This window comes from Dermacentor andersoni, chromosome 3 (genome assembly GCF_023375885.2).
Source record: "Dermacentor andersoni chromosome 3, qqDerAnde1_hic_scaffold, whole genome shotgun sequence".
In the NCBI taxonomy this organism is placed as follows: domain Eukaryota; kingdom Metazoa; phylum Arthropoda; class Arachnida; order Ixodida; family Ixodidae; genus Dermacentor; species Dermacentor andersoni.
The window spans coordinates 15,893,672-16,142,500 of NC_092816.1; the positions used below are offsets into that span (position 1 = coordinate 15,893,672).

General features: G+C 47.5%; 1 protein-coding gene across 2 annotated transcripts; it reads right to left on the reverse strand.

The window, feature by feature from the left end:
* Positions 1–67,988: 67,988 nt before the first annotated feature.
* LOC126520583 (uncharacterized) lies at positions 67,989–223,947 on the reverse strand. 2 transcript variants are annotated; one of them, XM_055065578.1, is made up of 12 exons: positions 223,167–223,947; positions 215,149–215,187; positions 213,034–213,141; positions 193,443–193,491; positions 191,422–191,517; positions 168,032–168,243; positions 119,034–119,441; positions 99,789–99,918; positions 91,503–91,559; positions 84,562–84,801; positions 78,778–79,025; positions 67,989–72,892 (listed from the first exon to the last, which is right to left on the reverse strand). In XM_055065578.1, the coding sequence occupies exons 1-11, from the start codon at positions 223,269–223,271 to the stop codon at positions 78,784–78,786; spliced, it is 1,686 nt and encodes a 561-aa protein (XP_054921553.1). In that variant the 5' UTR covers positions 223,272–223,947; the 3' UTR covers positions 67,989–72,892; positions 78,778–78,783. The 2 variants fall into 2 exon arrangements, with proteins under 2 accessions (XP_054921553.1, XP_054921554.1); XM_055065579.1 differs by lacking the exons at positions 67,989–72,892; positions 78,778–79,025; positions 84,562–84,801; ... (1 more) ...; positions 99,789–99,918; positions 119,034–119,441 and adding an exon at positions 148,335–152,541.
* Positions 223,948–248,829: the final 24,882 nt, after the last annotated feature.

Consider the following 248,829-nt stretch of genomic DNA (forward strand, 5'->3'; position numbering starts at 1 on the left):
ACTTTCTCAAGCTCTAAGCAGTTACTTTGCGTATAGGGATCCTATACTATTTTAGCGTATTCAATTATCGGTCTTGACAAGGTTTTATAGGCTAACGTTTTCATTTCAGGGGAAGCACAGTACAGGTTACGTCTCAAACCCCACAATACCCTGTTAGCTTTTGTACAAAGTTCATTTACCTGAAGATTCCAACGCAAGTGGGCGTAAATATGAGACCTAGGTATTTATATGGTTTAACTTGAGCAAGTTCATGACCGTTGATACTCCATGAGAAATTTAAATATTCTTACATCTAGAGATGGACATAAAAACCAATTTAGTTGGGTTAAGCTGCATTTACCACCGCTCACACCAGTTCTCAATTTTCTGTACTAGGTTCGGTCTGATCACCTAGTGGCTCTTTCTTTTTTTTTTGACAATATGCAGCCGTCGGCAAACATTCTTATTTACGTAGTGATGTATTTTGGCAGGTAATTTATGCAAACCAGGAACAAGACCCTAAGAGACTATAGACTAGATAGTTGATGTCCCAGTTGAACATATTGTTCCCTATGTGCTAGATAGGAACTGAGCAACCTGGTAAGAGCAAAATTTTTGGAGGTAACATTGATTTTAAGCAAAATCTTTGTGGGACACCTTATCAAAGGCCTTTGCAAAGTCTAAGAGTATTATATCATTTTTGCTGCGGGTATTAATTGTGCTAGAAAGGTCACGTACAAGTTTAATGAGCTGAGTGACGGTGGACAATCCTTTCCAAAAGCCATGTTGACCTGGAAAAATTAAGTTACGTTAATCTAAATAGGTCAACATGTGTTTTGATACAATGCTCTCTAGTAGTTTAGAAAAGGTACTCGTAAGTGATATTGACAGGTAGTTGCTAGTATCATATGTGGGACCGCCTTTATGTACGGGCACAATTTTTGCGCACTTCCATGCAGTGGGAAACAAGCCACTAGTAATGGATGATTGGAAAATTAGTGCTAAAAGCTTGGATGTTCATTCGGCTTATATACAAAGGAATTCATTGGGGATTTTGTAAGGACCGAAGCTTTCTTTAGTATTAACCTTAAGCAACAGATTCAAAACGCCCTCATCAGTAATCCTGATATCCTGAATAGGAAGCCTGTCCGAATAATCATTGAAGGCAGGGAAGATACCGTTATCGATGGTAAAAACTGAAGAAAGAAAGGAGTTAAACACCCCCGCTTGATTTTCGCTACTTTTGTGTGAGCATATGTCACACGAAGTTCGATTTAAGTACCTCCAAAACTTGTCTCGTGCTTCCTTGAGAAATCGTTTCAGGGTTGAGTTATAAAATTAAATTATAAGTTTTAGGTGCCAAAACCGCGAACTGATTATGAAGCACACTGTAGTTGGGGTCTCCGAAAATTTGAGCCATCTGTGGTTCTCTAACGTGCACCTAAATCTAAGTACACAGATGTTTTTGCATTTCACCCCCATCTAAATGCTGTCGCCGTGGCCGGGATTCGATTCCGCGACCTCGTGCTTACCAAATCAACACCATAGCCACTAAGCAACCACGGCGGGTGCGTTGGGTTATAGAACTTATTTTTAGATGTTTTCAGGCTATGAGGGGGGGGGGGGGGGGAGGGGAAGTTTTTACTTAAAATATGAATGTCATGTTTCGTTTCAATGCTAGAACTGAGGTTGCGAGCCTTACGCATGCGTTTAGGCTTTCTTTTAGTGTGTATTATCTCTCGCGTTACCCGGGGGTTTCTTTTTTCTGCATTTTTAGAACCATGAAGAATGAATTATACGCAAAACGCTGTCATATCGTGAAAAAAATTCCACAGTTCTTCAGTAGTATCAGATGATACGTACAACTCCAGAAAAGAATAATATGACTACTCCAGATGTTCCGGAATTGCCAGGTCATTGGCAGCATTAAAATTTGGATATCACAAGTTTCTCATCCTTGCGCATGATATTAACAGACAGATATAGTGACATTATAACCGTTTTATGATAAGAGAGACCTTCATCAATTTCACATATGTTAATAGATGGGAGTAACGAACCAGATAACAGATAAAGATATCAGATCAAGGACTGAGGAGGCAGTTGGACCCACACGCGTACAAGCTGAAACGACCTGTGTTAAATTATAGCGGAAAGGGATCTTTAGCGGTTGTTCACAATTAGTGGCTTCACGTCTCTCTAAACACAGTGTCGACCAATTAATCCCAGGTAAGTTGAAGCGCCTTAATAAAAATTGGAGGACGCTTAAGCTTCGCCTCCAAGAGTGGAACGCGACAGCGTTCCCGTCGACCTGCCAAGGGGTGTAAGACAATGGGCTACGTCGCAGCGATCACTTACGAGGCGCCCCGCACCGGACGCGGGGAGTGTCGAGCAACGCAGCGTTCGGCGCGGCAACGATACGTGCGCCTGAGCAAGCGGAACGAACCAAAGAACTCGGTGTCTCGGAGGGGGAAACGATGCACGCCAGCCAAACGTCGTGATCGGTACGAGCAGAGAGATAGACAGATAGTGATCTAAAGAAAGGAGGACGCTTGATTCTGCAACCCGTGAGGGAGCAAGGCGAAGCGTCGTCAGGGGAGAGGGAGTCCGGGCCGCGACGCGCCTCGCACCGGTCCCCACACAGCCCCAATGCACGCGTGGCGCGCCACCTGTCGGGGCAGCGGTCCCCACACAGCCCCAATGCGCGCGTGGCGCGCCTCCTGTCGGGGCAGCGCCGTACATTGAGGGGAGGGGGTCTTCCGTGTTTGCCGCAAGATGACTCTGCGTGTGCGGAAAGCGCAGAAGAAATGCAGCGGAAACGTACTTCGCTACTCGTGTAAGTGCAACTTCTGTAAGTTACATGTTCATAATTACTGATATACACCGCAGTATAACTTTCTACGGCTCGTTTCTAAGGCAACAGCGCATTCACTAGAGGCGCTTTTGTACCGCTTTGAAGCATCGAACTCGTGGCTGAGTGGTAGCGTCTCCGTCTCACACTCCGGAGACCCTGGTTCGATTCCCACCCAGCCCATCTTACAGGTTATTTTTTATTCATTAAGTGCCTGCCGGTATTTATCGCTCACGGCCAACGCCGCCGACACCGACGACACCGGCTTTTCTGCGACACGAGCTCCTTAACGCTGTCGCGTTAAAATAATATTTTCTTCATGCTTTAAGTGTGCGTCCATGAAGCCTCTTCAGTTATTAAGCACATTCACTGGCTAGTCTGGAGGTCTGTACATAGCACCAACGAATACTGTACGATTATTCAGCTCGGCTTTAATCGAAATAGTTTCGGCATCAGTGGCATGCGTGAGAATACTGAACAATATACGGTCCTTAATTAGCAGGGCAATACCTCCTCCTCTTGTTTCGCGGTATCTTCTAATGTTTGACAAACAAACGACGAAACTCAGCCTTCGAAGACGCGTACACAAGAATAGAGAAAAAGAAAACCACACACGCTGAAAGCCACACAACCCCAACGTGTGTGGTTGTCTTGTTCTCTCTTCTTGTGTACCCGTCTTTGAAGGCTGGGTTTCGTCGTTTGTTTGGCAAGCTATGTACCAACAGGCCCAGCACCAGACTCTTCTAATGACTTTGTAACCGGGAGGCGTAACTTCGGCATCTAGTAGATCTTTTACAGCAAAGCTATATATCGCTAGCCGATTCGTCCGTCCGTCTGTCGCCTGTACACCGAAAATTCCTCCGGCGCAACCAAGTGCACATGCGCGAAAGAAAAAAAGAGAGAAAGAGAGACGCAATTGGCTGCGCTAGTAGTGACGTCCATGCTTGACGCTGCGCCGTGCTCCCTGATGGGCTGCAGAAATTACGCGTCTCTTTCCTCCTTCATAATCACCATATATATCCATGCTCTCCGTCGCAGCCGAGCGCGCGCGCAGCAGTTTCTCTCCAGCTCCGAAATGGTAGGCCACGCGTCATACGTACTCCTGAGGACCAGGCAGCTTTTGATCAGCAACTCCGCGAGCAGAACCAGGAACGAGCTCGTCTACGCCGTGCCGATGCTGCAGCCCGGGCAAAAGAACAGGCTGGTGCAGCCGAGTGCAAGCAGCAACTGCGTACCGAGGGTTCGGCAGCCTACCAAGCCGTCGTTTAATGAATCGTCGGGATTAACCCAGCGATAAAAACCGGGGCAGTACGTTTCAGCTTCGATGATTAACCGTCTGTGTACGGCGTGCTTGAGCGGTGATTTTTTAAGCCGTTTCACTAAATAACATAATAGCGGGATCGTGTACCAGTACTAGATCCTTAGCATTCGCAACTTTATTTAAAATTCTTCTTACATTTATGTTTATGGTGATGAATTGGTTAAAAGCACTGTGACGCCGTCAGTTGTTATCACCGTGCCTCTCATCTCTTTCTGAAGGTGCCCTACATATGTACTTCATATTAGTAGCTTCATTCCAAACGTATACCACATCCTCTACTTTCATCTTGTCAAACATAGGCTTCACCTTGATCCCTTTTTTCTCTCCTCAGAACTAGACTGCCATAGCCGTTTGCGGATCTCAACAATTCGTTTCGAAAAATCCTAGTTAATGCTGATTTCCTTAACCCGCAGCATAAAGCAGTTTCGCAAGATTTTAATTTCATCTCGGAAATTTGAGTCTCATGGTGATAGACCCGTCTTTACTATCCTAATCGCTTTCCTAAGCGATGAATCAGATCGATTGAATCAGTTTTCAGGTTTAAGATTGTATTAAAAACGTCAACGTTGACCTTCTGATTACGCAATGCCTCTCCAGTTTCATTCATATCTTTTATCCCTCTGATAATGAGATTATTTCGCCGAGAGCATTTTTCGAAGTCATCAGTTCGTTTGACGAGAGCATTCCTGTCCGAACTTGATTTACGGCCCAAGTCGTCAACTCTTTTACAAATGGTTGCCATTGCAGTTTCAGTTTCATTGGCAAGTTTTTCAAGGTTAGCAAGCCTAGTTGGGGCTTCACCCAAGATCTCTATTCTTTTCTCTATTTTCGAATGCCTACACTCTACTCGAGCCTCAAAGGATGCTTGTTCTTTTTTTTTCAATATTAGTTACTTCTTTCCAAGACCTCTGTGTCTTAATTATTTCGTTAAACATTTCTTCAATGATAAGCCCGGGATTTTCTTCAACGTCTCCCGAGCGAGCCATTAGCAAACGAGCAGCGGCGAAACATTCAGATATACAACATAAGAGAGTATGCGGACACGGCAACACAACTAAGTATAGACAATCACTGGGAAAATCATAATTTCGATCCCCAACCTGCAGAAGGAGTGGGAAAGTCGCGACATTGCCACGGCAGTGTTGCCGTGTCCACTGATGTTTGGGAAAAGGGGCGTCCCTTTTAAAGCCAGAAAGCTAGTACTATAGGTGAGATAGTTAGATCACGTAACCGTGCGTGTTGAAGGTGCGCTGTCGCCCCAGTTCGCGTGTGGCAGGTGCGCCTAAGACACAATCCGGCGCCTGTCCAAGGAGCGGGGAAGCCGATGTCATTGTCACGGCAGTCTTGCTGTGTCCACTTTTTTATGCATTTATATTTTTATATTTTACATATTCATATATTGAACAGCGAAATGTCCCCTTAATGAATGAACTTGATACAGATTATTGGCTCTCTTTACACGCATCTTTTATGTGGACTATGTGATCGGTGTGCCAATAAATTTGCTTCAAAGTCGACACCCTCTTCGCGCTTCCTTGTCTGTCTACCGCGCTGAGCCTATTATCATTACTAAGATCACTTTAGCGCGCAGAGTCACGGGCGCATTCTGTATCCTGGACAGGCCGACGGTTTTTCCGGCCCCTCAATACCCAAGTTTGCAGTATGTGTGCCGGGTGTTTCCTTTACTTCGCCTGTTCAGGTGAATTACCCCAAAAAAGCGGACATTCGTTGCACGACAAATTGCGAAGTGCTTGTAAATAATTAAAACGATTCATTAATGAAGTTTCTACAGTTATTCACTTTAGGGCACACGTTGCAATTTCGAAATTGAAGTCGAGCGATACGCCACGTCTGCTTGGCAAAAATGCAAACTTAATTTAGCGCAATTTTTGAGATACTCATTCCCAAGGTATTCTAAAAAAATGGATTGGCGTACCAGTTACGATCGTCCCGAACTGCTAGGGGAACGTTATTGGGGAAGCTTAACTGAACGCCAGTGGATTTCAGAGCACATTTCAAGGACAGATATCCCTAAAATGGCGCTAAAGTTTGAATTTCTGCCAAGCGGACGTAAGTTATTGCTAGATATCAGTTGAACAGCGGACACCAATGGCTTGCCATTTAGCTAAAGAAAGCTGAGTGTACGCGAATATTTGGTCAATGGCACTGCGCATGCACACAATACAGATTCTCTCGTACACAGTGAAGACAGCGTGTGCTAAATTTTGGTCCCCTATTCTCGAAGCTCTCTTTTTACGTTCGACTAAAATTGTGATGTTTTAATTATACAAGACCATGAATTATTGTTGCTGCGCAAACGGTAATGAATGTTTCCTTCTTCGTTCCCCCCAATTTAATTGCTTCCAACGAATTTTAGACGGAAAGATGTCTCTCTTTCATTAAGTACTGCGGGAAACACGTTCTGCCAACATCCACAAGACGTAGCATTCGAGTCCAAACTTGTGGAGGAACCGGTGACAATATTGTGTATGTTTCTAGCATTTTCAATCTAATAAATAAACCACACATCACAACTTGTGTCGCGCGATGAAGCACTTAGACGTCGAGTAGAAACTAATTATCGCCTAATTCGTACGGAGATGTATTCCTTCTGCTCCAACTTCGCCCACACAATACTTAGTTAAATGCCCCTAAAGAATGAGCGACTCTTTATAATCTCCCAGATGTCTTCCTTTTCAATTTGTCTGAAGCAGTCTGTACATTTTCTAATGACGCTGACGCCTACCAAATTTTCTACCTGTAGTAGATCTCGTCTCTACTCGTCCATGTCATTGTTGGCCAGAGCATCGCATACGTATTCTCCAAAATTCCGAGCTCCCAGTTGCAGAAACTTGCTTCTCGATTTCCTATTTTTGAAATGTCATCTCGCTTATTTAGCAGCTGATAACCTGCAACGCTCTAGCGTGTGATAGGTCGACAAGAGAGATACATCCAGTTGCGTTGGTCATTGATTTAGTATAGATACTTGATTTAGTATCATCGCCGATTAAAACGATGGCTAGGAAAGGACGCATAATATCTCTTACGCTTTTCACTAGACGTTAAGAAGTATTCACCCTATTAGACTGGGAAGGATTGGGAGCAACAATCAACGGCGAATATCTCAGCAACCTACGGCTTATAGATGTCATTGTCCCGTTCAGCCAAGCTAGGTATGAATTGCAAGAAATTGAGGTCCTTAGCCGAGAAAGTGTAAGAGTAAGGTTGAAGATTAATGTGAGGTATTATTCAGTAGCCAGGAGAGAATAAGAATTTATGATGGCAAGTCAGTCTCTAGAGCCTGTGCAGGATTATTTTTATCTAAGTCAATTACTCACAAAGGACTGTGATCACGAAAATTAAATTTAGGAATAAAAACGGTTTAGAGCGCATACGGCAAACCTTGCCAAATCCCTACCGGCAGCTTACCACTAGCTTTGAAAAGGAAAGTGTACATTCATTGCATTCTGTGGGTACTAACACATGAGGAAGAGATTTGGAGGTTAACAAAGAAGCTGGAGAATGAGTAAGGACCACGCAACGAGCGATGAATGGGTGGATGGATACAAAACGTTAATGAAGGTCCTGAGGTACGCGACTCAGCGCGCTGCGGGCCGCTTCCACGTTGGGACAGTCAGGCCATGCCCGACCGCCGCATCGTGGGCCCTCTGGACAGCCCGTAGTTGCGCCCCGGCATCGGGGCTCTTGATAGCGGAGAGCCACTTGTCCTCATTGATTTGTTCTGTGCCTCGTAACGAGGGGTAACGCCAGAGCATATGGTCTAGGCTAGCGATGTCATTGCAGTGCCTGCAAGAACTAGGGGCATAGGTGTCGGGATAAAGCTTGTGTAATAAAGCCGGGCTGGGATACGAGCCTGCTTGCAATAATCTGAGGGTCAATGCCTGCGCTCTATTTAACTTCTTGTGTGGAAGGGGAAAGTCTTTCCTGCCGCGATAAAAGTGCTGCGCAATTTCATAGTATGTGGTCGGTTGATCTCTGTTCACCACCACTGCGGGCCGGCGTTGGAGTTCTTCATGGTCGCGGAAAGCGAGACCTCGCGCCTTGGAGTGGGCCGGCTCGTTGAGGTTTGTGGGGCCTCCCATGATAGATCCCATATGAGCGGGGAACCACGTGAGAGTGTGGGTGGCGATGCTTTTGCCGTCGAGGATGCGACGGGTTTCCTTACACACAGCGCCAACGCTGAAGGCGCGGATGGCTGTCCTGGAGTCGCTGAAGATATTGGCATGTTTGTCGTCCAGGAGGGCCAAGGCAATGGCCACTTGCTCGGCCGCACGCGACGACGTGCTTCGTACCGAAGCGGCGTTAACGGTCGAACCCCTGTGGTTGATCGACACTACCCTTGAAATTGTTGCTGTTGCCATACTGGACCGCGTCAACGAAGCAGCTGCCGCCAGGGAGTTCTGTCGCGCGGCGTAGGAGCGCCACCGCCCTGGCCTTCCTTCTTTCTACGTTACGCTGGGGATGCATATTGCGCGGGGCGGGCGATATGATGATGCTATCTTTCTGCTCTTTCAGAAGGCCCTGGTAGGCGTCTTCGACAGTGGCCGGCGGGACGCCCATCTCTGTTAGGAGTCGTCTGCCTGCCTTGGTGCCGGAGAGCCGGAGAATCTGTGCCCTTTCTTGTGCTTCTGCAATTTCTTCCAGGGTATTATGAATACCCAACTGCAGGAGTCGGTCGGTGCGAGTGTAGTTTGGTAGTCCGAGCGCGCTCTTGATCCCCCTCCTTATCATGGCATTTAGCTTGTCTCGCTCGGCCCTCTTTCAGACGTGCATGGCCGCTACGTACGTGAAATGGCATAACAAGAAAGCCTTATCAGATTCTCTTCGCTCAGGCCTCTCCTTCTGTTAGCTATACCCGCCTGATTAGACCGATGACGCTATCCGTCTCCTTTGCTAGTTTTTGAATGGTGATGCTATCCGTGCCCGCCCCTTCGAGTATCATTCCCAAGATTCGAATGGACGCGACTTTGGGAATGGGATCTCCGCACTTGGTGCAGAGATTAATGTCTATTTCAGTGGGGGGTTTCCAGTTCTGTGGCTTGCGGCCCTTTCTAGTTGGGCTGTAGAGAAGGAGCTCCGATTTCTTTGGGGAGCACCGGAGTCCCGTGTCGGTTAGAAAGCGCTCTGTAGTGTCGACAGCTTCCTGGAGAGCGGCTTCGACTTGTCCGTCACTGCCATCCGCGCACCAGACACTGATGTCGTCTGCGTAGATCGTGTGACCGATGCCCTGGACCTTGCCTAGGTATCTTGAGAGGTCGACCATTGCGATGTTAAAGAGGAGCGGTGAGATGACTGACCCCTGGGGGGTGCCTCTTCTGCTCAGCTCCATTTTCTCCGATTACAAATTTCCAGCCTTGAGGATGGCGCATCATTTGCTCAAGAAAGATCTGACGAAGGCAGGGAAGGACGAGCCTAGGTCGAGTTTGGAGATGGCGTCGAGAACGAACTCGTGACGGATGTTATCAAAGGCCTTCTCCAGGTCCAAACCAAGGATGGCTCTCGTGTCCCGAGTGCAGCGTTCCAGGATATGTATCTTGATAAGCTTCATGGCGTCCTGGGTGGAGAGTCCTGGCCTGAAGCTTATGTTGTGAGGGAAAAGGCCGTTGGTCTCAATATACTCGGCAATTATGTTATGGATGGCGTGCTCGGCCACCTTCCCTACACATGACGTCAGGGAGATGGGGCTGAGGTTGTCCAAGCTCGGCGGTTTACCGGGCTTTGGGATTAGTATGACCTTCGCCAACTTCCATTCTTCCGGTACAATTCCTTCCTCCCAAATCCGATTTATCTCATCTGTGAGAAACTCGATTGATGCGTCCTCTAGGTTTCTGAGAGCCTTGTTGTTAATGTGATCTGGGCCGGGCGCTGACCTACCATTGAGGTCGTGTAGGGCGCGACGGATTTCACTGACTTTGAAAGGCTCGTCCGGCGCGGAGTTCGGCTTCCCTTTGTATACTGGGTATGCCGCATCATCGGCCACAGTTTTGAGCGGCAGGTACTTCTTAGCTAGCGTCTCCAGCACGTCCTTTTCCGAAGACGACTTCTTGGCTTCGTGGAGCGCTTTAGCGAGGACACTTCTCTGGTTTGACTTGGTGCCGGTGTCGTCGAGCAAGTGTTTGAGAATATTCCACTTGCCTCCCGTGCGCATCTGCCCGTCAATTGAATTGCAAATTTTGTCCCGTTGCTGCCTAGACAGGGCTTGGCAGTGCTCGTCGATCTGTTTGTTGATCTCGGCTATCTTTTTTCTAAGCTTGCGATTTAAGCGTTGGCTTTTCCACCTCTCGAGAAGTGATTACTTTGCCTCGAAAAGGTGTGCCAGCCTGCTATCAATTTTGTCTGTCTGTAGATCCGTCTCTATGGTTTTGGTGGTGGAGCAGACATCTTGCAGAATTAATGCGCACCACTGGACGAGACTCTCCGGCTTTTCGCCACGGGCGGCGCAGGCCTTGCGAGCCTCACGGAATTTGTCCCAGTCAGAGACCGAGAAGGCCTTCTTTCTTTTCTGCTCCACTTGTAAGCTGGTGACCGTGATGTAGTGATCGCTACCGAGGTCTATGAGCAAATTCGACCACACGGCTGACCCAGCGTTTTTAACAAATACGAGATCTGGGACAGAGTCCCTGCTCGAGGAGGTGCCACGTCTGGTGGGAAAGGCTGGGTCCGTCAATAGAGAGAGTCCCGCACCTCCCGCCTCCTGCCACAGGCTTCTGCCCTTGACCGTCTCGTGCGTGTAGTTCCACGCTTGAAAGGGGGCGTTGAAATCGCCGGCCACAACCAGTGGAAAGTTTCCGGCGAGCTTCGTTGCCCTAGTGAGGATGGTCTTGAAACGTTGTCTGTGATCGCTCGGGCTGCTATATACGTTAAGTATAAAAATGCTGGAGATGTTGGATTGACTTGGGATGACTTCTACTAGGGTGGTCTCCGTCTTGCTAGGCCGGACCCCTAGATCGTGTGCGACGAAAGTGAACTTGCTGCAGACTAATGTGCAGATTCCTCTGCCGTCCCCACGGAGAGCAAGAGCTTTGTATCCCTGAAGTGAAACCTGATCAGTCATCGTTTCTTGCAATAATATAACATGTGGCTTTTCTTTGTCAATGCGAACAAACTGCTGCAGGGTGCATCTTTTATGGTGGAGTCCCCTGCAGATCCACTTCCATATCCTAAATTGAGTGTGTGGCCCTATCATTGCTGTATAGAGCACCTTCCGGCGTTGCTACTAGGGTCTCGAGGGAGATGGTTCTATTAATCGGTCCGGGGATGTGCAGTGGTGGCGGCGTAGGTACCGACGCGCCATCCGGGAAGTAAACGGGACGTACGTGGGTCGACGTCCTGATGTCCATTTCCTGCACCTTGGACTCTACCTCTGACATTTTGTTTTCTAAGCATTGAGTTTTGACGTTTTGCGCGTCTAACTTCTGATCCACGACAAGAGTCGCTGATCCACTGCAGATAGTAGTTCGTTAATCTTCTTGATCTCGAAGGAGATGGAATTCAACATTGCTCTGTCTTCGGACTTGGCTTTAGCCTGCACATTATCGGGCATGCTGGGAAGGGCCTTTCGTTTCGCTGGGTTGCCCGACTGGCTTGCATCCACGACCATGGGAATGTCTGCTGTTTGGGGAGAGGGGGTCCCCGAGGAGGATGAACTAGGGATTGGAACGGCTTGAGGTCCCTGAGGGGGATGGGGCTAGGGGTCGCCGAGGGGGTCCCTGAGGGGGTTGAACTAGGGACTGGAACATGGTGAGGTTGATTAGCCTTTCTGAGCTCTGCTATTCCGGCTCGCATTAACTCGATTATGCTGCGCATCTCGGCATTTTCTTTCCTAAGCTGAGCTATTTCAGAGGAACCATGCTCTGGCGCCGCACCCCCCGTTACCTTTTCGGCAGTTCTCGCTCCATTCCGCATCCTGTCTCCCCAGGTGGCGCCTTGTTTGCCAGGACCGGCTGGCTCCTCGAACCGGACCCTGTTCTGTGGGCCCCGGAACCTAGACCTAGAACGGCTCTTGGACCTGGACCGGGAATGGCTCCTGGACCTCGAGCGGCTTCTCGAGCGGGAGCGCCGGCTCGAAGATCTAGCCGGTTCACTTCCGGCGCATGTCTGTGCTGGTGACGGGTGTCGATTCCTGGATTCCGCATTTCTTTCTCTTCTGCTCCGTCGAACGATGTACGGGAGTTGGAATCTTTGCTTGCAAATCTTGTCCGCTGTGGCGTGCGGGCCCCCGCAGAGGCCGCAAGTAGGCGAGCAGGTGTGGTTGTCGTCGGGGTTGTTGGCCCCACATTTCCTGCATAGTTTGTCCTCCGGCGTTGGGCAGACATCGGCTCTGTGGCCTAGTCTACCGCAGGCATAGCAGCAGTCGTGCTGCCTGAGGTACAAGGAGCACTTGACTAGCGCCGAGCGGTAGAAAACGAAGTTGGGGACCTTGTAGCCGTCGAAAACGATGACTACCGTTTCGCTATTCTTGATTCGCTTGGCTCCCAGGGCTAAGGGATTTCTCTCGTTGAGAATGCTTCTGTCCAGGTCGGCCTGGCTCTCCGACACATCAATTTGACGTATGACACCCTTGCACGTGGCGTGCGGCGAGGTTCATAAGTGCTGAGTTCGTATTGTTTGATTCCCAGGGTGATGCAATTCGTTTTTAGATAAGCATCTGCGTTATCGCGAGACGCGGTGCTGAGGACGATAATATTTTGTGTTGCGTTGGGGCAGACGATGTCGTGGCTAGCTTGCTCGGACGTGAGTCCTGCCGCGGCTGCGACGGCCCGACCAAGCCTTGCGGAGCCCGTTTTCTGAACATCCAGACCACCCCTGGGGCGGGCAATAATCTTCCAGTAATCCTTCGGGAGCTGAGGCATTCGCGACGACTTGATGATCTTGTGCTTTAGGCTAATGGGCTTCCTGCTGCCATTGAGACGCTCGCGGTGCCCCTCGCTGCTTGCCGCTTCACGGGTGCTGTCGCGACGAGAGACACGCAGGGCGTTTTTCTTGACAGCGGCGGAGCGCCAGCCGTGTTCCGCACCAAATTCTTCCGGAGGAAGATCGTCTCCTTCCATTACAACAACCATTCCCTCTGTGAAGACGAGGCGGGATTAACCCTGCCCGGCGAAGGCTGGTTAGGCCTTGCCGTCAGACTGAGGGGAGCGCGGCGTCACGGAAGAGCAGCAGCTCGAAAAACCGACAAGAAGGCCACCCACCGTTGAAAAGTCGGTATCCGTGGGATCCTCTTTTCCTTATGCATCCGCTGGTGCAGAAATCATCGAGATTGAGATGAATTGCTCACCGAAAATATCGAAGAAAGCAGGAGCCGATGTGGGCACGACCGTACTACTCGGCTTCTTCTTCTCCTCGCAACGAGCGATGGAACGAAAAATTTTAGGCGTAACGTTATTTAAGCGAAAGGAAGACAGCGATGTAGGTCAAAAAGCAAACGGGCATAGCCGATACTCTATAGTTGACATTAAGAGGAAAAAATGGAGTTGTGCAAGGCATGCAACGCGTAACCGGTGGACCATCAGAGTTACAGAATGGGTGCGAAAGGAAGGGAAGCGCGGGCTTGGACGGCATACAATACGGTGGTGTGATAAAATTAGGAAACTGACAGGCATAACTTGGAATCAGATAGCACAAGACAGGAGTAATCGGAGATCGCCTTCGTCCTGCACAGGACATGACGATGATTATTATGATGATGACGATTAGAAAGACGACGACGACTTGATTTAGTATCTGCAGTTTTGTTGGTGATCATGTGTGCGAGTAAATATATGTATGTTTCTGTAAAAAATTTTTTTTGATTAGAAGCAAGCTCTCGTGTCCGTCTGTCTTTTGTCGGCTGGTGCGCGGTATATGTTGTTATGGATTACCAATGCCCCTGGTCACACACCTTATACATGAGCTTCTATCACTAAAGATCGACTGAATTGCATTCTAGAAAAGCTAAAGACGGAACTTTGCAAGCTTCAAGAACATTTACACAGTCCCTACCACCCAAGTACGAAAAGATGCGGTGAATTTAGTGACGACGCACTAAAGTACGGGCGATAGGGTTTGTGGGGATGCGTGACTCTCACACCTCCCCTGAGATCTAGTTTTCCCGCATAGCTCGTCTTCTGCAGGGCGGCTTCGCCCGTCGCGTGGCCTGGCGCCCGCGGCGGTCGGAGTGGTTGAAGTGCAGTGCGAGAGATGGCGCTAGTGTTGCGCTGCGGCGAGGTTACTTTGGCGCCGGGAAACAAGGCGCTGCCTCTTTCCCGGCGGGTCGGGGGACAGCGTGGACGTCCCGCGTGCGCGCCGACCCATGCTTCTGCGAGACCGTCTCGCGTGGCCGCCTTCGAACGCGCCACCGTTGGCGTGACCGAACACGCGAACGACCAGGCGTTGGGATCCAGCATGGGGCGAACATATTCGCTCGCTATCCGGTCGCTCGGTGAGTCGGACTTCTAGATTTGTCACGCGCCCGTCGGCATGTTTTGCGGATAGCAACTTGGCTAGCAGGCATTGATCTATGAAAGGTGCAATAAATGCCCTTGTGACTGTTTGCACTACTGTGTTGTCGTTCCTTTGTCCCAAGAGTACGGAGGAGAACCCCATATCTCCCACATCTGGCTGCCCAACGTGGGCCTCTTGGGGCATCGGACGATAGATTTAACAGTTTTGCTTCGTTCGAGACCTTTGTTTGAACCGAAGCGTAGGTCTAGCGTGGATTTTGATCGCTGGCGTCGGCGGCGTGCTTTCTTGAGCGAGGCGACGGTGGCTGTAGTGTGTTTGAACTTATCAACATGCTAAGCCTTTTCGCAAGTGTTTTTTTTAATGACATTCGTCAGTACGAGAGCCACGTGGTCTGCATCCTGGGAGAGCGAGGCTGAGCGCCCGCAGAGCAGTGGCAAGCCTGAAGCGAGTGAGTACGGAAGCCTCGTGGGTGGTCCGAATTTCTTATGTAAATAGCTTCTTCGCTCTCTTTGACTCGGATGAAGTCGCAGCTCTGGGAGCCGGGTGGCCGCGGGCCACGGGTGCCACGACGGGCTGACTGGTATTGCGGCCTGGCACCGGGCGCTCCGACACCGTCTGGGACGGTGGGCGCCGTCAACTTGGATGCTGTGTGCACCGAGCGGAGTAGGACCACCTCACAGAGCTAACGTCTCCTCGCGGCTGCCTGTTTTGCGCTCATTTTGAGTGTTGTTTTTGGATGCCGGTTGTTGTCAGAGTAGCGACGATTTAGGCCTAAGGCTTTACGAAGCTGCCTGTCGCACGTGGAGGGACACAACCTGGTGGACCGTGGCGTTGAGGAGTTGCAATTTGCTTCCCTCATTCTATTTAGCCTCGCACGAATTGAAATTACTCGTTCGGCTCAAGGAAGCGAGCTTCGTTCACGTGAACTTAGCATCTGAGTAGCTGCCCGATCTTTTGCTAGCCGAGTTGAACATCGTACCACGTGGGCGATGCGCATGCAGAATTCCTCTCCCTTGCACTACTGTAGTGTTTGCCGAGTGTGTTGAGTCTACGTAGCGTCATTAGACTCACCCCGGGCGATGGTGATGCTGTGGCCAGTTCGGCGCAGCGACTTCGGCGGCCTCCTGCATCCAGCTCACAACCCTCGGCGGCGGACAAAAGAGCCGGCGGACACCGACAGCTGCGGCGGCTCTTGCCAACAGGGCGTGTCGGCGCGAGCGACGCTTGCTCGTTCCAACTACTGCGTCGCCATTTCCGGAGTCCTGGCCTGGAATCTTGCCGTCGAGTCTGCAAAGCTGCTGCTGTGACCGGCGGACGCCAGCGGTGTACCCCAAGGACAGTCGGCTCGCATGTTATGGACAGCGTGTGGACATTTCCCCGGCGCGGCCACTGTTGCATGTACCACCTTGTTCGCGAAGCACGTGTTGATGTTAGACTGTGTGAAATGTTTCGGCGGAATATGTAGTGATTTAAGGTAAGGGGGATGTGGGGATGCGTGACTCTCACGCCTCCCCTGAGATCTAGTTTTCCCGCATAGCTCGTCTCCTGCAGGGCGGCTTCGCCCGTCGCTTGGCCTAGCGCCCGTGGCGGTCGGAGTGGTTGAAGCGCAGTGCGAGAGATGGCGCTAGTGTTGCGCTGCGGCGAGGTTACTTGGGCGCCGGGAAACAAGGCGCTGCCTCTTTCCCGGCGGGTCGGGGGACAGCGTGGACGTCCCACGTGCGCGCCGACCCATGCTTCTGCGAGACCGTCTCGCGTGGCCGCCTTCGAACGCGCCACCGTTGGCGTGACCGAACACACGAACGACCAGGCGTTGGGATCCAGCATGGGGCGAACATATTCGCTCGCTATCCGGTCGCTCGGTGAGTCGGACTTCTAGATTTGTCGCGCGCCCATCGGCATGTTTTGCGGATAGCAACTCGGCTAGCAGGCATTGATCTATGAAAGGTGCAATAAATGCCCTTGTGACTGTTTGCACTACTGTGTTGTCGTTCCTTTGTCCCAAGAGTACGGAGGAGAACCCCATATCTCCCACAGGTTCCAGTGCAAAATTAAAAAAAAATAATACTCTGATATTCAATTTGTCTTCTAATAACCAACGTATTACTTTAATTCCAGGCAATCTTGACGCTGGACATAATAGTAATCAAGGCAGCCGGCCAATGGCAGAAAGCGTTTAATTGGGCACGGCGGCACTACTAGCATGCGGTGCACTGATCCTCTCATCTTCGTTGTGCAGCTCGCCCTTGGTCTGTGTTTTCATGGCACCAAGAGCAGCATCGACCATCCCGGGATAACCTTTGTCATCCCACCGGTGAATGAAGCGCTCGTCCACGTGATACGCTAACATCCTCAGACCTTTATCGGCCAAGTCACCTTGACACGGCAACGTGCACAGACTGTTCGGCGCATAAGCCGCTGCGAGCGTCACCACAAGAGTGGACCATATATATCCCGCACGGGCACTACATCGGCAGTGGGCACGGCGGCACTACTAGCATGCGGTGCACTAATCCTCTCATCTTCTTTGTGCAGGTGAGAAGGCCTTTTGGAAAATGCTTCCGTTCTAGCGACCATTTTTTGGTGGTGCTGCCGTGCACGCAGCTATGTCACGGGGTGTTTGACACGGCTGTATTTCTGTGGAAGTTGCTAACTGTTATCAGGAGACGTCGAAACAAACCCCGGCCCTGAACTAAAGGACATCGTTAAGCAACTGAAGAAAATTGCTGCTGATATCAAAGAAATAAAGGAAGAACGTCTTGCAGATATAGAGACCAAATTAGATGCCATAGCACTTCTATAAAATAAAGTACAATCTTGTCAGACCAAGATTTCTCGCATGAGTCGCGTAATAGAAACAATGAAACAAAAAATCGATGACCTTGAGAACAGAAGCAGGAGAGCTAACTTAATAGTTTATGACATACCGGAATCGGAGGAAGAAACGAGCGACAGTCTTGAGCAGATAGTTAGCAGAGATATCATACAAGATATCCTAGAGCTGGACCCAGCTACCATAGAACGCATACACCGGTTAGGCAGACCGCAAGCGAAAAAGACTAGGCCGGTAATTTTTAGACTTCTAAATTCCCGCGATAAATCGGCAATATTCGCGATAAATCGGCAATCTGTCTTCCGCTATATCCGGCCTCACAACCAGGGTGGTCAAGCTCGAGGAATGTGCGATATGGGCACCGTCCCTGTCGCAATCACCACAGCGGAACGCGGGAACTCATAATATAAATGCCGTAATCCCAGACGTTCCCATGGTGGAACCGCCCCCCGCGCACCGCTCCAGTTTCTCAACAGCTCCTTATTTAAGACTCCAGGATGGCCAGACACGATAAAGGGCTATTTGTCTGGCAGTGGAACTGCAGAGGTCTAGCCGGGAAAAGACCGGTCCTACAACAAAACAATACGTAAGAAACATCCAACCCAAATCCGATGTGATAACGCTACAAGAAACCGTGGGCACATTGGCCAACATCCCGGGCTACCGCGCCGGCGTCCTTAAATTCCAAAGCGATAGGGGCATCGCCACACTAATGAGAAAGGGCCTAGTACCCATAGAACATGAGATTAAGGACCCGCAGGCGGAGCATATAATGATAGAGATTATTCCTAACAGATCGCAAAAGAATAGCATCTTTACACTGAACATATACAGTAACCCATCCAAAAAACGGCAGCGTTTTCTCTCCCTGCTCAAAAAGGCGGCCAAGCTCGCCGGCCTGAACCCGCTAATAGTGGGTGGGGACTTCAACGCTCCGTGCCATACCTGGGGATACGGCCACACCACAACCAAGGGCTAACAGTTATGGCAGGACTCGCAAGACTTGGAATACACGCTCATCACGGATTCCAGCGCCCCAACGCGAATGGGCAATTCGGTTGCAAGAGATACCACACCGGGCTTAAAAATGATCAAAAACATCGAGAGGGCTACCTGGACAAGCACCCTAGAAGACCTAGGTAGCGACCACATGATCATCGGAGCGGGAACCACCCCCCCCCCCCCCCGGTCAGCATCTTCAGATGGACAGACTGGGACAAGTTCCGCAAGCACCGGGATATCAGGCTAGACGACGAGCCGATCGGTGACATTGACACATGGATATCGGACCTGACCAGGGATGTCGGGGAGGCCACGCAAACCATCACTCCCGAAATCCTGACGGAAAAGATGGACAGTCGCCTCGCCCACCTCTGGGAAGCCAAGAAATCCATACAAACCCGATGGCAAGGCCAGCGGCTCAACCGAAAGCTGAGGAAAAAGATAGCCGAACTAACAAACAAATCGAAGAGCACTGCAAAACCTTGAGCAAGCAACAGTGGGATGAAGTCTGCAACGCCGCGGATGGTCAACTCCACAACGGAAGTACGTTGTGGAGTTGACTCCTCAGCGACTGCTGAGGCACCTGCTGGGCGAAACCCAAAGCAAATCCAAGCAAAGAGCCGACATTCAGAGACTTCCGCACAAACAGACAGGGGCGGCTAGCGAGAAGCAAATCCTCATGAAATTCTGCGACAAGTACCTCCCGCAACGACGACGGTCGAGCACGGCCGGTACACTGGCAGTCCTAATCCCAAGTTAGATGAAGACTTTAGTGAGGCGGAAATCAGAACGGCACTCCAAGGACTATATATACAAACGGTCATTCACAAAGTCGAAGAATACGTACCTCCAAGGAACGGGCCTCAAATGCTCCCCGAGCAAGTCCGAACTACTCCTTTACCGGCCCACGCGCAGAGGCATGCCGCCAAAGAGCTACACGGGACCCCGGGAGTACGAGGAGATCGGCCTGTACACCCAAGACGGAAACGCGATCCCCAAAGTAAACAAGATAAAAATCCTCGGAACAGGCACGTAGCCAAGGGGGGGCCCGGGCCCCCCCCCCCCCCGAAATCAAGTGGCATACCCCCCCCCCCCCCTCCCCACCCACGCCACCACTCCTCACACATTCCTAAAGCGCCGCCAGATCAATGTTGAGACTTGGCAGCTTTTCATCGGTCAGCATTATGCTGCCTTTTTCACTCCTTTTAGGTGGCGGCAGTTATCGGCATCTCTTGCAATGTGAAGGACAGTTTTCTCATAGATTCCGCACCCGCGCGATTAACTCGAGATGCGTTCAGTTGTCACTATCTATTCAACCGTCACGCGCATAGCTGTTGCTTTTGTTAGTTCAACCTTCTTTGTTTAGGCTGATCCTGGGACCAGGAGAGGGATGCGGCTGTTACTCAGCTGGTCTGTACTCTCATGAAACGAGTTGCGGCGGGAGAAAACGCCAATCGCGTTTAACTTATCCCTTTGCTTCATTATTTCCTTGAGTTACGACTCGCCGCGACGCTGGCAGATGCCCAGAACCATATACACGTGATATGGGTTAGATAAGGTGGCAAATAAAATAATGTGAAAGTTGTCCATCATGAAACCCTGCAATAACCCTTAAGCCCATAAGCAAGATCAATGTCGCCCGTTACCTCGTCTGTTTTTCCCTAATTGTATAGCACTTTTCGTGCAAAATTGGCAACTGGAAACAAAAATCGCAAGGAGTTGAGAAATTAAGCGATCTACTAAGGGAGAGAGCCAAGGCAACAACCAAACTGCAAGCAAAAGCGAATAATAAAAAAAGTTAACCGTTGTTTATGAGAATATTTATGGAGCAACATCTTTTTATTTAAAAAGGAAGTAGAGAAAACGCCGCCGGAAGTGGAGAACAATTACTTGTTTTGAATAACGCTTCTACAGTTATCGGTCGAACCACCACACGTAGCCACTTCTCTGCTGTGCTTATGTGGGTACTGCGCTCACCTTTCGCGGTGAGCGCAGTACGTCTAGAATTGCAGAGTCCTGCGCTCTACGCGGTTGTATGGGACTGGCGGCCGCACAGCGTTACGCAACTCGCGGAACTGTCAAAACTGATCAACAAGGCGAAAATAACTGATATTCGAACCTATAACATGAGAAAGGCTGAAGAAGCCGTAAAAAATGAACGCAGCCTGAAATCAGTAAAAAAGAAACCTGGCATAGGACAAACCATGATGTATGTATGCACTAAAAGATAAGAAGGATAATATCATCAGCAATCTCGAAGATATAGTAAAAGCAGCGGAAAAATTCTAAGCTGACCTGTATACAGTACCCAGAGGAGTCACGATACCTCACTTAGAAACAGTAATGAACAGGATACAGAAACTCTCCTATAACTAGCGATGAGGTCAGAAGGGCCCTGCAAGACATGAAATGATGAAGAGCGGGAGGAGAAGGTGGAATAACAGTCGATTTAATCAAAGATGGAGGAGACATGATGCTTGGAAAACTGGCGGCGCTTTACACGAAGTGTCTATCGACTGCAAGGGTCCCAGAAAACTGGAATGCAGACATTATACTAATCCACAAAAAAGGAGACGTTAAAGAATTGAAAAATTATGGGACCATTAGCTTACTCCCAGTATTATATAAAATATTTACCAAAATAATCTCCAAACACTGGACTTTAGTCAACCAAGGGAACAGGCTGGCTTCAGGAAGGGATACTCGACAATGGATCACATCCATGTCATCAATCAGGTTATCGCGAAATCTGCAGAGTACAATAAGCCTCTCTGTGTGGCTTATATAGATTACAAGAAGGCATTTGATTCAGTAGAGATACCAGCAATCGTAGAGGCACTACGTAATCAAGGAGTACAGAACGCTTACGTAAAAAGCTTGGAAAATATTGCTACATGCGTGTGGTATTTGTTTGTTTGAACGAGGCGCGTAGGCGCCATCACTCCAGAAAAGAGGAGGAAGAACGAACTGGGCTCGCGCTGTGAATCTAACCGGTCAGAGCTGCAACCGTTGTTGTAAATATAATCTGTAAATAGTTTCTCGTCTTACTGACTCGTCCTTCGCGTAAAAATATCTACAGAGGTTCTACAGCTACCTTAATTCTACACAAGAATAGCAGGGAGATACCTATAGAGAAAGGGGTCAGACAGGGAGACACAATTTCTCCAAAGCTATTCACCACGTGCTTAGAAGAATTCAAGCTATTAAACTGGGAAGGCTTAGGAGTAAAGATCGACGGCAAATATCTCAGCAGGCTTCGGTTTGCCGATGACATTGTTCTATTCAACAACAATGCAGACGAGTTACAACAAATGTTTGGAGACCTTACCAGAGAGAGTGTAAGAGTGGGGTTGAATATTAATATGCAGAAGTTGAAGATAATGATAAATAGCCGGGCAAAGGAACAAGAGATCAGGATCGCCAGTCGGCCACTAGAGACTGTGAAGGAGTACGTTTACCTAGGTCAATTAATCACAGGGAACCGTGATCATGAGAAGGAAATTCACAGAAGAATAAAAATGGGTGAGTTCGCATACGGCAGACATTGCCAGCTCCTGACTGGAAGCTTAACATTATCATTGAAAAGGAAGGTGTGCAATCAGCGCATTTTACCAGTGCTGACATATGGGGCAGGAACTTGGAGACTGACAGTGAAGCTTCAGAACAACTTAAGGACAGCGCAGAGAGCGATGGAACGACGATTGCTAGGCATAACGTTAAGAGACAGAAAGAGAGCGGTTTGGATCAGAGAGCTAACAGGTATAGGCGATATTCTAATTGACATCAAGAGGAAAAAATGTAGCTGGGCAGGTCATGTAATGCGCCGGTTAGATAACCGTTGGACCATTAGGGTTACAGAATGGGTACCAAGAGAAGGGAAATGCAATGGAGGACGACAAAACACTAGGTGGAGCGATGAAATTAGGAAATTCGCGGGCGCTAGTTGGAATCGGTTGGATGAGGACAGGGGTAATTAAAGATCGCAGGGAGAGGCCTTCGTCCTGCAGTGGACATAAAACAGGATGATGATGATGATGGAGGTGGTGGGCCACCCCCGCAAAAAAATCCTGCGTACGTGCCTGCCTCGGAATGATCATTCAGGCCAACTGAGCTAACGGCGAAGCCGTGAGGAAGCTCGAAGGCAAAGTCACCAGCACCACGAGACTCATAAAGAGAATAACCAATAGACACGCCGGCATGAAGGAAGAAAACGTCATTCGACTGATCCACTCCTTCGTTGTCAGCCATATCACCTACGTAGCCGCTGTTAGGATCGGCCTGCAGCTATTTCAGCCCACTGCAGGTGCGTCGATCGATCCGGGGTGGTGGCGCCCTTCAGAGAACCAGCGAGGACGGCGCTAACCAACCGTGAACTTCCTTTGGAGAACTGCGGACTACAGCAGCTCTGGAATTTAGAGGTGTCGGCTGGGGTCGGGCGTGACCACCTGGCTACGGGGACGCAGGACAATGGATACCACGACGACTGCGCTGCAAAGGTCGTCTACCTTCGGAGAGCACTGAAACCTGTGCGGCACTTGTATGTGAGCCCTCCCCCTCCAAAAGGGCGGGTCATCTTCAATGACGTCGAACTATGACGTGGAGCGGAGTGCTTATAAGCAGCGATTGTCGGCTGCTAGAGTGTGCTCGTAGTCGTGCTCGAAATGTACTCGTGAGCTGTGTGCTCGTTTGCTGTATGCTTTGTCTTGCGGGCACCATTTGGGAGTCACGCTAGACTGTCGATGTATGTCTTGTTTAAACTGTAAATAATGCAAATAAATCCTGCTCGCCTAGTCCTGTCGCCCCACGTTCCTCCGATCATCCTACAAGCCCGACTCCAAATCTTAAACATGGTGGCAGCGGCGAGATCGTCCGACAACTCTTACATCTGGTTGACAGCGGTGAGATCGGCCTACGGCTCGTAGATCGGCCTACGACTCGGGAGACAGCAACGGCAGCTCACGGACGTTGGCACATGGTGACCGACCGGTATCCTGATCAAGTTGGAGGCGACTTGGGATTGACCACCTCTTGCAACTGACTGGATACGACGGAGAAGGACTGGTGATATGGTGCTGCTTCAGTGGGTAAGCGTTTGGTTTTGGCTGTAAGATTTACCAGGCTTCAATTTCTCTGTGTTTTTGGATTTGATTCACCGGGGATCTTTTACTTGTATTTTGATTTGCGTGAGTATCGCAGCAAGTATTGTGTGACAGCAGAGCCAAAGCTTAAAGTAGCGACCATGGTTCTAATGTGTTTGACGGGAGCTGACCTGTTGTGGTTGTGTAACGAGATCGAGGTAAACGTAGAGGAGGACTTGATGGTATCAGAGATTCGTAAGACCATATTGCAAAGTGGCAATGATTTGAAATTCATCGAACAAATGGGTAAACGAATTCTAAGTAAAGACAGGAACGGGAATCAATTAGGCAAGAACGCCAAGTACGTGAGCAGAGACGGCAAAAGCTTGAAAAAGAAATGGCAGCATTGAACAAACAGATACAAAATTTGAAGCAGTTAAACGCAGGAAGTCAACAGCGGCTTGAGAAATCTGTAGGCTGGACTCAGCGAAAACAGGAAATAGACAGCAGATTTCAGTCGAAAGCCGAGGAAAGTAGTAACACCTGCGAGATTAGTAGCACATTCATTAGTAAACTCGAAGTGTTAGCCGCTAACGATGCCTTAGTGGCAGCAGAGGCCGTTAAAGGCCAGAGTGAGAGCGACGAGGTGCTGTGCCAACAGAGGACTGTAGAGACAGCTAGGCCAGCTGCCAACAAATTGGAACAGTTACCGCGCGTGTGCGTCGCTTGTTACGTTAGCGAGGTTGCTAGCGAAGTAAAGAGTACTGCTGACCCGACAGACACGAGCACCCATGTCGAGTCAGATCTGCGTACCGAAGTGAAGTGCGAGCTGGACGATGCAGCTGAGGGCAGTTCTCAGGATTGCGAGCTGCGTAGCTCAAGGCAAGACAACTGCATTGTTCAGGGATCGGTGCAGCTCTCCGCCAGTCTAGGTAGCCAAAAGGGGGGTGATTTAGTTTGGAATCATTCAGACTGTGCGGGTAAGAGACCGATCCGGGCCGACGAGATGTGTACCGGCCAGCACGAGGCACCAGATGACGGCATGAAAGGAAATTCAAAGAGAAAGCGCCGTAAAAAGAAGCGCGGTAAAGATCGGAATGGGGTGAATAAAGTAACGCAGCCAGAGAGGGCGACAGGCGCGGAAACCCAAGGCGCGAGAAAAAGATAAGTGCGGTCGTCGTTGACGACGTGGGCGCATCAAACACGTTCGAGCCACCGGTCAAAAGGAGACCGAGAAGCATGTTCTGCACGGACGCGGACAAAGGGCACGGGGCAGTTATGTTCCTCATCGTTCCGTCGTTCTTTTCGAAGTTCAGCGTGTAGTGCAAATGAGCGCAAGGTGGCAGGACGAGACGAGGTGGTACGGAGTCGTGACGCGGTCAGTCGAGATCGTATTGAAAGCATGGCGCCAGGACACAAATTGGCCAGAAACTGTAACGTGTTGAAGGAGCTGCTAGTGTGTTGGCCCTTTTGTTGTTCCTGGATAGCCAGAGTAGCTTTCGAACCGCGACCACCTCGAGTACGGCTCAAAAGTGAGTCAGTTGTAAACGTTTGAAACGGGCGGGGAGGGGGGGGGGGCAAGAGAGCTTCCGTAGAAGTGGAAGGTGTTGTTTTGTTTTATTTTTGAGCACATGAAAATTTTCGCGATTCGAAATAGAGTTTCTTTCAGTATGTCAGGTATGAGCTTTGTTTATGTTTTGTTTGATAAGCTCCGAGGTTTGAAAGAGGTGTTGTATTTGCACAATTAGTTTCGCGAGTTTTCATTAATGAGTAGATAGGCTTTGTTTTTTTTTGTGTGTGTGCGTGTGTGAGTAACCTGAGTGTCAAGGTTATCGGTGAGAGGCCAATCGTAACGCGCGTGTATATTAGTTAACCTTCCTTTTTACGTGTTTTTTTTTTATTTTCTAAGGTTAAGCGCGTAGATTTCCAGTAAGTGCGTGATTTGTACTAAGAGCTCTTAGGTCCATTAGCGCGTGTCCTGTGCGGACGGAAGGAAGCAGAAGGTTTATGACTGGTTTGCTCGTGGGTGTTGAGGGCAGCCGTATTCTGACTTCTCTAGTACGCGTTCGTAGAGCTAGTTATTAGAAGACGCATTTGTTTAAAGGTTCCTCTGTGTTGCGTAAGTTACGCAAGTTTGGTTGTTCGTTTAAGGAACGTGTCCTGTGTGGACTAAAGGAACAAATGTGAGTAAGCGTGATGAAAACTTTGTGTATGACGCAAGTATGCGTTCGGAATAGGGACAACAAAGCTAGCGCGATTGTAATTACGTACCTGTGGAGTTCACCAGACTGTTCAGTGGCACCAGTACGTGCGATAAATACGGCACTGCGATAGGGTAAGAACAGGCTGTCCGTGAAGTTGGGCTGCTTAGGTTCGGGTATTGGTAGTTGAGAGCCTTCAGTTCAATTCTGCGTAAACCTTTGCTCTTGTGCAGCGCGACGGTCGGGTTTGGTCGAACTCAAGGGGAACGTGAACGCTAGCTTTGGCGGCACGAAATTTTGGGGCAAAATTTGGGGCTTCCAGTTGAGTGGCTTGCGTTGAAATTTTGATAGGAAGCCTGGTGGGTTAACAGCTTATTCCGGGCGTTTGCACGCTGAGTGGTATTGTGTTGCCGGGATCGACTCTTCTGTCCCAGTTGTTGTGAGATGGTTGAAGGCATTCCAACTGCGCAGGGGTTGCAGAGGCAAAGCCATTGTCTTGCTCGCCAGCCATTCTCTTCCTGCCCAGCGGTTGCCCGCACTGGCAAGGCGAGATTTTCCGGGCCATGGAGGAGCTGTTAGGATCGGCCTGCAACTATTTCAGCCCGCTACAGGTGCGTCGATCGATCCGGGGTGGTGGCGCCCTTCAGAGAACCAGCGAGGACGGCGCTAACCAACCGTGAACTTCCTTTGGAGAACTGCGGACTACAGCAGCTCTGGAATTTAGAGGTGCCGGCTGGGGTCGGGCGTGACCACCTGACTACGGGGTCGCAGGACAATGGATACCACGACGACTGCCCTGCAAAGTACCTTCGGAGAGCACTGAAACCTGTGCGGCACTTGTATGGGAGCCCTCCTCCTCCAAAAGGGCTGGTCATCTTCAATGACGTCGAACTATGACGTCGAGCGGTGTGCTTATAAGCAGCGATTGTCGGCTGCTAGAGTGTGCTCGTTGTCGTGCTCGAAATGTACTCGTGAGCTGTGTGCTCGTTTGCTGTATGCTTTGTCTTGCGGAAACCTTTTGGGAGTCACGCTAGACTGTCGATGTATGTCTTGTTTAAACTGCAACTAATGTAAGTAAACCGTGTTCACCTAGTTCCTCCCAAGTTCCTCTCTACGACCTTCAACTCCTTCAAATGGTGGCAGCGGTGGGATCGTCCGACGAATCTAACACCGCCTACTACAAGTGGTACGTCGCGGAAAAGAACAAGATCAACACGCTCATAAGGAAAACGTACAAGATAGCCCTGGGCCTCCCGGAATCGACGAGCACCGAGCTCCTGACTCAGCTGGGCATATACAACAACCTGGAAGAAATAGCCGAAGCACAACGCATCTCGCAGCTCGAACGCCTGTCGACCACCATGACGGGAAGGTGCATTATTAACACGCTCGGCATAACGTACCACAACCAGCACGGCCAGAAAATGCAAATCCCCAACAAAATCAGAGCCACCATTACAGTAGCAAACATCCCAAGAAACGTGCACCCCGATTACAACCGAGATAGGAAAAAGGCAAGAGCCGAGGCTCTGCTCCCTCATTCGGCAGGGAGAGAAACGCGCGCTTTGTCAACGCAGCCGAATATCCGAGCGGCCAAAAATACACCGCCGTAGTCATAGACACAAACTACAAAATCAGAACCACATGCAGTGTATACACCAAACACTCGGAAATAGCGGAGGAAGAGCGATTGCGCTGGCCCTCACAGAACAGGAATGCGAAGTCGTACTAAGTGACTCGCAAACGGCAGTAAAGAATTACGTCAAAGGTAGAATTTCCAAGGAAGCCCTGTCCATTCTGGCCAAAGCGGGCAGATCCAAAACCGCGAGCTCGAGGATCATATGGCTCCTCGCGCACGTCACCGCGGAAGGCGACGCGCTCACGAACTTAAACGAGACGGCGCACTGGACGGCGCGAGACACGACCCGCCGCACCGAAAAGGGCAACGCCTCTCGCACGACAGCGAACACTCCTCGCGCAGAACGAGACAGGCTCATAAAATACAACGACATAACCAGTGCATATCTAAACGCCAGAAGGATATAGCCACCGCCGAGTCGCAAATTGAACAGGAGGCAGGCCGTCGCCTGGAGACAACTCCAAACGAACACCTTCCCTAATCCATTCCGTCTGAAACGTATCTTCCCAGATAAGCATCAGGACGACACGTGCAAATTATGCCAGGAAGGACCAGCAGCACTCAAACATATGCTGTGGGAGTGCAGTGTAGTTATAGGAAGGATGGCAGTTGCTCCGGAGACCCTGCATGTCGTCGAGGTAGACCACCGCTCTGCGCAGCTCAGACCTCGGAATTCAGACGTGGGCAGCCCAGCAAGCCCGTGAGGCGGCGTTGAGGCAGGACCTTGACGTTCCCCCGTGGGAGACCTGAACCCGGGTCGCGTTAAACCTTGCCGGACGTACAAGAAAGTTGTATCTTTCTTCTAAAGTTAAAAGCGGCAAAGGGAGGCCGCAGGCACAGCAAAGTTAACGCAAAATGAATTATGTATTATTTATACCGGGTGTTTCTACGAAGACTTCAAGCAATATTTAAATATAGCCGTTTTGAAATAAAAGGCTTCCTTCGAAGGCATGCCGTCAGTGGTGTCGACCACGAGGTGACGAGTGACGCGTCGTAATTAGCCGCCAATTAACAAAAATAGATAAATTAAATTTTCATCTTTCAGTTTCAACGAGCTCATCGTAATTGGGAAGTTGTGGCAAGCTCCCCGTACAGCGCTGGCTGCCCGCTGCTGGGTGAGGTAAGCAGAACGTCGCCTCGAGGGGCGCGGCTTTGCGCATGCGCTGCAGCCTCCCAGCTTCGTTTTCGCACGCTTTGATAGCCGAAATCTGTCGTGACACAGTTCCGCGGGTGATGACATTCTTCCGGGTCCAAAAGTTGATATGGCTTGTACAGAGACCTTGCTTGAATTTCCCAATTTCCCAATGCCTGTAACTGACGTACCAAGCATTGAATTCTATAAGAAAAATTGACTCGCCATCCCGACCCTGCGAAAGTGGATGGCCAGCGAAGCTCTTAGAGAACTACTCAAATGCCGTAGATGGGGATATGAAATGTTTTATTGTTCTGACTAGTCTTAGCACGACACCGTTGTTGAGCATTATGATTTTGCGCTCTTCGACGCTCATCGTATGCACGCTGCTCTTCGGGAGTCTTTGCGTGGTGTATACCCATAGCGGGCTTGCAATGAACTGAACGAGTTGCTAGGCAGGTCTCCCTTTTATATATGAAGTTTGCTGGCGTGACTCACTGAATCGTATGCTGCTGTTGCCCCTTTCCCACCGGAGCAGCTTATGCTACCGTAATCTTTACGGCGAAACACACGCGGGGAGAAGGAACGTGCCTCGCATTGTTCACAGGCGCCTTATCATCAATCATGCGGTTTTGACGCTTGTTTGGTGCTTTTCTTTATTGAAATGAATACTGAGATGTGTGTTGTATGCCTGATTCGAAAGGAGATATGTACTTTTTTCGGTTCAATTTTTCTTTTCTTTCTTTTTCTTTTTTGCTGAGGGACACGAAAACTCCCGACCAACTAGAGACTTAACAGTTTCGCTGTAAAATGTCAGTAAGCATTTATGAATCGTAGGAACCATCATACACGTATACCGAGCCAGCCAAAGAAGCTGCAACGGAAGCTTAGATTATGAGTGGCAGACGGTCGAACAAACCGGGAGGCTTCGCCATACAATGACCATCTAAGGCAGAAAGCTGGGCTAGTTGATTGCTAGACTTTTTTGACAAGTTTACAGCCCTATAGACGAACATCAAATAAGCAGGACTGTACCTAAGGCTGCTTCTCAGCTGAGCACCGATTTCGCTGCAATTCCCACATTTCAGCTAAACGAAGTTTTGTTAGATATTCCGCTCCATTTAGATGTCGAATTACTACGAGGTGTCCTGAAAAGGCTCATCCTTCGCGTAGTTTCTCTATCCAACTCGGTTTAACCAGCAGACACAGTGCCGCTCTTCCTTTCAGAGCACGTCGTGTATAAGGGGAAGAATGCGTGTCAGTCAGCACTTGGATATATCATCCGTGCGCTCGTATCTTGGGCTCACTCATATATTGTCACTCATATTTTGGGCTTTCTTCTTTGCAAAAATTGCCAGTCATATCAGAACCGGCTAACGCAGTCGCTCGCTAACCAGCCAAGCAGCGGTAACATTGCTTTCAGTTGGCAAATGTACCGTGTTCGCGCTAGTCTTTTTATACGCCCCATCCTTTAACCCTGCCACTCAGTGCACGACATGACTGCACGTCCCGAAGTAGTTTCAATATCTTTTTTTACGAAATTCTGCACACTGGGTTGATGTGGTAGCCAAAGTGTGAGGCGCTGCTGTAGCATTCAAATCTTCAAATATCCCACAGATAATAGGCTGTTACGTTTCGCCTACAACGCGCGGTAATGCCGGCGCGGATGCAACGGACGCCGGGGCTTTGTTCAAAGCGGCGGACATTTTGGCCCGTCCGACGCCGCCGCGACGCCTACCCGCCAAGCGTGTCCAGGCGTGTTTCAGTGCCACGTGTCTTCGTGTGTGCGTGTGTGTGTGTGTGCCCTCGCTTGTCAAAGCGCGGCAGCCGGGGAGCGGAGTTCCCCGAAGGAGGGGCCTGGAGGTCTCTCGGCTCAACCGCTCGCGCCGTCGTGGGCCCCTGCTGCGCCGTCCCGTGACCTTCATCCCGTGACCTTCCCTCCTTCCCTTTTGGACCGCGACGCCGAGGGTATAAGAGCAGCTGCCCCCGGACGCCAGAGGAGAGGCTCCGATTTGTACTGTTGAGTTACGTGCTCTCCCGTCTCTCCACTCCGGTCGACCTGACCGGCCGCTCTTTTGCTATGTTAGAATAAACCAGTTGTTCTGTTACCAGTCTTCTCATGCTTTGCCGGGACCTTCGGATGCTTCCAGTGCCCCAGGCCGCCAGGCCAACGCTACCCTTGGGACTTGCGACCCATTGGCAATAACGGGCGTCTGAACAACTCGTGCCAGCGGTACGATTCCAACATCTGGTTGCCAGCGGTGAGATCGCGACAACGGAGGCCAGCAGCGAAGAGATGCGGTTGACTGTATGCTGAGCAGCTCAACGACCATCCGGGAGCAGCGCAACGAGCCCTGTGTGATGACTGGTTGCCTGCAGCGGAACGACTGCGCGGAATTCTTGGCTGCGAGGTTTGGTGAGTGCGGGACTTTCTTCTTCTGAGTTTTGCCAGGCTTTTGTTAGTGTCAGAAACAGAGCTGGTAATTGTGGTTGTCGTTGCTACCGGGTTAGTTTGCGGCAAGACAATAGTAGGCAGTAGAGAAAGCAGCATTCAGAGCAGCCATGGATTTGAAGTCGTTGCGCAAACCGAAATTGCTGGAGCTTGCAAGAGAGTTGGGTCTGGATGTCTCAGACAAACTCAGAAAACCAGAACTGCTAAGGGCTATTCTTGAGTTAGAAGCTGAGGATGACGAGCTGTCGGAATGCCTTGAGACCATTGAGGAGAGGGAGACGGCAAAAAGACAAGAGCAGGAACGTAAAGAACAGATAGAACGAGAGCAACAAGAGAAAGAAAGAGAGCGCGACCGTCAACACGCTTTGGAAATGAAGCGTCTCGAGTTAGAGATGGAACGCGCTCGTAATGGAAGTCAGGCACACGGTGCAGGAGAACGAGTATTGTTCAAAATGACTGACCTGATGCGGCCGTTTAAGCTTGGAGAGGACATTGGTTTGTTCCTGGTTAACTTTGAGCGAACGTGCGAGAAGCAGGGGTTCTCTCGGGAAACGTGGCCACAGCGCTTGCTCACTTTGCTACCCGGCGAGGCGGCCGACGTAGTCGCTCGCTTGGAGAGAGAGGAGGCAGAGGATTTCGACAAAGTGAAATCGAGTCTGCTAAAAAAGTACCGGCTGTCAGCGGAGGCGTTCCGTCGGAAGTTTCGGGAAAATGAGAAAGGCAGAAGTGAGTCATATACAGAGTTTGCGTACAGGCTTATGTCAAACATGCAGGAGTGGCTCAAAGAAGAGAAAGCGTTTGGTGACCACGAGAAAGTTCTGCAGTGTTTCGGGCTAGAACAGTTTTATAGTCGGTTACCTGAGAACGTGCGGTACTGGGTCTTGGATAGGCCAGACGTTAGTACAGTGGCTAGAGCCGCTGAGTTAGCCGAGGAGTTTGTGACGCGTCGGGCTCGTGGAGCTAAGGACGGTCAAAAGGGTGAATTTGGCTCCAAGTTTGAGAGGCCAAAGTTCACGCCCATGAGAGCAAAGGGGGACACACGTAGTTCGGATGCGAGTGAAAGCAGTCCGACCGAACGTAAGGAGACGGCGGCAACCGAAGCCGAACGCAGAAAGCGGTTCGAGATGAGGCAAGCGCGCGTTTGTTATACGTGCCAGAAGCCGGGTCACTTTTCGGCGCAGTGTCCAGAAACAAAAACACAAGTCGTGTTTTTGTCTATATGCAGCACTGACGAGAACATGAAGCTTCTCGAGCCTTACATGCGAGACCTCCTCGTGAACGGGAAAGAGTGCCGAGTGCTTCGCGATTCCGCAGCTACAATGGATGTAGTTCACCCCTCTTACGTAGAACCCGATATGTTCACGGGCGAGTGCGCATGGATCAAACAAGCAGTGGAAGCTCATAGCGTGTGTCTGCCGGTAGCAAAAGTGCTTATTGAAGGACCTTTCGGAGCACTTGAGACGGAGGCCGCAGTGTCATCTATGCTGCCCCCCCAGTACCCATACTTATTTTCAAACAGGTCCGATCACCTCCTGCGCGAGAAGGGGCTTTTGTTTGGTGAGGCTAGCGTTCAGGCCTTAACCAGATCGAAGGTTCGGGAGCTCGCTGCAAAGGCGGTAGTTGCGGGGCCGACGTTGTTGAACGATGAGAAAGGGTCAGAGGCGCAGCAAGCTGGTATTCAGAGCACGCCCGAACTGAATAAAATTGAGCCTGTAGCGTTAAAGGCAGCAGATACTGGAGAGGAAATTCCCGACACGGGAAAGTTAGAAGAGCTGTCTCCAGATTTGCTCATCGCGCCTACGTCAGACGGACTTAACAGGTTGCTAAAAGTCAGCCGGTCGGCTTTGATAGCCGAGCAAAAGAAGGATGGCAGCCTAGAAAACATACGCTGCATTATCAAGGAAGGTATCGCCAAGAAAAATGCTCGCTTTGTGGAAAGAGGTGGGGTCCTGTACCGGAAGTATCTAGACCGCAGGGGAGTGGAGTTCGATCAGCTGATCGTGCCTCAATGCTATCGTCAGGATCTGTTGCGCTTGTCGCATGGGGGTTCGTGGTCCGGACACCTAGGAGTTAAGAAAACTAAGGACCGTCTCTTGCAGGAGTACTATTGGCCAGGGTGTTTTCGGGACGCAGACCACTTTGTGAAGACATGCGACACCTGTCAGCGGGTGGGCAAGCCAGGGGACAAATCGAGGGCGCCGTTGAAGTTGGTACCTATCATTACGGAGCCTTTTAGACGGCTCGTTATTGATACAGTGGGACCTCTGCCGGTAACAGCCACGGGGTACCGACACATTTTGACTGTGATCTGCCCAGCGACAAAGTTCCCTGAAGCAGTGCCGCTTAAAGAACTCAGCTCAGTTGAGATAGTCAATGCACTACTGTCCATATTTGCGCGAGTTGGTTTTCCTGCAGAAATCCAGTCAGATCAGGGTACAGTGTTTACTAGCGCTTTGACGACTGCCTTTCTCGAAAGGTGCGGGGTAAGGCTGTTACACAGCTCAGTGCACCACCCCCAGTCGAATTCCGTTGAGAAGCTCCACTCCGTCATGAAGCGCGTGTTGAGAGCATTGTGTTTTGAACATCAAACTGACTGGGAGCTGTGTCTGCCTGGAGTGATGTTTGCATTAAGAACCGCGCCGCATGCGGCTACGGGGTTTTCGCCAGCTGAGCTGGTGTACGGTCGCTCGCTGCGATCTCCGCTTCGCATGCTTCGAGAATCATGGGAAGGCAGGGGCGACGACCCAGTCGTGGTAGAGTACGTGCTTAAGCTCCTCGAACGCTTAAGAAGGGCACAGGAGTTGTCAGGTGAAGCAATGGCAGAGGCCCAGCAGAGGGCCAAGGTTTATTATGATCGGACAGCCAGGGCCCGTCGTTTTGAGGTGGGCGATGAGGTCATGATATTGCGCACATCGCTAAAGAACAAACTCGACGTGCAGTGGGAGGGCCCAGCACGGATTGTTCAAAAACTGTCGGACGTTAACTACGTGGTGAGTCTGCCAGGAAAGCGGAAAGCACAGCAAGTTTACCACTGTAATCTGCTCAAACCCTATAAGCAACGGGAAGCAGTGGTGTGCATGATGGTAAACGTGCCCGAAGAGCTTCCGGTCGAGCTTCCGGGACTAGGCTCAGTGACAAACAGGAAAGACGCCGATCAAGTCATTAGTGACTTAATAAGTAAAGCATCGCTGTCGCCTGAGCAGAAAACAGAACTACACCAGCTCTTACAAGAGTTTCAAGGTCTGTTCTCTGAGAGGCCTGGTAGGACTTCTGTCCTTACTCATGACATAGAACTTACCTCCCCAGAGCCAGTACGATCCAAGGCGTACCGGGTGTCACCCCGCCAGAGCGATATTATGGAGGCTGAGGTAAAGAAAATGCTACAGCTCGGTGTTATTGAAGCGGGTGAGAGTGATTATACCTCCCCTTTGATTTTAGTTGAGGTACCGGGCAAGGAACCTCGTCCTTGCGTCGACTACCGCAGGCTTAATTCCATCACTAAGGATCAAATTTATCCGATCCCTAACATCGAGGAGCGCCTTGAGAGAGTGAGTAGCGCTCAGTTTATTTCCACCCTAGATCTTGTCAGGGGTTATTGGCAGGTTCCACTTACAGAAGAGGCTAGTAGGTATGCGGCGTTCATTTCACCAATGGGGACATTCCGTCCTAAAGTTTTGAGTTTTGGTTTGAAGAACGCGCCATACTGCTTTTCAAGCCTCATGGATAAAGTGTTGCGGGGACAGCAAGAATTCGCTTTACCGTATCTAGACGACGTAGCGATATTCTCCGCATCCTGGCCTGAGCATATGGCCCACTTGCGGGCAGTGCTAACCCGCCTGCGTGATGCGGGCTTGACAGTCAAGGCTCCCAAGTGCCAGTTAGCACAGGCCGAGGTTGTCTACCTCGGACACGTGATTGGTCGGGGTCGTCGCCGCCCCTCTGAAATAAAGGTGGCCGCTGTGCGAGACTTCCCGCGACCGCGCACGAAGACCGATATTCGGTCGTTCTTAGGTGTCGCCGGCTACTATCAGAGGTACATCCCCAGGTACTCTGATATCGCGGCTCCCTTGACGGATGCTCTAAGAAAGACAGAGCCGCAAACAGTCGTCTGGGAGGAGACGAAGGAAAGGGCTTTTAGCGCCCTAAAGAGCGCCCTAACAAGCCAGCCGGTGCTACGATCGCCCGACTACACAAAAGGGTTCGTTGTTCAGTGTGATGCTAGTGAGCGAGGCATGGGCGTTGTACTGTGCCAACGGGAAAATGGAGAAGTAGAACACCCCGTCCTGTATGCTAGTCGTAAGCTGACGAGTCGTGAGCAGGCGTATAGCGCCACCGAGAAAGAGTGTGCGTGTATCGTGTGGGCCGTTCAGAAATTGTCATGTTACCTAGCTGGCTCGAGGTTTATCATTGAAACGGATCACTGCCCTCTCCAATGGCTGCAGACCATCTCTCCCAAAAATGGCCGCCTCCTGCGCTGGAGCCTCGCTTTGCAACAATATTCCTTTGAGGTGCGTTACAAAAAGGGGAGTCTCAACGGTAACGCCGATGGCTTAAGTCGAAGCCCCTAACGTGGGAATCAGCCTCAAAATTGCTTGTTACTGATGTTTTTCTTCCTGAGGCAGGATTTTTTTTTAACTTATTGCTTTTGTGTAGTGTTTCAAAGTGATGATGTGCTTTTTAGTGCAATTTTTCCGATTTATGGACGCGTTCTGAGTGCTGCTAAACTACTGTAAGGAACTAGGCAGCAGTATAAAAGGGGAAAGAGCCTGGCAGGGCTTAGTGAGGGTTGTGCCGTGCTTGCTGACTGAGCGGTTGACTTTCAGGCGTGGTTCTAACGCTTGCCGGAAACGAGAACAAAAATGTCACCTCTCCCGAAGTCACTTTGCAGTGTCCTGTGTGCACCTGAACGTGAGAACGAGGCCTTCTCTGTGCGCTGCGCTCAAGAAACGCCCAGGGACGCCCAACTTCGGTTATGAGCATCATCGAGCGACATCCCTCCGGACAGCGGATGCAGTCCCCTGACCATCGGGATCTCCTTCCCCCGGCGGGGCGGTCTGTTACGTTTCGCCTACAACGCGCGGTAATGCCGGCGCGGATGCAACGGACGCCGGGGCTTTGTTCAAAGCGGCGGACATTTTGGCCCGTCCGACGCCGCCGCGACGCCTACCCGCCAAGCGTGTCCAGGCGTGTTTCAGTGCCACGTGTCTTCGTGTGTGCGTGTGTGTGTGTGTGCCCTCGCTTGTCAAAGCGCGGCAGCCGGGGAGCGGAGTTCCCCGAAGGAGGGGCCTGGAGGTCTCTCGGCTCAACCGCTCGCGCCGTCGTGGGCCCCTGCTGCGCCGTCCCGTGACCTTCATCCCGTGACCTTCCCTCCTTCCCTTTTGGACCGCGACGCCGAGGGTATAAGAGCAGCTGCCCCCGGACGCCAGAGGAGAGGCTCCGATTTGTACTGTTGAGTTACGTGCTCTCCCGTCTCTCCACTCCGGTCGACCTGACCGGCCGCTCTTTTGCTATGTTAGAATAAACCAGTTGTTCTGTTACCAGTCTTCTCATGCTTTGCCGGGACCTTCGGATGCTTCCAGTGCCCCAGGCCGCCAGGCCAACGCTACCCTTGGGACTTGCGACCCATTGGCAATAACGGGCGTCTGAACAACTCGTGCCAGCGGTACGATTCCAACAAGGCCATCATTAACTTGCGATCCGTATACACTGCGCCCCTCCGATAAGAGGACTTGATCAGTTCGTTATTTGCTGCGTCGACGTGCACTGCGATCACGTAACAGCATTCAGTGCACTTCTTCTTTGCTTTTTAATCAGAATAAGGTTGATAAAAAACGAACATTCGATGCCAAAGATCTAAAAAAACATGTTTTATTTTTTCTTCAGCACTCATGTGCCTTTCTTTTCTTCTTTTTGCTTGACTGGTAAATGCACGTGTTTTTCGGTTAAGCCGGAAAGCTGTAAGCCCACTTGTGTAAAACGCGCAGAAGTACATGAAAGGAAACGTCAGAGCGCGAACATTTACTTTTCTACTATGTACTGTGTCCTGACTGTTGTGCGCTGAGAACGATATATGTACATGCGCCGGCTCCTATGAGTTAGAAAAGCTTAGCACTCTTTTATGTGGTTGCTGGTGCTCCTATAGGTGTGGAATTCACAATGCTGGCCAAACTGAAGCTGTTCTCGTACTTCCAATTATGCAAACCGAGCGATAGCAATATGAGAGGTCGCGCTTGAAGCAATGAAAGCACAAAGGGGTACCAGTCGGCAGCTTCTCGTTCGCACGATTTCTCGCAACGATCGGACCCGTTGTTAGAGCGCTTGTTGCGCTTCCCTCCCGCTGAGACGGCGTGCCTGCGCTCGGATTCAGAGCTTACAGGCACCCTTCAGCCCACTCGGTTAAAATCTCTTCAAAAGCGAGAAGTTACCCACGCAGAAGCCCTCGCTGGGTCACCTGAGGAACTCAGCATGTGCAAAGTCCGTCCTTCAAAGAAAGAAAAATAAACGCGCGTGACGCAACTAGTTCGTTTCGTTCCGATCCGGTCATTGCGCACGAAAAACAAACATGCGAACTAAGTTAAGAAGTGGATGGCTCTCTTTATAAAGAGTGCAGCGCCGAGATGCCGCTGTAGCCTTAACCGTTTGCCAAGTTACGGTGAAACAAAGTATAGTAGTAGCATTTTCTTTATTGTGACATCCAGAAAGAGCGACGCTTTCTGACCTGACGGCACGTTTTCCCTCTCTCGCGATCCTCCAATGTATACAACTACCACGAGCTAAGAGTGGTGACGTCGTTACTCACCCTTTCTGTGACGGCATTGGCTTTACCCATTCTCTGTCTCCTCGATCTATATCCTCTCTGCCTTTCTATCTATCTTTATTCTCCGCTGTTGAGCGTGAGTACAAAGGTAAGCGCTTGAGCTTCTGCAATGCTTTTGCGAGAGGCTCACGCGTAACTACAACCGTCTAGAGAGCAGTGTGTTGACGCCAGTGAGTTCCAGAAAGTATTGTGGCAAGTTCTAGGAATCTTCAGAGGGCGCTGTCGCATTTTCAAATGTGTACGCATTTGAAAATCCTACTCCAAGCCGTAGACGGACTAGAAGGGTGCAGTTACATCGTGGAAGGTCGGGCGGAATACAGAGCTGCAAATTAGGGCCCAGGGTATGAAGGCCTGCTCTTTTGAATTCAGATGAATTCCATTGAACTAATGTTAATTCACGTGCAAGAGCAGAAAGTTTTTTCACAACGCGGTTGACGCCGTCATGGGCAGATAGGGCAGCTGCGTCCGCTCGATCATTGCCATGTATGCCATGTATGCTGCAGTTGCCGGGAAGCATGAAAAGCAGTAAGGGGTTTTTAAACGCGATAGCGTTCCACTCTTAAAGGCGAGGCTTAAGCGTTCTCCATTTTTTTTTTCCTCCGTGGACAACAGACGACGAAGTAAACGCTGATCGTGCGTTCATGCCTATGGTATGGTATGGTATGGTATGGTATGGTATGGTATGGTATGGTATGGTAAAACTTTATTGAAGTCCTGCAGATCATGAGTCTTCACTAAGCGGGCCGCTCCCACGTGGGAACCGGAAGGCCGAGCCTCTCGGCCGCATCGTGGACCTGCTGGACAGCCCAGGGTTGGTCAGCCAGAAGAGCGCTGCGGATAACCGCCTCCCATTTGGTCGAGCTGTTATCATGGTATGATATGATAGCATGGTATGATAGAGCGTGACCGGGCACACCGCCAGAGCATGTGTTCTAACGTGGCTATTTCTCCACAGTCGCGGCAAGTAGCATTGGTGTAAGTATCCGGATAGATTTTATGTAAGAGCGACGTATTGGGATACGTATTCGTTTGTAGTAGACGGAGCGTTAATGCTTGAGCTCTATTGCGCCGCGGATGAGGAACAAAGTAGGTTCTACGACTGAGATAGTAGTGCTTAGTAATCTCGTTGTAGGTGGAGGGCGTTTTCCTGTTCTCTGGGGAGTCGCCTTTCGATTGGTCGCGGGTAGCACGGTGGGCACGTTCACGCGCAGCTCCGTGAGCCGACTCGTTGAGGTTGGGAGGAGTACCCTTTATCTGACCCTGATGTGTGGGAAACCATTAAATGAAGTGTTGCGTGATTGCCTTGCCCCCAAGAAGTCCGAAGGCCTGTTTGGAAACGGTGCCTTCTTCAAATGATCTGACTGCAGACCTTGAATCACTATAGATGACATCCCGTGAGCTATCCAGCAGAGCTGGTGCAATAGCCATTTGTTCAGCTATTTTGGAGTCCCTCGTCCGAACCGAGGTAGCATTGGTGATTCCTTGCCGACCATCGACAGTGACGATGGTGAACGCCCGACGTCCCTTACAAGAAGCGGCATCCACAAAGCTGGCCTGTCGCTGATCACTGTGTATTTGCCTAAGGAGGTTGGCCGCCCTTGCCCTCCTCTTACCGCGATTGTGGTCGGAGTGCATGTTCCTAGGTATGGGTGCAACCGTAATGTTCTCACGAATTGACGGAAGAACGTCAAAGAATTCCACCGCTACTCTATCGGGGTGATATCCGAGTTCCTGCAAGATGGATTTCCCTGCCTTCGTTGTAGTGAAGCGAGTTAGCTGTGCGCGCTCCTGGGCCTCTGCAATATCTTCCAGAGTGCTATGAATGCCAAGCTGCATTAAGCGCTCTATACAAGTGTATACGGGTAAACCGAGAACCCGCTTCGTAATCTTCCTAAGCTCTGCATTCAATTTATCCCGCTCTACCCGTTTCCATCGATGCATGACTGCCACGTATGTAAAGTGGCACAGAACGAAGGCATGCATTAGTCGAATGAGGTTATCCTCCTTGATTCCATGATGCCGACTTGATACCCTACAAATTAAACGAACGGCACTTTCAGTTTTAGCAGTTAACTTGCCTATAGTATTGCCATTTGTACCCCCTGACTCAACGATAATGCCCAAGACCTTGTTTGAATCGACTCTGGGTATGCGGCAACCGTTTCTTGTATATTGGTTATTCTCTCTGTCTTCTAACGATATCCGTGCCTTGGGCCTTGGATCGCGTTTCTTGGAACTATACAGTAAGAGTTCCGACTTCAAGGGGCAGCATCTGAGACCGGTGGGTTCGAGATAGGTTTCGATAGTGTCTATGGCCTGCTGTAAGGCTCCCGCAACCTGACCATCATTGCCTCCTGTGCACCATATAGTTATATCGGCAGCATACATAGTGTGTTTGACACCTTGAATCTCGAGAAACTGTCTGCTAAGGTCGACCATGGCTGTATTGAATAAAGTGGGGGAAATGACTGACCCCTGTGGGGTGCCTCTCTCGCCAAGTTCCAGCAGTTGTGATTCGAGATCGGCCACCCGGAGGGTATCCTTCCTATCCGAGAGGAACGATCTAACATAGTTGTAAAATCTCTCACCCAAATTGAGCCGAGATATCGAGGCTAGTATATGCGAATGTAGAACGTTGTCGAAGGCCTTGTCAAGATCAAGTCCCAAAACGGCCCGAGTGTCGCTAGAGTCGTTGTCTGTGATTTGATGCTTAATCAGTTTCGTGGTATCCTGTGTGGATAGGCCTGCTCTGAATCATATCATACCATGGGGGAAATTGTCGTTATTTTTAACGAACCTGGAGAGTCGATTCAGGACCGCGTGCTCCGCTACCTTACCCACACAGGATGTAAGCGAGATGGGCCTCAAGTTGTCAACGCTAGGTGTTTTACCAGGTTTGGGGATGAGTACTGCGAGAGCAGTCTTACAAGGTAATGGGACGGTTCCATTCCTCCAAATTTCATTAATTTCCTTTGTGGGGTATGCGATTGATTTATCATCCAGATTTCGCAACCCTTTTGTTGAAGATGCTATCCGGCCCTGGTGCGGATCTACCCTTGAGTCCATGTAGAACCCTACGAATCTCCTCAACGCCAAACTCCGCATCCAGGAAGGAATTCGTCTGGCCCTGGTAATCGCGATGTACAGGAGACCGCCCTGAGCCGACTGGGAGATATTTGTCAGCAAGCGTGCGGATCAACTCATCCTCAGAGGTCATTCGTGTGGCCTCATGTATGGTTCTACTAATGACATGCCTCTGATTAGACTTAGTACTAGTCTCGTTAAGCAGATGCTTAAGCAAGCTCCAAGTTTTACCATTGCGCTTTTGGCCGTCTATCGAATTGCAAGCCTCGTCCCACTGCTGTTTAGAGAGGGTAATACAATGCTCCTCAATGTGTTTGTTAATCTCAGATAAATTTTTGCGCAGCCTAAGATTAAGTCGTTGACACTTCCATCTGTTGAGACTAGACTGTTTGGCCTCTAACAGATGGGCTAACCTGCTGTCCATTTTCTCAACAGGAAGGTCGGTGCAGACTTTAGAGGTTGCACGCCGAACATCCTTTTTGACCAGACCCATCCATTGTTCTATGGTAGGTCGGGAATCTGAGGAAGCTCCTCCCGGAGCTTGCGGTATTTATCTCAGACCGTGTACGAAAATTCGCGCTGTTTTTTACCCCCAATAGGAAGCTGGGCCTCACAAATATAATGGTCACTACCAAGGTCCTTAGCCAAGTTATTCCATTTGGCCTCAGTCACGTTCTTGACAAAGATGAGATCAGGTGTAGAGTTTCTACACGTGGATGCCCCGATTCGGGTCGGAAAGTTAGGGTCAGTGATCAGGTCCAGATCCATGGCATTCTGCCAGAGATGCTTACCCTTATTGGTATCATATTTATAACCCCAGACATGAAGCGGGGTATTAAAGTCCCCTGCGACAATAAGAGGGATTGAGCCTGCCAGGTCTACGGCCTTGCGGAGCTGAGTCTTAAACCTTTGCCGTTTATCGTTGGGACTACTGTAAATGTTCGGAACATATATGCTGCCTCGGTTGACCCGACCAGGTATGATCTCTACCATGACATACTCAATATTACTACCAGCCATATTGATATCGTGTACTACATGAGTGAGTTTCTTACTAACGAGAGTACATACCCCCTCTCCTCCACCCCCCGACTGCACGGCGACCGAGCAAAACCCAGACATCGAGCTGCCAGGCGAGAGGGTTTCGTGTAATAAGACAATCTGGGGCATCCTTTCACAACTGCGTAGATATTGCTGTATGGGAGCTTTCTTCCTAGAGAAGCCCCTACAGTTCCACTGCCAAATTTGGAATGTCTCAAGGGGCGGAGCCATCTCTTACGAGCTGGACACCGATCCTAGGTGGGGCTAGAATCGTTGCTACATTGCTAGCTGCTGGGTCAGAAAGACTTATCGGTGGGTTCGGTGGTGCTACCGGGCCCACAACAAACTCGCGAAAGGATTCCATTTTGGCCAACCGCTGGTTGGCATTTGCTTCTAACGTCGTCATCTTGCTTTGTATCGCAGTGATCCTATCGCCTAACTGTTTCACACATTCGCTGAGAGCGGTTAAAATCTCCCGCACCTCTGATTTAGCTTTACGTGACACGTTCTCCTGATCACAAGCTATTGCCCTCTTCTTCGGGGGTCGTGACCCGTCGCTACCCTCGGCCATCGGGACTTCCAGAATTTCCACGTTGACGGTCGCGGTGGGTTGCGAGTTCCTAGCGCCCTTAATCTCTGCTATCTCAGCCATTAGCCTACTAATGTTCTCTCTCATGGCCGCGTTCTCGTGCTCTAAGCTCGTGATTTTTTCCAAACTATCATCAGGCTCTGGCAATGACCTCAACATAACCTCCTATGGTCCTCCACGGACCTGATCTGCCCAAGTGGGGCGGCCCTCCTTGTGGACGACCTGCTGCTGCTGTCCCCTGGCTCTAGATTTTGATGTGAATCAGCTTCTGGGCTCGAAGCGAACCATGGAAGTAGATCGTCCCCTGGAGCGACCACAGGAACGGCTCCGGGATAAACTTCTGCAACGGTGGCGACCCCTAGACCGCGATCTGGAGCAACAGCGACCTCCCTCGGGGGCTGGTTGCTGGTGGGGATGCTGGTCGAGCTCCAGGAACCGGAGCTCGGCATCGCGGTAATGCCGGGTAGGGCTTCTCATCCGGCTCCTTTCGGCGGCTCTGGCTCGTTCTCTTCGACGACGTCGAACGACGTAGGGGATTTGAAAGCGTTTTCTGCATTACTTTCCTGCCATGAGATGGCTCTCGCCGCACAACTTGCATTTAGGCATGCACTGATGCTGCTTGTCTGGGTTCGAGGCTCCACATCCTCTGCATACGGCTTCGGTGGGCCGAGCCTCCCGCAAACGTAGCAGATGTCGATCTACTTACGATATAAGGTACATCTGACCAATGTAGTGTCATACCTGACGTAGTTGGGTATCCGGTATCCGTCAAAGGCAATTATGACGGTGTGTCCTTGATCCTCTTGGCTGCCAGCGCCAGGGGGTTTCTTGCATTAATAATCTTGCGCTGCAACACCTCTGGCCCGTCACAACGGGCAACGTCTCGTATTACACCTTTGCACGTCGCATGTGGTGCCGTGCGGTATGCCGCTACCTCGTGCAGACGACCCGCCACCAAAATATTCTTGATCCTAACATATTTGGTTGCGTTATCTTCCTCGGGGGTGCTGACCACGACGATATTCTGTTAATAGTTGGGACAGATCGTGTCTGCTTAACGCTTCGAATCCTCGATGCAAGCAGCGGTGTTGATTGCATCAGCCACCACAGTCGGGCCTATCCTGGATATATTCAGGCCACCCCTCACTCTGATCACAATTTTGATGTCCTCCCTTGGAAGCGGCGGCATTCTTCCACGACGAATAATGCGGCTCTTGACACCAGCTCCGGTCCTGCCACGATCGTTCTGCCCGGGCACCGCGAGATCCATGGCTGGGCCTGTCTTTCGACGATTTCGTCAAATGGTGTCTTTGGCCGGATAATTGCCAGCCGGAATCCTCTAGAAAATCGTCAGGGGGAAGTTCCTCCCCTTACACAGTGTATTCCATGGGAAGAGGTCTCACCGAGCGGCCAAAAGGCCGGGAGCGGTTTCCCGCCACGAACTCTTGTGGTCCACCAGCGGCGCGGTCGAAGTGAAAAAGAGCCGTAAAATTTCAAAAAGTCCACTCACTGGCAACAGTCTGATATACAGTTGTAGCTCACAACTTCACGGATCCGTCGGCGATGAAATTGGGCACCCACAAGCAAAAAATCCGGTCAGAAACTTCCCAAAAGACGGGAGCCGATGCGGACAAAGTATCGTGTGTTTTCTTCTTCTTCGTCCTCCCCGTCATGCCTACGATGCACATATTCCTAGTGAATAATTTTCTTATTTTTGTTTCACGGCCTTTAAAACTGAACATTTGCCGAAGCACCTCATATACAGCATCACCCACCTCATAACACTGAAGCACCACCCACAAAACACCCCTTACGTTATTTATTTATTTATTTATTTATTTATTTATTTATTTATTTATTTAGCATAGGCGATAATGTGTACACGAAACTTCATGCCCTGACTTAACTTACACGTATGCGCCGCCGCCTTAGGAGTTATTCAGTGGCCTAGTCTGTATTTAGTTAAATATGTTGTCAAAAAAGAAAGAGCGACAATGTTCAGGTTAATTGTGAGATATGAGAATTATCCTACATATACTGAACTACGGGCTGGTCAGGCATAATACGCGGGAACAGATAGCTGGCGATCTTTGAGTGTAACAAAATCGGAGCAAAGAAAAGACAGATGCAGTCGGTGGCGGAAGGAGACTGTATATACCTGCAGTCACACAACAACCCAAGAGTGCAATGGCAAATACACCGCTGTCCAGGGGCAAGATAACTTGTATAGCACATGCGCCAGCCTGTATCGCTGGTTCATTTTCGAGACGTCATAAGGTGGAGGTAAGCTTCTGGTCTCTCGTGGACAGGCTCGTGGACTATATTTTGGTGCGCGGAGGCACGGAGTGCAGGTAGATGACATGCGGTTTTGTGGTCCGAGCTTGCACCAAATTCTTAGGTTGGTCATGAAATCGGGAAAATTGCAGGGAACGGAAGTAAGCAATAAGCGGCTTGCTGCCGATCGGCTGGGAATTAGCGAACCGATCTGGGAATTGAGTTGGGCGAAAAGAAGCTAGCAAGTGGCGAGGCAGTCGGACACGATCAAAGGTAAAGCGCGTTATTTCTGCCTAGAAACATGAAAAAAAGACACAAAAAATGGAAAATACGCCATAGAAATGAGGAGTTCCCACCGCAAAAATGCGTAACAGCCGGTGCATTGACTCCGCGCTCTTCAACATAGCGCGAGCGTTGGTGCCCAAGCACAAACAACACGGACGTTCGATAGTGCGAGTGAATATGTGAATGTAGATGCGATGTCTGGAAGCCAACAGTGCTACAGTAGAGAAGTGGTTACCTCCCTATCCGTGCTCTACTACAGTTTTGGCACCGCTCTGCCCGTTATGAGATATTCAACTTTGTTTCCTAAAGAGCACGCAGCTGAAATGCGGCCACTTCTAAGCTTTCGTCTTTTTAGTTTTATTTCGTGTTTCTTCCTTTCTTTTTTCCGTTTTATTTTACAGGGAAAAAATAAAAATAATATGCAAGGGAAAGAGCAAGGAACAAAACAGCTTCACAACAGCAGCTTGATGGAATTCCCGCGTTGTTCTTATTTCCCAAAGTGTGGGACGAAATACTTCGGTATTCTAGTTGCTTTTGTGCTTCAATGCATAAAAGAGCGCTTTGTTGAAAAAAGTAAGCAGAACAGTGCATTTTTACGGCAAGTTTGATGCCGCATATCTACAAACTGGTGTTATTCTGCAAATGCATTCCAAGTGGATGCACCTTGCAATCTCACCGGCTACAATTCGTAAACTACAATACGTGCCGTAAAGTAATTAAGAATTAGTAATATTCTTATTGATCTATATATGTGTTTCGACTTCTCGTGCAATTATTGCCCGCTTCTAAGAATAATTCCACTCAAGGATTAGGATTATGTTATCTGCAAAAGGCGATCTTTAAAACATTCCGGTAAACTAAAAAATAATATAAGGGCAAATGTGATAAGGATAACACGAGATCGTACAGGCCAATTACAGTAAGGTCGGTGATGCATAGAATGTTGTTAGGAACGGCCTGCAGAGGTACGGACATGCAAAATTTTCCGAGCCAGCTGCAGCAGCGGGGTTGGCGTTTCCTAGGAACCGACCATCAGTCTCCAGCCGAACGGCGCCACTAGGTCTACTGTGGAGACTTGCTTTGAAAGGACGACAAGGCGTCATTCCGCAGCCTCTTGGCGTCACGATGTCTGCTGCGGTGACTGACTGTGTGAGGAGCACAATGCGCCGATTCAGCAACTCTTCGTCGCCGGAATGCCGGGACGAGGTCGGCGAACCAGGCTTTGTTAGTGAACTCGCCATCACCGACCTGGTCTGTCGGGAGTGGGGGAGTTCCTGAGGGAATGCATTTGGAGGCACCGTCCTACGCGCCTTTCAAGACGCAAGATCTAGTTCTGCGAAAACTGTCTCGCCTCGGTGGGGGCAGTGAAACCTGTGCGGAAGTGTGTGTGACAGGTCCCTCCCTTCAACAACATCCTCAGCGTGGATGAGTTGGACGACGGCATGGGCCAGCTACCATCTCATTCATGCCCGAATCCAAACTTTACAATGTCAATGCGAGTCATAAAGTTAGAGTTGTCGAACTGGCTGGTCGGAAAAAAAATTTGGAGGACGCTTAAGCTTCGCTTATAAGAGTGGAACTCGATAGTATTCAAAGATATCTGACTGCTTGTCACGCTTCCCGGCAACCGCAGCTTTCTTGCGGATGTGTACGGAGGCGCGGACGCAAGCGCCTCCTGGATGGTGTTGTTGCACGGAACCGAAAGGGCCGCGCCGCTCTATGAATGATACAAACGCTGGAAAAGGGGTTCGTGTTTTAGGTTTCACGTAACAGACTTACAATTTCTAGTATGTTCAAATTACAGTCTGACGCTATCATGTCTGTAGGTTGTGTTTACGTCGTACTTTACGATTTTTCGGGCACGTTTTACTTTGAGGAATTCATTCTTTCGGTAATGCCTCTGCGCCACGCGGAGGGCCTGCGTGGTTGTGGTTCGGAATGATTTTTTGTGAAACGACATCCGATGCCAACAACAGATTTCTTCCGACACGGAGCCCTCGACGCTATCGCGTGAAAACGATATACTGGGGGAGCTACAGAATTGGTTCAGATCAGGCAAGCGCTTAGAGCATAATATCTCTGTACTAACGCAGTGCATAGAGATTTCAATAGCTCAGAATAGAGCTTCATTGATAGCATTTCTAGACATTAAGGGAGCTTACGACAACGTAGAGAGGGAATTGCTATGTGATATACTGAATCAGGAGCGCATAGACGCCGATTTCATGGAGCTGTTGTGAGATCTCTACAGAAATTGCATTGGAAGGCTGGAAATGCAATGAAGTTGTGCAATTTCACCTCCGAGGACTGAAGCAAGGGCGTATTCTGTCTTCATTGTTGTTCACGCTTTATGTTAAGGGCATAAAAAGACGACTGGAAAGCAGTCAATTAGGTTTTGATCTATCTTGCATCTGTAATGGGCAAAACGTGCAACAGGGGGTCCCAAATGGGCTGACGTATATATGCGGACGACGTATAGCGCTACACTAGCGGACCGTGCAAGGGGTTTACTCGCGAGTATGAGTGGCAATGACGCGACGAATATAGGTTTTATATTCATCACAGAGAAATGAGGAATTTTGTTATCTAATGAAGAGGCGAGTAATGACGTGGTATCAATTCACCAGGAAGCCATAGCCATTGTAAACCGATATATATACTTGGGCGTATACATGAACAGTGAAGTAATCATCTTCAATGAAATAATCAACTAATCAGACGTGGTGCTAACGCTAGCAATTAATAATCTGCTGGCGTCAGCACCATGCATGGCTGACCGTGACCGGTCTATTGAGGCTGAGACGGCCGGCCACATAGATGCTTATGGCGCGAAAGCACATTTCCGCACATGGCCGTCGGTAAATACCGCGATTGAGTGTCTGTATATAGCCTTGTCGCTGACGCGCAGTTATTTTGCTTGCAGAGAAAGAACGATGCAGCAAGCAAGTATTGTTTGTTATCATTCATTTGTTTAAAGCAACATATAATGTGACAACGCGGGTTTATTAACCGCTTTTTATGTGCAGTTCCATAACTTTATCCTGCATGTCAGGCTCATGAGCCTAAACATAATAATAATCCTTAATACAAATAAGCAATTTGTGCAGATATCTTTGCTAGGTCTGCCAAAACCTTCCGTGGGCTTGTATGGCAGCAACCTGGTAGTCTGGGCAATGCCTTCTGTAACCTTATTACAGAGAAACTAAATCTACTTCAACCAAGAAGAACGGAAAGAAAACGTATCACAGGTTTATAATAATAAGCTCTGAGGTTTTACGTGCCATAACCACGACCTGGTTATGAGACACGCCGTAGTGAGGGACTCCGAACAAATTTTCGACCACCTGGGGTTCTTTAACATGCACCTAAATCGAAGTACACGAGTGTTTTCGCCCCCATCGAAATGCGGACGCCGTGGCCGGGATTCGATCCCGCGACTTCGTGCTCAGCAGCCTAACACCGTAGCCACTGAGCAACCACGGCGCGGGTTCCAATGCACGCGGTACACGGGTGTTTTTGCATTTCGCCCCCATCGAAATGCGGCCGCCGCGGCTGGGATTCGATCCGGCCACCTCGTGCTTAGCAGCGCAACGCCAAATCCACTGAGCAACCGCGGCGGGTGAGCCTCATGACAATTCACCGTGCAACAATAACGGCGATGACGACGCTTGGGGACCGCGCGCTGCTCGGCGTCGCTGACGGGTCTGTCCGCCTTCGGCAAGGTTCGCCGGACAAAGAGCGCTCGCTTTCCATGTCCTGCGTTACAGAAGGACAGCGCACAACGTCTTCCGTACGAATCAAGCGATTTTCGAGTAAGAGAACTCCGCACAATACGAGCGAGACCCGTGCTACTCCACGGGGCGGCGTCTTTTCCGCACTACATCCAGACAACCTTGTGGCCCGCCACCAAGTCGAGCCACAGTGCGCTCAAAACTCGAGCCCGTCAGCCTCATTCAAGACTAGTGCTTCTTTATGGAGCCATATAGAGAGGCACTATTCAAAATTGTAGCAACATGCCTATTGTCCAGTATGCTCAAGGATGTACAGTTGTTCCATTAAGCACGCGCAAATCATCGCTATAGTGGGCGCGCGCTACCCTCTGTCTACAGCAACCTGACCTATAGCTTCCAAAAGCAGGCCGACGTCATCGCACTTTCCTCCCACTCTTTCTTTCTTTTCTCCATTTGATATCCTTCAGACATATTCCTTTGTTATGTTCTTTTTTTGTTTCTTTTCTTGGTGCACTTTGTTACCCAATTACGCTTCCGACTTCCTACGTAGTCCTCCTGCTGTGTCGTTCAGTCACTTTGATTCGAGCATTCGAACGAATTTAGAGCTATATCTTAATCTCTTATCTGTTCCTTAAATCTCTATATCTATCATGTATAGTCACGTATACACGTAACGAATCCGGTACTATTAATCTCTTCGGGCTTTTACAGCAAAGCTTACTTTTCGAACCCTACCAGGTTTTCATGTGTTTAGGAAAAGTTTATTTCATCAAAAGACAATAGGAACCCTTTGAGTCACAATGACGACACTATTCCACCAAGACGATAACATATACAAATTACTGATCATTGCATACACTGCCCGTTTTCAAAGAAATGTCCGAGTCCACATGACCTCACCAACATATATAGAGACAGACGTAGACGCACAATTACAGATAAACTAATTGTCACATTAAACAAAATAATGCTGGGTATATACAATGTACACTGTGGTTATGTGCAATAATGATGTGATTTTGCAGTGATTATATGAGATGCATATATACAAAAATTATGCATACGGGAGCACGCACACGCAGAAATCACGGGCACCTACATGCTATGCACATTCAGCGAGTACTTTCGACGGCCTGGCTACAGAAACCAGGCTTGCCGAAGCTTAAGCCATGGGCGTCCATCAGCCACCGACAGGGAACGGCATGACCACTGTCGAAGGAATAACTCCTTTTACCCAAGGAAGAACAACTCTGTCAGAAACGACAGTAGCTCAGAGCAGAGCCTCACCAGAAGTTGAAACAGAGCGCGGCGACGATTTACCGCGGCAACTGGCTCGCACCGGTTACGTCATAGGCAAAAGGCCCCTACAGCAATTAGATGTCGCGCGAAGTGGCCACGTGAGCAATGACCAGATGTGATAGAACGGTTAGCCCCAAGGCCCCGGAAACCAGCAAGTACGTTCCTCCAAAATACCCTAGCAACGACGCACTGCAGCAGCACATGCTTGTTCAATTGGGACACAGCGAAGACGGGACCATGCCCAACAGATCTAGTCTGTCACACGTTGGGAGGACTTGCCACCCTACAAGCCAAATGAAGTCCCGCTGATGACCGGGCAGAAAGTACGCCTTTATCGCGCCCCACGACACATGATGAAAACGCGCGGACATATAAAAACAAAGGACCCGTAATGCCGAGTTCTATAAAAAGTGTTTCGGCTAATTTTAGCCAGAGTTTAGAAAGATGCCGATGCACTCTAAGACGACGCGACCAAATGCATGTTTCTCACTTTTTCATGTAGTGCGTCACGCAGTTTCTTGGTATTTTGCTTAATTAGGTAATTAGTCAAGATTAATTAACCAACTTCTCAAGCAACAAAGTTAGGCAAAAAATTACAATTCGAAAGTTGTAGAGCGGTTTCCAAAACGTCCGAATAAACAGTTTCTGTCTTTCTATCTATGAAGTTTTATTAAGTGTTTTTCAGCCTACTGAGGATGCCTGCGAAATAAAAGAAAGAACACCACGTGACATGCCCACTTGCTCGTCGTGATTGCGCTGCCCCCGAAGCGTTCCGCGCACAAACGAACGTAGCATTTAGCCGAGTGCGCTGCCGCTGCGCCTGCTTATCGCTATCATGAACCACCGCGAGCCAAGCACATCGCTGGCGTAAATCGCACAGCCAACCTTTTCATCACTGCGCTGTCGTCTTTTAGGCGGCATCACGTGCAGCACGCCTTGCTAGATGCTATGTTCGTTTGTACGCGGACAGTTTGGGAGCGATGCAATCACGGCGCGCCAGCGCGTATGTCACGTGGTATCTTTTTGTATATCACGGGCATCCGCAGTAGGCTGAAAAGCACTAATACTTAATAGATAGAAAGTTAGAAACTGTCTAATCGGACGTTTTGCAAAGCACTCTGCAACTTTCTAATTGAAATTTTTGCCTAGCTTCTTTTCTACAGAAGTTGGTTAATTATTCTTGACTAATTATCTACTTAAGCAAAATACAAAAAAATTACGTGACACATTCCATACAAAAGTGAGCAACATGCATTTAGTTGCGTCGTCTTAGAGTGCATCAGCATATTTTTGAACTCTGGCTAAAGTTAGCTGAAACACCTTATATAGGTAGCCATTTAACATACTGTTTGTCTACATAGAGAAACACATATCCTACTGATCGCAAGCGTTTAGAACGCCTTCATTATATCTTAGATCTAATGAAGGCGTTCAACTGATCTTGATTGATCTTGATCTTGAAGGTGTTCATCTGATCATCTGATTCGCCTTCATTAGACTTAATGAAGGCGAACCCTCTTCGTTTAAATCTTAGGCCCATTATATTTTAACCCGCCGTGGTTGCTCAGTGGCTATGGTGTTGGGCTGCTGAGCACGAGGTCGCGGGATCGAATCCCGGCCACGGCGGCCGCATTTCGATGGGGGCGAAATGCGAAAACACCCGTGTACTTAGATTTAGGTGCACGTTAAAGAACCCCAGGTGGTCGAAATTTCCGGAGTCCTCCACTACGACTTGCCTCATAATCAGAAAGTGGTTTTTGCACGTAAAACCCCATAATTTAATGTGCTGTCTCACGTGACGACAGTGAAATTGGTGGACCACTAACACACATAGTTTTCGAGCCCTATCGGCGTCGATAGTTTCTCTAATAGTTAGTCGACTTCCTCGATGTCGACTAACTCGACTTCCTCGATAGAGTTGGCGAATTGGATGAAGCCATAAGCGAAGTACAGACAGAAAGGAAATCTGTTATAATAAATGCACTTATTGGGTTCGAAGGGCGTTTCCGAAGAGCTAAAATCATTGCAGCGTCTGTGGCTATTATGTTATTTATTTGTACGTGTGTAAGGTAATCTTGCAAGAGGTTATTTAAGAACGTGACTGATTGAAACTTAGGGTATTGGTGGAAAATGTCATCAAATTCTATCTTAATATTCTGATTTAATTCAGTTCATGGAATTACCTCTCGAATGTTCACATTTAGACTATCTAATTGTTTTTGTGCTAATGAAAGTAGAAATTTGGATCAATAATAAAGGCATATTCAGATAGTCTAAGCGGCAAGCTGTAAAATTTCAGAAATCTTTGAATAATTAGGATGGGAAATCTGCAGGGCAATGCTTGTAGGCGCGCGTCTTGATAGACAACATTATTAGCCACAAACTTGGGGAGTTCTAGACACAGGCACGGGGCTTCAGGCTCCAAAAGAACCACAGGCTTTGTTTCATAAGCAGGGCCGCCTGAGAACAATATAACCGACTTCCAATATTGGGCGCATATACATTTTGTAAATCATTAGCAGAGAATCCCTAAGAAGTCCATATTGTCGGTTACTTATTCTGCGCAGTATACCTAAACCACGTTGTGCCACTTTCGATGTGTGGATTCCAGTTGAGTTTTCTATCATAGATAATTCCCAAATATTTTAGAGACTCAACCTGGGGAGCGGGTTCTCTTGATTTATAATATCTAGAAATTGAAATTGGAAACGTGAGCGGGAACACTAAGATTGCGCTTTTACTTACATTTAATGACATGCAGATTGTCTGAAACCGTATATACCTTAAGCATACTCATGTATCTTTGCAATTTTTGGTATTGACCCTCTTCGCGGTGATCCCGCGGGCGCTGCCATGTTTGATCACGTGGTGACGCGTCCAGGCTTGCCTCAACTGCCTCCGTTGCCTCCGCGTTTACAATGGGTGTGTATGACGCCGGTACGGCTTAGCAAACCTCTGATTCGGGGGGTGTCGTAGACGGTTACTGGGTGGACGACACGAAGCTTTGGCCACAGCGTCAGAGAACTGGCAAAAGCGCTTTGTAAGCTATGTTCACACGGTGCAAGCAGTGTCTATGGTGCTTGTTTAAACGAGCCTAAACATGTATTCCAAGGCATCCAAACTTCCCGCAGTTTTGATTGATTTATTCTTGCTGCGAACAAGGCTTGAAACGTAGTCATTTTGTACATTGTAGTACTTTGTAGTAAATATGCATTATCGCTAGCAACTCGTTTTACAAGCTTCAACCATTTGTGCGCTATCGGTGTAGACAGTCATTTATTGTGCGTATATGATGCGCATATATTCAAGTGTGCGCCCATTCACTTACTGAAACGTTGGCGACAGAGTGGGTGTAAGATTCTGTGCCAGTTGGGGCAGCTGTGTGTAGATATTGTGCGTGAAACGAACTATGACAGGAAGCGGCGCTACTCCCTTTGTCATTGTTTAACAAGCGGTACTCACTCTTGCCGACGTCCCGGGGCTGAAGCACTTTCTTTAAAGGTTAGTGATACAATGAGCAAATTTCTGTATCCTCGAAGGAAGCCGTACATCTCGAAGTGCCGATAACACGTACGGACAGTTGCAGCAACGGTCCGCGAACTTGGCTGCACAGATTCATTCCATTCCTTAATATGCCAGTCACTAATATTGCAGTCAACTACTGCACACGCCAACAATCCACATGATTCAATCCGGCATGAGTGAAGCACAGTGCGTTAGCGAAAACTCAGTTGTATTTCCGACTGCTGATCGCACAGAAGCAAGGTGGAAGCGCTACTGATTTCGTATTCGTGCGCTGTCGCTGAGGCGACGTGGCGGCGCGCGGCCGAAAGCGCCATCTCGTTTCTCTAGAACAAAGTGCTCCGCAAAAAGGGTCAGTAGAGTGCAAATGTCACTGTCAGCCGCGAAGAATGCAATGTCATCTGCATACACATAAACTTGCACGTCCTGACAAGTGGAAATGCTTCGCATCTGGAAGTGCCTGAGGCGACGAAAGTAGGTATTTTATCAAAACTTGACGGTTAACGCAAAAATAAAATAAAATCACAGTCTTGGTGAGACGATGTACGTGGATCATAGTTTAAAGACCAAACTGATTGATTCAATATATTAAAACAAGAAGTCCGGGGCAGTCCTTGTGTAGCGGCAGTCCGTGAACTTCGCCACACAGATTCGCTCCATTCTTTAATGTGCTAACTATATTCTGCACGCATCTTCACTGTGTCATTCCACGCGTTGCAGCATGAATGCAGCACAGTGCGTTAGCGATCACCCAGTTACATTTCCAACAGCTGATCGCACAGTAGTAGGGCAAAAGCGGCAATGGTTTCACATTCGTGCGCTTTTACTTCAGCCAACGTGCAGCGAGTAGCGGCGCGCCACCAAGAGTGTCATGTCGTTAATTCCTCCTGAGCGTGCTGTGCTGTGGAAATATTTGTCCTTTATTTACAACATGCTGCGGTCGAAAGATCAAGCAGGGGGGTGGAACAAAAGCAGTTGACAAAATAAATTTATAAAACACAAGAAAGACGTAGTAAAACAGTAGAACACAGTATAATACACAATCATAATCACAAGTCAGCCGGATAGAGCAAAAGTGCAAAGCACAAGCAAACAGAAGCGCAATATGAAAAAAGAACTCCACCGTTTGTACCGTGTAGCCACAAACAGAAAGGTACACAGCTTTCAAAGTCAGGATTACCCCCATCACAAAATGCTTCCAAAGGTAACGCATTCCATTCTTTTATAGTCCGAGGAAAAAAAGAATACATAAAAAAATTTGTGCGCGCACAGTAATGTTCACGAGTATGAGCATCTGTATGTCTAGTTTGCCTAGAAACTCGGTGTGTTAAGTTTCAGGTTTAATGTTAAATTTACCAAAATATAGTGAGTGGAGAAATTTCAGCCTAGCAATTGCTCTTTGGTGTTCTAAAACAGGCATGTTATTACTAGCCATGAGCGTTGACGGTGAGTCATTTCTCTGGGAAGCATTAAATATAAATTGGACCACTTTTCGTAGCACCATCTCAAGTTTCCTAATATCTTTCTTGAGATATGGATCCCAAACGACCCTAGCGTAATATAATTTAGGTCTTATAAATTCAATATAGACCAGTAGCTTTATTTCTGATGGAGCTGTATTTAGTTCGTACCTCAAGAAACTGAGCTTTTTAGAAGCGGATGAGCATGTTTGTGATGTGATGAGCAGGATGAGCATATGGCACAGATGGCGTTTAGTCATACTTACGGCACTGTGCAGAAAATGCCATAGTAGTTGTGTCAACATGGCGGTCAATCCAGTAAGCTACTTAGTCGATCACGCATGGTGGATGCATGCAACACTCCGGAGGTGGAATTTCTGATTAACTTCTATGCTTCTAATGCAGTTTTCCTGACTCTATAATTGCAAAAGATTAAGCAAGACGCCAAATACCGTAGCACATGTAAACTACGCATACGCAGGTATATTTTCATCATAATAATAATCATCAGCCTATTTTATGTCCACTGCAGGACGAAGGCCTCTCCCTGCGATCGCCAATTACCCTTGTCCTGCGCCAACCGACTCCAGCCAGCGCCTGTGAATTTCTTAATTTCATCACCCCACCTAGTCTTCTGCCGTACTCGACTGCGCTTCCTTTCTCTTGGCACCCATTCTGTAACCCTAATGGTCCACCGGAAATCTAACCTGCGCATTACATGACCTGCCCAGCTCCAATTTTTTCTCTTAATGTCAATTAGAATATCCGCTATCCCACTTGCTCTCTGATCCACACCGCTCTCTTCCTGTCTCTTAACGTTACACCTAACATTCTTCGTTCCATCGCTCTTTGCCCGGTGCTTAACTTGTTTTCGAGCTTCTTTGTTAGTCTCCAAGTTTCTGCCCCATATGTGAGCACCGGTAGAATGCATTGACTGTACACCTTTCTTTTTAATTATAATGGTAAGCTTTCAGTCAGCATCTGACAATGTCCGCCTAATGCGCTCCGACCCATTTTTATTCTTCTGTAACTTTCCTTCTCATGATCAGGGTCCCCTGTGAGTGAACGACCTACGTAAACGTACTCCTTCACAGACTCTATACGGTGAATTGAACATTATCATTTCTGCTCAAACCAGGTAAATCACCCCTAGACGTGGCGTCTTGTCGTCATATTGCTCTGGCCAGTTGTCTAGGAAGGATGATGGAGAGGATGGTGCTGACGCATCTATAGAGTGATACCTAGAACACTACAACATATACGCTGACGCTATGGCAGGCTTCCGACGCGCACGCTCTTCTGTAGACAACGTCATATATTTTGTCTCGTCTGCTCAGCACGAAAAAAAAAAAGCCTAAAAATACTGTCAGCGGCGATGTTCCTGGACATTAAAGGCGCTTATGACAACGTAACTCATCGAGCCATCCTGGACACATTGGGCGATGTCGGCTAAGGTGACCTTGTTTTCCAATGTATCTTCAGCTACTTTGTGCAAACAGAGGATGGTGCGTCATCCCAACACAACACCTACCATGGCGTACCACAAGGCGGAGTCTTTAGCCCCACGCTATTTGACCTCGTGTTCATCGACCTGGTTCATACCCTTCCGCAATCCATCCATGTGTCGATCTATGCAGACGATATATGTATTTCGTCATTAAGAGCGGCGCGTCCCCAGGTGCGCGCCAGACTTCAAAAAGCGGCCAGACTAACATCAAGTTATCTTCGAGCACGAGGTCTGGAGGTGTCCTCCGAGAAGCGTCTATAGTCGCTTTCACGCGCAAAGCAATGAAACCGTGCGTTGTCAGAATTAATGGACAAGCTATCGCCTGCGAGAAGACGCACCGCTTTCTAGGAGTGATAATAGATCGAGACCTCTGCTGGAGTGCTCATATCTCCTACCTAAACAGGAAACTAGTCATGCTAACCCACGTGCTCAGATTTCTTGCGGGAAAGTCATAGGGTGCGTCTATGAGTGCGATGATCCACCTCTATAACGCACTGTTCCTGGGTATCCTACGCTATAGCTTACCTGTACTGGGTGGGACCGATAAGACCAACCTCCATGCCCTTGAGTCCAGTCTGTGCAAGCTCAAGCTCTGCGAATTTGTCTTGGCCTTCCCAGTTGTGCACCCACGGCAGCAACAATAACCATCACGCATGACCACCCCATCAATAAGCATATTCAAGTCGACGCTTTAAGGATGCACACCAGGCACTTCACCGGACTTCCATCGCATCATCTCGCCACCCTTCCTGCCGCTTGACCTCGTTCAGCGTTTAGCAAGATTATTGCCGCCAACCATGGAACTTTACCGTCAAACTTCACACCTGCAGCACGACCATTTCTACCGCTGTGGTGCCTCCATCCACTCCAGGCTCGTCTTGTCATTCCCGGCATCGAAAAGAATGGAGACGTCATCTTTCGCCCTCAAACAAACCGTGCTTTCATCCCTACATGACAAGCACGAAGAACGCATCCACGTTTACGCGGACGGTTCTGTCTCCTCTAATAGTTCAGCTGGAGCAGTGGTAATTCCCGCAGAGTCAGTCACAATCAAATTCAAGACGTCTCGCATCACCTCATCGACGGCTGCAAAACTTGCAACTATCCGTGCTGCTTTGGAGTTTATTGGTCACAAATCATCACATTCATGGTCCATCTTTTGTGACTCGAAAGCAGCTCTCCAGTGTCTGCTGTCCTCTTTCAACCACGGACATAATGTGCAATTAATCGCAGACCTCCGACTACTACACCATCACGCAATCGACAAGGGGCACAACATCATCTACCAGTGAATACCGGGTCACTGGGTAATTTCGGGAAATCACAGTGCGTGTGACGCTGACCGATCGGCCCACAAAGGTGCCCATATTATACCATACCACTGTCAAGAAGAGATGCAGCCACACGGCTTTGCTCCCTCGCACGCGAGCTTACGCAGAATCTGTGGAACACTATGCAATGAATTCACGAACGCACGTCCCCACAGACTGGATCCACGTCTGCAACTCCGTCTTCCACTAGGGTTACCACGAGCGGAAGCAACACTTCTGTGCCGCCTATGACTCGGCGTGGCATTCACGAACTCCTATTCCTTCCGCATTGGAATGGCCGACAGCCCTACTTGCGACAGCTGCGGCTGCGAGGAGATGATCGAGCGCCTCCTTTGTGAATGTCCCCGTTACAATGTTCCAAGAAAAGTGCTCGTGACCGCGCTCGAAAACTGGACAATTGCTCCTTCACAGAAGAAAAAGTTCGAGGACACTGGTCCAGACGGGCTTCGGCACTCAAGGCCTTAAGGGCTTTGCTGAAGTATTTAAGGACATACGAATTGTGTGACCGTCTTTGAATGTTGTCGCACGTAGCATCGCGTTACTGTATCAATTTTTCTTTTTTTTCTGTTTATTTCTCCTTTTATTCCCTTTACCCCTTTCCCCAGCACAGGGTAGCCAGCCGGTACTTACACTGGCTAACCCCCCTGTCTTTTCTCCCCTTTTGTCTCTCTCTCTCTCTCTATTATCATTGTCTCCTGCATATTAATATTCAACCCCACTTTTATACTCTCTCTGTTAAGGTCCTCAGTCATTTCTTGTAACTCATCCCCAGTGTTGCTGAACAGGACAATGTGATCTGCAAATCGAAGGTTGCTGAGATATTCGCCGTTGACCCTCAATCCTAAGCCTTCGTAGTTTAATAACTTGAATACTTCTTCCAAGCACGCAGTGAATAGCATTGGAGAGATTGTGTATCCTTGTCTGACCCCTTTCTTTATAAATATCTTCCTACTTTTCTTGTGGAGAATCAAGGTAGCTGTGGAATCTCTGTAGATACTTTCCAAGATATATACGTAAGCGTCCTGTACTCCTTGGTTACGTAATGCCTCTATGACTGCTGGTATCGCTACTGAATCAAATGCCTTTTCGTAATCTATGAAAGTCATATAGAGAGGCTCATTGTACTCCGCGCATTTCTCGATTACCTGATTGATGACATGGATGTGATCCATTGTAGAGTATCCCTTCCTGAAACCTGCATCTTCCCTTGGTTGACTTAAGTCCCGCGTTGCCCTTATTCTATTGGAGGTTATCTTGGTGAATATCTTATATAATACTGGAAGTAAGCTAATGGGCCTATAATTTTTCAATTCTTTAACATCTCCCTTCTTGTGGTTTCCTATAATGTTGGCATTCTTCCAGTTCTCTGGGACCCTTAAAATCGATAGAAAGTTCGTATGAAGGGCCGCTAGTTTTTCGCGCATTATGCCTCCTTCAGCTTTGGTTAAATCGACGGGTAGTCCATCTTGTCCGCTTTTCCTCGTTTCATGTCTTCTAAGGCCCTTCTAACTTTATCGCAAGTTATAGAAGCAGCCTCTGTAACCTGTTCATTACTACTTTGAATGGAGGTATCGTGGCTGCTCTGGGTACTGTACAGGTCAGTATAGAATTCTTGCGCTGCTTTTACTATATCTTCGAGATTGCTGATGATATTACCTTGCTTATTTTTCAGTGCATACATCTTGGTTTGTCCTATGCCAAGTTTCCTTCTCATTGATTTCAGTCTGCGTCCATTTTTTACTGCTTCCTCAGCCTTTCTCGCGTTATAATTTCGAATATCACTTATTTTCTCCTTGTTAATTAGTTTTGACAGTACCGCGAATTTTATCTGATCTCTTGAGTAGGACACTTTCATTCTTTGCCGTTCCTTTATTAGGTCCTTTGTTACTTGGGAGAGCTTCCCCACTGGTTGCCTTGGTGCCTTGCCTCCCACTTCAATTGCTGCTTCTGAAGCCAGCCTAGTTAAGGTTTCATTCATTGCCTCTATGTCATGTTCATCTCTCTGTTCTAATGCTGCATATTTGTTTGCAAGTGCCAACCTGAATGGTCTGCTGCGTCTTGCCCTTACTGCGTCTAGGTTGGCCTGTTTCTTCTTGACCAGTTTTACTCTTTCTCTCTTCAAATTGAGGTGAATCATAGCCCTCACTAACCTATGATCACTGCACTTCACCCTACCTAACACTTCTACCTCCTGCACTATGCTGGGATCGGTAGAAAGTATGAAATCAATTTCATTTCTTGTTTCACCATTAGGGCTTTTCCAAGTCCACTTTTTGTTCCAACGCTTCCTAAAGAAGGTGTTCATTATTCGCAGCTTATTCCTTTCCGCGAATGCTACCAACATCTCTCCTCGAGTGTTTCTAGAACCGACGCCGTGTATAGTTGTCAATTGCTTGTCCACCAGCCTGCTTTTTAACCACCTTTGCATTTAAGTCGCCCATGACTACAGTATACTGAGTTTGCACTCTTCGCATAGCTAATTCAACATCTTCATAAAAGTAATCTACTTCCTCATCATCGTGACTGGATGTCGGAGCATAGGCTTGTACTACCTTTAATCTATACCTCTTATTAAGTTTGATTACGACTACTGCTACCCTCTCATTAATGCTGCAGAAGTCGTCAATGTTGCCCGCTATGTCCTTATGGATTAGGAATCCTACTCCGGACTGCTCCTTATCTGGTAGTCCTCTATAGCAGAAGACGCGGCCATTTGTCAGCGCTGTATTAGCCACACCAGTTCTTCTAACCTGACTAAGGCAAATGATGTCTCAAACAATGCCTGATAGTTTCTCAAAGTGTCCTGCTAGGCTGGCTCCACTCGAGAGAGTTCAGGTGTTAAACGTTGCAAGGGTCAGTTTAAAATTAAAACTGTGCCTATTTATCCCTCTTGTAAGCTAGCAAATACATTTGAGCTCTGTTGACGGTGTTCTTGATTGTTTAGAAATGCGTTACATATGAATGCTAGATTTCTTCTGTAGCGTACAGATTTCTAAATAACTTGCGAACTTCGTGCTTGAATTTTTAAAAATTTATTAGGTCTTTGATCACGATTCGGCTTCCTATATTGAGTCAAGGTTTAATTAAACTCTGAGAGCGTTAGTTTCCTGTTAATATAAGGCACCAATTTAAGAGCATAAAGGCACGTTAACCACGCGGCAGAGCGCGCCTCCGTCCCAAAGCAGTTCACACGCAATGCCCTCGACCCATTCGTGGTCAAACGCGCGCTAGGGGGAGCAGCTGAGCGCACGTCTTTACGCGTCTCCTCCTCTAGCCCGGCTGCGGTTCCGCACGGCGCGGCTGAGAGCATACAAACTTTATTCGAACATCACATGATGTTTAGGAGCGTGGGCAAAAAGCCTTGAACAGGCTTGACCGGGTCCGTGCCCCCTACAAATAGCAAACGTCGAGAAGAGCGCTGTCTAATATGTCACAGATTTGTAGTACATATGCATAAACAGTAAATATCGAAATGATGATTATTGTCAAGCACAACAATTAAGACAACCATATAGAAAATATGTAAGTAACTACAAATATAAGTTTGAACAGAATATATAAAAAAACAAGAATAAGCTTACTAATGAAGTTAGAATACGGAGTTAATAGCTCTAGCTATAGTCTATGCAAAGGTATGGGTAATATGCAACGCAAAAAAAGAAAAGAATCACTTATCCAGATTCAACACTACACGAACGGGCGCAGCCAGCGCGTCCCATCATGCACCCGCCACCGTAACTTGTGGCGGGTGCTGAGGTGGCGATCCGTGATGGCCGGACATGTACCCTGATTTCCCGTCCGCCTAGTGTTGGAGGTCGCGTAATGTCAAGTTTCGGATACGAGTTGAAGCGAGAGGCTGGATGGATGGATGTTATGAGCGACCCCTTTGGAACGGGGCGGTGAGTTTCGCCACCAAGCTCTTGCTATTATACTGCCTAATGTCCTACCTAGGTTAAACAATGAAGAAAGAAAAAAAGCACTATGAACTCCCACAACTAAACTTTCTGATCCCCTATTGCGAACTGTGCTTTTGTACATCTCCGTGTTTTTTCGTTTCCCTACTTTTCTCCCACCAACCCTCCAATCGCCTCCTACTAATCCCTATTGCGGACATGTTTACTTTTCCACTGCTCTCGCTGAACCCAAGGCCTTCAAGGAGGCCAGTGGTGCCTAAATCGACCACTGGGTAGACGTCTTCACATTCTAATAAAACATGCTCCATAGTTTTCTAAGCTTTACCGCAGCAAACACATGCTTCTTCCTTCTTACATCTCGCTTTATAGGTGCGTGTTCTAAGGCATGCCGATCTCGCTTTGAAAAGTAATGAGCTTCCCTTTGAGTTATCATAAACTGTTTCTTTCCTGATTTCGTTTTTCCCTCTTAAGTAGTTACTCATGGCAGGTTTATTTTTCATTGCCGCCACCCATGAGATTATTTCAGCTTCTCTGATTTTCCGCTTGACGTTCTTCGTTGCTGTGTTGCCCACCCTACAGGCCGCATACTTGCTGGTAAGCTTCCTAGTTCTTTTCCTCCACTATGAATCAATGTTTTTCCTGTACAGATACCTCAACACTCTCCCCGCCCATTTACTTTCTTCCATATTCCTCAGTCGTTCTTCATACTCAATTTTACTGCGAGCTTCCCTCACTTCAAAACTAGTCCAGCCCACATCAGCCTGCACAGCTTCATTTGTAGTCTTCCCGTGAGCGCCTAATGCGAGGCGACCCACTGACCTCTGGTTCCCGTCGAGTCCTGATTGTACCCGTGATTTAAAGCAAACAACCGCATTTCCAAAAGTAAGTCCTGGAACCATTACACCTTTCCACATACCTCGGAGAACCTCGTACCTATTGTATCCCCATAGCGCTCTGTGCTTCATCATGGCTGCATTTCTCTTCCCCTTCACTATTATTGTTTCTTCCTGTGTTTCCATATATCTATTGCCTTCGTATATCCATATACCAAGGTACTTATATTCTGTTACCCGAGGTATATCCTGGCCCTGTATCTCCACTGTCTGTTCACTGTTTTTATTGAATACCCATTCAACGCAAACGGTAAATTTTCTAGGTAAATCTCTCTCAAAAGTAGACAATCGTCACCTAAGCCTTCCCCTTCCAGAATATCCTACAAAATGCTGCGGTCTACATTGTCATAGGCTCCTATAATGTCTAAAAAGGCCACATATAACGGCCTGCTTCCTACTTTTGATATTTCAGTACACTGAGTAAGAACAAATAAGTTATCATCTAAACGCCTACCTGTTCTGAAGTCATTCTGAAGTTCTCCCAGAATGCCATTATTCTCTGCCCATGCTTGAAGCTTTAATTTGATTGCCTGCATTGCTAGCCTGTATATCACCGATGTAATGGTCAACGGTCTATACGAGTGAATTCTGTCTTTCTCCCCCTTACCTTTATAAATTAAATTTATTCTACTTTGTCGCCAACTGTCTGGTATTCGTCTATCTTTAAAAAATTGTTCCACTGCTTTCACCAGTTTCCTTACTTTTTGGTCCTAGTTCATTAATCAGCCTAACGGGATCCTCGTTTAGCCCTGTGGCTGTGCGCTTAGGAATTTTCTCTTCGGCTTTCTTCCAGTTGAAATTTGTCAGCACCAGCTCCTTTTCCACCTGGGTCTCTTTCACGCTCTTTTTTTTATTCAAATACAACCTTGGCATTGCTTAGGAAAGATTGGGCTGTTATTTTTCGGATGTAATTTATTGCCGCTTCTCCTTCCAGTCTGCTTTCATCTTCGTCTAGGATATGTTGTTGTATTGTTGTTGACTTCCTGCCTAATAATTTTATGTGGTTCTAAAATATTCTAAATGCCGCCTTCTTTTTCTCACGTATTTCTGACAACCAACGTTCACTTTCACCTTTTAATTTTACTTGCACCAGTATTTGAACCATAGACTTTTTCTCCCGGTATATTTCCCATTTACTGGCTACTTCATCCTGCGGCAACTGAGCCTTCTTTGCCTGCCTATGCTCTTGGGATGCTTTCTGTCGTTCGGCGATCGCTTCTCGTATCTCCCTGTTCCACCAGCTTTTCGGTTTCTTTTTTCCTTTCCAACGAACATGTTGTTTCTCTTTCCGTATTTCTGTCGTTATTACACTTAGACGCTCACTATATTCCCACTTATTATTTGGCCATTTGACAAGTTCTTCCTCGACACTAGTGACGTTATTTGTTATTTGTTCAGCGTTCAAATTCGTACTGGCCATTTTGCACTCCTTGCTCTCTTTCCCAACTACATATCCCATTTTCAATATGATGCGTTTATGGTCACTCCCTATGCTGCTGTACCATTCCTCATCAATGACCATTTCTCTCATCATTAATTCCTTCTGTCATCAGACAGTAATCAATGGTTGATTGCCGGTTTCCCACTTCCCACATGATCTGCCCTTCACACTTAGGTCCTGTATTCAGGATAACAAGGTTACGTTGCTCACAAAGGTCTAGCATTGACTTTGCGTTGTTGTCGGTATAGCCATCTAAATCCTGTATGTGGGCATTCATGTCACCTAATAGGATAATTTCAGCACCATTCCCGAAAACTTTAATATCAGCGGTCATGCATTCCACTAATTCTTTATTCTTCTCTGTGCAATTATTTCCGGTCCACAAATACGTAACGCCCAGCCAAGTTTTTTTCCCACTCGTTGTACCTGATAAGCAAAGATGCTCTTGACATTTTGAATTTACTCTTTTCCATTTGGCTCCCTGATGGATGAGCATTCCGACTCCCCCTCCCTTTCTTTCCGACTTAGTTCTGTTTCACCCTTCCCAAACATAATTCTCAATCACTGGCAGCTCTTCTGAGTCTCTAAGGTGCGTTTCTGTCACCGCATACATTCCTATTTGTTCTCTATTTAACTGCTCCTCAATATCTGCCCACTTTTGCTTTCTTCTGCCGCCCTGCATGTTTATGTAGCCTATTGCATGGCGAGCTCTCTTTCTTGCTTTCCTCCTTTTTCTGTTATCGACGGCGATGCTCTTCTGAGGTTCCCCTAGGGGACCTTCTTCATTACTACCTACTCTGGCCTCCTGAGCGCCCGTGGGCCGCCTAAAAAAGCAACAGCGCGACCACCAAGTCGCCAGCCCACTTCTCGTGCCAGCCTGTAATTGAAGTGGATCCCGTCTTCTTTAAAAACCCCATACCTTCTCACTTCCCTGTTTACTTCGACAACCTCGAAGGCTTTCTCTCGGCTCATTTTCCATATGGCCTCATTAGCAGCCACTGCGGCTCTTTGTACGTGACTTTCACGTACAGGCACCTCCGGCCCCATGTACACCACGATCTGCACCTGAGGAGATAGCTCGCGCAAGTCGTCCACCCCCTTCGCCAAGCGCTTGGCTAGTCCTGTAGCGAAACGACAAAAGACGGAGACGTACAAAAGTACAGTTCGCAATAGTGGATCAGAAAATTTGGGTGTGGTAGTTCATAGTGTTTTCTTTCTTTTTTATTGTTTAACCTAGGTAGGACATTAGGCAGTATAATAGCAAGAGCTTGGTGGGGCAACCCACCGCCCCGTTCCAAAGGGGACGCTCATAGCATCCATCCATCCATCCATCCATCCATCCATTCATCCATCCATCCCTTTCCTATTTAGGACGTCATTTAGCCCATCTGCTACTATGACAAGGTTGTGCACGTGGGAATTTTCCGCGAGCTTTTCTTTTGCTCGCTCCATGACAGAACCCAGTGTCCGTCCTGGAAATGTCCGTACCGCCACTCTTTTATCGCCTTTCACCCTCTCTACAATTGCTTCTGAGCACCCAGCCAGGCTTGAGTCGCCGGCTATAACCACCCTTTCACTCTCTCCTACCTCTCCCTGCTGCCTTTTGTCCTTTTCCGCGTGATTCGGACTCGACAAGGCTATTGTCCCCTGTGCCTCTGCTTTTTCCGCGTGACGGCCTCAAGGTAGGTACCGCTCTTTCCAGCTAACCCTCACCATGTTGCACGCATTCCACGTACTTTGCTAGCACTCCCTCTCCTGTCACGTCGGGGGACTGCGTTCCATTGTCACGCACATTCTCGTTCACAATGGCGGCCCTGTTCAGCATTTCCTCAGTTACTTCGTCTTTTTTCAACTACCTTCCGTGCATCACGCTCCCAGTTTAGCTCATTTTTGAGCTGTCCCACCTGCTTGACAAACTCTTCCTGGAAGGCCTCCATTTTCTGCAGCCTAGTATCGACATCACAGTGTGTGCCGGTTGACTCGATTCCCTCTCCATTCTCATCCGTCCCCTCATCTGCCTTGAGGGACCCCCCGGGCACTGCCTGCTTTCCCAGCTTTCTTGCCATGTATTGCACAGCTTTTTCTGATGCAAATACTATAATAATATAATAATGAAGAGCACATGCCTTTTAGCAAAAACCGATACGCACAGGATCCAAATCCTCAAAATGTCGCAAAGCAACTCTCACCACTGTTTCAAAAGCAATCAATGCGGAGGAGACCCATGATATGACGCTCTCGCACGCGCTCAACCACGCGGCCACGCTCATTTTCCTACCAAAACACACACAGTAAAACCACTAATAGCTATTAGTCTCAACTATTACTCAACTATTAGTAGTCTATTAGTATTCAACTCAACTATCAGTAGCCTCGACTATTACTAATAGCTATTAGTCTCCCTAATAACTCAACGTCCCATCCGGCTGCACGTGAAGCACGTGGCGCGGAAGGGCGCTCTAACCATCCTGCAAAACCAAATGTACAGGAAACACACCCGCGCACACGAAATACGAGAGACAAAAAAAAGGAAAAAAAAACACCCAAGTACAATTTAAAGGCAAAAAAACCGGCAAATCAAAAATAGAAGCAAGCTCAAAGCATGCACAAAAACATGATTTCGTCGCCACCACGGAGCCCCGAAAAGCACGTCCATTCGCCACAAAACCTCAAGCAAAAAAAAAAAAAAATTTGCTGCGCGGACTACATACACACTGCCCCATTCCAGTACACCATACTCAAGGTTTTACTTAAATGATCGATTTCTTTATATAAGATGGGCCTACGCGATTGCATTTGACACGTAACAATTTCCTAGTGCGCCCGGGCATGTGTTCCGGAAAGCAGCGTCTCGTTCCCTGCTTTCTACTGTGTACGCTCAGTCTTATAATGCGACAGCAATTATACATGGACTATCGAGGTGCGTTCGCGACGTCGGCGCCGCCGCCACTACCACCGTGCTGTCACGTTGTATCGGCGGCGCACATCTGGCCGTTTGACACGTTTGGCTGCAAAAACGACGTAACCAAGTGGACGCACCCTCACGCTCCGCTCAGTCACCTTTGCAGAGGTGCCAAGGCAGTGTTATGCTTTCTGCTGATGTGATATGAGCATTGTGTACACAAACACCAGTGTTTCTTGCTGAGCAACGGGGAGCACACTAGGCCATGGTGCGCATTTGTACAAAGGTCTGAGCGGAATGCACAGTAAACTACATGGTACGAACGTCGACGGTTCTCCCTTGGAATCATCCTGTCTGAGAAGCACGACGCTATACCAGGGTCCTTTGCTGTACTTTGCTATCACATTAAATATTTTGCTGTTTGAGCCAAGCTGCCCAATTTTTCTGGTTAACCTCCCTATGTTCCTCTCTTCATATTCTTTACCTCTCTCTGAGGTACTTCTGCTGTCAATCAATAAACCACACTTAAAAATGAAATAACCATGAATTACCCAATGAAATATTGAATTAAATTGTAGCTTAATGTCCCCAAACTGCACAGAGGGTTATGAAGAGCGCTGTAGTGAATGGGGGCCCCAGATTGTTTTTGACCACTTGGAGTTCTCCAACTTGCACCCAGTGCACGGTAGACAAGTGTTTTTACATTTCGCCTACCATCAGAATGTGACCGCCACAGCCGGGCTCAAACCCAGTGTTCCTTCTGTTCAGCGTGTTTGTTGGCTTGACTTGCCTTACTACTTTATTTTCTGACCCTTTGATTTTTGACTTTGATTTTGACATTAGACCATAGAAGCTACCCTAAATTCAAGCATAAATGCAATACTAACCTTTCAATGACATGACTGGTCAACTACGTTCATAGCTTTAAACCAGAAAACAAATGGACAGATCACATTTCATAAATGAATGTTTATGGTTGCTTGTAGAAGGGAAGCAAGACAGACAAAAGCATGTTGACATCACCTGCTGTCCTCATATTTGTGTTTCTGCTTGACGACAAACAGCCAACTCAAAACTGCATCTACGATTTACAAAGCTCACGTTGCATATCTGGCTCAAATATCAAGGACTGATGTTTAAAAAAACTGAAAAAAAAAAGACAGTGCAAATGATCATACAATATTCAAAGCACATGAGACAAGAACGTAGACAGAGCCCCTTCACCACTGTGTTAATTTAGAAGAACGGACAGACAAAAAGGAAATGCTAAAATTATATGCTGCAATGATTTGTAGAGAAAGAACATTTGCACGCAAAGTGTGTTGCAGTCTGAAAGATAGGGGAAATATTCTTGCACAAATGCATGCTCAGCTGCTTCATTCATCTAATGATTTTTGGCAGAATTCTCTGTGTATGCTTTGTGCGGATATTTGCACAACCAGTTCAAACAATGTCTCATACAGCATTCAAACACAGCCAACAATCAACAAAGTGCTTCAAAAGCTAGAAAAAATTACCCTCTTTAACTGAATACCATCAGTATGTGTACCCACAAATTGCCTCAACAGTTCCTGCTTCGTAATCGTCAAAATAGTAACCTAGCTGTATAGTATCCCGTGCTTATAGAAGGGTAAATAAAGCATATGTAGTGCACTGGAGTTTAAACCAATATGCTGGACCTTGGTGGCCCAACAACCTAACTCCCGACAATATTAGTCACGTTAAAATGAGACCATGAGCACTTATACACTATCTTTGCATGCCCTTGCAGTTCTCTCTTCTGATACGTGCAACATTATGCATAATTCAACCGTAATTTTGATCATATGTGACCCTATCAACTCCCATTACTTGAATCAAACAAAAGGACTTTGAGGACTTTGAATGGGCACTAACGAGCTCTGCTGCTCCACACATGTATGTGTGCCAGACATGCCCTAAAAGTATATTATGCTAAAAATGTCCAGTTTGATAGTTCCAAGAACATCTGACTGATTTGCGCCCAAAAAATTATCAGATTTTTTAGGCCATCACACGTTACTAAAATATGTAATTTTAACTCACACCTCTGTACTAGATTGCAGTACTGACTACATGTGAAGCCATATGGGATTTCAACCCTTCCCAATCTTCAAGAGTAAACTTCATTTTACAGAGCCCTTGACATCTATAAGACAGCCAGCCCACGATCAAAATATGTATTTCGCTAGAATAGCAGCTTGGGCCAGTTGGTTTTCCATCCTGGTGTTAACAGCGCAAAACGTAGAAAGGACACGAGACGAGATGATGAAACCACAAGCACTGTAGTGCTTGTGGTGTTTGTGGCACTTGTGGTGTTGTTTTCTTGTCTCATGTCCCTTAAACATTTTGCACTGTTAACACCATTGCACTGATCAAAAGATACAGCTTGGCACTGAATAGACCAAGCTTTTCCTTGCAGTTACCCTTAGCACCCAATTGTGCTCAGAAAGGTGAGAAATCAGGTCAACGAATGCAAAGATGTAGGTGATAATGTGAATATAAAAAACTAAATTCACATCTGCAATGTTTGCAATATCACACATGTAAATTATGTCTGGAGAATCAAGCTAAACATTAAGTGCTCTCCAAATTTCCTACCACACCAATACGTTAGTTGCCCTGAAAAACTATTAACTTTATACTCCTGCAAAGGTATTTCTTTTTAGCATTCAATCCCACAGAGCTAACATGTGAACCCAAGAATGGAATTTACTGATAAGGCACAGAAAATGTGGCCTGTTTTCTCTTTTGCCTGGGAAGCTTGTAGACATACATTAACAAACTGAAACTTTTTACCAAAGCAATGACAAATAAAAATGTCTAGCAGTTTATTTTATCTTGTTGTTCACTGTGGAATTAGAGCCCCATAGTTTTTATTCAGCCATTCAGTGCAACGGTAGCCTGTAGTACTTGAATCTGAGTGCTAAAAGACAGATAATCAATAAAATGCATTATCAGCTGTAATATGACCGATGACAGGCTGAGTGCACACTTGTCTCACCATTACGGTCAACACACTACAGTAAGAATGGTCACAAGTTTTTCACAGAAATGCAGACCATGCTAGATCAGCAAAGCAGAAGAGAATCACAGCCATAATACTGTGGCTATTAAAAACAAACAATAAAACATGTCGCAAATGCCAATGAGGATTGCAGGCACACTATTGAAAATAGCATGAACTAGAAAGCTACGTAATGAATGACACGAGTGAAGGTAGCTAAAAGAACCGAAAAACATGCATACTTTTTAGAAGATGAACACACAAAGGAATATGAGTCAAAAAGCTGCAGTGGTTCAAGCAAAATGTGCAGCTGCAAAAGCATGCGATTTCATACATCACTGGTGAGTTTGATAATGAAAAAAAAGAAACAATGCTTGGAAGCACACTAACAAACACAGATTTTCTCAGCTAATGATCAAACTGGGCTATGTGGAACTGCTGCAGACGTTCAAGGGCATAAAAGCTAGAAGCATGGCGTGCTTTCAGCTACATCAGCAATCGGAATGCACCGGCAGAGTTTTCAGTCTGACAGCAAAACACAAGCAGCAAGAAACGATATTCACAATATACTTGGTAACGTCGTGGTGGAGGTAAAGATTTTTGATTTTAGCTATACCTCAACACATAGAAAACAAAACTAAGGTATTGTGTGTTAAGGTTCTGTAGGTACTTGGCACTAACCTAATACTTCCAGATGGTAAAACTCAAGTTTTATCATGACACAATGACAATAAGATATATAGAAAATTGCACGCAATACAGGAACAAACTAAAAACGTGACGTAAAGGGGTGACGTTATTACGTAATGTTCATTTTGGATATCGAGCTTTTGAGAATCTCCAACAGTAAGTGCAGAATGTGAATGTGAAGACCATGATATGGATTCAGAAGCCTGTGCAATCCATCAGTTTACACTTCATGATAACACAATAAAGTGATCCCATTCAGCCATCGTCTTCAAATTATGTGCATATACATCCTTCCTGCAAATTTAACATCAATGTGTACAAATTCTTAGAGGTCACAACATTTATTCTATGCCACGGGACTCACAAATTAAGAGCTGCTCACATGCTGGTGACACAGCGCTAACATTCTTCATATGATTTGCAGAAGGATGAATTTCTCCTACTTTATTTTAAAGCATGCAAGGAATTTCTAGAATCATAGCATAGCAAAACATATGTGGTTATTCTGTTTAGTAACTTATATGAGTGCATGGCAGCAAACTACCTCATGCACTAACATTGCTTGCCAGATAGCAAAGGACGACAGTGTTTGCTAACCAACTTGGAAGCTGATTCCATAACTAAGATTCTCTCTGCAATGCCTGATTGAAAATTTAAGCTAATATATCAATGTTAAAGGTTAAAATAGCGGCTGTTGATCCAGCAATGGCACAGCTAAAAAACTTATAATTGCCCTCTCAAATAATTTGCAATAGTATGCAGCTCAGTAAGCAGTCAAATGTCACCCACACAGAAGAGCAGACAGAACACAACAGTTGTGGTCAGACTGTAAAGGCATGCTCGCTCTCTAAGCCAAATTTTTGGCACAATGTGTTAACAGAACAGGTTCTTATTTCTTCACATGACCATTTTCCAACAAGCGCAGTCAACTATAATTGCCAAAGCCATGTTTTCACTGTCTGTGCACGATGACGAGATATCAGCAAGCATCAAATGTGGCATCAGCATTCTACACAAGCGAAGCACAACAAAAGGGAAAACATGAACTCTGAATGTGCAAGAAATAAATTGCAAGAAAGGGGCCCTTGACACTTCAACACTGTAATGCACCAGCTCAACCTGTTTCTGGGGACTAACTGCAGTGGTTGCAGTTTACTTTTGCATACACACACATAGATAGAAAATAAACTTTACAAAAGAGAAAAGTGTTATATTTGCATGTATGTTATGCAACATTCTTATACTTTAGACTGCAATACGAATGTGCACGTTGTGCTACATTTGTAGCAATGCACACTTTTATACACAAGAATTTTTCTTTTCTGATGTGAGAGGCTATACTGCTATACATTTGAGCATTGGAAAAAAGGGCAAGCCTGAATCTTCTGAGATTTATTAAGCAGACTTCCCTGCACACAGAAGATGCAATCTGATGCAATATCAACATGTAGTGCAGCAGAAGAGCAATACTCAAGAGACTCCAACTTCTTCACTATGCAACACCACTCACGCACAGCAAAAAGGAGGCGAGGAAGTGCAGAAAACTGATATAAATGAAATGCTCAAAGGCAGCCTCTACACGTATCTTATTTTCCCAAGCATGTGGCCGTGGTTGCCTTACGTTACAGTAAATAATGCTGGAACCTTAAATTAATTTACTGTCTATTTATTGAACCTCGAAAATTCCACCTCACATTACATCCATGGTCAGTGGTTGCAGCACACTCATGCAAATACAGCCCTTTAAGTAATGACATGGGAGAATGGCAGCATAGCATGTGGTACAGCTTTTTATATGTAACAACAATGCCACTGCGAAAATGAACAAGCACAAAAGGTACACAGCAGCTACACAGGGAAGGAAAGGAAACCGGGCATTATGCCAAGCTGCAAGTGAAACATGTCGCAGGTTCCCATCGTAGACACAAGCCCACTGGACAGTGATATTGTACATGTCTCCCATCAGTAATGGGAGACCACATTTGACCAAGTCATGAAGGCCATCTGAAGCGGCCAGCAGTTGCTGCACTCGGCGTAAATCATTTGGAGACATGGACTTCTCTCTTGTCTGCCGCTGCGACTTGTGCCCAGAGGTAGGGGAGGAGGGCAACTTCTTGGCGGCTTGCACCTCTGAAGTCCTGCAGTGAGCAAGGAGCATGTGTGAGACAATGCAAGGAGTTATTTTCTGCTCTTGCCTTGAACTACTGTTGACTCATCATAGCTAAAATTGTGAATAACTTCCAATATTTTACTTGGCTTGCCATGTTTTCAATGCATTTCGAAGCCACTTATTCCAAAAAGTTGTTAATTAGTATTTGGGGATCTTCAAGGTGGAAGAAAGCCACAAACAGATTGTTTGAAGACATTCATAAAACACTATTAATCAAGAAAGAGTGACAGTTTCGCTCGAAGAGCAAGGCGTTGACAGTGAAAACAAGGTTTAACATTGTGCTTGGACTCTTTCATTTGGGGCCTCTACTCAGGGATTCAGCCATAGGCATGTTTGCTCTGCAGTCCAACAATTTCTTATGGAGTCCAATCAAATGCCCTGTTAAATTTGTATATTTTTTTCATCATCATTTTAGTGCTTTTCAAGTACAATGATTATTGATTCTTCCCCTATTATTTCTTTCATTTTATCATGTAATTTGACTTCTCAAGAGGAATTGCTCTATAGAAATCCTGAATGTTTATTTGTGCTTATGACATGGTATAATCCATCTATTTCCTGGCCAATCCCCCATAGTGAATATGAGCCACGAGTTGAATGGGCAACAACGACCAACTCTAACTACTACCCTTTTCTTGGTCAATCTCCCATTGTAGGTATTAGCCATGAATTGAATGTGCAACAGTAAAGACTCCTGGAAGTTGTAAGAGTTGGGATCGGGCATGTCAAAAGGGGTAGCTGGCCCATGACATCATCCAACTGATCCACGCCATGGACATTGTTGAATGAAGGAACATGTTCTCATCAAGAATGAGGAGTGCTGGGTTTATTTACAATATCTACATGAAAAGTGGAGAATGTCACATCTCATCAGTCTAGCCTGACTGAAATGAAGCATACATAGGAGCCGAAAAAGTATGCTTAAACCCCCTCTGCCCTCCCTAGATCCCAAGGCCAGGGAAAACTGCCTCCTCCCTTCATCCAGTCGGAGTGTCCAAAGTCATCGAAGGATCCACATTGAGGGCGAGGGTGCACACAATTACTCTGGCACATTTGTTCACTGAACACACAGAAAGGAAGGGAGCTTCGTAGACAGGGATTGCCATGCTTGACTCAAGCTGGCACGCCTTGGTTTCTGGGATGACCTCGCAGTTAGCTCGAGCGTCTGTCAAATGACCGTAGCAGTTACCGGAGTCCATGAGGGAAAGCCTTAGAACACCCTTTTCCAGGAGCTGCTTTCTCCCATTGGTCCGTGAAGGTGACAGCGAACCAACAAACAATACTCAGTCCACCAAATGTGTCTCGCCTTGCTGGTGCCATAGGGATGTCCGAGGGGGGCGCATTGTTGGCTTCACAAAGCTATACATCACATGCAGTTAACAGTTAACTTGGACCAAGATTTTTAAAAAACCCAAGAGCTCTAGAGAAATCGTACTGACTGCATAGTAGCGGCAGTCGTATGTACTTACAGCTAGTATTTCTTTCATGACAAAGTACTAACTAGTTAATTACTTTTAATCAGTGAACTCTTTAATTATTGCTTGAATAGCAAACATATTAATTACAATGTTGTAGAGCAGCTTAAATAACCTTCGAATCAAGCATTTATTTCGTGCTGATGTGGTCCTGGTTGTTTTTTCCAAGAAAGAACAAAAGCCCGCGAAATATGAAATAGATGCGCACTCGCACGCTGCTACTCAAGCGCCTACAAGCAACCATTGAAATATATACAGCTGCATTCTCTTATCGCCGAATTGTACAAGGCTCCGCTACACTTATCAATGCGTCAGCAACGTGTTCCTTTGATGCCACGACCACCACATAGCGTGAAGCCCTGTATCGAGCTGCCGCCGTTAGTAAAGCCGTGTATCCGTGGCTATTCGCTTGGGAGCGCTTGAGTAGCGGCGCGCGAGCAGGTATCTATTTCGTATTTTGGATGTCTCGCGCGCTTTTGTTTTTTTCTCTGAAAAACCAACGAGGAAAAGCTGAGCACTAAATAAATGCTTGGTTCGGAAGTTATTTGAGGTGTCCTACAACATTGTAGTTGATATGTTTGTGAATCAAGCAATAATTCACTAATTAAGTACTACTTCGTGATGAAAAGAATACTGGCCGGAAGTACATAAGACTACAGCTACTATTCAGTCGGTACGATTTCTCTAGAGCTCGTGGGTATATTTAACATCTTGGTCCAAGTTAACTGGGACACCCTATACATATATATATATATATATATAGCACAAAAAGACAATGTATGCAGGAAGGAAAGACAAAGACAAGCGCTATCCTTATCTTCTGCTCCTGTGTGCATCGTCTTTATGTTGTGCTAATTTTCCTCATCAGCAACACATGGCCAACTTTGAACTGAGTGTGTAGTAAATTCATTGTACATGCAGAGGGGTAGTTCATGTGGGTGGACCGTCTCCCTTTATCGGCAGAATTTTTTCGACATTATCATGCCCACAGCCACAGGGAGACATAGTGCGTTTCCCTGATGCTCAATGTGATTGTTATCCTTTCACTCCCCTTTTTCACACAATCCCCATGAAAGGTGGTCAAATTATCTCACAGGGTTCGAACTCATGTCAACCTCAAACCGGATTTGATGACCTTACTCAACCTCATCCTACAAGTTTGGGGTGCTTTCAGGAGACCTGTCCTCAACTTTCAGCAACCACCAGTAACTTCACATTAAGCTCATTGCAACTTCAGGTCAAGAGTTGGATTTCAATCTCAATCTAATTGTATTTTCTATAGATAAACTTACGTAAACATGTTCTGATGGCTCTGATACAGGAGGCTAAAGGCCATAATACAGCAAGTTAAATGTAATGCTTAATGAAAAAGTTTGCTCAGTGGGAGATTTCTGCTACAAAACATGCTATGTCAAGGTGTCTTGTGGTTTATATAAAATATACCTAAATTTCTAAAGATGGAAACATTTACTTCAGAAGAAAGTCTAGTGAACGCTGCACATTCTTTTGTTCAGGAGGAGCAGATGTCCATCTAAACAGCTAAGGAAAGCATTACCAAAAAAAATTACAGCAGAGACTCTCTAGTGTGACTTCTCAGATAGTGCATAAGCACTCTTTCTAGTCGCTCATCTTGCACACATACATCTCCAACGTATCCGAACGCATCTCGCTATGCACTATATACATATATATATATATATATATATATATATATATATATATATATATATATATATATATATATATATCAGTAGTCATATGTAATCATAGGACATTCTCATAAATACCCCCACAGGACCACATGTATATGCATGTATATATGTATAAGCGGACGGATGGACGGGCCGACCAAGCATTTCACCTCACTCAGCTCAACCTCAAACTGACACATGAGACACAGAATGATGAGGTCAAATTTATGACTTCACTCACAGTACTTCTAGCAATCAACAACCTCACCTGAACCTCACATCCTCAGTTTGTCGGAACCTTGTGAGACTGCTCACTTTTGGTCTCCCATGTGGAACTTCGTCCCTCTTGGGGCAAGAAGGCTACTGGTTAGTTATTATTGGGGATCTCTAGTATGCTTTAGCATGCTATACGGTCAGCTATGCATGCACCACTTAGCTGTGAAGCATAGTGTGGCTGTGCACTCAGCTTAACTTTGATGGCTTATTCAGCTTTACTGACATAATTCAGAGGTCTGACAACTAGGCTTTCACTATCAGAAGGCAGCCATTGTCACACGAGCAGCTGGAGACATGCTTGAATATCACTTTTCCATGTAGCATTCTTGCACCTGAATTCAATGATGATAGCGATGCTGCTTTCTTAAAATGCTCATAGCATGAGGAGAAGGGGAGAGTACTAATGCAGTACAGTCAAACAATATAAGGCCTCTATATGCTAAGAGGAAGAATTGGTAATTGTAATGTAAACAAGTTTTTGCAATCATATATATATGTTGATCGTTTCAATAAAGTTTTAGTTGAGAGCTAGCACTCGTCCTGTCTTCTTCTAGCCTTTGTCTATGTCCCTTTGCACTACAAACCAAGAATATGTCATGTAAACTTCTGGCAGCTTTTTTTAATTAGTCCCTTTAAGGCAACATAGACCTAACGCACAATAGTTGCAGCTATGTGATTTGATTATGATGTTCCACTACCAGAGCGTCTTCACAGTGGTCCCTTTCGTTTTCTTCTTTGTGCTTCCCTTGTTCGCTACCACATGCCACCTTTTTTCACACATGCACAAACGAAACTTCCCATAAGTGACAAAATTCATAAAATAAATCACCAACTGGCCATTCTGCTTCACTCTATCTTGGTCTCAATAGGCATGAGCCTGTTCAAAAGTGCACAAACAGCTGCATATTGTTCCACAAAGAATATATTACCCTAGCCTTGTGAATAAATTTGCTCTTAAAGGCTTAAACTGAGTCTCATTTTGCATGAGTAAAAGCCATGTAACATTAACGACAACTTGCTCAGTGTGACAGAGAGTCTTCTTTCAAGATGAGGACAAGGATGAGTGACCACAAACAAACCTGCTGATAGCAAAATTAGTCATTGTAGCTTTGAGCCAATTACAGCTTTAAAAAGTGCTGACACAACATTTTAGACTTGTCTTTCTTATTTATTTTTAATATTATGGACACTCCAGGTGAATTTTCGTCATTGGTGTCGAAATTGCCGTGAGATTCCATGTAATGTCCTAGTTGTAAGACTGCACCCTGCGCATCGTATGCTGTGGGTGTGAAAGAAAATGTGCAAAGGTGAGCAGAGAAGGATGGCGGTTTTCTGCGCACCGTCCTCCTGCAGGCTAATGTGAGAGGCTAACAGCAAAGAAACACAGTCTGCCATTACTGTACCTATCACTGCACTGTCAGTTTTACCGCCTTTGCTTTTTCACAAAGCCTACCACCATTTGTCATTGCCTGTCGAATGTGTCATGCCCCCAACTTAGCGCTCATATCGGACTGATCATCAACACAAAGTCAGATGCACTTTCCTCAGCACAAACACTTTTTTATTTCTTCATACCACACACATCTAACGATTGTAACCACCTTCTTGTCGACATTGTATCTATTTCTGATCACACTCATTTTTGTCGTTCTTTATCTATGCGCCTTCACTGTAATAATATTGCATGATCATTTGATGTGTGCCTACTCGCCCCCCCCCCCCTTATGTTTTTTATATACATGTTGCGATGTGTGCAGTTTGCTCGATATTTGTTTTGTATTATGATTTGCTGATTTGCCGCTAATACTGTATAACATACTCGGAGCGTGCGTGAGTCCCCTCATTTAGTCTGGCCATGGCTACGCACGTCTGCCTGTGCAGCCGACCACACATGCAGCCCATGTGCCACATATCGGAGGTAATCTGTGGTGGATGCTCCTAATCTGCAGGGTTGCTCAGACTTTCTCAATGTTGATCGCAAGCACACACTTTCTGTGGGATACGTACGCACTTTATTTAGTAGGAAGCTAGGAACAGCAGAGACTCAAATATTTTATTGATATAACAGCGACTCTTTCAGTGACATTGCTGCTGCCAATTTCACCACTTTCAGGAGCATGTCCGAATAAGCTTACTCAAAGCATAACCACCCGATCTTGGAAGTCATGGAGGCAGCACAGGTACTATGTGCAACCACATCATTCAACACCTTTAAAGCTTTTTCATGAACAGAATCTATTTTTCATAAAATTTAATGAAACATTCATAATATCGTAAAATGAGCCCAAATTTGTAAACTTCACATAAAATTCGGGAGCGTTGGCTGTACGCATATAGTAATGGCCAAGGGCATGCATGGCTGAGGCAGCATGCTCAAATCTCACTGCAGAGGCGTGAAGACATTGGCTCACTGTGTCTCAGGAGTGTGCCAGGTGGCTGGCCTGCAACACGGCCAATGAGGAGGGCGTTGGCTGCATGACTGCAGCCAATGCCGCTGTCTGCGGCTGTGGCTGGACAGCAGACAGCATGTCATGGGGGGGACCCGCCGAGGGCCCACCGTGCTTCTCTCTGCGCTCAGCGGCAGCACGGCTCAGCAAGTACTGGGCCGCAAACTGGTGCTTTGGGTCCATGCGCATGTGCTCCATGTGGTGTAACAGTCCTACATCAAAACCCAAGAGTACAGGCTCTTAAGCTGAACAAGACAAAAGAATCAAAGAAAGATGGATATTTGAAATGATCAACAGTGGTCCAACAAAAGATGTTGTTAAGATCAACATTTCAACAAGGGGACTTGTTTTTGTCAGCGCCCTGATGAAGACAAGCTATGAAGTCGAAAAGTTGGCCTCAGCAACATCCCTTGTTCAACCACTATTGATAGGCTCTTAAACTGGTGCACATGTATGGTCAAACTTCATTACAATGAAAATACCTCCATTATATGCAATATTTCTTGCGAATACACACACTGATATTGTGCACGCTGTAACGTGATCAAGAGCCCTGCAGAGGGCACAAACGTTGGGCAAGCCGAGATGACTGGTGGCTACATGTGCACCGTCTTTCCACCACACGTAGTGTTGGAGGTTGCATAACCTCAAGTTTCTGAGATGCACTGAAGCAAAAGGTAGCACAAAGCATTCATTTCTCTCTTCCTGCGCTCTTCATCATGCCAGCATTGTGACAGCGAGCTCTCACAGTCATCGAGTGAGATCTGTTCATGTCTGCCTCTGTGAACAAAACACCGGCCTTCCAATAAAACTATGAAACTTACTTTGTGTAGTTGTCTAATACATTGCTATCACAGCTCCACCTTTCAGGCAGAAATGCGACTTTTTCTTAGCAAATGGCATAGAAAAAAGTGCTATGATATTTTCAGGACTGTAATCAATCATGTGAGCTAAGTTGAACCACACCATGCCTGCAATAATGGTTCTGTGCATCGTGGTTGAAAACGACTTCAGGAGGCTATATTAATGGTAATGAGAGTGCCTGCTAGGTATCAGTATGCACAAATGAAGCTAGAGCTATTCTCGGTCTTCAAGCTACCAGTCAGGGGTAGTGCACTCCTCCCAGAAGTGGTTATTGGTCACAAAAGCTCTGAATTCAGAGCATGCCTTTTGCATATGCAATAAGCTGTGCTATTAAACCCTGCCATAAGTATCCAGCAGCATTTGTGTTCAACATATACAATTGCAAATCAAATGCTGCAAAAAGGGCAGTAAAAGAGGATACAAAAAATAATTGAAGTGCAACATTATAACACTCTCTTCAAGGCCCACGGTGAAAATAAAGTATGATCAAATAGCTGCATAACAAAACCTGGTTCAACCGAATTTTCAGTACAAAGCAGTTTTCTTCATTCCTTGTCAATGTCCCATACCACTTAATGCATCAAAATTACCGCCACCACAAAGTATGTGACAGGCGCATTATCACTACAATTATGTTTTCATGGAGCACTTCTCAACACCATTCCTAAAAGAGATGAAAGTGATATTCAAGAGCTACTCATGCGAGTTCTGGTGCTAAGAAAATCTTGATTACCACATATAACACCAACATACATTGTCTTTAAACACCCCCATAAATAGCATTGGCAACAGCCATGCAACCGCTTACTATCAGGCCTAGCGTCGTCATCAGTCATCACAAGATGACGATAGAAGTTTTCATACAGTTAGCAACAACAACACAGTATCATTTTCATTACAAAGGTTCATCTAAATAAGTTATTTTACATGCTAAGCTAGTGGAAAAATAGCCATATCACACAATTGGGTGTTTCTCCAAGTTGTGTGATTCTAGCGGGATTCACCGTCACCAAACGGTTGCTTTACCGACACCCCTGTGGTTGTCATGGCCAACTACCATATCGTTGTTCACGAAGAAATGTGTGATGACAAAATTAATGGGAGTGTTCGCAATAATTTTGCTCCATTGGAAGGAGAAGATGCTGCCACAGTGTAGGTGCTCATTCTGGCAGCAACTCGTGTAGTGAATACCTTTGATAAAATTCGAAGTTTCGTCGGAGCTCATACCAACGACGATGTGCTGGCTCACCTGACAGAATGTGAAAAACTGCATAACATTGCTGCTTTTAAAGTAAGCGCAAGTACGCCTGAATTACAATCTGTTAGAATCAAATCTTTTCTGTGCCACTAAACCACATGTTTCACGGTTATTTATAATTTTTACAACAAATTTTCGCAACAAGATTTTCAAAGTGCCCTACCAATGTTGTTCTGTCAAATGCTACTGTAACAAGTAAAAAAGCAGTGCAGATTCACAACATGTGCCATGAAACTTGTGTTACAAAAAAAAAGAACACACAAATAAGGAATATAATGTAGCATACATCAGAGCAATTAATAGATGAGGCATGCACTGGAAAACATACACAAAGATAAGACAGAAATAATACTTGCAGTGACACACTTCAGTCATGCTTGAAAAATATTTCAGTTTGCGTGCATGATTTCAAATGAGTTTATGGAAAACGTGCATATGTGGGTTAAACTGGTTCACTGCTGGTGGCATATAAGGCAACACAAAAATGCCGAAACATCAATATACAGTCGGAATGCTCTATCAGCTGGAACAAATCAGCAAACATAAGCAGCATATTGGCAAAGCCACACGCTATCACTGCAACCACCAAACTTCGCAGCAATACTACATACGGGGCTTTAAGCAAGTTTAGCATGTTTCACATCCGAGCAAAATGAATTTGCTTGAGTTTCTATTTCTCTCAATATAATGAGCACTTCTGTTTCGTGTATATGTCAGCCCAAATGAGCACCTTACACAACATATTTGTAACTCTGCTGCAAGCACAATGAGATAATTTTTCTGTGTACACTGGACTCTACCATAGACTGTGTGAAATAGAGGAGGGAGCCAATCCCCAGATCTGTTGCACACTCCATAGGAGTACTTCCTCACGCACCTTGGATGAAGTACAGCACTGTGCAAGGCTGGCAGAAAGGTAAGCTAGGTTCGCAAGCATGTCAGGCCCCGGCTTAGTTAGGCCACACCATTTACTGCATAGTCATCCAGCTCAATCCCGCAGATTTGTTCCAAGGCATTTCAAAAGATATGTTCGAAGTTTTCAGAATATATTTTAGAAGATATTTCAGAAGACAGGCTATTGCCCATCATGCACATCTTTCAGGGATGTCAATGAGAATAGATTTTAGCATCTGAACACTAATTTATTGTGCAGAAGAGCAGTCCTTCATTTTGTATCATTCAATATTTGGAAGACCAAAGCTTGGAGCTAAAACAAAATGATAAATGAAGTGCATACAAGGGTCAGGGTGTAGGCCATGAAGATGTGGTCATAAGCTTCAATGAATGCACGAAATGGTTCCAACACTCTGTGCCACATGCCCACTATGAGCCTAGCTATGGGGGTAAACAGCATCATGGTAGCTAAGATCATAACTTATACATCCAAGCATGGGGTCTATTGTCGCAAAGCAACATTCTGGCCATGAGAGATGCTGTACAAGACTTGATGTTTATTTCTACCACTGAGATTGAATGAACAAGACAGGCCTTTTTAATTCTGCCCCTGTTGAAGTACGGCCGTGACGGCAGGGAATCAAACCTATGGCCTCTTGCTCAGCAGCAGAACGCTGTAGTCACAAACGAGTCACCAGAGCAAGTGAAACTACCTACAGTGCCTTAAATTGCACTGAAAGAGGAAATTAAATATCACTAAAAGAGCAACAAACAGAAAAGTGGCATTTCTATAACAGCTAAAATATATCATTATCATTGGGTGCAAATGCCCAGGCAGCCAGATAGCTGGCATGCCAAGCACTCAGTCAAACTATTACGGTCTCTGAGGCTTGTGAACAGGCTGCACTATTTGGCAAGCACTGCGTATTTGTGTTATACACATGCTGTATTGCTTATTGAGAGGCATGTTACAGGGATCACTTGGCCTCAGAGGCTGAGGAGTGGGTACTTGAGGACCTTGTCATCCCTCACTGCACACACTTTAAACAGCTGATAGAAGTGCTGCCAGTCTTCCTGATCTCCAGAGCACATCCTCTACACCTTTGATACCATCTTTTAGTGCAAAGCAGAAGTGTTTCCATGTTCATCTAATAAATGTCAAAGTATATGAGTGGCTGAGAGGTCAATGCTCATCCGAAGCCAATGAAACACAACATGACTGACAATCAAGAGGATGACATCAAGAAATGGTAAACATAAAGGAGTGCAGATAGGACATTTTCAAGTTGCAGTTGGAAGTGGGTATTACAGCCTTCTTTAGAGCCGCCTTTACCAGATTTAATGAAACTGCACAGCCTTGTTCAGTTTGTTTGTGCTGATTTCAAGTATGCAATAAGTTTTATAATAGGCCAATTAGATTAAATTAGATTAATTAGATTTGGTAATAAAATAAATTCATATTTTTTCCGGAGACACTGGAGCAATGACTACTCACCAATATATTGCTTTAGGCACATTGCTGATACTAGGAATACTTTTTGGTATTACAAGTATTCACAATTACACAGAAACATCAAAGCATTGTGTTAAAAATGTAGCTAACTTATAATTCAATGTACAGACAAGAAAAAAATTAGAACAAACATTTCAAAATCTGCTCCTACCCCTGCATGCATTATGCATTTAGCTAGATGCTGTAGTAAGAGTTATGATCCTAGACACCCTTATGACTGAGAAATCACTCCTAAAAAGTTGCACAGAGCCTGAAATTTGCATGTTGACAAAATTAAGAAACAAAAACAAATAAAGCTAATTTTTTCATTGAATACTACAACAAAATATATTTAAGTATTTACAGTGCCACCATCGGTAAGTAGCCTCCAGAGATACAATCAGTCTGCCTGCGGCCACCTGAATACCAATCTAAGAATCTAAATTTTTCTTTGATTTATGTATTGGTCTTTAAGACCCATGTCCCCTCTTCTAAAGGTTCGTAACTTTTAAACCCTGTAAAAAATACTGGTAGGTGTTGAAACATACTATATAATCTACCATTACTGCTCGTTTATATGAAGCAGTTTCAGCACGCAGGAGCTGGATGCGTCATAACATCATGATAATCACTCTATTCCTATAATCACCGCAGTTGCCACAAAGAAGTGCTGCCAGAAGAAACACACACAGCACTCCTGTTTCTTTCTTTTTTTTTATCAGCATCGCACGCCATACTTGGCCTTATGGCTGCAGGACATCACCAAATAATGCTCTGTGTCACGACGACATGGTATTGATGATGACGCCAGGTCTGGCGTTTCAAGACCAACTTTAGTATTATAATAAATATTCCAGAAGCATTTCTCAACCTTGATGTTTGCTAAGTGTCATCCTTTTACATGGGTGTTGGACTGCTGAGCCCGAGGTCGTGGGATCAAATCCCGGCCACGGCGGCCGCATTTCGATGGGGGCGAAATGCAAAAAACACCTGTGTACTTAAATTTAGTTGCACGTTAAAGAACCCCAGGTGGTCGAAATTTCCAGAGTCCTCCACTACAGCATGCATCGTAATCAGAAAGTGGTTTTGGCACCTAAAACCCCATAATTTAGTTTAATTTTTTAATCATTTTACATGGGAGAAGCTCGAGGCAGAGTTTCTACAGTTTCGAAAATTTGAGTCAGTAACCTTTAAAAAAAAAGTAGCTGAATGGATGTTGATCAATGAGCTTTGGTCCTACCTGTTTCATGGGTGAAGACGCTGTGGCAGACAGTGCAGGGCCACATTCGCAGCGGGGAGCCCAGGGAGGCTGCCTCTGGGTGGGTGCTCACATGCTTGCGCAGTGAGCCTTCATTCACATACGCCTTGCCACACACAGGGCATGCGTGGGTTAGCTGTGGCTGGCCTATACGCCGCTGGTGCTGCTGCTGCTGCTGTTGTTGCTGCTGTTGTTGCTGTTGCTGCTGTTGTTGCTGCTTGCCTTCACCCACAAGGAGAAAAATATTTTGAGGCAACACAGTGGAATCTGAATAAAGGGAAATCACTTAGACAGAACACCAACCTGATGGTTGGTTGGTTTTGTATTCATGCAGTTCTCTCTACAATGACTCTCAGTAAATGGAACTCCTGATAAACAGAACCAATTTCCCTGGTCCCTTGAGGTTTCATTTAAGGCGAGTACACTGCACTGTTACATTCCCTTACAAATGACTAAGCAATGGTTTTCCATTGCAAGCTGACCAAAGGCTTAACTCCGTGGAGAAGGCTAATTAAATGTATAACACAGGGTTATGCAAAAGACATTTGCTTAAGTGATTATTTTTCCGACAAAGTCCATTAAAATGATATTTATGATATCTCTAGTCATTTATTTATTTATTTATTCGTTTATTTATTTACTTACAGGATACTGCCGGCCTTAGTCTTAGGCCTTGGGCAGGATTGGACAGTGCGATATACAGATGAACAAAAAAAAATGAACAGCAAAAATCATTACAAGAATTCAATACATTGCAATAGACATATTCCCTGATCCGCACGAGCTGTACAGAGCATTCCAACGAAAAAGCTTTACAAAATTTCAGTACATATTAGAATACGGATATTCGCTGAACTGCACGAGCTGTACAGAGCATGTTGATAACGCTATATTGATAACAAGGAGTCGCATTCATACTGGTATGCTGAAAGACACCACGCATGCTCGGTTCGTTGGGCAGAAAAAATCTACAAATAATAATGACAAGCAAGCGAAAAAAAGCACTTGGGTATAATGTAAATCAAAAAGAAAAAAAAGAAAAATTACATTTATACATAGATATAATATCATGTCTGAATGCTATTCAGCATGTTGCAGAATGACTGGATGGTCGGGCATTCCACTGTACTGGCAGAGAGTGCATTCCACTCACCTATCATCCAAGGAAAAAACGTGTTTTCAAATGCATTTGTTCTGCAAGTAAATTCATTTATTTTTTTCGTATGATTAGATAGTGCTGCATGCCTGGTAACTAAAGTAATATATACATACCCTTATCTATCCCCAGCATATCATGATGAAGTAAATACATGTATTTCAGTCGGTCCCTATATCGCCTTAATTTTAATGTTTCCAGGTTGGTTTTGTTAACACGAACAGTCAGAGACACATGCCAGATATAACAGTTAAATACGAATCTAACAGATTTTCTTTAAATGTTTCCAATTGTGTAATGTTCTTCAGGGTGTACGGGCCCCATACTACCGAGGCGTACTCAAGAACTGGCCTAATATATGTTTTGTATGCTAAAAGAAAGATTTCTTGTATGAACTGTCGTAGCGACCTCCTCAAGTAACCAAGTTGGTGCGTTGCCTTTTTTGTAATATAAGATATGTGTTCGTTCCATCTAAGGTCGAATGAAATTACGAGGTTTAAATATTTGTAGCTACTAACCGTAGATAGATTATTACCACTGAAACTGTAAGAAAATTTTAAGGGGTGGCATTTTCGTGTTACTGACATAGCAACCGTTTTCTTTGCATTAATATTCATTTTTCATGTGGCGCACCACGCTTCTACTTTGGCTAGTGAAGAATTCAAACGGACCTGATCATTTACGCTATTAACTTCTTGATATAGTATACAGTCATCTGCAAATAATCGTATTTTCACATTTACTTCTTTTATTAAGTCATTGACAAAGATAAGAAAGAAAAGATGCCCAAGGACGGTCCCCTGTGGAATGCCCGACCAAACCGGTGCTGATCCAGAACGCGTGCCATCAATAAACACACTTTGCCGCCTTAACGACAGATATGCAGAAATCCATAAAATCAAAGAATCATTTTTAAGTATTGCTTGTAGCTTTAACAGCAGTTTAGTGTGAGACACACAGTCAAATGCTTTTTCGAAATCTATGAATATTATATCAGTTTAGCCCTGCCTGTCTAGAACTGCTGCGAGTTCGTGGATAGTTTCAAGTAGCTGTGTTGTAGACAGTCCCTTCCGAAACCCATGCTGCCTTGAATCAATTATATTGTTGTCATTCAGGAAGACCGAAATATGCTTAAGTATAATACGGTCAAGAGTTCTTGCACATGTCGGTAACAATGAAATCAGTATGTACCAAGTGATAAGCGACCTGTTTTCTGATTTGGGTATTGGGGTAACCTTTGCGTACTTCCAGTCATCCGGAACTTCTGCACATGATAAAGACTTTTTAAATAGGATGCACAGATGTTTTGAGCACCACTCGGCATACCTCACGAGAAAAGCAGTAGGTATGCCGTCCATTCCAGGCGATTTCTTTGTATTCAAATTTAACAAGAGAGATAAGATGCCTTCTTCGGTCACTGAGATATCTGCAATTGGCAGGCAATCAACTGGAAGGTAATAGCTTGGTTTGTGGCTGTCGCCATCCATAAATACTGAACAGAAAAACTGATTGAAAGATTTTGCTATCAAACTTTTGTTAGTTGCTGTTTCTCCGTCGATGCAGAAACTGGACAAGGGCTGCTTTTTCGAAGAAAATGACGCCAGAACTTTGCCAGGGAAGACAGCAGAAAATTCTTCAAAGACATACTTTGATAGTATTCCTTCGCTTATATAATGCTTGCCTTTAGTCGCAGACGTATGTTGGAAAGCTTACTGGCATTGCCCTCTGTGGTATACTGACGGTGCTGTTTTCTTATTCGTTTAGCCTTCCATTCCAGCCGCACTATCTCCCTGACGGCCCTGACGCATTTTAAGACTAGGTTCCTAAAGAATCACCACAACTCGTTCACGCAGCACGTGCCTGATTCAGAAAGAAGTATGAAATCAGACAGCGACCTATCCATGGCATCCAATATGTCAATGTCCTTAGCGCGGCAAAAGTTTGGAACGAGGCATCTTTTTTTCTTGGTTTCAGTGGGACGGCCAAGTTGAACTGTTAAAGACATCATTTTGTGATCAGATATTCCGTCAAAAATGTATACTTCAGGATCACAACTGAGCACTGCATTGCTTACAAGGAATAGATCTAAAATTGAAGCTGTATCATTCTGAATGCACGTGGTCTCTTTTACTAACTGACCTAAATCATGGAATACTACAAGGCAGGCACGTACCCAGGCGGGAGGGAGGGGGGGGGGTGAAATTACGCAGCATACCCCACCTTCGCTCTGCCCACGCCACCACTCCTCACACGCATTCCTAAAGCACCGCCAAATCAATGTTGAGACTTTGCAGCCATTTGGCGGTCAATTTTGCTGCCTTTTTCACTCCTTTTGGATGGTGGTAGTTATCGGCATCTCCTGCGGTGTGAAGGCCAGTTTTCTCATAGATTCAGTGCCCGCATGATTAACTCGAGATGCATTCATTTGTCACCATCTATTCAACGATCATGCGCATTGCTGTTCCTGCATTAGTTCAACCTTCTTTGTTTAGATTGATCCAGGGACCAGGAAAGGGATTCTGTTCATAGTCAGCTGGTCTGTATGCACGAGAAACGAGTTGCGGCCGGACAAAACACCAGTTGCATTTAACTTGTCCTTTTGCTTCATTATTTTCTCGAGTGACGGCCGAGGAGTTTTACGTGCCGAAACCATGAGGCATGCTGTAGTGGGGACTCCGGAAATTCAAAGCCCCTGAGGTTCTTTAACGTGAACCTAAATCTAAGTACATGGTTGCTTTTGCATTTTGCCCCAATCGAAAATGCGCCTGCCGTGGCCTGGATCGGGATTCGATCCCGTGACCTCGTGCTTCACAGCCCAACATCATAGCTGCTAAGCAACCATGGCATGTAGACTTTAAAAGAGTGAACTGCTCAGACTCCATACACTTTGTTCATGTCTGTTGCACACCTCGTTGCTTCCGTCGATGAAAATACTCTTCAAGAACAGCAGACGCTCCGGAGGTATCAAGTACGACGCCACTTTGAAAAGCTCGCATGACAACGATTTTGTTTCCTTCTGTGATTGGCTGGCGGAGTAACACAACCCTGCATGGGCCGTGTGCCTTGGTTGTGAACTGCTGTTTTTTTTTAAGTTGTATGTTACCATAGAAATCTTTACTTTATACTTTCGCTTTTTTAATTGTTCTTGGCAGTGTTCTTCCTGCGCTTCTTTCCTGCGCGAGTGCATTTGATGTGGTTCCTTGTTTGCCTAGTAAAGGAGAGGTGTATCTCACAGGCGTACCTGTGAGATACACCTCATTTCATTTCTCTTTTGCGGGTTTACGCATCTCTATGGCAAATAGTGGGTGTTATTAACATTAGTACTAGTAAATGTAAGCCCCCTCATTTGCATAGAAAAGTTACCTTGGGTTGGGCCCCTCCCAAAAAGAAATCCTGGGTACACCTGCTACGAGGTCAACAAAACGTTCAGCAGCACTAGAAAGGGGCTCAAGAAAATCGGTACTCCATGCCGATTGTCGATTGCCGAATGTCTATTAAACACAACCAAGCAGTGCAAACACTTCTAGAATAAACAATGAGAGATGCCATATCAGAGCTTTTGCAAGCTGTTACGCACAATGCCTTTAGGTCATATATATATCACCCCCATGAAATTGCAAAGGTCTACTGAAAGAAAAGTCCTAAAACACAGCAACACCTAAGTCAGTTATGATGGCACAATACTTGCACTCTTCAGAATATGGCAAAGCTATACAAAGCATTTCAGTCGCATAGTCTATGATGCAGCTTACACTAGTCTTATTAGAAGAGATTAAGTCCACGAGCCCAACATAAAAGATGGCAGGTGCCAGTGGCAAGACTCGTGTATATGGAAGGAACATATCACATGAGGAGCACGGGAACTGCACATAGTGTCTTAAACAAAAGAGCAGTGGTTCCTTAAGAGATTTGTGGCATGCATTCTTTTTTACTGTACATTTACATGGACAGACCTAAGTGATACCTACTTAAGTATTTGTAATTTCTTGCACATTTTGTGCAGGAAACATACTTATCAACTGAAGAAAGTGTGCAATTCATCAATCTGGCACAAACCATTAAAATAGCAAACTCTTATTTTAAATTATGGGGCTTGTCCTTATCCTTATGATTTTCTGCTTGCTATCTTGATGGATTCATAACGAACAAGTGTGTTGTGCAGCCAAACACTGAGCAGTCAAACAGCTGTATTAGTTTGTGAAAATACAAAGGAACATTTCCACTGAATGGTAATCACCACCCTTCAGCATACCAGCAATGCGCTCCTTTCCTAGTGTTCCATGTTTTGCATTCAGTGCTTTAAGTTGTTGCACATAATACAGGCCACAGAAACTTTCCACACATGCCTAAAGAAGTCCTTCATAATGCTATCACTGTAAGGCAACTGTTAAAAGAAACATGTCCAGATATAAAGTAGGAGACACATGGTATAGTTCCCAAATGCTTGCAAATGGTTCCAAGATATTTCAACATGGTCCAACAGGGTTGCCTCAATCCTTCGGACAGTCCAATAGACACCAACAGAGTAACCATATATTCAATACACTTTGCATCATATGTTGTCCAATATATTTGTTGCCTAACTGGTTAAAATGTTAAACTTCTTTGGATTAGCTTCCTGCTGAAATTGTAACAATTCTTTGCAATGTAGCCACTCATAAACTCAGCAGATCATGTATTAAAATAGAGTTGTATGTTATAGGGATTGCACATAATTTTTAAGAATCCCTCCTTTTGTGGTGCAATGAAAACCTTTTGAAAGATTTCTTTCAATTGCACTGAGCAACTGAAATCGAAATGCTGTGCAACTACTCCAAGGCTACATCTCACTGGTTATACTCCGTTTAATAAATAGCAGGCTACGCTATGAAGGCATGGCCTGCTATTAGACTTCTCTCACTCTTGTAGACTTTTCTCACTGCTCACATTCGTGGCCAAAAAATAGTGCATCACATATGAAATACATAAGTACACGTCATGTAATTCGATGTAAAATTAAGCCTTATACATTTATGTCACAGAATATTATGAATTTATTGCATCAAAGGGCATCAGAGATCTGAATTTATCTCCCAACAAACTAGTGGAGAGGCATGTTTCTGCGACCTGCAGCCACAGTGCATCACTTTCATTTGTGACCAAAACATAGTATGTAACATACTAGAAGCACGAAGGTGCCCAAATAATGCATCATTTGTCATAAACTTGTGTCCACAACTTGTTGTTGTAATATATGAAGCTACTACTCTGTAGAAAGTGCTGCAAATCAAAAACAAACGCAATACAAAACGCACGGAGTCAGACTTCTACGACTTCATTTCTTGCATAGTTTCTGCACTGTTGCCTGCTAGGTATGAAATGAAGCATGGCGATGTCGAGATCAAATTTAAGTTTCCCATGCCTCCCATGTTAAAAAATTTCTCATGCTTTAGGGTACATTGCAAGGTTGCACATACCAACAGTGTGAAGTTCAGCTGAAACGCAAATTTAAAGTATATGGTAACCTATCGGCATTGTTGTGACACTAATCGCACGCCAGGGAACAACACATTGCAGACTTCAATGTGAAATATGCTACCACTGCATGTAGGGGACCACTAAAATTAGTTTTGGATGCTCAAAATATACTACAAGAGCAACTACATACTTCTGCAAGAAATACATTTAATTGGAAATGCTACATAGATGTGTGTAATAGCCCTCCCTGCAGCCAGTGTACTTAGAGTAAACAAAATATGCAAGCCATGTGTCTCAAGAAAATGCTGACCTTGGTCTTCTGAAGACTGAGTGCCGCCTGAAGTGTCTCCACCAGTCCATGTTGTACCTGGACCAAAAGAAGACCAAAAGAAAAGCTCATTTCTCATAAGAAACACTGCAACACAAACCACAGGAAGATGTTAGTGAATCACTGGATCTGTTACTCAAAAGTAAAGAGACTGATCATTGGAACGCAGTGCACTACTTGCCACCTCCTGCCAATGTCGCAAATATGAAGCAAAATTTTCTATGCTAGGATGATGCAGCTGCTACTCCACATTATGCATGCAAAAGAAGACTTGGTAGCAGCTAAGTGAAGAAAATTTCATGGGTTTTCCAGGACTTCAAAGGCCCCAACAAAGTGTTTTCAAGGACTAATGCAATATTAAGTTTGTTTGAAATCTTGAAAACACTCCATTAACAGTGCACACATTTTTTGTTGGAGGATAAAAAATAGAAAGGAAAAAAGAAAGGGTAGACAACAAATAAATTCAGTGATGATATAGCAGCAAATGAGAGAGAAGTGCATCAGGCGTAGTGCCACACCTTTCTGAGATTCTAGATTCATTATTTAAATAGCGTTCAACGAATTGTGAAGTGTTGTTCTGGAGCCTCACTCGACATCCGTCCTGCCTCTTCGAGGAGCAAAGTGCAACTGATGGTGGTCCACAACAGACCACCATCAGTTGCACCACATATATATATATATGCACACCTCCTACCAAGTGACCAGCTTCCCACGTACACTTCACACATACAGTTTGTTCTGCTTTGACACTCCTAAGGCTAATGCATTAAAAGACTTTGAGAACAAGCTGCCTAAACCACCACAAATATAGTGATGCTAAACAGACTGGATTGCCTTGAGTTTTGACTTCTGTCCTTCTGTCAACCTTGTGGCCAGATGTCCAAAGAAAATCTACTCAGCTTAGCCAAAAATAAAATGTAAAGATTCTTATGCACTTGGTGAAAATTGAGGGTTTCAAGGCCTTTCATATGGCATTATTGTATTCAAGGGTTTCAAGGAATGCTGCACAAACCCGGCATAATGTCACAAAGTGTGGGGCCGTGCCTAGTTCTGGGTGACAGCCAACATCAGCTGCCTTCTCCCACACTTTCTACTTAAATGCACGAACAGTAAATTAAGTGCATGTCTGTAGCACACCAGGCAATTAATAATGCTTAGTCATACTCACAACATTTATTAATTGGCACAATATAACAATCTTTTCAAACTGCTGTAATAGTGGTGCGAATTAAGAGAGCTGTACAGCAGGGCAACCGAATATCCCATTTTGGCACACAAAGCACTGTTTTAGAAACACACTATAAGATCTGCCCTTTTCTAAAAGCAACAGCCACATCGGAAAAGTAAAATATTTTAAAAAGTGACCCTCGGGTAAAATGATAAAAACCGTACACCACAAGGAGTTGTTAAGAACGGCCAGCTGCAGTACAAGTTTGCCACCCAGTTGCGACTGTGGAAGCAACATCTCCGGAGCATCGCCGCCAACCTCTAGCCACAGCGTGACTAAATCGACTTTGTGTCGGGGAACAAGACGCGCATCCCCCACTCTCCATCACTTCAGCTAGGATGCGTTCGATGAAGCCGGCTTTGTGCTGAAACCGCCGCCAACCTCTAGCCTCATCACCGTTGTGACGGAATGAGTTCAGCGGGCCAACTATTGTTCCCCAAACTCCCCAACGCGGACCTGATCTGCTACGAATGCGCGAGTTGCCGCGGGAACGCCGTTTTGCGCTGCTTCCCACGCACCGACCAAGACGCAAGACAACGCACTACCCGGAACGGCTCCGAGTTCTACGGGACCCCTCTGACGTCGGCTCCGGACCTTTGCACGGGTGTGCATTTGTGCGTGCAGAGCGTCCTGCGGGGAGGCGGCTAGTTTGCGATGACGAAACGAACGTTCGCATCACCTTGTATCGGGAGAGGACCCAGTGTTTAAAAACCGCTGTTGTGCGGCTGCTCAGGACACTCTCTCTCAAGCAGTCATTTTAGACTGATGTACTTTCTCAAACAGTCATGTTAGACTGATATAAATACTGTAAATAAACCCATATTCCTCGTTCTCGATGAGAAGCAGTGCTTCCCTTCATCAACGTCCTCAGCATGGATAAGTTGGACGACGGCATGGGCCAGCTACCTTCTAATTCATGCCCAACTCCAATCTTGACAACGGATCACGAGCGATTGGATTGAGCCCCCAATCCTGACAGAGGGCATAACACATGAGCATTAAGTTTGTTAAGTGTTTTAGCAGCAACACAAAATATTTTCTTGCTCTAATGTAAGCAGTGTAAGAAAAGCACTCTCGTATATTTCTTGTGGCAAAACACCGAACCTCAATATAACGTACCCGGATATAGCGAAGTATTCTCTATATCGAACATACAAAACTTACTCACTGGCACTCATGTAAAATACCTTATTTACTTGTGTGAAGCCCACACTTTCTTCCCTGAATTTTTTAACAGCTGTGGCCCTCACACGGCTTATGGCCTCTTATGGCTACTCACGAAAGCCTAGAACTGCGGTCAGACTGCTATGTAAAAGAATTTAACCACTGGTGGCCGACTATGAAAAATTTAGTCGCCGTTACAGTCGCCGACCTTCTTTTTATTTTTGTTTCCCGACACTGTGGGGGCACTCTACTTTCTTGCGCCCCCGTGATGTTGTTTTCCCCGCATGGCTCTCGCCTCTCCAGGAATCCGGCTGCCTCGCGTAACTGTGCGCCGCCAACGGTCCAATAGTAAGAGATGGCGTGAGTGTTCAGCTACTAACGCCAGCCAACAGCGGGATCAGGTTCAGGCAGGATCACTAGGGCGCAAAAGGCCTCTTCCTCTTTGGTCTGGGGGTCGGTGCCGCGTGCTCACAGACACGCTTCGTGGGTCTTCGAGGTTTCAGTACGGGAAACCAAGGTGGACGAACACGATCGTTCGAACGCGCCACCGCTCATGTGATTGTACAAGCGAACGATCTGGCGCTGGTGTCCGGCATGGAGCGAACATATTCGCACGATATCCTGTCGTGGTGAGTAGGACTTCCTCGATTCGTCAGCGTCCATCGGCATGTTCAATTTGTTGTAATTCAGCTAGCTAGCTGGCATTGCGGTATAAATGGGGCAATAAACGTATTTTTGATTGTTTGCTCTACAGTGTTGTCGTTTCTTCGTCCCAAGAGCGCATCTGAAGCCCCACTGTAGCCTCCTCAGTACACTCTGCGCCTGTCAAACGGCGCTCAAGCGGTCGTCGCTTTTCCCTCTCTCTATTGGTCGTTTCCACCGAGAGATGGAGCCACCGACGTAGACTAGCTCATGCCGCGTGCGCCCGCATCTCGGTTGCCTCTACTGGGAACGCAGTGCAGTAGTTGTCGTCCGCATTGCTTTTGTCGTTTATAACGCGATAGCATTAAGGAGCCCGAGTCGTAGAAAACCCGGTGTCGGCGTCCAGCGTCGAATGTCGTTTCGGCAAAAAGATTTTCGAACCACACATACCCAGGCCGTTCATGTGACGCAAGCAATTCAGTGAACTAATTGAGTTTCTCAAGCTAAAATACGTGGGAAAATCGTAAAATGCGACTTACACACAACCTACAGACATGTTGTCGGATTGTAATTTTAATATACGAGAAAACATAATTCTGTTATGTGAAAACTCAAACAAACCCCTTTTCCAGCGTTTCTACAATTCATAGACCGGAGACAGCGTCCGCCATTTGCGCACGCCGGCGCGTAAATATCTCGGAGTCCACGGAGCGGCGCGCCTGCTTCTTTGAAACACTTTCAGATGGCGCTCGCCTCCGCTGCATCGCGGCCAATGCAAGAGGCCGCGTTTGGATCATAAAGCCCGCCTTCGTGCATAGCGTTCGCCGCGAGCGTTTCCCAGTAAACATTAGAGACTTTTAGCGCGTCCGGTATTCCGGCAAGTGCGGGCGGTTTGCCGGTTCAGCGGGGGCGTAAACGTGAGCTGCCAGATTGGTGGCGCCAGCTGGTGGTGCAAAGCTCAACCACACTAATTACTATATTACTAATTACTATATTCTGCTTAGCTGCTGGTGTAAATATTCGACAGTGGCGTAATCGTGTTCACAATTACGCCGCTGCCAAAAATTTGCACCACTAGCGAAGCAGGATATAGTGGGTTACTGCAGTTTTAGCTCTGTGTTTGTCTGGTTGAACTCTACGCTACCAGGCGGCTGCAGCGATCTAGCTACGCCCCCGCAAATCCGGTAATCCGCCCAAACCGCTCCTGTTTACCGGAATAGCGGACAGGCTAAAAGTCTCTATTACGGTTACATACGCTACAGTTGCCAGGAAGCGTGAGAAGCAGTCAGGGATCTTTGAATGCTATCGCGTTCCAGTCTTAAAGGGCCCCTCACCAGGCCACATAGCAAATTTTGGTTATACGCTGGAAGTTGTTACGTGTTGTAAGGATTGGGGTCGGGCATGAAATAAGTGGTAGCTGGCCCATGCCGTCGTCCGACTCATTCACGCTGAGGACGTTGAAGGGAGGGACTTGTTCTCATCGAGAACGTGGAATATGGGATTCATTTACAATATCTACATGAAGGGTGGAGAATGCTACATTTCATAAGTCTAGCATGACTGAAAGAGAATGCACACCGAACAGCCGACAACGGCTGTTAAAAAACACTCTGTCCTCCCTAATCCCTAGGTGAGGGAAAACTGCCGTTCAACCTTCGATGAGTGGGAGCGTCCAAAGTCAGCGTAGTCGACCCGCCTTTGAGGGGGAGGGTTCACACACTCACTTCCGCACTCTGGTTTCACTGAACACACCGAGGTGAGAGGGTTCTCGTAGACAGGGGTCTTGACCCAAGCAGGCGCCTCTTGATCCTAGAGCTGACCCCGCAGTCAGTAGCCGCCACGTCTGTCCATTGACTGTGACGACTTCTGGGACCGTGAGAAAGCACCGCAAAACATCCTTTTCCAGGAGTTCTCTTGCCCCAAGCAAACCGTGAAGGCGACAGCGAATCGACTAACAAAATTGGAGGACGCTTAAGCTTCGCCTTCAAGAGTGGAACGTGACAGCGTTCCCGTCAACCCGCCAAGGGGTGTAAGACGCGCTACGGCGCAGCGACTACGCGCCCCGCATCGGACGCGGTGAGCGTCGAGCAACGCAGCGTTCGGCGCGACAACGAAATGTGCGCCTGAGCAAGCGACGCACGCCTGAGCCTTAGAAACAGCTCGTTTCTAAGGCAACACCGCGTTCACTAGAGGCGCTTTTGTACCGCTTTGAAGCATCGAACTCGTGGCTCAGTGGTAACGTCTCCGTCTCACACTCCGGAGACCCTGGTTCGATTCCCACCCAGCCCATCTTGCAAGTTGTTTTTTATTCATGAAGTGCCTGCTGGGATTTATCGCTCACGGCCGACGCCGACACCGACGCCGACGACACCGGCTTTTCTGCGACACGAGCTCCTTAACGCTGTCGCGTTCCGCCGAACGTGGCTAGACATGCCGGCGCCGTTGGGCTGTTGAGGAGGCTCATTGCTGTCTTTACAAAGCGAGTCGTCGCAGCGGGCTGGGAAGAGTTCCGAGGTCGCTTCTCCGAAGATCGCCAGCCCCCGCAGGCCGATCATAACAGTGTCCTCTAGGGAGCGTTCTGTCGCAAAATTTTTCAAATTGGCTCATTAATAGCCGACAGAAATATTTCAGTGCCGCGAACCCATGATTTCAGCAGGCGAGCTCCAAGCGACAAACTCTCTCCACTCACCCCATCTAGCCTCCGCGAGAAAAATTCCTTCCTTGCGTTCTCCCATACCGTACCTCGAGGATCGTGTGACACACGTCACGGGCCCCGCCTTCATTTTGTTTTTTTGCTTTCTTTTTTTCGGCGTAGCCCAGTTCCGTTGACGGCGTTGCGCGCGAGCTGTTGTGATTGTCTCGCTTCGCGCAGCGCACGGTTTTGCTCGCTGTGCACAAGGCCACATGACTAATGGTATGATTCAGTGCTACACGAATATTGAGGCAGAACAAGCGGATCGCAGAGCATGATCACGCGCTGGAACACGGTAGAAAATGGCGTAGTTTCGGTACCTGCGCACGTGACTGTACGACAGTGGGAGCAAGCAGACGAAACGGAAGTACATCTCTCTTGCTACGGAGCGAAGCAAAACAAAAAAAAACGGCAGAAACTGTGCACAGCAAAACAGAAACTGCTGCGTGCCCGCTCGCAGCCAATCGCACGCCTCTCTCTCGCTTTTCTTCTTTTTTTTTCAGCATTCGCATGGGGTTGCGCCGGAGGAGTTTTCGGCGTACAGGCGACGGACGGACGGACGGACGGACGGACGGCCGAATCGGCTAGCCATATACAGCTTCGCTGTAAAACATCGTGATTAAGCAAGTACCTTATCAGCCGCGCCTCGGCCGAAGTAACACGTCGCGTTTGGTGTTAGTTGGAAGCAAGCTGTGATAGCTGTTGTCTTAGCGTAGATAAGCTGCACGGATATTTTTTTTTTTTTTTTTGGCCAGTAAACCTATTTCCACAAAAGCGAATTGACAACGTCAGTGCAAATGTTTAAAGGTGCGCTTTGTTTCGTCCCAGTCGCCATGTCTTTCTCTAATGAGCAGAAGGTAAAAATAATGTTTGTCTTGGAAGCTGCAAATGACAAGAGGAAGGCCGCAAATATATATCAGTCATGAAAGTGTGGTGGTAGACCAAACGCATAGACTATTATCAGAAATTGTGAAAACCTGAGATAAACCAACAGCGTCAAGAAACAGCGGCGGAGGATTTCATCTTCGAGTCCTAGCCTACGCACGGATGTTCCATCATTTATGGCCTCAAACCCTCATGCTAGCGTGCGGGACGTAGCCGCCCAGGTACCAATTTCCAAGTTATCAGTTTAGAGGATTTAAATGAAGGCCTGTAGAATAGTCTAGATTTCTCGAATCGGTCGCTTCTCGGTACGCTCATTTCGCTTTTTTGTTCCATGAACCTGTTTTTGCAGCACGTATACACTGTCATGAAAACTAAAACTGTCACTTTAATTTGGCTTTGGTCCGAAGCAAGTTTTTGGCGCGAAATGTAGCTGCGCGAGCACTCTGTCGATGCGGTGAGACCAAAGCCGGGACATTGAAACATGCTATGCCTATTACATTGCTTTTTGCGTTTCGGGCTTGGTCAGAGCGGCACTTCGGCCACGTTGTCAAGGGGCTTTTGTTATCAATGTGGTCAGGCGGCCTTGAAAGTCGCATAATAAGTGTGACGTAGAGAGGAAGGAATAAATAAAAAATAAATTATGGGGTTTTATGTGCCAAAGCCACTTTCTGATTATGAGGCACGCCGTAGTGGACTCCGGAAATCTTGACCACCTGGGGTTCATTAATGTGCACCTAAATCCAAGTACACCGGTGTTTTCGCCCCCACCGAAATGCGGCCGCCGTGGCCGGGATTCGATCCCGCGACCTCATGTTCAGCAGTCCAGCACCATAGCCACTGAGCAACCACGGCGGGTGAAGGAATAACTGCAAAGCCGCGAAACCTGCTGTTGGTGCTCCTTCCGTACCGTAATCAAGGTGATGCGCTGTCTCTTCGGCTCTGCGACAGGCAATGTATAGTTGCTTTTAATCAGCTTATTTGAGGGCGCTGCTTTATGATGCGGGTGGGAGCGCAGACACGTGGTATTCTCGGGCTTCCTCAGAACAAACAGTTCAAGGCGCAGGCAAAAATGACTGCCTCGTACTCACAGTTTTGTCCTAAATAAATGGATTTGTTGCTTGTTTTCTGCACTAAAGATAGTCAATTTGCATATAACGAATCCATCACGAAAGTTTAAGTTTGTTGTAAACGAGTTCGGGCATATCGTATAGATATCAAACTGTCTTTAGCTCGAAAGATTATTCGTTATAACCAGGCATGACGTATCCCACTTTGCGCTAATTTTCACGTCAGAAACATGGAGTGGCTCAAAGGGCACAATAGAAAACTATTCTGTTGAGATGATGAAAATAGTATTGATTTTCAAAGGTGCCTCCAACGGCCGCACAGCAGGCTTGAAGTTGGCTTGCTCTGCTCCTTTTATTTTAATAACAGTGAACGTAATTAATCATGCAAACTGTGAAAATACAACGAGAACACAGAGCTGCTACGATGCGAAGTATCATTTGAAATAACATCGTTTCACTGCGTAAATGTCACATCCAGAGCATAGTTTGGTGTCACGCGATAAGCTAGAAAGGGTAAACGCAAGATCAAAAACATGCTTCAGGAATGACAGCCAAAGGCGTAACTGGTCGCAGTAATTTTTTGTTCATACCTGGTGCTGTAACTGGTGGATCCTTGTGTGAGATACGCATGTGCTCCATTAGGGCTTCAGCGTTGACGCAGATCTTGTGGCAGATCGGGCAAGACTGCGACGCTGCTCCTCCAATCAGTGCTGCGTGTTGCTGCACACAATAATTACAGGGTGCACAAATCACTGCTTTGTACAGAGCAAAGGTTCCATGTAAATTACTCATTCGTTGTGCTAGGCATTACAGCAGACGGGACTAAAATCTGATTTTCTTTATATCTTTTTTTTTACGCCTGATTTGTTTTGGGGGCCGGCTCGACTATTCGGACATCCCCGTAGGACTGCCACCTACTCCGCAAGAACAATTTATTGCGGCAACTAAAATTTCGGACGCCTTACGGTGTCTCGCTTGACTTTTGAGGGTGATGCCTATTTCACAAGGTGTGGTGTTGCTTGCGTTTCTTCGGCTTACCCCTAAACCGCAGTCCACGAATATACCGATCTGGCGGCGCTGCTTAGGCTTAGCAGGAACTTACTAGCCAGTCGGTTGGCGCAACGTATACATATATACAAACATCGGGGGTTGGCGGGCGGCAATCCGTCGCGCAAAATTCACCCTTGGTATGTTGATATGCTGCGTATGGCACACCACAAAAATGTTTGCACTCTTAAGAAGATATGCAGATTACTAATGCATTTCTAGGTAAATCTAAGAGTACATAGACATATACGTCAAATATATACATACATGCAAGAGAAAAATTATCAAATATATTCTAAATGCACTGATTCATAAAGTGAAAACTCCCGAACGGAATAAACGTGTTTCTTTTAAAAGCTGCACCAACTCCAGGTGAACCAATCGACTTTCCAAAAAAACGAATCAATGCAACTATTCGACGTTAATATGAACAACAGTGTTAGGGAAAATATACCGCATATGTATTCACAGTGAATCGGGGAAACCGGGAAGTCTTTACCAATGTAATCTCTGTGGTTTCTCTGGCGATCTCCTTCAACGTGTCAGCAAGCGAAATGAAGTAGAAACACATTGACACAAAGATGTGGGGCTCCCGCACCGCAGAACGGCGCGCGCAAAGGTCGGCGCCATGAAAGACGATGAAGTGCGTAAGTTGCACGCTCTTCTTCTGGTCCGTCATTAAAGAGAAACGTCTCTTTTGTAACGCTCAGTCTCCAACCTACGTTACATTTTTCTGGTGGAGGTGCTGGGTAACCCAGATTGCTGAGACGATGCGGTTTCAAATGTGGCAATGTAAGTTACATCAGTGATTTCGCGAAGGAATCCGATTGTCGTTCCTCGCGGTACAGGCCGATATTCGTTGCTAAAGTTTGTTAGCAAAACGATTGAACATTTGCTTAGCACTTGAAGAAGCCCTCTGGCTATAAAAATGTGGGGCTCAAGAAGCAGGGTAATGTTCGCCTCAGCAATTCCTTCGGCGTCGTCCTCCATGTCGCATCGGACAAGGGTAAGCACGCTGCTCTTGGGTGGCAACGTGACGTGATCGTCAGCTACGTGAAGCGTAGCTGACGATCACGTCACGTCATTACTGTTCGCTATGGCTTGCGTAGTAGCGAAGCTCACTCTAGACTCTTGCAGGTCGATGATGGCACCGTTCGCCTGAAGGAAATCCATGCCGAGTATAAGGTCCTTTGAGCATTCAGGAAGAATGACGAAGCCGCCGATGTACGTGAAGCCCCGAATGTTGACTCGCGCCGTGCACCGGCCCATTGGAATTATGAGATGTCCTCCTACAGTACGAATCTGAGTTCCGGTCCATTGCGTCGAAGCTTTATTCAGTATACGCGCGAGATTCTGGCTCATAACAGACGTGTCCGCACCCGTGTCGATTAACGCCGTGACTTTGTGGTCATCTATGGTAACTGGTACGTCGCAGGATACTGACATGGAATTACACTGCTTTCTCTGCGTCTCAATTACGTCATATCGCGGTCGATCTTCAGCGTTCGCAACGTCAGCGACCTCACCTCCGCAGGTCGCTGGACTCAGTTTTGCCGGGAGGCAGGGCTGGGTGAGCGACGCCTCGTTGCTCTCGGCGTGAAGAGGGGGCTGGAAGACCTGTTTCGGGCGGGTGACGGTGACCGGGGTTCACGGAATCGTGGGGCAAACGAGGTCCTGGCATCCGTGAGGTATGCTTAAATCTCCAGGGGGCGTTCACCATTGCGCGGGCACGGCGCATTCAGTGAAAATCTACGGAGCCCAGCTCGGCGGTAAGGACACGCCCTGTAGAGGTGATCGGCTTCACCGCAATGAAAACACAAGGGCCTCCGGTCTGCGGTGTGCCATACGTCGCTCTTGCGGGGTGGTCGTGTTTCAGCCATGAATGGCGTACGGCGGGGCCTGAAGTCGCCAGTTGCTTGTTCAACGGCGCGCACACCATGAAAGTCCGGAACGTCGCTCACATCGCGAAAAATCGGGGACAACGAACTTCGCGCTGCTTCCGCATACGACATGCGAGGTTCTGGCTGCCGTACCTCGTCCTGGGGTGTCTCGCTTCGCTCTGGGACTTGGACTGTCTGCCTCATTTCCTCCCGGACGACCTCAGCCAGAGCGAGTCACTGTACCGATGCTGGAGCCACCTGAAGCTTTTGGAGCTCTTCTCGAACAACAAGCCTAATGAGCTCCCGCAAGGCGTCGGTATTGTCCAAGTGCATAGGGAGAGGGTCACGCGATAGGGTCGACACGTCGCGGTTGTACTGCCGTGTTCGCTGCTGCAGTGCCTTTTCCATTGATATGGCTTCCGCGAGAAACTCTGCAACGGTCTTTGGTGGGTTGCGTATTAGGCCACCGAATAACTCTTGCTTGACACTGCGCATCAAGTTCCTGAGCTTCTTTTCTTCCGGCATTGATGAATCCGCGCGTCGGAAAAGTCGGCACATATCTTCAACAAACATTGCGACGCTTTCGTTCGGCCGCTGTACTCTCGCCTGAATTGCAGATTCAGCTCGCTCCTTGCGATCGAGGCTGGCATATGTGTCGATTAGCTGCCGTCGGAATTCTTCCCATGTCGATAGGGCCGCCTCACGGTTCTCAAACGATGTCCGCGCATAGTCCTCGAGGGCAAAGTAGGCGTTGCGTAGCTTGCGCTTTGGAGTCCAGCCGTTGTATTCTGCGACACGCTCAAAGTGATCGAGCCAGTCCTCTACATCCTCGAAGGTGTCCCCATGGAAGGACGTGGGGATTCGCGGCTGGTTGAGGACGACCTCGGTCGGCGCGGTTGAGGAAGATGATGGAACCGATGTACTCATCCTTCTGACGTGGTCGGGTAGCGGCTCGTGCTCAGGTAGCAGTCTTTGAAGTCAGCGGCTTGTCCGTACGTGCACAGGAGTCAGCTCGACCGGACTTCGTACTGGGCTTGTAGACGGTGTTCGATCTGTGAGTGTGTGACCCAGCACCTCCACCAGAAAAATGTAACGTAATGTCCCTACAGAGTGTCTCCAGTGGAAAGGGAAGCGATCAAGCATCAGGTGAAAGAGATGCTCCAAGACGACGTGATCCAACTGTCCACCAGCCCGTGGGCCTCCCCTGTAGTGTTAGTCAGAAAGAAAGACAACACACTGCGCTTCTGTGTAGATTACAGAAAGTTGAACCGTGTCACCAAGCGCGATGTTTATCCATTTCCACGCATCGACAATGCACTGGATCGTCTACAACATGCCAAGTTTTTTTCTTCGTTGGATCTTAAATCAGGGTATTGGCAAATCGAAGTTGATGAACAGGATCGTAAAAAAACAGCGTTTGTGACACCTGACGGCCTTTATGAGTTCAAAGTTCTCCCCTTCGGTCTCTGTTCCGCGCCTGCCACCCTTCAGCGGATGATGGTACCGTGCTTGCTGAACTCAAATGGCAAACCTGCCTCATATACTTGGACGACGTCGTCGTGTTCTCGAGCACGTTCGACGAACATCTCGCACGACTCGAGTGTCCTCGCTGCGATCCATACTGCCGGCCTCACCATCAAGCCTGAAAAATGCTACTTCGGGTTCCAAGAGCTCAAATTTCTTGGCCATGTCATTGGTCCTCAAGGCGTCCGACCAGACCCCGACGAGTTAGCTGCCGTCGCCGAGTTTTCACCACCCACAGACAAGAAGGCTGTTCAACGCTTCCTTGGTTTGTTCGCATATTATAGGCGCTTCGTCGCGGGATTCTCGAGAATTGCTGCGCCTCTGACACGGCTTACACGCGACGATGTGCCTTTCATTTGGGCGGACGAGCCGCAGCAGTCGTTCAATGAAGTACGCAAGCGTTTGCAAGAGGCGCCAATACTTGCTCATTTCGACGAAGACGCTGACACTAAAATTCATACTGACGCCAGCAATTCTGGTCTCGGCGCAGTTCTTGTGCAGTGGCAAGCTGGTGCGGAACGCACCATTGCTTATGCAAGCCGCAGTCTCACCAAGGCTGAGAAAAACTACTCAGCCACTGAAAAAGAATCCTTAGCGGTTGTGTGGGCAATTAGTAAATTCCGACCCTACTTGTACGGTAGACCCTTTAAGGCTGTCAGTGAGCACCACGCGCTGTGCTGGCGTGCCAACCTCAAGGACCCTTCAGGCAGACTAGCACGTTGGAGCCTGCGCCCACAAGAGTACGACATTACAGTTGTCTACCGATCTGGAAGGAAGCACAGTGACGCTGACTGTCACGCGCACCACTCCCTACGACGTCATCGGACCTTGACCATGATTGCCATTTGTCGGCGTTATCGACGCCATAAAAATGGTTGAGCACCAGCGCGCTGACCCTGAGAAGCTGCCGCTGATCGAGCACTTTCAAGGAGTTGAATGTGTTTCACCTCGCTCGCTCGTGCGCGGCTTATCATCATACTACTTGCACAACAACGTCCTTTACAGGAAAAACTGCGGAAGCGGTCCCAATACATACCTCCTTGTCGTGCCGTCGGTACTGCGCCAAGACATTTTGCAAGCGTGCCATGATGAGCCATGCGCAGGTCACCTGGGATTTGCTAAGACATTAACAAGGATACGACAGAAGTATTACTGGCCCCGGCTTTATTCTTCTGTACAACGGTACGTGAAGACCTGCCGCGATTTTCAGCGTCGCAAGAAACCACCAGTCAAACCGGCCGGCTTTCTCCATCCTGTAGACCCTCCTCAAGCACCCTTCCAACAAATAGGAATGGATTTACTTGGGCCATTCCCACTGACTTCTTCGCACAACAGATGGATAGTCGTGGCTACCGACTACTTAACCCGGTACGCCGAAACCTAAGCTATCCCTCAAACAAACTCGTATGAAGTGGCCAAGTTCTTTGTACGCCACATCGCCCTACGACATGGTGCACCGTCTGTTGTCATCACCGACCGCGGTACAGCATTTACAGCGGAACTTATGCAGGACGTTCTCCAGCTGACGCATTGCTCTCGCCGCAAGAGCACTGCGTATCACTCTCAAACCAATCGATTAACTGAACGTCTGAACAGAACGCTGGCTGATATGCTCTCCTTGTATGTCGACGTAGAGCACAAGACGTGGGACGAGATTTTACCCTATGTGACTTTCGCGTATAACGCTGCTGTACAGGAGACTACGCAGTTTACGCCGTTCGAACTTGTATACGGGCGCCACGTCACGTCAACACTTGACGCCATGCTACATCTGGCTGATAATAACCCGACCAGTGAACACGCGGAAGAGTTTGTACAAAGAGCCGAAGAGGCACGCCAGCTTGCTCGGCATCGTATCCGGAGCCAACAGCATACCGACACCCTTCGATACAACCAGGGTCGACGCGACGTCCATTACAATACAGGCGCCTGCGTGTGGGTCTGGACGCCCGTCCGTCGCCGTGGACTCTCGGAAAAGTTGATCCGCCGGTATTTTGGTCCCTACAAGCTTACGCGCCGCCTCAGTGACGTGACCTACGAAGTCGTTCCCTGCAGTTCTGACCCCGGTTCGCTCCGTCGTCGTCCTCGCGCTGAAGTTGTTCATGTAGTGCGCATGAAACCATACTATGCGCGTACGTGAACGCCGAGATGCACCTGAGAAGCTCCATTTCTTATGTCGCTGAAAGACCTTTGTGACGCGACCGAGACTGTCGCTTTTCGCATGGGGGCAATTGACACAAAGATGTGGGGCTCCCGCACCGCAGAACGGCGCGCGCAAAGGTCGGCGCCATGAAAGACGATAAAGTGCGTAAGTTGCACGCTCTTCTTCTGGCCCGCCATTAAAGAGAAACTTCTCTTTTGTAACACTCCGTCTCCAGCCTACGTTACAATATAGTCTAATCGAATAGTATTTTCTATTCAAATGGTATTCGACTTCAGAATTCACTATTAAAAATTATCGAATAGCCGTTTATGTTTGAATGTAAAGCACAACAGCACTTTTGAAGTCTCGAAGGTGAGGGGCCGACGCAAGTGAGATCTCTTATTCCGAATTATTGTGCTGTTGGAGCGTCGTGGCTGTTGCGCAGAGGTGCACCAGTTCCTGGGAGAATTAGCGCACGGGTGCTAATCGATTCTGATGAACAAGTTCCTAGCTTTCATTCAATATAGACACCCCGCTTTGGGCCAGCCTGTAAATCTGCTAACTTGATTCAGGCAAAGAAAACATTTTTTGACAGTATCATCATGTGTGCAACCTATTAAAACTGGGTGCCCAATGTGGTACGACACTTACCGAATGATACGACACTTACCTCCTTCAACGAACACAGCAGATCTACAGATACATCTACGTGTATGTGAGCCATGCTATTGATGATATGTGCTGTTTTATGGCACAAGGGTATGGCCCGAGAGCGCCAGTGAGGCGCTCTTGTTCTTATTGTTCCTATGTTCTTATTATTATTGTTATGATTAAGAATAATTATATTATTATTATATTATTGTATTATTATTATTATTATTATTATTATTATTATTATTATTATTATTATTATTATTATTATTATTATTATTATACTGCACCGGTTAAATGAAAGCAGCCCTTTATAATACAGAAGCTGCTTAGTTGAGCGGATGTACAGTTGGGAACGGCATTAAATTTAGTTATGAAATATAAGTAAGCGCAACATGTTTTTCTCAGAAATCACATTCGAGAATATTTTCTTTCGTTTACACCCCTGAAAAAAGCCGAAGGAAGCAGTTACCTCCTTCTTTTGTACTTTTTAAAAATTAAATTGTGGGGTTTTAGGTGCCAAAACCACTTTCTGATTATGAGGCACGCCGTAGTGGGGGACTCCGGAAATTTCGACCACCAGGGGTTCTTTAACGTGCACCTAAATCTAAGTACACGGGTGTTTTCGCATTTCGCCCCCATCGAAATGCGGCCGCCGTGGCTTTGCACTTTTTAATTAACAAAATTCTGGCGTTTTACGTCTGGCGATATGAGCACGAGGCACCCTGTGTAGTTCACCTGCGGTTCTTTAGCGTGGACCTACAGAGAAGTACACGAATGTTTTTCCATTTCGTTCCCATCGAATTCCGTGACCTGGTTTGTACCCGTGAGCTCGAGTTTAGACGCGCAACGCCATACACTCTAAGAAAAATTTGCACCCTTTGGGATGTATATTTGCCACACAACAATAATCGTCATCTGTCTTGCCCGCATTTCCTTTCTTGAAAACGCTGCGCTCGTTACTTTTCTATCCAAAATGCTCTGTCATGCTGATAACGCGCATGCCGAGCGTGACTTGGAAGCACCGGGCTCGCAGCGTTAAAGAAAGGAAATACGGGCAAGACAGATGACGATTAGTGTAGTGTGGCAAATATACACCCCAAAGGGTGTAAACTTTTCTTAGGTTGTATCCACTTTGTAGCAATTAGGCTAACGCGCCGCCTTTTCTTTTTTTCGTTGTTGTTGTTAAGCATGGGCCGGACAAAAAATTTCACACCGCTTACGGGCCAAAGATTAGCACGTATAATCGCTACCTACAACTGTTTTCGGCGCCCGAGGTCCGACCGCAATAAAAGAACCCCTACCAATTACTCTGCATTGTGTTACGCGAGGAACACAAAACATGAATGGGATGTTGCAGTGCAGTTTTCTTTGGTTCTCGTTTTTCTATAAGAATACTCCCAGTAAATTTGAGTAAAGGGCACTAGATAAGGCAGATATGTTTTATTTGTTTGAAGCGGCGAGCAAGAAGTTTACATATGTTTTTCCTACTGATGGAAAACTATACGCACAAAAATACACGCGAGAGATACATACTGCTTGAAGAACACGTGTTCCCCAAAGGGAACCGTGCAATTAAATAGCATAGTAGAATGAAAACTGACACTGCGGCCGCAATGCACGCGCTATCACCGAGCGGCATTAAAAAATATGAAGTAAAGAAGAGAAAGAAATGAATCTATCGGTAAGGCATAAATTCATGTCATATCCAATTAACACCGTTTGAGCGGCCTGAACGCGTATACCAGAGCGCGAAGTAGTACGAACGACCCTTCCGAGAAGTATCGCCAGCAGTTCCCAACGGCGTGACCTTGATGCGAGCCAATACACTTCGATCGCAGTGTGGAGGATTTTAAAAAAAAAAAGGTCATATGCACCCGTACCATGTACATCTTCATCAAAAACTTGAAGACCGAGATTTTGAAAACAAACTTCACTTCGCCAATTGGATTTTCACGAAATGTTTAGAATAGCCGGACTTTCTCACTCACGTGCTTTGGAGGGATGAGGCTAATTTCTCGAGAAACGCACAAGTTAACCTTCGCAACGCGCAATACTGTCTGGCACAAACACGACACTGATACCAGTGGTCGTTTAATGTGGTGTGCGGTACTTTTGATGGCAACATCATCGGACCCATCTTTTTTGATGATACACTATTTCGACGCAACGCTACGTCAACGACATCCTCGAGGGTCCCGTGAACGACATCTTTTGCAACGTTAAACTTGCACACGTTAGGAACATCTGGTTTCAACACGATGGTGCGCCTGCGCATAGTAGTAGTCAGTCTCGAGCGTGGCTCGACAAGCTTTTTCCTGGACAGTCGATTGTCCGGCACGGACCTGTACCCTAGCCTGCAAGGTCGCCGGACATGACACCGCTGGACTTCTTGTGGGGCTACGTGAAAGATCACGTTGTTACGTTTCGCCTACAACGCGCGGTAATGCCGGCGCGGATGCAACGGACGCCGGGGCTTTGTTCAAAACGGCGGACATTTTGGCCTGTTCGACACCGCCGCAACGCCTACCCGCCAAGCGTGTCCAGGCGTGTTTCAGTGCCACGTGTCTTCGTGTGTGCGTGTGTGTGTGTGTGCCCTCGCTTGTCAAAGCGCGGCAGCCGGGGAGCGGAGTTCCCCGAATGAGGAGCCTGGACGTCTCTCGGCTCAACTGTTCACGCCGTCGTGTGGGTGAAGGTTGGCGATGCGTCACTACACTCGGTTCAGCAGGTCTCTCGGCCCGACAGTTCGCGCCGTCGTGGGCTCCTGCTGCGCCGTCCCGTGACCTTCATCCCGTGACCTTCCCTCCTTCCCTTTTGGACCGCGACGCCGGGAGTATAAGAGCAGCTGCCCCCGGACGCCAAGAGAGAGGCTCCGATTTGTACTGTTGAGTTACGTGCTCTCTCGTCTCTCCACTTCGGTCGACCTGACCGGCCGCTCTTTTGCTATGTTAGAATAAACAAGTTGTTCTGTTACCAGTCTTCTCATGCTTTGCCGGGACCTTCGGATGCTTCCAGTGCCCCAGGCCGCCAGGCCAACGCTACCCTTGGGGCTTGCGACCCATTGGCAATAACGGGCGTCAGCACCGAGACCCCAACAACTCGGGCCAGCGGTGCGATTCCAACATCTGGTTGCCAGCGGTGAGATCGCGACAACGGAGGCCAGCAGCGAAGAGATGCGGTTGACTGTATGCTGAGCAGCACAACGACCATCCGGGAGCAGTGCAACGAGCCCTGTGTGATGACTGGTTGCCTGCAGCGGAACGACTGCGCTGAAGTCTTGGCTGCGAGGTTTGGTGAGTGCGGGACTTTCTTCTTCTGAGTTTTGCCAGGCTTTTGTTAGTGTTAGAAACAGAGCTGGTAATTGTGGTTGTCGTTGCTACCGGGTTAGTTTGCGGCAAGACAATAGTAGGCAGTAGAGAAAGCAGCATTCAGAGCAGCCATGGATTTGAAGTCGTTGCGCAAACCGAAATTGCTGGAGCTTGCGAGAGAGTTGGGTCTGGATGTCTCAGACAAACTCAGAAAACCAGAACTGCTAAGGGCTATTCTTGAGTTAGAAGCTGAGGATGACGAGCTGTCGGAATGCCTTGAGACCATTGAGGAGAGGGAGACGGCAAAAAGACAGGAGCGCGAACTTAAAGAGCAAAAAGAGAAACAGGAGCGTGAACTTAAAGAACAGAAAGAGAAAGATGAGCGCGAACGTAAAGAACAGATAGAACGAGAGCAACAAGAGAAAGAAAGAGAGCGCGACCGTCAACACGCTTTGGAAATGAAGCGTCTCGAGTTAGAGATGGAACGCGCTCGTAATGGAAGTCAGGCACACGGTGCAGGAGAACGAGTATTGTTCAAAATGACTGACCTGATGCGGCCGTTTAAGCTTGGAGAGGACATTGGTTTGTTCCTGGTTAACTTTGAGCGAACGTGCGAGAAGCAGGGGTTCTCTCGGGAAACGTGGCCACAGCGCTTGCTCACTTTGCTACCCGGCGAGGCGGCCGACGTAGTCGCTCGCTTGGAGAGAGAGGAGGCAGAGGATTTCGACAAAGTGAAATCGAGTCTGCTAAAAAAGTACCGGCTGTCAGCGGAGGCGTTCCGTCGGAAGTTTCGGGAAAATGAGAAAGGCAAAAGTGAGTCATATACAGAGTTTGCGTACAAGCTTATGTCAAACATGCAGGAGTGGCTCAAAGAAGAGAAAGCGTTTGGTGACCACGAGAAAGTTCTACAGTGTTTCGGGCTAGAACAGTTTTATAGTCGGTTACCTGAGAACGTGCGGTACTGGGTCTTGGATAGGCCAGACGTTAGTACGGTGGCTCGAGCCGCTGAGCTAGCCGAGGAGTTTGTGACGCGTCGGGCTCGCGGAGCTAAGGACGGTCAAAAGGGTGAATTTGGCTCCAAGTTTGAGAGGCCAAAGTTCACGCCCATGAGAGCAAAGGGGGACACACGTAGCGCGGATGCGAGTGAAAGCAGTCCGACCGAACGTAAGGAGACGGCGGCAACCGAAGCCGAACGCAGAAAGCGGTTCGAGACGAGGCAAGCGCGCGTTTGTTATACGTGCCAGAAGCCGGGTCACTTTTCGGCGCAGTGTCCAGAAACAAAAACACAAGTCGTGTTTTTGTCTATATGCAGCACTGACGAGAACATGAAGCTTCTCGAGCCTTACATGCGAGACCTCCTCGTGAACGGGAAAGAGTGCCGAGTGCTTCGCGATTCCGCAGCTACAATGGATGTAGTTCACCCCTCTTACGTAGAACCCGAAATGTTCACGGGCGAGTGCGCATGGATCAAGCAAGCAGTGGAAGCTCATAGCGTGTGTCTGCCGGTAGCAAAAGTGCTTATTGAAGGACCTTTCGGAGCACTTGAGACGGAGGCCGCAGTGTCATCTATGCTGCCCCCCCAGTACCCGTACCTATTTTCGAACAGGTCCGATCACCTCCTGCGCGAGAAGGGGCTTTTGTTTGGTGAGGCTAGCGTTCAGGCCTTAACCAGATCGAAGGTTCGGGAGCTCGCTGCAAAGGCGGTAGTTGCGGGGCCGACGTTGTTGAACGATGAGAAAGGGTCAGAGGCGCAGCAAGCTGGTATTCAGAGCACGCCCGAACTGAATAAAATTGAGCCTGTAGCGTTAAAGGCAGCAGATACTGGAGAGGAAATTCCCGACACGGGAAAGTTAGAAGAGCTGTCTCCAGATTTGCTCATCGCGCCTACGTCAGACGGACTTAACAGGTTGCTAAAAGTCAGCCGGTCGGCTTTGATAGCCGAGCAAAAGAAGGATGGCAGCCTCGAAAACATACGCTGCATTATCAAGGAAGGTATCGCCAAGAAAAATGCTCGCTTTGTGGAAAGAGGTGGGGTCCTGTACCGGAAGTATCTAGACCGCAGAGGAGTGGAGTTCGATCAGCTGATCGTGCCTCAATGCTATCGTCAGGATCTGTTGCGCTTGTCGCATGGGGGTTCGTGGTCCGGACACCTAGGAGTTAAGAAAACTAAGGACCGTCTCTTGCAGGAGTACTATTGGCCAGGGTGTTTTCGGGACGCAGACCACTTTGTGAAGACATGCGACACCTGTCAGCGGGTGGGCAAGCCAGGGGACAAATCGAGGGCGCCGTTGAAGTTGGTACCTATCATTACGGAGCCTTTTAGACGGCTCGTTATTGATACAGTGGGACCTCTGCCGGTAACAGCCACGGGGTACCGACACATTTTGACTGTGATCTGCCCAGCGACAAAGTTCCCTGAAGCAGTGCCGCTTAAAGAACTCAACTCAGTTGAGATAGTCAATGCACTACTGTCCATATTTGCGCGAGTTGGTTTTCCTGCAGAAATCCAGTCAGATCAGGGTACAGTGTTTACTAGCGCTTTGACGACAGCCTTTCTCGAAAGGTGCGGGGTAAAGCTGTTACACAGCTCAGTGCACCACCCCCAGTCGAATTCCGTTGAGAAGCTCCACTCCGTCATGAAGCGCGTGTTGAGAGCATTGTGTTTTGAACATCAAACTGACTGGGAGCTGTGTCTGCCTGGAGTGATGTTTGCTTTAAGAACCGCGCCGCATGCGGCTACGGGGTTCTCGCCAGCTGAGCTGGTGTACGGTCGCTCGCTGCGATCTCCGCTTCGCATGCTTCGAGAATCATGGGAAGGCAGGGGCGACGACCCAGTCGTGGTAGAGTACGTGCTTAAGCTCCTCGAACGCTTAAGAAGGGCACAGGAGTTGTCAGGTGAAGCAATGGCAGAAGCCCAGCAGAGGGCCAAGGTTTATTATGATCGGACAGCCAGGGCCCGTCGTTTTGAGGTGGGCGATGAGGTCATGATATTGCGCACATCGCTAAAGAACAAACTCGACGTGCAGTGGGAGGGCCCAGCACGGATTGTTCAAAAACTGTCGGACGTTAACTACGTGGTGAGTCTGCCAGGAAAGCGGAAAGCACAGCAAGTTTACCACTGTAATCTGCTCAAACCCTATAAGCAACGGGAAGCAGTGGTGTGCATGATGGTAAACGTGCCCAAAGAGCTTCCGGTCGAGCTTCCGGGACTAGGCTCAGTGACGAACAGGAAAGACACCGATCAAGTCATTAGTGACTTAATAAGTAAAGCATCGCTGTCGCCTGAGCAGAAAACCGAACTACACCAGCTCTTACAAGAGTTTCAAGGTCTGTTCTCTGAGAGGCCTGGTAGGACTTCTGTCCTTACTCATGACATAGAACTTACCTCCCCAGAGCCAGTACGATCCAAGGCGTACCGGGTGTCACCCCGCCAGAGCGATATTATGGAGGCTGAGGTAAAGAAAATGCTACAGCTCGGTGTTATTGAAGCGGGTGAGAGTGATTATACCTCCCCTTTGATTTTAGTTGAGGTACCGGGCAAGGAACCTCGTCCTTGCGTCGACTACCGCAGGCTTAATTCCATCACTAAGGATCAAATTTATCCGATCCCTAACATCGAGGAGCGCCTTGAGAGAGTGAGTAGCGCTCAGTTTATTTCCACCCTAGATCTTGTCAGGGGTTATTGGCAGGTTCCACTTACAGAAGAGGCTAGTAGGTATGCGGCATTCATTTCACCAATGGGGACATTCCGTCCTAAAGTTTTGAGTTTTGGTTTGAAGAACGCGCCATACTGCTTTTCAAGCCTCATGGATAAAGTGTTGCGGGGACAGCAAGAATTCGCTTTACCGTATCTAGACGACGTAGCGATATTCTCCGCATCCTGGCCGGAACATATGGCGCACTTGCGGGCAGTGCTAACCCGCCTGCGCGATGCGGGCTTGACAGTCAAGGCTCCCAAGTGCCAGTTAGCACAGGCCGAGGTTGTCTACCTCGGACACGTGATTGGTCGGGGTCGTCGCCGCCCCTCTGAAATAAAGGTGGCCGCTGTGCGAGACTTCCCGCAACCGCGCACGAAGACCGATATTCGGTCGTTCTTAGGTGTCGCCGGCTACTATCAGAGGTACATCCCCAGGTACTCGGATATCGCGGCTCCCTTGACGGATGCTCTAAGAAAGACAGAGCCGCAAACAGTCGTCTGGGATGAGACGAAGGAAAGAGCTTTTAGCGCCCTAAAGAGCGCCCTAACAAGCCAGCCTGTGCTACGATCGCCCGACTACACAAAAGGGTTCGTTGTTCAGTGTGATGCTAGTGAGCGAGGCATGGGCGTTGTACTGTGCCAACGGGAAAATGGAGAAGTAGAACACCCCGTCCTGTATGCTAGTCGTAAGCTGACGAGTCGTGAGCAGGCGTATAGCGCCACCGAGAAAGAGTGTGCGTGTATCGTGTGGGCCGTTCAGAAATTGTCATGTTACCTAGCTGGCTCGAGGTTTATCATTGAGACGGATCACTGCCCTCTCCAATGGCTGCAGACCATCTCTCCCAAAAATGGCCGCCTCCTGCGCTGGAGCCTCGCTTTGCAACAATATTCCTTTGAGGTGCGTTACAAAAAGGGGAGTCTCAACGGTAACGCCGATGGCTTAAGTCGAAGCCCCTAACGTGGGAATCAGCCTCAAAATTGCTTGTTACTGATGTTTTTCTTCCTGAGGCAGGATTTTTAACCTATTGCTTTTGTGTAGTGTTTCAAAGTGATGATGTGCTTTCTAGTGCAATTTTCCGATTTGTGGACGCGTTCTGAGTGCTGCTAAACTACTGTAAGGAACTAGGCAGCAGTAAAAAAGGGGAAAGAGCCTGGCAGGGCTTAGTGAGGGTTGTGCCGTGCTTGCTGACTGAGCGGTTGACTTTTGGCGTGGTTCTAACGCTTGCCGGAAACGAGAACAAAAATGTCAACTCTCCCGAAGTCACTTTGCAGTGTCCTGTGTGCACCTGAACGTGAGAACGAGGCCTTCTCTGTGCGCTGCGCTCAAGAAACGCCCAAGGACGCCCAACTTCGGTTATGAGCATCATCGAGCGACATCCCTCCGGACAGCGGATGCAGTCCCCTGACCATCGGGATCTCCTTCCCCCGGCGGGGCGGTCTGTTACGTTTCGCCTACAACGCGCGGTAATGCCGGCGCGGATGCAACGGACGCCGGGGCTTTGTTCAAAACGGCGGACATTTTGGCCTGTTCGACACCGCCGCAACGCCTACCCGCCAAGCGTGTCCAGGCGTGTTTCAGTGCCACGTGTCTTCGTGTGTGCGTGTGTGTGTGTGTGCCCTCGCTTGTCAAAGCGCGGCAGCCGGGGAGCGGAGTTCCCCGAATGAGGAGCCTGGACGTCTCTCGGCTCAACTGTTCACGCCGTCGTGTGGGTGAAGGTTGGCGATGCGTCACTACACTCGGTTCAGCAGGTCTCTCGGCCCGACAGTTCGCGCCGTCGTGGGCTCCTGCTGCGCCGTCCCGTGACCTTCATCCCGTGACCTTCCCTCCTTCCCTTTTGGACCGCGACGCCGGGAGTATAAGAGCAGCTGCCCCCGGACGCCAAGAGAGAGGCTCCGATTTGTACTGTTGAGTTACGTGCTCTCTCGTCTCTCCACTTCGGTCGACCTGACCGGCCGCTCTTTTGCTATGTTAGAATAAACAAGTTGTTCTGTTACCAGTCTTCTCATGCTTTGCCGGGACCTTCGGATGCTTCCAGTGCCCCAGGCCGCCAGGCCAACGCTACCCTTGGGGCTTGCGACCCATTGGCAATAACGGGCGTCAGCACCGAGACCCCAACAACTCGGGCCAGCGGTGCGATTCCAACAACGTGTATAGCAGCGAAACTATACCACACCGGACGCCCTACAGGCAAAAGTAAGCAGAGCCTGCCGCGAGATTCCAACGTCGTTGCTGAAAGCTGCAACAGCACAAGTGTTGGAAAGATGCAAGTACTGTATTGCTTCAGACGGTGACCTGTTTGAGTATGTGCTAGAAGTGGCAATAGAAGACAACCGCTCAAACCGGATGGAAAACGTGACTGTTTAACGCAGCTTCATGGTTTCATCCAATCCCTAAATAAAGAAAGCTTGCGACAAAGATAGAAATAGGTAAGGAACTGCTTTGTTTTACCTCTTTTCTGGAGTTCAAGAGACAGAAAAGGTAAATGCACCTTTGGATGTTTCACTCTTAAAAAGGTTGCACCCTTTGGTGTGTATATTTGTCCCACAATAATAATCGTCATCTGCCTTGCTTGCGTTTCCTTTCTTGAAAACGCCGCGCCCGCTACTTTCCAGTCGGGAATGCTATGTCATGCTGATAAGATAGATAGATAAACTTTATTAAAATAATAATCAGAAAAACCGCTAATGGTCGGGGCCCTTAGTCCAGGGCTCCGCTGGCTCTTGCCATATTCTCAGCTCTCTTAATCAGCTTGAGCTGGTCGTCGAGGGCCGAGCTGGACAGCAGTGCCTCCCATTGCTCCCTCGTTATGTTCGTGTCTGGGTGTTCTATGTTGTGTAGTGTGCACTCCCACGTAATGTGGTATAGGGTTGGTGTGTCCCCACACCATGGGAATTCGTCCCTGTAAGCTGTGGGGTGTATCCGATGTAATATGTGTAGGTTCGTGTAAGTGCCTGTCTGGAGCCTACGCCAGGCAGCGGCTTTTTCTGTCGTTAGGTTTCGATGGGGTGGTGGATATCGCAAGCGACGCCCTCTGTGGTAGTTCACGATGGCTGAATACTCGAGGTCGACAGGGTCCAGGTCTTCTGCAGCCGGCGTGATGAGTGCTCGGTTATGTACGAATCCTCGAGCTGCTCTGTCGGCTTGCAGGTTGCCCGTGATGCCAGTGTGGCCCGGTATCCAGATGATGGTTTGGGTGGTGAAGTCCTCAGAGTCCTCCTTGAGTATTCCGGCTAGGACTTGTGCAGCAGGTCTTCCAATTCTACCCTGTAGGAAGTTGCGACAGGCCTGCTGGGAATCCGTGAGGATCGTCAATGGTTGGTTTGCGTGTAGGCCCTCGCGGATGGCTAACGCTGATAACACGCATGCCGTTCGTTGCTGGGAAGTACCGGGCTCGCCGCGTTAAAGAAAGGAAATGCGGACCAGACAGATGACGATTATCGTTGTGTGGCAATAGGGTGTAATTTTGCTTAAAAGTGTACGTGCTTTTGGTTTATTTTTTATTGAAATAAACACCTGGATAGCTCTTTTCTGTTCTTCCGAGAGCTGCCATATTTCTTTTTCTTTTTTTCGTGCTCTTTCCCGCACTGTATATATTTTTTAATTGGTTGAATTTCTTTTGTAGCTTTGTTTCACGATACGCGAAGGTTAAAGCTATCCCGAGTGCTTCATGATCGAGCACAACATTCTTGCGTCCGCAGATGCTGACGCTTATCGCACCACGCTAGTTCGGTCGCGAAACCTCTCGAGCCATCCTACATGACGAATCCTAATACGGTGCGGCGATAAACGAATGCAGCCGTATGTCTTTCAAAGGTTGCTTGGCGGCGCTAGAGTAGTGGCTTGCGAGCGCGCATCTATTTCATATTTCGCGGGCTCCTGTTTTTTATTGGAAAAAACAACCAGGCACACTTCAGCACGAAATGCATTTAATGCAATTAATATTTCATGATTAAAAGAAAATACTGGCTGTAAGTACACGCGACTGCCGCTACTATGCCGTCGGTACGATTTCTCTAGAGCTCCACGTGTTTTTAAAAAATGTTGGTCCAAGTTAACGGGGACACCCGGTATAGTATACAAGCAAAATAACTCCCTGCGCTACTTTTTGGTTACGTGACGGTAAACGAATTATTTGCGCTGTTTTGGTGTCGAGCAACGCTACATGCTTTTCCTGCACCCACTTTCAGAGCCAAATTAAAAATATATTTTTTGTTTGTGGGATACAAGCATGCTTGTTTCCATCGCTATGACACACAATCTTCTCACTGCCACCACAATCAAAAGGCATGTTCCGAGCAGTAGACAGTCCTTTTAATTACCTAGAAAAATTAAGCCCCGCGCTGTAGGTACGTTGCCACAAAAAAAGAAAAAAGAAACTGGATCGCGAACTAATTAAGCGGCGAGAACACAGCGCACGCTAAGCTATCAGCACTCGGCGAACTCTGTCCCCGCGCCATACACAGCCGCAGCCGCAATTACCCCCCCCCCCCCCCCCCCCCCGTTTGTTCGGTCGCCCTTTGTCCATCGCCATTTGTCGGAGGACACACGTTGGGATCGGACACTCGGCGTGATGAACGATAAGTATGGAAAATGAAATGGAACTTTACAAATGAATGCCATATGCATGGACTGCTCATGCTTTCGGCGATCGCTCGACTTACCTGCATTTCTTTGACGCGCCGGTGGGGGCTCACTAGGCTGCCTTGATGCGCGCGCTCTACCGATCAGTAGGGCGCCTGAACGCTGTCCTCCTCGCATGCAGGCACTCTACCGATCAGAGGAACGCTTGTCACTGGGCACCAGCGCAAAGAAACGCTTTTCTGGTGTTTCCGCGTGCGTGCGGCCGCGAGCGTTATGCGAAATCAGATGATTGCAGCGCTCCGCCGGCACGCTCACGGAACTTGTTAGGCCGCTATAAAGCGAGCTCGACGACGAGCATAAGGATATCCGTTTACAGCTGCACTATAGAAAGCGCTGTGAAAGACGCGGAAGACAACGTTTTTCGCGGTCCTTCGGCGGTGCGCTGCGGGGGTTCGCATCGACTTACTCAGTGGTTATTGACAGCACACCGCAGCCTTCCCAAACGGCTAATGTCGGCCGTGAGGGAGGGCAATCGTTATAACGAAGCGACGGGTGTACCGAAGCAACTTCGTTATAGCGAGGTTTTACTGCAGCTGCCGCTTCAAAAGTAGTCTATGCGACCATTTAAACCTGTATGCCAAAAATTAAGCTTAGATGGTTTAATTTAGTGCCTTTTTATCCATTTTTAGAACACTGATTCAGTCCTTAATTGCGGTCGATACTACCCAAGAAATGAATGTTTGAAGCACAACTGTATTTCATTTTTCAGTTCGAGTGTAAACATAACAAGAACAGTAATTTTTGAGGCTGATAAAGAAAAGAAGGAAACGTGGAGTTATACAAAGGGTCTAAGCTTAAAACAATCAATAACGCGTTCACAGGAATCACCCATCACGTCCGCTCAACCAACGGAAACGCAGTATGGCGATTACAGAGCATGCACACTCCATTAAGAGCGGAGATGAGTGTCGCGCATGCTGAGGAGGAAGGCATGCATGCCCACCTTGGATCTGTGGGTCCGCAGACTGCTATCCGACGCGAAGCCCTTGCCGCATATGTTGCAGTGGAAGGGTCGGCTCTTGGCGCGTTCCATTTGGCTGTCATGATTTCGCAAATGCTGCTGCAGGTTGGACAGCTGGATGAATGCCCGGCCACACTCGGCGACATGGCACTTGTAGGGCCGCTCGCCGGTGTGCAGGCGCGTGTGCTGCTGCACGTGCGAGAGCTGCTTGAAGCGGCGCTCGCAGTAGGAGCACTTGTACGGTTTTTCGCCCGTGTGGATGCGCACGTGCTGCGCCAGCTGGTGCGTCGACGAGAACGACTTGAGGCATTGGGTGCACTGGTGCGGCTTCAGGTCGCCCCGGTGGGCTTCGCGCGAGTGCTGCTGCATCGCAGACTTGTGCGCGAACACCTGCGCACGCAGAGAGAGACGGTGTACTCGCGACATCCGCAGTGGAGCGCTCTCTGAGCCATGCGCTCGTTCCTTCAGACGAAAGGACACCCCTATGACCCACGCTAGGAATGAGGGAAGGACAAGCGACGCCTATGACGTAACACTTGGGCCAGCGGAGGCGATCAAGTGGCAGGTTAAACGACTATATACAGGTGTCGTGCGGTGGAACAATAAGGCTCGCGAGGGCACCACACGGTGAAGACCCCACGCGACGCCACCTGCCGAACCCTCTTCTGCAAAGGCACGATCAGCGAGCCCTACATGACTAGGGACGAACGTTGTCGCAGTCGAGAGCTCTGCTATAGACAAGGGAAGGCTTGACTTAACAATTTCGAGCAAAGTGCGCGTTTCTCGTCACCACAGGCAAGAGAACTTTGTCTCGCCCTCCATTGGCGCCTTGCAATAGTGGATAAGAGCCCTCATAGAACTGCTCGAAAAGCGCTTTGACGAGCGCCGGCCTCTGTGCCGCTACCGAGACAGGCGCAAGCCCTGGCGAGAATACTTTTTGAGCAGTGTCTCGCATTCGAGTCACTGAAAAGCGCCATCAGCAGAAGCGACCAGCATGACGGCGGTGTCATGCTGATCATGTAGACAAAATCATGTACACAAGTGTCATGTACACAAAATCTACATGACACTTCTCTCGCTTGGAGAGTGGTTTAATCTGAAGCGAGAATAGATTACGTAATCGGTGCAGTGAGACAAGAATTTTCCCTGGCAGACGAGCATACGTGTTCGGTGTGCACTCCCCCCTCCTGGGCTACGCTCCTAAATGGGTGTCAAGAAATGTGAGCGCACCCTTTTAAGACGTGTGGTAGCACACATCCCACATAAAGCCACTCGAACTTTAGTAAGGAGCATGCTTTAGTAACTTTGACAGTGGGTGGAGCGGCTAGTTTCGGTATTGGCAATAAAGCGTCGCCATAACACTGGTAGCCAAAGGAAGACCCAATAACTTTTGCATATTTGGCTCTATATTTTCAATCAACAAAACAATAAAGTGATGATGTGTAGAAATAAAATGTGCTTTTCGCTATTTCCTTTTGCGGCACCTTTAGTTAGTCGCTTCATTCGTTGCGCCAACGGGCGGCGCTTTCGCTCTTCCCTCTTCGGTTGCCACTCTTGTCGTCTGCTGCTGCTGCCGCTTTCTGTGTACGTGCACGTTTTTTCGTGTGATCTGTAGTTTAAAACTTTCTTTCTGTGCCTGCCAATGTTCCAGCAATGTCGGAAATACTGCGGAAAAGAAACAACGTTTGCTGCGCGGCTATGTGATGTGTCAACTCGGGAAGCAATACAAGGACGAAATTTTTCCGTTTCCCAGCGAACAAGAGGTAAGCACACTTTTTCTGCAGTCGTTATGAAGAAACAAGCGCTGTGCTTATCAAAACAGCACATAGGATGAAGCGAAAAATCTTCCGCACTTGTTTTCGAGTGAATGTCTTTTTTTGGTTTGGCGCGGCGCATTTTTCTGCGATGTTGTAAGAAACCGAAGCTACTTGGCCGATTGATGCTAGTTGACGTGCAGACGGAAATTTCGCCTCAGTATATGTTAGCGGCTGCTCTTCATTTTTTCCGCGAGTAGAAAACTCGCAATTTATATCTGCCGAAGGTATTTGAATGCTTGCTGCACAAAGTGGTTACGCAGGAGAGCATTCCGGTTACCAGTTTCTTTTGTTACTACATTACCCCCTTTGAATTGTCATGAACGTGGCAGAAGTAAGAAATAAATCAATTACGCAGCAGTTCACCGTTTGCGTTTTGAATTACAAGAAGTTCGAGTTACCCATGTGACGACATAGGTTTGTATGAGAGATTAAACCCGATATTACTTCCTTCTAGCGCCCTCTCCATCCTCACCATGTACATCATAAACAGCAGTGGGGATAAAGGGCACCTCTGCCTCAGTGCCTTGTTGATACGAACTTTCTCCTCGCTCCTCATCCCTTCCCGTTCAAGCTTGCAGTGCCACCTAGTCAGTGCACAGCGCCAGTACACTGTGGTGCTCCGCGCGCAGTTCACGTACTGTTCTGCTGACAACGGCCCTGCACCAAGAAATACCTCGGAAGCAAGCGCCAACCTACGTCTGACTCTCACGGCAGTTAACGTTAGAACCAATTGCCCCGCCAATCCAGCCCTGCGAAAGTGGTCGTCCCTCAAAGCTGTTGCAAAACCATCACTACAAGTGCTGAGCGGGGTATGCAATGCTTTATAGATGGTTCGGATGCTTGTTTTGAGCTTGTTCTTTATTGAAACGTGTGCTGTTGTGTGTGTTGTATGGATGATTTCAATGAATGTAGGCACTGTTCACTTCACTTCGCTGAGCGCTTGTAGCCTCTTTAATAAAGTAAGGGCCATTGCATTTTTTGCTTGCTTACGGGGGTATGAGCCATTACTGATGATGACAGAGGCTTGTTCTGAGCTTGCTCTTTATTGAAACGCACGCTGTTCTTTATACTGTATGCGTGATTCCAATGAATGTATGCGCTGTTCACTTAGCAGAGTGCTTGTATCATCTGCATTACGAGGGCGATTAGTCACTGCAGTTCTGCTTGCTTATGGAGGTATGAGCCATTACTGATGATGACAGACGCTTGTGTCGAGGTTTCTCTTTCTTGAAACGTATGCTATTCTGTATATTGTATGCGTGATTCCAATAAGTGTATGCACTGTTCACTTCTTAGCCCGCTGTTCTTTATACTGTATGCGTGATTCCAATGAATGTATGCGCTGTTCACTTAGCAGAGTGCTTGTATCATCTGCATTACGAGGGCGATTAGCCACTGCATTTCTGCTTGCTTATGGAGGTATGAGCCGTTACTGATGATGACAGACGCTTGTGTTGAGCTTTCTCTTTCTTGAAACGTATGCTATTCTGTACATTGTGTGCGTGATTCTAATGAATGTATGCACTGTTCACTTCACTTAGCAGAGAGCTTGTAACACCTATATTACGAAGGCGATGAGCCACTGCATTTTTGCTCGCTTAGGGGGGTATGAGCCTTTGCTGATAATTTTCTTCACGGACGGACACGCAAAATGCCAACCACCCAGAGGCTAACAGCTTCGCTGTAAAAGAGACCGTTTGACTGCAATGAACCGCAACGCACGAATAAGTGGATCAGCGAGGAGTTGATTTTTTTATTAGTCACTTAACCACATGAGGACACAGACAATGAAACCATAACCAATGTCAGCCAATGGAGCTGATAGCCGTCTTTCTTTCCGGAAATGACATCCGCTGTAGCGTCGAAGAACAATAGGTCTTGGCAGGAACATGTATTTTCCTCTGCGCCCTGAGCGCCAAGAGAAAAAAACTTTATGCCACACACGCGCGCGCGCGCGACACGTATACTGCACAGCGTCGCTTGAACCGTGACGAACATATAGGCATGTGTGCCATACGCCGCCTTCAACCGCGTTTCTTGTGTGTGAGACCAGCATGTTCATCAGTGCACAGCGAGAGAATGTCCTCTTCAAGCTCAAGAAAACTGTCTTCGAGCGATGAGGGGAGGGCAGCGGAGTCAACTCGGTCAACTGTCTCACCACGTCAATCCTCGAGTAACCAGTCGGCGCAAATACGCACCTACTTATCAGTGCCACACGTATTCCCCCAAGGGTCCTTAAAACTTTAACCGTAGAACTGGTAGATATCGTTCGTGATGAAAGCGAACAGTTTTCCTGTCCAATGACAGTTACTGCGATTCTCGATGTGGCTGTCACTATAGTTTAAAGCGAAAGGGCATCGACAATACACCCCATGTAATTATCATTAAGACTGCGCATGTCGCTAGTTTAGCAGCTCACAGGTGCGTGATTACCGGCACTCTCAAGCAAAGCGCCGCGGCGAACCAGTGCACTAGACACGCGCACCACGCGAGAGGCGCCCTGGCACTCAATATGTTTCGAGACTGCAGCTCATTACGCCAGAATGCCAGCATGCCCGGGCTAAATCCAGATGAAAGCGCGAAAAGTCCAGCAGAGCTGATGCCCTACAGAACAGCAAGAAGAGTCTATCCACAGCTTTCCCCAAACTAGAGATGTGAACAGGGCACAGTAATACGACATGAACAAACACATTACGAATGCCAGCACGGATACACTTGCCCTTTGAACTAGTGACTGAGGATTTTTCACACATTTTCAGCGGCGCGGAGGAGACTCTAACATCGCGCATGTATAATATGACAATGCCCTCTATTACCGCTTTCACAGCACCCACTTCACTGGCCTCCTTTACTCCCACGGCCGAATGGCTGACTCCAGTCATCACATGTCTGGAACAAGTTTACATGGCGGAATTTATCTCAGCAGCATTGAAATGCGAGGTCAAGCGAGGTCATGAAGTGATGGCTTCTACTTCATATTTTATTTAATAAAGTATTCTCTTTCTGTCAGCCAGGTATCGAGCTGAGTGATGCAAAGCCCTCCCTTCCAATATTGTATCGCTCATAAACAGCCAACGTCAAGTGACTGCCAGTGGTCCCCTACAGGTGAACTTAGTATTACAACTCCCTTTTCTTTCATTTACACCTTTCTTTTTTAAGCCAGAGGAGGTCACAGGAGTACAAGAGGGATACGAGCAGTTCAATGAATGCACTTGACACCAGAACTTGGTGCTGCTCAATCTCTCTGAGCAAAAAAGTTTTTTTTTTTTTCGATCTGGGGCCCTATAACGTAAAACTATTTCAATCTGTTTTTGTTCCAATCTCCTGACGTCAAATTTGCGTAACCGCCGACGCAAGCATCGGGCGGTGGCCCACAGCGTTGTCTGAACAGCCCAATCGAACGCTCGTCTCGTTTATAGGTCACATTGGCTTCACAACGTTGCCTACATTGACGGTTTTTTCTTATCTAATTGGCTGGCAAGAGGCGAGGAGCGCGCTCAAGTGGAGATGCTTTCGACGGGGCCGAGCCAGCGTAGTGAAAATAAATAACCAGATGAAGAGGGTAGTGCTGGAACCTGCGATTGGTCCGCTTCCCCTTACTTAGTTTGCGGTGGCTGGTTGAAAATCGCGGCGGCGTGCAACGAAAGGTTAAAAATGCCGCTAAAACGGATTCTTAGCAAAGTTGGCACAGCGATCTCGCAAACATGCCGCAAGGGCTCAGTAACATTATACTTCCACGCGAAAAGTGTTATTATATGCAAATAAATCCGTACTCTCGGCAGGTGCGAGTAGCTAGTGTCTGAGCGATCGGCGAGCAGCCATCGTCTATTCCTTTCGGTACGGGGCATTCTCCGGCTATTTAGAAATAAAATCTGTTTTGTTCGACATATTAATGCATCTTTAATGGGTACACGTAATTCACTTTGACGCGATGAGTTCTCGAAGTTTTGTGACGTCGCCTTAAAGACAGACGAAGTGGGAGCCGCCCAAGAACTTTTGACCAATAGCAAGGGGCTAATGGTGAAAAAGAGTCGATTCGGAAATAATTATTTTTCTTTTGTTCGGTCTAATCAAGCATAATCAGTGTGCGCATGCCATATCAGATAGGGAGCTATCGCTACTTTCGTGACGTCGCGTGATAGACAGGCGAAGTGGGCGTGGCCCGATATGTTTTTGACCAATCATGGAGGGCTGATTGCAGAATTGGAACAGAAAAGTTTCGAATAGCTTTACGTTACAGCGCCCCTGACTGCATTGGGTGGCGACGAGCCAACGAACACACGACCCCGTCCAAATGAATGGCAGTGAGTGACGCAGCCTTTAAAGTTAGCATTAGCGCATCGGAAAATGGAACACATGCGAGCCGACCAGAACATTTATGGCCACATAAGAGCTGAACGAACAATAGCGGCATTTGAATTTTACAGAACTTGGGCGCCATAACGTAAAGCTATTCGAATCTGTATTCCATTTCGGCCACTGGCCCACCAAAATCTTAATACCGCATCCAAATGTTTCCCCTGAATGACAAAATATACGGGCATACCGACACAAAAGCTCTTTCACGCTATCCTACCGACCAACTGGCAATTATTACGCAACAAGTTGGGTTAACTAAATATACGAGACCGTATGCCATACCTCGGGTACCTCTGTAGCAAGGAACGCGCCCATGTGCGATGTGATTTGCGCCTTCTTCTGGCTTTTGCGTACGGTCTTGTCTTGTCTTGTCTTGTGTCCCAGACAGTGGCGCGTACCCACTATGGGGGATTGGCCAAGAAGCAGGCGGTTTTCCGTAAGGTTAGAAGTATAGAGAAACTAGATTTGAATAGTGGAGCGTGGGACGATAGAACTGTAATTTAGACTTGCAATGAAAGTATTGGTAAGAATTTTGATAAAATAATTTAACGTAAAGGAATTAAGTAATAGAAACTATGGATAATTGTAGAAAATCAGCAAGGTACTCTTTTTGTCTCTCTAATAAAATTGTAAACAGCAAGAAAAGCATCCCTGTGGCTGGTTCCCAGTGAAGTTGCCCCAAAAGAAAGAATGTTTGTCGAGGTTAGTGATAGGCCAAGTTTGGTAAATGAGTATTCTAATATTGTTCTTTGTCTTAGAAAGCGGCGGCATGAGAGAAAATAATGTTCGATAGTTTCAGGTGCACTGCAATAAGAACATAGAGGGGACGTCGCGAGACCAGACCTGTGTAAGTAAAAATTTAGAGGAGGTATACGGCATCTCAATTTTGTAAAAGATACTTCCAATTGCCTTGAAGGACACCAATTAATATTCCATGGGAAGCCAAGATGGTGGAATTCAGAACACGGTGTTAGCATCCATACACAGCAGCTCACAAGCTGAGCTTCTTCTTTTTTTTATTTTCTCGTATTCCAGATGAAATAGCACAGACCCACTGCGAGAAAGCAGTTTCAGCGGATTTCCCCCCCTTACTACTACTACTACTACTAATTATTATTATTATTATTATTATTATTATTATTATTATTATTATTATTATTATTATTATTATTATTATAAAAAGAGAACATTAAATTTAGCTTAGACGGAACTGTGACACGGCTACAAGACAAATCACGTGATGCTTTTGTCCTTACCTAGTTTTACAAGGACAAGTCAAATTTTAATTCACATATTTACATGATACTTACTTCATTTCACCTTATCTTTCTAAAAAAATTGTAGTAACAGCCTTTACACCGCCCGATTCATGGCCGATGAGTGGCTTGCGCCATTTCACCAGAGAACAAGAGAAGTCACTTCTCGAGCCGCATCCACTATTTGTGCGATTACTTTGGCATACTTAATTCGTGTGTGTGTGTGCGTGTGCGTGTGTGTGTGTGTGTGTGTGTGTGTGTGTGTGTGTGTGTGTGTGTGTGTGTGTGTGTGTGTGTGTGTGTGTGTGTGTGTGTGTGTGTGTGTGTGTGTGTGTGTGTGCGCGCGTGCGTGGCGCATTTTCGTGCACAAAAATGTGCACAAAAATTTGTGCACAAATTTTTTGCATGCGTAGCAACCTTGCGTGTAGAAACAAAACGCCAAATTCTTCATTTTGTGTGGGAACAACTTGGGACGCAACAAACTTACATCGACGGCTTATAGCCCGCTTGTCCAATGGTTCTGCCATTTTTCCTCCCAAGTACACGTCCGAAGTGCGGCACCGAAGGGAATCTTCTGCTGGACTGGCCAAAAGACAGTCAAGTAGCCGTGTAGAATCGCATACAAAGCAGGATCAGGCACTCTTCCCCACGTCGCACTTGAACTGTGCAGTATTGTGGAAGCCAGAGGAGACGCGGACAAACTATTCACGGAGCTGTCAGAAAGTGAGAATGGCTCTTGCTGGTGTCTTGGCTACCGCTGGGCACCATGATCAGCCAACACCTCTACACCGGTTATTCACGGGTAGTACTTACGTGCTAGAAGTAACGCTAATACTGTCGGCTGAAGTCTCCTCTAGCTTCCACAGCAGTGCACGGTTTAAATGAGACTATATGACATCAAATGATCGGCGTACCGAGACTATACCGGGAAGAAGAGAGATCGCGACGCCATCTGGGTCCACGTAGCGCGAAGCGAGACAGCAAAAGCATCTTCGAATCAGGGGTCCGCCGATGTGACAAGGCTCTTGGTTCCGCCGGACCAAAAGGTGGAGAGGGGAAGACTGGCAAGCCGTAGCCTAAACACGATCGAGGGGTCTCGAAGAAAAGATCGCGTCGTGGGCCGACACCCAAGGGCCATTCCTCACCGTCCTGGCCGGCGAATGACCATCGATTCCGCTTAGCCGGACATCCATGTTCTTCCTTTCATTTTTTTTTTCTTTTATTCTTTCTTTCACGAGCACGGAACGACGCGCCGAGTATACTAGAACCCCGAGAATTGCAAAGTGGAAAACAAAGCTCTCCTCTCTCCCGCGGGAGCCGCAGTGGCGCGCCGAGCGTGCGCCGCGCTCTCATTCCAAACGGGTGCGCGACAACATCGCGTCCAACTTGCGAAGGCGAGAGTGAGGAGTCACCGGGCTGAGCCACCTCTCGCGTCCAGCCGCGCCACGCATTCGTCAGGCGCTCGCCCGCTGAGCCTCCGCTTCCCAAGACGCAAAGGACGATGCCGGCTTCGCAATTGGAAAAAAACATACCCACTCGTGGCAACTCGACTCGGCTAACTCAACAGTCACTTCCAAAAGCACGACAAATGACGGCTGGAGAGAGGAAAGACGCTTACGTATAGTACTGTCCCTACAAATATGTAGGGGAAAATAATGTATATATAGGGGAGAAGAAAAGGAACATTCGACGAAGCGAGCGGCAGGCTTACAAGATGCGCTCCTAGCGCGTCGAGCCTGAATCCCGGTCACGCAACCCGCCTCCAGCTCGTTGGCCCATCTCCATCCCACGACTTAGCTCGGACAGATCCCGAATTCCAGCAGTACGGCGGCAGCCATCTATCAGGCAGTTGCCAATAGCGTCGTGACTTTAAAAAAAAGAGGTGGAACAGAGAGACCGAACTCCTACAATTGCCGAGCGACCAGCACAGAATAATCATTCTTCTTTTTGCCAGAGGTTTTCAAGTCTTCTCCGAATCATCAGGAACCGCAGTTAGCGACTTATTTTTTCCAGTGCGAAACTGTTAAGCGGCAAAGAACGCGTAGCTGCATATACAGAGAGGCTGAGTGAATGAGCAAGTGAGAATCTGAGTGAGTGTGTCGTACAAAACTTACTCGAATTACGTCACTACAAAGAAATTATCCCATAAGGCGGACATTATTTGCAATAAACAACCAATGTAACAAATTCACTAAATAATAGTTACTGTGATTAACTTCTTGGTTAGGAACCTCACAGCACATGTTTACACTGAAAAGTTGAAGGGAAGTCGTAAACTTACATGTTTACTTGTTTCCACGTTTCATAATGACCATCTATGACTGAAATACCTGGAGTCAAATTCGATCAGTTTACGTGATTACGCACGCGGCACCGCGAAGCGTTGCTGCAGCCGTCCAACCTCTTCGTGACATGACGGGGTGGTGCAAAATGAAGCTGCGGTCGCGCTTTTCTCTTCCCGCCGGCCGATGCCGATTGGCACTTTTCGAAACACCCGACTGGGCGCATTGCCACTTCAGCAGGGGCGATATAAAGACCGCTGCATCGCACGGTATGGCAAATATTTATTTTACGCCACCTATTAAGTCACAGGGGGGTTGCACCACAAGCCACGATGCCACGTTCGTAATGAGGTAAACTGAACGAATAATTTGACGCCAGCTATATCGGTCCACATAGTCATTTGGAAATGTGGAAACACGGAATTCAAGGTTTATGGCGATTCCCTTCAAATTTCTAATATAAACATGTGCTATAAAGTGTACATAAGAAGTTAATTGATATAGTTAGTTTGATTCGTGAATGTAATGATTTGGTTTTATTGCAAATGATGCCCGCTTGGGTAAATATTTCATTTGTAGTGAAGCGATTCCAGAAAACTTAGTATGACTTTTTTAGTGTTCGAAGTATAACACACACACACACTGCTTAGCGGATTCGCTTGAAGGAGTAAATGACTCGCTTCTTCGTGTTAATGGAGGGTAACACACAAAAAGACGAGCAATTATTATAATGCAGGAAAATTTCTTACTATCCTGCCTCCACTACAGTATGCTCTGAGAGTTTTGCAGGTGACGATGGCAAGGATGACAAAGTATCTGAGCTATGGGGCTCTTGCATTGCCCAGGGGGCGCTGCGAATGGATGGATGGATGGATGTTATGAGCGTCCCCTTTGGAACGGGGCGGTGGCTTGCGCCACCAAGCTCTTACTACTATGCTGCCTAATATCCTACCTAGGTTCACCAATGAAAAAAAAAAAACCGCTATGAACTACCACGTCCAAATTTTCTGATACCCTATTGCGAACTGTGCTTTTGTACGTCTCCGTCTTTTGTCGTTTCCCTACTTTTCTTCCACCAATCCTCCAATCGCCTCTTACTGATGTCTATTGCGGACCTGTTTGCTTTACCACTGCTCCCGTTGAACCCAAGGGCTTCAAGGAGGCCAGTGGTGCCTAAATCGACCGCTGGGTAGACGTCTTCACATTCTAATAAAATATGCTCCGTCGTTTCCCTAGTTTTACCGCAGCAAGCACATGTTTCTTCTTCCTTCTTATATCTCGCTTTATAGGTGCGTGTTCTAAGGCATCCCGATCTCGCTTCGAAAAGTAATGAGCTTCCCTTTGAGTTATCATAAATGGTTTCTTTCCTAATTTCGTTTTTTCCCCTTAAGTAGTTACTCATGGCAGGTTTCTTTTCCATTGCCGCCACCCATGAGATTAATTCAGCCTCTCTGACTTTCCGCTTGACCTTCTTTGTTGCTGTGTTGCCCACCCCACAGGCCGCATACTTGCTGGTAAGCTTCCTAGTTCTTTTCCTCCACTGTGAATCAATGTTTTGCCTGTACAGATACCTGAACACTCTCCCAGCCCATTTACTTTCCTCCATATTCCTCAGCCGTTCTTCATACTCAATTTTACTGCGGGCTTATCGCGAAAAAAGTGCTAAAAAGCGCCCTCTGTGCTAAAATGGGTCGTACCAAGCTCGGTCGTCTGCTTCGGAAAGCACGTTTACAATATGGACCCGCCACTTTCGGTTGTGTTGTTTCACGGCCTGCAGCGAATATCGGGCGCCGAAGATTTTTTCAGGGGTGGCACGCTGCGTAAAGGCAAGAAATTATGCAGTGTCGAATACGTGTACACCGTTCAAGAATTAGGCGGCGAAGTTTTAGCACCGTGTCAATCGCAAGTGAAGCGAGTCGCGTACGAAGTGGAACTTCAGGTAAGGTTTGCACGCTAGCTGCAAGATTCAGGCGCACAAACGCGTGGAAATGCTTGCTATAAATGAATCCACAGCAGCGATAAGCAGGCATCATGTGTACGGAACTGCTCGAGCACACGACGGTACGCGCCGCTATGTACGAACTGCTCGAGCGCACGATCTGATCGTACGCGCCGCGACGGCAGCAGTCTTTCGACATGCCGCGAAACGGCGGGCCTCCTGCAATCTTTGTTGACTGCATGCCGCTACACAAGTAGTTATGCCTGCGTTGTAGTAGCGGCCATCTGTCCCTCTTAATAACTAGTAATAACTGATGCAATGCATATGAGCTCGCACGTACGTGCGAATCGCGCTGCAGCGCGATCTCGTGCGCTGCTCGCTTGATGTAGGTTTTAATGACAGCGCTCGAACATCGATGTGCTGCAATCAATACTGCCTTGCTGCGCTGCCTCAACGTGCTGGCTTGAGATCAAGGATGAGCGCATTTAACTCTCTTAACCTGTGCTGCTCGTAGTGGAGTAGTGAATTGTCATCGAATGAGCCCGACCATTCGTGCTCATTTGCACACACCTGGTCACTTCACCACTTCGCATCGGTCGAATTGTTAATTGTCGCTGTGGCCGGGTCTCGAATCGTGAATTACCAGCCATGCCTGCTGCTATGTCGGTCTGCTGTCGGGACTGTAGGTGCAAAAGACCGAACTTTAGAACGCAGATAATCAAGCAAGCTTCAAGACAGGCGAAGCAGTCAGCATGGCGCGAAGTTTCGCTTACTCAGCGCGACAAACTTCAGCTATGCAGCGCGCCCGACCCTCCACTTCGTGAGGCCTTGAAAGAAAACGGTAGAATCTGGTGTTGGGATTCAGGCCTTCTTGTTCATGGCAGCCCACGACGCAGAAGTAATGACGGTGACGCCTTTTCGAGGCTGGGCTAAGTCTCTCCGTATCGGCGTCACCGATTCCTTCTGCTCCTAGCATTACGTCCCACGGCACACGGAGAGTCCGTTTTCGTTAAACTATAGGCTGCGGCGAGCTCGCAGCGTGGTCGGCGTGGTCTGTGAGAAGTGACGAGCCTTTTCGCACTCGCAACAGGGCAGAAAAAAGTGCGAATCGACGCAAAACTCGGCCTAGAAACGTGCTTCGCCACAGCCACGGTTCAATACGACCCAAGCTGGTACGACCCAGATGTCGTTTCCCGCGCCGCCACCAGGCGCCGCTACTATACCTCAAACTCCAGCGCAAGACGCCCATACGGTTCGTGTCAAGCAACTAAGCTGAACGATCGACGAAGACAAAGCAGACTCAATTGCGACGGATGAAGGTTGTACACACGACTTTTAACGCTCAAGTGCCTTATGCCAGTCACTCAACGACCTGCAGACGAGCCGTGTGCACGTCATAAATTGCTAGCACACAGCTGAATCAGGCAACAAGATTTTTTTCTTTTTTTAACGGGAGGGAGAGGGGGATGGGTAAGTCTCCAGAGGACTGTTTCTCAGCAGGGCCCACGCCGCGTTACAAAAACGCTTTCTCAAACAAAGAAAAAAAAAAATCTGTTAAACATGGGTTACGACGATATGCAACTTCGAACGACCGATGCGAGACCACTATTATAAGTCATAACCACTTTACTGTAATTAAGTTCCACTCTGTCCTGTGATTAAGTTACGTTGCGAAAGCTTTCTGGGCAGTGCCTAATTCTTTAATCCCACTTTACCGAGACCTTACAGATATGTTAATGTTTTCCCTCTCTATTAATACATTTTCTGGTTCGGTCGCGCCATCGAATCCCGGCCACGGCGGCCGCATTTCGATGGGGGCGAAATGCGAAAACACCCGTGTGCTTAGATTTAGGTGCACGTTAAAGAACCCCAGGAGGTCGAAATTTCCGGAGTCCTCCACTACGGCGTGCCTCATAATCAGAAAGTGGTTTTGGCACGTAAAACCCCATAATTTTTTTTAAATTTTCTGCTTCGACAACCACGTTCAAACTTTGGTGGCGCTTTTGGTTCAGGCGAGCTTGGCACGGTAAGGTCGATCGGCAAATGCTTCGTCAGAGCAACGATAACGCCGAGCAGAGTTGATTCACCAAGTTTCCATTGCAACCCGGTGTCAAACCCGCCGCGATGACTCGTTCTGCTACCGAGCAGTAGGTCGCGGGTGCGATTCCCGGCCACAGGGGCTGCAGGGGCCGCATTCCATTGGGGGACGAAAGCAAGAAAGCGCTCGAGCAGACCTTGCTTTTGGCGCACGTTAAAGAACCTCCGGAGTTAATCCGGAGCCCTCCAGTGCAGCTGCGTCCCTGAAAACACACTGTGAGGTTTCTAGATGTTAAACATCACAAGCTATTCTATGAATCTAGTTTAATCTAGTGTCAAGGGAGAACGCCCTCAGGAGGCCTATAGGGGGCCTCGTCTTATCACTTGGGCCTCCTTTTCTGACACGACCTGATCAAAGTTCTCGTGGGACAGCCCCTACCACTGCAATGTCTGATCGATGCCTTTCTATTCGTGGGCTATCGGACATTGCTAAAAGAAAGTGCTGTACGTCGTCCACCACGTATCGCTCATGACAGTTGTATCAAAGCACATTTTCGCGTTCCAGATATGACCTGGTGCACGATTATTTACGTTAGAGTTGTTTATGGACACAAAAAACCAAGGACACAAACACAACGACAAATAAGCCTACCTGTACAAGCGACGGCAGTGGCATGAGGAACGGCGGGCTCGCGTCCCAGTCCCTACGGCGCAGACTTTTCCTTTGGCGGCCGGACGTCGTTGGCTAATCCCCGAACCGGACCCCGCGACGCCACAAAGGGGAACCCACCGCCGGGGCCCCAGTGTACGCGCGCCACGCGGCGTCACGCCCCCCCCCCCCCCCCCCTTGCCTTCCTTTAACCCTTCTTTTTTAACTTTTTCTCACGGGCCGGGAACCAGCTCTCCGCCATACACGCAGTCATCTCTCGCAGACTGCGAGAGGAGAACCGAAGACTGGCTGTCTGATTGGTTTCAATGTCTATAAACGTATTAATGCCCCCGAGAATACCCAGTGGCTGTGGCGGTCTGGTGCTGAACATGACGTCGATGGTTCGATTACTGTCCGCGATTTGGTGGAGGAGGAACGAATACGCTTTATGCCCATTTTGTTTCGAATTAGGCAAACCTATGTTGATAAAATTAGCCCTCCACATAGGGCGTCACTCACTACCCTATCTGCCATTTCGAGACGCTAAAACCCACCAAGCGCCCACTCACAGAACGCAGAATTCTTGGACCCCAGCATACAAGGTCATCGGTGCGAGCCGCTATAAAGGCGTCGGCGTTTCTCAAGAGATCCGGGATTGTAAAACGAATTTTGACTGTGCACTGTGTGGCGTTATATATGTCTCAGTGGGATATTCCCATTGTGAATTACTAAGTTCTACCTTCGCAAGATGTTGGACAGCACCGACCATTCTATAACGCTCATTCTTCCCTTCTTTTTCTCTGATCTTTTGTACAACTCTCCTCCTCTCCCCAGTACAGGGTAGCCAACCGAATACTTCCTGCCTGTCTTTCCATTGCTTTCCATTGCGACGTACGTTGAATAAGCACAGTAATTTGACTGACATTTAGACTGGTGGACCAGCCTTTGTGTGCGTGCGTGCGTGCGTGCGTGCGCGTGCGTGTGCGTGTGTGTGTGTGTGTGTGTGTGTGTGTGTGTGTAACCTACTAAATAATCACGCTTTACAGTGACGCATTATAGTGGAGGAGTCCCTGAAAGATCATCTGGTGGTCAAAATTAATCCGAAGTGCCCCACTACGGCGTGCCTCATAATCAAATCGTGGTTTTGGCAAGTAATACCTCGGAATTCAATTCACTTCAATTCGAGTCCCAGAAAAGGTAGCGACTTCTTGAGGGTGTATCGCGTGTGTGAAAAGTCTCTTCAAAACAGGTTTCATCGAAGAACGTTTCATGGAAGCCATTTCATCTAATTTCCAATGCGTTCCAGTTTTGTTTCCGCCTGCAATTTTTGAAGTTCCCACGTAATATTACAAATGCAAAATCAGCGCTCGCAAGAAAGAAGTCCATCCGCGCAATCTCCTACAAACGCTAAAACATGCAGCTGGAGAACTCTTCTGCGAAAGCCGCTGCACACCATGCGAAAATTATATTTATTTAGGAAGCTCTCAATCATAACGTGCATTGAACATGACTTTATTTAGCATACCTACGTTGCAGCCACCATTACTCATTGCACAAGTACTGCGCGAGCAAAGTAATTGTGAGTTGCACGTGAGGATGGCTCAAATAGCCCGGAGGTAATTTAGTCAAAAGGGTTCGACGAAAATTCGTCTGGTCAGGTGATGATGAACCTGCGGTCACTGACCAAGTCAAGGAGAGAAAAACAAAGAACAAAAAAACGCGTGTTGCCTGCACGTCTCTCGGTGAGAGACTGTGCTCATTAAGAGACTGCCTATTAACTCGCTTATTTGCATATAACGTAGAAAAAGATATCCTGATTATTCGTGTACAATGATGAGGTTATCGGCTTGGGCAGTGTCAACTGGCTATCACGGTCAAGTCGTTTGCTCTGAGTGCAGTCCTTCCGCAAGACCTGCGTGCATGCCAGGTACACTGGATACAAGTCGCAGCCGAAGCACGCCGCGTCCTCATTTTGCCTTCTCTTGTGATGGCCAAAACTGTACAGTTCCTGCGCAGTTGTTACGGTCACGTGTTTCTTGAACGTGTGCTTCTCAGTGTGCGCCGATTCCGGTGCGCGCAAGCGAATGGAGGCGACGTCATCGCAACAGACGCAGGCAAGGAGACACAGCTGTACCGGGCAACCCCCTTGCGCGGAGCAGCCGTCAAGCCGGAAACTGTGACTACACATACTGCAACACGCACAGACATCGGGTCGGTCCCGCAACAAAAGCCCATAGGCCGCGGCCGCGGGTCGCAACCGCCTCTGTTTCCGTCAACGAACGGAAGTGGACGGGCCGATCGAGGCAGGTTCCGAAACATTGGACTTCCGGGCTGCGACCGTTGCGTCGTGGGCTGCACTTCACTTCGAGCGCGGATCGTTGGCACCGATCGACGCTCTCCGATCTCGGCCGCAACTGGCGTTGCACGCGTCGCGCGCGCGACGAGAGAGCGGGAAAGAAAAAAAATAAAGAAAACGGACAAAGGAGTCCAACGTGTTGCGCTCTTTCGTTATGCTTTCTTTTTTGCACGTATACACGTACGACAACAGTCATACACGAAGAACAATATGTGGGGCGAGAGGGGCACACCGCAGCGCCGTCGAACGGACACGACACATCTAACAGGTTAACGTGCCTTTGCTCCAAGTACGGACGGCATCGCACGGTATATGCGTAAGGATTTCTTACGACACATTTCACTGGTCGTTTTAGCCCTTTCAGTCACGGCGCACACATTTGCGCACGCAACGTAGTTTCGTCATTTCTGTGCAGAGGTGGCAGAGAATTAATAGACCACGAACAAAAGCTTACGGTAAACTTAAAATTCTCCGCACCTAAAGTGCCGCCATTTCTGAGTGAAATTTATCGCTACAGAACACCGCTTTGGTGAAGGCACTACCGGGTCTGACGGGACCCTGCCGTGGGTCATTTCCGTAGTAATTGCGAAATACGCGAATAGCGAAACATATTTTTCTCTTTGTAGTAATGCTTACAGCCAATAATTAACTTGTGCGTCTAATTCAAGCGAGTGATTCAATACTTTTTATGACGATACGTGCATGATTGGGTGTACAATAAATATATATTTAATTGCTCGGTAATTATGGTGACCCACTATACAATACGCAGAGTCATTCTACCACCTTGACTTGCCTTCAATGGTGTCTCTATCCCCTTGGCGTAAAATTATGTAACTTTTACACGTTTATCAACAGTCGACCATAATTCGAGCCTGAAAGAGTAAGAGCAGTCGAATGCGAGTGGAATGTCAGGCGGACAATCACGTGGCGAGATTGGCTGGCAGAACAAATGCCGCGCGTGCATTCCAACACGCGTGTTCGATCTGCATTTTGAAGAGGAAGTGTTTCTTGGCGAGTTGCCCGCGACCTGTTGGCGATACAATCCCGCGGCCTCGTGCTTAGCAGCGCAGCACCACAGCCGCTAAGCCACCGTAGCGGATCAGGGTATACGATTACTGTGATGACGACCATGAGGATAACTGATTATTATTCTAACGACGATACTACTGATGACAAATATTTGCAAGGTGATTTAACCTCTACAGGGGGCGTCATAATTACTGTGACGCACTTTGATCGAGACTTTTGCAACATATTTTTAACCATTTTTCCACATCGTTTCTTCAAACATTTCTTCAAGCTCTACTCCGTATTTCTATCGTGTTTCATGGTATTTTCTTTTTTTGACCGAAAATGGCACGTCTATAGATCACACCGATCCGCAATCTCGTCACTGAGCAAAACCTGACACTCTCCTTCTGAGGTCGCGAAAATTCTAAAAATTCACCGCAGGATTGTCCGCTGGGCTCTCAAACGTGGCACACATGAGGACTTAAGCCATACTGGTCGTCCCTGTCTCTGTGGCCACTTCCTAACTTAAGAAAACAGTGAGGAAAAGAATGCAGTGACAGTCACGAGAATCATCAGAAGGCTGGCCTTGGAGCTGTATGTGTCGGCGACAATGAGAACACCCGTGCGAAGGGACGTCAACATGTTCCCCGACAAGAACACGGACTGACAGGTGTGCAGAAAAATGGAAGATGGGGAAAATACGGGCTGCTGTTGGCACGGGCCGAGTCTGGAAGAACATGGAAACTACCTTCACCGCTGAGAAAATTTTCACGATAGAGGCCCGTCACAACACCAAGAACTCTCGTGTGCTTTCTACCACGCCAGAGCTTGCTGATGCAGCCAGTTGGGCAGTTTCTCGAAACTCCCGTGCCGCGTCTGTCATGGTATGCGATGGGGTAACCACTATACTGAGCGCATTCCTCTTGTTTCTATGACAAAAATGCAAACATACCTTAAAGTTATGCTAGAGCCTCATTCGCTGTCCTGGTCACAGTGTGACTTGGGCGAGTAATGTTGGATTTCGCAGCAGGGCGACGCCCCAGCACAACAATCCACTCAGCACATCCTAATGGAATGCAAGGGTATTCAGCCAATGAGACACCTTCCAGGAGCGCTTGGATTTAAAAGTGTACGCAAGCATCGACCGGTCAGCAGTCGAAATAAGCAAAAGACGTTTAGAGTATTAGAGGAAAAGATAAGCAGGGAAGAGATTGATACGACCGCATGCATTACGGGCATAGGTAGCGGTACAAGGCAGATCAGTTTTGAGGAAGAGAAAAGAGATTCAGGAGCTGTATACAAAAATGCTAGAATGAAAAGCATGTATTGTAAAGACCTGAATATACGTCGAACTTTCTTTCAAAAACACCGCGGCAGAAAGTCGGCCCCCGTCTTATGTACCAATAACTGTTTACTGGTTTATGCCGTATTTATTTCTTTAGAAATATAGTTTGGAGGGTCGACCTACATTCCGGTCCGACCTGTATTCCGGTTATTGCGGTACAGCATACCTGATCAAGAACGCCAAGTGACTATTTGTCACAGCGCCGTTTCAAAAAGGATGCGAGTAAATCATCATGATCATCATCATCACCACTACCACCACCACCACCATCAGATGATATATATATATATATATATATATATATATATATATATATATATATATATATATATATATATATATATATATATATATATATATATATATATATATAAGACATAGTGTTAGGCATAAATCTTGTGATGGTATTTTTGGCGCACCATGTAGTTGACGTCGATAAAACGTTGTCGCTTTAGCGCGTCTCTCACAATAAATGATATGGTTCATAAACGCCGTTCTCAACCCCCAACTAGCTCAGGAAGACACTCTCTCTCTCTCTCTCTCTCGCTCGCTCGCTCCGTGTGCGCGCGCTATATATGCCCTCCCCCTTCCTCTATCTTTTCTCCCTTGTCATCCTTTCTCATCCCCAGCTCCTGTCTCCTCAGTTGGCCGCGGTCGAGGTGTCCTCAGCGCGCTAGACATTTACGGCCCGCCAATCGAGACTCGTCGGTCCAGGCGCTGGCGCGATGCGCCGGTTCATTCGAGCCTTGAGGTGACCGAACGGCGACGCGTCAAATTACAGAAAAGGTGGAAAAGGAAGCCGTCTCGGGTTGGAAAACAGACTTAAAGACGGATGGCGCTCAGGCAGGGAAAGTTGATCGCTGAAAGTTTTGTCGCCGGGTGGTTTGGTGGGACAAACTGAAAGAGAGCGCGAGCTCCCGAGTATAATCTTAGTCCGTGACTCAAGCACGCAACGTGACTTGCGGTGTGGAGTCATCCGAATGCGATGCAGGGCATCGATGACGCTCGGAGTTTTCTTCCCTCCCAGCGGCTGTCCCCTCCTCAGGCTAATTCGTTCGGTATATACACCAACCGCGCAAGTCGCCCGCCCTTCCCGGCCTTCTAAAGAGGATGCCGCCTGCGACAAGGCGAACCAACGAGTAACGGAGGCGGACGCCCACAATTACGCCGACCACGGTCAGCTCAGAACAGGCTACCACAACGGGAGAGAGAACTTAACGATACACGGGGCAGCGCACCGGAAAAGCTAAGCACCAAGGAGGCGCCAACGTATAGTAGCGCACAGTAGGCGCGCCAACCGTGTACAACGTCACGGCACGCACAGCATACGCCAGCCGCACGACCGGTTCCGTGACGTTGCTGTAGCAGTAGCAGCAGCGTCGAAATACAGCCGTGATCGAGGAGCCGGCTCGGCCACGTGTTCCCGAAAAAACTGGCGCGCGCGCTTTTTGTCCCGCCTGCGGCAGGGCACCAACCGCGCTAACGAGCGCTAATGCGCGCGCCCCGCGCTGCAGCCGCTTTGTCACCCTGTCAGCGACAGCGTGGGCCACGGGATCGCAGACGCAGCGTTCGCGCATGCCACCCGACATGGCCCACCCACGGGCGGGAGGGCCCCGCGGCTGCGGTAAGGTGCCGGGGGAATCTTCTAGACAAAGCCCCACTGTCACCTATGTCAACGTCCGGCACAAACGCTGAGTTAGCGAGGTGGTCCCTGCTTCTCTGCACAATTCGTCCCTTCGCAGTCAGGTATAATGCCCATCAGTATTACAATCACGTAAACGAGTGATTCTTACGCCTTGTTCGCGATTTCTACCGAAAATCCACGATTCTCGTTCTACGTCGTAAAAACGCAATGACATGAACGCAAAAAGTAAGATTGTGAAACGCAAGACAGCAAAGAAATGTGACACGAGGATAAAAGGAGTCGTGAACGAATCATGAGAGGGTTGACCTTGTTGGTAAGACATACTTGGCGCTTGTGAGAGTCCACTTGCTTATTAACCCCGTCTGTAAATGCGCTTGAACAATCCTACGTACGAATCATGGAATCTCACCAACTATCCCAGCTTCAAGCCTTCTTCTACAGAGAAGCCAGATTCGTATCCATATCGCGGTGCAGTGTCGGAAACAAGCGACTTGGCCGTGATGAGCAAGTATAGAGCTCGACGTCGTGTGCTGCTGCACTTCGAGCAATCGCCAGCACTCGTAAACGACAGACAAGCCTTTCTGTGTAACGGTCAGCAGGTTCCGACAACCGAACCTACAAACGGGGCTGCACGTCGATTCTCCTCGGTGCATTCCGCATACACTGTGTGCTAGACAATTGATGAACCGACAAATCTAACGAATGTTGCCCCCGTATTCTCAAGTATGTATACCCAAGGTTGAATGTCGGGCTGGGTGACAAGGTATTTCGAAAACACTGCAGCGCATAAGACACGGAATTAGAAACAAACACAGAAGACACCGTGCACGGTGCGCTGAAATCAAATGATCGATTGCAGAAAGTTACACGCGGTTGCGTAATTAAAAAAATCCGGTAGAGACACTTAACACTGCTTACGTGTGTGAATGCGAAAGCATTATACCGTTTGTAGACCTCGGAACGCCATGAACGCGTTCATGTTATACACTCACGACGTGGCGCCACCTCCTCCTCATAGGCTGCGCCGTCACGTGCCCAATGACGCACGCACTAGGCACGCCTTTAGGCAGCCAGAACCGTGGATTCGCCGTGGTGTCGAGAAAGCGAGCTCGTCTCGCAACCCCGAGGCCGGGGTTAGATTCCCACCCAGACCGAAATATAACAAATTTTCTTTTCAAATCCACTAATGGACTTTGTTTACAGGATCCTCCCAGGGAAATGCGACGTCAATCCGAGCATTTTACACTTGCTCTTACTCTTAGCGCCGTCCGCCATTCTTGGTACCATCTTTCGGTCACGCCGACTACGACGGATTTTCCCTCAATGGCGCATGTAATGCTTTCGCATTCAAATTTAAAATTCGAACTTTCTCTAATGTGGCACTGGCACCCCCCACTTCGTTGTCTTCTGTGTTACTTTCTAATGTCCTTGACTTATGCGCTGCAATATTTTCGAAGCCTCAAACATCGCTCCACTGTTAGAGCCACTTCGATTCCTGCGACGACGTGCAGGACGCCATGCGTAACGCCTCCCGTCAAGGGCGGTCACACGCGTTGCTATTGTGACCAGACATGGCGAGACGCTGATTGCATATACAGAGCTTCCTGCAAAAATTACTCGACAGTACTGTGGCACATTGATCGTTCAGCTAGCGAGGTAATGATAGGTATCACATGGATTTGTCTAATTTTCCTGTGACATTATTTATTAGGCTTGATCTCTCGAAATTTACAAGCGATTCTTTTATAAATGCAGAAGGCAATAATCACCTGCGCAGATATATAATCATTGCGAATGGCTGCATTTACAATACAATATTTTGTTAAGAATGATAAATTTACAGTCACATAGCCGTTTGAAGCCCGAAGGACTAAGTTTAGACAAATCTACGCGCTATTCCCATGCTGGCTGAACCGCCATGCTTACAGCTCCCGTAGACACTGGCGCCTGAGTAGACACTGGCGCCGGAAAGATGGATGCTTGAAGCGATTAACAGCGGTAGAACAAGAAATATCGCTGAATGGCTTCAGCGAGCTTTAGCGACATTCCCTGTTATACCACTGTTGATCGCTTAAAGCATCCATCTTTCCGTGAACCTCTCCCTTGTTTTGGATGAGTTTCCCGTAGTAATCTTTGCCAAACTCTCTCAACGATAGCGCACCGCCTCAGAGTTGCAGCATGGAAGTGCTTTGCTTACGCGTGGCCGATCTTTACTCGAACTTCTACACTCACCGCAGCTTCATTTCTCACTTTGAACTATATCACGAAATTTTATTGCTTCTGTGTGACTTCTGGGATCACGCGCGGTCGCAAGCGGGAGTCGTACGATCAATGTCTCTTATCCCAATTGAAGGTGGCGCTTGTGTCGAGGCACACTTTGGGCGCACTGTATATTACCAAAGCCTACGACTGAAAAGCAGCAAAGTTCGTGTGTACAGTTTCACACAAATATTACTGTAGAGAGAAATCTGGAACTATATACCGGGTGTTCCTTATTTTACCGTTAACAAGTTTTCGAAACTTACACACGTCTAATGCAGCCCTCGTAATAGAATATCTGTGTGAAAACGCCACGTGCGCTGCTCTCAAAGTGTAAGTTTCTAAAACCTGTTAACGATTAATGAAAAAAAGACACTTTGTATATATGGTGTCTACGGGAGCCGCATGTGTGGCGGCTCAGCCTACATGGTCATGCTGGGTAGTATAGGAATTTGGCTAAATTTCATCTTTCTGACTTCACACGGCATTGCGACTTTGCAAGTGGATCATATTCAACAAAATATATTGTATTATACATACAACAATACGAATGCATGCGCACAGCAACCTGTTGCCTTCGTGGGTCTATAAAAATATTGCATGAAAATTTTTAAGATGAAGCGTAATATATAACGACACAAGAATGTGTGGGGCCACAAAGATCAAGCAAATCCACGCATGGCCATTATTCCTATAGTATACAGGGTGTCCCACATAACATGAGCCAAGAATGCAAAAATGAAAGGCACGTCGGAAGCGAATTGAACCGAACGCATACTATTCGCGATCGCCTATAGCAACTGGAGATATTTTATTTTCCCATAACTCGCTAATTAATTAGGTTAAATTACCCAACTTTTTAATTATTGACTGAGGACCCCAAGTGTGATACGCAGATCTGTAGAGCACCTTCAGAAATAACTGATAGAGTTGTTTCCTTTACGATACGTCTCACGTAGTCCTTTTTTACGGGTTGCAAAGAAAGCCCACGAAATATGAAAACACGCGCGTGACGGAGCGCTTGTGCAGTGGTGTCGTGCTGCTCTCAAACGTGCGTTCCGTGAACGAGGGCGGCTCCCGTCGGATGACGGCGAAAATGCATGCTGCTGGCCGAGCGCTGCCGATGAGATAAAGAACGCCCTGCCGCTCCCTCGTCGCCAGTCGCGATGCAGCCGCATCGAAGTCGCACTGTGCGCGCTTGTTAAAGAAAAAGACCGGGGAACGATGTCGACCATTGTTCAGTGATGACATTACAGTAAATTCAATATAACAATATACTCCGTTAACCTCTGTTCTGCCAAGAAATGTGTCGCCCCACCGACTGTACCCCATCTTTATCGGGCAGACAACAAAAGCTGTGTTATTTGAGTTCCTTCGTGCCATGGAACTGAATGAGCGGGTATGGTATGGAGAGTGTGTAATGTACTCCTTCTCTTTACCTTCGACATCATTCATCACTATACTCTTGCTCTTTCTTTCCCCATTTCAGTGTAGTATAGCAGGCTACAGCGCGACAGCTCAGGATCACCTATCTGCCTTTCCTGCGAGTAAAATCTCTACCAGGCCCCGTGTTGCCTTATACCAAAGTACTCTGGTACGGGCCTAGTATGTTTCAGCTGTGGTCTCTGAAGGCATAGAAATACGGCAGGCGAGATATTTCAGTGATTCCGTTGGATTAAATTCAGCCGCGTTGCTTTCATCATCATCATTTATTTTCCCTTAAAGACCCCGATGGGGCATTACATAAGGGGGGGGGGGGCAGCAGGAAACATTACAGTGCGTGATATGACATAAATGACAACAGTGAACAAGAAAAAAATGCCCAATTAGAAGACCAACTATGTATAACAAGAACGACATACAGAGAAGATATCGTTAAAGGCCGACGGGGGAGAGACTCCTCTCCTGACGTTCATGGACTGGTGATTCAATGAAGTTGTTCTTTCTTTCCCGAGGGAAAGACAAGAAGCACAGCAAAACATTTAGGCAATAAAGAGGGTTGTAAGGCTACCTTTGAATGTTGAGGGATTTCTCTCATTGACAATAGCCTCAGCAAGTTTGTTACAGTCTTCAATAGTGGACGGTAGAAAAGTTTGATGAAAGGATTTGGTAGATCCGTGGAGTCGTTGTAAACTACAAAAATTGAAGATACGGCTGGAAGTACGATTAGGAGGCAGCAGAAGAACACCATGAATATACGGAAAATTATAGCATATTTTGTGGAAAAGGAAAGACGAGTGATCCTGCGGCGCACTGCTAAAGATGGAAGACCTAGGAATGATTTGATATTGGTAATACTAATATTCCTGTCATATTTTGAAGTGATAAACCTTGAGGCTCGGCTAAGAATTACTTCTAACGCGTTAATTAAGTAAGCTTGGTAGGGGCTCCAGATGGAGAATGCGTACTCAAGTCTGGTGCGGATAAAAGTTTCGTAGGCTAGCTGACGAATAATAAGGGGAGAAAGAGCGGGGGATCGTCTGATGAAGCCTAGGGACTTGGAGGTATCAGCAGCAAGCTTGAGTATGTGTTCAGACTGGGATAAGTTATAAGTGATTGTTACTCCAAGATTGCGATAAGAATCAATTTGCTCAATACTAACTGAATTAAGGGAATAAGGACAGATATCGTTAACCCTTTTCCCAGAAATTTGCACGAATCCACATTTAGAAACGTTTACAGACATTCGCCTTAAAGTGCACCAATTCTCAATTTTATGCAGGTCATCCTAAGTTTAGACTGATCACTGCTGGAAGCAATTCTTCGATAAAGAACGCAGTCATCTGCAAAAAGTCGTAAAGGAGAGGAGAGATTATTTGGAAGATCGTTTATAAATATCAAATACAAGAGAGGACCTATGAGGCGTTCCTTTGGGAATGCCTAATATTACGTCGCAAGTTTTAAACTCCTGATTTTTAATAACAGTGAACTGTGAATGATTAGTCAGGAAGCACTCAATCCATGATAATATTAGAGGGTCAAGGTGAAGTCGACAAAGTTTTGTCAATAAACAAATATGGGCTACGCGGTCGAAGGCTCTAGAGAAATCGAGATAGATAACGTCTGTCTGAAAAGAAGAATCGATGTTGAGGTGAAGATTAGTAGTAAATTCAAACAGTTGTATGTCACAAGACAGGCCTTTCCGGAAACCATGTTGTTTGGAAAAGAAAAATGAGTTTTTATCAAGGTGGGATGCTACATTTGAATATATAATGTGCTCTAGGAGTTTGCAAGCGATGCAGGTGAGTAATGTTGGGCGATAATTTGACGGGTCAGAACGATTACCAGATTTGAAAACAGGAACAACTTTACTGATTTTCCAGTCCCTCTTGTTAAACATTTAACCAACTTCTTAGCTGGACAAATGTTCCATAGAAAAGATATACTTTAATGCTTCCTGAGCGTGCTCCGTGCCCGCCGTTAACAAGATAGTAATGCTACAGGTGCTTTTGACGCGATCACTTCCCGGCTTGTTTGAAGCGCCAAACCGAAACGGAACGCTAAACAGAAGAAACTCTCGGAAGCGAAAGCCTGCTTGCCAGCGCCGTGTGTGTGTATACCACCTGCTTCTTTCTCTCGTCCTTGTCCGTGGCACATTACGTGATCTGTGCTGATGACACACCAACAAACCCCAACCGAAGTTTATTGCCTCTGCATGAGGTGCAGCGCGAATGTGGCACGCAAGGCGGCAGGACAGACGAGGACACGGAGTTACCAAGTGATGCTTTATTGTGCGTGGTCAAATTAATACACATCGTCTTTTTGAACTTCAGTCTTTAGACCAGTGCATCATTTACTAGGTATCGGCGCTTGCAACAATGGACAATGAGTCGACTGGTAAGATGCGGGCTAAGGACGCCGCCAATGCCCGCCACGTTTCCCATGCAGTGCGTCATTCTTTGCACGCAGAATTGCCAAGTGGCCGAGGCACGCGAAAGCGCAACGCCAGTTCTGCATGCATTCTGCGGACACGCAGCATGGGACACACGTGTCGCCTCCTCCTATATGCATTATCAGCATAAATTCAAAATACGAACAACTCCGAAACTACTGCAACGCGTGGTTCCGTTTCCAGATTCACCTGTATTTGTGACAGTGGCTTATTGCAAACTTCAAAACGCACATCTTGGATTATTCCATGCTTAGGAACCGGCTGCAGAGCTATTACATGTTACACTTTGATTCATTTACCCATAACAGCCGCTCCGGTCAGTTACTTCTCGTTCGCGTTTCAATTTACGTCGATGATACATCACATTAATGAAGTGTTATAGCCGGTATGTGCAGCAATTGCGGTTTACTGAACACTATAAAGCACCAGAGATGGGGAAGGAAGCAGCACCAGAGATGTTAATAGCGTCAATGTTTCTGGAGCTAACACGGGAAGGCACGGCTGCTGACTTCAACAGCGCTGGCGTTAAATGCTGCGATCGACAAAGTAACACATGTGCGATTCGAATTGATGCCCACATATTTTTGTTGACCGCGACGATGTTCAATGCAGTTTGATCGTGTATCATTCCATTTGTGAAATAAAAAGAAAAAGAACTCCAAGAACAGGCAAGTCGCGGTAACTTATCTCAAAGAGCGCGGCTTGGTGCAAAACACGGCCTGTGGACTTTTATCCTGTGGTGTGCTCGACTCCTCGAAGATGACGTGACGATAGCCCGCGCGGAGTGAGGTACAAGTAGCGTTCACTCAGTATAGGCGCTATAGAATAAAAAAGCTTGTGAGCTGGCGTCTTTGGCATGCAGACACGGGATTCCAACCTCAACGATTGCGTCCTGTATTCACTCAGGACAGAGTATACTCGAGGAGTGAGTTCCTCGAGAGTTTCAGCCCAGCAGAGACCTACTGGTTTGGCGTATGCTGAACACCAATAATGGTGTAGACGCGAACCCCAGTGATCTGGGCACGGAGAGAGAACAAGTGTGTGGGCGAGATCTAATAATGTGCCTAACGTATAAGCACGCTAAAACGTGATTCAGTTGACCTACAGCGTTCCACTTGTCTGCCGGAGAAATCACTCTCTTCGTCGAGAACGGTCGTGAAACACAAGAATGTTCATCAGCGCGCAAAGTATCCTGACAGTGTCCATCATGTCACCACCAGCGCCGTTGTTCTCGGATATATCTTCACGTATTCCTGTATGTGCAACGAGCGACGGAACGAAATAAAGTTCGACGTAAGACAGGAAGACAGCGGTGTGGTTTAGGGAGCAAACGGGGGTAGCTGATATTCTATAGCAGTTAAGAAGGTAAAAATGGAGCAGGCCGAGTCATGTAACGCTTAGAGCAGATAACCAGTGGTCTATTAGAGTTGCAGAAAAGGTGCCAAGGAAATGTAGGCACAGTCGAGGACGCCAGTGTGATGAAATCAGGAAATTTACAGGCATAACTTGGAATCAGCTAGCGCAAGATACGGTAATTGGGGATCGCTGGGAGAGGCCTTCGTCCTTTTCTTCAGCGGACATAATAGGCTGCTGCTGATGATTCCCGTATGGCTCGCAGTCACAAGCACTGTGCTCGATGTACTCAAGCATCCGGTAATGGCTCCGCTCACAAAGCAGCACGGGCGCGGAGGCAGCACTGGTTTCCCCTCCAAAACATAGTTCCCAAGAAGCGCCGATACCGTAACCGAAACTGAAAGGGATTCGCCTCCGCACTGACGTCACGGGAATTAGCAAATTGACTGGCGTATTCACACACATTATATTTAAGCTGGACAGCGGTATATTTGCCACTGCATTCTTCGGTTGTCAGCGATAACGTCTATGTTAATCATGTGTTAATGTTTGTGATAGATAATGCAACGATTCCATACCAAAGATATTCCTTCTGGCGCTTCGTCAATGGTCCAAGCGGAGCTCCTCCTATCGTATATCACCGGGGTCGGCGGGCTGTGAACGGCGGGTGATAAAGGAATAGAATAGAGCGATTGGAATCCTTACATAGGATGGATTCCGGGGTTTCACGTGCCAAAAGCACGATTTGATTATGGGGCACGCCGTGGTGTGGGACTCGGAATTAATTTTGACCACCAGGGGCCCTTTAACGTGCCGCCAATGCACGGGACACGGGCGCTTTTGCATTTCGCACCCGTAAACACGCGGCCGGGATTTGATCCCGCGACCTCGTGCTTAGCTGCGCAACACCGTAGCCGCTAAGCCACTGCGGCGGGTGGGAATCCGTACATTAAAACGGCCCTGTTATTCCTATTTTCGCGACTGCGGACCATATTTTGCCCCGCGCCATGTTGTAGACTTCCTGCGGCCTAAAGCTCTAAAGAGTATCAAATGTCGAAGCACAGGAAATAGGAAACAACGTAAGAGACAGAATATTTATTTGACGGAAAGACGCACACGCTCACACATCGACGACAGACACACATACACACACATAGAGACGACAGCGCGACACAATGCGCGCGCCATAGCGGTGCCTGGCACCGATCACTACACGTAGCGTTACATACGACTGCGATCACACTTTGAGAGGTGCAGTCAGACGTAGTACACATGAAGACACAACCATAGCAAACAGTCCATTTTTGTCTTCTTCATCCTTCGCCATCTTCGTTTAGCTTAACTCACTGCTCTTGTTATCGCTCTCGCTTGAAGCGCTCTGTCGTTTCAACAACGCTCTTGCTGTGCAGGCTCCAACAGTGGCGGGTTCTTTGGGCTAATTCGAATCACTCGCAGACACATCCAGTCAACCACACACTTGAAAAGCGACTTCTGCACAAGGTCTCACTATGCCAGTTTCATTGACTGACCTGCTGCCAGGCATAAATCAGAGATGCCTTAACCTTTGCTCACCAGAGTATCCTTTAGAAACGGCTTCACTGTGCCTTTTCTGATGGCAGATTTTCGACTTCTTTCATTGATCCCGGACTGAACCTTCACTGATGAAAAAGCGTGAGCAGCCAATGAAGGCTGCACAGAAGAGGAGAAGCATAACATTGTTACTGCTTCAGGCAAACTGAATTAAAATAAAGAGATTAAAGAAAGCACCTGCATATCTCAAGTGCACAAATAAGGTAGGGGTCCGTGGATTCCCCATGACTAAGTTGGAAGCCATTGGACTAAATCATAAACAGTGGTAAAAATGCGGGCACATGTTCGCCTGTTCCTCAACATTCACTTTGGCTGAAATACAGATAGTGCACACTACAACCACATGTGACACTGCTGAAGGCTCAGTTTGTGTTTTGTTCACTGCAGAACAGTGAATTTCAGCCTGCAGTGCACGCACACCGTTCACTGCGTTGCCATGATGGCAAGATTGTAAGGGATCACAGTGCTGGTGACGATATCATTGAAAAAGTGCGCTATACCACAATGTAGTAGCCACATGGGCTAAGCTTAAAATAAAAACGTACAGGCATATGAAACTGTGAAAACTTCCTCAGGCGGATGACAAGTCTGTACTGCAGCAAACTGCCATATTACACACTGAACATGGCAGCAGCGAGCATCACAAATGTTCTTGCATGTTTGATGAAACTAGTCTGACCAGGTGTCGCCAGTGGCACTGTACTCCCTTTTATGTGCCGGAATGATGGTAACACAGTGAGGACGTTATGCTGAAACATTTTAGTGAGGAGGCGTGATGTGAAATGGACAATCTGGGGTGAGGATTTCAATTGGCACACTGAAACATCAAGCCACACCAGTAGATGACCAGGGTCTTGTTTGGAATGGTAAGCACACTTGTATAGCGTGCATCTCTTAGCAAAATGAGCTGCCATGGTTGGACTAAACACCAATTTTGAAGTTTTGTCAACTGATAGTACAGATCCTGCTTCATCGACTAAATGGCTGCTGCCAGGATCAATGCTGGGCTTTCTGCAATAATTAACTTCCGGTCAAGAATAAATCTAAAACCTTTCTAGGTGCTCAGGCTGCAGAAAATAGACCTATAATAATGAGCTGCTCTTAACAGTAACGAGAGAATCTCACAGCCCCGCATTCAATATGGGCACTCCTTTACAGGATCCCAACAAAATCACCTCGAACTGATTAGCATGCAGTCTGCAATGAATGCGGTTGTGTAGTTGTGTAGCTGTCCGAAAATCAAGGGCTAAAAACCCAGCAACTCAAAGACAGAACAACCAAGATCGCCTTTGTCAACCACAAGGAGTTGCTTGTGATGGCACAAACAAAACTGTAGCCTAATCGCAGATCACAAGCTCATGTTTCTCATGTCCCAGCCAACATTAATATCAAACTATCCACCCACTGTAGTGCATAGGCCTAAAGTTTGTAGACAGGCACACTTTTTCTGAGAGTTTGGGACTGTAGGAGGTATGGCACATGATGCACAAGCAACACAATAAATGGCCTGGTTAAGGCAGCAATTGGCACCACACAAGGCAACCCACAGACACAGTACAGTTGGAAAATGTTTACATGGATAGTGTCTAAGGCAGCATCCAAAAACTTGTGCGTGAAGTTAAACACAACACCCAAGTTTAACTGCTTCCAATCAATGAACACACTTTTGCACAACACGTTATTGGCAGTTCCAAGCTATGAAAACATTTCCAATGCTGCTTAAAGATGTGTAGTCCTAGTATATGACATTACAAGATGAACAATGTAGGTCGAATTGCAGTGTTGGAACTATTTACATTTGCTTTTAACAAAATGTTCATCCAATGACCTGTTGCAAATGAACTACCCTTACTCATAGCCAAGCAGTGTCTTTCCAATTCTTTTTGATGTTTACTGCTGCTATTACAACAATGTACCCCATCAGTTTCTGGGCCAACCTAGAGCAGAAAAGTTTATTTGATGTGCCTAAGCACCTGCATAATACAAATGCAGCATGTAAGGTTCCCGCAATGATTCTTCCCGAATGAGCCAATGAGAGTAGCTGTACCAATGTCTGCTATGGTCACAGATATCTGGTGATGCTGAAGAGTGGCTACATGTTCTGCCTGCAAATACTTTGTTCATGCAAGTTAAGAAAGAGTACTTCTGTATGCTGTGCCAATTCTCAAAGCCCCCAAACAAACAAAAGGAGATAAGTTTTACAAGTGGGGTTGGTTTCTAAACAGCTGATTAAACAATTAGCTTGCACAGTTCTCGAGTTGCAATCTCGCTACATGTGCATCTTCATTTTGAATATCTTGGTGCCAATGTGCGGGTAAGAGAACCCTGCAACCAGCGTAACACAGTGCCTCAAACAAAGATTGACGATCGCTGCAGTGCTACGAAGAATGCCTTCAGAGGAAGGAAGCACCGAAGTCACACTGTCTCATCCGGCCAGTTTCCAAACACGAATTCGGGCAAGAGTCCCCAACACATTTCCCGCTTCTTCTGAAGATGGCAGTTCACAACGGTTGAGCGCTTTCACAAAGTTGCCTGACAGAAGCTATGACGACCACGTTACCAACTGGAAGCCCAGGTCCACGAGTCCCGCAATATCTGCACACCCGCTGGGATGTACCTCTCCGGCGGCTTGCCGACGCGGCTCACCAGTATGCCGCGGAGCCTTGCCGCGCGAAGTCCTCCAGCCGTACGTAGCCCTGGTGCGCGTGAGCTAGGATCAGCGAATGAGAGCGACTGTCGCTCTCCTAAACTGCGATGGCGCCGTTCCGAAGTCCGCGCCAACCGGCGTGCAGACACGCACTTCGCCACAGGTCGAGCGGACAATGCGGTCGCGTCCAGCTCGCAGATCACCGAGCGAGCACCGTTCGGAGGCATCCGGGGCGACGTGCCGGTCGGAGGCCTCGAGCCGCGAGACGCCGCCGGAGCCCTGTCAGACGTGAGAGGTAGGGGGCATGGCGGCGAAGTTCCGGATGTGGTGCAGCGAGATGAGCTGGCTGGCGGCGTTCTTGGGCTCGTACTGGGGCTGTGCTGACGACGACACCGGTTGGGCGCTGCAGTAGGCCAGGGCGGCGTTCGCACCCTGCGGCGGCTGCTGCTGCAGAGGCGGGTGCGGCAACCTCGACTCGCCCTCGGGCCACGTCAGCGTCGCGGAGGGCGCAGAGAGAGGAGGGGGCGGTGCCAGGGCGGACGGCGGAGCGGGCTGCGATGGGTGTGCGTGCCTCTGCATGTGCCTGAGCAGGTACGTCTCCTGCGTGTAGCTTTTTCCGCACCGAGGGCAGATGTGCGTCTTGAGGTGCTTGGAGTCCCGGTGGCGCGGGATGTGCTCCAGGAGGGCGTCCTCGTGCGCGAAGCACTTGTAGCAGGAGTGGCACTTGAAGGGCTTGTCCGCCTGGTGGCAGCGCGAGTGCGACTGGAGGTTGGACAGCTGCGAGAAGGCCTTGTCGCAGCCCGGGTGCCGGCACAGGTACGGCTTGTCGCCAGTGTGCGTGCGCACGTGCTGTTGCAGGTGCGACAGCTGGGTGAACTTGCGGTCGCACAGGTCGCAGCGGTACGGCTTCACGCCCGAGTGGATGCGGGCGTGCTGGGACAGGTAGGACGCGTTGGCAAACGCCTTGCTACACTGCGCGCACCGGTACGGCTTGGCCTCCCGCAGGTGGCTCTGCGCGTGCAGCTGCAACTCTGCCTTGGCGTCAAACATCTGCAAAACAGGGGGAGGCAGCCCGTCAACCAAGGCACCCAATTGCAGCTGCCGCGCTGCTGCCCCCAATCCTACAGCGACCCGATTCTCTTTCTTTCGCCAGGCCGACGACAGCTACAGGTAACAGCGGCCCTCGTGGCCCGCGCAGCTGGAGCAAGCTGTCCAGTGGTCACCATAGGTGTTCGCGGGCTGTCGACGCGGCTCAGCGCGCACGCGCGGACTGCGACAGAAGCCGTAGCGGACTCGATACGCCGATAGCAATGAACGGGTCTCTGGGCAGACGACATACAAGTCCGAACTGGGCAGGCTGAACACTTGGCGACGCACACTCGCAAAGAGGAGCGAAGTCGTCAAGCAGTGAACCGCCGACGCAAATGCTGGGTCAATGGGCAGCGCAACAAAGGTCACAGCAGGCGTCACGCGACGGCAACGGGCAAAAAGGGTTTTTTTTTTTCTTACTTTTTGGCGGACTAAGGAGAGTTCGCGACCCCTTCCATTACGTTAGTGTTGTGGGAATTCACCGCTTACCTGCCAAATGCAGGGAGATCCACGGAAGGGAAACTCGGCCGTCAAGCAAGACGGCCGAGAAGCTCCGAAAGACGCGTCCGTCGTCGGACGCGCGATTTTCCGGAGCTCAAAACGGCGAGACGATGTCTAATATCGAAATTGCCGCAATTACCTGCGGCATTTTGCCAAGCTTCCGGTGATTTAATGCATCAATTTCTTAGCGGAGAATGTCATAAAAAAACGACAATAATAATATGCACAAAACGCCAACCATCGGAAAAAGCGGAAGTAGGCGAACACAGATCATATCGAAAGAGACATAACACAGAAATATATAAGCGGACAAAACACAAAGCACTGCGCTTGCTTGACCAGTGGGCTTTAGAGTTCGTTGATAGCGTTTCAGTAGCACGTGATCACTACGAAATTACATTTTGCTTTAAAGAAATAAGCCTGCTAAGAAAAAAACAGATGCCTGCGTAACGAAAAGATGTTCTGGAAACCACTTTGCGATTTCTAGGCAACTGTACGAAGACATTTCTCAAGACATTTTAGCTGCCATTAAAGTCGGTACAATATCTGACTGCCACTGAAGCGAGTGTAACATATCTTCATATTTAGCTTCAATATCGGCCAACGTAATAATCGTTACATGATTACGTTGCGATTTTGGCTTTAAACGCGTAATTAGAAGGTTATTAGTAGTCTTGGTTAATTAGCACACTAATTACGGATATAGCGGCGCATGAAGTTTCTTTGTCGTGCCCGCCGTAAAGACAACCTGGAGATGATCCAAATTGGCTTTAAAAGAATTCTGCATACCCAACGCACTTGACGGCACGGAACTCGATGTCGTTTCAGGTGCCGTGGATGCCTCCTCCGATGAGGACGATTTGCGATGAGGATGCAGCTTGTGGCGTCGACTGGCGCGACTTAGCAGCCGAGCTTACGGTAAATAAAGGTGGGTCATGTTTACACATTTTCTAAAAACGTAATCGTCAACCTATATTCGAATATTTCTTTTTCTTTCGACGAGTTCAATATATAGCAGTCGACCTATATTCGTGTTCGACCTATTTTCGAGTAAATACGGTAGTTCGTCGCATACTTATGGCATATTAGAAGAGCAAATGTGCAGAGGTAATAAATGGTTTTACGTAACTTTGCGTCCACAAGCGTTAGTTTTGATATATGAGGAGGAGGATAAAACATTTATTGGCGCGTAGTTATTCAGTAGAGAGCGTGGCAGATCCACAACAAAATTGCGCTGTGAAACGCGTGGAGTGTCACATTACGAACACACCAGTTGCGTAGCTTCCGCAGCGTTGCCTGCTATGCGGGGTGATCCTTTTAAAGTATCTTTAAAAATCGCCTGCAGCAGATAACACAATTCCAGTCCTTGAGCTGGATTGTTAAGAGAGGTGGACATTACTTGCGCGAGAAATCGAAACACACATTCAAATAATTCACAAAATTCACAAATTAGCTTCATAATTAATTACTTTATGACACATAATGCAATTTACAAATTATATCCGGTGAGTTTGCCAGGCGCATAGACAAGTAATGAATTTTCAGAATAACGCCAGTTTGGAGATACGCGCCACCAAACTCGCCGTAAGAATGCCCAGTTGGTCCACTTACTTTTTTAGCATGACGTTCCTTATGCGCTGAAGCGCAAGAGTAACTGGACGCACATGTATTTCGTCCCACACTTTGAGAAATAACGTTTCAAAACTGGTGTAATTGTCGAAATAGATTTAAAGTGGATTCGTCTTTCAAACTCACCGGTTGCAATTCGTAAACTAAGAGTCTGAGAGTCTTTTCACCACCATCTTCATCTTCATAATCAACGTATTCTCTACTCTTTCTTTCTACACCGATTACCCTTCCTCCAACACCGAGTAGCAGGTCAGAACATTGATTCAGGCTGACCTCCCAGCTTTTCTTTCATAATAAATATCCGTCTCTCTCCAATATGTGCCATAACGTAATTGATTAGGAAATTGATTAGTCAATTCTTGTTAACTAGTTGGAAATGTTTCAATTTTCCGTGCAAGTAATGTCCGTCTATCTGAACAATCCAGCTCAAGGACTGGAATTATGTTACCTGCCGCAGGCGATTTTTAAAAATTGTATAAAACTTAAAAATGATCACATTGCAGGTATGAAACGCAGCATAGTAGCATCATTGCTCTTCCTCCCGTAGTAACAACCACACGGGCAAGGTCGCATTTGAAACCGGAAGGCGACGGTCTTCTGGAGAACAGTCAGACATGCTTATGATAGCTATTGCAGACTGTTTTCTACAACAGCCTGTTCAAAGGAGGAGCGTTTTGACCCCCCCCCCCCCTCCTGCCGCGTTGAATTGAAGAACTAAAATTGTTCTAACAAAAATATTATGCAATATATTTATTTAAACATGACATTCAAACGGCCATGGTGCAATTTGCCTAAGTCACTGATTTGGAGAAAGAAAACTAAATATTTCCACTGTCAATGTTCTCTGATCAGATAGAAAGCCCATGCAGACAAAGATTTTTTTGTTATTATTAATAACACATGAATTCTGAAGCTGCAGTAACAGCGACAAAACCACTGGCTCAATAGCAGTGATAACAGGTTAATTACAGATAAAGCATGGAGTCTAGAGACTATCCTTGCCAATAATAGTATGTAAGGAAGTTCTAGGACTAGCTGTTCTTCGAATACAAAATCACTATAATACCGCTAAATGACAGTATGCGGTGCAGCGGCGGCCAAATAACCAGATTCGTACAAGCATATATCTCGCACCTTTAGAAATGCATAGTCACCATCACTATGTTATTGCATGCACACATACACAAAATAATGTGCGATAGAGCTTTACGTTAGTAGATAGGCTGCAGCTTAAACAGCTTGAAATGCCCATCATATTTATTGCCTTATCCTAGGCTATGTGTCACTTCTTGTATGAACAAAACATATCTACGGAAAGCTAAGCGTAAGACAATTATCTACTCTATGTCCCAAACTGTCGAATGTTCAATGCATAATATGATACATAAATGCCCAAGATATACAAAAGCGGTTAGTGTAACGCAATTTACACCACTTGTACAGTTAAAAATAAAGCTCCCAAATGTTGTCAGATGAAGTATTACTGAGCTATCATTGCTAAAGCGGCACTATAGTGTAACATTCATTCAGTTTAGATTGATAAAGTACTGTTGAAGGAATCTACTTTCGTTGATATCGCAGTAATAGGTTGATTATAAGAAGAGAAATTGACGGTTAAAGTTTCATTCTTGAATTTCACAACGAAATCCCGAGGCCGTTATGTCAGGGATCGAAAAACATTTTCTTTTTTTTTTTTTCATTCCGGCCGTTGTGGTTTCACAAGAATTCTTAAATCTTCCCAAGTTTAGACCTTGGCTCTTTTAGAATACGATGTATTCCATATTCTTACCGATAAAAATTTAACTACACTCTTAAAACGGTTGCACCCTTTGGGGTGTATATTTGTCCCACAACGATAATCGTCATCTGTTTTGCTTGCGTTTCCTTTCTTGAGAAAGCTGCGCGCGGCACTTTCCTGTCGAGAATGATCTATCATGTTGATAAAGCGCCTGCCGTTCGTGACTTGAAAGTACCGGACTCGCCGCGTTAAAGAAAGGAAATGCGGACAAGACAGATGACGATTATCGTTTTGGCAAAAGGGTGTAATTTTGCTTAAGAGTATGCGAGCTGACGGCGTCAAAAACCCATGACGCCACGGCGAGTTGGTGCGGCAACATCAAGGCGGCGTCGCCACCAATATTTCGCTCGTGTGTCTACTCTGGCTTCCATACATTCTAAGAAAAGTTTACACCCACAAACAAAATTATACATTTACACCTACAAAATTATACATTTCAAGATATTGAAGGGTATTCGTCAGCAAAAGAGAAAAAAATACAATAAAATTAGAGAAAGACGGTTATTTGCATTTATTTTCGCAAGCTATCTTGCGCAAAATATGCATGCGCAAATATACGCGTAAATTTGCCAAATAATCCCAACCAGTGATCATGTTCAGAGCAATACTGTAGAAGTTTCCTTCAATCTTTTGCCGGTTGGGTTGATAGTGCAGTACAACGTGTATCATTGCTGTCCAGGTAACTGTCACAAGATTTTCATTAAAGAAAACCAGCTTGTTATACCAGTTTGATGTGATAAAACACTTTTTGATCATTACTGTAGCAAGTATAACAACCTTGCACAGTCCCTATTTTATTGTTCCTGCCATCACTGCAGCAGATGATACACACACTCAGATAAAAAAAAAAAAAAGTCAAGGACCACAGAGGAGTTATCTCAACAGGGAAATAGTCGAATACTGAATTTCTATCATTGCCTTCGGCGTGGCTGTTGGACTGCTGTTGCTTTGTACGCAATGTAACAAATTAAAGGGTACATGATCATTTTTCTACTAGTTCCACTTAAATAGTAGCAAAAACAATTAATCATTTCTCGTTCTTACATTACATTGCTACTAATACTATTAAATGTTACGTTACTTCCCTTTACCACTTCCTCAGTGTAGATAGAGTAGCAGGCTAAGCAGATCGACTGAGGTCGACATCATTGTCTTTCCTATAAATAAGATATCTTTATATAGCTATAACAGATAAAGTTAATAGAAAAAGACAGTCCATTTTAACGAAGTGAGTAATCTTCACGCCCCAGCCTCCCCCCTATTAGCGGTCAACAAAAAAATTCAACCCCTACATTCCACGTACCAAGTAGTTCATCATCAAGTAGTGAATTACTTCAAAGCAAACCAGCCCGATTTGTTCACTCTGCATATTCATACGACATCAGTATATCATCCTTGAAAGCGGAATCCAGTTTGTTGCAACTTTCACTTCGTCGCCGTATTGCCAGTCTCTGCTTATTTCACAAGTTTTTCCACAGTTCACTATGCTGCGCACCCTACATTGTCCCGCCAGCACACATATCTCACCGCACGCGTCACCCACTTCCAAGTTGCCCGGCCACGTTCCCGCATTACCGTCTCATCTTTTTTTCTCGTGTTGCAGCAGACTGGAATGACATATCCAACGACATCGCTGCCATTACGTCCTCATCCACTTTCGCGCAAATTGTTACAAATCGCTTTTCATCGTATTGAACACTATAGGTCGTCTGAATGTTTGTTCCCACCCATTATGTAACACCCTTCGCGGGTCTTTAAGGTAACAAAATGAAATGAAAGTTCCGTTGAACTGCCTTCCATATGGTCCAAGTCCAGTACATTACTCATGCCTGGAAGGCGTGCTGCACATTTAAGCTTTACCTAGCTCATCTAAAAACATACAAGTAGTAGACATGACCGTCATAAAGTCAATACTCAAGTACAGAGCAAGTGGTCAGCTTTTACCAAGTATTCGGTGTTTTCCAAGTCGTTCTAATGTAATTGCAGAGCCTCTTTGATTCTTTATCGATAGTTGCAGATCGATATATGCAGATCGTAGATCCACATTAAACGACACCGAAAACCGCAATAAACTTGACGAATAAATCCAGCCAAATGGCAAGAAATAATCAATGCAGTTCCTTGAGCAAGCGTCAGAGTATCAGTGTAGCTGCTATTCTTTATCCGAGCAGCCAACAAAATTTCCTGCGTTTGAATTCCTTATATGAACATGGATATAACTTTTACCACAGTTCATACCTGCACAGCTATTTGTTCATACCTGCAGTTATTTCATCAAGCATGGAGTGAGCGACTGAGTGTATTTTATGTGCAACACACAGCAATCTATTCAGGCTTTTACAGCAAAAGAACCGCTGCGAAAACCTAATGAACATCCGATGTTTGGCAAACACTGACACCTCCAGATTCGATACAGACTAAGCAGATAACTGATATTTACCCACGTGCGTTCGGACTACGCTCGCTTTCCAACAAGAGGCAAAACTAGGCCATTATCAGATAACAGTGCGGATTTCATATTTCCAACGCGTAAGTACGCCGTGAGCTTCGAATCGTACGCTTTGTTTATTCGAAATCAACCACACTGTGCTGCAGCATGGGGTTTTAAAAGGGAACTCGAATGCAGCCCACAGGCGCATTAGCAGCATGGACGTGCCTGCGAAATCCCGGAAATCTGAGGGTATCGCGTTTGATCTTAATACCGCGGAGACGTGGCACAGCAGAATGCACAATAAAATCTGGTTCTCGCGTTGCACGGATATCGGCACGCACATGCATCATTCCGACTGAACGGCAAATTTCGAGCAGCTTTCAAACGAAAGAACGCGGATCGTAGATACAGATGTGCGTAACGTGACACGCTGCTCTCTCAATCTGCCGGTTTCCATGTAGCGAGAAGGAAACGCTGCAACTGCCACCATCTGCGGAAGCTTGGCACGACGCGTCCCAGCAGAAAGCGCAGGCACGCCAAGCGACGCCAAGCCGCCGACACGATGACGACGACGATGGAGCGCTGGTGATCGCCGCAAGCGCCACATAACTACCACACGCCGACGGCGCAAGCAGCAAACGCTCAGCAAAGGCCGAACGACAGCTACGCCGGTGGCGCACGGAAGAGCGCTGAGAGCAGTGAACCGCTTTCCCTCTTCTTTCGCGCCAAGTGATCCTCCCCTCTCGCTTTCTTTTCCCCCTCGCCAGTCACAACAACTAAAATGGCGGCCGCAGTGCAGGCTCACCTTCAGGCCGGCCGAGCCCGCAGCACCGTTGAGCGTGCAAACTCTCTCGTCAACCTTCGCATAGCCACACGTCGCTTCCGGCTCGCAGCTGCCTCCGTTCACAGTGTCATTTTCACAGTATACTCGCAGCGGACGCGGGGACGGTGGTGACAAACGAAAATTTCTTCTCGCAGTCGTTCGACGAAAGCCATTTTTTTTTCCGACGCGTCCACCGCCCTCCTTCCTCCGCTCGAACAAAGAGGGCTGGCTCGAAAAAAAATTCGCCAGCGCCCCCACCCCCTGGTAACGAGAGTGTGCATCTATAAAACTCTCGAACCGCGCGCGCGTGACAGCAGACGACGCGCGCTAGCAGACGACGGGAGAATTTCAAACTGCTCAAACCGCGCTTTTTTTTTTTTTTTTACGGCTCGCTATCTATTGCGCTACCAAAGTTGTTCAGCGTTGAAACGTGTAGCCTCACCAATTCCGAGGGTTTATGAGCGACTGCGTAGAAATTAAGTACTAAATAACCATTTTTGTAATGCGTTAGCATTGGGAGTGTCAAATTGAGAAAAAGAAAAGACTATGTGTGTGAAGCGCGGGGAGCCGGTCACATTGTAGAGGTAGACAGGTAACGGAGAGCTTAAAAGAGCGTGTGTGTATATATATAGTGATCTCCTGAACAGCACTTTTCAATGCGGTGAACGCGGTTAAAATCATGGATCTGGGACATCAAAGAGGTGCGACGTAATGCTAAGACATTTCTCTTGTATTTACCACTAAATCGCCACTGTCTTGTTTTTCTTAACGAGCATTCCTCTCGTGCAAAATGCATATTCTTTGTGCCCACAGCACGCTATTCACATATTTTTCACCCCTTCATATTTTTTTCCCGTTGTTGTTTAAAACATCAATAAAAGAATCTTCCTAGAATGAAAAGTTTGCACCTGTTTTCCAAACGCATAAGGCCGAGCGACACCAAGTATGTAAGGAAGCTTCGTTTTACATTTGGTTAGCGCAATATGTATGTCGCCTTCTCTTGATCACCGTATGCCTCGTTCAACAAATGTGTAACGCACCTATATTTACTGTACGAATACCACCCGTCGCAAGAAATCTGGTAAGGTTATAAAGTTGTCAAGCACTGGCCTTCTTTTATTCGTCAGCAATGGTAGCGATCAAGGAGCTCTTAATTCTCTTGCGACACTTTCTGTAAGCACAGCCTTCCTTGATGCCAGGCCCACCGCCCGTACCGAAAGGATGCAGGTATAGTTGCTGTCATAGCGAGTCGACGCTATGCTGCTGCTGCCCGAATCAGCTGCGGATGCCGCCCGCAGCGCGGAAACAAATGCATAAACGTTTTTTGCAGAGCCGTTCGGGGCTGCTGCAGCGCAGCGCGCAGTGTATACTGGCGCGGCCTCGAAGCCAATTAAGCGCCGTCGGAAACAACACGCCTGTCACGAGGGACGAGCAGTTGCGCTAGCTGAACGCTTTCTGCAGCTCCGCATACACTCAACGCGACCAAGAGGACCACTACAGTGGGTACGAAGGGTAGTTGCCACAGGTGAAGCGTGTGGCTCTCCCTGACGGAAGGAGTACTCGCTTACGTTTCGCTTCTTAGACCTTAGCGCCTTAGACCTTAGCGCCATTGCGTCTTCTGTGAAAGACGTAACACTAATACATTCTCCTGAGACCACTCGCACATTATATTGCACATCACTTTCAGTTCTTGTAAAAAAAATTTCATAAAGAAAGTGAAATTCTGGGGTTTTTAATGTACTTGTCAAAGCCATGATATGATTAAGAATCACGCCGCAGTGGAGACTCCGGATTAATTTCGACCACCTGGGGTTTTCTAACGTACACCCAATGCAAGGTAAACGAGCGGTTATTGCATTCCGTCACAGGGCTACCGCGGCGAGCATCAAAATTTACTCGTAGCGAATATGCAAAATAGGCTCATCCCGGATATGACGTGAAATGCATGCCGAAGTGAATGGAAGCGGTTAGTTCTACAGCGTAGCTGTATATGTCTAGGCTACCATAGAATTTTCGTGTCCGCGCACAAAAACTATGATCGTCAATGGCTCATACCCCCGTAAGCACTCATACTCCCATAGGCAAGACCAAAGTTAGCTTGATCCGGGAAACCAGAAATCGCATCATGGTTGAGCCCGTTCCGCGAAACATCCACCCAGTGCATAACGAGGGTAGGAGATGGGCGAGAGCCAAGCCCATCCTTAAAAAGATAAAACAGAAGAAACTAGATGCCCTCTTTGTCGATGCTGCCAGATATGACAGTGGGGATAAGTTCGCTGTCTCGGTGGTAGACGCGGCAGGCAACCTGGTCAATGCAGCCTCTGTTTATACGAAGTTTGCCCATGTGGCGGAGGAAGCGGCGATCGCTCTGGCTTTTCACAGCTCAAAAGTTCCCGCTATCATCTTCTCGGACTCACGCACGGCGGTTATATCCTTCTCGTCCGCTATTGTATCTGAACAGGCGAACAGTATTTTGCTTAAAGCACTTCAAAAGACAAGGGCGAGCAGCGAAGGATACCACATCTCGTGGTTCCCAGCCCATCTAGATAGCTCAGTTAACCCGCTCGGATGTAATCCTAACGAGCAGGCCCACCGGAGAGCACGTGATTTCACGTACCGCGCTGTCGCGGGTAGCCAGGCTCGTAACGAGGTCAACATCCACAAAGATCCATTATGTACTTTCCATGAAATTGTTTCCCATTATCGACTGGGCAGGAGGACATTTCCACCCCCTCACCCTAAATTGAACAAACCTCAGGCTAGCACACTCAGACTTCTGCAAACCCGTTCGTATCCCTCTCCTCGGTCTCTTAACAGGATAGATCCTGCCCACTCACAGTCGTGCCCCAAATGTGGTCATGACTCATGCTCTTTTGAACACATGCTCTGGCTGTGCCCAGCCCTTAACGCCTCTCCACCCATCACGAAAGAACAATGGCAGGAATCGCTCAAGAGCAGCAATCTCCACATGCAACTCCAGGCTGTCCAGAGGGCCCACGACATTGCGGCGGAACTTCATCTCCCGGTCCCATCGTGGGTGGCGCCACCGACTTGATCTTCGGGAGCCTTCGGTTTTAGCTCCCCAAGATCTCAGTCCCTCAGGACTCAAATAAAGTTCTTGTCATGTCATGTCAAGCAAAAAATGCAATGGCTCATAGCCCCTTAAGGTTCCGTAAGGCTCCCTTTGCGTGGTTTAGTTGCGATGACACTACCCCTGTGGTCGTTGTCGGTGATTTCAATGTGGATGTGTCGGGACCAAAAATGGGAGTGGTTTACGCGTTTCGTGTCGCAGACATGTCGCTTGCGATGCTATGCCGATCCGGCTCAACCGACCACGCAGCGGCGTACGTGCATCGATTTGACATTATCAAAGAATGTGTTTGCAGTTGCGAGAATGCCGATCAGTGTATACCATAGCGACCACAAAGCCATTGAGACCGCCAGTGATGCAATGAAGTATTTACCACAAGATTTCTTACCACGTTGTTTACAGCACCGCTGGTCATTCACCTTCGCATGACGTAATGACCTTGAATTTTTTTTTTTTTTTTTTTTTTTAGAATATCGACACTAATTTGACGGAGACATTTTTGCGGTCAGCTACGACGAACAGCACCGGTGAAGTTTATTTCGAATACTGTTAGATGACATGAAAATCAAGGATTCAGCATCAACATGTTAACCCATCACATGATGTTGCACCCTCAGCTCTATTTTTAGCAAGAAACCCGGTTTTTACGGTAATAAGAGAACACGGCTACCTTGTCCACGTACACGGAGCTGTTGTTTTCCGTTTCGATACCGACATTTTCAAATAAGAAATCGTCTTTTAACGTTCGTAACATACCAGTAGGCATTGAAAACTGACTTGATAAGCGAGTATGCGATTGAGCTGTATTTGTGTCTCAGGAGAATATGCAAGAATGCGCATTACGCTTTCTCAATATCGGGATTAGGTCCCAAACAGCACATCATTGGAAAAATATTAGTCAAGCGCGAGCACAACCCTCACAATAAAGAATTTTATCAGCTTTACTTGCCTTAATCAAGTTTTATTGTGTGTTGTTAGAGTGGAAAAAAGCGTTCGTTCATGAATTTTCTAGAATAAACGAGAGCAAAGGTGCATTATGAGCCCTATCCCCAACCTGTTTGCCATCGCAGATATCGAAGCCGTTTCGGTTAGATTAGGTTAGCTCTTTGGTCCCCGCTCTGATTATACTTATTCGATCTCTTCTGGTCACTCTTTGAACGACTCCCCTTCAGCCTGTTCCACGGCAACCATCAAATAATTATGGTTGTTTAAAAGCATGTGCGCATTACTGAATGTGGAAGCTTCAGCACGCAGTACGCACACAGAAAAAAATAATGGCGGTCGATAGTATTCTGGCGATAAAACAGTAGAGGCTAAAGGCGCACAGAACTAAACTCACCCTCATTGCCACGCTTACAAAAAAAGTAGGGTAGCTATTCTGTTACACTCGTCTTTTTGTGTGTGTGTGTTCGCAGCATGTCGCGCTAATGGTTATGTCTTAAGGTCAGCTGGCAAGTCATCCCTTGACATGACCAAACGACAGTCGTGCAGTAACTTACACATGCGTCAATCAAGCGGAAGTCTTTATGCGTGGTGTAAAGCTCAATCAGAATACCGAGTTTCACTAACGAAAACTATTCAAGGTGCCTCACTTATGGCAATCCGTCTTTTTTTCTTCAGTTATGCACAGCAAATTCAAAAGCACCACGTAAAGCTTGCCATTGGCTTTACTTTTGAGGATAAACCTTTTTATTGTAAGTGCATTGAACGACTCGATTCGATATCCAGGAGCCCTTGCTCAGTCGGCCTGGCTTCCGCAGAGACCGGCGTGTTGACTTCAGCAAGTGAAGTCAAAACAGCTCTAATTACAGAGCCTTACTGTAGTTCCTGCACGATGTAGGATTGCATTCGTAGACTCGATTCGAAAATAACCCTTTAGCTGAAGCAACGGTACAGAGACCGTCGCCTCGCCATTCATCAGCCGACAAAGAAGAGGGGTGCTTCTGCGATATTTGTAGTCTTTCTGCGATATTTACAGGATTAAGCTGACGCCCATAGCCGAGAGTCGCGCTCTCTCCCGTGTAATCGGATAACCTGCAGCTGTTTCGCCTCGATCATTTTGTTCTTGCGGGGCGTAGCGCGCCCCGTCACGCGACGCGAGCCCATCCGTGGTCGGAGTCGCGTATTACAGGTTCTCTATACGCTAGAGTTGATGGGAGCGTCGCCAATGGAAAAGCGCGAGAGATACAGGATAGACCAATGATGCGGCCGTAACAGCGATAATATACGCAGTGCCACTCGGCATAGTGGCGACCACGGCCGAGTTTCTCATGCATTGCTGCTCTCAGCCTAACTAACCTCATAAGTAACTGCGATGTATGTCTGTTCTCAGCGTTTAAACACGGCGGTCGTTATATACGTCTCGTGTCTCTCCTTCGTGGAGGGCAGAAAAACGCTGCTTCGGAAAGTAAACAAAACTGTCGACAAAATAAAAAATAAGTAAAATAAACTGTCTTCTTGCAATGTAATGCTTTGGAAATGCGACTGTGACGTCGTCCATAAACTTACTTTTCCCGCGCAGCATGGTGGCATGAAAAGCAGTTCTGCCGCCAGAAAGACACTGTTAAAACGATATCAAGCAGGTCACTCGACTTGCGGCAGCTGTCTTTCGTTCCATTTCGTTTCTCCTATTCTACGGTTCTATTTCTCCTATTCTACTATTCTATTCTCCTATTCATCCTACCCTGCCGTTCATCAATTTGGCCTGCCTGGACATGTGTTGGCACCACACAGAACTTTACGCACATTAGACGCACGTTAGACGTGCGGCATTGCATGACTGCATGCCGCAAGCATTGCAAAAAAAAAAAAAAAAAAGTGCAAACACTCTTGTTACGGTGGCCATTTGTTTCTAACGTCTCGGATGAAAAAAAAATTTAATTCTGTGGTTTTGCGCGCTAAAACGTCCGATATAAGCTTGTAATGTTTCGGTAATACTACGCTTTGATCTTACCCAAAAATAACTGCTAGATGACATGGCAAGCACGACAGAATGCATAAAGAAACTCCGGTGAAGTGGGCAATAATCTTTCGTTGTTGTTGTCGTTGTCAGACAGCACTTGTCCTGTCTCTCTCCGTCCGTGTGTGTTGTTTCTCGCGCTAATACAATGCTCATGTAAGAAAAGATTGACAGTCGACCTGGACAAGATTTAGCTTTTGCCTCTCAGATTTAGCTATCCCATCAAAGGCAGAAATTCTATCCTTAGGAAAGCACATGCTCAATTTGAACAAACTCAGAATGAAATGGGTTGCATTTTTAAAAACAAGTCAAATTATAGTGGCTGCTAGAAGCAATTGTTATTATTCCGGCTGTCACTCCTTAAGAAATAAAAAGAAACATTTCGGAGATTAGTGTATTGGGCGTAGAGCCCCGCACGTGACACCGAAATAAAGAAAAGAAAAAAGCCCTTATCATAATTCCATAAGCTATCTTCGCTAGAGCTTCTAAAGTTGCTAAATTTAATTTGTTACGAGCAACTCTATATAATGCCAGAAATTTGTCAATATGACCTCAAGAAAAATCATGGAGTAGAAACAACGGTTTTACATGAACTATATATAATATGAAACAATATTACTTATTTAAACGTTCGCTTCATATAGTCGCTTCATAGAGTAGCGACATTTTTTACCTCGTGCAAATATAGTTAAATTTAATGGTTAATTTCCGTTTAATTTCTTTGTTTTCTCCAATATCAGTAAAACGTTTGAAGACGCAAATGTCTGCTTCCAAGAGTTGCTAAAAATTCACGCTCTCTTTTAAGTGCAGCAAATTTCATTCAAATTGGTTCAGCGCTTGCCTGAACTGGTATTGGGACATTTCTGCGTTCAAACATGAGGAATAAGGAGCATTTAGACCACTTGCTTCCTGCGACGCGGTGGCTTAGCGGATATGGTGTTGCGCTTTGTTAAGCGCGAGATCAAATTCCGGCAGCGGCGGCCACATTTCGATGAAGGCGAAATGCAATAAACGCCCGTGTCACGTGAATTGGGCGCACGTTAAAGGTCGCCTGGGGGTCAAAATTAATCCGGAGTCTCCCACTACGGCGTGCCTCATTTTGAAATCGTGGTTCCGGCACGTAAAACCCCAGAATTCATTCCTTCATTTCACCGCTTGCTTCGCTTTTATATATAAAACGGTGGACTTAGGTACAGTGAGCATCACAGTAAAAAATAAGGCTTTTTATAATTTTACATTTTAAGAAACTTTTTAAGAAACTTCTTTAGGAATTTTTTAAGCACAACTGCCTCAATAAATGTTTGCTCCTAACATGCACTGTTATCTTACTCGTTTTTTTAGATGAAAAAAAAAATCTCATGCAAGTCCGTGGGGCGGCTATGGGACATTCTTGCGTTTCGCATTTATTCCGGCGAAATAAAAGCTGATAGCCCTGAATCTTCCGCACAAACATCCCGCGAGATTGAGGAAGTATGCGCGCGTACGCAGGGAAGCGAACTGAGCAAGCCACCCAGCAACTCCGACACTGCACGAAAGCAGCCTCTTGAACCCGGCAACCAGTTCGACTTGAAGCCCTCCCGTGCGCCTCTAAAATAATTGAATAAAAAAAATAACTTTCGGTGCGCCCGCGTCTTAACCGTATTCCTATGAACTAACTTCTAAGCAGTGTGTTAAGCTGCCACAGTTTCCTTGACTTCGGCACCGCTTTCGATCCATGCATACTCGACAATCGCCGTTCGTCGAGACAAAGCGTGCGCCACGACTCAGGTATGAGCAACGCCTTGCGCAGCACGTGCCTTGGCAGGCGTCCTTGAGGAGCACATCAATCCCTCCCTGTCCCCAACATCGCCAGTCAGAAGTTTTTCTTAACCCTCGCCCTTCCACCCATAACAGGCTACATAACAAGATCGATAGTGTGGACCAGTCAAGGCCAACTTCTTCGCGACCTCCTGTGTTATAAACTGTGCGAATTCCTACCTAGTAAGGACCTGCTCACTGTTGTGTACAGCACGTCAACGGCATTTTCGCAAAACGAAGGCGCTGATTAAGCGTTGCTATTTGCGAAAGTCTGCGCGGCCGCGCTGTCTCGACCCAAGCACGCAGCGGCCAGCAGGCATGGCCCGTGCGCACTGGCTTCTCCAGCGCTCTACGCAGCGGTGAGCGAGTCGGCACAAAAAGTACGGCGGCGCCGGACGGGAAGGCTCGTCACGGGCACGTACCTGTGGGCACATCTTGCACTGGTACTTCCTGGGCTGCGTCGGGTGGCCATGCGGTGCAGTGTTGGCAGTGGCCGCGCCGTTGGCCGCCTTGAGCGGCTGCGGCGCGGCCAGCATGGGACTGGGCGTGCCGGCCGAAGACGACGAGCCGCTGCTTGACGGCCGGCCGCCACCGCCGTACATGGGCAGCAGGTCGCCTTCCTCCAAGCTCGGGCCTGCGAAGGTCAAAGAGGGCGCTGGTAAGGGCAGATCAGCCCTGCAAGACGACGCTGCGAGCCAGACCGAATCCAGAACAAGTTGGCAGTCACCGTAGGCTCAGGTCGTCGCTCTTCGGCAAAGAACTAATGAAAACAGTTCGCGAGTTTAGTGCTAAACGTTCTCCCACAAGTTGGAGGCAATCACAGTCCCCCATGTCAACATACTAGGCTAAAGGCACAAGAAGATACCGTTCAGCTAATCCATAGGCTTCCTGCAGGAGCTCCACCAACGTCGTCCGTCACTCATTACAAGTGCTATAGTATCCGTAGAACTGAGATGGCAAGCACTTTGGCTCTTCTGAAGCAATTTTAAAACCGCTTTTAAAGCTAACAGCGCTGCTTCACCACATTCTTTGTTAGGGATTTGGTGGATTAGCGCGCGCATGTAGCCAAGCTACTGACGACTGCCTCGAATTCACCGCAGGAGCAACGGACGGAACGAAACGATCTCTCAGACACGCGAAGACCTGACTTGATGTGGAGCGGTCAGATTCCGCGCGCCCGTCATAAGTTCGCCTACGCCAGATAGCTTGTTTTTTTCTTCTGCGAGCTTCAAAAAAGTTCTCCCAGTGGCACATGGATGATCTCGACAAGAAGCGTTCCCAGAGAATTTAAAAGCGTCATAGTAAGCAGGATGGACCCCTCCGTCGCCGCCTAAATACTGCAAGACCCATGTGCCGTTACTAAAAATTCCACGCATGGCCACTGGCAGCGTGGCCTGGGACGTCAGAACCAGACACGATCGCGTGAACATCAGTGCGGCCCGCTGCCTCTTGGGTAGCGCGACGTGAAGCCTAGTCTGCACGACAAGCGTCTTGGACGCCCGAAGTTATGGACTCCGACTCAACGAAAACGGGGCCAAAGGCGACGAGGTGAACGGGCCTGGGCTCTAACTCGGCGGCGACATCTCACCATGGGAGCGATGGGTGTGAGGCTCGGCCTGGATCTGTGGCCAGCCCTTCTGTCCCGACAGGAACGACTTGAGCTTCTGCAGCGAGATGACGGGCGTCGCGCACGCCGACCCCGGAGCCTGGGACGCGCCCAGGCATGCCGGCGACTCCACGAACCCGCACGTGGCCAGTGCGGTCGCCGACCGGTCAAACGGCGCGCGTCGCTACACGGCTGATCCCGCTGCCGGCTGCTGCTGCTCTCGCTGCACTGGCCGCTCGGCAGAAGCGCCGATGCCAGGTTCCAAGGGAACGCCGCCCCGCGCGGCGCCGATGACGCAACCACGCGCCCCTCATTTTGCCCCTTTGTGTGCGCGGGCGGGCGCGCGTTGTTTGTGCCTTGTGCGTGTTTTGCTGCGAGACCCATTTGCATGCTCCCTCTCCCCAAATCGAAGGGGTTCCCCCGGCGCGCACGGAGTCACCCTTTCGCGAGGGCGCCTCTCAAAAACAAGCACACCGTGTGTGTGTGCTCTTGCTTGCGACGATCGATGCCCGCCCGTGCTCCCCACGCGCCCGGCGTCGTCATCACTGCTTTTGCTCTTGCTGCCGCAACGCGAGCAGCCAGCTTCAGGCACAGAGGCTGTGCCGACGCCGCTGCTGCTGCTGATGCTGCTGCTGATGCCGCGCCGCCACGATGAGAGCGTGCAGCCACCCCACCTCCCGAGGGTTGGGAAGACCCCGAATACCACGAAGCTGTACCGACGCGTCTCCCGTGCCGTGGCACTTCTGGCACGTGGCACGTGTCTGCGCATGGCGCACACAACAGGGGCATGCGGGAACCACGAACGAGTCTCTTGACGAAGTGGGCGCTGACGGTGCATCCCAGAAGACTATTCCTGAGAGGCCGGCTAGAAACTGTTCAGACATCTAGCCGCGGTCGCCTTTTGATGCTTACGCATGTCGAACAGAATAGTTGGGAGTACTTGGCGGCTGGTATTCGAGGAGGTGGGTAACGTGTGTTACGGAGTTGCAACCCGAACGTGTGCACTGCACATTTTTGTTGCAGCTGTGGACGCGTCAACCTTGACCATTTCCCCTTTATCTGGAACAGCACAAGCTGAGGAAGGAACAAGCGGCGAAGGCCCAAGAAGCGTCTGCTGTCTTGCTGCCGAGTGGGGTGTCAGGTGTCTAGCTGTTGTTACATGGACACATGGACCTGCCGTGATGTGGTTTGCGCACGTCCGAAGACAACAAGAGTGTTGAAAATCGTCAGGTATGCAACGCCTAGTCTGAAGAGGCAAGCACCTATAGGGGTTGAAGAGATAGGACGCCTAGCAGGCCATCGCGCAGTAAGCTAGCAGACGAGCGACGCTCTGCAGTCGAACCGGGGTAAAAGGCGCCGTCAAGCAATGGTCGCACATACAGTGAACGCGACTGCGCCGAAAAGCCTCAGTAAGGCGGCAGGCCAATGTTAAAGAGAGGCGTGATATTGCAAGGTATAGCAAGGCTGCGCAGGCGTCAGCAGCGAAGCGGGCGCTTCTGGTGAACGAGCGATGCAGAAGGCTCCGTAGTTCATACATGTAGCTAGTTGGGTTCGTGCTGCCGAGCGATAGCTGAGCTGCTGCGCTGGACCTGCATGGACGACTGTGTAGGTCCGACGAAGCGATTGAGAATTCAACGACGGGCACCAACGCCTATATTCATGAAAATCCAAACAGTGGAATATTGCTGTCATCGCGAAAAGAAAAGAGCAATGTTATGGGCTGATGTTTATATAAGGCTCCAAAAGCAGACAGAGTTGCCGTCTCGGACGCGCAGGTGTGGTGCGACGCTCTTTAGAAATTTTGAAATTTTGATTCGGACGAAGACGAAGTGTCTGCGATCCAGGACGCTATTTCTCTAGCTCAGCTGTTTTCTCTTGATTTTCTGCCAACATATTTGGAGAGCCGCCATGGTTCGTGGCGCGTATGCGAGTTGACGTCCCAGTGCCTCTGACGGGAATGGCGACTACAGCGGCGGCTGCGTCCAGGAAGCGGACCGGCCTCCAGAGCGACGCCGACAGCGCTGACACCAGCGTCTACTCGCTCAGCAGTGAGCACTTCTCCGATGACGCCTTCGAGCTTTGCGGAGCCGCAAGGCGAAACGAAGACACACCCCCAGGGCATCCATGTCTTCGAGCACGCCAACGGTAGGACCAACTCGAAATACCGCAGTCAGTACGATTCTATTTGTACCAGAACTCGCTACCGACAACCTTAGGCGGCTCAACAGAGTCTGTATCGGTGCAACTTCAAGCGGTGGCGCCAAATCAGGTCACAGACGTTACAGTCAACCCACGAAGAAATGTGTTGGCTATTGACGTCACACGTGAGACTGCGCTGAGAAATTTGACTAAAGTTACAGAGCTTGGTGACATAAAGCTCCGCTCGTACATCCCCCTGGACAATGGTTCCACTACTGGTGTCATCTACGACGTGGACGTCTCCATCTCCAGCGTTGACTTGCCGATTCTAGTGAAGCCTGCCGTTGATGGCGTCGCCATAACCCGTGTGTATCACCTCAGCAAATCCCGCTGTATGAAAATAATTTTGAAGGGCGAGACTCTGCCTTCGCACACCAAGGTGGGCCACTTTAGGCACCTTGTGCGACCATTCATCCCAAGGCCACTCCAATGCCGAAATTGCATGAGGCTGGGACACGTGAGCGCCGTGTGCGAGAACACGAGAGTTTGCTCACGCTGCAGGGAGCGCCACGCTGCAAACTCTTGTGCAGCCACGGTTCTCAAATGCACCAATCGCCTTAGGTCCCATGATGCTTCCTCGAGGAACGCCCCCAAAATGAAGAAGGAAAAGGCGATCTTGAAGCAGATGGCGAGAGACCGCTCGTCTCGTCGGGAAGGTGGTCCAGCCGTTAGAAAGTGACGCTCCCGACGCCGTCGGGCTTCAAAGAACGCTGATGCCTCTGTGAAGAGTACGCCCCATCCGACAACACCTCCTCCGCCGCGACCTAAGCCTGGCGTAATCCAATCTAAATCTGACAAGGTCATGGCGGAGAACAATACAACTTGGTCAACACTACTAAAGCAACAGCCAAAGCCAGAACAACAACGGAAGTCACAACCGAAGCCGCAGCCGATGCCACAGTCGATGCCACCGACACAGTCGGTGGCACAGTCGGTGGTACAGCTGATGCCACAGCCGGAGCCGGAGCCAAGTCAAGTGATACAGCTGCGCACCGCTGTAGAGTGCACAGCGCGGGTTCCTGAGAAATTGCCCGAAGAAGACTGGCAAGTGGTTATGATGCCCCCTGCGGTCTCCCATGAATACTTTTCCAATACTCTTGAATAACCTGCGCACTCCGTCAGCACGAAGTGCAATTCAAGTGCTGGAAGGTGGCTTCAACGTGCATCACCAGCTATGCGGAAGCACCAAGATTAGCTTCAGACAGCAGAATGACGGCAGCCTAACGTATCGGCGGAGCACTTGCTTGAATTCGACTGATTTCAAGGCGCTTTCCTGCGTGCACACGCAGTGTTCCTTCTATCCCGCTTTCCTCTTTCTCTTCCCCCATCCCCCAGTGTAGAGTAGCAAACCGGACGCTCGTCTGGTTGACCTCCCTGCCTTTCCTCGCTTTGCTCTCTCTCTCTCTCTCTTGAACCTGTGTACGCGCAATCCACCGAGCAACAAGGCTGCTGCGCGTGAATTACAAGACTCTTACCGGATGCGGGCGTCCACTTGACACCTTCTCAATACTTATGGCATCGTTCGTGGTTCTGTGAACGCATCTCGAGAACACGAAATCGACGCAGTGCTGCTCGTGCCGAACCGTTTCCTGCAGATGCGAAGAGCGTTTGCGCTAAATACGCGTTTGTTCGACGTTATCGGCGCGCGGGCGAGCGTCGGTCGACGCCTCGGAACGCGTTTGCCGCGTCCGGTTACGTTATTTGGCTTCGCCAGCGCGTGGAACCATCGGTCGAATTATAGACGCTGCTGTTCTCGCCAACGTGACGTAACGTGTGCGAGCGCTCACGCTACGTCGGACTATGTTTAGCCCTTAACTCCCTTGCGCGAGGGACATGCTAGCCTCAGCCGACAAAAGGCGGTGTACGTGCTCGAAGTGGTCGAAAACTAAACACATGCGATTGAATTGGCGTCCCTTGCTTTCTGGCATTTCCCCACTTCTCAACAGACACAGAAGATCGCGCGCCATACGGAACGCCGTGGGACCAAAAGAAAAATGTCCGTTTGTGTCGCACCGTTCGAATGAATACACGCGACATCCTTTGCCACCACAACGACGTTAGCACAAGCTTTTTCGGAAGAGGCCAATTGTGAGGCGAACAGGCCGTAAACATAGCTAACCTGAAACATTATTTCGTGCTTGCTTTTGGCGAACTACAGGGGCTTTTGGCGAACCTCGATGCCGGGTGCTCCGGTAACGTAGGTATCAGTGTTGTTTATCTCGATAGCATCTTTATTAGCACCCTTGAATGCTGCTCTTGTCCCTGGGTATATGTATAGTTCGGCAGTTTGCTGAGCAAGATGGTAATACTTCCCAATGAAGCCTATCAGGGACGTTCACGGTGTTACAGAAAGTTAAGTCGCAATCGCCAGTAAGAACTCCGTGCCCTTCCACTCTGTAAAGAAGAATTACCAGCGAAGCTGTGCATGTGGGCCCCTTATTGGGGAACTGCACCTCCGCCGCGGGTCGGCCCGGCATTGCACGATCTTCGGTATGGGCGCAGGTATGGGAAGTGCTTAACGCCTGCTTCACATCCTCCACGGGTCGGCCCGGCATTGCACTATTTTCAGGATTTTTTTGCCTACACACGGACACGATCTTGGGGGAACTAGCCCTTAACAGCTTCGCTGTAAAAATATGCTCCAGGTGATTATCGATTGAAGCGGATCCCTCGCACCGCGTGCATTTCAGGCGCACCCGGTAGCGTATCAGATGGACACGCCGGCGCGAGGCGACGCCGAAATCACGTGCGTCCAAAGCCCATGCAACGGGAGTGAAATTTATGGCTGGGCCTGCCTGCGCATACAATAATCGATTGTCTAATTACTTAACTGACACAAAAAGTGACGCGACTGAGCTCATAATCAGATAACTGCTCACTGCGCAGCTAAGGGCTCGGCAAAACAAGTGAGAAAGAAGGCATGCTGCACATTAAGGGTTCGGTATCTAAAAACAACGTATGCAGTATGCTCCATAACCCTTATTATAAAGAAGAAAAATATCTAACGGGATTGAACGTCCAGAAACTGCACATTTATGGGGACGCCGAGTTGGCGGACTCCGCAGTAATTTCGACATTCCGGATTTACTTAGCGTGCACTTAAATTTAAGTACACAAACGCTTTATTTTTTTTGCATTCCGCCTCCCACGGAATGTGGCAGCCACGGCCGGGAATCGAACTCACGACCTCGTGCTCAGCAGTTGACGCCATAACCACTGAGACATCCCTTTATATCCAATAATTCCGCAGGAACGTACGGGGATCCAATATAGAAATCCGCGTATGTTCCGTATATTGTATGAGATTATTGGGTTTGGGACTTACGAGGCATATGGGTTATTTCAATATGGTAGAGAACGGACTGTGCGCGTCCACGAAAAAGCGTCCATGGTATTCAAGAACGGGCTACGGTGCATGAGAGTAAATAAAAAAGATTCCTGCGCGAACTGACGACCATACCCCACGTATGTGTGTTCAGCAGGTATAATATCTTGTGCTCGTCTGATTCACGCAAGAATCTTCTTAGTTACCGTCCAGGCCATGCAGTCTGCGGTATGATATGTGGACGCCCCGTGCAAGCTCGAATGATGGAGAACCGACTGTAGACTGCGTGTGCGCCAAAAATAATGTGACTTCGAACCTATTTGCAGAAAAATGCGGATGGCCACTGAAACAAAAGTCTTCACAACCAGCCGAAACTGCAGCAGTTAGTTTGAAGACGACAACGTCATGGCATTCGCGTGCTTCGTCCAGCAACTTCAAGCAGCCGACAGAGTTACCCACAAAAATTTACTAGATGGAAGAGAGAGAGAAAGTTGTGTACTACTTGAAGAGGTTAGCCTAGCGACAGGATACTAGGGAGGGGGGGTGGGGGTGGGGGGCTCTGGCACTAGTGCCTACGGTATGTGCAAGCATATCGGTTTAGCCAGCGATGTCACATGGATTTGCCTAAAAGTCGCCCTCCTTGCATTAAACGGCTTTGACAGGGGTAGCACTTCGCTACAGACGAGTTGGCAGACGAGTTGCCTTCGTGTGTATAAAGAAAAAATTAATGGCTCGAGAATTTGGAAACTTAGAGTGCAATAAGCAAAGCCACAAGAACGTCTGAAGGCACAAAATACGAAGAAATTCTTGTACTACACCCGTCATTCCTGTGACCAGCTGAACGATTGCAGCGACTAAGTTCCCTCCGGTAATTTTTGTCGGAGGCTCTACGGCGTGACCCATGGTGAAGTTGACAATTAGGCGCACATTGTGGTACTGCTGTGGCCTCCGACTTCTGCCAAAATAATATGCTGGTGACAAGCATTTTTTTTTCTCACTGCATGCGGACGGACGGACGTGTCGAGAAGCAGAAGAGAACCACCATCGTAAAAACGCATGAATAGCCAGCGCAGCTGCTGGCCTTGCGTTTGGAAAGAATGCCCAGCGTACCAACATTTAAAAAAAAAAAATTATGGGGTTTTACGTGCCAAAACCACTTTCTGATTATGAGGCACGCCGTAGTGGAGGACTCCGGAAATTTCGACCACCTGGGGTTCTTTAACGTGCACCTAAATCTAAGTACACGGGTGTTTTCGCATTTCGCCTGCATCGAAATGCGGCCGCCCTGGCCGGGATTCGATCCCGCGACCTCGTGCTCAGCAGCCCAACACCATAGCCACTGAGCAACCACGGCGGGTCTACCAACATTTTAGACTTATACTTTAGCGATAGTAAGTTTGCTTGAGTGCATCTTGTAGTGAATGAATTGAAAGAACGTGTCTTCATCTGGCAGCCAATCGTCTGAAAGCTCCAAGAATCTCAAGGAATCTTAATTCTTCGCGTATTCACCACTCCTCCCTTCTCCCTTCCCCATTACACAGGAGTATGCGCCTGGCTCCACAGCAGCGCTTTAACAATGCCGTATCCGCATAACCCAGCTGAACGATTTATTTTCTTGGAGACCAGTTGCAGCTGTGCAGTCGAATAAAGTAAAAAAGACGACACGACCTACATCAATCCACTCTATACACGGAGCAGCTGTTCTATAGATACCATTGTGTTAAATCAGGGCGGGATTATACTCGAACTCGACACATATCTTCGCTGGTGTCTCATCATGCGGTGCCTCAAAGCTCATCCTGCACTTTGTTCGTGCCTTCCACAGGAAAAGTATTCTCTTGTCAGCTTGACATAACATCACCGTCATTAGCCGAATTTTGAGAGAATAAAAGAGATCAGACACCTACTGTTACCGCATCTTCCGAGGCACTGGGCTATCCTTACCAAATCCAGGGCAGCTTTGCGAAAACTGCACATGTGAGACACCAACTTGAATTTGCTTTTAAAGACAACGCATACTTACGCCACTTGGTATGTAAAACTATTCATCCCATAGCTTTTCAATGGTTTCCATTGCGCTGAGGCATATAGGGCAATGAAAGAGCGGACGCGGCAGCTCGTAAGGGCCGCCAACCACAGAAATACACGGAATATATTTTTCACAGAAACTGCGACGTCGACACTGGCAGAGCGGTATTTTCTCAAGGAGCGAAAGAAACTCTGTTTTTCCTCCCACGGACACGATTAATTGTTGTATTATATTGACCACGATCTTCCCTCAAGGCTTTGAAAACGACTGCCCCGGAAATTAGAAATATTCTACCATCAGATACGACAGAAGGTGACGTACACGCACAGTCGCCTCTGGTGCATTGGTCAAGCTCCTGTTACGACAACTGTGGCTCCGTGGAATCCAACGGACATGTTCTATTAGATGGGCACGTTGTACTAGATGAAAGAGCCATATACAGAACAAATATGGCACCAATCTGTCAAGGCCCTTAGACACTAAGACGCATATAAAGGCTCTGGCACTCTCCATCAATGCAACGTCAAGCTCTCGATTTCTTGTTTGATTACCTTCAATTAAAGGGCTTCATCTAAATAGTCTAGCTGTTATTCGGGCTATGCAAATCGTATAAAAAGCCAGCAGTGAAGTCAAGGCGACACATACATTTGGACAAGTAGAACTCAAAAACGAAATGAAGATATCAAGTGATGTTATCTTATTTTGGTTTTGTTTGTTCTTGCTTTCTTTTTTAACCCTTTTCTCCCCTTTTTCTTCTCTGTTTTCCCCGCTTTGTTCTGCCCTACACTTTCTAGGGCCTTTCTATTCTCTCCTCTCTCCCCCTGCTTTTCAGAGTAGCATGTAGAAGTGAATGCGCCGGCAAACCTCTCTGGTTTTAAATAAAGAGCTCTCTCTATTCATTCTGCAATGGGCAACTTCAACGTATTTCATAACATTTAATTTCAGTAAGAATTCAGGTGAGGTGTTGACTCAGTATGCCTACGGCTTGTTTCACAACTGAAAAGTCGGGATAACCACATGTACTCTTTGAACACGAAAAGCGATTGCACAGCACAGCCTTTTCACCAATGCGTTAATTTCTCTTCTACAGTACAACCCGCGTAAATTCTGGAGCATAAGCTAATGGTACAAAAATAGCAAATAATTAAACGTCGTGACGATTACGGTTCAGTAATTCTGAGTGACAGGTGCTGTTAAGCTTTGCAGAACATGCTTAAAACCGCGTTCCCTTTTCTTTCTTTTCCTTTTGCTGACCAACCTACTGATATATCAAATCTAATCAACTCTGGTCCTCTTTCCACGGACCCAGTCATTGTCAACCAATTACAACTTTTTAATATTGTACTACACCACATAACATTTTCAGCCCGCGGCCGGTGACGGAATTACTCCTCAATTTCTAAAACAGGCTGCTATCTATTGTTAAGTCCCTTCTTTCTTTTATTCAGTTTTTCTCAGTAATTGAAATTTGCAACATTGCCCTGCGATCGGATGGCGGGGAAAGTGATACTTATCCCTAAGTCAGGTGAATAAACCAATCCATTAAACTACAGGCCAGTCACTTTGACCGGTATCTCGTGTGAGCTTCTTAAACACATTTTGTTTACTTAAACAATTTCTGAATAAGGTAGTAAGACATAACCACTTTTGTGGAACTGAAAAACTTCTTTCCCAACAGTCACCATGGTTATAGAATGCATCATTTCTGCGAAACTTAATCACTCCTCTTTACTAACGACTTGCTTTAGACACTGACCGTGCTTCTGTTATCGACTGCGTTTTTCTTGACTTCCACATAGCTTTCGATACCGCTTCTCATCGTCCCCACTTTCAAAATTAAGCATGTTAAAGATTCACCCTAATTTGTAACTATGGATTAAATGTTTCTGATCCAACAAGACCCAGCATGTAACCACCAACTGTCATACCTCGCACACCTGTTCTGTAGCTTCGGTAGCTTCCGGTATACCACAAGGCTCTGTCCTCAGACATTTATTATTTCCTACTACATTAACGACCTCCCCAGCTTCGTTTCTTCAACAATCAAGCCAAAGGCCGATGATTGTGTCCTCTACTGCGTATAATTGATTCGCTTGATTGTACTCCACTTCAGTCTTATCTTGAGAGTACTACTTCTTGGTATTTTTTTTTTCTTCTTTTTCAGTTTTTATCATTCCTCTGGCGCATGCAATCGAATGTAGGAAAATGCAAAATAATGAGGATTCCTCGTAATGCTGCTCGCAACACTATGCCTCTTTATTCCATTAACACTTTTCAGTTGTCTTCTGCTGATTTCTGGTAACACGTTGGTGCCCATATCGGTAACAGTCTGTCACGGCATACGTATATTAACTTGGTGATTAACCGCATTCTTCCTTTTCTTTAGCGCAGTATTTTTTAAGCTCCTGTTTCCTTTAGACCTCTTCTTTATAAAACATTAGTTAGATGAAAACTCTCTACCACTACTTATATTTTCGACCATCACTCTTTTATACTAGTGTCCTCACTTGAAGCCTTCCAAAACCTTTCAGCTCGGTTAATTGTCGCCAACAGTCCTGGCACTTCCAGTATCACTGCAATAAAATCTTCTTCCCTGAACTTTCTTATAGACGAAAACTAGCCTCCCAATTGTGTCTGTTTTCATAAGTGCTCTTTCATCAGCCTTAAAGACATTTTCTCTCCTCCATGCTAAGTTTCCCCTCGTGTCAACGATCACTTAAAGGTTAAAGTGCCATTCTCCCAAAGAAACGTACTACTTCCCGAATACGTCCCGAATACGTCATATTAATGGAGTACGCTTTCCGCCTCCATCGCCAGCAACCCTGATCACACTTCATTAAATACTGCCATATTGAACACATTTCGAACTCCCACACCTCTCTGTAACGCCTCAATGGCATTGGGAGCAATTAAGTAAGTAAATAAATAAAAAAGCGTCTAGCTGATCGATTGGCCAACAATATTTTCTCAATTTTCATCAGTCCTTTAGCTGTCCAGTAGAATTGTATGTCTTATAAACGCTACCAAGAACAGAAAGCCACTTCTCGTAATCGCATATATAACACGAAAAAAAAGGCACTTTTCTGTCATTTCTGTTCTTGGGCAAGAAACTACGAGCATTCCATAGTCACGATTTTTTTTTTCTTTGCTTTCGTCATCTCCTCAAATTGAGTTTGGCAAAGAACTTAAAAATATATATTTAAATCAATATTTCCAGAAAGCTTTTATGCTTGTTTTTTTTTTCTAAAAATTATATGTAAGCTTAGATAAAATTTTAAACAGAAGATCAAGGCGAGACAGCGGGCCCATCCATTCGACAAACATGCGGGCAAAAAAAGAAAACGCATTGATAGCACGGATGATGAACTAAGTGCTAAAAAAATGACATGTCGGAGTGCATAGCAGGGACTGCTGATACTCATTGTCGCTGCACAGACCGAGCTTCATATTTAGCTCTGAGCTAGCTTTATAGCTCAGCATTCTCATTTTCTCATCCTTGATTCTATCTTCCGAAAAAAAAGCGACTAGCACCTTCGAAAACATCATTCGCCGCTACACTGCGCGTAAGCTTCGCTGGACTTGGCGCGTGCATTGCGGCGAAGAGTAGCTTTTCGTTGCACTCGCCATGGCGCGCAACACACTTCCCCAAGCGCTCTCGCCAGCGTCAACGCGAGGTCCGCGTCCTTCTCGAGCCTCGGAGCCGATGCAAGCACCGCCATCGCCCCCGGCGTCACCGCAATCTCTTTCGAGTCGCCGATGGGCTTCCGACAGCTCTCGTTATGCACGTAAACGAACAAGACATCGCGTCTTCGGCGCCGTGACCCCGCTGAAGATGACGTTTCTCGTCCAAGGGGCGATCGATGAAGGCTGTGCATTCGGGGCCTAGCTCTCGCGAAGCAAGCACGCACGGCGTCGGTGGCGGCTGAGCCGAATCAGACGGGCCCGACCTCGGCAGCAATAATGGCGCCGGCAGCAGACGACGCCCGGCAGCCCGCGACTGCATGCAGCGGCGCGCGCGGCCCGCGGGGCGCGAAAGAAAAGAGAAGGCGGCCCGACGCGTTCGCTTTATGTTGCCGCGGCTTTCTTTTTTCAAAGGGCTGCTCTCTTTGCCTACTTACTTGGGGAAGGCTGCTTGTCCATCATGGCGGCGCGCCGCCCTGCGCGCAGGCTCGCGCCAAGCTTAGACGTGGCGCCCCCGGGCGGCGAGATCCAGACACGCGGCGCAGGGCGGCGCGCAAACGAAAAGCGTTCCAACGCCGCCGCTGCGAAACTCGCGCGGATTTGAAGCGGGCCTTGCGCGTTGCCGCCGGCTCCCGAGGCGTCAAATTAGGGGCCCCTCCGCTGCGCCCGCCGCGGCGCGAGCTCGCAGGCTGACCATGAGCTATCGGCGTTGGGCGATACTGCCACTAGCGGCGCTGTAGCGTTAGGTGGGCGCTGCCCACACGGTCAATGGCGATCCTAGCACCTCTCCGCGTTGTCACCAAGTCTGAGCTGTGGATCTCGCACGGAGATGACGCCAACCTGTGCTTTGCAAGAAAGAGTAAATTAAACACCTAGAAAGTTCCCTCAGTTGCAAGCTGCCGAATGTTAATAGCACCTACGGCAAAGGTTAGCTAATTAGTAAGAACGCGCCAGTGCATGGCAGGCGACTAATTCATACAGTCGTTTTCTTGGATCGTCGCGTGTAGGTGACTTATTCAGCAAACAGTTTAATTTGACCGACGTAGTTTTGCAGCCAGTTAGGTGTTGAACCGTCTTTGCCTTGCTTAAAAGAATCGTTACGAACTCTCATTTCCGCGCAGCTGAGGCGAACATATTGATCGCTGCACATTTGCAGAATGTTTATAATGCAGGCGGGGCTGGATTAAGGAGAAGGCTGGCGGGGTTGCGGCCCCGGACTTCTCCTTTGACTGTATGCGATCACGGAAAACTCAACGCACAAATGGACAGATGAAGTCAACTGGCTCGGCTGTTTTGGCGAATGACAACAATGAAAGCGTGTTTATCAAGTTCGTCAGGGTACCTACACACGTCGCCAAAGCATTTGGCATGTTGCAAAGGGACACGGAAAAGGGATGAGGTTGAGAGTTTTTCCCCAGGAGCTCAGAAGTTTTGGGTCCTTTTATTCTGAATGTATGAAGTGTTCACAATGTCCCAAAGTAGAATATTGCAGGATCGAAGCAAGAGCTAGTCACAGATAATAGCACTATTACAACGCTCAATATTGGTAGCAGAGACCTGGCACAGGCGAATTTCATGACATACGACGTATCACCTGATGGCGAGCCCTTCTACAGAGATTTCGAAGATATTGCGCGAATTATAAATGTCATAGCCCGAAAGCATATATTAGTTCTGTTAAGCTTTCAACTTTCCTTATGAGTGAAGGCAGAGCGACCAAGACCGTATTGACAAATTTTGTTAATGATTACTTGGGAGAAAGGTAAACTTGAATTAAATCATATTCAACAGCAAGAACGGCATAGAAAATGTCATTTTGTGGCTCACAAATGGATTGTTAATCAAGCAATTGCTAGTGGAACATTTTTAGGAGGTTACACTAACTTTGTATAGAATCATAACGGTTAGGTTACGTTAAATGTTAAATTAAAACGAGTTGTCTTAAACCAGTTCCAGTTATGCCAATGCTGAGTACTCGTATATACAATTAAGACCCCTGCAGTGACGTGCTCACAGACACTAAAATTGTCAGAGCACAAGTCGGTACGCAACTAAAAAGACTTCCAGCTAAACATTTGAAACTGACTACGTTTCAAATCTCTACGTTCTGCGTTGAGCTGTGCTGTACTCTAAACCGAGAGAAAAATAGCTCTGAAAAGCGCTTCGCCATTCCGCGCGTAAGCAAAAGGTGAAGCCAACAAACGGAGGAAAAGAATAGATGTAAGTGAAAGACTCAAAACATGTCTTGGCAATAACGGCAGTCTGTTGTATTGTAGAAAGTGTTACATATTTTCAATATTATTACAAAGCGTAAAGTTCGAGCCTTCAAGTTACGTTGTGTAACAGGTTAGCGTCGAGATAGCCCGTCTTAATTTTAAAAGTTCGTTTTCCTGAATAATGAATGAATCAATGTGTGTTGTTTAATGGCGCAAGGGTCAGGTATGGCCAAAGAGCGCCATGCCAGTGTACGTGCGTTTGCAATGGAGCCATGAATTCTGAAAAGCGAGTGTGACATGGCTGTAAAGAGGCCTAAAAATAATCGCTGTAAAGTGCACAAAATTTACGTGTAATGAGAATATGGCAATGAATAATGATGTGGTGCGATGAACACGAAAAATGCATTGCGAAAGGATGATACGATATACAAAATATGTCAGATGCAAAAAATGGCGAGAAGCACTGCTGCCTAAACTGAGCCCTCCAAACACATGGGCCTGCAGGCATGTGCTGTACAGAACTACTGTCACCCGCCGTAGTTGCTCAGTGGCTATGGTGTTGGGCTGCTGAGCACGAAGTCGCGGGATCAAACCCCGGCCACGGCGGCCGCATTTCGATGGGGGCGAAATGCGAAAACACCCGTGAACTTAGATTTAAGTGCACGTTAAGGAACCGCAGGTCGTCGAAATTCCCGGGATCCTCCACAACAGCGTGCACGTAAAACCCCATAGTTTATTTTAATTTTTTTAGAACTATTGTCACAGCGGCATCCTCTGGGGGGAGGATGCGCTACGAACTTATTGGACATGTAGGACGACACTCAAGTAAACAAGGACTGCTTTGTTGTTAAAAGCGGTTGTTCACCAAGAAACATAATGGGATGGAGAGGGACATGGTAGCGGTATGCTAGAAGAAAATGATAGAGGAAAACTTTCTTTTCTATCTGTTTCGGCTTCCCGACACTCCACGTCCACTTGGAGTGTCGGGAAGCCTCTCCGCACATCTACCATAGGTTGGTGGTTCACCACTAGTCAGCAGAAAGCTGCGGGTGTCATATATGTGTCCTATTCTGAGACGGCATCATCGCGTTTTCGATGCGGAGGGCCAGAAACCTAAGTGAAGCTTATTATTTGTTTCAGCGTCCTACAAGCGTTGCCGGTGGATTCGCAGTTTCTTCTGCAAAAAAAAAAAACAGTTTCAGATCTGTGGTAGGGATAGCAACGGTAGGATTATTAGCTTGCGATGTAATTGAATTGGGCAATTGGTCTGCTAGCACATTACCCTCGATGCCTCTATGGCCAGGCACCCAGCTCATATCATGACTTATTGTTTAGATGCATAAACAGTGCACATCAGTCAATAGGGGTTGGTAATCGCAGGGTTTTTACGTTTTTGCCGCAACATTAAAGCTTTAACAACGCTTAAAGAATGGGTAAATATTGCAGCCTTTTGAAGTTTCAGTCTATAAATGTGTTTCACCCCCAATCGTAGTGCACAGGCCTCTTCCGTAAAGATGCTTGTTTCGGGCTGGAGTACATCGGATGCCGAGAAGGACGGACCGAGTGCCGCACAAGACACGTCAGCATGTGACTTTGATGCCTCCGTGTAAAATTCAGGGCACGAGCATTTTTACTTTAATTTTAAAAAGTGCATTGCAATGTGTGCATCTGGCGCATGTTTTGTGACTTCGATAATGGATGTGCCACAGTCTGCCAGCTGCCACTGCCACGGCGGTCGCAGTTTGGCTGGACGCTGTTCAAGTAGTGGAGTATCCAGTTCTTCACTGAGCTTTCTCACGCGCAGTGAAAAGGGCTGCTTTGCTGTGGGTTGGTTCTGAAAAAGTGTGGCACATATGGTATCGTTTATGCCGGAATAGGAAGGATGGTCATGGTTTGAATTTATTTTCAGGAAATATGTAAAACTGTTATGTGACCACTGAAGATGAGGCGACCACACATTTTCTTCAGCATAAAGGGTTTGGAGGAGGCTTTTCCTGAAAGCCCCGGTCGCTAGGCGGATTCCTAAATAGTGAACAGGATCCAACATCTTTAAAGCACTATGTGCAGCAGACTGATATAGTATCACGCCGAAGTCAAGATGTGAACCGACAAGGAACCTATACAAGTTCAAAAGGCATTTCCTGTCACCGCCCCATGTTGTACGCGTTAGAAGCTTTAATAAGTTCATTGTTTTCAGGCACTTAGCCTTCAAGTGTTTGACATACGGAATGAATGTGAGTTTGGAATCTACTATGATGCAGAGAAACTTGTGCTCGGCGCTTACAGGTAATGAGCTACCGGAGAGCTCAATAGCAGGGTCTGGTGCCATTCCTCTCTTATTGGTGAAAAGGACGCAAGTACGTTTCTGTGGGCTCAACTTAAAGCCGTTTTCATCAGCCCATTTTTCCACTTTATTTAAGGCATGCTGGACACGGTCGTTCGCAGATAGCAAGGTTGTACGAGTTAAGTCCAATTTGCACATCATCTACATATACAGAGTAAAACATTGTTCGTGGGACAGCGGTGCGCAAACAAGTCATTTTCACAATAAACGCTGTGCAGCTTAGTACACCGCCTTGCGGAATACCAGTTACCTGGGTGAAAGATCTCGACAAGGCATGTCCCACCCTTACACGAAAGGTACGGTTAGAGAGATAACTTTCGATATTAGTCAACATTAGACACCCATATCGGAAATGTCTCGAATATTACCGAAGCGCCATGTGATGTCATACGCTTTCTCCAAGTCAAACAATACGGAGAGAAAAAACTGTTTGTGTATGAAGGCATCCCTTATATTTGTCTCAATATGGACAAGGTGGCCTGTTGTCGACCTACCTCCTTGGAAGCAACACTGGTAAGGATCTAGTATTCCGTAGCTTTCTAGGAGATAGACTAGACGCCGGTTTATCATATTTTCAAATAGCTTACAGAGTCATCTTGTCAAAGCAATAGGTCTGTAGCTGTTAGGTAAGGACGGGTCCTTGCCTTGTTTAAGTATGGGAATTACTATCGCTTTTTCCAAGAAGATGGAATGTACCTAGCAGCCAACATGACATTAAAAAAAGAGAGAAGTGTTTTTTGGGTTTCAGGGTGCAGGTGTTTGATCATTTCATACATAATACGGTCACCACCTGGTGCCGAGCTCTTGCAACAAGTAAGAGCAGTTTTAAGTTCAGCTAAACTAAATGGGCCGTTGTTATCTTCATTTCATGCAGACTTCCTGTCAAGGCGCTATAGCTCTTCGCGTTCTTTGAACATCAGGAATGTTTGTGTGTAATGGGACGCACTTTATATATATTCAATATGTTCACCCAGACTATCTGCTTGGTCTTCGAAGCTACCTCCTCGGGTACTTACTAAGGGAAGGTGGTTCGACTCCCGGCCTTTTAATTTATTTACTTTATTCCAGACTTTCGTCCCATTCGTGTAAGAATTTACACGTGAGATGTACTCCTCCCAACTCCCTCTTTTAGCCCTTCGACGTGTTTTGCTACCCTGGGACTTTATTTGTTAAAAACTAATCAAGTTTTCGGCGGTTGGAGAGTCGGGAAGTCGTCCCCAAGGTTTGTTTTGATGTTTCCGTGCTTTTTTTACATTCTTCATTCCCCCACGGGATACGACGTTTATTCGTCAGTCCATTAGTTTGACGGATGCATTTTCTGGCAGCCTCAGTTTTAAAGTTTGTTATATACGCATTGAAATAGGCAATATCATCCCGGCTTAAATGTCTTAGTTCTCGGAAAAGTTCCCAGTTAGCTGAGTCAGCCTCCCATCGGGAAACGTGCGGCGATAATCCATGTTGTTTTGTTAAGCGTAACATAATCGGGAAGTGGTCGCTACCGACGGGATTCTCGAGAACCAATCACTACAGGTACGGCATTAGTGTACTCGACCGTATGCTTAAATCTATGGAGGAATATGTGTTATGGTGCCACGCTGTGGTACGTTGGCTGTTTCTTATTAAGTATACGTGATCCTGAGGAAAAGAAAAAGTTTTCAATTAAGCGACATCTCGCATCACAACGAGAGTCTCCTCGCAAAATATTATGTGCGTTTAAATCTCAGACAACTGAGATTTATGGCACCTGAAGTTCATTATGTCGTTTTGAAATTCGGTTTTATGAAGTAATTGGGAGGGATGTATATAGTGACTATAGCTTGTCAAACAACACCCCTCGGACAGCAACTACCTCTAGTTGCGTACGAAGTTTTAATTCCCGGCAGGCAACACTTCTGTCGACTATGATAGCCACACCACCGGGCGACGCAACAGCGTCGTCTCGGTCTTTACAAAAAATAGCACATTGTTGGAGGAAATTTCTTTGCATGGACTTTAATTGTGTCTCTTGAACACACAGCACCTTTGGATTACACTTATGTAGGAATTTTTTGATGTCACCGAGGTTGCGGAGGAGACCTCTGACATTCCAGTGTAATATTTGTGTATCCATGTTGAAGGTGATTTTGGTGCAGTGTGTTTAAGAGAGAAGAGTTAGCTCATAGAGCCCTCTCTGGGCGCCGTGATGCGAGGTTTGTCTTTTTTGGAGCGGTCGAGATATTCGCGCCTCTCTTTCGGCTCCAAGGGCGCCGTCTGAATGAGTGTTGTGTCCATCACCTCTTTCGAGGCGCTGGACACCCGCTCTTTCGACCGATTTGTTTGGCTAGAAGGCCTCGCCTCGGAACGCGAGCCGCTGGAAGCCACCAATCAGGAAGTCGATGTCCCATTCTTCTAGGACGGCAGAGCAGCGCTAGCTGCAGCCGCCAAGGGGGCGTATGGCGTCACCGCCGGCTCATTGTTTGCAGACAGGACAGCCACCTGAGGCAGTTGTGGCGTTGCCCCCTGACGCGCCACTTCGGCAAAACTGACTTTAGGTAAGTAGGACAACCGCCTGCGTGCTTCCTTGAATGGGATATTTTCTTCTACTTTGATTGTCACAGTTTCCTTTTTCTTTTTTCCATGATGGGCACGACCGCGAGTACACGGCGTGCTCCCCATCACAGTTCACACAGTGGAGAAAGTTTTCACACGATTCAGAGGAATGCTCATGAGCACTGCATGAGCAGATAGCCCGTCTTAATTTTAAATGTTCGTTTCCCTGAATAATCTCAGTCTCTAAATAGGAGCTCTTGCTACGCATTTGATCTCTTCACCCTTCTGTGAAGGTTTGACTGTTCCTTCGAGGGCAATCTAGTAATAACATACCCCCTCCCTCCCCCCTCCCACCTCAGGCGCTTTTATTTTTTCTTGCGCGAGTCAAAGTTCTTTCTTGTTCTGCCTTTCTTTTCATTTTCTTGTTAGTCTTGTCATTGCTTTTCTATCGCCTGAGCAAACACTCTGAACAGAGTAGCATATAAGCAGCGGTGTGCGCGCAGAACAGGAAATGAAAAGCGGGGGGGGGGGGGGGGGGGGGTGAGACACAAAAGAAAAGAAAAGAAAAAAAAAGGAACGCCGATATCGGCTCAGAAAGTTTCGTCATCCTCTGCTATATTCCTGATTCTATTGTCTTCCTGCTGCCTGGACAACTCTTGCCATCGACCAATTCGCTGTCATCTACGTTCCCGGACCCCCTTCTCTCAAAGTGCCATTGAAACGGCATACTGTACTTCTTTTTATTGTGCGCAATGTATCGTTTTTTTTTCCTTTCCAGAATCTTTCTAGCAGAGTCCGGTTGAAAAACGCAGCCTCAAACGATTAATTTCAGTAGAACATCGTACTATAAGGCGAAGAGTGTAACCGAGTCTATAAAGGGTCTATTGGGAGTTCCTTTATCCTTTCCAGCAACAGCAGGAAGGAACACGGCATGTACCGATGGTGACAATATATTTCTTTTCCCTTCGTGCGGCCAAGTCGTCTTCAGACGGGCGCTGGCCATCAGCTTAATTGACAGCAGCGACCAGCTCCCCGCTTCCACCCCTGAGGCGCCAATCAGCAGGATGAGCCCTTTGATGAATAATAGCCGAAGCGGAACGGATCGCATCGGCTCACCGTGCGCTTGGCCATGGGCGAGAGCGGTTGACCGCTGCAGTTCTTACTGACGGCTCCGACTGCATTCGAGCGTCAGGGACATGTACGTACTAACACAAAAGAAGGTTCGTTGCTTTAGCGAGTACGTGGAACTTCGAGATAAGTGTTTCTTCGCTTCCCGTAGCGGAATGGATGTTTGGATCAGAAAAGCTCAGTGGCCCAGGCGAAATGCAACAACGCTCATGTACTTAGAATCAGGTGCATGTTAAAGAATTCCGTGTGTCCAAACTTAATCCGGAGTCCCCAACTACGGCATCTCTCATAGCCTCAGTGTTTCTTTTGGGACGTTAAACCTCGTGAATCATTCCTTACGCTCTTGAAAGCTGCTTGGCTCAAAGCTGATGCCCTTACGTATAAGGATGTGTTTAAATTCTTGCAAAGCATGTTTCTTGGCCCTTTTTCATTTTTACAAACTAAAAAGCGCAATTTACACGCAAGAATTCTGATAAACTTTTTTGTTCTCCTCTATGGTGTCACAAGTTAACACCATGACGTGCAGTTAAACGGTGTACTTGTTTGAAATCCCGTACAGCACTAGTCCAGGCGCTTCACCAAATCGTTCTGCACGCATTATCGACTAGCCTATCGCTATTGAACCGCTAGGCAATATGTTTTGACCAACCAAAGACACCGGCTGTTTTGAGGGTCGTTTGTTTATGACCACTTTGCTCGCTGTAAAGATCCCTCCCCTGGCCAACCATCGTTTGAAACAGCCAAAGAACATTGACTTAGAGAATGAATGCGCCACTTTTAGAGTGAAGCTTGCATTGCGGATCTCGTGAAGCTCTAATCCGCAGCCAGAGCTTGTGGTCGTATCACGCACACTTATCCCTAGCTGACCACCATCCCGTTCGTCGATAAAGCATTATTATCCCCACAAGTCCCGGTGGTAGAGGCAAGGTTGGCGTCATGCCTCATATAAGGAGTTAGGAGTTAGCCTACACCTAGTATCAAGATTAAGACAAAGAAAACGAGCACTGATCAGGACACCACGCACGCAAGATGGCGATATTTGTGTGACAGACACTTCTCCATGTTGACATCTAAGACAGGGCGTAGAATAGCATCTACCATGCCGACTCACAAGAGCGGATACCTCAGCAAAGGCTTTCCTGTAGTCAGTTTGGGGCTTGCATTCAGTAAAAGAGAAGCCAATCGTCCATAAGGCTATAACCAGAGTTTTGCTCTATAACTTGCCCAACGTACAGAACTAAAGCGGCAGAAGAACACGTTTTGGCCTTCGTGAGAGAACATTACGCAATAGTTCTACAGAGGGTGCCCAGCTGAACTATTTGTTCCGCCGCAATCTAGCTGTAGAAAGCGCTTAGGTGGTGCCTATGGGGCAGCTTAGTTAATTTGCGATAAATCTTCGTGACGACTGAGATGGAGCTGCTGGAAATAAACGCAGACATCGGTAAATCATCTAGGTGAGACTACAGCTCTAAGGTACGAATGCCTGCTTGCCATACGAGCTTGTTTATCGAATCTTTCATACCTAAGACAAGCGTCGACTGGAACCATCTTCCTGCTTGTAGCGCTCTCATCCCAGATGTTAACAGTTTCAAATCTGCTATTTATAATAATTTCTCGTTAAATTGAATGCACCTGTATTTTTTTAACCAATTCGCTCTATAACACGTTCGGACCTTGAGATTATATGAAATAAATAAATAAACAAATAAATAAACAAATAAATAGCAATAACTTTATAGAAATCACAATTAATGTTCTGCTGCCAGATGCAACACTAATAATAGCTATATTATATCAAAATATGTTCCTAGACCGCCCAAGAAAGCTTTAAACGTCCACGCAGTACTCTCTTGTTCTAGTGCATCAAAGTAAACAATTTCAAACCCCCGTAAGAAAGTTCAAATATAGGACCAAGTACTTTGGGCGAGAGTAACTCGTTAAAAAAGACGGGGCTGAAAGAAACAAGTGAAGGAAAAGTGTGCATGACTTCCTGAAATAATTAACCAACAACTAACGTCGAAGTAGTGTTAACAAAGTTCCAAATTAATTATAATGCGACCATGATATCTATAATGAGCTGTTACGTGGTATAAATATTTCTAACAATTCTTCGACATACTACAGTCGAACCCGGTTATAACGAACAGGCTTATGAGCTGAAAACAGTTCGATATACCAAGTAATTCCCTGGACCAAAACTCGCCTATAGCAAACTATTGTAATGCGTTCGTTATATATGCATTCATTACAGCATGTGAAGCAAAGAAGCAGAGACGGAACCAGTTTATTTAAAGTAAAACTACGCATGCTTGGCAGTAATTTTTGCTTGTGCCATGAACTGCGTCTCCGCGTCGCTAAGAACGGCGTTCTCGATGCGTGAGATTGTGCAGACCTTCGAGCCTACTCAAAAAAGAAAGTATGACAGAAAAAGAAACTATACATGTAAAAAAACGCCCCTGATCGGCATGCAAGTGGCCTTATGGCGCTGGCAGCTGGCGTTCCGTGTTCAATATAACGATCAGTTCGTTATGACCGAGCTGTTTTACATTACCATCGGTCAATCAGATCCGAATTTTCGAAATAAAGAATAATTCGCTTTATTCGTGGTTGGCTATTCGTGGTTGGCTATATTAGTGTCACGGTTTATCCACAAGCTGCGCCACTTACCACTCCTTCCTACAATGTCCCGCTAGGATCGGAGGGAGACATTGCCATCGTCTGGGCATCGTGTTAGCCAGGGCGAAGTGCAACTCACCTGAAGCGTTCCACCGCTGGAATCCGTGCGGCTGCTCAGCCGGGCTGCCAGGTTTGGTCGCCAGCAGGCTTCGAGGATAGAGCGGCGTCGGCGGCTCTGCGGACGTAGCGCACAGCGATGAGGCCCCGGCCGCGTCACACAGTTGGGCCTCGCGCTGAGGAAACGCTCCAAAACAGATTGCAAATTCCACGAAGGTCACGCGGATGGTTGGAACAGGCACGACAAACTTAGGCAATTGAGAAAGAAAAATTCGTTTACTTTCGCTTTTTCAGCAGAGCTTGCTTATATCTCTCAAGCATGCTATAAGCAACGTCCGATAACGTAGTGCATTTCTCTGTACATTTCACTATCCCAGACATCACAGCTGTGTTCACTGCAATACGTAAATTGAGTAACCCTTGTACTACATTGCAAAGAAAAAAAGCATTGCGAGGCCAGTGTGCACAAGAGATTAAGCACGTGTTAGTCCCATCGCCTGAAGTCACAAGGGCGCGAAGCTAAAACAGCCGTCATTCGCAAAAAGCCACAACCTTAATTCGCATAACAAGGCAGTATTGCCACGCGGAGAGGAGCGAAGTAGCAATTGAACAACTAGACCTCCCCCCCCTCCCGCCATGAACAGGTACGACAGCCGGTGCTTAAGCTACTCGTGTTTTTCTGACGGTCCTTCGTCGCCAACGCTCACTTATCGGTGACAGTTTCAGAAGGTGGACCAACTGTTCCCTATCTCGCGCCTGTAAAGGGTGCCGCAATAAGTACCAAAACGCATAGAGGCAAAGCATCCTAAGGGCCTATTTTGCTTTATTCGTGTTTAGAGGTCAGAGCAAGAAATCAATACCAGTCTAGTTGATGAAAGTACGTTTTTTATGTGCATAGACATACCGTAAGCAGCTTAAACGTACATTTCTCGCCGAAAGTCCCGCGGACAGGGCGCGTAGGGTAAGAGGTGAATCCGGACCGTGCGCTGAGTTGTACTGCATTTCCAGCATTCTGATTCACAGGAAGGAATAAGTGCTGTAATTTTCATACTCTTCAACCCTTAAACGTAAATAACGCAGCAGCAGCTCCGCTTCACAGCACGGAGCCATCTCCGGTCACTGGCACAGTGGCTTGTGAGCTAATAGACATGATCGCATACTTTGACGTAAAGTACAGGTAAGTTTTCTTTTATTCTCTCTCTCTCTATCTTCCTTTTTTTTCCTTAGGCTTTACAAAGAACGTTTGCAACGAAAATTGACCGAGTGTTACTGTTGATTGTACCACGCGGCGCTCACAGAATGGTGCTAACAGAGCGGTAACTCATCGTCACTCTCGTATACAAGATGATGCGTCGGAAAACTCACGGCTTGAGCTGGTTGGTCCTTGAAATTTCGGCAACGAACAAGTTAGACACGAAGGAGCGAAAAGGGAGCATACAAAGAAGAAAGGTGCAACTGGGTGGCGAAGGAGGGAGAGGGGGCAGGCACAGATTGCAAAGGAACGGCAATCGGGTAATATAGCAGTCTGCCAAAAAATGAGAAGAAATGATGGCGCTGGGAATCGCGCAGTTGGCTTCGCTTCCACTCAGTCGTAACCACCAATAAAGAAACAATAATAGTAATTTGGCTGCGTGGTTGAGCTTAACTTTGCGTTACCACTACGTGATTCTTTTTCTTTTTTTTAATCTTCTCGCGGTCTTATTATCCTACTCATTTTTTCCCTTAGACTTTATCTGGTTCCCCGCAACTTCCAAAGCAAAACTGTAAGCATGAAAACAGCGGATGTTATGATGTTGTTAACATAAGGTGTTGGTGCTGGAGTGAGTTACTGGCCCGCGAGCTGACAGAGCTAAGTGGAAGCAAAGTCCAGAAAAAGGGGATTAAGAAATATACGAAAATGTTAAGAGAGCATGTGATAAAAAAAGAAGAAGATCCAGGCAAGTGAGACTTGGAGAGAAAAATAAATTCGATGTTACTGAAAACAGAGAAGACTGGGACCTGTAGTTCCGCAGTTAAGTTGGAAAAGATATATAAAAAGCTTACCTTTTTGCAATGGTGGACTTCCATGGTGCTCAGAGCCGTTCACTTTGGTCTGCAAAGAAGATAAAATTGTAGTAGTTAAAACATTCGCCAAGAACAGCGAGGAAAAATCTTTGGAAGAAAATGATTCTGTATCCGCTTTCTCGAGTGCCGCTTCCGAGTCGCTGCATAATCTCTCCCTCACGTTCATATCTGGCCTGTCGGTAATATTGTACGTCTATAGGAATTTCGCATGTAGCTCAGCACGTATTTTGCTTGTAGCTGCGCTTGTCTATGAATAAGGAAGTTTGCTTTCGTGGTATTGGGATAGAACGCTGAGCCATGCGTCGTTACCGCCGGTAAAAGAAGTGTGGCGCATTTAACTGAGGGCTTTAGCCACGCCTTACTATATCGCACAAGAAAGCACGTTTCTGTTTGGCAAAACGAAGCAGCTACGAGGCGAAGGACTACCGAGTTACTGGCTCTTACGGAAAGGCTGCTTGTCCATGTAAGTCGCTAACCTGGTCACCCATTCAGCTGAAGAGCAGGAAAGTCGAATGCTTACTTCATTCACCTTGTCATTTGCAATGCTCCTACAAACTTCACATTTTTTGTTAATCACTCGTGGCTCATCGTAAGCGCCAGGTTTATTGATACCCACAAGTTGTCCATAGTCAATTTTAGTGATGTTTTCTGTGTGAAGCTACGCACTATCTCGTGTGCGGTAAGTCAATTTACAAACAGGTAGGGAATTAGACGACATACGCGTTGTTGGAGCGTACCTATTGGTCGACCTTCGCTTTCTGACAACGTTCTGAAGTGAACGTTGCTGCGATTTTATGCTCACAAACAACGCCATTGGTCCCGAGAAACATGTAAGTACAGCATTCTCCAGGCTCAGTTCCAGCGCATGCCGCAAGCTTCCGACCAAGCACCCTTTCTAGAGAAGTTGAAAATCGAAGGAAAGCTGAAAAGAAAGCCTTTGCTGGGATCAGTGCTAAAACTCAAGGCGTTGAGGAGGAAGAAGAATTAAAGGACTTCTGCAAACAGAGAGAAAGGGCTTGCACGGATAAGGACTTTTGCACGCAATTTCGTATTATAGTTTGCTTGCATAAGGCATTATATCTAAGTGCATTAGCGGACCAAATTTCCTTAGCTAGCTTTCGCAGCGATACGCCATTTTTGAAGCGGCAAGAGAACAAAGCTTACAGCTTTGTGCATTCATCAATGGAGACACCGTAACAGCCGAACGCCACAGTGACTTGAGCAAGCGCTATCAGTTGCTGTATGAAGGAACAGTCGTCAGTCTCAGTACGGTGCCAGGTATAGGACGCCGCAAGGTGCAACGCGCGTCTACTCAGCTCACGCTTTCCTCCTCGCATTCAGTGAAGATGACAGCGGAGCGAACAAATACACAGATCTTAACAGCAATCGGCCACGATGTAAAGAACACCTGACGTGCCCGAGAGGGCAGATACCGATCCAAAGAAACAAGTCGCAAAAGCATTCAAAGCGCGCAATTAAACTGAGCTTCTCACCATTCCACCACCGCAACAAAGCAGAAAACTCCATTACTCGTTTGTCCGTTAATCTGCCGCGCATTTTGCTCCTGTTTTTTTGCCGTCCATTTCTTTCGATGCCCCCGAACACCCTCGCCGACAGATCTTGGGGCTGTATTGTTGTAGCGCTCCTTGCTCCCTGGCCAGGGGGTGCAGGGGCGAGGGTGGCGAGTGTAAATGAAATGCGCGGTAAAACAAGCGACCGCTGAGTCAGCGATGCACCCCGGGAGTGCGGAAGACGAAGAAGCGCTGCAAGAAAAACGAAAGCCAGGAGGGTGCACGCACTCCCTCCTTTCCCCAAAACAGCGCAGGGCGGCGTTAAAAAATCCGGCCCGTCCCCAGCGTGGCCTCCCCGTCCAACGTGCGGTGTTAATCTCTTTCTCCCCTTTAATTAAACCCTCCTCTAATGAGCCGCGAGAGGAGGAGAAAGAGGAGAATTAGACTCGCGATGCACAGGACCCACAAACAAGCAAGAACGCAGAGCGCGCCTGCGGGGCCCCACGTCAAGACACGTGCTGAGGGTAAAAAAAAATCGAACACCCCCGGTAAAAAAAGAAGGAATAAAAAAATAAAACAGCATACTGAACACTCTGAAAAGAAAGAAGGAGAGAAACGTTGGGTAGTACGCTTCAGAATGCAAACGCGAACTGTCGGAAGAGACGAAGCCTGTTAGCTTACTCGCACGACCTGGCCCACGCGCAGGCGCTGCGAGTGGTTTCGAAGGGAGCGAGGCAACGATACAGGAGTAAGGAGGAAGGGGACCTAAGGGGTATCGCAGATGTTTCCTGCCGCTGGCCCTTTCACTTGCAGAAGTTCGCGATGGTGCGTTTCTCTCGCTCGAAAAGGTATGCCAAGGGCTCTCGGGGAGCCGATGCTTTCGCGCGCTGCTCTTCGCAGCCCGGCGAACATTGTGGGCGCCCTGACAAAGCTGGTCAGACGTGTAGGCGGATACTGCGCCGTTGTCTTGGGCAAATACTAGGTGCGCTATGCCCACGAAAAAAAAAATACAAGAAATATGACAGCTAGTACCAAGTCGTTCCTTAGTTTGGTAGTTTCAGACGCAAGAAATCCCGGCCATTATTATGCAACAAAGCTTTCTTATATATAAACATTGTAACGAACATAAACATCGTAGCGAACAGTACTGTACAGGATTTTTCGCAATGCCTCCATTAGATCGTGCTGTTCGATTGTCTTGAAACAAAATTCTAGGAAGAATCAAGCCGCAGGTCGAATACGTTCATCAGATCGTTTTTGAGCAGCTTTCATGCGACTTACGAGGCCACTCGGGCGTTTATCTTCAGAATAGTTCTTTATTTTGGTACGATAAGCGTGTTGTAATTTACAGCCTATATTAACTGACAAGAATCCAGGTTGTTTAGCGAAGACGACCTCACATTTCAATTTCCCCTTCCATTCACAAAAATACGTGTTTATACTCATCTGAACAAGAAACATTTTAGAAACTTTGCCATATTCCTCTAGTAAAAGAAGGATTCAGTTCAGGTCCAGCGAGGTACACAAAAATGCACCGTGCACTATCTATGAGTTGCTGTCTCTGTTTCAGATAGTCACCTTTTTTTTTGCGTGTTTTTTAGCTTCAGAAAAGCCGCTAAGCCGTCAAGTTGGAGCTCGGTGGTCAAAGTAAGTTCAATACCCCCACCCCCCCCCCTTCTCCTGAACAAAGGTCACCCGTAATATTTCCTCGTTGTTTGCTTCACACAGCAGGGTAATATATTCGTCTAGAAGGAACTCAGATTAGCGAAGTAAAGAAACGCCGCAAGAGAAACCATTTAAATCGCTGTATAACCGTACACATATCTTTATTTTTCGACTCTCGCTTCCGTTCATTATTGACGCCGTCTGTATTCTAAAGACAAAACTACCAAGTGTTCAAACCTGGCGCTCCATGGCTCTCTCCTTCTTGCGGTTCCGACCTGTGAATCTAGCAGTGCTCCATAGAGGGAGCCACAGACTCGGCTGCACGCACAAACCGCGGCCTGGAAAGCGCAGCTTTGGTTGCGAGGCGATGTGAGAGCGCGAAAAAAGAAAAATCATGGAGATTTTCGAGGACTTAAAGAACCTCCTTTTTGCTGTACCCAGTGTCAATGGTTGTGATTTTATCATTTTCGGGAGGAGGGAGCGAAACACTCAATTTCGACTTTTAATCCGCTATCGTATGGAACAGAAGCACCGACTCTACGTGGCCGTCTGCTGCGCTCGTTACGTTTCTAGGTAAATTGATAGTTTCGGTTGAGCGTGCATACCATGGTCTAACGAGTAGTTACGAAACTAAATGCTCGATAAGCGTACAACAGGAGAATAAAAAAAAAAAAAAATCTACGTAGTACAAGCAGTGCAATTCGCTGCTGCCTGAAAGCGTGCTTCGCCCAAACTTGGACTGTACTGCAGTGAAAGTCACATCCGACATATGAAAGCCTCGTCGTAACTAAGAGTTGACAATGTCGCGGCAGCGACTACTACCAAAAAACTACAATGTATAAAAGGTGACCCGAATAACAGATTGTTTTTTCGTTTTTTTTTTCATATATTTGAGGGACGATCGAGCTGATCTCATCAGGTTTACCATGAAAGACTTAGCCGCAAGCAAAATAGCCCGCACGAGATTGTGAGGAAGGCCTTTTGAACACTAAACACGGAAAACATGCACGGTGGTAACACGATTGCAGATACATTCGCAAACAAAAAATTATTATGTATCAAGCTTACCAAGAGTATTTGTCCAAGAAACTGGTACTTGATAATGGCTTTTGGAACAGAAGCTCGTGAAAGTAGTCCAAACGAACAGGGCACGTTTTAAGTTACATCAAGAGCATTGTTTCATTTCTGTTCTCGCATTCATCGTTTGCTAGAGAGCTACACAATAATGCAGCAAGGAGATATGTCCGCTTATTCTTGTGATATATATTACATCCATAGCACTGCCAATCGATCGAGCAGCAAGTGTTCGGTTTTTTATATTCGTCCAATAGTACAGACCTCGAAGGCTGAGGCTTCTTGTTTTGTCATCAAATATCATGCGGAATGTGTAGAAAAGACGATAAACCTGTCTTCCGCCAGTCATTCTTTAGATCAATTAATTATACCTCTCCTAATTGAGAGCAGCATTTGCAATGACGTGCAGCACAGTACAGATTGGGATCATTTGCATTCCAAGAACAACTGCGTTGTTGTTCTTGAACAGTGTATTGAAGCAAAAAGAAGACTGGGAAAAGACAACTCTATTTCATTATCTTCAATTATCACGAAACTGGGAAACGCTATCGGTATCAGATGTGCAAAGAAGATATCTTCAGGTGGTGCACACGTGTCCACTATGACGCCGAGTTTGCGTAATCAACAGAATTATCGAGAGATTAGGCGCGATGTTAAGTACTAGTATCAAATATTCTCGCTTGATATTTAATGATCGTGCTATTCCTACCAAATCGCAGAAATTAGATGTTTTCTTTTTCAGTCGTTGCACATTGATATACCCTTTTCATCGTGTTTTGCACTCTACGATAACTAGCGATAGTGTTTGTTTGTTTGTTTGTTTGTTTGTTTGTTTGTAATCTGGTGAGGCAATGACCTTTCGAAGAAGCGTCATTCTGTTTGCATGTTTACCTCTTTAGGTTGGCGAGTGCTTTATTTACCACTTGTGTCAAACTGCGAGGAGTGTTACCTTTTATAGAGTATATTACGTATATTGACCGCCATGACAGCGCCATGGCACGCCATAGGTATACGTTCATATTAGAGCGACCACGTCGCAAGTTTCTGGTGTACAACTAGCGCGCTCCTGAAATATTGTTCTTTGCCGAAGGGGAAAAGGAAAAAATGTCGCTAGGCTTCATTGCAAACGACCCAGAACGTAAACTTGCGCCGCCCCACTGGCTCATATGTTCTCACCGCTTACGACTTTCCAAGAGGTCGGCTGCCAAGAACGCTCGTATTGTTCGCACACAAGAATTGTTCGTACACCTGTTGTCATTGATAAAATTTCCACGGAATCTGCTTTAGACGCCGTTCCTCAAGTCACATAAGCCTGAGCCTTATTAAACAATTCACAAAGTGCACAGTGCGACCCTTTAGTCGCCTCCTCTTAGCAACGACGCGCTGGCAAGCAGGCTAGCAGCAGCCCGTGCTTGTTTCTCTTTTCTCGTCTACGCCTTTTTCGCGCACTTTTTCTTTAAGATGGAACCACACCAACTCGCCCAGCTCTCAGTCTTGAGCAACAAAGAAACAGCATGACGTCTTAGTGGGAAAAATTTCACCCGAGAAACAACGAAACAAGTCGGCCACGATGTTGGGGACGAGCGCCGCAGCCGAGCACAGCCGAACTGCCGTTCACGCGCTCGCTGGTAAGCTAGCTGTGAAGTTGAGCAGCGCGCAGTTGTGTAGTTAAATCTTTTTCAAAAGTAAAAGCAGGAAAATTGACTCCGCTTTATTGGCACAATTGTCGAAGCAAAAGTCGTGCGACTTCACTTTCTTTTGTATTTGGAAAGAAAGAATCTTCTTCTTCTTCTTCAAGATTGAACATATTTACGACCCATCTACGAAAGTATAGCTCACGCAACAGCATAGTTGCGGTCCCTAAAGGTTTCATCGAAGTATGCAGTTAGTATAGAGCATGAATCTCGCGCATATATATATATATATATATATGCGGATGAGATTAAGAAGTTTGCGGGGACAATATGGCCACAATTAGTACAAGACCGGGGTAGTTGGAGAAGTATGGGAGAGGCCTTTGCCCTGCAGTGGGCATAACCAGGCTGATGATGATGATATATATATATATAAGGAAGCGAGCTAGGTGGTTATTCCGAGTGGGGCGTCAGCAAAGGGTCACACAAATCTTGTACGTAGTGTCGCGTAGAATATAATAGATAGCAGAAGAGCACCAAGCTGATTTGAGTGGGTCGAACTTGTCGGCTGAATTCTTGTTCCAACACCCTCGCAGCCAATTAACGAAGCTTCGCAAGTTGCCGATGTTGTTTTATTTTCGTGTCAGATAATCTCCTTGTTTTGAGTGTCCAGTACGTGGAACGTGTACATTTGCGACGCGTGCTTTAACCTCGCCTTTCGTGGCGTCTCTTTCACGCCGCACAACGCGCACGCTGCAACGAAGCACAAATTGGGATTCTACGAGGTTGTCACGCAAAGCGATACAGCCACGTGACACTCGTTTAAGATGTCATTACGTACGGTGGAAGTTGAATGCCAGGTTGAGTTAAAGGCAAGCTGCACGCACGCGTCATGTGGATGTTGTAGGTCCGGCTCCCGCTGACGAGAAGTTGTGTTTTCTTGCACTTCAACCTTTTCTTCGTAAATAAATTGTGGAATTTCAATTAAAACACATAGTCGTTTCCCGTTGTTCTCATTTGATTCATTATCTGCTCGCTTTCATGTGGTTGTTACCAACTTATACATGTCACAGAAAAAAAAAAGGAAATCTTACAATACAATAATTTCATATTAAGATATGATTGACTGCAGTTACTCAATGGTGCACCGTGAAAGTAATCGAGGAATTACTGGTAAGTAATTTATAACTTCTACGTTACTTTTCCTCAAGCTGTTATAAACATTGCACATGTACATAAATAGAACGAGCTGCATGGCCTGGCACTTTCAGTGCGTCCTCTGATTGCCGTTGACAGTTGGTTTATCATCAGTGACAATTATTTTTCAGAAATATCGTCCGGCATTTTCCCTTGTTCTCTTGTGGCAGCCAGTGACACTGAAATCTCACTGCACGTGCGCGTTAGAGGGAATTGGACAGTTTTATAACGTGCGAACACCATGCGCACGAGATTGGGGTTACTCAATGCCGTGATGCTCGCGTTTCCGAGTCCGCTATGAAGCGCATGCGCTTCGTTGTTGCTGGGGCTCGGAGAAGGCGCTCCCGGAAGGGCCAGTGAAGAGCCGGAAAGTTGCCCGTACATGATTACCGGGCATTTACGTCCGCAGTGGCCGTCACTAACCAGACGCACTGCAGCACCAGTTTAATTCGTCGGCCAGCATTTCGTGCAGCCTTATAAGATAATGAGGTAAGTACTGAGTCCTCAGGTTCGCTTGTCTAAACATGCGCATCAAAGAAGATGCTGCGTGACACGACCCCGGCCGTTACTGAAATCCCCGCCAAATTCACGCTCTCAAAGCTTCGTCACCTGTTACAGCGCCTCGTCGATATAGTAACTGAATACATGTAATCGGTTACTAAAAAAGTAATGGAATTACAGTGAGCGTTACCGAGCAAGAAAAACGATCGATAAATTACAAAAGTACCAAAAATGTGATTGATTACAAGTAATTAACCACATGTAATCTGTTACGTACAAGTCAGGTTGTTACTAACAAACAATTGGAGCATTCCGATTCCTCTGACTCTTCTCTGAAATTCAATATACGCAACGCATACGTTCTGCGTAAGTGCTTCCACGCAGCGCGCGATGTTACCGTTATGCTCGCCGGTCGCGTTACAAAGGCGCCTTTCTGCCACCCCTGGTTTCCTAACTGCACCCTCAGCCATTGGCGCCAGTCAAGAACGCTTTGACGCAGAAAGCGAGAAGTGCACGAAAGGGAGCCGTCCGCGCGGCCAGCGTCCTGCCTTCGCACAGCTCACCGCGAGTCCGCTCTGCCCTGCCAGGGTTGAGGACAGCTGAGACAAAGGCGCGCGCAAGTTTTTAACGACTTCTAATGAGATGTGCCACCCGCGGGAGAGCGCGTTTGCGCCCACCACGCCGAACGCGCACGCGCCGCGAGCCTCCCTTTTTTTGTGCGCGCTCGCGCTCCCGCGTCTCTCGCGTGCTTGCTTGACCTTTTTTATTTTCTCTCTCTCTGCGCGCCTCGCATGCTCAGTCGTCCGCGCGACGGTGCTCCCCCCCGGGTTCTTCTTGCTTCTCTTTCGAATCGGGCTCCCCGTACGAGTGTTGGTTCTTTTCCTTTTGGGGCGGCTTGAGCGCGCGCTCTGATCTGCTGTTGCCGCTTGCCTTAATGATATCTTGCGCGCGTTTTCTTGTTCCTTTGACAGCGACCGGAGTTGTGTTCTTCGGACTTTGCTGCGCACGCTCTGGCAGAACCGTTTGCCTGTCGTCATTCTCGGTTTGCCCACTCTCTGTGTCTGCGTTCCTTCTTCTTTTTTTTTTTTTTTTTTTTTTTTGCGCCTATCGTCTGCGTGCCAGGGAACCGCGCGTCAAACGCGCACGTGCACGCGCGTGCGTGCCCAGATTTCTGGACTCGCTCGCGGTTCCCTTCAGGTCCCCAGGAGCCCTTCAATACCTCGGGCCATAAGCCGAGGGGTCCAGTTCTGCGGTCGATGGCAGCGGCACATTTGTCAGCCGAGCCCGCGTCGCTGTAAAGCGCCGGTTGCGCAGCGCGCGCCCGTCCGCGACACGCACGCTCTCGCCTCGCCACGAATGGCGCACGGCCTGTGGGCTTCGGTCAGTGCACTTTACGCTCGCAGTGCTGTCCTGCTATTCTGGGGCCGAATTTTTAAAGATTGCGAGGGAAGGTAAACGTACAAACTTCTTTACTCGAGGAAGGGAGGGCACGAAATCTCTGAGCAGGTTGCATTTAGGTGAGTGTGTGGGGCTGGTGTCCTGGGAACTTTTCGCACGTGACACGAGCGCGTTCTTCGTTGCCGCTTTGATTTATTTTCAATTTACTGACCCGTGGGCGTTGCGTAAGACGGGACGGCATAAGTAAACATTGGTACGCCGTTAACAACATAATACAAAGCGTGGCAGATAAAAACGCTAGTTCTGGAACAAAATTAAAACGAGACAAATATAAGTGTTTCAAGGGTGATAAACATCTTACAGAACCTGGCAACAAGTTGATCTTACAAGATTAGTAAGTATGATTTATAAAGGGAAAATCAGACATCCGATACCCGTTCGTAGCAATTGCTACACAGGAAGCCCATACGGGTTCCTCGAAAGAAAAACCTCGCAGTTGAAACAACTGCGAGGCTTTTCTTCCGAGGAACCCGTATGGGTTTCCTGTGTAGCAATTGCCACGAACGGGTGGATGTCTGATTTTCTCTTTATTAATTACCTCCCTCCACCTTGCGGGTTTCCGCAGTACTATTACCCCTAAGTATAATTTACATAAGTTCGAAAGAGACGCTTGATGAAAGAAGCCTTTATAAGCCGTTACGACCCGATGCAAGGTCTTACATTACTTTCTTTTTCTTTATACCCCCCCACCATGGTACACCCGTGAGCAAATATATACGGATCAGGGTTCGCGCGATGAAGCTGACTTTCTCCTCTGCCTGTGAATATAACTTAACATTAAAGAATGTAGTTGAACCTTGGCATTTGCGAAATTTCCAGTACCCTCGTCAATCGCAGTTTACGCATGTTACTAACGAAGAAATTCGGTTCTGTCGGTGACCATATGGTCCGTATACTTTTGCTCACGGGTATACGTTATTGGAGAGAGAATACCGCGAGGGCTATCGCATGAGCGAAGAAGGAGCTGATCGTTGCCAACATCCTTTTATGCCTTGTAAGACACGTCTGTGATAATCACATTACTAATGGCAGGCTGACAAGCACGTGTCTCTCTTGTACAGCATAATAGGACGAGCAAACACCGCAAATAGTGTTGTGAAATTAAAGTGATGAAAGTAAAGAGGCTGCCGTAGAGCTGCAGCGTGTGTCAGGGATGCCGTGAATGCATAAGTATAGCAATGTTTATCTCTATCGTTTCTAAACGGTGTCCCAGCTAACCTTAGCCAAGCTGTGCAACGAAAAAAAAAAAAAAGTTCAACATCACGGTGCAAGACAAGATTTTAAAAACTATGGTGTTCGACATTTCAGAACTCTGGCGACCGAACACCATGTCTTGTAATTGTGTCTTTCACCGTCTTTTTCAAATCTTTTTTTTTTTTTCGTTGAACAGCTTGGCCAACGTTAAGCTGAAACACACGGTAGATCTACAGCGAAACATATGCTCCCTCAGCATGACAAATACATTATGCTAATTCTGCCGCTTGTGCTAACTGGACAAAACAATGCCTATGGTGTTACAGCTTTGCGCCTGGAGTGAAATGCGTTCAGTGCACTGCATGCAGCATTATTTACGGTGACACGCACACACGCTATAGGTCAAACACGCTATAGAGAATCGGCACTGCATTCTGGATCGCCATCTCGGGGCTGAAGCTATAGTGTAGGTAGGACAGCTAGTCGCGGCATTATTTGCTCTGTTCCTCTCATATACTTAGATTTAGGCGCGCATGAAAGAACCCCGGCTGCTGAAAGTTGATCCGAACTCCTCCACCGTATACAGCGTCCCTCATAATACGCTCTGCAGTTCTGGTACTTGAAATCCCGAATTTAATTTGTCTTATTCCTATACTTCACTAAATATGACATAGAAGGACGTCGTGACAAGCCGAAAACATTACATTATAGGACATTGTAACATGGCTGAAACGTGACTGGACGTGTTGGCAAAGTGATGCACAGCAAGATAGAACGCCAGTTAGTAATGGTCGTATTCTGTTGTTATCAGTGTAAAGGCTGGCTATACTGTTATTTAGAAAGTTAGCCAGGATTATTAAGGCGAAAGCATTAGATCTATACGTTTATATGTCGCGTTCTGAGGTGAAGAAAGTATCCCCTGACGCAAGGAAGGCCAGAAGCGAACCAAAGCATGCCCAGCCGTACAGAACAGATGACTAATGATTAGCAAAGTTGATTAAAGATTGATTAGTGATTGAATTAAGGTGTATTAGTTTGGAGTAAGGTGGACTAAGGTCGATTAAGGAGGATTAGGATATTAAGGTAGATTAAGGTGAATTAGCGTAGGGCTTTGCAAGGCTTTCGCCTTCGCGTCTCTTAGGCTAAGGACACCTGCGAAATTTTTCTTTGTGTGTGTCTGAAATAAGAGCCATGTAGAAACTGAACAAAGCAACGTCACCGTGATACAAAGGGAAGAAAATATCCACATATAGGTGCATGGCCCATCGCGCTGGCGTCTGCAAATATAGGATACAGACTGCAATGAGGCGCTATACTTAAGAACACAAGCGAACGACGCAACCTGACTAGTATTTACATCAAGCAGAACATTGCGAAAGGACCACTAAAGTCGGGTCTGAGATCAGTTAGAAATCGGTTTGATCAGGTCGAGACGCGGTTTGAAAGACAGTTTTCGACTTCTCAACCCCACAGATAAGGTATATACTTCCAGCAAACGCGATATGAAGTACTACAATAAAGTTGAACACTTGTTCACCTCGCTTCATTCTATTTTATGCTTTCTTTTTATCGTGAGAACAGTGGCTAAATATGTTCTTTTCCAATCCATGTTGCTTGACTAGCATGTTTGATTCCGGAAATTGTCCTTTGCTCCAACCGGAACACCTCTTCCGTGCCCAAGATGTGCAACATGGAATCAGTGTGGAAAACGGTGCGAGGAATCTCCCTGAAGCTCGAAAGGATTCTTATTTTTTTCGGTAACCAAAGCCCACGTCGGAGTCACGACGTCGTGTTTCCCTAACCTAACGGCTCGCGTTGTTGGGGTCCAAAGCTGCAGGTCGTCTTTTGATCAAACGAAGTCCACACTGGTCTACCAGTTGTGCGTAGCGAGCAATCAGCATGAAAAACGAAGCAGAAATATCTCTCTAGCGGGAAAGCCGTTGGCCGCGGGGCACAACTGCTGCCAGCACGGCGCGACTGAGACGTCATTTGAAAGCGGAACCGCCGTCCTCGCGCTTTCAGGGAAGCGCGTCCTAATCTCGGTTGCTTCAAAAGCCGGGGGACGAAAACGGCGCGAGCGCCCTCCTCTTCCGAAGCGAGTCAACGGGCGCGAAGATAGCAGCGGGAAGAAGCCGGGAATAAGCGGCGTCCCGGACTCGAAACCGATGCGCAAGGGAGTGCGGCGAGAACTGCTTGGACAGGCCGTTTCCGCTGGTTGGTCGAGGGTTTTAGAGAAGTGCTGCGCTACGGCGAAGACCCTGACGCCGCTGGGTAACCACCGGTCGACCTCCTTTCATTGGGGTGCGGCGTTGTTTGATAAGGCGCCCTGCTTGGGAACCACGGCTGTTCCAGGGGCCTCGCGCTATAGAGGAAGAAAACCACTTCTGAAACTGGACGATCGCAGAAGCTCTCGTTTTACAAGAAATGATAGTAATGCTGAAGGAGAGAGAGAGAGAGAGAGATGCAAAAGAAAAAGAAGTGATCGAGGGGCTCTACTCTTTCTCGGCATCGGTCTTACCGGAAAAACAAAGCTAACGAGTTTCAGAAGTTAGTGTAGGACGAAATTACTCTTTTTCCATTATTCCTCATTCGTACATGCCATAGCAGCTCACCAGCGAGTTCTAAGGCTTCATTAAGATGGCGTGTTTAGCTTCGCTGCCTGGCTGCGCAGCAAATTTACGAATCGAAATAATACGAGTTGGCAAAGGTTTCCCGTCATCCTCGAAAGGTCATCACATTTTTTCACTTGCTTTGTTCTTAATTATTGGCCAACTTGTCAACGCACGTGTAGCACGCAGCCTCTCCATCGAAGCCCAGCTATAGGCTTCGTCGGAGCTGCGCAGAGTAAGAACTACTTCCATTACTTATATCCCCCGCTTTGACCTATCTAGCGCCTACTTCATGGTTGCCCACGTACGAGATTGGCTGCTGTGCTACGTACAATCCGCGAGGAAGGCGCTTCGTGGTGTAATAAAACTGCTAGCTTTCAGTGTTCAGCGTGTAAGCAGAAACTATCAGCGGTAATATAATATTTCGGCTCTCATGTGTCAAGCCAAGAAGTAAAAAAAAAAAAAAAAAAATTGCCGGCGTATCTATTCTTCGGATATGATTCGCGACGTTAATGTGATTAGCAGTGTTTGTTATGATGAGTGTGTAACTGGTGACGGGGCACATGTTTCATAACTTATGGTGAATATTGTGATCTTTTTTCCTTCGTTTCGGCAACGCGGTGTTGGCTGTTGGATAGCTATCTCGTTGCAATGGTCACCAAGCGGCCGCGCATGGGGCGCTATGCCTTTAATATACTTAAGGCCTTAGCGTCACCTTGGCATTTTCATTCTGGGGTATTGGCCAAGGATGGACACACACCGTTATTACATAAATCCATAGCACCGAAATTGTCTGTTCGGGCTCGTACCCGGTGACCCAAGTTGTCTACTATCGACTAGACAGCCGCCAATCGAAAGTTGTCTATATTCGAGAACATATGTGGCCCGCGTTGTCTGCTCGGCAAGACAGCGGAAAGCACATACCTGTGGCCCAAAGCTATATTTGACAAAATGAGCGCATATGTCCATTCGCGCTTGCTTTCTCGAAAGATGCGGGTTTTAATGGTCTGTTACCGGTGCAAGCATAGGCTTACAGAAATGCGCTTCATGTTATGTGCCTGTACTCATTACGCTTCCAATTCTCTTCACATCCATGGAACGCGTGACAGAGTGAGTGAGTGAGTGAATAAACTTTATTGTAGGTCAGGCGAGGACGCGAACTCGTCGCGCACCCGGCTAGTCCCACGTCGGGACCGGCAGGTGTAGCCCACCGGCCCGGTCGCGGGCACGCCGGACGGCCAGGATTTGCTTTTCTAGAGCGGGGCTACGCAAAAGCGAGTCCCACTCCTCCTTGATGAACTTGGGGTATGTCGACCCGCACTCCCAGAGCATGTGAGGTAGAGTGGAGGTTTGGCCGCAGGAGGGGCAGGCGTCGTCGCGATACACGTCGGGGTAAGCCTCGTGGAGAGCGGACAGACACGGATATGTGCTGGTCTGTAGGAGCCTAAGCGAAACGGCTTGCGCCCTATTCAACTTGGGGTGAGGGGGTGGAAAGACCCTTCTGGACATGTAGAAATATTTAATAATCTCATTGTGAGTAGCGGGAGCGTCCCTGTGACCGTAGAGAGGAGGGGAGTCAGTGCTCCTTATAGAGGAAGCGCGGTCGGTGAGGTCACGCGCAGCCTCGTGGGCAGACTCATTGAGGTTCGGGGGAGCACCCTCGACCGATCCTACGTGAGCGGGAAACCAGTGAATTGAATGGTTTGTGAGAGCATGTGGACTCGAGCCGCTAAGAAGACGAACAGCTTCCTTGGCGATGCAACCCTTTTGAAAAGCCCTAACTGCCGTTAGCTGGTTAACAAAATGTCAGCAGTCGGGGTGGCAACAGAAGGGACGGCGTAAGTAAGAGGCATATCAAAGGGCATCTTCCATTCATCATATAGGCTTCAAAACACCTTCACCACGCCATGACTAGTTCCTTAACGGTAACGAACAGAAAGGTAAGCTAGAGCAAGTGGGAGCCAAACCGAAATAAAAGAGTCGAAGGTATAAATGTTGGCCTCGTTTGAATGGTAAATCGCAACTTAGGTTCTGTACACGTTTGCGGCTGAAGCGTGCGCCGGCAGAGCGGGCGCGTAGTGAGCTCGGCGTCCTCCGTTTTTGAGCACCTCGGAGCAAGGAGAGAAAACCGCGTCTCGGCGTACAGGGAGGAAACGGCGTTTGCCGAGAACCCCGATGTCCTCGCAAGGCACGCCAGGCTCGGTGCCCGTGAAAGGATAAGCGCGCGTTTAATCAGCGCGCCCGGCTCGCGTTGTGCAAGCGCGTTTACACGGCGGTGACGCGGCCACAATGCGCGACCATTTTTCAGAGCAGTGCCCCCGCTGCGCAATGGATGGGCGCCGCGGGAGAGCGCGACGGCGGCGCGTGTCCGGACCACGCTTCGCCGAGGCTTTCTTCGGTGTCGCCGCCGTCTCGTGCCGGCGAAACCTACAGACCGGCATTCACACTTCGCCGCCACGCTTCGGAATGCGCTGCAGAAGATCGCTGCGGGCGGGAAAGTTTCTGCTGAATACGCGCCTCAATTAAATCATCAAAACGGCCCGTTGCCCACTTTTTTTGGCTCGAGTTATCCATAGGCTGCGCGAAGGACGCGTGCTTCCAGAAGCCCAACGACCACCGACATTTTTCGTACGCGGCTCCGGAAATCTCGGTAAGCCGTAGCCTGTGTAGTTGAGCTCGACAACACAAAATTCAACGGTAACCGCGAATTTGTTCCCCATATTCATAAACTGACGGCGTTCGACGTCCTAAGCTATACACGCGGTTTATGGAGAGACGACACAGTGGCTCCGCGCGTAGCGGTCCCGGTTACGCGAGCGACTCCATCGTGAAGCCCACGTGCAACGGTCACTTTATACAGGGGCGACTAACGACGCGTCGTGCAAGATGTGGAATGTGTAGGCGTACGGAGATCGCTCAATAAGTGTTACATGACACATTGAAGGGCATATTTTATTCTATTCAATGTAGATAATAGTCCAAAATACACGGTCTCGGTATAACCGGCCTACATAGTGTCTCTGTATGTGGAATCACTAGATTTACTGGGTGCTCGAAGTTTATTCCATTAAGTCGATTATCGTTTCCTTCGTCGCTGTTTGTTATTATCTTCATCAAAAGTTGCCTCATTATATAATGCCTCGTTTTCCGAGTGGGGCCTACCCTACTATAAGCCTCAGTACGGCTAGAACAGTTTTGTGGTTATATCCTCTTTACCTTTCAGGGAGGTATTTTTCCTCAGACGAGCCCCTCACTGAGCGCGACGGACCAATAGCAGCCGGCTCGTGCAACGTCCACGGCAGTCACACCCTCAGTCACACCCTCTCTGCCGATAATCTCTGTGCGGCAGCTTCGCAGTGGTGGCAAAGAATACTGCTCGTGGTCTTATACAAGGCCGACGTCTCCGTGGAGGCAAATCATACGATACGCATATTATAGCCCTGGCGTGCTACTCTAGCGAAAGCAACAAAGAGTTATTTTCTTCCCTGTCGCATCATTCTTCGAAATTAAACCATTACAACACTGACAACGGGCAGACTCCTAAAGTTCAGTTTTCGTCAAAGGTATGCAGGCCACTTCTAAAGTGCGGTACCAGTCTTCGGGCACAGCAAAGGAACAACTGAGACACCGTAGGTGCTTTCGCGCTCTGTAAAATGCTGTCTGCAACACCGTACCCGGCCAGATGGGGCCATTTTGCCGCGGCTTGTCTACATTCGCAAGTACGCCGGCGCGTGTCAAGCGCGCGCCAGGACTTAACTACAGGCCTGCGAACATGTCATATCTAGTCACGTAAGGCAAGTGAGAACAAGAAAATTAAATAAGTACACACAGGAGCGAAGACGAGCGCAAGCGCTCACTCCGTTCTTTGCCTGTTGCGGAAGACATCGAATGTCACGTAGATCAACTTGAGGTTGCAGTTACCTAGACTCTGGAACAGATTTCCGGGAATTCCCCTATCAGATGACTAAAAGATTACTAAAGCGTCCGGACCAGGACGAATTTTTCTTCAACTGTGAGGATTTTCTTCCGAGGAACCCGTATGGGTTTCCTTTGTAGCAATTGCTACGAACGGGTAGATGTCTGATTTTCCCTTTATTAAACAAACACAGGGAAACAGATATACAAACACGGGGGTGCTGATGGCAACAAACGTGCTCCATTGTGTTTGCCATCTATTATTAGTATATAGTTATTAGTAGAGAAGTTATCATGGTATAATTTAAACACATCAGTTATTGCTTGGATTAAGGAATATTTAAGCTCAATGCACCAGAAAGTAGTTTTAAACAGCCAACACTCGGATGACATTGAGGTAACGTCAGGAGTACCACAGGGATCCATCCGTCCTGGGCCCTCTACTATATTTAATTTACATGAATGACATATGTGTTGATATTTCATCTCCTATACGTTTATTCGCAGATGATTGTGTGTTATAAAGAGTTATTCATAATGAAAATGATTGTCTTGCCTTGCAAGAGGACCTGAACAAGGTGACGGATTGGAGCAAAAATTGGGGCATGCGTATAAATTTGCAGAAAACTGTTCACCTGTCTTTTACGAGAAAACGTACTCCTCATCAGTTTGAATACAAAATAAGCACTCAACAGCTGTCATCTGTATCCGAGTTCAAATATCTTGGTGTTTTTTTTACCGCCAATCTGTCATGGCACCGACATATTGAATACGTTTCAGCCAAGGCGTGTAGGGTAGTAGGTTTCTTGCGACGAAATGCAAAACATTTTCCTTCGGAAACTAAGCAACTCCTGTATAATACGAATGTTAGATCTATCCTCGATTATGCTTGCACTGTATGGGACCCTTGGCTAAAGGTTGACATACAAAAGTTACAACGAGTGCAAAATTTAACGGCTCGTTTTGTGTTCCGTAATTACTCTAGGCATTTCAGCGTATCACGTGCGAAAGAGAATCTTGGCTGGGAACTATTAGAGGAAAGAAGAAAATCACTCAGGTTAAAGTCCTTTCATAACATATTTCATTCTAGAACTGGTATTGAACGCGATAAGTACATACTTAGGCCTGATTATGTATCTTTACGTCTAGATCATGTGAATAAGGTAAGAGAAATAAAATGCAAAACCGAAATGCTAAGAATGTCTTTTTTCCCCAGGACGATTTCGAACTGGAACAGGTTACCGCAGGACTCTGTAACAATTCTGTCTAATGATGCATTTTTTTCTTCCTTGTTATAACATGTTCTTTTGATGAATGAAGTTGTGCTCTAAGGACCAATGCTGTCTGACGATGTATCTTTCTTTTTCTTCTTTAAGATAACATATTCTGAAGTTTTGTTTCACAGGGTGTATATGTTGTGACGTAAATTATTTTGCATTTATTATGAAATGACTTGTACTGTTTGTTGTATAAACTATTTGACCCCCCCCCCCCACTTTAATGCCACACTGGCGCTGTGGGTACTGTAATAAATTAAAAAAAAATATTGTTGCGCAAAGTTTCCAGAGTTATCGTGCATGCATGCCCAATGGTTAGTTTTTCACACTCGCCATTGTCCAAAATGAATCCGGAACTGGATGCGAACTGGATAAGTAAGTCTGGATGCGACCGGTTGTTTATTAGAGCAACAAAATCGCTGCAAAAAAAAAAAAAAAAAGAAAGACGTGCGTAGCATCTCCTCGGGGAGTTATCTGAATGATGCGTAAGCACTTCGTAGTAACGACGTGATGTTGAGTGGTCATGCGCTGGTGTGTTTGCTATAATTGCGATAACGATCGTGAAAGAATCGTGAAACGGAGAAGCGCGGTTTCACCACCGGACTGTTAAGTGGGACCTTCACGAAACGACGTAGAAGAGGCGAGTAGAAGTAATGTTAACTCGTGTCAAAGAGAGCCCGCAGCGGATGTGGACGTGGGATGAAATGACGAGGGAGACGTAGGAAATGAAGGAAGTGTATGCAGCTTTTCCTGGAACGTCCGTATCGGGTAGCGTCTGCACGGCGTCCTGCTTGTTGCGTTCGGCAGCGTACTGCTGTAGTTCCCCGCTCTGCGCAGCGTCGTTCATTTGTTTCCGGTGTAATCTGTATTCACGCTGATATGCTTCATTCCTGCGTTTCCGTTCTTCTTCACGAAGCGGCTGTGGTCGTCTTGGCGCCATTACGGTAAATGCGACCGCGCTGCGGTGACGCGAACTGCTGCGGAAGGCGGCGCAACGTGAACTGATGAGGCAAGCAAACTACTGCAGGTGGCGGCGCCAAGTGCGCTGATGACGTCCGATCAGAAGCCACGTGACGTATACAATCAGGCACGAGCAGCTCATACCTGATTGTATACGTCACGTGGTCACAGAGACGCGCTCGTGCCAGTGCTCGCGCGATCGTCGTCGTCTTCTTCCACAGCTGACTGGCTCTATCTTGAAAGCGATCGTCTTACGCGAAGCAGGGACGGACGGACGGTTTTATCGTTGGATAACCGTAGAAATGCTTACGCATTTGAAAATGCTAACAGATTAAAAAAAAAAAAAAGAAACAGTTTGCAAAGAGGCTTTCGTTCTGCACTGACTCCATGGGGGTTGTGACGATGTATCTTACGCCAATTCACTAGAAATTCGGGCTAGTTGGTTTTTCATGATCATCAAATAACAGCGCGTATACATCATGTCTCTTCTACGTTCGCCCCTTCTTTTTTGACGACCGATTTCCTGCTTCCTGTAACACGTGCAACAAGCGTGAGATTCGAGAAACAAGCCTCACCTGCAGTGGGAGACTCCAGGCGGCCGCTGGAGAAGGCTGCAGCTGCTCGTGGTCCCACAGGGGTGCAGGGGGGCTCGAAGCGGCCCAGCTCACCGGCGGACCACTCTTCTGCAAGTCGAGCACCGCTCTTATCAGCTCGTCTTGAAATCAATTGACCAAATCAATCAACCTCCCTCTCTGCTGCGATGTCTGCTTTGATCTACGCGTCTTCCGCGGCAGGAATTGCCCCTTCCTTTCCCTCACTTAGCAATAATCTCCCCCCCCCCCCTTTCTTTTTTGAGGGATAGCAAATGACTACGCTATCAATGAATCGATCAGGTGCAGGAAATTAGCGGTGTTCTTCTAATCGCGAGGGTCATTCCACGGATCACCAAGTGGGTTTTCAAATCATTGAAAGGTATCTGTATAGCGCCTTGTTTTGTTGCGATATACAGATACCTTTCAATGATGACCGACCAACAAGCCCACATCGCTATCCTCGTTGGGTTTTAAAAGATAAAGATGCGATCAACAACTACAAAAAAACGTCGTTCTTAAGGAAAACAAAACTACCGGATAACCTATCGAGGTGATCCCATATTTTCGGTGACAAACACCGGAACGTGAAGCAGCAAAAGCATTGCAAAAAAGACGGGCCGAAGTCGAGAGTAGACAAGCAAAGTGTTCTCGACAGTCTCGAATTCGTTCTCTCATTCTGCGCTGTGTGCTTCACGTTCCAGAAGGATTTATTGGCCTAGTTCAGCCAGCTCTGATAAATGCATTTACACAGGCACTTCACAACGCGCTTCATATCACCTACTGTGTGTTGACTCCACATTACGACTGCTCATTCACTGACACTCGGTACGACAAATGTGCCTGAGCAACCCTGGTGAGCACACAAATAAATGATCCGGCGTTTTCATGTCGCGCATAGCGCTACAGCAATTGCAACGCGAGGCTGCTGCAGCGCACATCATCATTCATCTTCATCACTCGGAAACGCGTTTCGTTGTGGCCATATCGTCTTATTCACGCATGAATATGAAGAGTCTGCGAGTCTATCGCATTTTTCCTTTGTAAACAATCATGTCGTTTACATTGTGCGCCCTAAATTGCACCTTAGGAATGTTGACTCCCTGCCCAATACCCCCATGCAGAAATACACGGCGAGAGCATTACTGTACGGAACGATCGGGGCGACTTCGATTGGTCCAGGGGGAACCTGCTGGCATTCCTTTTGCAGTGATTGGTCGTGGAGCGGCGCGGCTATTCACACGTGATATGAAGGTTATAGAATGGTTGAAGAGCGAGTCAATAAGGATTGTACAGGAGATAATTCGCCTTCCTTATCCGATTGAGCGAGTTGAGCTCGACAGGTTAATGAGAAACGCGACCCCCTTATGTCTCCATTTCGTCGTGTTTTCCTAATAAAACGTTTTCATCCAGTAGTAAAGTTACTGGCATATGTTGAAGCACGAGCATCCACTGTTTCTGTGAGTGTGCCCTCGGAGTGCGTTTTCGGCGCTGCAGAGACGAGACTGAACGAGAACATCAGTTCTTCTCCCCCTCCTCGGCTGTTCCTTGCAGCACATAGAATTAGCTACGAAAATTACTAGGGAGAATTCTGGCACTGAGACAATAGGAATGCCGCAGCTACCATGGGAATCATGATCGACTTGTCTGATCTTCGTGATTGTCGCTTCTGACGCTTTATCTGCCTTTATTGGTCCAAGTTGTGAAGCAATCTTATTTGGGCATTATAAATGTCCCAATTCACAGTGATTATGCATGCATTCATGATCTTGTTATCAGAAGGTAACAAGACCATGCATGCATGCATAATCACTGTGAATTGGGACATTTATAATGCCCAATATTTTCTTGAAAATGATCAATTCGCAGTCACAAAGCAGCTCGAAGCCAGGACGAAGTTAAGGCGAATCCAGGTATGCTAACCATCATTCCTATGCTGGCTGAGTCGCCCTGCTTGCAGCTCTCCATTTGCTTTTTGTTGTTGTTGCCAGCAGATCTGTTTCATTGCTCTCTCTCTCTCGCTATATATATATATATATATATATATATCTATATAACGAGGTGGCATCGCCCGATTATTCGAACTGCGCAAGTACTCACGGAGTCATGACGGTGTCTTGCTTCAAGCCATCCGGCAGCCTGCACGAAAAAATTGCGTGAGATAATTTAAACTATATACTCTCTTTCTATCGGCAAACAAGGCAGGGAAGAACCTATAGTCTCGTCTCCAAGTTACCTCCACCGAGCGGAAAGCGCCCTTCAACGTAAAATTTACTGGAACGGTGGACGCTGGGTCTTTAACTGACTGTACAAAGAATTGCGAGCTGACAACTACATCTGGCCTCCGACGCGCCTTGCAAGCATTACACTAACTATTTCGCCGCCATCAGCGCTTAATAAGCAACATGGCTGGGGCAACGGCGTGCTCTTCCGCGCGTACTCGCACAATCCTTTGTGGGCACAATGCGACCACGAATATGGCTGACTACAATATCTAATTCTTTCTTTCTTTTTTTTTTTAATTTGGCGTTTGACATTTCGTAGCAACTCGCACGATACCAGAGACTCCGAAGTGGAGGGCTGCGGATTAACATTGACAACGAGAGCTTTTCTGTACATTTTCTACGTGTACCCAAAGCACGGTACAGGAGTCTTGTTGCATTCGGCGTCGTCGAAATGAGGCCGAGTCGGTGATTGTTTGATTTCATGATGTTGTAAATGTTGGCAACTTTCATCACCAGATTTTCCAAAACATGTATGATTGCGTAGTGGATATACGCATGACGACATGAGGTAACACGCACACAGGGACACGCATACGCACACACACACACACACATACACACACACACACACACACACACACACACACACATGCACGGACCACACACGCGCGGAATTAACACCAATACAATATTGCGGCGGAAAAATCTTCAGAAAGGCTAGAAGTGCTTGTATTTGCGCAACAACAACAGCAGCGGCAGCAAGAGTAACAATGCAGTCGTTCGTCCGTGGAATATGAACTCGGCGGCTACATCGACTAACTTTGAAAGGGCGCCACGGGAGCGAGAATCGCGGTGCAAAGAGGCGGCGAATTCAGAGGCAAGAACGCGATGCTACAGCTTTGGTCGGGCGTCGTGCAGTACGCGGCAAACGCTGGGGCCCCCAATGAGCGTTTTCTTTTTCGCTCGTGCGCGCACCCCTTTCCGTGCTGGTGGATTACGCGGATGCCGACACGTGCGGGGAACGGCCGCCGGACGCCGCCGGAGCCACGTGCGCCATTTCTTTGTCCGTCCCCGCGGCCAAAGTCTTTTTGTGAAAACTTTGTCTCTTTTCTCGACCCTTTCATAGCGCTTTTTTTGAAAGCCGCGGGTAACTAAGGTGCCCACCGCAGCCAGCCGTTCTTCAACAGCAAACAACACGACGGAGAAAGAGGTTGGTTGTGGACAATTGCCGCACGCCTTATTTTCAGCGTTCCGATCCCGAAAGTGGTAGACACTAAGCGGCGTGGTGTGTAGTTCTCTGTTTCAAGATGCGGATAATCACTTAGCCCCGACAATCCCTATTCCGCCCATATACCTCACACGCCTCGTTTTATTCAATCTAAGCGACCCCTTTCCGACCCTCCCATTCAGACAGAAGAAGGGGACAGTGCTTAGATCCCAAGCGAACAAAATTTTTCACAAATTGCTTAGCAATTATTTTCTTATAGACGAACTCCAAACTAATAAATTTGCAGTCGTGCATACTTTAACAAAAGCCATATTTCTTTATCAAGATTAAGGTTTGTTGTATAGACACAGCCTTTTACATACAATACTGGCTCGTGGTGTCATTTGAGATGCCGCTCAAGCCGCTGGTTTCGTTGCCGTTTCTATCCTACAACAAGACGTCTTTCTGTTTCAACAAGCCTGTTCCGTAAGCCGCACTTTTGAGTGCTACGCCACTCAAACGGCGGCGAAGAGCGAATGGAGTTCTTACATTACCGCACGTATGTTCATTTCGTTTCTTTTTTTTTTTTCTGCCCGGAAATACGGAAGGAAGGAGCGGGAAATGCTTGACCTCGAGAAAATTATGTAATTCGCATTTGATTGGACTACCAGTTGTTCACTTTCATCTAAAGCAAAATGCACCACCAACGACGACACGCTAAGTGGCAAAAAAGACAAAAGAAAAGCTATGTCGGCACATAGCACAGCTAACTCTACAAGTATGCGACAGCTTAGTAAAAATTTCAGCATTGCCATTTGTTGGGCGTGTTGGTAAACTGACTTGGAAAGCATATTTAGCGCCAGCAAACAAGGACAGAAGGGAGACGACACCACAATGCGCTAACTTCAACAACTTGATTTTCAGTAAACACACCTGTTTAAACCATGCACAGTGGCGCCACCTCATCCAAATCTTAGCCATCCAAAAAAGCCGTCTCCTTATCTAACAAGTCGACTGAAGGGGCACTAACATACGTATCACTATTCCGACAGATAGTCTGAGCCTAATAAGCAATAGGGTCATCTGTCAACTCACTGTCAGGAATGCGGCTGTGCGCCGGTGTACGGATCCTGCCGGGTTCTTGCGAAGCACAAAGATAAAGATGTGCGAGAGATTATTGAGGCTCAGACTATCTGTCGGAGTAGTGATACGTGTGTTAGTGCCACTTCGGTTGACTTGTTAGATAATAAGACGGCTTATTTTGGATGGTTAAGATTTGGATGAGGTGGCGCCACTGTGCATGGGTTAAATAGGGGTGTTTCCTGAAAATGAAGTTGTTGAAGTTAGCGCATTGTGGGGCCCTATAACGTAAAACTATTCCAATATGTTTCTATTCCAATCTCCTGACGTCAAATTTGCGTAACCACCAACGCAAGCACCGGGCGGTCACCCGCAGGGTTGTCTGAGCAGACCAATCAAACGCTCTCCTCGTTCATAGGAGGTCACTTTTGTTTGCTTGAAAAACGAATAACATTGCCTACACTGAGCGGCTTGTCGTATCTAATTGGCTGACAAGAGGCGAGGAGAAGGCTCAAGTGGAGAGGGATCCGCTGGGGCAGAGCCAGTGCACTGAAAATCGATAACAGGATGAAGAGGGTGGTGCCGGCGTCTGCGATTTGTCGGCGTTCGCTTACTTAGCTTGCGGTGGCTGGTCGAAAATCGCGGCGGCATGCAACGGAAGCTTGAGAATGACGCTAAAACGGACCCTCAGCAAAGAAGAGTTGGCAGAATGAGGGGGTAAACGTGCCGAAAGTGCTCGAAAACGTTACACGGCCACGCAAGAAGTTTTATTATGCGCAAATACACCCATGCTCTCCTACAGGTGCGAGTAGCCAGCGTCTGAGCGATCGGCGGCAGCCATCTTTTATTTCTTTCGGAACGGGGAAGCCTGCGGCTATTCGGAAAAAAATTCAGTTTTGTTCGGCATATTAATGCATCTTTATCGCGTACACGTCGCTTTGACGCGGTGAGTTCTTGCGGTTTTGTGACGTCGCGTGACAGGCAGGTGAAGTGGGTGCAGCCCGAAAACTTTTTACCAATAGCCGAGGGCTAATGGCGAAAAGGGGTCGAATAAGAAATAACTGTTTTTCTTTTTTCTGTCAAACCATGCATAATCAGTGTGTACACATCGTATCAGATGGGGAAGTATCGCGGTTTTCGTGGCGTCGCGTGACAGACAGGTGAAGCGGGGGTGGTCGAAAAAGTTTTTGACCAATCGTGGAGAGCTGATGGCAGAAATGGAATAGAAAAGTTTGGAATAGTTTTACGTTATAGCGCCCGTAGTGTCGTCTCCCTTCTGTACTTGTTTGCTGGCGCTAAATATGCTTTCCAAGTTAGTAAAAATGTCAGAATTGTGACGTCTCGACAGCTGTGCACGTGTCATAGGCAACCTTGCACAGTTTCATTTATGAAGATGACGTTTCTATACCTCGTATCCCTCTAAAACTTGCGATTTCGTGCACACTCGAGATTTCTGTTAGATACTTCCAAAAGGGGGAAGTCCGTCTGTAAAGAAATTCGTTGCCGATGGCGGGATCGAACCTCTGCCTCCTGTTGCTGTTGCTTTTGACGTCCCCTCAGAGAAATTACTCACATTTCTGCGCAAAGTAGGAAACGTAGACGTATACGGGAGTGAGAAAAGAAATTGTAAAGAAGAAAGAAAGAAAAATGCACGACCGTTCTCTCTCTCTCTCTTTTCTTTTTAATGACTTCTGGAGATAAATGATGAGGTGAACGACCCAACGCGCGCTGCAGGGTTGTGGAACATACAGTCAGCACCAAAACGTTCAAAGCTAACAGCCGAAAAGTCACAGCAGCACAGCTGCTTTGAAAGAGTAAAACGCGCGTTTTAGCGATATGCGAGACAAAATGGTGCGGGGAATAAGAAAAGAAGGAAACGCGGCGTTTACTCGCCGTTTAAGGGGCTCGAACGGCAAACAAAGGCTTCCTCGTCGGAGAGCGTTTCACGCGCCCAATCTGTCCTGTGTTCGGCCCGGCACACGGGTGGTGGACCGTCTGTGACCGCAGGCGCCAAATGCTGCGCGTCTCCTCGCGGCCCGACGCTCGGCCCGAGACAGGCGGCTTCCCGTCCAGCCCGGCGCCTTTGAGCCCGTTCGCTACTTATGGCCGTGAAAGGGTGCGCTTTGCGGCTTCTGTTGCCGCCGAAGGTCGCGAGCTCGCCGGCACAAAGTGCCTTCCCCCTCCGCCGCCCATTCAAATTCAGACGGGTTCGCACGGCGGAACGACTTTGCTTTGTGGCACCGCTCTGGCGCTCGCTTACCCAGCGGCACCTCAAGGAAGCTGGCGCGCGGAACAACATGACTGGCGCATACGTTGGTGTTACCTCCGTTGTCGGGCCGTAAGACAGCTCCGCTACATAGAGTGTCTCGTAATATTAAATGAACGACTTATCTAGCTTTCCTATCCGCTTTGGAAAGGACGGCGACTGTTTGACTGTCGTCCATGTATTCACTATAACCTACCTTTCCCTAATATGTTCGCACGCCTCACGCGTGATACGTGCCACGACCTTTTACCTTGTTACAAAAGAAGTGAAAGTTAATTCAAATCAATTCATTCACTAATTAAAGAGAAGAAAGAAAGTATCGCACAGGTTGACGTCTTGTGCTTCGGACGCCGTTACCACCGTAGTTGCGCAGTTGATCCCATGCATAAGCTGTTTCCTCCCAATGTATATTGTACATTAGCCAAAGAGTAGACAAGAAACAAGTGGTGACGTGGATGAACGCATTAACCTGTCCGTGAAGGTGACCCACGACATCGGCGGGGCGAGCCTCGCACAAGCGAGCTTTCGCACGCGCAGTACTACAAGTGTGAGCGTTGTCTCAAGACGATGCCGGCGCTGTGTGAATAGGCGAAGTCAGGGCTCTTGAGCTGCGCATGGCTCCTCACGAGGTGGATACTTTCTTTGCGGCTCTCTTGACAAGATCGCCGTCAATAGGTTCACTTGGAATCCCGATAACAGCGCATGTTGTGATCTTTAAGCATATCAATACAACGGCATTTGATTTGAGGAAAAGCTGAGTCGAATTTTCAGTGACTCCAAGGCAGCTCTACGTTGCTTGCTTTCTGCCTTACGCCGTGGACCCTACGAACAATTAGTTCTAGAAATCCGGGAGCTCCTTCATCGCTTCGTTGAGCAAGGACACGACGTCATATTTCAATGGCTCAATAGCCACTGTGGCGTAACGGGCAACCGACATGCCAATGAAGCTGCTCGACCTGCTCATGAAGACGGCGAGTAGGAACCAAGCCCCCTGTCAAGAACAGATGCAGCAACGAAACTTCGAGCGCTTGCAATTGTCGCCATGCAATCGTTGTGGAACACACCTAGTTTTCAGCGCACATGTCTACATCGCCTTCAACTTCGTCATCCACCTGCGCTGTCCCGACCCGAGACAACGGTTCTTTACTGACTGTGTCGCTTTTACAAGATCATTTGCTTTCCGCATCAAAAGGGAAGATAGTGCTGCGTGTGACCACTGCGACAACGAGGAAACTATCGAACACGTTCTTCGCTATATACCCTTCGCCCAGTGCAGGATACCAAACCAGAATTTTTTCGGGTTACCCTCTCTGACTTTTCCACCCTGTTTATCTCTCTCTCTCTCTCTGAGTCGAGTTGGTGATTTGGTATTGCATAATGAAGCATCAAAGTGTGAAATGAAGAGCGCAGTATTTTTTACGAACCCGTGTGGTGAAGTCGATATCTCAGGTGCATTTCAAGCACCCGCAGCATTGGACCATGCTGTTGGGAAGTCTCCTTGCATGCTTGTGTGCCCTATGCGAGAGCTCTTCGTTTATTCTGATATGCGCCTAGAGAAAGTTGTTTCAAAATGATTTCTGAGGCTTGTTTTATATAACACGGTAAATTCGCATTACATTAATTTTTAGCATGTACTTCGTTTATACAATTACTTATACGCATCCCGTTTGAATTTCCTTAGTCCCGTCAAGCGTGAAAACCCGCGAGCCACGTGACCGGTCTGCTTCCAGCCACAAATGAGACGGTTCAGCCGGACGCAGCAGGCTCCGCTTTCCGCATTTTCATCCGACCAGAAGCAAGCTCCCCCGCAACGTAGAAGCCGGAATGTGTCGACTGTCGGCGAGACACTCTTTCGAGTATACAGGCGTCATGCCTGTAACACATTGCCATTCTTGCGAAGTTTTAGTTTCTCAACCGGCCAACAGAGCACGCAAAGATTAGCGTCAGGCGCGCTGACCCCGGTATTGCAGTGTTCAGATGCTGTTTCGGCAGCGGCATGATGTGAACGCCTGACCTCCTATCGTGCGTCTAAAGTGCTTGTTCCCTTGCCTAGGTCTGCACTCCCCCCTATACGCTTTGATCATTCTTTACACGGTACGGAACTGGCAGCTTGTCTTGTTCATCCGTGTCCTCCTTTTTAAACTCTTTCTCTAGCATAAACCGTAGCGCGACAGTGGCAAATCAATTATGCAGAAATCTACAAAGTGGAGGAATATTTAAGAACGGCACAAACTCTCATTCACTCGAGTGTAGCGAGAAGCTACAAAGGAAATCTATACGGGTTTTTTCAGAAAGGAAGATTCGCATTTGAAGGAAAATTTATCCCACACCAAAGACGCGTTTCTCTTCAACTGCAAAGCTTTCTATCCGAAAAAACCTGCAGACTGTTATTTTTTTGTACCTTCTCACTACACTCGGGTAAGTGAAATTTTTTACAGCGAAGCTGTTAGCCTCTGCTACCCTTACTTTGCCCCTCAAAACAATGTGTTAAGATTTTAAATCTTTCTCTAACATCTACGTACAGAGCTTCGGAATGACGCAATTTCGCTGCATAAGAGAAGAAGTTGAGCTCGCACAAAGCACGAGCTCTACGGTGTGCTCTACGAAACAGACCTCGCGCGCGTACGTTGAATTTGTAGAAATATCTTGCATGACGTACAGAATCGGAATTAGCCCGAGCTCACTCGCTTCGAACTATCGAATGGTTCTGAATATCAACAAGGAGGTAATTTACGGAGGAACCTAAAGGTCTCGACTATTTTGTCACCAGTGTTTCCCGGGCGTAACTCATAAGCGAGATCACGTCACTGCTTAAATTTATTTGTTGTGTAAAAAAGGTGTCTTGCGTGCCTCTGTGTGGCCGTTACAATCGCAATTACATGAAGATAACCCTGCCAAATAATGTCGAATTAAAGCACTATAAATGTAAAATGCTTCTAAATGTTAGCTATATAGGCCAGCTTCCCGACAAGGGAAATTCACGAATGCACGACAGGATTTATAAGCGTTGGCAGTGCAGTGTTTTGAAAGGCAAATGTTGCTCATTGCAAAAATGTATAATAAATAAACCTGAATATCAGAGAAAGACAAAGCGACAAAAGAAATGTGCAAGTAAGGCAATGAAAACTGGTGAACGAAGTTGTATCCCAACATTATGTCAGCATATACATGTAATTGAGACACAAAGATACTGACGCAAGTCGTAATGAATGCAAAAGTTATTACGCCTGGCTAACACTCGTCAAAGTCATCGTGTTCTGCAGAATTCGGTGTTAACGTTACCTAAAAAGCTTTGCAGCCTGGCCAGCGTCAATGTGTCGGTTTCGAACGTTCTTCTTACCGAGTACGCGGCTTTCCTCCAGGTCGGCGGTTCAGGTCTGGCCGGGGGTGACGCGCAGGGTCGGAACGCCAGGTGCGGAGCCTGCAGCTCGAGGCACGAGTGCATCTCCACCAGAGGCTGACCCAGCCCGCGAGCAGGGCTACTTTCGCATCAGCAGCAAAGCACACCACGCGTCACTCGCCCACGACGGGGTTGCACACCACGGCGACGACACAGGGGAATCCTCTCACCATTCAGCAGCGCGGTAGGAATGCCAGAGAAGGTCACACTGTTCAGCAACGTTCGTGCTAAGCTGTAGGGCGCGAAATGTAAAACCAATTTTCAGCCGCTTCGGCTCGCGACGCAGTGGACGATATACGTGATGCCCTGGCTGTGAGAAAACACTCCGTGTAGCACTGGAACGAGGATCTGCTGTCGCACAGACTACATTCAAACCGCACTCGAACAAGTGTCCTCCTTCCTGGAGGATTCCGAAACTTTTCCAACTTCGCGGCAGGTTACTCGGTGACTCGTCGAAATGTCCAAGGGGCCGCTTTTCACTTGTACAGGAACCGAGACCCCATCGGTCACGGGACCAGCACTGATAGCCGCGGAGACGTGAAGAGCAATTGCCAATCCACTGGCTTTAGCCACGTGGTTGATTCGGCTCAGGGCGGTCGACGCTCTGCGCGACCCGGGCAGCGCGCGTCGGGCATGGGGAAAGCGGGCTCTTCTCCTCCCAAGTCGTCACGTGCTCCTCGCGTCCCCAAGAAGCGCCCGCGCGGGCCGTCCCGTTCGTCCCCGTGCTCCGAGCTTGAGTGCGTGGCTGCGCGGCACCCACCACTCCGCTTAGCGGCGAGAAAAACTCCTCCTCTCACTCCCGCCCTCTTTCTTCCTATCGCGCGCGCGCAGGTGCCCCTGCTCTACCCTTCCCCCCTTGGCCTCGAAAGAAAGAGAGCGCGAATCCAAGCTGCGGCTCCAAGAGCTTTCTCGGGGAGCCGCCCGTGAGCGAGAGAAGGCACGCAAGTGAACATCACCAGGAGTCGTGCGAAAGCAACGTTGCGGCGCCGGTGACTATATAGAGAAAACCGTGCACGTTGCCGCGACAGGTTCAGCGTAGTTGACCTCGAAATAACACATCTTGTGAACATAGCCTATGTGACAACCGCTGCGTTCATCGATTAGAACCGATTTGTGAGCGTTGTTCACTAAAAGGTTGACGTAGGCCGAAACTTAGCCGCGCTTTGCCGATCTGTGACAACAGCGCCAAACGCATGCGCTGTTAATTGACGACCGGCGTCATCATGCCGGCACTCCGTTCTCTTTTCCACTGTACTCGGATTCAAGGCAACATTGAATGCACTGGCGAGGCAAGCTATGGTGCTGGTGGTTCGTACATGAGATGAGTGTGGAGAAGTATTCCGGCGAAGTTGCTTTTTTGGAGTGTGATTTTCCTGTGAAGAAAGAAGTGGGAAAGAAACACACTCGAATCCGCAAATCGAAACTTTTTTTTTTTTTTTTTGCAAGGCGTGATTTGCTTCGGCAAGTACTGGCGCGGTGTCAGGTTCACGTGCACATGCAATCTGGGCAAACGCATGCACCTGGCGTCTTGCCGGCGCGAATCACGAACTCATAGAATAAGGCTTATCAAGACCTAACTGTCAGAAGCCACTGTGTCTCTTGTCCCTGCCTGTTTACATTGCAAACCAACCCCCACGTCTCCGTCACAAAGGATAAGCCGGTTGCAATCGCTGACTACAACTAACGAAATTCTTTGGGGAAGCAGTGAGCTACTGAAATTCCGTGTATCAGTGCTTAAGGTCGTTGCTCTTCTGTGAGAACTCCATGTAGCCACCAGTCCATTTGTGTCATCCTGCGTTGATACAAATCGGGTGAAACTTAACTGCCCGGTATCTTGGAAGTGAAACTCGTCTGTTCATCAGCATGCAGATTCATCGAACCTGCTTTGGTAGAATTTGGCTTCAACTCCAACCTATATTCAATGTCTCGCCTTCCCTCTTAGTTTACCTTACCTGTGTTTGCCTGTGTTGGAAGTGAAATGGGCGTCGTATGGGTTAGAGAACGATGTGCACTCAAAAGAGCATGCCGCAACATCCATGAAAGGGAGAGCTGACACCGCTGCACACGACAGAGAAACCGGGGGCGCCCGGTGTTCCCATTCATTCGACCCCTCTCTCTCTCTCTCGTTGATCTCGAAACAAGCGGCGCGTATACATGCTCGGCTTAGCGAGGAGGAGGCATGCGAGCCCCTCGCGCAACCCTTGGGCGCCAAGTGCACCTCGCGGTTCTTGACCTCGAGCCGCGGGAAAGCGGGGTCGGCGAGAGTTCCACGCGCCGCCGCCGGCGTTTGCATGGGAATGCCATATGCCGACCTGGCGGAGGAGCGCGCGCGCGCTATTATGCAACCGCGATCGTCGCTGGGTCAGGACCTAAGGTCACCTTGGAGCCCCGTGAGAGCGGGCCCCGTAGCAGAAGGGTTGAAGCTCTCCTTCTCATTGTACGCCTTATCACAATGAAAGGAAAGGGTTCCGAGGGGGGGCTAGCCATTTCTCGCCTCACTGGATTTTCCTAACCCCTCGGCGATGCGTGATTGCGGGGACGCTAAGAATCGAGAGGCACGCCCGGGATTCTCGGCACCAAAGGTCCGGAACCATTGGGAATGGCAGCCACTTGCTTTGTCTAACGCAAGAGTATCTCCCACTGTCAACCACACAGTGATCCAGCTGTTTGGCTCCTTCAAAAGCGTAGTATTCTGGTAGGGTCCCATGCCGATGACACCAATAATCGCTATACTAGGAAGTAAAACGGTAGCAAGGCGCACTATGAACACAAACGCATTAGCACTGTGGAAACCTATTACGTTTGCAGTTACCTAGCCCAGCCCCCTGCAGGCTATGCAACCCGCAATGGGCATGCACAACATTGTAAGGTCTACGTGGATGACAAAGCGCACGAAGCCGGCAGGTGGATTGAGTGGTAGCAGTGAGCTGGGCATATATTAAAGTATTTCGCCCGTTTAAGCAACAGCCTTTCATCAGTTAACCGGTTCCTTCTTACTGTTTTACTTAACAGGAAATCGGCGCAGCAGCAGTCCTACAGAACGAGGCAGCAAATGTCGTTCCTTCTCGTGAGGCACCCATTGAATATGGTCGAACGAGCAGCAAAAATCCAAAATTTAAGGTTCCGATATTCTTGCAAAGGACAGGTGTCATTTCTCTGTTAAATGTGAATAGCAACGTGAATGTGTGTACACTAGGCCACAAAATTTTACGGAACACGATATATGAGAAAAATCTGAATATCTGCGCAGCCTCACAACGCAGCCTACTATTCGCATTTACAGCCTCTATTTATGTGAACAACATTTTGACGTTCGGTTTTACCGACTACGACTGCTCGGAAATTGAACGTTTTATGAGATCCTGTGGTCCGCAAATTTTTGTGGTTGACTGTAAAATAGTCTACATAAAGCAGGGCTTTGCAGGGCAGCTAAGTTTGATCCAGCACTGGCTGCTTCAAACTCGAAGCATATGTGTGCATGTGCTAGTCGCATGCCCACTTATGCATTGTCATCTGCTAAGCACTGGCTTTCCCCAATTTTTTTTTTACTCCTACCTGAGAGCGTTCGCAAAAGCATGCATTAGTGGTATACGTGCTTACAGGGGTGGTCCACCTGTAAAAAAGAAGTCCCAGTGTAATTTTTTTTTTTTTGCGTTGTAGACGTCTCGTCCAGTCAGGTCAAAGAAATGGTTGTTGTGCAGGAAAAGGTGCCCGTAATTTTGATGAAACCAGTGGACAAAAGGAGGCGGCTGTTCCCTGGACAATAAGCAACATTATAATATTGTTACGTTGCAGAAGCACACGTACTGGTAAACGTACACGCGACGCCTGTGGCAGAAAGGATGTTCCATATCCGCCGCCAAGGCTTGTGAGTGGTGGCGCTGGCTAACACTCCCAGGGTTACTTGTAGTAGATAAATGTAAATACCCCTGAAAGTGGCTGGGGAAACGGCGCCGCGGAAGCTCATTTGGTAAGAGCGTCGCACGCGTAATGCGAAGACGTACCACCTGCGGCCATTTGTTTCTTCATCCACTTTCATTTCCATTAATTTAACATTTCTTTAATTCAGTTAATAAGTACAAGTAATTTTCCCTATGCTGTCTTTGGTGCCCTTGTTTGTTGGCTTCTTATAATATAACTAACAAAGATCGGGCCCCAGGTTTCCTGTCTTCTGACTCTATTATAGTACGCCATGAGTATCCCGTTGCTCGACTTAAGTGAAACTCTGGCGCGTGTCTGGTGAGTTATCACTTGCATGTGGTTCATGTTTCTTCCACTAAGTTATTACAGCACGAGTTAATCAACGCGAAGGAGAAGAAAGCGGAAAGAAAAAAAAATCCGGGCCGGTAAGAGCGCTTCGGATTCAAATTCAATTTTTTTGACAGGAGCAGTCGAGACTAAAAATTGCGAGAACAGCTTGACAGACTAGACAGAGATCCAGCGTATCCCTGCTGGGACTATTGTAACCGATGCTGTTGCTAGTTAACTTCAGTGAAGACGTGCGGGGTCGTGCCTCAAACACCTACCTGAGGTGTACTGTATGACCTACTCGTTGATACCAGAATATAAGCAGCCTTTTCTCATCCCGTGCGCTATTCCTTCAGTTGTGGCGCCTTCCATTTCCTGCAAACCCATAACCTCCCCCCCCCCCCCCCCCTCTGCAGGCCACCGCTCAGGTGTCAACCACTCGAGCTATATATAGTGCTGCCAGCAGCCATTTCCTTCCTTTATTTTACTTATTACTTGTTTAAGTAAAGAATCAATTACCAATACTACTACTACTACTACTACTACTACTACTACTACTACTACTACTACTACTACTACTACTACTACTACTACTACTACTACTACTACTACTACTACAGCCCAGTGCTAAATAACCCTATATATAGGTTCCTGTATGTACACAACACCGCACTTCACGAAGTCACTCGTGGCCCATGCAGGTGTTGCTCGAATACGTTTCAAACATGGCGCATATTTGCTGTTGTTTTGCGACAGGAGCAGTGTTGCGCGAAATCGGTGTTTGCGGGTCTCCCTGCGAAAGCAGCCTTCTTGTGCCTGGAAGACGGCATCTGCTGCCTACAGCGGGTCGCCCGCGATGACTCTGGAAGGCAGCGTCGCGCCACTTCGGCGACAGCCTACATGTCAAATGAGCCGTTATGAGCTCGAGCAGCCGCGAAAGCGCAGCGCGTCTGGCTGACCGGCAATCTGGTGGAGCGTGAATGACCCAGACGCTTTCGTTGTTGGGGGACGTCTGGGAAATGCCGCACTGTTTGGGACCGTTTCGGGACGGACGACGACCGGACACATTCGGGCAGGAGCGAAACCGAAGCGACGTGCCTCTGGTACAATGCATGCGCCACTCGGCCGTCGATTAGAATTGCACTTCTGGCTGCATACGAAGTGTGTTGACTGAGTTTGTTTCTTTTTATTGCGTTTCCTTTGTTTTTCTTTACTGTCCTGCGTTGATGTCCTTTTTTTTCTGCATTACTGGCTCATTAAATGACATAAATATATTGTACAAACTTAAAGAACGTTTTGTTTTTCACTTCTAGCAGTTTTATATTTTAATCGAACACTGCAGCTAATATAGCACAAGTCCGCCTCTTTTACCTCATTTCTTGGAGACTAGAAGAGGAAGATGATATAGTTGCACGGCAGATCTGTATGTTCAACTAGTTAATTAGCGAATTAACTTCTAATTAAACTTTGTTAGGGTAATTGTTGGCAGCTGTGAAATTGAAGTCTGATATTGCTGAAGTGAAATCTATTAGCAGCATTCATCCCAAGAAGTGCGACGAACCGCATTGGCCTTAAAACATTTGCGTGTACTTACCGTGCACGTGTGTATTTTTCCTAGAAAAACGTCAACGAATGCTGGTGACGTCTGAAGTGCGGGGGAAAAACACGGTTGTTCTTACCCCCTCCCTCTTTACTCCGCTTTAACACATAGAGCTTTAGGAACAGACAATGACGAAGAGGTGGGGTTCACGCAAAGAGTATTCCTTTGTCTTCACTTCTGCTATCTTCCCTTTCTAATAGTCATCGTTGCCATTATTCTCCTCACTTCTCAATTCGATGCTGAATTGTGAAAATTGTGTTCTGCTTTATGCCCCCCGCCCCCTTATGTAATGCCTCTTGTGGGCCCTTAGGGTATATAAATAAATAAGTAAATAAAAGTTGACGTCAAGCTCTTGGCAAATTTAGTCCTCCCCGCGCACGTCTTCTTCGCCTTCCTCTTATTCTCCGGCGTGATTGGCAAGCTTTCCAAAATCTCTTCATACAACCGCCCAGTGTGGTGTTCGTAATCCATAAATGTTATAGCATTATTACACATCTACATTGATGATGTGAGTGCGTGATGATGTTGTCAAGACACGAACAAGAGCACCAACAAGCATTGTTTTTGGCCGCCCGTTACTTGAATGCCCGCTTGTCCCACATTCATTTTTTTCTCAATGATTTCTCAGTTTCTCAGAGATTTCCGAGCGCGCCCTCTCCTCCGTTCTGATACGAATGATGCCCAACGCCACGGTGCCCATGGCTACTGGCAGCTATAAAACGTATGTACTAACGTAAACAAGTATTTAGTGAGACCCTTAGCACCGGGAAAATGCAGAGGTGCTTGCCAAGCACAGCAGACAGAGCACTCGTGACCAATTTGTACATGAGAAAAAGCAAGCAACAAAAAAGGAAACGTAATTAGCAATTTGAAGGGTTCGGGAGCTTTTTGTTCTCGGTTCGGCTAGTAGATCCGGAAACATATTTTGAATTTCATCTCCAACTCTCGAACTATAGCCAACGAGGGGGCGATCGCATATTATCTCTCTCTTCCTTTTTATTTTCATTTTTTTATGCAATGCATGTTTAGCAACGATAGGCTGTGCTTGTCAAGCACTCCACTGCAAGAACTTTCAGGCCCTGTTGGAGTTTCAACAAAAACCTCACCGGCACTGTCTGTAAACATCGCGCTTAAATACAAGTACACCTAGCGAGGAGAGTTATAGGAACTCCCCAGAGCCCCAGCTATATACTCATGGCGTTGGCGCTGCATTATTGCAGAGAATTTGTGACGCCATCACGTATCTTGAGAAACAAATGTTCCTCTTGTACCTTCCTGTATTATCGAAAATATGGGTTCTTTACGAACTGCTGTTTCAGTAGAATTAAAAGAGCCCTAAAAAAAAAAAAGGACTAGGACAGGGTTGAACAACAAGCGCTCTGGTATCAAGGTATCCGCGTTATCAAAGAAAATATTCGACGAATGTTGCAGAAAAACGAAAGCAAGCTCGATGATTCAACAAGACAAAATGTAGGAAACAGACTAGCGCACAATATTTTTGCAGCCTGCACGTTTTAGGTTTCAACGGGGAAGGGGTAGGCAAAAAAATGCTTGCTCCGCTTATCTCTTTTCCCAAAGGTTGGCTGTTGAAGTGGATATGATGTACAACCGTGCCTCCCGTTGCCCAGATCAATTATTTTAGCTACCTTCCTTGCATCATAGCCGAAATATACTGTTCTTTTTAATCAAAATCTGGAAATAAAAATCACCACTCCTTCCAGTCCATGAACATGGTCGAGCAGCGAAGCTGTGTTAGTTACACCGAGTGTTACACCATGCAAGTAAAACTTCGCAAGTAGTCGATATCGTAAGTCTTTTGTTTCACGTACCATTCTTTCACCTTATTTTCGATTTTGCGGTAGGCAGCTCCTTCCCGAGGGTGTACGCACCCCTCGTGGTCTTCCCATAGTTGTAGCTGGGATGGAATGTGCGGAACCACTAATCCAAAGCTCCGTATATTGGGCGCAAGGCCCACCACTGAAGATGCGGGCGCTGCAATCGTTTTGACGATTAGTTGGATTGGTTTGCCGACGGACATGGCTGCCGGAACTTCCTGCTTGCGCAAGAAATATCGGCCAGCCACGCACTCTCGGTATCGCGTTTTAATCGCTGGGCACTGTCCGTTCGTCGCAAACCGCCAGCATAGCATTTGTTTCTTTCGCGGCAGGGTGGACTCAATCGTCGATAAATTCGATGCCGATCTGGTTACGGCTGTCACACGGTGCCGAAAATGCACCGTGTGACAACCGTATATGATTCGCCTATAAGATAGCATTCTCACAGGGGCAAGGGGTCACTCGAACCCTTTTCCCCCTGTTGAGCATTTCTTTTCCTCTGCCGCTAGGTCACGTGACCCCTTTTCATCGAAGTCCGACAACGACGGCACAGGGTCCGCATAAAGAGCTTCGCTGTAATAAGACACATGCGGTAGGCGTTGGTTCAGCTCCCACCTACGGCAAGTTGACTTTTCGTCTGCTTAATTACTTTCCCATCGCCTTATAATTTCCACGTTTCAATAAAACGTAACGGTTAACTTACGCTGTATGATTTTTATGGCTTCACTGTACATTGTACATTGGCGTCATGGGTCGTAAAAATGCGAGAACACCTAAGCATTTCTTTTGTGTTGTGAATGCGAAAGCATTAATGTACAGTACAGTTAAACGCTGCTGAGCGGTCCTTCGATTTATGAACTCGCGGGCAAGCGACCGCGTTGAGACGCTTGGCCAATACCTCCGCACCGGTTTAGCACACTAGGCTTCTGAGCGTGGGTTCGTGGGTTCGAAACTCACTACCGCCGACGTTTTTCCTTTCGAATTTATTCCGCTTTCTTTTGTACATTAATTTCTTTATAGCGATTACCGAGGCGAAGTTAGAACGAAGGCGAGATCTTGCGCGGACAAGGAACGCGCGGATAACACAGGCCTCCGGAGCGAGGGCGACGTGGCATCACGGCGATGCCCTCACGCAACACCTGGCACGTCGGTCCAGCCGCAGGCTGTACCCTTTCTCCAGCTATGATCCGTCGAGGCGCGCACGTGAGGTGGCTTCTTAGCCAATGAGGATTTAGGTGCCGTTGCACTGCTACAGACGCTGGTATTTTTTTCACTCAGTGGGTGGGATACTCCCGAGGACCCGTCAATATACGATCGCGAGCAATATGAGCAGGAACGCGTGGCAAATAGCCTCGAAGGCGAGTTAGAGCAATACGCGAATGGCGCTGTCGAAAACAGAGGAGAAAGGGGGACGCTCTTCGGGTAACTGTTGGCACTCCGACACGCCTGCATTTGTCGAAAACGGCTGCTTACGGCATTTCACTGGCCACCGACAGCCGATGAGACGGTTACGTGCATATTAACTTACAGCGAGTAATTTTTTTTGTCCCGCTTTCCTTTTTTTTTTCTTTTTTTGAAAGCGCAGCTCCTAGGTCCCCGTTCCTGCGCTTAGCGCAAGGTATCTTCAGATATACCCCCATCATCATCATCATCACCAGCAGCAGCAGCAGCAGCCTGGTTACGCCCACTGCAGGGCAAAGGCCTCTCGCATACTTCTCCAACTACCCCGGTCATGTACTAATTGTGGCCATGTCGTCCCTGCAAACTTCTTAGTCTCATCCGCCCACCTAACTTTCTGTCGCCCCCTGCTACGCTTCCCTTTCCTTGGAATCCAGTCCGTAACCCTTAATGACCATCGGTTATCTTCCCTCCTCATTACATGTCCTGCCCATACCCATTTCTTTTTCTTCATTTCAACTAAGATGTCATTAACTCGCGTTTTTTCCCTCACCCAATCTGCTCTTTTCCTATCCCTTAACGTTGCACCCATCATTCTTCTTTTCATAGTTCGTTGCGTCGTCCTCAATTTAAGTAGAACCCTTTTCGTAAGCCTCCAGGTTTCTGCCCCGTAGGCGAGTACTGGTAAGACACAGCGATTATACACTTTTCTCTTGAGGGATAATGGAAACCTGCTGTTCATGATCTCAGAATGCCTGCCAAACGCACCCCAGCCCATTCTTATTTTTCTGATTATTTCCTATAGCCCCATAGGACCTGACATATATTTTATGGATCGCATCGTGTCACGTATTTCGGACAGACGGACAGATTTCCCAGGGAAGTAGCTCTCAAATGTTTACGCTGCAAAATAGTGCTGCTATTGGCCACGCTACGGTGCACAAAGTTATCAGTAACCGCAATATCTAGCAGCTCTATCAATGTGCGCTGGCGATGCGAAGTTCCGTACTTTGTATAAAGAGACGCATGGTGGAATGCCAACAGTTATTGGAACAGCGTCCTCCTTTCCACTTTGTTTCCGACGACAGTCGCCACGTATCGGCCATAGCAGGGTTCGAGACTATCTGACGCGCGCTCCTGTGTTCCCTCTCATTGCTCATGATAGTACATTGCCCCTGTGGCATTCGAACATCTTGGACACGTGTCATTTACGTTCGTTGTTTCCAGATCTACAGCTACGTCTACCGCCTGGGTTACCACGACGCGAACAGGCCCTGTTGTATTGCTTGTGGCTCAGCGCCGCACTTACAAACTTCTATGCCTTCCTCATTGGAATGACCGACGGCCCCATGTGCGACACATGTAGCTATGACGAGACACTCGCACACCGTATCTCTGTGTGTGGGCTGCGCTTTAGTGCCGAGAGGCAAGTGATGTGCACAGTGCTGGACACAGGGGGCATCACTTGCCTAAAAACATCACTCACCATCACTTGCCTAAACGATGTAAGCCAGTATTATAAAAGGAAATCTGCGCAGAAGGCTTTGTGCTACTGAAGTTCCTGAGCCCCACGGGCCTGCATAATGGGCTTTAAAAACGCCGTCTGCTACCGCTGTTTGGTGCACGCGCTTTAATTTGTTGGTGCTCCTTTCTCTTTCTCTTCCCTTACGCTCCCTTTCTCTTTCTATCCCCGTACATCTTTCCCCCCGTATAAGGTAGCCAACCAGAACAGCGTCTCTCTCTCTCTCTCTCTCTCTCTTTATGTAAAATACATTCGATTTCTTCTGGTGCTTCCGCGCCCACAAGCCTTCCTCGAGTCCTTCACTGAAGTGCAAGAGTGGGTAAATAACCATATCATGTTTTTTTCAACAATTCGAGGCTCGTTTATTTTCCGACGTTCGCAGACAGTCCGACACATGCTGCACACAGTGCAACAGAACGCGCGTGCGAAAACCTTCACTGCCGCATGCGCTAGCTGTTTGCGCCCACTGCACGGTCGGTCTTGGGTAATTGTGCGCTGCGCTCAGTGAGCGCTGCGTCCTATCCGTTACAGTTACGGGGCGTCACAGAAAGCAACGAGAGATAAATCTAATGACACGTTTACAGTGCCTAAAGTAAAAAATACCAGATTTCTTCACCGTATCTTGAAGAGAGAGAGATAGCGAAAAGAAAGTGAAAGCAGCAGAAAAGTATCTGGTTGGGGGGAAGAGAAAAGGGGAATATAAATAAAGAAGTGAGAGAGAGAGAGAGGGTGGGACATGTCTTGAAGGTTCCTCCCAATAGAGCAGACAAGAATGCATTCACTATAGTGTCGTGCTAAACTGCACACCCTCACCGAAGGTCACCCTTTACGATTTCGTTGAACGCTCAGACGCAGGCTTTCGGCATGATATAACTCGTCAATTACAGCGCAAACATAGACGGAGGACAAAAAAGACGACGTAGACAAGCGCTGTCTACGTCGTCTTTTTTGTCCTCCGTCTATGTTTGCGCTGTAATTGACGAGTTATACCATGGAATTCCAACTAGCCCGTAGTCAGACCTTGTTTCGGCATGAGTCAGTCAGCTACAGCGCCGGATTAGGAGTACTGGCGTGCATTCAGTACGCCACACACTTGCATCATATGTCGGTGAGTAGGCGCCCCTTAAGCTGACCCTGTACGCCGCTCATGTCCTGTCCGAATTCCCGAAGCTTTCTGATGTCCCCCCACCCCCCGCTTGGGCTGCCATGTTGTATAACGTCAGTATTAAATTAAATATGAGCATGCAGGCACATTTCACGCAGGTTTACAACAGTTACTTACGGAATGCATTGTCCATAATCAATCGTTCGTAGTCTCGTTATCACGATTGACCAGTGTCTGTCCGCAAGAACAGTTCTTGCGCACGCGAGTGCGTATGAATGTGGGTCGTGGTCGCGGTCTCAGGACAGCACCTGACATGAAGTGGAATTTGGTTCTCGTTTGCTTGCTTTGCGAGTGTCCCCCGTCGAGCGTCAGCATTGAAACACGGCTCGTCCAAAGTAACCTCTTCTCAATGCTCGTGAAGCGGTGTACAGGCTCATCAATTTCGCGTCCCGCTACCCTGGCCGCGCTACGCTGCAAAGGTTATGCCACCGGGTTTAAATGACAAAATCAATGAAACCTCGTAATCGGTCCGCGAGAGAGGTTCTCTCGCCGATCTCGACCCGCAGCCATCAACGTGCGTCGATGCGGCTCTTTGCACGGCGCCCAGCTGGCGCTCAGGAGGTTCGGCTTTGGCGCTCGTTCCGGGACCGCCTCCTCGCTTTAAAAGCACTGCCCTCTCGCCTAACCGAAATCAATGTGAGCGGCTTGGGTAAAATACCCGCAACTGATTGCTTAATCGAAAGGTGACCGGAACACCTCCCCATCCGCTCCTCATAGAGTGACCGGCCGGATTTCGTGATCGCCGCGACAGAGTCGAAGTCGCGGCCGCGCGCGCCGGCAGGCCATGCGAGTGCGTTTTACTAAAGCTCAACGGTGGTGCATAAGCGCAGTCTTTAGAGATCGCTAGACTAGAACGATTTGCAGAGCTCTTCGTAAGGACCCTAACATTAGTAAACGTAAGCCGACAGACATAGCCTGCGAAACGTGTGACCTCTTATGGGAGGGCTAGTAAACTAGTGATGCAATGCGAGCTTGTTGACATGCCATCTTGGCGCATACAGGACGAGGACGCGAGAAGAGCACTTAATACGCGCCGTGTCTGTGTGTTCACGTGCTCTTTTCGTGTGCTTGTCTTGTATATGATATATTCCAAGAAGGCATGGCAAGAACGTGCACTTGGATCCCGCTCTTTCCTGATAAGTTACGCTGCTAATGCGGGCTATGACCTATAGCGGTGAGCAAGCAAACATATTCGTACTGAGTTGTCGTTTCTCAAAATAGTGAAGGCTGACCTCACTTGCTCAGTAGCTTAACACCAGTTCACGTACGAGCATGCCGAGACGGCGGTGATGGCGGTGGTGGTGATTGTATCGCTGAATGCGGGATTTATCTAACGAGCTGAGCCGAAAATCTTCGACGTAAGCTACTGAGGCCGTTCGCCAGGTGTCCATCAAACTAATATCTAAGACGAAGGGAAGCTACATATGCAGAACCCTCCTGGTCACCCTATGCGCATTTCAGGAAACAAACAATACGCTTGGAAGCTCGCGTAGGAAAGACCTCTCCCCTACAGAATTACCAGCAGCGTTTTCCTTTCGCCGTCAAGCTGCGGGCGCTGCCACCTCCTATTTCCCCTTTCCAGTATTTCAAAGATTCTTACAGTCCCGCATTCTTTCGCCTTTTGTGAACATCTAGTGCTTCGACACGGAGGACGAAACCCAGCAATGGAAGGTATTTACGAACACAACTCATGAAATGTGTTCGCGACCGCATGAACGGAGTAGAATACAAGGTGCACCACGCTTACGCCCAACTCGAGGCATTAAGATGACCTTATCTATAGATAGCAGGTGTCCTGAGGACTTGGAGCCGTGATATCACGCTAATCGGCTGAAGCACACCAACCTGTACTCAGATATCCTAAATTATTATAAGGGGTCAGACTGAAGTACCCACCCCCAGATAAGGATCTAAGCAGAGAGGATGCTGTTGCATGGCGACAACTGCAGACGGGTACTTTCCCGAATCTAAACCTTCTCAATAAAATTTTCCCTACTCAGTATGAGGCTAAGTGCCCATGGTGCGGAGAGAAACCAGATCTATACCACATATCATGGGCCTGTCAAAATATTGAGTCCCCAACTTTCTATAAAATTAAAAACCCGAGTGCGGAACAGTGGGAGAGTATGCTTTCCAGCGTAAGCCTGAACGGCCAAAAGCGCCTAGTAGAGCGAGCTCGCGGATTGGCCATACTCAGTGGAGCCTTGGACTAGGGCACCAACCCTGTGATTGCAGACAGAAGAATCCATCAGAAGATGGAAGAGGCCATCTGAAGCCGCGAAGATCCCTTTTCTAGAGCCCAATAAATGTTTTCCGATCCGATCCGAACCCGTAAGAAAGCCTACGCGCTTGGAGCCGCCGCTACGTTATGCAAGTGGTGTCCCGCTCCTGCTGCTAAACATGGGCTGGCAAACCCACGCACGAAAGAACGTATACGGAAACCGCTTGCATAATGAAATACAGCAGCTGATGTTTTTTGGCCAAAAGGTGTCTTCACAGTCAATGCCAAAGTGTTCACTGCTATGTCCTCGAAGTTCACTGGAAGCACCAACACCAGATACAAATCAGATAAAATTTTAGGTTTGCAGCCTCATAGTCTTGCGCTGTGAAGTGCCGTCTTAGAAGAGGAGCCGCAGAAGCGTAACCTGCACAATCTCTCTAGAGACGTTAGAAATAAGAAGAAAAAAAACCGATAAAGCAAATCGAAGGAGTGTATCGAAACAGAAGTAGAAGAAAAGCAGATAATTTGCCCCTTCGATGTCAGCGATTGTCACGTTTCAATTGAGCAAGGTGTCTCGTAATTAGCAGCAGGCGGAGAAAAGGTCGGCGACCGTGTTCAAGTGATAGCTGTACGAAACCCGGCAAAAGAGGGCCGCCCGTGAGCTAAACAGTGGCTTTGGATAGCAAGCGCTTGAGGGGAGGAAATGAAAAGAACTAACGTTGTTCTTAAAAACAAAAAGAAAAAAGGCTGCAGGGTGTACGAGTTGCTCAACGTATCATTCCAATTTATTTGCAATAAACTGTGCAAATTGTATGAGCAATGAAGCTGCGTATATGGTTGTTTCTTTATTCAGCAAAATTCTCAAGAACTGCTAAATGAACGTGGTTTTTTTCTTTGAGCGATTTTAGCCATTGAACCGGATAACAGGGGTTCTGCACCGAAAGTAGTAAGCTTAAAGGAACTGCACCCAACAGGAGAATTGCTCATAAGACGGTACGAGGAACAACATCAGGACAAGTGGAATGTGTTCCGTTTCTGTCTATCTTGTCTGTCATGTGCACTGATATCATGAGAAGCCAACAAAGACACGAAGGACAACATAGGGGAAATTACTTGTACTTACTAATTGAATTAAAGAAAATGATAAATTAATGGCAATGAAAGTGGATGAAAAAACAACTTGCCGCAGGTGGGGAACGATCCCATGTCTTCGCATTACGCATGCGATGCACGCGTGCGTAATGCGCACGCGTAATGCGAAGACGTGGGATCGTCGCCCACCTGCGGCAAGTTGCTTTTTCATCCACTTTCATTGCAATTAATTTATCATTTTCTTTAATTCAATTAGTAAGTACAAGTAATTTCCCCTATGTTGTCCTTCGTGTCTTTGTTGGCTTCTTATGATATGATTAATAAAGATCTGGTCCCTCGGTTAACTTCCTTTCTTCTTGTTCATGTGCACTGATGGTATGTTGAAAGAAACTGCCTGCCCCGAATTTCGGATTCTTGTGCTGATTTGGAATCATGACTTATTGTTCTGCAGAACGATGCGCAGTTGGGTTAGCTAGCTTGCATTCAAGACGGCAAGTTGGGAGAGTTTATTAGGATTCATTGTAAGGTTTGCTACAGCGCAACGCAAGACAGGGACAAAAAGAAGCGCCGTGTCGTCGTTTTATACCTTCCCCTTCCCTTTGTCCGTGTCTTGTGTTGCGCTGTAGGGAACCTTACAATGAATAGCTTGCATTCTACATGGGCCACGTACTCTGGAAGTGGAACCTCTCACAGACACCCTACCCTTTAGAGAAGTAGTTGACAGATTCCTCTACATTCAGCTTCTGGGCCGAGATGCGAACTAAGTACTTCCTCCTTACCTTCACTCCGCTACCACCCGATGCGGACTTGGGTCTTTAAGGTCAATAAGGTTTCCCTATTTCTAAATGTGCATGCAGAATTGTGCGCTGTGAGAGACTGCATCACCGAACCAACGGCAATTGGAGAACATGGGCAAAGTTACGGGTAGTCAAATCAAATGGCAGTCAACGAGGCAAGTCTCTTCAGCCATTTAATAACAATAAAACTACCAATCAATGTTAAACCGGTATCACGTTACACCACGTTACATTACTGTCATCTCCGGGTAACGCAATGACTCCATTGGTTCGGTTCAATCGCTATCACACACAAGCCGTTCTTCGTAGCAACACATGTGGACCGCAGTTCGTATCGCTGACAAAGCGCGAAAAAAGAAAAAAAAAAAAAGGTTTGCAATTGAATTCTTACATATCCCCTCCCCCACTTGAGTACAAGGTAACGAGCTCAGCTATATGTGCCTGCTTTACAGATTGTTTCTAACGTGTTCTGCCGAAGCACTCAGGCAAAAGTGTTTGTTCAATGCATGCAGAGGACGCCTGCCGGAGTGACATTTTGGGTGACGACCCACTCGATTTTTCTGTAAATGGATAAGGCATTTACCTAAGAAGGAAAATGGAGAGTGATAATAAAATAAAGAAAACGCACTCGCTGCTGTCTGATGACAAGTTCCAGTCACCTGGCTAGTGCTAGTGGATGATGATTATGAAATTTACAGATATCAAAAAGAGAAGGAAATACAACAAGCTTTGAAAGAAGGCCGTTCGCATTGCTTCTGGTGGGTTGCTTTTGTCGTCAGGCCGTCAATGTCGTCAAGCCGGCGGCCACCAAAGCGAGTGTTCCAGCGCGGGTCATCGTCCACAAAGCACAAAGCTGCCCACAAACACAGGAAGATACGATGGAGCGGGGCCCTGCCCTACCCCCACTCGGGGCAACATGCCGGCTGACAGTAGCGAATATGAAGAAAGCCCCCCCATCTCCCCTCTGCTATTCCCTTCAAAGATGCAGTTGCATAGAACACACCAAGATACATACAGTTACGCGCATAAACACCATGCAGCAACTTTTTGAAATCCAGACGATCACAGTAAACGCAAAAAAAAGCGTTTAATTCTGTTCCTACAGATTTAAACTGGAGCCCTTTCCTGATCTTGATGCTGACGACCACGGCATGGTCGGAGTCGGGAGTCGGTCGGGTCGGGTCGGTAGTCTGTGGCCCCGCGACATGTATCGATGGTGGTGTCCTAGTTTAGGATGCATCTGATTCACACACACACACACACACACACACACACACACACACACACACACACACACACACACACACACACACACACACACACACACACACACACACACACACACACACACACACACACACACACACACACACACACACACACACACACGCACGCACACGCACACGCACACGCACACACACACACACACACACACACACACACACACACGCACGCACGCACGCACGCACGCACGCACGCCTTCTTTTATAAGTCCGGAAGATCTGCGTTAGTTCTGCCGGCAGCTCGAAGCCTGGCTGGACGCGTCCATTGGACGCGCGAACCCTGGACTCCGTGGGGCCAGTGGGGCTCAGCGACCGGCGTGCCTCAATTTCCTCGTCGCCGGCGAGGCAAAACAGTCCGGTGGCTGGGTTTCGGACGCTGCTCCGGCCAAGGAGGTGGGAATTTTTAATACCTGCGCGAGCGGGGGATACTCTAGTACACGCTGCTGCTGCCACCGCCGGGTCATTAAGCCATTTGGGTCGCGTAAGACGGATGACTTCCCAGGGAATTACACCGAAGGGGAAGGTCTTCCCTCGTGGTTTTTGCCTCCCGGATTCCCAGCTCCCGTCGGGCCTTTTCTTTTTCTATCTCTCTTTCCTTAGTTCTCACCGTGTTCGAGCCAAGGACCACCGCTATCCCGCATGGGGAAGTACACTCACAAGTTTCTTTGCGAACTGCTTCTTTATTCTTCTTTCTTGTCTCTATACCCAGAACGTCGCTGTTTTAGTGCGAACCGTGCACGAACGAAATTGACTAACCTGCTCGAGGTACTCACCCGGCGGCTCCTCCAGGTGGAAGCAAAAAGACAGATCAGACTACACCGGGCGCCGTGTTCGGCATATTCTCGGAAGACGTCGGCGACCGTTCGACGCTAAAAAAAACGAGCGACCTGCGCGCTGCCGTTTTGCGGGAAATCATGCACACGCCGATGCGCTGAGCTGCGTTCGTGTGACTGTAGCATTCGCGACATGCGAAAGTGGTCATGCGTCCAGACCAACATAGAAATGGTATTGGGCCTACATAAAAAAGAAATTAAAGAAAATAATGCCCTGCCTGCATCACTAAAGTATCGCAGGCGTCCAGACCAATACATCTTCACTGTCCCAAGCGACTTTGGTAATTAAGGAACCACTGTAGCCATGCACACGGCCACACCACTTAAGGTCTTATTAAGCGCCATCCAAGGCATATATGCCATATGAAGTTTTACGTTCGAAAACTAGAATTTGAAAATGTGAGATGCTGTAGTATGGGGCTCCTGGTTAATTTTGACCATTAAGCGTTATGTAACCTGCACTCAAAGCCTGGCACAAAAGCGCTTTTGCTTTCCAACCCCATCGGAATGCTACATCAACAGTACAAGCTGTTTGTACAGGTTTCTTCCCCAACCACTCTGATCTTTATGGTAAAAATAGAGTAACAATTATTAGAGCCGGCGATCGAACCCGATACCTAGTCTTGGCCGCACAATGGCATAGCTCCATTAGCTACCACACGACGGAAACAACGACTGCGAAGGAGCGCACGTCGTTTACCCGCGAGATCGAAACTTTCGCGGAGAGGAATGACCGGGGTTTCTTTCCTCTGCTGCTGAAATGTCCTCCTGTCATCACGACATGGTCATAAAATTTTTTGGCACATCGTCGACGCAAACACAGCAGTCTTAACCCAATAAACGTCACCACAATGAAGTTCAAAACTTCTCATTAGACAATCGCACTGCGCTTTGTTATCGATGAGCCGACACAAATATGTTCGATTTTCTGGAACGCCAAGGCGGCGCTGGGGCGTTTACTACCAGCCTTGAGACGCAGCCCACACGCTATGAACAGTTGATGTCACAAACTACAGAGACCATGAACGTGCTGCGGCACTTTCACTCTGCGCACGAATGAACGTATTTATCAAGCTGCTCGTTTAGGCCAAGCAGATGATCGCCACTTATCAATACCATTTTCTGAGGGCAGGCTCTGCAAGGGTGCTCCACCTACTTGCACGCCAATGCACCACATCTGAATGAAATAAACCACACTTTAGACGCGCCCGATTATATTCTCTGCATCATACCTTAAGAGGAAGCTTTAATTAGCTCGAGGGCTCCTATCCAAATACATGTAAAAGGATAATTTGTTTTTCTCGGCAACCGCAGCGCCAAATTTCACGAGGCTTGTTGCATTTAAAAGAGAAACTTAAAATTTAGTGACTGTTAGTCGCAAATTTTTGATTTAGATCGTCAATTTTTTATTAAAAATTGGCAAAAATCGAAAGCTTTCAGAAAACAAAACTATCATGTTTATAACTCTCTAACTTAGAAAGGAAAAATGATATCACAATTCTGTGAATTGCATCTGATATTACGTCTAAAGCGGAAAAAATTGACATGTCACACATGAATCTCAAAAAATTCAGTAATATGGAAATACAACTTCTGCGTAACCCTTGTACACAACGTAACTGATTTACGTAAGATATGAATTGACATATCGAATTTGTACGCTTTGAATGATCTAATGGATACCGTTTACAGAACCGCGATATCTCTTTTTGATGCAGAGCTACTAATTTGTAAACTTCATGCTTCTATATTTTTCGGACTTTCAAATTTTGGAAAATCCTTTTCACAAAATTCAGACCCTAAGTCGATATTCCGCTTCCGACAGGCACTATAATTTACTTCTCTCTCTCAAATACAAATTTCATTAAAATCAGTTCATGGGTAATCTCAGAAAAGCGTTTTCGCGTTTTACATGTATTTGAATAGGCCGCGTCGGAATTCGGCCCGAGCTAAAGCTTCCTCTTGAGCCTTCGATTTCCGTCAAGACTTCCCCGAAGAGACGCGACCCTTTTGTGTACACATGATGTCCCAGCTAACTTTAGCCAAAGTTTAAAAATATGCGAATGCCACGTAGCTGGACAGAACCAGGGTAGTGTTGTTTGCCGTCGCTTGGAGATACTCAAATTATTTTTGTTTCCGCCTAATTAGATAACTAGTCTTAATTAGTTATTCAACTTCTCAAATATTATAATTAGAGGAAAAGTGTCAATGAGAAAATTGTAGAGCAACAGGGAAAGACTGCCGATACAACTTTCTGTTGCTCAATACGTGCTTCATAAAAGTGTTTTTTCGAGCTTGAAAAAATCCTGCGAATAGACGCAAAGTGCATCTAGCGGCCAGTCGCGCGGCAATTTTGCGTGTACTTGCGGGCTTCCTTCACGCTCGGAAAAACACTTTTATGGAGCACGTACTGAGCAACAGAAAGTTGTATCGGGGGTTTTTCATGTCGCACTACAATTTTCTCATTTACATTTTCATCTAATTATAGCATTTGAGAAGTTAATTACTTAGACTAAGTACCTGATTCGGCGGAATCAAAATAATTTGAGTGTCTCCAAGCGACGGCAAACAACATTACCTTGGTTCTATCCAGCTACGTGGCACTCGCATATTTTAGAACTCTGGCTAAAGTAAGAATGTCATGTACGTACGCGCAACATTCAACGCAACATGCAACATGCACCCCACGTACCACAAGGAAAGAAGACAAGCTCGAGTGGATGCTCTACGGCGAAGACACAGGCAAGATCCGGACGTCAGATACACCGATGCAGCCAAATACCCGCAAAGAAACGCTTATGAGCGTCGCAGACTCTCAGGGCAGAGAGCTAGCGTCTGCCGCAGTCCGTGTACAAAACCCCGAGACGGCAGAAGAAACGGCGATCGCCCTAGCATCTACCACATGCATGGACGCAGCTGTCATCTTCTCCGATTCTCAAGCAGCCGTCAGGAACTACGCTAAGGGTCGCGTGTCCACAGAAGCACTGAAAATATTGAAGCACCACAGTACTCCGATCCCCCACACCTGCGTGACATGGGTTCTTGGGCACGAGGGCCTGGAGGGGAACGAAGCGGCACACGCCGCGGCCCGAGGCCACACCTGCCGGGACAACCCTTCGTACTCTCGAGACGCCCGGTCTGCGTCAGCGGAGGCAGAGACCGTACCCGTCACGTACTCAGGGATCCTTCAACATCCCAGGCTTGAACGCAAGGTGTACCCACCACCCCACCCAAAGCTCAACAAAGAAGAAAGCACTACACTCAGAAGACTGCAAAGTAATACTTACATCCACGGAATCATCATGCATAGACTGTACCCAACGCTACAAGGATACCACTGCCCAATGTGCGGCGTACCGGACACCTTAGCGCACCTGATCATCGAATGTCCATGACACCTAGACAAAGACGCATTGCCTTCACCGAGAGACTGTTGTAACGCCAGACAAGAAAGCGACCTCATAGAAACGTGGGAGGACCTGGAACAACAACGACACCTCGTCGCCAGGGCCAAGGAGGCAGCGAAGGCCAGAGGGTTCCTGGAATGAGGAGACCTCCCACCGAGAGTAGAACCGGGGCTTACCCAGGGGTACTGTGTCGAAAATAAAGGTTTATTCCTCCTCCTCCTGGCTAAAGTGAGTTGGGGCGTCGCGTTTACCAACGTGCACGCGTTCCGCATAGGGATGGCCGACATCGCAGCCTGCGACAAGTGCAGCGACGAGGAAACAATACGTTATGATCCGTACCAGTGCCCACAGTTCAGTGTGCAGAGACAATCGTTCTCCGTCGTGCTCACCCACTTGTATACGGCCGGCCTCTGATGAAAGAAAGTTCTGTAGTGATGGCGGGACTTACCATCGCATCAGAAGACCATGCGCACGCTACTGTTCTTGCGATTTACCGGCCAGTGTAAGCGCCTTTAAAGACAATCTCATTTTCGTGGAAATGGCACAAAACAAGACCGAAAATATAATAGCAGAAAATGGGAAAGTTGCACCCGTCCCGCTGTCTACTGCTGTTTGTCGTTTTTTGTTTAGTACCATTTCTACGTAGAGGAACCTGTACCAACTAGGCCAACAAGTCGTTGTTGTTCTTGTTGTTCCCTACTGACCTGGCGCAATTTACTCTGGGGGATCGGCCATGAATAGGACAGTGCATGAACTCCTACTCTAATGATGATGATGATTATGGTGGTGGTGGTGGTGATGATGATGATGATGATGGTTCTCTGTACAAATAAATGGCACATACTCACCATGGGTGCAGCGGTGGCGTAGAGGTAGAACACCCGCCTCGCGTGCAAGAGGTCCGTGGTTCGAATCCCGGTGCCCCGCAATTTTCCACCGGATTAAAAAAAAAAATCCGCGTGTTGATAAAATTGCATAAAACAGGCCTGGAGTGTGGCCTGATCCCGGTGACCAGAACCGGTAACGCACTCCCTCACCAGAGCAGGATTGGCCACCCTGGTGCAGTACTTGGCCACAACCTCCTATATGAACACAACAATCAAACCCCGGCCCTCAGTCCCCAGCAGCTGCGAAGCAACTGACCACGGCGGCGGTCAGACCTGCGACGCTGCAGAGGGTGCTAAGAATCCCTGGCTCCGGACAGGCCGCCATTGGAATATGAACCTGGCAAGGTTTAACGCTAGAACGTTATCTAGTGAGGCGAGTCTAGCAGTGCTATTGGAAGAATTAGAGGGTAGTAAATGGGATATAATAGGGCTCAGTGAGGTTAGGAGGACAAAAGAAGCATATACAGTGCTAAAAAGCGGGCATGTACTGTGTTACCGGGGCTTAGCGGAGAGACGAGAACGAGGAGTCGGATTCCTGATTAATAAGAATATAGCTGGTAACATACAGGAATTCTATAGCATTAACGAGAGGGTGGCATGTCTTGTTCTGAAACTTAATAAGAGGTACAAAATGAAGGTTATACAGGTCTACGCCCCTACATCCAGTCATGATGACCAGGAAGTCGAAAGCTTCTATGAAGACGTGGAATCGGCGATGGGTAGTGTGAAAACAAAATACACTATACTGATGGGCGATTTCAATGCCAAGGTAGGCAAGAAGCAGGCTGGAGACAAGGCAGTGGGGGAATACGGCATAGGCACTAGGAATAGCAGGGGAGAGTTATTAGTAGAGTTTGCGGAACAGAATAATATGCGCATAATGAATACCTTCTTCCGCAAGCGGGATAGCCGAAAGTGGACGTGGAGGAGCCCGAACGGCGAGACTAGAAATGAAATAGACCTCATACTCTGCGCTAACCCTGGCATCATACAAGATGTGGACGTGCTCGGTAAGGTGCGCTGCAGTGACCACAGGATGGTAAGAACTCGAATTAGCCTAGACTTGAGGAGGGAACGGAAGAAACTGGTACATAAGAAGCCGATCAATGAGTTAGTGGTAAGAGGGAAAATAGAGGAATTCCAGATCAAGCTACAGAACAGGTATTCGGCTTTGACTCAGGAAGAGGACCTTAGTGTTGAAGCAATGAACGACAATCTTGTGGGCATCATTAAGGAGTGTGCAATAGAAGTCGGCGGTAACTCTGTTAGACAGGATACCAGCAAGCTATCGCAGGTGACGAAAGATCTGATCAAGAAACGCCAATGTATTAAAGCCTCTAACCCTACAGCTAGAATAGAACTGGCAGAACTTTCGAAGTTAATCAACAAGCGTAAGACAGCTGACATAAGGAAGTATAATATGGATAGAATTGAACAAGCTCTCAGGAACGGAGGAAGCCTAAAAGCAGAGAAGAAGAAACTAGGAATTGGCAAGAATCAGATGTATGCGTTAAGAGACAAAGCCGGCAATATCATTACTAATATGGATGAGATAGTTCAAGTGGCTGAGGAGTTCTATAGAGATTCATACAGTACGAGTGGAACCCACGATGATAATGGAAGAGAGAATAGTCTAGAGGAATTCGAAATCCCACAAGTAACGCCGGAAGAAGTAAGGAAAGCCTTGGGAGCTATGCAAAGGGGGAAGGCAGCTGGGGAGGATCAGGTAACAGCAGATTTGTTGAAGGACGGTGGGCAGATTGTTCTAGAAAAACTGGCCACCCTGTATACACAATGCCTCATGACCTCGAGCGTACCGGAATCCTGTAAGAACGCTAACATAATCCTAATCCATAAGAAAGGGGACGCCAAAGACTTGAAAAATTGTAGACCGATCAGCTTACTGTCCGTTGCATACAAAGTATTTACTAAGGTAAATGCAAATAGAATCAGGAACACCTTAGACTTCCGTCAACCAAAGGACCAGGCAGGATTCCGTAAAGGCTACTCAACAATAGATCATATTCACACTATCAATCAGGTGATAGAGAAATGTGCGGAATATAACCAACCATTATATATAGCTTTCATTGATTATGAGAAAGCGTTTGATTCAGTCGAAACCTCAGCAGTCATGGAGGCACTGCGGAATCAGGGTGTAGACGAGCCGTACGTAAAAATACTGAAAGATATCTATAGCGGCTCCACAGCCACTGTAGTCCTCCATAAAGAAAGCAACAAAATCCCTATAAAGAAAAGCGTCAGGCAGGGAGATACGATCTCTCCAATGCTATTCACAGCATGTTTACAGGAGGTATTCAGAGACCTGGATTGGGAAGAATTGGGGATAAGAGTAAATGGAGAATACCTTAGTAACTTGCGCTTCGCTGATGATATTGCCTTGCTTAGTAACTCAGGGGACCAACTGCAATGCATGCTCACTGACCTGGAGAGGCAGAGCAGAAGGGTGGGACTAAAAATTAATCTGCAAAAAACTAAAGTAATGTTTAACAGTCTCGGAAGGGAACAGCAGTTTACGATAGGTAGCGAGGCACTGGAAGTGGTAAGGGAATACATCTACTTAGGACAGGTAGTGACTGCTGATCCGGATCATGAGAGTGAAATAATCAGAAGAATAAGAATGGGCTGGGGTGCGTTTGGCAGGCATTCTGAGATCATGAACAGCAGGTTGCCATTATCCCTCAAGAGAAAAGTTTATAACAGCTGTGTCTTACCAGTACTCACGTACGGGGCAGAAACCTGGAGGCTTACGAAAAGGGTTCTACTTAAATTGAGGACGACGCAACGAGCTATGGAAAGAAGAATGATAGGTGTAACATTAAGGGATAAGCAAAGAGCAGATTGGGTGAGGGAACAAACGCGCGTTAATGACATCTTAGTTGAAATCAAGAAAAAGAAATGGGCATGGGCAGGACATGTAATGAGGAGGGAAGATAACCGATGGTCATTAAGGGTTACGGACTGGATTCCGAGGGAAGGGAAGCGTAGCAGGGGGCGACAGAAAGTTAGGTGGGCAGATGAGATTAGGAAGTTTGGAGGGTCAACATGGCCACAACTAGTACATGACCGGGGCAGTTGGAGAAGTATGGGAGAGGCCTTTGCCCTGCAGTGGGCGTAACCAGGCTGATGATGATGATGATGATGATGATGACTCACCATGGGGCATCGGCCAAGAATTGGGCGGTTTGGAGAAAACTAAGTTAAAATATTTAGGAGAAAAGAAAAAAATTGTGGGATATGTATTCTGCTCGGTGTTCTAATTAATTATTGTAATTTACTGGTTTAGGAAGGCAG

What these genes read in the sequence shown, in the direction of transcription:
- LOC126520583 (XM_055065578.1), bottom strand. Translation starts at nt 223,271, where the DNA reads ATGCACTCGTGCCTCGAGCTGCAGGCTCCGCACCTGGCGTTCCGACCC. An exon ending in CAAGACACCGTCATGACTCC is followed by an intron (nt 213,142 to 215,148) that starts GTGAGTACTTGC and finishes CTCGACTTGCAG; the next exon opens with AAGAGTGGTCCGCCGGTGAG. An exon ending in CCAGCGGTGGAACGCTTCAG is followed by an intron (nt 168,244 to 191,421) that starts GTGAGTTGCACT and finishes TGACCTTCGCAG; the next exon opens with GCCCGAGCTTGGAGGAAGGC.